The sequence below is a fragment of the Colius striatus genome, chromosome 3, assembly GCF_028858725.1.
Source record: "Colius striatus isolate bColStr4 chromosome 3, bColStr4.1.hap1, whole genome shotgun sequence".
Classification (NCBI taxonomy): Eukaryota; Metazoa; Chordata; class Aves; order Coliiformes; family Coliidae; genus Colius; species Colius striatus.
Window position 1 is genome coordinate 69156707 of NC_084761.1, and position 247115 is coordinate 69403821.

General features: G+C 37.5%; 1 protein-coding gene across 4 annotated transcripts; it reads left to right on the forward strand.

The window, feature by feature from the left end:
• Nucleotides 1-3020: 3020 nt before the first annotated feature.
• On the forward strand, nt 3021-221026 carry DLC1 (DLC1 Rho GTPase activating protein). Of its 4 annotated transcripts, XM_061994355.1 has the most exons (18): nt 3021-3193; nt 16507-17665; nt 57106-57255; nt 59836-59976; nt 97578-97611; nt 196184-196255; nt 198880-198961; nt 205578-205641; nt 208527-209953; nt 211090-211266; nt 213225-213384; nt 213599-213797; nt 216186-216399; nt 217570-217684; nt 218561-218782; nt 219464-219681; nt 219873-220046; nt 220591-221026. In XM_061994355.1, the coding sequence occupies exons 2-18, from the start codon at nt 16619-16621 to the stop codon at nt 220709-220711; spliced, it is 4617 nt and encodes a 1538-aa protein (XP_061850339.1). In that variant the 5' UTR covers nt 3021-3193; nt 16507-16618; the 3' UTR covers nt 220712-221026. The 4 variants fall into 4 exon arrangements, with proteins under 4 accessions (XP_061850339.1, XP_061850340.1, XP_061850341.1 ...); XM_061994356.1 differs by lacking the exon at nt 57106-57255 and having other exon boundaries at nt 3022-3193; XM_061994357.1 differs by lacking the exons at nt 3021-3193; nt 16507-17665; nt 57106-57255; nt 59836-59976; nt 97578-97611 and adding an exon at nt 123923-124221.
• The last annotated feature ends 26089 nt before the right edge of the window (nt 221027-247115 follow it).

Consider the following 247115-nt stretch of genomic DNA (forward strand, 5'->3'; position numbering starts at 1 on the left):
TCTTAGACAGGAAATGGACAGACAGAAATGATCTGGTGGTTGATAGAGCGGGGACAAAGGCTGGACACGATGATCTTAAAGGTAGCTTCCAGATGAAATGATTCTATGATTGTGTATAATGTCCTCCTTTTTCCTTTTTTAACTATCCATCCAGCATTAGAATATTTTAAAGCCAGTTATCTATGTGAAACTCTTTAACAGAGAAGACCTTGTCCTAATAATTTTATAACTTTTAAATATGTCCTCAGTTACACATTTTTTTAATCTTTTTCCTGTGACCAGCATTTGAAAAAAAACCCAAAGTATTTTATTAAAATCAAAGCTTTCTGATGAAACATTCAGTGAAGTTTAACTGAAAAAAAATATTTCATGAAAATAAAAAAATTTGACTTGAAATATATGTTCATTCTTTTAGAATAGTGTACTTCAACTTTTCTTCACTTTTTTGATATTATAAAAAACAATAATCTTAGTAAATTTTAACTGTAAGGAAACTAGAGGCTTTTGTTTTATTTTGATTCCCATAAAAACAAATTTCAAAATTGTGCAATTTATGCAATTGCATAATTGAAAATAGAGTATATCCCTTGCAGTGTGTAATTTATTCACTGAATTCCAAACTGGAAGACTTTCAGGAAAACAGTATAAATCACACTTTACAGTACAGTAAAAGTTATGCATTCAGATCTCAGGCTAGGCAAATATAGTCAAAAATAATTCAGAAAAGTTTTTTACCTCTGAGGCTACACTTCTGACTGTTCATATTTTACCACCACATATGTAATTTCTTTTTATGGACTTCAAAGGTCACTGTCTTTGAAGATGTAGAGGTTAGGCTGGTAAGCCATCCCACTTACTGTTGTCTACCTCCTCTATCCGTGTACATGAAAGCTACTGGGAAAAATTTCAAACCCACTTCCATTTGGGCCTAATTTTGCAACTAACTTTTAAAGTTAATGCTGTAATTTTAAGGCTGAAAAATGCATATATAAAATTACATGTGTGACAATGAAGACCACATTCAGCAAATTTAGCAGACTTTAGGGCAAAGTTCCACATGCTGAGGAACTAAAGCTTGACAAATTAGCTCCAGATATGACCATATTAGTGGGAGTTGGAGACAGTCCTACAGAGCTGGCTTTTCTTTGACTAAAGAATTGCCCTCAAGAAGACTCACTTGAGCTAATGAAGGCATTATATAAACAGTTAAAAGGCAGTTGTTGGAGGCTGGTAGAAAGCTCATGTATCATCAGTAAGTAATTATTAATGTTTCCTATCTCCTTTCAGAATAAATATCCTGAGACTTTCTGCTCACTGAATGTCCAGGCACTATTTCGGTAGCATAGTGTATGTGATGTTTTACCTCTGCATCTTCATAGCTCTCTCTGAAGGCCAGACAAAGGCCAAAGATTCCAATCAATAACCCGATCAGTAATGGTAAAATCATTTACCAGAGGGCTTATGCTATCTGAAGGGGTCATCAGAAGGTAAATGATATATGATTGACCTGCCTGGTGATGATTAAAAGATTATTAAAATTAGCAACAACACTTTTTCTTTAAAGAAAAAGAAAAAAAAGATTTGTCTTTGTCCTGTAGTTTGGAAATCATACATGGGCATTATCATTACGAGTCACGTCAAATTAAACAAAACTAAAATTGAGTAAGTTATTTCACCTAAATGAACTCAGTGGCAAAAAATGTCTTTTTACATGTGTTTATTAACAGAAATTTTTATATGAATAGCTAATATTTATTATTAATAGATACACTAATTAAAGCCATACTAGCCATTTCCATTAGCTTACCCTCAAACTTCTGCAGAGCTGTCCGTCTGGTTTTAATCAAAACCAAATGGTAATCCAAGTTCTCAGGCTGCAAAAGCTAAGAGGAAGTCATTCAGAGGAGGCAGAAGAAAGCAGAAAAGATAAACAGATGATATTCGCTAAATTTGTATAGAGTAAAGGATGTAGATGCAGTGGGTTACTCTGGAGACGTGATTCAGGCACCCTGTCAAACTGGAACGAAGTAGTTACAAGTGGTTTATGTCAGCAAAATACTAATATGATCAAGATGGAGTCTGTTCTTTTGCTTTTGCAGAGCTGGATTTGTGTGACCCTGGAGGATTCTCAGAAGAGGTAAAGCAACATATACCACTGCCTGGAATACAACTGTGTTTAAACTATAGTGCTCCTTTTCTCAGATCCAGATTATTCTCATGAGTAGAAATATAATTTTTGCATACACATGTAAACAGTATCTATGTGACTGTGTATCTATGTTTGCTCATCAGAACAGCACTAGACCCTCCGTCAACGAGGTGTGTTAATTGAACTTAGACCATGTGGTTCACTGCTTGTTTCTCACTAATTGGTGCCAAAGACTGGGTTCTGGATAGCTATTATCTTTGTACAAATGTTAGAAATGCATAAAATACTTTTTCAAAGAAAAAAATTAACAGGAGGGAGGGGTTTGAAAACACTTTTACATTACGTAAGTGTAGTACACATCTTCCTGTTTGACAGAAATAGCCCGGCAGCATATTGAGCTGAATGTCTTTAAATGTTCTGTCTTGCCGTCTTTTTCTTTCCCCCTCCATCTCTGTGCGCTCTCTCCTTCTCCCTCTTCTTGGCGCAGGCAGGCAGGCTCGCTGTCTCTCTCTCCCTCTCCCTCTCTCTCAAAGGCAGGAAATACTTTTCAGGCAATCTGGGCCTGGTTGTTGAGGCCCCTTTCACAAAACATCAGTCTGAATTTAGTAGACAGAAGTCACTGGGTAAAGCTTGACAGGCTCGTGCTTAGTTAAGGCTCCCTCCAGCTGCAGAGGGTGTTTTTGTTAGAATCACACATTGAGCAAAACTGCTTAGAATAGAGCAATGATCTCAGTGGCAAAACCTGAACTTTTATGCTAGCAGGAGCTAACTAGGATTGGGATCTTTTGTTTATTTATTTCCTCCTTCATTTTGGACGTTTTTTGTTGTGTTTTTTTTTTTTTCTTTTATTGACCTAAGAGTTTAGGGAGTTCATGTCTGAATTCCAGATTCTCTTCATTTAGGTAAAACTGTGTTGGAAACTTCCTGTACTTTAAACTATCAAAAAAAAATTTAAAAAGGAAAGAAAGGAAAAATCAGAAAAGAAACAAGCAACATCCAGCACTGGATCTTTCTACGTTCAGGATCTCAGCACTAAAACTGGAGGTAAAATAAAGATAATCATTGAAAATGTACTTTTAGTTGTAGATTGTGCCAAATCTGCTTATCACAATGTGCTAGATCTATGAAAAAATTATTCTCATGCATTTTTCTTCATCTTTTAAAAGTATGCTTGATATGTTGAATCTTGTTTATTTGCATTCGTGTATGAATAGAGCTGTATGGACTTGTTTGCATAATTTTGATGGACATTAAATAAGAAAGCTAGACACTTGAATTATTTCTTTTTTTTCACCTCATTTACCAACAGGGAGGGCATTTAGGGCTATGTTGTGGGGTTTTTTCCTCTCCCTCCCCCTTTCTTTTGCTTCCCTCCCCTCTAGCAGGAATGATTATGAGGAGTGTTTTAGGTAGATATATCAGTTACACCTCTGCTAGGCTTGGTCTCTATCCTTTTCTCAGTCAATATAACTAACAATACAATTTTGTAAACTATGCACTATAAATCTGAAGTTCCAAGGTTTATTTCTTGGCATTAACTAAATTAGCTTATTTTTAGTAACTTTTGATTAGATATGCTGTTTGAGGTGTGCTGTGCTAGCAGTTCAGAAACCAAGATTCAGTAAGTGTCAGATGACTACAGTTTTCAGTGGAGATGTTTGAATTTACTGAGTCTTTTTTTTAATCTAGTAAAAATAGCAAGAATCTGCTGTTAAGAAGTTTAAGGGAAAACCTGGGATATGATTTTTAACTGATATTTGAATAGAGCTGCTGTTATTCTGCATAAAGGCATGTTTTATTAAATTGTTCTGGACATCAGAAGCATTTTTCTAGCAATCTGTATAACAATCATTGTCTTCCTGAAAATCTAAAAAGACAGTCATTGCTTACAAGCAATCTGAGAAAGTCTTTCTTTTCTACATGCATTGTTAAGGTTCCATATAGTTATTGGCCAGATTAATAACTAAACAGGAGTCTTCTGTTCACATATTTCAATAATTTTTCAACTGTATTTTTACTGATTTTTTTTAAATGATTGGTAATAATGAAATTACTCTGTGGCATGAAGGACCAGTAAATACTCCAGAATGGAGTCAAACATCTCCTTCTCAACAAATTGAGAATTGTATACTTTATTGCCATTAATGTGGTAGAAAGTTGTTCATTGTGGTCAGAAGTGGCTCTGGGTTGTGAATGGAATGAGTTTGAAGAGGTCAGAGAAGAGTTTGTGGACATCAAATTGTTCCTGGATATATCCTGGGGTGAGTTTTAAAGTCACAGTCACTCGTATGCTTTTGGAAAAGCTTTCTCCAGTTTGGTGCCCTGAGCTGGGAGAGCCGTGGGAGGTAGGTGGTGGGACATAGAAATTGAGAGGAATCTGAACAGCTAAGTCTCTGCGTCACTCCTGTGCAATTTGTACTGGAACTTTCATGTCTCAAGGGATTTAGCATTAGTGGCTTTTGTTGCACTGTATTCCCATACTTGCTCCTGCAAATATGCATACACATACCTAGTATTTTACAAGTTCTCTAGTTAAGTAGAAGAGAAAATACCAAATAATAATAATAAAAAATATTATTCCATATCAAGAATTCCTTTCTTATGCAGCTCTGTCCTCTAAGTTTTGAATGAAATAATGACCTCATGTGACCTCACTTGCAGATGAAAATACTTGAAACCTGAGGCAGTTGAACTACAGGATAGACAACAGAATAGAACCCAGAAAGTATTTTCTCATTTAACAATGAAGTTTTTTATAGACTGTATGAAAATATAATACAGATAACTACCCATCTTTTTGGTTTAGAAGGTTTAAATAAACATCCTGAAGATAAATCACTGTTCACCTCCTGGTTTTACTCAAATTTCTCTGTTGTGCTAAGCTAGTTTTGTTTTTTAGGTACTGTTGCTCAACTAAAAGAATTTACAGAAAACATAATCCCTAAAAAATGCCTTGAAAATTATTTTATAGATATATAGCAATAATGAACATGGAAAATAATCATCTGAAGTTTTTTACCTTGCTCTGAGTTCTTCAAAAATGTTAACATTCTTAATTTGAAACAAGAGCTGGAGTAGTTATATCTGATGAATCCTTTGAACAATTAAGTACGTGAATTCATGTCTTCAGCCTTGAGAAAAATTAAGCAAATGTTTACATTCATATAACAGAAATTATTCAAATAGCTTTCCTTCATCATAAATTTATGTGCCTGTAAACTTCTTTTCAGTTAACCTCTGTGTTAAATTCCATAATTAGAGCACTTGAATGAAATAAGTTTGTATATTTGGGCCTAGTTTATAAAGATGTCTATTACACAAAATATACTAAAAAAAAAAATAAATTAAAGATAACAGCTTGGACAGGCAGTTTTTTAATAGGTAAGGTTTATAATAATAATTCTGGGATTAAATTTTTTTTTTAATTATTCTTTAGATGGTGTAACAATAGAAGGATGCTCACTGTGGTTTTTTCACGAGTCTCTAAATTTAATTCATTGCTATTGTTTAATTGTCAGAAGTGTTAAGCTGAGTTGTATATTTTTTGGTCCTCTTAATATGAATTTTGTTGCTGAAATGTATCATATTTGATAAAAAGCTTCCCTGAGGAGAGCAGTAAGAAGGGGAAGAGAACTTAAGAACAGTTTTCTCTTTTCTCAGAAAGGAGATACAATTTAGAGTATGCTTTTCTCTTCAATGATCTGATTTAATTATCTGTTGTTTGTTTTGAGTAAAAAATTAGAAGATATTTTTATGTTGGTGTTCTGTTCCTTTTACAAATAAAGTAACATGGGGGCAAGAGCAACAGAAACAGTATCTCCAGAAAAGCTAGATCTTGATTTTCTTCCTAATACAAGTGACTCAAGCTCTCTTGTCCAATCTCACACCCAGTGGGGCCAGCTAGAGCAGGCTGGTCAGGGCTTTGTTGCCTTCAGTTTTATATATACATGTCTGAAGACAGTGATCAATGTGAATACTTAGTAAGGACTTTAAACTTTGGTATATACACAGGTGTATTTTTTTTATATATAGACATGTACCTATATGTATATGTACACGTATATATATGTATGTATGCATATGTATAAAAAAATTATACCTCTAACTAAAAATTATATATAGTAGGATTCTGAACATTATTTTTTTTTAAATAACTACTGATATTGAATTTGAATTTGAATGTTTCTGGGCTGCTGACTGCCGCTCTTATTTCACTATTGATATTTGTTGATGCTTTTAGAAACGACTTATTTAAGAATAGTCTATTAGTAGAGAATTTCAAATCCAGTATTACCATAATTGCTTGTTTCTCTTCAATGAGGAAATTCACTTGTGTTGAAATTACAAATGCCTGAAGAATTATCTCTGGGATATTGTACATCAGCCACCAAACACAGAGATTTATGTTAGGCTCTATGTATCTACTTTAAATCCAATCTGATTCATACAATGTACTCCTCACTTTCCTTTAGGCTCTTTTTTCTTACTCTGATTTATGATATTTCCAGTTAGGTCTTTTATTATATATTACATCAAAATCCAATAAGTTTGGATCAAATGCCCTTGAACTAATATTAGGAAAGTTTGTAATCAATTTCTGTTACCTCTAAATCTCTAGTGGTTGACTTATCCTCTAGCTCACTCTTTATCGGCTGTAGGATTCTCAAAGTTGGTCATATGGGTGGGAGTTTCATCTTTCTTCCATTTGTTGCACTAGATCTCAACCATGACAAATGTTCCAACCCAAACAACACTATACTTGAGCAGTTTGCTTCATGATCCAAAGTTGCACTTTGGGCAAGAGTGAGTCAGTGGTTATTAAAAAAGAAAATTTAATTAGACTAAGTGGGAAAATCTAGAGTAGTACTGAAGATTGTTGTAAAATGTTGTTCTATTAAGGGAGCTAAGAGAATATAGAAGCAGCAAGATGAACCACTGAGAAAAAATTTTTTTGCATATCAGGTGAGAATTGGTAGTTGGTAGAGGAAATAGACCTAAATTAGTTTTCAAATCAAGGGAAAATGTCAACATGGGCTCAAGAGTCATCTGCTTATTTTTTTCCTGTAAACATGTACTCAGAAACAGCAATTTCCTGGCTTGAGTATGTCTTTCCAGGTAGGATTCAGATGTTGAATAGAAGAGTATCATCACAAAATCAGGAGACCTATTGATGAGTTTGGAATTCAGATGTGTCTGGAAAATTCTGTGGACAAGGTCTATTGACTATGGTCCCAACAATCATGTTCACATTATGACCGTTATAGAGGCAGAGACAAAGGGGGTGAAGAAGTGAAATACAAACACACTGTACACAAGCCCATGGAAAGATAAGCTTCCCGAATTCTAAAATAAGAATATCGTAACTATAAATCGTACATTGCAGTGTTTTGTTCTGATGCAGCCTTTCTTTCCTCCTAATTTCATCAACCTGGGAAATAAATAAATTTTTGTATTTCCTTTCTCGAAAGAAGTGGACGCAATTAGGACTTCCAGTGCTTTTACCAAACACTCAGTATGCATTAGATGGTATTTCTCTCTAGTTTCAAAGAAATACCTGGTACATCAGACTTTTTGACAATTTTTTGGTATTCCTATCTTCAATTACATTCCAGAAATATTTGCACAGTTTGCTTTCAGTACTTTTTTACAGGTGCATCAAAATGGGATTCACATGATATTGTTAATGGTTTATTTGCACCAAAAAGTACAGCCATCTCAGTCAGTAGTCATTCTCTCTAGACCTTTGATGATAAATTATTTGTCTTTATCAATGAGACAAAATAATTTCCAACTCTTTATGTACAAATTATATGCATAATAAAGTCCAAAATAGTTTTTAGTCCTGTTTACTTGAGGAATGAAAACATATCCCCTACTATTCAGTAAGCAGGTTGGTTGCTAAAAGTCATTGTTCACAGTGCCTCAGATTTCACAGCTCATAGCTATAGTGAGCACCAGTAACTTTTCTTAAAATGGAAGCACTGGATTAGAACCTTAAATCTAAAATGCATCAGGAATAAAATCTAGTTAATTTACATTATTTACAAAAGGACTTCCTGTAGATGGAAAATTGGTTTTTCACTAGAGTTGACTAGAAAATAGAGTTTCTGCTATCCCGAGGAAAAAAAAAAAAAAAAAAAAAAAAAAAGAAACAATCAAACAAATAGTTGTTTGGGAAAAATTACCCTAATTCAGGAACAAAAATAATAGTCAGAGTAGCCTTTTCTCATCTCATTTCATGTCATTTTTCAAACTGCTTCCACTTAAGGGAGTGGGGCAGAGAAAAAAAGAAGTGTAAGAAATATGTCAATTATATCTATTTTTTTAAATTCTCTGGAGATGGAGAGCAGAAACAATTTTGAATGAAGGATAAGAAAAGTGATGACATTTCTATATAGAAGACTTCTATTTTTAGGAAAACAAAGTAAAAATTACATTAGGGAAAAGAAAACCTATGCAAAAAAAAAAAAAAAAAGAGTCTAGGGTTTTTACATCTTAGATTACTTTTCTTCATTCCAAAAACATAGGTATTTTATATTATGTTGAAGTCAAGATGGAATAATATTTTTCAAATCACTAAATTTTTAAGACTAGCAGAGTCATGGATCAGAATTGCTAGATATCATGGCTCTAGTTTTCTTTAAAATCTATACTGGAAATACTTTTTGCTTACAATTTCTTCTAGTGAGCAGTTGTAACTTCAATGGCTGTCATCACTTGAATGATGCTGTGGTGAAGGTGATAGATCATCATAACAGCTAATAAGAATTTATTGCAGATGTTTAATATGTGAAAATGTCATTAACAAAATTATAGTAAAATAGTGTAATTATACTATAAATACCAGAAAAAACCCCAACATTTCTCTGTTTTATTGATAATTCATCAAGGCATAATAGCACAAAAAGATAAAGTTGAATATTTTACATTAGTTTTGATTTAATAATTAAAGTGGGTGTGAGCAATATATATATTAATTAAGCTTGGATAGCTGTGGATCACTTTGGATTGTATCATTTCCCCTTTCTCATTCTTGAGGAAGAGACTCAGCTGATCAGCACTGGAAATGTACCAAATACAAATGCAACTAAGATAAAACCCACTGAAATCACTTCTTTTATGATAAGCACTAGTAATGCAGTTATTTTTTGAGGAGGAATAGAAAGTAAAAGAATTCCATTCTGGTTTATGTTTTATAATAATAAATTAAGTTATATTGTCAAGGTTTTGGCCTCGTATTTTCATGAAACAATCAAGACTTTATGTGTCTGAATGAACAACTTGCCAACTTAACTTTAAATTTTGGTGCTATTAATGTACTGAGATCTTATAGTACTGCTGGACAGTATCACAATTTTTGGAACATATTAAACGCCTTTTAAGGAAAGGATGTTAACAACTTTAACAGTACTACGTATTTTCACTGACAGTAAACTCTAATGAGTGTATCTGACATATGTCAGAATCTGTGTAAGCAAATAGCTTGCTAAAGAGATAATGAAATTGATCCCCACAGGAAACAGAAAATCCTTATCAAGTCACAAGAACAACTTCAGGATTGATTCATTTCTTCATGGGTTTTTTTTTCTATCAAAAATCATGAACTTTTTGTAGTGTATAATTTATATCCACTATACATTACAGTTTTTGTTTCTTTACCAGAACAAGGAAAATAAACACACCTTATTTCTGATTTAATATTTCTGCTTTCTACCTCTACCTTGATCCTCTGAAAGTTCTTGTAGTATGAAGTACAGTGAATAAAAACTTGACATTCAGTTCCAGATTACCAGCCACACTAATTCTTAGTTTTGGAGATTTCTCCGGATTAGTAACAGATCTCACAGAAATTATCATTATGCATTTATAGTTAGAATGGTTTTTAATAGCTGAATGCCATTATATTTATTGGCAGGGAATTTCATATGCCATTTTATCTCCTAGCTCTCCAATGCAATTAGGTCCCACTATATCATTAACAATCTTTGTCGTTTCACTACTTTTCTCCTGAATAACCAAAAACACCTACAGATCCTAATAGTTGATTTGTAAATTTATTAGTCATCTTCCCTCTTTATTTTAAAAAGTAAAAATTCTCATTTTCTGTTTTCTGTTCTCTTATATTTTCTTTTTTTAATTTTCATTCTTCATTAGATTTTCAGACAATGCATTTGAATATCTGACTTGCAAGTATATAAGTCAGGACCAAATTATCTTTATTTGACTTAATGTTAAAACCAGCTTTGGTGCACTCTTCCATTTCTTTTAGTTCCCCAAGACTGAGTGTGCAGAGCAACTTCCTCTGTTCCTCCAGTCTTCTCGTTGTGTGGAGGTATCACCCATGAGGCCTAGTAAGAAGATGGGGATTTGTGGGCCAAAAATTTCTTCACTTCCTCTTCCATTTCATGATCAGAAAGAAAAAGATTGGGGAAAGAATGGGCTTTCACCCTAGAAAGACTGTATTTTTCCCACTTACTCCCAAGTCCCGGTCAGGACCCCTTCTGTCTCTGTTCATCTCCCTTCTCAAGTAAAACCCATCTCTGACTCCAAAGGCATTTGCCATTAGCTCCTTGTAGCTCCCAGGATTTCCCCTTCTCTGCCCTGCAGGCATCATAATTTTCCTTTTTTGTTCCCATGTACAGAGAAGGTAACTGGATACCTGTCAGAGTTACAAGTTCAGTAATTTCTCACTTGAGTATTGTAACTGAGTTCTACCAGTTTGTTCATAGTCACTTTTTTTTTCCTATCCTGAAACTTCTAATTAGCATTTCAATATCAGTTCCTCAAACTTATCTGAAGGCTGTTATCTGTTGCCAATTTGTTTGTTGTGGAGTGTACAGAGAATATTTATACCAAAGCCACACTTCCCAAGGTAGTGCATCTTCCTGTCTTTGAAAGCACATGTCATTCCAGTGTTTGAGATCTCAAAGAAAAGGATAACTACCATGTGAAATGACACTATTGGACTATGTTTGTGTTTATATGTACAAAGTTCAGCAACAAGTATATTGCTGGCTCATGTTCATATTTATAACACACATGTGCATCAGATGCATACATATGCAAATCTTACTATTAAAATGAATATGAAAGTTTTCAATTGGTTTATGATTTCATTCTGAAGACATACTTGTCTTAAAAGTACTATGCCTTTTCGTATTCTTAGAATAAGATTGTAAATATCTTCAAAACAATTATTCATTCAAACAATTCAAACAGTTTTGAATATTTCATCATACGTGATTGTCTTTTATGAATAAAAGAAATTAGGGAAAGTGTATCTTATATTCACTAGATTGATATCCTACAACAAATGATTCTTATATATCTATTCTAGGACATCAGGGTTTTGTGCAGTTTATACCTATGCACTAGAAAGGCTGTTTATGTAGAAACTGCAGACATAGTGAGCCTTCACTTCAGTAAAATTCAAAGGATGATATATGTTCAGGAAATAAGAGAAGGAAGGATTGTAAATTCTAAAACAGGAGATACTTTAAAATAACTAGCTGAGTGAAGACCTAGAGGCTTATGTTTTATCCCAAATTATTTGTAAACAACATTCTATCTGAGAGCTTGGTATGGAGTGACTGAAAGAGCTGAATGTAAGCCAGACCGGGAAGATGTGAGATGAGTTTATAGGAAACAGACCCTGTTCACTCAGACTTCCTTAAACAAAGTTTGCTGACTGGGGTCACAGATCAACAAAGATAAAATAATGATAACAAAATAAATATTTCTGCTTGATCTCCATTGCTTACATATGCCTGTTATGTAAAAAATGTAATTAAACAATTTTTCATCCCTGTGTAATTTCGTAAGCTAATGTTTTGCCTTACTTTTTTCACAGAACAGTCACCCCCCATGTAAAACATTAGCAAAAACTGAATTCTGCTGACAAAACAGTAGGGGATGTACTGCTTGGGCTGCCCTCTCTGAAACTCTTCTGGCACTTATATTTAGTAAACCTTCCTGTGTTCTTTGCAACTTTCTTCTTTCCAAAGCTTTTCTATTTATTGCAATGTGGAGTTCATGCATGGTGCAATGAACTGTCAGTATGGTGGATCTGGTGGATGTGGCAGATAGGTCAGTGGCTGTCCTCATCTTGGTCAGCCAGGAACACCATCAAAGTGTGCATGGCTGTATCTCATTTATGCCTACTTTTGCCGTAGCCCTTCCTAATGGCATGGTGTTCACTGCCCCATCTGATGAGGTGACTGCTGCTGCAGAATGACTTTACATTTCTATCCTTATCCCTTTCTTACACTCAAGGAAAACTAGAGTGGTCTCCACTATTGTGTCCTGGAAGTCTGAGGGAAGACATGGAGGACTGAAGTGCCCTGGTTGTGGGACTCAGCTTTCACACTCTTGTAACTAGGAGATTTTCATGTCTCACACTGTGCCCCAGAGAGTAGTTGGGTCTCTAACAGGTCTGGGTAGTCATGGACACAGACATTCAAGTAAGCCTCTTCCCTCCCCTTTCCAATCGCATTCTAGCTCCAACTCCTAGGTCTTCCTGTTGCAGCTTGTGCAGCTTTCACAGGGTGTTGGTGGTAGGTTTTAAGGCTGTTTTATTCAAAGACACTACTTGTAGGCCACCACCTTTCATTGAGAAGGGAAGTGAGAGAAGGTAACATATGCACATCCAAACCTGAATGGAATTTCATGAGATAAAGAAGGGATGCTTTCTCTGTCTTAATTTCAAAAGCCTGCTAGAAACAGTTTAATTTGAGCTTCTCAGAAAAAAATCACAGAAATCCTCCATGAGGAAAAATATGAGACAATTTAATTATACACCCTACCAGTTCATGTTATACATCACTTTATTCTGTACAAAATAACTTTGCTAAGTATCAGTTGCAAATCAGCTATCAGTTCTGCAAGACTTGATACAAAACTTACAAAAATAAACAAGTATAGAAGCTTGTCCTATTTTTCATTTCTCTTGTATTTTATAGTGACAGGAGATAGACAGTAAATTATTACAAAAAACATCTAAAATGACATCTTGTTTTATTAATACTGTGAAGCAGAGGGTACTTGAAGGGAATTCTGCTGCAGCGTGATAACACACTGTTCATTTCCATTTCCTTTGGTCAGGAATTGCCTACTGGATCAATATTGCAAATATTCCTTAACTCACACCTGGGATTCTTCTTCTGATTGTTCTTCAGAAAGTTAGTAGTACTAAGAAGTAGTACTAAGGACTAAACGCAGTGCTATTGAACAATAAAAGCAAAATAGAAGTCTGAATTATGGGAGCAGTTGAGTGGACTATGTCATACTGGCATGCTTTGAAGAAAAGGTCCTTCCACTCTACAAAACACTTCAGCACACTGCTAAAAGTTCATCCTCTTTTCTTAAAAATTGGAAAAAGTCAGATATGATAGTTTCTAGTTGTGGGATGTTAATGATGGGAAGGCATAAAGGGAGTTGCTTCTTCCATGGGCGAAGAGTACAAATGGACTTGAGAGAGGTATTTCTGAGAGGACAAAAGGTACTGCATGTCAAGAGAAAAGTGATCACCAATATCAGAAAACCAACGATCGAGCCAAAAAACCTTTCTTCTGCAATGTGGCAGCATGCTTTGTTCTCTGGCAGAGAAAGGAGTACAGTTAAGAATCTCATTCAGAGGCCTGGAGTAGTGAATCTTCCAAAGCAGAGCTTATATGCCTGTGACTGCGAAGAAAATATCCTGAATGCAGTGGTAGAAGAGAGAAAAAAGTTCCTTGTCAGCCCATAACTGTCAAGCAATTATAGCAGGAAAATAATTTCTAAGCTGAATTGTGTAAATAATGTAGACTTTGAGGTCTGGAAGGGAGCAGAAGAAAAATAAGCTTCCCACAAACTATATGCTCCTCCATGTGTTGTGAGAATGAGGGGATTTCAGAGAGTGGTAGCTGAAGCTGCCTATAGGGAAGTGTGTATGTAAGGTAAATTTTTCATACTGGATGCTAATGTAAGCTCATGCTTTAGAGAACAATGAAAGTCCCCATGTTGTACATTTATTTGTCCTGCATATCAAGCAAAAGATTTTACATTCTCCTGTTTAATAATTTTTCTACAGTCTATGAGGCAGCCAAAACTAGTTGATAGCACAAGTAAAACAGAAGGATTCCTAAAGTAAAATTTATTTATTTTTCATGCCCCATGAAATATAACTCTCCACATCCAAAAAATGAAAAACAGTAAGAGATCTGTTCTTCCCTTTCTGCACACGTGTAACTCCATACATCAGCAGCAGCAGCAAGATTAGCACACACCCATTAACTCTTTGAATGCCTGTCTTTGGCACATTAAGGGCAGCCTGAATCCTCAGTAGATGGACATCTGTATGTCATTAGGCAGCTGATTCTTTTTAGCTTTTTAAACTTAATGTTACTGGTCTCTTTTCTTGATTTTTGACAGAAATTCTTCTGTAGGATGTAGCAACCATGTTTAATTTTCTGTAAAGTAGGTGGAGCTACCGTTCTAGTAGGAGAAGAGAGAGAGAAGCTGCAAATGAATTGCACCAAGCCCAACTCCAAGCGGTGCTAATGGAGGGCAGTAGAAATCATTGAACCCCTTTTAGTAAATCTAGCTCTTTACAGAGGCTAGGTTATAAAACACAGTAGAGCTGTAAAGCTAATGTAATTGTTTCCGAAGAGCTTCAGGATCCATCAGGAAAAGGTGTAGCATACTTCAGTAAAAAAAAAAAAAAGTTTAAAAAGTGATCAAAATATAAAAGTAAGCTAGAATAAGAATGCAAAGAAAAGAGAATCTTAAAGTTGCATTAACTTCTTACTAACAAATTTTGCTTCTAAAAGCAGATAATTTTTTGGCCTGCAGAGCCTTACTTTCCATTTTCCTCAGCCTCCCACACTGTAATGACTTGTGCATGGAATTCTCTTACCCTATGAATATATTTTCTTTTCAAGCAGAGAAGTGGAAAATGTGAATGTGAAATGAAGCTTGCCATCTTCAAAGAAGGTTAAAGATCTAGGAGCATGTACAACTCTATCCTGAAAGACAGTTTGTCAAGACACAATTTACAGAAGTTCAGTTGCACAGGCATAATTCTGCTTTTCTTCCAAGATGGATACTTGTATACCTCAGGCACGTAATTTGTCAAGGCAGCTTTGTAGCCTTGCAGCTTGTGTAGCCTGGTGGGCAATCAGAATTTGCCTTAGTAGACTGAAACGACCCAGAACAAACTCAGTGCTTAATCTTCTTTATTGCTGAAATCAATAAACAGATCCATGCTAAGTGCTGACAGTTCTTATGTAGGGAGTGAAAAAAAGACGCATCTGCATCTTGAACTTCTAATGTTTTACAGGGCAAAAGTTTAATTATTTGACAATAATTTTGTTTCATAATGCATAAATTAATATGTATTTTCTTTGTGCCAATTTGTACATGCAATGTCACAAGATTAATGTATCTCAAATGCCATCATCCAGAAGGCCCAATAGGTCAGCCAGAGCAAAATGTGCACCTAGATAATCAAGCAGGGACAGGGGGCTCTGATAGAGCGAAACAGTCCAGGTGAGAGACACAGTCATGGCTAACCAGGCTGGCTCACAACCTACCCTTCTGGAAACCCTCATCCTATATAAGGATTTCCTCCTTTCCTTACACTAGTAGATCCTAAACATATTGATGAAGGTTTGGTGGTTTTTTTTCAGGTTTGATAATGTATTTGATGTAAGGAATATGGCAAAACTTAAATTTTTCAAGGGTTGTATGTTTTATTACGATATAACAGCTGACTTCTCCTGTAGTTGCATGTAACACTTTTAATTAAAACTTCTCCTGAAGTGAAACAATAGCAATAAAATGAGAGCCATTGAATGGATCAAAGCTACTCATAAGTGTTTTACAACTTTAGTAAATTCAGTACAACCCTCAAATTCTTCTCTACCTCTTTGGGAAATAGCCAGAATTCTGCACTCCACGAGTGTTTCTGGATGTATAAGGAATACAAAATAACTTTTGTTCAAAACAACCATAAGACATAATGCCATTTATACCCATGGAAATTTATATCTTATGATAGACATAGTGAAAAGAGACTTACTGTCAAATTTTGGCTCTAGAGCTACTTCCCTGTCCACGTGCTTGTTCATATCAATTTTGTTTACTTGATATTAAAGGGTAATCAGAAAAAAAGTTATTACGAATTATGAGTGCTGTCAAGTTTTGTATGAAAAGTATTAAAACTTTAAACAAAGCAGTCTTCTGAATTCCTGTTCTTCTGGACTCAGTCTTATCTTGCTTTTACAGTTTTGTTTAAACTGTTCCTTCTCTTTTCTTTTTCTTTTTTTTTTTTTTTATTTGGAGCTGATTCAATAACTCAGTCTTTTTTTTATTTCTTGCAGATGTTAAAACAATGAAAAACTCCCTCCCTCTGGAGCACTGCATTGCAGCCATGACATCTGCTCTGGTCATCCATGGAACGTATGTTGCAGACTGCTGCTGAACTGTTATGACATGTCTCTAGCAATCAGAAAGAAAAGCTGGGAAGAGCATGTGACCCAGTGGATGGGATTGGCTTTGGAGTCTGTGGAGTATAATACAGCATGTCGTCATGGACTCGTAGCTGATAACTTGCAGACAAGTATGGAAAAAGATGAGGTTTTGGAAGTGGACCGGAAAGAAAAATGCACTTCATTTCCAGAATGCTGTGGAGAGCTGATTGGCTTCCCTGCAAAACAGCTGGGAAGTGTTTCAAAGGAGGTGGATGAAAATTATAATCATGAGGATGAAGAGCATTTTCTGGAGGCCAGCACAGAAACTCTAGTCCATGTGTCTGATGATGATGATGACTACCCAGCACTTCACCTGGTTAGTGTTGATTACCATATCACTGCCACAGAAAAAGAACCAGGTGATGAAGAAAAGAGTTTAAGTGGAGCAGGCTCCTTAACAGAGATGGTACTAATAACCGAGGCTAACAAGGCAGCTGAAGTATGTGGAATAACTGAAGATATAAGAAAGGAACCTGGCTGTGCTACAGGTCCTAAAGAGGAGAAGGAAGAAGATGTTTGTAGCAGTATTGGCCAAAGCCTGGAGCTTTGTAATTATGAAAGCTTAAATAAAGTAGTAGATGTAGAAGAAGAAAATTGTTCTAATTCTCAAAATGTGAAAGAAATTATTATGCCTGAGAAGCAGCTGCTTCATAGTGCTGTAATTGCACAACAGCGACGGAAATCTGATGCTTTTAAAGATGGGCTTGGAAAGTCTGACTGTAATGTGGTAGAGAGTGGGATTTCTTCTGAATCATGCAACAGCAATGATAGACAATTGTGTTCATCAGTGGAATCCAGTGACTGCCTTATACCAACTTCTCCTTCCACTTGCATTCCAGTGGTAGAAAATGGTCTGGATGAAAGTATTTTCACAGAACCTCAAGTGATCTCTGAAAACAAATGCCTTTCAAATGCCAGTTCAGCAGAAGACATTCAGTGTTTACATGTGAGGAATCATTTGACCACACAAGAATATCCAGACAGTCAAGTGAAACTACGCAAAAGAAAGGTAGGATGTTCATAATCTGCAGATTTTTATTCTAATGTTTCCTTATTAAGGTGATTCTGTGACTGGTTGGATATAATATGGTTTTCAGCTTTCATTAATTTGTCAAATTTTTCTTCAAGTTGTTTCAAGAAAAATGTGTCTATATAAAAATTGCGATTCAGGAACTCTTCTTACGGTTTGAATTGTGAATTGGGAAGGTACCTTATATTCACTTTACTTTCTATATACATCGTTTTATGTATTTTATGTATGTTTTTCAAGGCAAAATGAATAATTATTTTTGATGGATTTAGTTTGGGTTTTTTGTTTTCTGCTGCTATCAGGTATTATTATCTATTTTCTCTTAGGAAACAGATTGTGTCCAGTGGTTTGGAAGCCTTATTGAAAAAAGAGAACAGGGGGAAAGTACAACAGAACTTTAAAAGGAAAAAAAGGAGTTGAAATATTTTGAAGTATTTCTTTGATTTTTCAGCTCAGCCACATGGGCACATGTTCCTCCAAAAAGAAGTATTGCTCAGTTTGAAACAAAGTTTTGTAATTTTATAGCAACCAAAGTTTCACTATCTACACAGAGTAAGGAAGAGTATCATTGCAAAACTTTAATGGATGCATTACCTGGCAATAAATCTCCTGCTGGCTTTAATGGAGGGAAATGTGCTGACTGGGGCACTACAGAATTCATCTTAAAGTCTGGCTTTCCCAGCTATGCTGCTTGTTCTTGTTAATAACCAATTTTTAACTGTTTAATTGTTTCTGTCTCTTTTTTGTTGTTGTTGTTTGACATCATTCAGCTTCTTTTGTCTGGTTGTTTTGGGTTTTTTTTAATAAATACAGTTTCTATTACTTATATGAGGAGTTGTTTTCTGTCAGCTATAGGACCTCAGTGGATGTTTCACTAAAGCACAATTTCATATGTTAAGTACTATAACTGTGATACAACATCCTGAGTTGCTGTCCATTACTTTCTTGTGTAAACCCTTTGGTAATATTACTACTTCATTTATACAGTTATAAGGCATGACTTTTGTGAAAGGTTTCAGAATCCCTCAAAGCCAGTCTTCCTGTATGAAGTATCATATGATCACAGTTAATGTGGTAATTGTTCAACTGATCTTGCAATATGTAGGGCTTTGAGTTACAATTAATAAACAGAACCCTAAACTAGCAGTACCAGAACCAGAACTGCTAAAGTTACACATCTACAGAAAATAGTTCAAGTTAAAAAAAACCAAAAAAACAAAAAAACAAAGGAATTAACATCCTATTTGAGAAATAATTGACTATTATAACCATAGAATCATAGAATGGCAGTGGTTGGAAGGGATCTTTAGACATGATCTAGTCCAGTCCACCTAGATAGGTCACACAGGAACGCATCCAGATGGGTCTTGAAGACCTCCAAGGAAGGAGATTCCACACCCTTCCTGGGCAGCCTGTGGCAGTGCTGCATCACCCTCACAGTAAAATAGTTTTTTCTTATGTTTAGATGGATCTCTTTGTGTTTCAGCTTCATCCCATTACCCCTTGTCCTATTGCTAGGACAAGAAAAAAACCATAGAAAAAAGGGATGCCCCAACCTCCTGATATGCACTATTTAGATATTTGTAAATATTAATGAGATCTTCCTCAGTCTCCTCTTTTCTAGACGAAATAGCCCCAGTCCCGCAGCGTTTACTCATAAGGAAAACCATATTCTCAGCTGATCTATTTTGGCATCTTATTTTCTTTTTTTCTAAGTATAGTTGCTAATATTGATGCATGCATACATTTCCTATTGTTACATTCCTATGCATATATTTCTTATTGTTAGGAAGATGTACTATTCTATACTTTTAATAGCTTTGATCTTGCTAATTTCCATGTACCTCCCTGTATCCTATTTTGGGGTAAAGTACTAATCTTTTAAATTTACACTCACTAGAATTATATTCTAGAATGTATTTGGGATTTGTTTTTGTTCCATTAAAAATTTTAAAAGACAAAATATAAAAATTCTGATAAGACTAGAAAAGGTCATGAGCACAGGAAAGAGCAAAACAAGCAGCTGCTTCAAGGACGGTTAAGAGTTAGGTGGCTGCAGCAACTACAAAGCTGTGTGCAAAACAGATGAAGTCTGCAAACCTAAAGGCATGACCTCGTACTACTTTGTTGGTAAAGACTTCTTGCCCAACTATGAAATGTTTGGCAAAAGGGAAAAGATATCTGCTATTGCTTTTGATATTATTCATCTCTAAGTTCATTGAACATGGCTACAAAAAAAATGTTCCTGTCTGCAGGATTTTATCACATATCTAATCATTATCTATTTTATAAAAGCTTGTCTGTGTTGGTAATAAGCTGTAATGAAAAATTTTCCTATGTTTACAAACTTTCTCTGAAAGCCACTTTTGTGATTTTAACAAAACATTAGAAAAACAACAGACTTGAAACTGAATCCATCCATAAAAGCCAAGTATTTGCTTTGCAGTGACAGGAAGACTTAAGGGATTGGGAATGATATATAAAACCTTTTCTCTTGAGGTCAGCAGTTCAAACAGAACAGTTAGGGCCTAAAACACGCCACTGTCTGATTAATGCTCAGTGTCAATTATAGTTCCATATAAGTATGTGCTCATAAAAATCAGAATATGGGAAAAGGCATATGGAGATTAATTGATATAGGTATTTGGGCACACAAACCTTGAGGTGGTACCTCGAGGCATCATAGAAATGGATACTTCCATGACAACTAAAATCTTTGGACCTTTGAGTAGACAATATTATGCCCTTGGTGGTACTATATTCTTCCGAAAACCTGTTCCTTGTTAACATATTTTAAATCTGGCCATACAGCATGACCTCCCCTCTTATCTTTAGATCTGCTATCTTCAAACTGAAGCTGAGGTGAGACAGTGTGGATCTGCTGAGATTGCTCTGCAGATGAGTGAAGATTTGAGGGCTTAAGGGCTCAAAAGTTTGACCATCACAAGCTCTTTTTTCAGTAAATTGCTTTAGTCATGATGGATGTACTGACATTGAAGATGCTTTTTGCAAACAGGTCCAGCTGTTACACATTCCTTGGTCCCTCAAGTCACCAGGGATCAGATGGCTGATACACAGCACCTTCGTTTCCTTTGCTTTCCCAGGGAGACATCTTAAAGCTTGGAAATAGGAAGTGTCTGAATTTAATTGAGAAGTTAATGTTAGGTCTAGTTGAAAAATACCACAGTAATCAAGCTTTTCTGGTTTTATGTTGATCGATTATCCATTCAGTTTACCCGAAACGTGAAGTTGATGATTATTTAGGGGTTCAGAGTAGTAGAAGTATGAATGGATTAACTACGTGTGGCTACAACAAATAGACCCTCCTGTATGTTTTCCTGGGTTACATGCATTTTAGATTGTAAAATAGTCAACTTCACTTGGGAATTGTACATTCTGACTTTCCAGAGGCTGGAATCATTTTTGAAACTAATGAATAAGCTGCGATGTTTGAGGAGTCCTAACAGCTCATGTGTATATTCACACATATCATGCAACAGAGATTTTAGAGAACAATCATACAACACCAGAAGCATATTGATTATTAAGAAAACACCAACAAAAGGAAAATTTTTAATTATTATACACTGGTTTTAGAATGGGGGAAAATGAACATTAGCTTGTAAAGGGTGTTGTAAATTTTTGCATGTGGCCTGTTTCATGCTTTCTCGAAGCTGCTCATCAAGGTTAGACATGGCCAGGAAAATCCCTACTGGGTGATATTAAATAGGAGCACAAACACATCAGAGCTCTAACACGTGAATTTAAATTCTATTTCATCATGAATGCATTGGGTTTGCATAGCAAAGTTTTGGTAGCACAGGGTCTGCAGGAGTGGCTTCTGTGGAAAGCTACTAGAAGTTTCTGCAATGTCTGATAGGTTCAATTCCTACCAGCTCCAAGACAGATCCACTGCTGGCTAAGGCAGAGCCAATTAGCAATGGTGGTAATGCCTCTGTGATTAACACGTTTGAGAAAGAGAAGAAGTTACTTTACAGATGTAAAAAAAACTACAATAGAAGAGGGGAGTGAGGATGTAGGAACAACTCTGCAGACATCGAGGTCAGTGAAGAAAGAGAAGAAGGAGGTGTCCAGACACTGAAGGAAAGATTCCCCCATGACCTGTGGTGCAGCCCATGTGAGGCAGGCCCTGCCCTTGCAGCCATGGAGGCCACAAAGGAGCAGAAGGGAGGACCAACAGGTCTGCAGCCCATGGAGGATGCCCGAAGGAGGCTATGACTCCATGGGAAGCCCACACTGAAGCAAGTTCTTGGACAGAGAAGTTTACACTGGAGCAGGTTTGCTATCAGGACTTGGGACCCATGGGGGACCCATGCTGGAGCTGTCTGTTCCTGAACAAATGCCCTTATGGAAGGGATTGGAACTGGAACAGAACAGAAGCCCATAGAAGCAATCCATATTGGAGAAGTTCTGGAGGACTATTTGCTGTGGGAGGGACCCCACCCTGTAACAGTAGGAAGTGTGAGGAGTCCTTCTTCTGGGAGGAAGGAGCGAGAGAGACAATCTGTGATGAGTTTTCCTTAACATCCTTCCCTGTCCCTCTGCACTTAACATCCCCCTGTCCCTCTGGCAACCCAGTAAGGAGAGGTGATGGAAGATGTTTTAAGGTTCAGTTTTGATTTCTCATTTCTCATCTACTCCCTTCTGATAATAAATCGAACAAATTCTCCTCAAGTCAAGCCTGTTTTGCCTGTAACAGCAATTGCTGAGTGATCTCCTTACCATGACCCACAAGCTTTTCGTTATATTTTCTCTCTCCTGTCCAGTTTAGGACAGGGAGTGATCGAATGGTTTTGGTGGGCACCTGACACCTAGCCAGGGTCAATCCACCACACTAAAAATCTGCTTCGCTCAACAGCAGCATAAAAAGGTGAACTGAGACATGATTTCATAATGTGTTCGAAAAGTGAGTGGTGTTGCAATCTATACTAGCAATATCTCATAGCTGCAATTTTTAAAACAAGGCTGAGACAGCTCTTTCACATGATGAGTAAAAGAGTAGAGTTGCTATTATGAAGCTTGGCTCTGAATATTTTGAACAAAAATCCATGAAATTTAAAACAGAAATGAACTCCACTTATAATTGAAATTTTTACGCCTAGAAGCTGTTCCATGGAAATGAGGATAAAAAAAACTAGAGAACCAATTGTGACTGTTCATTTCTCTCTCCTGTAACATAACGTTATATCACCTATTCATTTTAATAAAATGCAAAGTGACCTTGACTGTGGGGGGGAAAAAAAAGAAATAACAAAAACACTATGTATAATAGCAAGTAGCATTGGGTTCAGTTCATAGGGGATTGTAATATCCTTGCATTTATGTAAAGAAGATGTACTGAAAAGCATTCTGCATAAAAAAAGATAGAATTGCTATTAACAAGCTTTTTAATATGGCTTAGGAAGTTGTAGTTAGTATTTGAAAACAACATTCTATCTTCAAACTAGCTTATCAAGATAATACCAGAAGACTGGAGGGAATAATTCTTCGAAAAATGTATAAACAAATTTTTCACCAACTATACACAAATGTGGAAAAAGTTTTGATTTAATCCAGAATAAATTCAAGAAACATTCTTCACCTGTATTTGGGCTGCTTGATATAATGCAGTTTGATATCTGAATGTCAAAAGAAAAAAAATTGAATTAATGTACACTAATGAACAATTACATGTCAAAATTATTACATCTTCTTAGTTAGGATAAGATATATACATCCATGTGCCTATACAATTGCAGCTAAACACAGTTTACTGAAAATCTGTCATTCTTTGCAATGGTGAAATAGTTTTCTCTGTTTTGTATCCCAGATTGTAATGATACAAGAAAACAAAAGTTTGCTGCTCTAAAAGAAGCCTTTTTCTCAGGCATCTCAAAGCAATGTTCACTTGCAATGCTTGGTATTATTATTTTCTTTAACCTGTGGAAGAAATAGATTTCAGAACTGCTCAGTTACTGGGGAGAAGCTACTGTCACAGTAATTTTTTGAGCAGTCCAAAGAAAGAGCTTTGGAGTAAAACTTCCAAAAATAAACTCTTGGACTTTGAAACCAAGTTCAAGATAGTTCAGACAAACTGTGGATCAGCATTTGAGTTTTTGGTGGCTTATTAAGTATTAATTCTGAAACTTTTTGGATTCTCCATTAATGTGAAACTTCTGATCTGCTACAGAGATTTTCTGATTAAAGGGTTTTATAAATTCTGTAATATTAGACATGACAAAGTTCTGACAAATTTGCTGCACATAGTGCAGTGAAATAATAAATAATGATTGGTTTCAGGAAATGTGATGTATTGTGTGTGCCTTGGGATTTGAAGTTTGTTAGGTCAGCTGCATTCCTTCCAAGAAAAGGTATAGACTAGAATACTGCTTCAGGAAGGGTTAATAGAGGTATCAAACTAGTTGTAGTGTAAATGATGAATTTGTATCAGTTTCTCTTCCCTTCACTGCTAATCTCAGATTACATTACAGTCTCATTAAAACATTTTTCTTATGTGCCACCAAAAAAAGAGTCAAGAAAACATTTCAGTGTACAAATTCCTCATCTCTTTTATGAGGCTTTTGCTTTTAGTGTGTACTGCTTCCAATTCTTCTTGGTGGCCTGCTTAGAAGTTTTCTAATTTCAAACAGTTGATGTTATCTCAAAGTCATTCCTACAACACTGAAGAGCATAACAGAGCTATTTCCTAATGCTCACTATTATTGACCATATTTTAATACAGATTTCTAGATTAAATACTGTGTGATTTGCAGAGGATACTTAAGGACACAGCTAATGTCAGTATGGTAGCAGAAACCAGTATCAATGAGATGCAAATTAATTTAAGAAAAAAATTATCACAAGAATGGCAGTAAATATAGAAAGAAAACTGGATAGAAGGTTACCTGGGGTAACAGAAGTCTTTTTACCAGCACCTTTCCCCTACACAAAAGCTGTGAGTTTTTAAAGTGTGGATTTGCATTTTCTGTACTGTTGCAAAATAATTTGCTTCATTATTTCAAAAATAATAATAATAATAAAAACTACATAATTTAATTTGAGCCTTTCCATACGTATTTGCTAGTTGAGTATTACAGTTCCCCTTGAGATGTGAAGTATGACCCTCTTCCATTACGATCTGTAACAAGTTTTCTTTTACAAGGCTAAAAACAAACTTTTTCCTGTGAGTTAGAAAGTCAGGCTCCTCCAGAAGCTTCTGCATGTATTAGCCTGTTAACTGACTGGGACACTTGGTTCTCCTAGTAAGATAACTGGGGGAGGTAGTAGGACAGCTTCCAAAAAAAATCAGAAGAGCTACCTTTCTAACTCATAATGTGAATTTGAACAGCATCAAAAACTGATGAGAAATACTAAGCCACAACAACTTTTTGAAAGGTTAGTTGCTACCTACATCTCACAGTTACAGTCTGTAGCATTAGTACAGTGGACAACTATTACTGAGATTCACAGCTGTTTGACCACAATTTGCTGCATTTGCACATTGCTATTGAATGGTCATAATTTTGAAGGCAATGAGAAGCATCTGGCAAGAGCTGCATGTAAAGCAAAAAAAATAGTGTGATTTCTTTAAAAATTTCTTCTTGACTGTCATGAATATTTGTTTCTCTTATCTGTATTGAAAATTTGCTTCCTAAATTTGCCATTCAATAATCGTAATGTGGTTAAAAAATATAAATAGACTAAACCAGTTGGATCTAAGTTTTTTTAAATTATGCATATTAACTATTATAATTAGTAGAAAGTGGTTGTGGTCATAAAGCACTCCTATTATTGTGATTACATGATCATGAATTTTCTCTGTTGCTCTCACAAAAATACATGTCACAAATATTATCTCCATCTGGGAAGCTAAAGAATGCTTTCCCACAGACTTCCTTTGTTTTTAGACTGAGGTATGATGTATTTCAAACAATCTGAAAACTATTTAAAACAAGCTCAGAACAGGACAGGATGGTTGCCAGGCCATTACAGTATAACCTTTATGCAAATTTTACTTTGACACATTTTTGTGACAGAGTTCAGTAATAAATTTTAAAGGCTGCCAGCGTTGTCTAGACTGCAAGCGGAGACACTGTTGCACATCAAGTTCTGCATTAGTTGAAACTGAGCTACCAAAAATGGTCATGAAAGTATTTGTATTTATACATGATCCATAGTCATGCACTATCGTTTCACCAAAGTGATACGACATGCTTCCAGGAACCAGTGTAGGGAGCTTTAGCTTCATGCAGTTTTATGCTCAGAAATTTCTAATTTTGTCCTGGTTTGCAATAATTGGCTGGAAGAAAACCTTTAAAACTTTTGTTTGATTGATTTTAAAATTAATCTTGAAAAAGTTCTGACTGGTAAAGGCTAATTAGTTGCTGTTTGTAGTCTGTAAATTCTCAGTTGTAGGTCATGGTAAATGGACCAATGATCACTTCCTAAACTTACACCAGTTCTGTAATTAACACCACATTTTTGAGGGAAGCTGCCTTGGAAGAAGTGAATGAGCATGGTACACAAAAAAAACAAATTTAGCAGTTTAGCAAATGGGAAGTGGAATTAAACACTTGGGCAAAACCGTCTGGATTACATGACATCACTATCTACAACACACTTTTCCGTTGGTTAAAAAAAGACTTTAAAAGAAAATACTTTCTTTCCTAGAACTGTTCATCTGGCACTTTGACGAGCATAACTCACTTTGAACTAATAATCAAGTGAAAACTGAGAGGCACACAGAGATGCAGTTTCCATCAAGAAACGGTAAATACAGCAATAACCTGGAAAGTCAGTAGTGGAGCACTCCTGCCTATATTAAAGAGCCTTTAAAGTTATAGTTAGGGCAAAGCAGCTTTTTCAGTTCATCTCTTTTCTGCATACATGAACTATGCTAAAAGAAAGCTCTTCTGTTAGTGGTGCTGTGTCTGAAGAGGGGGCACAGAGCAGTAGCCCACAGTGGCCTGCTCAAAGGCTAAGGTTTTACAGTAGTGAGCTCTTTGCCTGCTGTTGTCAAGAAGTATTTGGTCATGGTACTATGGCAGTGGGTAAATCCACAGGTATCTGACCAATTCTCACACAGTAGCTAAAAGGAAACAAGCAAAGGGAATCCACCCATGGGCTGAACTGCAGCAGGATGGGAGCCATCTGCAAAGTGTTTTCCATGTTTTTTTTTCTGATTGTGTTGTTTTGGTGGTTTTTGTTCTCACTTCACAGCATGGTAGTACATACAATTGAAACACCTAAACATGTTACTTGTGTTTATGTTCTTTTACTGTTCTGCCTTAATGGCAGCATAGGAAGTCTGTAAAGAAAAGGGGGTCTATGCCACTGATAGGGTGTTTTGAATATAGCTTCACAAAATGAAACAATACTGTTTCTCTTGCCAAAAACTATTCCAAGCTCCAGAGGATATGGCCTAAAATGGTTATGAATTCAAATTCAGAGGGGTATGCTTCCTCCTCTGAAAAAATCCAGGCAGCAATAGAGTTCTCTTTACATGTATTCAAAAGTGTCTGTGTGCACTGGAGTAAGTGTATGGCAAATGTAAAACAGATCCTTGCTCTCCTACATAACTGCCTCAGCTGACATCTAAGGCTTTTACAGCGATGGAACATAAAGAACTTGGATTATGCACACTGCATTAATGAAAAATTGGCTCACTGTACTATGAGGATGTTCTTCAATAATGTGTCATGTTACAGCAATTACTTCTATATCTGAAGTTTCACATCATTGTTGAAGTCTCACCTTACTTAAGATTTAGCCCGAGGAGTGCAATATGTAAAATATTTATGTAAAATGGAAGTTTATTTATACTTTCCTGTAAGATGCCTGCTTTTCAAACATTTTTGCACACAACAAATTGAATTAAACACAGGTTTCTATTTGGAAATACTGAATGTCTTATTTGGATTATTTTGCTTTAGCAGAAAATGGATCACCTAATATACCCATTAAAAAAATCTTTTAGGACCTACTACATGTGTTAATCTCTTGAGTGGTATCGTCAATCTTCTTAAAGATGGTTTGCATGTACTATTAATCATTGACATTTGATTAATGGCTGCTTAATATGAAGATATAATATATATGAAAAATCCAGCAGTGCTAAAGCTCATGGCTTGTGCTGCATGCAATTTTAGCTTAAAAATATTTTAAAAGCTGACATATTTACTGTATTGAAAATGAAAAAGCATGACTAGAAGCAAAAATTTGGGAATGTAAATGAAACTACTTTCCTACATCCAAATTTTGTGAAACACTACACTACTGATAAATGCCAAGCTGTATTTATCCTATATAAATTTAGTAGTGACTGTACGTGTATATCACACCTTGTTACATCTGGTAAATTTATTCAAGCCCACTAAACTCACTTGTTTACAAATATTCTCTACTGCTTGATAGATGATGACAAGAAGATATCATAGATGAGCACTATCCTGTTCAGGCTTTACACTCATAGAGTAAGTAAAATAGCCAGAGAGTGAATAAGAGAAGAAATAGGACAAAAAAATATACAGAGATATGGAGACATCTTATAGGTGAGATAAGGTGGAAAATAAGAAGATGAAAACTATTTGATTTTCCATGTGATCATTCAACTCTTAATTGCCAAAAACTTTCTTAGCTCATGAAAACAATTCCCAGTTGATCAGTTTGTGTTTCCATGCCTTTTGGGGATAATTTCTTCCATATCTGTACCTCGATTCATATTTTTGTGGGTAGATATCCTCCAGGGCTTGTAATTTAGCACATTTCACAAATATTTTATTATGTTTTAAATCAATCAACTATGATTTTACAGACTGAAGTCTATGAATAATCATGACTGGGGAAAACAGCTTTAATTACATTCAGGAGATCATATATATTCTTGAATTTTGCACTCTTGGGAATAGTAACAGACGCCTTAGATTAGAATGACAATTTTTTCTATGTCATCCACACTCTCTGTTAGACAAAAAGATCCTTCATCCTATCATCTTTCATTAGACAAAAAGATCCTCTTCTAGACAACATGTTGAGATTACTGATTCTTCCCCCTCATTCCTTCCTTTTCAGAAATGCTTTGATATTTTTTCCCCTCATATCATGTACTAAGCTCAGTGTGACAGTTTCAAATTTTGTAGCCTTTTGGAGTGTACGCATATATAAAGGAAAGATCACCTAGTGACATGAGAATACTATGTTTTTTTCTACTTGTAAGCATCACCATTTCACAGGATTTGATTTCGAGTTCAAAGCAGCAGCCAAGCAGAGCTGTACAGTCACATGAACAGATTAGGAAAAAAATATTAAGTTGCTGGAGAAAAGGGGGAGCAACTTCCACACCTTTGACTCTACCCTGGTCTGAGGGGAAAAGCTGCCCCAAACATGATCAAGAGCTAGTTTTGTAGTAGTGATAATAGTTCCTAGTCCCCTTGCAGGGCATTCATTTCTACAGTGCTGTAAAATCTCTACTTAAATCCATTTATGAGACTGATAAAACTCTAAATGTTCTATGTCTTTTTCACAGCTTCCCTAGGAAGTGTAGTCTGCAGTGGGCTGGTCCCCATTTCTGGGCTCCCTCTCTGTCCTTTTCATTACACTTAGTTCATGGAGGACAAGCTCTCTTGTGTCAACAGCATTGTCTCATGAAGCATAATGACAGTTTAAATGTCAGAGCTGTTAGCCATTGATGACTGTCTTAGGGTTTAAATAGAAATTTCTTATTTTCTAGATGCTATGTTCAGAGGGAGTTTTTACTAGCAGCAAAGTATAATTGCAGAGCTTTGATCTTTGCTTTGAAATATCTTTTAAAGCGTAAAGAAAACTTGTCTATGCTGAGAACGACATTAGAGGCTATTTCTGGAGTTAGACCAGGACTCTGAAGGTGAAAGGACACTTCTCAGACTCTCTCAACAAGTCCCTGGGAAAGTTAAAAATAAGCCATGCTGAAAAAAAATTGGCACTTGTTATTTGAGAAAATTTCTTTATTCCAGGAATTGCCTCATGTAGCAGAAATTTATTTACCATCTGTGTAGACTTGAAAAATTTTCCATCTTACCAGATACACAACTGAAATAGCAACAGATTCTTCTGTCCTTATGCTTTCCATCAACCTGTTTTAAGAGTGCTGTTGTAAAAACTCATGAAATTTTGTGTTCTCCAAAGTGAGAGTAGCTAAAATAGAGCTTATCTATCCAACTCTGAAGTTCTGGTTGTGATCTCTAATAACGTCACCTTATCGTCGCTAAAGCATGTCACTTGAGGTGGGAAAAGAGGAATAGACAGACCTAGTAGCTGAAAATATATGCTTGTTTTGACTATTGTTACTGCTGTTTTAATTACTGTTACAGAAATGGCTGTAATAAAAAACAGTCACTTGATACATTTTTTTTTCTTTGAGTTTAGATATACTCAATTTTGTAGCTCTGCAACTGCAGGAGAAGAAAAAAAAAGTTAAAAAAAAAAACCCTCAAATGAAAAACACTGAATCATGAAGCAAATGGTCCTTTAAAATACAAAGTAACCTGTTTATAACTTTGAATAGCACTTCTGAGTATTCACATTAATACACAGGTCAGGAATCAACACAAGCAATTCCTGGAAGATGGAAAAAGAGAAAGGAGTTCAGGAACAGATGTCAGGGTACACTAGCTTGACTTTGTTTGCAGTTATTGGGTGCTTTTTTGCCTTTCATATATTCTGTGGATAAATTTTACTTTTGCTTTTATGTACATTGAGGATCCTCACAAAGCATAGAGATTGATTCTTATTTGATGCTTAGAAGTCTTTTGATCCCATCTACAAAAATAGCGTTTGTCTAAGTAACAAGTTTGGTGTAAAAGACAGGTGTCAAAGCCTTCCTCTTTGAAACTCAGCAGTCTGATTCGCTTAAAGAATAATAAAAAGAAAAACCTATCTGCCATTCTAATTGGGTTTTTTTCCTACTTTATATATTTTTACTTGCATCAGCATTCATTACATTTGGCTGAAGTAGTTTATCTTATATAGACCTATCACAAATGTTTTTGCTTTCATAATTCTGAGTCTTTGAAATACGAAAAATTTATGAGATGTGACACTGTGTTAACTACTAGTATTCCTGAACTCTCTAATCTGGAAATTTTTACCTGTATTCTAAACTGCATTCTCTCTATTTGTGGACTTTTGTGTAACTTTTCTTTTTGACTGCACATGGTAAGGTAAGATATTTTATGTTTGAGCAAAATTATTTAACTGTGAAAATGAACAGGTATAAATTTAGAATTTTTAATTTTCTATATTATTTCTTGTTGCTGCCAAATCATTTACAATTCCAAAATTAGGAAGTTAAAATTTATATTCTCAGCATGCAACTGAATATTATTCAACAAACCAAACTTTAAAACTTGAGATTTTTATAGTTACCAAAGAAGCAGAAATATCAAGGTAGTTTTGTCCTAGTGGGTTGGGCACATACGAGCTGAAGCATTTTAATTTGAGCCAGGAGCATGCTTGTGAAGTGAGTTTGATGATTAATGTGTAACCAATCATGGTACTGTGAATAATATGAGATAGTGAGATTCAATGTGGATTGACTGATTTGACAGTTGCACGGCTGATGTGATAGATTCTAATGCAGTACTTCACAGAGAAAAACTGTATTTTAGGATTGCCAATAGGGAGAGAATTTTTTTTATATTTGGAAGAAAAAAAAAAGAATCTCAGAGGGTAGCAGATTCATATCTGAGCAGTGCAAGAGGTATGATTTAAAAGGCTGGCTATCAGAGGTGGTCACAGTATTGTACATTCTCATAATTTGTGATGTGAAGACATCTAACTCCTACTGTGACCAAATTGGCTGTATAGTGTCCAATTGACACTATTAACTCCCAACAAACCTTCTGAAGACAGATTTTTAAAATATATCAATACATTATAGTTGCCTTTTAGGCGAATTTTTATAAATATTCCCTGATAGAAGAGTATGGGTTTCTGACTTGAGATTAAAATTAAACTCCTAAACAAAGTAGGCAGTCTCTTGAGATGTTTGCAGATTTTCTTTCAGCTGTCTGAAATATATCAGATTCAAAATAAAACTGGTGAAGAACATTTTTCTCTGTATGCTAGTGTTTTCTAGTTCTTTCACTAGTTCCCAGTAGTCTTGTGGTAATGTGTTCATTCTGTTGGCCAGCTGTTCAGCTCTCCATGAATGCATCCTCCTGATGTGCATTTCCGAGCATTTTACAAGTCAGTGCCCTATTCCACTTCAACATCAAACGTTTTTTCAAAAGAAACCTGTATACCACTATTTTAATAAAAAAAGCAACAAAAATGTTGTCAATTTTAGGATTGTTTCTTTGTTTATTGTGAAGCTTAACATTTGATGCAGTGATATACAGTGCTTGGATGTAATTTGAAACGTAATCTGTACAGACGGGGAAAAACTTCTGTCGTGAATAGGATTGTGAAATGGTAAATATAGTTTATGGTGGGTATTTTGGATTTGAGTCATCTACCTCATTTGGAAGCACTCTTACTTAACACTGATTGAGATTTACACCCAGGCCATAATTCCAGCCTTCATAGCAAATGTAGAGAGTGACTTCACTCAATAATGCACGAGGAGGCTCTATGTCAAGAGGAATCTATGGCATCTACTTGATTACATTGTTGATCATTCTCTGTCTGAGCAGTTCCCATTACTCCACAACAAATAGTGAGATTCTTCTTCTCTACCTTGACCAATGCATAAAATCTTCTACTTTTCTCTGAGAGTCCCCACGGTGTATGCATATCTATTACATGCCAGTGGTTTTGATAATTTTTGGCAATATGTGGAACAGTTGTTTTGTGATTATATCACTTCACATGTTCTGTAGGGAAATAACATAAACATTTATTTGTTCTAACTCAGTCTGTCATGTAGAAATAATCTCCATCTGTGTGTTATTTGTGTTTTAAAAGCCAGTATGAGAATTTCTAGAAATAATCATTGTGGAAGTTTTTGTTAAAAAATACTTTTTAACATTTTTACCACACAATTTCCAGTAAACACCTTCCCTTTCTGAGTTGTGGTTTAGAAAATCTAACCAAAACTTAGCAGATAGGGAGAAAAGTCAGATAATAACATCAGTGCAATCATGAATAAAACAAAACAGAGATGTCATCTTATTTATTCTCAATCTAAGGCAAAGTTGATGTTAGGAGTTGGAAGTTCCTTGAATTCCAATACTACATTAAATCTTCAGGGTATAGCGTGCAGACAAAAGGAATATTTTATTATGCATATTTTAAATAGCCAGCAGTTATATGTTACATATGTAACTTACAAAAGGAATATCCCACTTGGAATGATATAATGTTCAGAAACTGAGGCAGACAGTAGAAAAAAAGAGTTTGGCTGTGTTCTGAGGATTTTTACAAGCTTAAGGCTACTGACTGACCTCCAGTAGCCAGAAGTTTTGAACTGACAGTGAAATCTGTTAACAAACACTTAATTATGCTTTTCAAGTAAAGGCTTCCTTTGCAATAAAACAAGAGTAGTTCAGTTCAGATTTTTTTTAGGAGTGGTCTGATAAATTCTTTTTTTGTCAGGTGTATGAAGAAAGCTGTCTTGGCAGTCTTTAGAGCATTCCACTTTTTCTTGATTTCACTGCGTCAGAAAAGATGCTTTCTAGTTACTGACAGATATATTTTTGTGGATCATATCTGATGTTAAGTATTACCTCCTCACCTGAGACAGGAGATGGCCAGTTACATGGGGGGTCAATAGCAGCAAAAATTCTGAATATATTGGCAAGGAGGATACAGACAGAAAAATAAAAAATCTGGAACAGTCCCCATGTGTCCTTTGCTGCTGTGCACTCCATATCCATAAGTCATACAGAAGATCCTATTCTTTGTCACTTGGTGGATGCTTTGGACATGACATTTATAAAATGATATTTATAAAATATAAACAAAATGCTTCACGAAGCACTCTGTGGGAAAATATAGTGACAAAAGGACAGAGGGAAAACTAGAAAGAACAGGTTTCCAGTGTTAACATTTTACTTAAATGAGCTGCTTCATGTGAGCCAGAGCTCCTACAATTACATAGTTTGTTAAATTATGTTGCAGTGAAATTTACTAACTAGAAAGATAACACTTGTTCTTTGAAAGAAAAACTCAAAAGATTTGATAATTAACTCTAGAAGCAGTCCACTGGTTATCTTACAGCTGTTGACAAAACAGTAGAGACCTTATTTATTGACCTAGCTATCTGATAAATCAGGAAGAGATCAGTGTCATGGAATCTTTTTGAAAAGACCACCTTCTGACATTGGGAAATATCCAGATGAGGTCAAAACCCTCAGCTTCCTGTCTCAGAGGAAAAGGAGAAAAAAAATCTGATAAACATAAAGCTACACAGTGCTGCTTTGGAAATCTCTAGAGATGAAGGAAGTAGGAGAACTCAGAGGAAAAAAAAAAACCCTCCTGTTAAATGTTGCGAGACAGTACACGCATTCAATAAATATCAAGAAAACTCTGATTTACATTTTCCAGTTTGATTACATTGTCAGAACTGAGTCTGAAACATGAGAACCAGTAATGAAACATCCCCCAACAGACATAGTCATAGCAAACACAGTCATTACGCCACTAACCAGAGCATTAAATGCACTTCCAAATGTTACCACTCCAGGGATGTATCAGAGAAGCGGGGTTAAAAACAGAGGGGAATTTAGCCTAGTGGCCAGCACTATTGCTTAAGTTAGGTCCTGTTTTAACCTTGGGAAAAATACTTATCCTGCATATAATTTTCAGATCCTTTAAATGGAGTTATTTTCCCTTGTCACATGTAATGTGAGGTTAACTGTACTAAAGATCCACTGAAATGTTGCAGTAATGGGATCTATGCAATTGCCTGAGATATATAGTTTGGAAGACCCTCAGCAGCCTTAGAAACTATCAGAGCTGCAATATTGCTCATGTTTGGTATGTTCCCTCCCAGTCTGTATTAAAACACACAGTTTTTTCTCAGTGAGGACAGGTCTCCCATTTTTGCAGTAACCATGCTTTAAAATTAGGTTGAGATGAAATTAAGCAATCCCACACATAATAACTTACAGGTATGTTCTTGTTTGCATGTACTGTCTCTGAAGTCTATGTACAGTAGTTTAAAGAAACTATGTGATGCTTCTCCAAATGCCCTTTTCTGTCATTTTTCTCTGTAAGCAAGTGTTCCTTTCAGCTTTCTCTTTATCTGTCTTCTGTTCAGGAATATCATAAAAGCTCAGCTTTTTTCAAGGGTATATTAATATCAATAGGATTATTGAACCTAATTACATATTTAGAGATACTTACCTTCCTAAGTATAAAAATCTACTGAGCAAATGAGCCCTGGAAAAGAGAAAAATAAATGTTTGGAATGAAAAAGCTTCACCTGGTCATGATTATCCTAGATGATACACATAGCAGAAGGATGGAATTCGATTTAGTGAAATCCTAATTTTGTTTCTAGCAAAATCTCAGTTTCTTCAAAGGGCCTCAGTTTTCACCTACAGTCATCTAGTTATCTGGGTCTGGTAAAAAGCTCATTCTTTAAATGAAGAAGAGCGAAATGGTATTTTCCTCATGTCAATAAACACATTGACTTAGAGAAACAGATGTATTGCCATTCACATGTCACATTGGTATGAGTCAGAGAAAGCTGGATTTAACTCAAACAACAATGGAATAGCAGTTTATATTTAAAAAAAAAAAAAAAGTAGAACAATTATGCATTTATCTTTCTCCTACATATAGAAGGATGTGTTTCATAATAGCAACATTTATTTTAATATTCAATTTCTATACAGTAAGAAATACTTCTAGATTCCAAATGGCCTCTTCTTCAAATTGAGCAGCATCACTTACTATAAAGTTACTTCAATTCTGTTGTGTTCTTGATGCTGCTCTTCCTTGGAGAGGCCAGCTGGTGGTGACTATAGACTCACTACTGCTTTCCTTGGCTCTGACAAGCACCACATTCTGTCACGTTCTTTCCCCAGATGTGTATTTCTGTGTATTTCTACTATGCATGTCTAAGACTTTAGTTTCAGTCTTTTGACCTCACTTGGGAATCAGTAGCCAGAGTTTTCATGCAATGTTTCTATCTTCCTCTGAGATGATTTTGTCATGGTATGTCTTGTGTTAAGCCAATAAAAATTGGCATACACCACAGATAAAAATAAAGCCAGATAACTTGATATTAAATACAGATATATAATAACATGGAGCTGGTAAATCTTCAGTTCTACTGGGGTATTGCAGTCATATCTCATGAGATAATACTTGATTAAGTTGAGGGAAAAAATACTGGAGTACACTTAAATGCTCTCAAGCTAGTTATCTCAAGTTCTCTAATAGAAACATTTTGATTGTATGAGGACATAGGCTAATTTGTGCCAGCTGCTCTGTAGTTAACTATTCCAAAAGTCTTTTTCTTCTTTCCCTAATAATTTTTTCTCTGCAGACATATTTCATGCAAAAGCTATGCTGACCTTTACAGATGTTTAATGTTTTTGTCAGAAGATATGTTGATGGTGTTTATTTCTTTCAATATCAGGAAAATCTACATTTAAAAGGTTTTTTTAAAGTTTAGTGAAACATCTTGTTATTTCTATCTTTATAAAGGATAAATGACCATAGACCTGGTTATTGTAGGGATATAATGAAGAGCATTTATTTTGTATGTTCTATATAATATAGAATATATATAGACTATATAAAGAAAAGAGAAAGTTTTAAGACAGACAAATGTTACTGTTTTATCACACAGGAGATGAACTATTATTTTAAAACAAGTTAGCAAAGTTTAAATTAAGAATGTATCCTTTCCTTTAATTCCTCACCACCATTATTTGTTAACTGGAGATGATGTGTATTGTTTGTCTTATGGATGCACCTAGAAATAATAGATATAGAAACAGTGTTGCCCTACTGTCTTATGCAGCTTTTGAAGACATGATCAGTAGACATTCTTTTTCCAATTATATACTTCAAAATGTACAGTACTATTTTTGATTACTGTGTTTACTTAACACGCATTGGTAAGGGTAAATAAGTTGGGCTTTGACAACTTTATAGCTGTATTTCCAACTAACATTTCGTATTCCTGAAACTGTATTAGCATGAAAGCAAGGCAACACTTTTAAATAAGAGGTATGGAGTATACATACATATATGTTTGGGAAAAAAAATCTGTTCAAGACTACTCCGTTACTAAAAGCCACTGTGTGACCCTAGGAAAATCTTAGAAGATTCACATTTCTGGAGCGTTAATCATAGTAAACCCAGTCAGATTTTAATCCTGAAAACCGAAGGATCAAATCTAAAATGAAGAGTAGTATTTCAGCTTTTTATGAATGAAACCGTATTTAATGCTAAAGCAAAATAAGGTAAATATATATAAAAATGCTTCCTTTTAATGCAGATTTATTTAAAAAGTGTTTCTACTCCATTTTGTGGTAATTTTATACCTTTTGCTTGAGGACATGCTCTTATTGCTGCATCATGACTTAATAATTCATTAAACTTCTTTTCTGAATACGTAAGCAGGCATTTATTAGTAACATAGCTTAGTATACCATAGGCTACCTGTTGCATAGTTGCATTGTTACAAAGTGGAATGGGTACCCTGGAGAAGAAGGCAGACCAGAAATAGAAGTGTGAAAATTTTGTTTTCATTTTGCTTTCATCACCAGCTTAATAATTACAATGGCATATGCTAGTGCATCTTGAAAGACTGAAAAACTTAGAATGATAAGACATTTCAATACAAATATGAGTTGAAGAGGTTATACAGGATCTTAGATTTATGTGTTTATACGAGTATAACATTTTGTTTAAAAGATTTAACATTTAAAGTGTACTTTTCTGCAATGCAACTAAGCTGGAATAGGCAGATATGTAGATGGAAAACACTAATACATACAGTCTGATTCCTACCCTGTGATAATTCCGTATTGTTAATTGATAATTCGGTTTACCAGCACTCAGTGAAAGCCTGATATTTTACTTTTTTTTTCAGTTCTATAAACAGTTGTGTTAAATATCTGATCTTCATACTGTCCTCATTTTTAATGACTAGATTCTGCCAAGTCTGATTTTAATTCACTAAATCACATTTGGAGACTAGTCTCATTGATTTCATGGTAAGCAATTGTTAACTTTCTGTTAACATTCTGTTAACTGGAAGGGTTGAACTACTGAAAAATGTAGTTAAAACAGAAGCTGAGGATCTGTGAAAATGAGCTCCAGTTAATTGCTAGGCTGAAATCTCGACCTCCAGAATGAAATACAGATTCGGGTGAGGGGGAAAGAAAATTAAAATCATATTACAATTAAATCATTAAAACATTTTCAAATTATTTTGTAAGTTAAATCACACTCACCTCAACAGCTTTCAGAGGAGTTTGAAATTAATAGAAGTTTGTTCAGCATTGACACTGATATACTTGTGTTTTATCCTATCTCCTCTTTGAGAATAATCTTGAGTTCAAACCTCCTATTTGGTAAAGCCCTACTTGGAACTAATATGAATTTCTGTATCCATTTTCTTCTCTTTCATATATGTTGGCATGTGTAATGTCATATAGATATATTGGGTGGTAGTCAAAACTAGGATTTGTAACCAACTTCACCTTTCACTCAAACTGCCAAGCTCCTAATTGTAGACTACTAGATCCTGTGTGGACAGACGCAGTGACACAGACTGACTGGGCTCCCCATCTCAAGAGGGACAGAGAACTTCTGGAGAGGGAGCAGCACAGGGCCACCAAGATGATCAGGGGACAAGAGCATCTTCCTAATGAGAAAAGGCTGTGGGAACTAGGGCTATTTAGCCTAGATAATGAGGACACTGAGGGGGGATCTTATTAATATTTACAAGTATATAAATGGTGGATGTCAGGAGGTTGGGGTATCTTTTTTTCTAGTATATCTAGTGGCAGGACAAGGGGTAATGGAAAGAAGTTGGAAGACAAAATGTTCAATTTAAACATAAGGAAAAATGAATTTACTATGAGGGTGAGGGAGCACTGGAACAGGCTTCCCAGGAAGGGTGTGGAGTCTCCTTCTCTGGAGGTTTTCAAAACCAGCCTGAACATATTCCTGTGTGACCTGATCTAGGTGGACCTGCTTTAGCAGGGTAGTTGTACTAGATGATCTCTGAAGGCCCCTTCCAACCCCTACCATTCTATGACTCTATGATTCTATGATTGACTGAAGTAAATTTGAGCAGTACGTATTTTCTGAGAGACGGATACTTCTCTCCTGTTAGTGGGAGGCAGCAGCTGTGAAGGGAAGCTGTCTGTCATCAGCTCCCCAAAACAGAGGGGAGATCTGCAGGCATGTAGACGTGTTGCAGGCTGACCTGGGAGGCAGGAACTCACCTCCCTCCTAGGACCAGAACAGAGCACAAGAGCACAAGACTTTTTCTGATTCAGAGCTGAGTGCTAATACCATTATCTGCTGCAGCCTAGCTGGATCTCAGAAATAAAAAGGAAAAGGAAAATGCTGAGTCCAGTCTCAGATGGAAAGACCAGCTAGCACATTGCTTGTTAGCTTCTCTCTGGTAGTAGGGGCTCAGGTTTCAGCTGAGGCTGTAATTTTTTGCTTATTGCAGTCTAGATTGACTGTAAATACGGACTTTGTATTTTAGATAAATGTGTTAAGAATTCAGGTATGATATGCAATAGTCTGCCACATCAATATTTCTAATATGTTTTGTTTCCTTTAATATTTTCCCCTCATCTTGGTGTATCTACATGAGATGTTTTCAGAATTTGTAGAAAGAAAGATGTAGGTTTTTTGAGCAGCTTATTTCTTCAGTATCTGAGACTTTTACAATTCCTTCATTTTAAAAAAGAAATCCTGGAAGTAGAAAAATAAGTAGTGGTGAAGAATAAAATATAAATCTAATTTTCCATCTAATTCTTATGCATACAATTTGGAATAATATATTTCTGCTATTGCTGATAGAGGATGTGAGAATCCTCACACAGTCCTGGTATAGGTCACCTAATAGGTCACAAAGGCTGAGTTATGAAATGATGTGAAAGAAAATTATACATTGATATCCTTATGGAGTGTTATTGGTGCTGAATTTTCACTTTAATTGGAATAAATTATGGATCCTTTAAAACGAATATGGAGCTATTTGTTACACTTCCTAAAGAGGATTAATTCTCACATAATGCAATGTAATTTATTTCCAGTAGTCATGGCTCCAATATATGACTGGTAAACATACTTTGCATATGTAAGGCTGCACACAAAAGTAGCAATACCTGTCCAACAGCAATACAAACACCAAGCCGAATATACTAAATAGGTAAATCATTGAGCAAAACTCTTAGCTGCATTCAGTAACAATACTTTCTACTAAACCTGACTTTACCAGTAATTTTAGTAGATAACAATTATTTTCCATCTAGCAATGGAAAAATAAGGATAGCCTTAGTAATTGGTTGGATGGGATCTCAGGAGGTCTCTATTGAAGCAGAGACAAATTCGAGGTCAGACCAGGTTGCTCGGGGCTTTATCCAGTTTGGTCTTGAAAATCTCCTAGGCTGGAGTCTGTAGAACTTATCTGGGTGATTTACTTCACTGCTGGACTGTCCTGGGAGAAAATTTCCTGACTCTTGTTTCAATTTAAGTGTTTTGACTCATTTCTTACCTTTGTGCACCTATAGGAAAGTGTTGCCTCCATCCTCATTGGTTCTGGGGAGTGAGACCTTGCAGGACAAGGTGTGGGCTCGTGACAGCCCATACACATGGAGGGCAGGGAGCAGCAGTGCAGGGAGAGCTGTAGCAAGGGCTGGGAAGTGTTTGCTGTCTGACAGACCCAAACCTGCAAGAAAAGATTGGTTATATACGAACTGTTCCTGACAATCATTCAGCTCACCTTGCTAACTGACAGCTGCTTACTGCCTGCAGTTCTCAGTCAGTTGACAGTGGTTTTTCACCTCACTGATGCTGGGAGGTGAAATGGCTTCAACTGAAATTTATTTGTTGTCATAATAGAAAAATATCCTGATAATGCTGAGTTTTTCTGTTTCTAGAGATGCATTTTATACATCAATTTCACTTTTAGGGAAGGCAGAGGATTTTGCAAGTTGATCTTCAAAAGACAATCAAGAAGAGACATGAGAATGGCAAGAGAATGAACTAGTCCCTGCCATTGCAGTGTGGAGGTGAAGAAATTAGCCTGAGCAAAAGACATGGAGGAAGGAGAATTGCAAACGAAATATTACCAAAAATGAGAATTAATGAGTCCAAGATAAAGAAAGATTGTGATTCTACATTAAAATTACGGGTTTAGTGTTAAGGAGGGTAGCACTGGAATAAAATTTTCTTTGCTTGAGGCAGTTTTGGAGATTTGTAAGAGGAGCTGGAGAACCATCTATCAAATATGACAGTCCTGTTATTAAAAGGGAGACAGATGACATAACATTTCAAGACCTCTCCCAGTTATATTTTTTATGATTTCATGACTTTTTATTTTTAGCTCATTAATAGTGTATATAAATGTGTAATGTTTAATATTGTGTAATATTTAAAGCAGTTAGTGTTGATGGTTTCAGATGAAAATAGTCACTGGACTTGAGAAGCTGAACTTGATTTTGAAAAAGTAATGAATGCTTAAAAACAATTACACAAACTGTATTCATTTAAATCTTTATGGAAAACTGCTTTAGTAACAGTTATGTTGGGCACTTCCTGGGACCTGCTTCTAAGGATTTAGGACAGAATTGCTAAAGGAAAATGAATATTTAAAGTGAATGACTGAAAAATCTAAGCAGGAAAGAATGAATTCAAGGATTCAAAAAGGTTGTTGCAGAAGAATGGAGTTTTCAGAGTAACTTTGTTTTTTGCGTGTTATATGGCCTATGTACTTGAATGTGAATGGACAGTCAACTATAATGGCTAGTTTACAGGCCAGGTGTGTGTCTGAGCAAGCTCTCAATGCTGTGTTCTGTGCACAGATCAATTTCATTAAGTAATATATAATAACTAAAATAATTCCATTGTGCATAAACATATTTCAAAGGCATACATGAAATAGTTGAATATTGTATAAAGAAGAGCGGAATTCCTTGTCTGAACCACAGACTTTTACAAAATTCCAATCAACCACTTACCACATGGTCAGACTCTCAGCTTTGATGAGTTTCAGGCAACAATATACAGAATGCAAATGCCTTTAGGCATCTGAAGTAAATAAAAGGGGGTGTTGGTACTTTTTACCCAGTTCGGGCCATTATCAACTGCAGAAGTTATCTAGTAATTGGTGCAGAATTTCAGAGAAGATGACAGCATGTTGGCTGTTTAATCCAGGAAATATCTTAGTTGTCAAATATGGTGCGTGTCATATAAAGGGTGATTCAGCTTCCTTTGATTCTGTAATTTCTGAAAACATTTGATTGTAATTTATTACTACTTGCTATGAATTCAAAATGAAAGAGTATGCTATTTTTGAGCTTTTTGAGCTATCTAGAATCCTTCTTCATGTAAGGAATAACAGTTTCCTTGATCAGCATTTCCACTCCCCCCATATCCACATATCCTAGTCTGGGGGATTTAGCCACATACCCCAGTTTCCATCCCAGTGGTTATGTAGATATCCTCATATCCCAGTTTAGTGGACTTGATTTGTCTGTGATTAGATTTCCATGTAGTTAAGATAAGAAGACCGATATAAACATCTAATTTTGTAACACTTTTGTTGAGGTACTTTTGATGAGACAAGTTCTGAAAATTCAAACGTATTGGGTTTTAACTCAAACATGAACTCTAGCTGAGGTTCAGTCTTATTCACAAAAGCAAATTTGATTCTCACTCAAGATAAGACTTTTACTACCACCTCCTCAATCACCAATAGTAGTTCTCATAAACTTCAATGTACTGTGGATTGTGATACAAAATTATCTTTAGTTTAAATCTTATTGTACGGAAGTAATTCAATAAGAAAGTAATTTTCACCAGGACAATCCAATTTTCACATGGGAAAGAAAACAAAGCACTTAAACTCCTTTCACTGAACATAAAACATTAGCAATGGATTTTCTCAAAGTATCAAGTTATCTTATAAACTTCTGACATTAAAAAAATCTGACATTTCATTAGCTACATAAACTGACCAAGCTAAAGGAGGATACATGGGTGAATTGAGGGGCAGAGAACAGCAGTTGACTGCTGTTTTTTGATAGTATGCCTCTCTTTCAGACCCTCATCAACTTAGTTAAGAAAGTGCAGACTCCTGTATTTCCAGTGGTGCCCTGAAGAAGAACATTTGAGAAGCCCCTAAACCCTGCAATGTAAAATCAGCATAATCTCGCCTTTAATAACAAGGTTACAGTTTTGTGGTCATTCTGCACCAACCTAATTCCAAGCTCTGAAGGAAGAAAGGAAAAAAAAAGAAAAAGGAAAAATGGTACAACTTTGTTCTGCCTTTGTTTAGCTTTCCTTGGCCATGCACTGACTTCTTGTATGGCTAAACAGAGAACCAAGCTAGGGAATTGACCCTGCTCAGTACTACTCCTTTCCCAGGGGCCGTGTTCAGATGGATCTTCACTGGCTCATCACTGGACTGACACAAGAGGTGAGAGGCAGCCTAGGAGAATAAATGAGGGAAAGATTAAGTAACCATGAAACCATGACTTGTACCAATTCATAGAATCATAGAATAGTAGAATCATAGAACCATAGAATGGTGGGGGTTGGAATGGACCTTTAGAGATCATCTAGTCCAACCCCTCTGCAGAAGCAAGTCCACCTAGATCAGGTCTAGGGGAATAAGAAGTTTATAATTTAGTTATCTATTTCTTAATAATACAACAAAGAACAAAGTATAAAGTTACTAAACAATTAATTTCTGACACACTCAAATCTTGAAGTACTGAACTTACTAAGATCATGTAAGGTGAAACCATATTTTTAATCATTGACTACAATAAGGTTTAATAGTGAATTTAATAGTGAATTACCCTACAATAGTGAACATTTGTTAGAGTTTGTCTTGGTATTGAGAGGAATTTTTGCAAGAAAAGAAAATGAGTGGTTTACCTAATCCATGAAGAGGTATAGCCAAAAACCTCAGCTCATTGCCAAAGACAAAATCAAGTGCACTTAGAGAGCTAATGATATTTAATATAGAGAAGCTGTGCAAAATATTTGGACTTACAGAAAGGCACGAGTGTGATGGGCAAAAGTGGGAGGCAATCAAGTAGATCTTTGAGCTTTGGGACTTTCAATAATGTTTGATCACAGCTTTGTCTGAACCTAATTGTACTGAAATACTAGTCTCTCTGCTCAAAGTCTTTTTCTTGGAGATGCATGTGCTATAAATACATCACTGTTAAAATGATTGGGGAGAGAGGGGAATGTTACAGGTCATTCAGTTTTACAAATGTTTTTCTTTATATACTGACAACTAAATTGTGTCATGCAAGTAACATGAAAACATAAGTAGAGTTCTGAGAATCTGTTCCAGTATCTTTGTTCCAGAGAACATTCTGCCTCTGAAAAGGACAGTTCTATTTTGAAGTTCACTGTTTCTAAACTAATTCATTCTTATTAGAGAAGAGTTTGTATTCTCATCTTCCCTCCTGTATTTGTCATGAAAGTTCTGCACAAGAAAAATATGACTGCTATAACCTGTGGAAGTTTGCAATAGGTTTTGTCATCATGCTACATGTGCCATAACATTAAGCCTAAGAAAATCATTAAACAATTCTCTCAGGTCACTTGCATGGCTTAAAATCTTCACTTAGTGCAGGTTTTTCTAAAGAAACAAACCAGAAGTAACACAAAATTATTTAACAGAGATTTCCAGATAGCTTAACATGGAAGAGTAATCTATGCAGGGACAGAATATTAAAAGTACAGGGAAATTTTGTATGTTGTTTTCAACCTTCTGTGAAGCTTGCTCTTCTACATTTGCAGAAGATAACTCCAAAAATGCAAAATTTTTGTTGATTTTTGTACAATAAATGTATTCTCTTTGGATTATCCTTAATATTTCTCACTCTGTTAGCCATTGTCTTTCCTTTTTAATACCATTTCCACCCTAGTCGTACCTATTTGTTCCTTCATTTTTCTATAAGCTTTATTATTTGACCTGCACTGCTGAACTTTGGTGCTGCTAAATAGCATTAAAAAAAAAAGGAAAGAAAGACCCCAAATTATGTCTTCCATTTTGCCCATCTTGATGGTAGACTTGTAAGTAGGCCTTGTCATATCACACAAAGAGGCACATCACATCATGTCATATGACATCACCTCTTTCAATGGGAATTCTTATTTTAACAGGTTGCCATTTTAACCATCTAAGATAGTAATTTCTATTTTTCATTTGGAAGAAGTTGAATAGTGGTTTATGGGATTTAAATCTCATGTGATGTTGTGATACTTTCCTCATTGTACAAATGAAGTAGGTCCATTCTGCAGTAGAGCAGATTAACTGGTGGCTCACTTAAAGTAGGTCTCACACTTTTGTGTGTGTCCTTTCAGACACACGCTTGCCTAAATAACTGGTATTCCATATGATTTGTATATCTTGTGTAGCTTTCTATACAAGAACTTGAGCTCTATACTAGAGCTTGAGCTGGGAAACAGGGCAGGACAGGGAAGGCAATGATAAGTGTCCTTTATCTGCACACTGGGCTGAGATACGAAAGGCTGACCACCCTGAGAAAGAGACAAACCAGGGAGGAACCTCCTGCACCCGCCCAGGGAAACCTGTGTGTTTGAGTAAGCCCCTGCTCTGCCTCTACACCAATGCACGCAGCCTGGGGAATAAGCAGGAGGAACTGCAGATGTGGGTGCGGATGCGGGGCTACGACCTCATTGCAGTCACAGAGACGTGGTGGGACAGCTGCCATGACTGGAGCACAGCCATATAGGTTTATGTATTGTTCAGGAAACACAGACTGACAAGTTGTGGAGGTGCAGTTGCTCTCTATATGAGGGAGCAATTAATGTGTACTGAACTGTGCCTGAGTGGGGATGAAGACCGAGTAGAGTGCTCATGGGTAAAAATTAATGGCCAGGGCAAGGCAGGTGATATTGTTGTAGGAGTTTGCTACAGGCCACCTGATCAGGAGGAGGATGTGGACGAGGCCTTCTATGAACAGCTGAAAGCTGCCTCACGATCACAGTCCCTGGTCCTCATGGTGGACTTTAACCACCCTGATATTTGCTGGGATAGCCACACAGCCAAGCACACGCAGTCCAGGAGGTTCCTGCAGATTGTTGACAACAACTTCCTGTCACAGGTGATCAAGGAACCAACAAGGAGGGGTGTGCTGCTGGACCTGGTACTGATAAATAAGGAGAGCCTGGTTGGGGATGTGAAGGTTGGAGGCAACCTCGACTGCAGTGACCATGAGATGGTAGAGTTCAAGATCCTGTGTGGAAGGGGCAGAACACAAAGCAGGACTGTGACCCTGGATTTCAGGCGAGCCAACTTTGACCTCTTCAAAGATCTACTTGGAAGAATCTCATGGGATATGATTCTAGAAGACAGAAGTGCCAATGAGAGCTGGTCAATCTTCAAGCACCACTTCCTCCAAGCCCAGGATCAATGTGTCCCAATGAGCAAGAAAGGAGGAGAAGGAGGTAGGAGGCCTCCATGGATGAGCAAGGATCTGCTGGGATAACTCAGGCAGAAAGCAGCCATCTGAAAACAGGTGGAAACAGGGGCTGGCTTCTTGGGAAGAGTATAGGAACATTGCCAGGGCATGTTCGGGTGCTATTAGGAAGGCTAGAGCACTTCTAGAATTACATTTAGCCAGGGATGTTAAGAACAGTAATAAGGCATTTTTCAAGTACATCAGCAGCAGAATGATGGCAAGGGGGAATGTGGGCCCACTGCTAAACGCTGAGAGTACTCTGGTGTCTGAGGATACAGAGAAGGCTGAAGTACTGAATGCCTTCTTTGCTTCAGTCTTTATGGCCAAGGCCGATGCTCAGGAAGCCCAGTTCAGCAAGGATAAGAGGATGGCCAGGACAGCAGAGGACTTGCCCTGGGTGGAAGAGAAAGAGGTTAAAGACTTGTTGGCCAAGCTTAAGACTCATAAGTCAATGGGTCCTGATGGGATGCATCCTAGAGTGCTGAGACAGCTGGCTGATGTGATTGCTAAGCCTCTCTCCATCATTTTTGAACAATCATGGAGGACAGGCGAGGTGCCTGAGGACTGGAGAAAGGCCAATGTCAGGCCAGTCTTCAAAAAGGGCAGGAAGGATGACCCAGGAAACTACAGGCAGGTCAGCCTCACCTCCATCCCTGGAAAAGTGATGGAACAACTCATCCTGAATGTTATCACTGAACATATGAAGGATAAGATGGTTATCAGGGGGAGTCAACATGGCTTCACCAAGGGAAAATCCTGTTTGACCAACCTGATAGTCTTCTATGAGTGCATAACCAGCTCGCTAGATGAGAGGAGAGCAGCAGATGTCATCTACCTTGACTTCAGCAAGGCTTTTGACACTGTCTCCCATAACATCCTCATCAGAAAGCTCAATCAGTGTGGCTTGGATGACTGGACAGTGAGGTGGATTGAGAGTTGGCTGAGTGACAGAGCCCAGAGAGTGGTGATCAATGGCACAGAATCGACTTGGAGACCTGTGGCCAGTGGAGTTCCACAGGGATTGGTTCTGAGGCCAGTCTTTCATTAAAGACTGGGATGAGGGGACAGAGTGTACCCTCAGCAAGTTGGCTGATGACATCAAACTGGGAGGACTGGCTGATTACCCAGAAGACTGTGCTGCCATTCAGTGGGATCTCAACAGACTTGAGAGATGGGCAGAGAGGAACCTCATGAGGTTCAACAAGGACAAGTGCAGAGTCCTGCACCTCAGAAGGAACAACCCCATGCACCAGTACAGGCTGGGGGTCGAACTGCTGAAGAGCAGCTCTGTAGAGAGAGACCTGAGAGTCCTGATTGATAATAAACTAAATATGAGCCAGCAATGTGCTCTTGTGGCAAGAAGAGTATGACCAGCAGATCGAGGGATGTTCTTCTCCCCCTCTACTCTGCCCTGGTGAGGCCTCATCTGGAGTACTGGGCTCCTCATCTCAAGTGGGACAGGGAAGTGCTGGAGAGAGTCCAGCACAGGGCCACCAAGATGATCAGGGGACTGAAGCATCTTTCATATGAGGAAAGGCTGTGGGAACTGGGGCTGTTTAGTCTGGAGAAGAGCAGATTGAGGGGAGATCTTATTAACATTTATAAATATCTAAAGGGTGGGTGTCAGGAGGTTGGGACATCCCTTTCTTCTATAGTAGCTAGCAACAGGTTAAGGGGTAATAGGATTAAGCTGGAACACAAAAAGTTCCACTTAAACATAAGAAAAAACTATTTCACTGTGAGGGTGATAGAGCCCCGGCACAGGCTGCCCAGAGGGGTTGTGGAGTCTCCTTCCTTGGAGGTCTTCAAGACCCGCCTGGACACGTTCCTATGAAACCTGATCTAGGTGAACTTGCTTCTGCAGGGGGTTTGGACTAGATGACGTCTAAAGGTCCCTTCCAACCCCTACCATTCTATGATTCTATGATTCTCTTCTGTCCACATTGAATCACACACCTCATTCTGTCCACCATCAACTCTGAAGTTCCATATTTACTTTACCTTCTTACAGAGGTGTCCATAATCTAGTCATGCTTCAGAGAACAGTGGAAGAAAATACTGAATGAATCCTATCCCAGGCTTTCTCAATTCACTTTCTGTTCTAACAGTCTCATTCAGACATGAGAGATTGGAAACTGCTTGTATTTGACACACAGACTAAGTGAATGTCTCATGCAAACTGCCAACTTGAGCAAGATTATCAAAACCAGAATGATAAATGCAGACTCTTCTGTTTCTAGATAGGGGTCTAAATAAATGACCAGTTTCTCAGAAGCCCTAAGCACTGGGCCAATTTCAGTGAGTTGCAGGCTATTACAAAATATTCCTACATTTTGTCATTCAATTTGCAAATTCTCAGGAAACTCTTGGTTATGAGTCAATCCAATCTAATTTTTTAATTAGTTTTTCTAGATAAACTTGTAATATTTACTTCTGCATTGAGAAAATGACCATTTAAAACCTCTCATTAATATACAAAGTCTTTGTGCTGCACAAACCTGAGTGTATGCATGCATGTGTATGTGTTTATGTGACTTGTAAATACACAGAGATATAAATAAACCCACAGGACTCAAAAGAGAAATATAAAACTAAAGTAAAAGACAGAAGTAGTTAAATATTTATACTTTTAACCAAAAAAACCCACCAGATGAATGATTACTTGCATGTCTTCAAGCTAGACTCTCATGAGATTTACGAGGTTAAGTAACCAGCTAAACATGCTTCCCTTTTACAAGGATTTGTTATAATTTTTGTAAAACAGTACATTTCTTCCATAATGCTTCCTAACTTTGAAGAAGCATTTCACTTGCAAATAAAAGGAAATTTTCTGCATCCTGTTGATTGGACTTGAAACAGTAAGTGGAGACTCTGTCAACCATGCACACAAATAATAGGAAAATAGATTCAAGTATTATCAGCGAGAGGACCGTGTGTGTTTTTTTTGGGTTTTTTTTTCATTTATTGACATCATATTAAGATTAATGAACAGATACTTCACCTAAAGAGATTGAATTTGCACTGCAATCTTTATTCTTAAAAGTCTTCATTTAGTAGGGTAACATGGTGATCATTTAAGACAAGTGCTTGTATTTCTCACCTCATGTTTCTCTTAGGCTTTATTCAAAGTCCATTGCAATCATCTCATTAATTTCAGAATGGTGTTCAGTACTGCTATGGCAATATCTTCAGGTATCATGGGGTAGAGTCATCAGTAGACTATATAGTGGTAGTAGTCATTAACTGGTTGCTATGCTTTCACTGGTAAACTGAAGGAGAAACTGGGTTTTATATTCATTTGTCTTCCACCATCCTCCTTGCAGAGTCTTCAATGAAGTCTAAAACTGAAAGTACTGGGTTTGCAATTTCTTAACTTCAGGTTTGAACTGCAACAGAAGATCTCTTCAGAGAAAAGTTTTTTCCCATGGGGGCAATCTAGGCCAAAAGCAGGTTGGCCAGAGATGCTGTGCATTCTCTGTCCATAATATGATTGAATGAAACCCTAAACAGCTTGGTCTCATCTCACAGCTTGCCCTACTTGAGGACAAGTTTGGTCTAGATACCTCCAAAATCCTACTCAATCAATTAAGCTATAATAAGTCTTATTTTGTTCTGTCCATATACCTATTCTTTGTCTCTTTCAAACCTTAACACTAACAAAGGTTGAAGAAACTGAAGTAAGAGGATTGCAAGTGGAGAGAAGAATTTGAGCAGAGACTTTGGACTTTGCACAGTTTGATAGAAATTATTCTTCATTTGTTTTACTTCAGTAGATACAAGGAGCCCTGTGAGTGATCATTGGCATCCAATCTTCTCTCTCTTACTTTGATAATTTAGTCTGGTAAATCAAAAAGCCTTAAACAAAATCACAAAGATCAGAATGGATCTCCTGAAGGGCAAACCCTCCCTCTGATTTAACTGCCAAACTAAACCAAACCAAAATCAGGTTTCTTTCTACCAATCTATAAAATAGGCATGTATAATATAAGTGGACAACTAGGTTCACTTATTTATGTATTTGTAAAACACATGTCAACAGATGCATATTCAAGATAAATTTCAGAATGTCACTGATGCTGATTCAGTTTCTGATTATTAAAATAGAATCAATATTTTCCCTTATTTGACTCTGATTTATAGCATAATAGGAAGCAATAACTTCACTGAAGTATTGTTGATTTCGCACAAAATTACTAGATCTAAAGTAGTTTTGCAGGAATATGAAAAAATGCAACATCATTCCTCTATCACTCACATTTTTTTTTTAATCACAGTTCTATTTAATCCAGTATTCTTCTGGTCTAATAATTAGTTCTTAGATTACTGTCAAAATATTCTTTACAAAGCAAAAGTCATTGCACTCAGAGAGAACAGAAATGAAATCCAGAAAAGGTAAAAACTTGCTTTTTGCTTGCTTTGCAAGTCATAGTCCTGAAAGCACAGTCCCAAAAGATGACTCTTAGTATAAATATAATGCTAATTTACAAAATACAAAGAAGGAAATTGGAAAGTAATTTAATATTCTTTATGCTGGAAAGAGCACAATTACTGATTTTTTTAATTTAACTTCTCTTTTTTTTAACAAATGGAAATAGATTATGTTCATGTTGTGCTCTCTACCAGCATGGGATTTGATTTTGGCAATTTTTCATATTTATGAGCCTGACATCCTAAATCAGGCATGATTACTGGGAGTTGGGTGTCATCAGACTGTAAACAAATGTAACTCTGAAGGCAGAAAGATGGATTTTACTCATCAGATGTAGTTTATGAAATTTTATTGTATAAGATAAGATAATTTCTTTTTACGCTGGACAAGATATTCCATATGGGACTATTAATTTTACATTTGATTTTGCTTCTGTTGGTTACCTGAATTAGTGACATTTATTATTATTTGCATTAGTATTGTAGCAGAGTCAGTATGATGTTAATGCAATGATGACAGTCAGAGAAATCTATTTTTTCCATTTATATCCACCCATATTAATGTGACTAGGTAGAAAGCAACCCTAGTTGAGTTAGATTCTTTACTACAGAGCTGTTGTGTTTCAAGAGCAACCATTTAATGAGCAACTATTGCTTGCTACTCCTCCTGAGTTAACACAGCCATGTAATAATTGTAAAATCCTCAGATTGTTTTGCCCCAGGGTTTTTTGAGTGATTTTCCATTTCATCAATAGTGAATTCCTAACTTTCATTGTTAAAATAACACTTCTGCTAGATAGTTTACTTGACTGACATGAAACCTGGAAAACTGCAACTAAAACTGACTCAACTGAAATAGAGTACAGTCTACAAGTTGAGTATGTGTTTAGACAATGCAGCTGTAGAAAGGAAGTTACTGAAGAGGAATGCTTTTGCTTAGATTAAATTAGCTTTGAACATGAAAGACGGCAAGCTTCTGCAGTGGAAAACAGATTAAAGTCAGGATACTTTATCTGTGAATAGAACATGAGTCTGAAAAAGTGTGAAAAGTTAGGGAAATGGAGAAGCTTCACCTCCTTTTTGGTCCTGAAATCTTCTAGTTCCTGGAACATACCAGTTTAGGTATCTTTGGATTTTATGCTCACTGTCATATTCCAACACACTTTCCTCTTTTTCTTAGAGTGCAGCTCCATCCTTACAAGCACTATGCTCCAAAGAAGGAGTCATATAGTTTGTCTGGAGATATAAAAAGTATGCATTTTATTAAGAGATTGACTTTCTGATGTAATTGTATTTATCACATTTCTCACGAGGATACAGTAGTGAAAATCACAGTTACTAAATTATATATTACCAAGCGCCTCTGTAGACCTCACTTTTATACACACAACTTATTTGTGAGTTTAACAGGTGTTGAAAAACATGCCCAAAGCAGAGTTTTTTACTTTTTCTAAATTGAGCTACCTAAAGCAAAAAATAGAAGAAAAACTACATTACAGAAACTTTGCATGAATGTGTAAAGACGGCTGAGTCCATTAGCATGTGTCCTTACGTGTGCACCAATGTAGGCTCATATTCTTTGTTCCATTTTTAGTCTATTCTAAATATTAGTTCAAAATATAATTTATAATGTTAATCTTATCATGATTTTTGCTAGTGCTGAAGCCTTGTATCTTTTATCAAAAAGAAATTGAGTGTTTTAGCTTTTTCATTGTGTTTTAATGGTCTCTGACTGCAGTTTCTATAGTATAAGGAAGAACAGAACTCCAACATGGCACTTTAGACTGCAAAATTTGAAGATAAATTTTTTAGATATTTTTCAAAGTTTGAGAACTGTACAATGCAATGTAGAAGGATAAAAATCACACATCTGATTTATACATCTGCTAGTGAAAATCAACAGATGAATTCCAAAATGGTACCTTTTGCGTTATTGTTTTCAGTGACAAAAATCTTCACCCATTTTTTTATTTAATTTTTTTTTTCAAAAAGGGAATTTTTTTTTAGCAAGGAAAGACAAGAATGACTAATTTAATGCCCTCTGAAATACCTTTCATTAAAACAAGATTTTCAGCTCAGCTGTCTGCAGATCAAGAATACCAGACGAAACTAGGTCAACCTTTTCCATAAAAGATCTCTTTCATGGGTCATCAAGCTTACCTTGTCAGCTGTGCAGAAGGTTTGCCACTGAAAACCAAGATCTCCTTTTCAAAGAGATTTTGAGCATCTTGACACAAGAGTGTCAGGAAGGAAAGAGGCTGGAGTGTCCTTGATGACCCTAACAAGGCTGCCTAGACTGGGGCATCCTCTCCCTTGCTTAACCACAAGTGACCCCACCAGCATTAACGCAGTCTGCTCTGGTCTGAAAACCAGCAAGTGCTTTGAAAAGGAGTATTTACAAGAAAGATGGGAATGATTTGATCCCCCTGAGGGTAGTAAAAGAGAGCACAAAGTTAATTTTGTGTGCTAAATATTTCTGTACAAATGTTTTGCTGTAAAAATTAAAATCGGCTTTAGTCTAAACAGTACATACTTCTTACTAAAGAGTAAGAACTTTGCTTCAGCTCTACTCAGCCAAAGAGATATGTGAGAACAGAGGCTACAGTAGCAAGAAATCCATATGTATAATGAAAAACAGCGTCTAAAAGACAAATGGGAAAATATACTTAAAGAAATATATGCTTTAAGAAAGGAATACATACTTTAAGGAAGAATATCTACTTCAATTGTTTTGCCATATCTGGATAAGAAAAAATGAATATATGAAATCCAAACCTAACTATCTTTCAAACAAACTTAATCCTTCACTGGTTTCTTATTCTTTGAGTAGGTTGTAATCATTGTAATATACTTATAATGTGGGTATAAATCTATTGCAACTGTATCAAATAAAAAGGGGGGATGTGTTTTTTAGAAATACTCGGACTAATGCTGCCTTTGTACAGCGTTTTATCTTTACCTATCAAACATTTAAAATAAAAAATAGAACATTATGCACAAAGAATTTTCTATTCAGAAAATGTCAGGTGACAGTGCTGTAGAGTCGTAGTGACAAACAAGCACTTGAAGACATAGTTGTACATAGGGAAAAGAAAATAGTGTTATTATTTTCAACAACTATATAAACTCCAAAACAAAAATGATCCTAAAAACTGTTTAAATCTTATCTGCAACCATGTTCTCAAAAATATTCTTGTTTTAATAGCATCATTTGCTGATGATAGCAACAAGGCTTATGATGCATTTTCGTTTTAAAATTATTTGGATTTCTTTTACTATGACCTGAACTTTGGGGTTTAAAATTCAAGCATTCTTCGTTCTAGGAACAGTTATAACGCTTTCTGTTTGAAACATATGAATATATTTAAATTTAACTAGCTTCTTTATCCTATCAGTGAGGGTGCAAATTAAAACTTTTTTTTTTCCCCATTCACAATCTAAAGTATTTCCTCTTTGTATGGAGACATGTTAAAAATAGCACATGCACATAACTTCTCAAGTCTGACTTACCGTATATCTTTGTGATGCATTCCTGAGTTGTCCAATGCAAATGCCTAAAGACAGAAATTGAAGTTGTAAGGGCAGTCTTTGACCAGGCACTTTCTAATGGCCAGATTTATGATAATGATAATAGTGAAGTTAGAATTACTGTATAGTTCTATAAATGTTATTTAAAATTTTGTGTTCTAATTTGGAAGCTAATTAGCTATCAGTGGGGAAAAACATGGAAGATTGGATTCAAAGGAAGTGGTGTGTTTTTGAAAGAAAAATGAATTGGTATCTTGCTAGCTTTAGATCATATCAAACTTCAATAATAAAATCTCAGAATCTGCATAAAAGGGAAATACCAAAAAAAAAAGGACAAATAGACTATAAAGCTCTTGGAAATTTATCAAGACTAAAACCATCTAAATAGAAATCAAATTTTGTAATAGCATTTATTGTGTTGTATTGAATTTGAAAGTCTTTCATTTGTAAGTGTTTAATTTTGGGTATAATGTTTAGACTACCATGTAACCAATTTAATAGTGTCCTGGTCAAACATAAGGTGATTATTGTATTATTCAGTAAATTGTAAAAATAAAATCTATAGTTAAAACATTTAAACTTTTCATGACAAACTTGATGTTAACAGCAGTCAAAACCACAAACCATTGCTAGGACTTTCTGAACAGAACAGCTGAATTCTATACTCATAACTTTATTGTTTTCTGAAAGTAGTGTTTGCCTGAAAAGCCAGTCCATTGTGTCAAGACTGCTCACTTTAAGCAATATTTTGCCACCTTTTCATTTCAGTAGATTCTTATCCAGCATTCTCAATCTGCTACATGCAGAACAAGTTCATAGTTTTTTGGCAGAGTAAGTCAAGTAATTTTCTTGGGGAAAATTCCAGATTATTTTTTGTGTAAAACATGTGTTATCCCTCTAGCATGAGAGAAGAGAAAATATTTTTTTTTTTTAAATCACAAAAAAAAGCCAAAAAACAAACAACAAAAAAAAGATTGAAGGCTAAAAAAATCTTTCCCAGTCACCATCACTCACTTTGTTGTGGTGTAGTAATTACTTTGCTTTTCAAGTCAAGTATAAATTTTAGATTGATAAGTATTTCCAGTGGCATATTGTGAAGCAAAACTAATAGAGAAAAATACACAATAGACTGTGCAGGAAGCTAGTTTTGGTAGCATCAGTGGCCCCCTGTGGATGGGTAAACTGGCTACAATTTGTCACCACGGCAAACTCAGCCTTATGCCACAAAGAAGGTCACGTCCCCTTTGTTAGCAGACCCTTATATGCCCTGTTGGTCTTTCTACATTCATACAGATTAGATGAAATAACTGTTCTGTCATTTGCAACTTAAACATCAATTTAACATCAGTTCAAATGAAGATGCATGTAGTTTGTATTAAACATTTGGCACGTTTCTTTCAGTTTGAAAGAATGAAACTTAAACTGTTTCACTGATTGCTACATTGTTTTCATGTAGTATTTTCTCTGGGTCATTCTAAACTCAGTTCAGGTTCATTGGGAGGTTCTGAAAATTCATCAGCTTTGTCAGCAAACCAATTCAAAATGTCATGTTATAATAAAAAGTGAAATATAGAGTTTTCATTTGTTTGGCCTTTGCTATGAATGTTGTTCATAACTCTGCTATGGAATGAGAGCTTTGTATTTCTGTTTTTCTAAGATTTAGTCAACTAGCCTTTGTTACCTCTGCCTTCACATAAAGACTACATTTTATATGACTATTTTATCTCTACTGTTCCTTTAATCCTGCAGGAATTGTTTAATTCATGTTCAGCAATTTCTCTGAAGCAGTCTATAAAATAACTGCTAATAGAATTTTGACTACAAAAGTCACTATGTACTCTGAAAATAATGTAATGACTATCAAAACTGGCTGATTTGGGCACTTATATTACCTATTTCTTGGACATAATGAAATGATTATTCCATTTCTTGAGAAGAATTTATAAAAATATTATTTTAAGTGAGTTAATGGAACTTCTTACTTTCTAACTTCCTATTGTGTAAATCCATACAGGAAGCAGTGGGGCTTTCATATTCATGAATTCTGAGACAGGGTAGTCGGCTTTTTTGTTAACTCCCTATATAATGGAGAAAGAGAGGGAGAAACTCCTTGAGTTATTTAGTCTAGACTAAAATCAGTCTATTTAGTCCATCTAACTGAAGTTCTTGCTTTGAGTTTCACGTTTGAGGATCTTCTCCATTTGCTGCAGAGTACAGGGAAATAAACTCCATAAACATCTTTAATGCCATGATATACATAGCCCTCATCCTTCTCTGTTTCCAGACAGAGGATCTACAATCAAAGCATAAATATATTCCAAGAACTGACAAAAAAAACCCCTAAAAAGTTACATTGATGAGTTCCACAAGGAAAAGTAGTTGTAGTTATCTTCAGCTGTGAAATGGCTTCCTTGTTTCCCTTTTTGATCATACATTAACCTTCATCATTTCTATTGCTACAAATTAATTAATTTGGGGTGAATATTTCAAGGAGTGTTTAGAATCAGTAGTTCTTTATGTGCATGAAGGAGGAAAGAGCAATGATGCATCTGCAGCAAATTATGTGCTTTTTAAAAAATTTAATTGCTATAATGGATGTATATTAAATATAAGTGATTTTTTTCCAAGGAGTAAGTCAATGTTAAGTCAATTGATGATACAAAACTATATTATTCCTAATAAAAAAAAAAAAAAAAAAAAAAGAAGTAAATTTCTGATGTTTATTCATTAATTTGGCTTTCATGCCAAATTAAGAGTTTCCTTAATTTAACCTTAAACTTTCCAAGTAACATCATTTCAGATACAGCAATTTTATGTTCTGCACCTTAGGAGATAACAGAAGATTGGGATCGATCACGACTGGATTCAATGGTGCTGTTAATTATGAAACTGGACCAGCTTGACCAGGATATTGAAAATGCTCTCAGTGTAGGCTCTTCCCCATCCAGCACCCCAACATACAAACGGAGGCATATACCTGTAAGCCAGTTTGCTTAATTTTTCTTATTATTCTAAGTAGAATCCAGTTTTACTTCATGTTTTCTTCTTTCAGTTGTTGCATTTATCAGCTCTTTTGTGTGAGAACTAAAGCTCTTTTTGTAAAGCTCTTTTTGTCTTGCATTTTTTTTTTGCATATATGTATGTTTTGAATACAATAATATTGGCATTCATTATTTCCTTTTGGCATCCTTTCATAAATGAGAGCTTCAGAGCTCCCAGATGAAAGAAAGGGAGACCAACAAGTTTAAGAAAATGTCTGGTGCTCTAGTTATTGTTTACTCTAAATGCTGGGTCAGCACAGAGTCAGGATCACACCAGTCTCAGAGCATAAGTGTATGTGTCTTCTGACATTAAATGGTAAGAAAATAAATCTGAGCTACAGGTCTTTTCTCCTACTGGGATGATGCATGAAATTTTTGACAGGCACACACTTATGAAATCCTCTATCATTCAAGATAAGATTCTAGGCAGAACTATGTACTTTAATTCTTAAATTTCTTTGTTTTATTTATTTAAATGTGAAAATTCCTTCCTGAGAATAGACCAAAGGGGGACTGGTCAGCTTGCAAACATGATTGATGTGTTCTTTTTTTCTGAAAAATGTTTACACATGTAACTATGAAGAACATGAAATGGCTGACCCAAGGTGTTCTCATGCAGGCTTCTTGTTAATTTCACCCACATGTGCTGCAGCTGTTTTTCAATTTAAGAAACCTGAGAAATACTGCCCCAAGATCTCTGGGCTAACATTCAGGTCATTTGTTTTTGTTAGTGGTGTTTTATTTTAAGTAATGAAGGATTTTTCCTATTAAAGCCAGGTTTCATTATAGCTATATGGTGAAGTGAGTGGTCTGCAGGTGAGAAAAGATATATTTAAGTTTCAATGGTTTTGATCAGCTGAAGATTGTATAATATATCATTTTTAAATGACATAGCATAATTACAGTTTTATTAGTTAAACATTTTCTTCCTGGATATCAATGTTCTTGCAGTATCTTCTTGAGCATTGACAGGAATGGAAAACCTGAAATACAATATCGACATTTGTTCTCTTTATCTCAACATTCCATACCAAAATTTTAACTAATTTCTTACTGCAATAAAGGAAGCTGAGGCAATCTCTATTAGTAGGACTGCATGATAATCAGTTGGTACCTGTTTGCATACTGCAAAACAGCCCTCTAGAAAGATAGTTTGCATCCAACATGGTATATATGCTATTTAAATGCACTGATTTTCTATTAATTTTTAAGTCTTTGAGTCTTACGAATCAAAGGATCCCAAGATTTTGTTTTCAGCATGTTTATGCATTGTGATCAGTCTCATATTGATTTTGTAATAATGAAGCATCTGAATGTGATGCATGGTTCCGCATTGTGGCAGCAAGGCACTGCTAAGCATAAGCTTCTAAGAGCAGGTATACCTGAGCTGACTTCTGCAGAGGTGTTTCCATGGCTCTGCTGCATTTCCCAATGGTTCACTTTGCAGAGGACTCACTGGTAAGAAATAACTGACTCAAACACATGGTCCTACTGAGAGTGCATTTTCTCTCTAATTCCTAACCCTTTTCAGAAAGCAACACAAGTGCATACCTGGTATAGAAACAGCTAACTGACAGCTTCAGTTTGGTAGACCAAAGACTTAACCAGAATTAATGAATCAAAGGATTGTCATTTCCAGCTCAGAAGCAGAACCCCAGAGATGTATCAACCACATATTTCAACTCCTCTAGGAACCTGGTATTAGGAATCTGAAGTTTTGTCTGCAGAGAATTGTCTGGGGTTAATAATTCAGTCTTTTTTACATATTGTGTAGTTGTATTCATGCAGGCTGCACCCTCGCTAATAACACTGACAGTATATGGCTGGTTCTACATACAGCCATCTCTTTACCAGATGTGTGACAATTTATCTGCAAGCAGTATAATCCCTTGCTCCAGCTCTATGCAGTAAATCAAGCATGCCCTATGTTTTTACTTCCTCGAAAATAAAACAGACTATATTTCTTCTTTTTATTCTCAAGAAACAAATTTAATCAGTGTCATTCAAAGTAAGGGCACTTGAACCAGAAATAGCATTTGGCTGATAAGTGTCTGCTGATTCCAAAAAACTAGGGAGCTGTACCTCTGAATTGTATAAACTGCTAGATGGTGATGTCATATCAGCTGTTTAATAGTTTACAGATGTTGACTGAGCTTGCAGTGCTGCCGAGACAGAAGGTGGGAGCACTCAGGAAATACTGAAGATCAGAGAAAAATGTCAGACTTCTGCAGAGCCGAACTTACCTCACATTCAAACATTTAAGGGAATTACAGCTTTGATGTTAGTGGTGATTTATAATTGCAGAACAGCATCTAATGCAAACCACCACATGGAAAAGTACAGTAAGTGGATGTGTAGGTAGCAAAAAATAATAAGGGGAATTACATTTATACAGAGAATTAAGCATATATATATATATTTGAGTGAGTCTGTCTAAATACTTTCCAAACTTAGAAGAACTGAATTTTTATTTCATATTCATATTGACTAAAGAGACTTGCAACATTTTTTTTCATAGGATGTTGAATCTGGTTCTGAAAGTGGAGTGGATGTTGCTTCAGTAAGCCACTCACAAACAAACTTGTCTCCTAGCATCCATGCTCCTGACCTAGCATCTCCCTGTTTGGTAGCCAGCTCTGGAGCTAAGCCAAAGACTGGGGTGAGTATTTTCTTTTCTTATGATATCAGATTGGAAGGGAAAAAAAGATGTTTTGTAGTATTCATTACACAGACCGTACAACAGAATATGTGGGACACTGAAGAAAAAGAATTAGTAATGAAGATTGTCTCATTTAAGTGGCAAATAATTCTAAAAGTTTCACATTTAGAAGCACACTATTATCAGTTGATGATAATAATAAACTGTGCATTTATATGAGGAAATAAATTAAAGGAGTAATTCTGTTTTACTTAAGAGCATAAGGTTTCCTAAAGTGATATCACTTGGAATATTTCCTAAATCTCAATGAGTATGCAACCACAGAGAAAGATGGATGAATCATCTAGCCTGACTTGATGCCCAAATCCAGGTACTCTAGTCCTCTTGGGAGGCTTAACTGCTGTGTACTGCAAGCTTAGGTATTACTCTACTGAAGGGAAGGAAGATGGCATTATAAGGCCAAATTTGGCAAGTAATTTCACACATTGAAAGGAGACCTTTTCCTGCAGGTATCAGTGTATGCTAGGTGGTGAGGAAGGACAGGCCTGAGAGCTCAAATATGGCAAGGATCCTCCTTCTGTATCCATTCATACACATACAGATATCCAGGAGAGCGTTCCTTTCTTTTGCCATTGTCCATTTACTGTAGAATCTTTTTGCATGATGCTTCAGCCATCAGCATGTGTAGAAAAGCTTGGATGTCCTAGAATCCTTTGATATATTTTCTGTTACCTCTGGCACTTACTGTTTCCACTCCCTCAAGAAGTATAGAAATCTAGACTCTTCTAAACTTTGCCTGAGCTGACAAGTATTAGCATTACTCCTGCTCCATCTATTCACAAATTCAAGCACTGCAGAAAATAGGGAATAAAATATTAAAATAGAAATATGGTTAGCATAAATATATGTTTATAATGAGTTTATAAAAAGTAAAATAGAGGCCAACTGTCATTTACTGCACTGCAATAATAGCAAGTTAGCCTTGATTCAGGCAGTAACAAAAGTTCTAATAAACATTTACATTTAGGATTGTTCACTTGAACAAAAATAAATTCACTTGTAATTTATCATCAGTGCTTAACTATAGCAAATGGAGAGCTCTGCACTCTGTCATTGCATACTATGAAGCACAAATTCTCAAATAAGTACATACGTTATGCTAGACGATGATATCTTGTTTTGCCAGATCCTGAGAAGGGCACAGACTCACTCTAAGGTACTAAACACCCCTTTTTAGTATTGATTTTTCTACTAATATTTGGGAACTCTGGTTTTGCAAATGTGTGGGTTGTTTCCTTTAGAGTTAGATATTATGCACTAATTCACCTTTAATAAGTATTTATTGGACTTTTACTGTGATGGATACAACACCCTGAACATATCTGTAAATACAGCTTAATTATTTAATTTTTAATGTATATAATTTTGGAGAAGTACTTTTTTAACTTTTTAGAGTAACTACAAGAAACTTCTGTGATATGTGCAGTATAGGGGTAAAATAAAGAGCCCTCTTTTAGTTTCTTTTATAAATTAAACTAAGTTTTCTCTACACTCAGCTATCCTAAAATTTTGCAGGCTGCAACTCATCACATTCTATAGTGGGATTTGGGGACAGAATCTTTTTAGTAAATATGTTCAGAAAAAGACCATGTTTTCATTTTTACCTTACTAGGTTTGATAAGTACAAAAACGTGGATCATTTTTGCTAGAGCGTAGATGTCTTGCAAACTACGTAAAACAAGATACCCTCAGATTTTTTTTTTTTACCCCTTTTGGCTTTGGGCTTTTGGATTGCTTTGACTATCTACACTTCTAATCTACAAACTGAGTGGTAATGTGTGCATTGTATGCACTATTCAAAATTTCAGCTGTCTCCACACCTGCAGTCAAATTTTATTTCATATTATCATAGAATGATTTGGGTTGGCAGGGTCCTTAAAGATCACCTAGTTCCATCCCCCTGCTATGGGCAGAGGCACCTTCTGCCAGAAGGAAATAACCCTGATTCTCACCCTTGTGTACCTCTATCCCAGTTTTTACCTGGTCTGCATGGCTAGATAGTCTGCTATGTGTTTGCAAATCTATACTAGTAGAAAAGAAGTTCCTATATTCTTCTTGTTATGTTTAGTGCTGAGCAAGATTAATTTTTTTAAATGACATATTCAATGTCGTGTCTTCAAAACGCTGCCCAGACATCAGGGATGTCTCTGTACACATGATTTCTGTTTAGGTATCTCCTGTGAAAATCCTTAAAGTGTTGTGTTTTATCTCTAAGGGAGATTGTTCTCATAGGTTGGGGGTTTTTTTGGTCAGACTATCTGCTGTAGGAGTAAGTTTACTCTGCATTGGAAAATGAGCAAGCTACTTTTTAATGGTAACAGACTATTTCAAAGACTTTACTTCCTCTTTGGTGTTTGCAATTGCATATCTTCAAGGATTCCAAACGCTTAGTCTCCAAGGACAATTTATTTTGTTTTGTTTATTAATAATTTGTAAACAACAGTACAGCTGCAAGTAGTCAGATTATGGAATGAGATGTGGTATTTTTAAACAAACTATAGCAAGTTGTTAACTCCATCAAAATCAGACTGTGCCATTAAAACACAACATCATGTGTAGACTGAGGGACTGGGAATAGTGTTGGGGAGATATGGGTTCAAATCTAGTTCCTGACAAAGAACTTGTAAAAGGTATTAATTACACAAGATCTTATCTTAGAAACAGGAAATTTATGTATAGACAAACCGTGTTCATTCATGTTAGTTCAGCTTTATATGGAGTTAAACCAAAAAATTTCTAACAGTGTCACAATGTGAAGGAACGTCCATTAGCAGAATTTAGTTTGATAATCCTAGTGGAAGTGATTCACTCATTTATGGAGAAGCAGGACATACTAAATTTTCATGGGCAGATTTTATGAAAATCCTGTAAAGATTTTCAGTAGAAGGGAAAAGTAGAACTGCATTTAAAATTCAGTAGCAATTACCATTTTCTTTGCAATAGTAGATAATCTTTTATGGAAAATTGGGGTAGGTGTATTTACATACACAAGTTTTTTAACATTTCACCCCACTTACAGACAGGCAAATCCATTCCTGTCAATGTCAATGTCTGTATACAGCACACGTATGTTCAAGCATATACGTTCAGGCATACACAGAGTATTCCTTACTGAATATAGGCATGACAAGGGAGAAAAGAGCATAAAAGAAAGGGTTTTCTATGATCCTGCAGGTGTAACATGAAAGCCTTTGATATGCAGACGTGAAATGTATTTTGGGCTTAGGAGATCCACACAGTTGAATAACCTTCATCTTAAATTTAGGATACCACCATTACATTTCATTATCAGGGTAAAATAGTATAATTTGATCAACAGAGTGTTCAGTCAACTGCATAATTACTAACTCAAAATGTACCTGTTTGGCAACATACACAAGTGGACAACCCTTGTAAAAAAACAATTCACATGATTGGACAGTTTTCCCACATAATCTAGGATTGGACAGGAAGAAATGTTTTTCACATCTTTATATTACTTATGTTTACAGAGTAAAGAATATTCGTGCTTCTATAATTAGCACATCTCTAAATTCTGGGCTTTTATCCACCAGTCTACAAAATGGACAATAATTTTTGAATATTAACACTCAAGGATAAACACTGACAAGTATTAAACATGTGAGAGTTGAAATCAGCTTAAAAAATTAGAAAATCATCAGGCTTTTGTCCCAACGGTCATGAGAAACACTGACAAATGGGAGTGTCTGATCTGGATGTGGCAAGCAAGGAGTGTAAATACCATATGTATCACTACCTGCTACAAACTAGTACCGTACATCTGGACACATAGAACATGCTCAACCATAAAGACCAGAAATAATTTCTTTTTAAAGCTGTATTGATTATTGTTAAAACAATATGTGACTATGGCTTTTTAAATGAATTTTAATAATGAAAGATAGGTTACAATAGCTTCTCTAATGGTGAGGGAGTACTGGCACAGGCTGCCCAGAGGGGTTGTGGAGTCTCCTTCCTTGGAGGTCTTCAATACCCGCCTAGACGCGTTCCTGTGTGACCTGATCTAGGTGAACCTGCTTCTGCAGGGCGGTTGGGCTAGATGGTTTCTAAAGGTCCCTTCCAACCCTACCACTCTGTCATTCTATGATTCTTCAGCATTCAGTTAAAAGCTAAAAAATTTAGGAAATCTTGAACCAATTATCATGGTCTTTTTTTTTCTTAAATATAAAAAATTGGCTAAAGGATAATAGAAAGTAAGACCTAAAATTTGTGACTCAGTTTTTGTCCTTGAATATCTGCTCTGTAAAGCCTATCTATTTGCTGTTCAAGTGAAAAAACTCAGCTTAGATTATTTTCTACTGCTTTCCTTGGCAATTCTGTCCTTGGTTCAACACTGTCCAACTTAGCCTTAACGATACTGTTCAAAGGTAATCAGAAATCTATTATCACTAGAATAGCTAGTCTCTAGAAGATTGTTTATCAGAATAATTTAACGATTCATTTAAAATGCACTCATTTCACAAACAAGTTTAGTCATCAGCAACGCATGCAAGTACAAAATTATCTGATCTGGCCATACATTAGAATGGGATCCAGGTTCAGTTACTGATTCCAGTGAAGCCCTCAAGAAGCTCAGGAGTCCATTTTCACAAATCTTATTACTGGATTAGAACAAGAGGATGTATTATTTAGATGTCAGTTTTGTAAACTGTTCATTTGTGTGTATTAAAATTATTTAGCCTTTCACATATGCTTTTGATTCATATTATATTTTTAAATTTTACTTATTTAGAGTATCCTATTTTCTATAGGATACAGATTTCTAAATTTGGGAAAAGAGTTCAAGTCTCTTGTTACTTTACTATGCTGTTTTTTAACTTATGAAAGAAGTTATTTTATGAATTAAATATTCATAAAAGAGAATTATCAGGGCAGCAACTGTTTGAAATGTTTACGTTTCCCTTTGCATTACGTATTATAGTAAATTCAATGAACTATGAGTAAACATTCAGAATATGCCAATGAATTTGTGCTCACACATTTTTCACAGTGGATCATATCACTTGAAAGGTGATATATCTACTTTATATTTACTTATTTTTTTAAGTCCGTATATCACTTTTCTAAATTTTGCTGATATTATGTGTTCCTTGAATTTTAATTTTATTCATTTAGGCTAAACTGGAAGTCATTCTCATATGTGTTAGAGAGAAAAACTCTAACTATGCAGTATTAATTAAATTATTGCTTCTTTAAAACTTGAAACATTTTATGAATGGAAGATAAGAAAAGGCTTTTCATGACCTGACCATGATGAGTAAGTTAGCATTGTCTTTCTTATCTATGTTTTAAAAAAAAGTGGTTTAGAAGACACAGCGGGACAATTAATTATGAAATTAAATTTTAATCATATTTTTATTTCTTTCTAACAGATTGTTATTTCACTGTACAATAAGGGTTTTTTCAACACATACATTATGAACACTCAAGCTAGATTTGCCAATGACGTAGTAGGTAATGGCAAGGCTGTGCTATACTTCTTACACAAATGTCTCAAAATATTTCTTTGATCATGGCTTGTTACCCAAAGGGGTCTATATTCTGATTTTGGTATAATTTCCTATGTGAATCCAAATGTATTTAGTTTTTCCTCAAATGAAAGAGATAGCAAGCTGCATACGGCAGAGGTACTTTTTGTCCTATGAAGTCTTTATAGCACCATAATTCTACAAAGTGAGAATTTTGGTTTTGTACTGAGAGTAGTCTACTCCTAGAATTTTAACCAAAACCACTGAATTAATTTGTGATATCTGTGGCAGTGCTGCTGTGGTCAGGGACATTCTCTCTCTTTCTCTGTGCCTTGATATTGATTTCTGAGTGACCAAAATGTGCGGAAATTCACAGTGCCATAGAAGATTTGCTATTATATGTACCTGCAGTATGACCCTGGAAATACAAGTATTAGGCTGTCCCCTTTTTCTTCCACGTTTGATCTCAACACAGTACTGGGAATCTAAATAAACACCCAGATTGTGAAGTGCTGAGTATGAAGACTTCTAAGTCTTTCCAAGATGTCAAGTTGTATGTTTACTTTTCTGTCTCTTTTTGCAACACATTTATAACAACTATGCTTCTATACAGGATTTTTTCTCGTATTTTCCTCCTTTCTGTAGAGCTGCTGACACCACCTTCAGTATTGTATCAGCCTGGTTATGTACGTTAACCGTTTTTTATAAACATAAGTAAAAGTATGAGTTCTTAAGTAGTTACATTGCTAATTGTACTACTTCTCGTTTTCTCCATTTTATTCACTATATGCTGCCATCTGCTGCCTCGTAAATGAAGGGCACTGGGCAGGGGATGTAAGAAAGTCATGATGGTGAGAGCACTTCATAATTGAACATACAAATTTTCATCTTTTAAAAGAAAACAAAGTAAATTAAAAGCTTTTAATCTCTTACAGAGGTATTCTAAATATTTATAAGATATAATAGACTAAAGGTCGACATTTTTCTGTGGGGAAGTTTTAATGGAAAATGTAGTGGATGGGAATATTTTAGAAAGGTTTAAAATTTTCCACTTAGTTAAAAAAAAAAATATTTTGCATTAACTGTGCAAAAATTCAATTCTGGATTTGAGATGTCTGGAAGATTTTTATATTAATTGCTTGAACTGGGAGTCAATTAGGAACTGACATTAGGAATTCATTGTTTTATATTCACACATGCAACAATCTATTTGTACATTCATAAAAATCATAGCCTGTTTTCAGCCAGATACATAGTTAATGACATGACATAACATCAAAACTGCATGTATACCACTATAAGAGGCATATGGTTTCAAGAGCATGAAGTCTATTATACGGGAGTGCTTCCTTTGTGATTCCTTTTTGGCACATGGCGTTTTAAGTGCCACAATTGAGAGGAAAAAAATATTGAACTTTGCACAGTCTCCCTTTTTCAAAATTCAGAATGGTTTTAATTTTTCACATTTTATTCAAGCCTCCCGTGTTTGAGAATAGGAAATTACTACTTCTCTGTACGAAAAATTCACAGTGAGTTGAAAATCATACCTGAAGTTGTCAATATTCAGGTAGTTCACTTAAAGTTTATGAGCAAGGATATATTTATATTTAAAGATATAGTGCTTAAATGTGTTAGTCTAATGTGTTATGGTTATATCTACCTATAATCTAATGGGCTAAGAGGTCAAAATTCTTTAAGAACAGCTCAAACTGTGAACACATCTTGCCTCTGTGCTAACAAAGCTGAGAGAATTATCATTTCTGGTCACTCACAGGAATGTTACTGTGGCAATGTATCCAAGAACTTCAGCCCAGACTCTCTGACATCCTGTTTGCATTTGAGTCTGTGCAAGAAAATTCTCAAATCCCTTAGAAAGGAGAGGCATTGTGTTTTGCACTGCTACTTCTTCACTGCAGGTCAGTTTTACTGACACTTGGAATCAAATCTGTTATGCTCTTGCATCATTTATTAGTACTCCACATCTATGTTTGAGAAATGGAAACCAAAATCTGTGGCTGCAGGAATTTTATTTTGTTGCTTGTAGAACCAATATTCTTTTCTGTAGCTTAAATTTAAATACTCGAGGCTTAATAGCAGGAAATCATCTATGTTGTTGTTGTTAAACTATCATGAGCAGACACAGAGAAAGAGAGCTTTCCAGGTTCTTTAAGAACAAGTCATATGAACATGAATCATACAAAGTCATAAAATTTAACATTTCTGCCTCAGTTCACTTCATTTCTTTAAACCTCATTATGCAATCAGTTAAATGCATTTTCTCACAAAAGTAAATCTGTTTATATTAACAAGACTGTGGATGTCAGAAATAACAGAGGCATGGGCGTGTGGATATGTTTTTTCAGAATTAAGGTCTTTGTCACAGATAAAATATGTAATAATCAGAATTAATTACCACAAGGATACAGAATACACCTCCAAAAGCCATGTGCCTAGCATCTTAAAAAATATATACAGAAAAATCACAAGTGAACAAGTGACTTTTCTCAAGCATCAGGAAGTTTCTATCATACCTACTATGACTATATTAAAAGACTTAACTCATACTCCATTGATTCATAAAATCATAGAATGGTAGGGGTTAGAAGGGACCTTTAGACATCATCTAGTCCAACCCCCTTGCAGAACTAGGCCCACCTAGAACAGGTCACACAGGAAGGCATCCAGCCTGGTTTTGAAGACCTCCAGAGAAGGAGATTCCACAGCCTCCCTGGGCAGTCCGTGCCAGGACTCCCTCACCCTCACAGTAAAGTAGTTTTTTCTTATATTTAAATGGAACTTTTTGTGTTCCAGCTTCATCCCATTACCTCTTGTCCTATTGCTACATACAACAGAAAAAAGGGATGTCCCAACCTCCTGACACCCATCATTTATTTACTTGTAAATATTAAATATTGAGATCTCCTCTCAGTCTCCTCTTCTCTAGACTAAACAGCCCCAGTTTCTGCAGCCTTTCCTCACATGAAAGACATTTCAGTCCCCTGATCATCTTCGTGGTCCTGCACTGGACACTCTCCAGAAGTTCCCTGTCCCTCTTGAGCTGGGTAGCCCAGAACTGGACACACTCCAGACGAGGTCTCACCAGGGCAGAGTAGAGGGGGAGAAGAACCTCCCTTGACCTGCTGACCACACTCTTCTTGATGCATCCCAGGATGCCATTGGCCTTCCTGGCCACGAGGGCACATTGCTGGTTCATGGTTAGTTTAATGTCAACCAGGACTCTCAGGTCTCTCTCTGCAGAGCTGATCTTCAGCAGATCACCCCCAGCCTGTACTGCTGCATGGGGTTTTTCCTTCCCAGGTGCAGGATTCTGCACTTGTCCTTGTTGAACCTCATGAGGTTCCTCTCTGCCCACCTCTCAAGCCGGTTGAGATCCCGCTGAATGGCAGCACAGCCTTCTGGGGAATCAGCCAGTCCTCCCAGTTTGATGTCATCAGCCAACTTGCTGAGGGTACACTCTGTCCCTTCATCCAGGTCGTTGATGAAAACATTGAACAAGACTGGCCTCAGAACCGATCCCTGTGGAACTCCACTGGCCACAGGCTTCCAGCTCAATACTGTGCCATTGATCACCACGCTCTGGGCTCTCTCACTCAGCCAGCTCTCGATCCACTTCACCATCCACTCATCCAAGCCACACTGTTTGAGCTTTCTGATGAGGATGTTGTGGGAGACAGTGTCAAAAGCCTTGCTGAAGTCAAGGTAGATGACATCCGCTGCTCTCCCCTCATCTAGCCAGCTGGTTATGCCCTCATAGAAGGCTATCAGGTTGGTCAAACAGGATTTCCCCTTGGTGAAGCCATGTTGACTCCCCCTGATAACCATCTTATCCTTCATATGTTCAGGATGAATTGTTCCATCACCTTTCCAGGGCTGGAGGTGAGTCTAACCTGCCTGGGTCATCCCTCCTGCCCTTTTTGAAGACTGGAGTGACATTGGCCTTTCTCCAGTCCTCAGGCACCTCGCCTGTCCTCCATGATTGTTCAAAAATGATGGAAAGCAGCTTGGCAACACCATCAGCCAGCTCCCTCAGTACTCTTGGATGCATACCGTCAGGACCCATTGACTTATGAACATTAAGCTTGCCAATTAAGTCTTTAACCTCTTCCTCATGCACAAAGGGCTGTTCCTCTTTTGTCCAGACCATCCTACTATCCTTGCTGGACTGGGCTTCCCAGAGGGCCAGCCTTGACTATAAAGACCGAAGCAAAGAAGGCATTCAGTACCTCAGCTTTCTCTGTAACCTCGGTCACCAGGGCACCCTCTATGGTCAGCAGCTGGCCCACATTATGCCTAATCTTCCTTTAGCTGCTGATGTACCCTAAAAAATCCTTCTTGTTTTCCTTTACTTTCCTGGCCGGGTTTAATTCTAAAAGGGCTTTAGCCTTCCTGGTCGCACCCCTGCATGCTCTGGCAAAGCTTCTATACTCTTCCCAAGAAATCAAGCCCTGTTTCCGCCTCTCATAGATGGCTGCTTTCTCCCTGAGTTGTCCCAGCGGATCTTTATTCATCCAAGGAAGCCTCCTTCCTCCTTTTCCTGCTTTCCTACATGTTGGGACATACTGATCCTGGGCTTGAAGGAAGTGGCACTTGAAGATCAACCAACTCTCTTGGGCATATCTGCCATCTAGGATCTTATTCCATGAGATCCCTCCAAGCAGGTCTTTGAAGAGGCTAAAGTCACCTCACCTGAAATCCAGGGTTGCAATCCTGCTTGGTGTCCTGCTTCTTCCACGCAGGATCTTGAACTCCACCATCTCATGGTCACTGCAGCTAAGGCTGCTTCCAGCCTTCATATCTCCAACCAGACCTTCCTTATTTGTCAGTACAAGGTCCAGCAGCATACTCCTCACTACGTAGACACTCACCACAAGGCAGCCCAAGCAGCCTTGGTGTTTTCTATTTAGCTTACAAATAGAGAAGTTCTTTAAAGCATATGTATAGAAAAGAATTAATGACTCAGTATATTTCTTTTTTAGTACATTTTCAAAACTAGTATCTATGATATCCAAAGAAGCCTCCCTCACTGATTTATGATTATCCCTCTACTTTGCTACTATGCATCCCAGGATTGTCTAGGGAACAGGTGAGGCTTGTTCTTGGAACAAGCTAGACATTGGCAAAAAAATCAGGAAAAATTAAGAAGTTTGAATATTACTTTTACAAAAATTTACCACTATTTTTCATGAGAAATATACCTTTTGATGAAAAATAAGATAAATAATACAGCTTAACTATTGCAAAAAAAAACATTTGTGACCATACGTCCTTACTCTGAATTACATAGTTCAGTCCTTGCTCTTTGAAGCTCTTATTAATGAAGGTTCATGTGACAAGTTACCATCCTGAATTAGAAAAGATGACTGTTCTATAGACTAACAAACAGACATCTGTGCATAAATAAATCCATTTTAATTAGTTGTTAGTCTGTTTTTCAGTCAATATTTAGAAATGATGCATAGTGATTTTAGTAACCAGATGCTTTGACTGAAAAAAAAAACACAAGTGAACATTTATGTCATCTGTTGACTAGTATCTTGTGCCCAAAATGTTTTTTATATTACGAAAGGAAAGAAATATGCAGACATCAATTTGCAAGTGGGATGAAAAGTTGCTTTATCTACTATCCTTGGATAAAATAACCTGTTTAAGTGTTTGCACCTCCAAGCAAATAGAGGCTTGTCATTATGACACACTTACCTCTAGGTGCCTTGTCTTCCTCCAGTGGTTTGTGGATATGAACTGTCTCATTTGCTAGCACTTACCAGATGAAAATTATAAATAAATAATTTACTACTTCTGAAAGCTATTTGTAATCATTATGTTAAAAGATTACCTTAAATTTCATGGTAATGGAAACAGTGTGTGGATATTGGCATATATGAGTTTAAGATAAAGAGCCTAAAGAACTTTCAAAATATAGCAAACAACAAATTTCAGATAGTCTTGCATTAATACTATTTTCTTTTTTATCAGCAATAGACTAATTCTGCAGATTAGCAGTGTTAAGGATGGGGATTCAGCCTACTTCATTAGATATAAACCTGTGATGGAAGCAAGATAAATTACAGTTTGAGTAAACTTCACTGTATTTACAATTTTTAAAAGTTTATCTAAAAATGCTGATCTTCGTAAAATAATCTTTCATACGATGTCAACAGCAGAAGGTTCAGTTTCTCTAGCCATTCAGAAACAGTAGATTTGATAGAATGACAGGATATCAATGTCTTTTTAAACTAAAATGACTGATATGAAGGTGATTGAGACTGAATTTTTGAGAGTTTGCTGGGCTTTGCTTTCCTGGCAATATGTTCTGAATGTCAGGCACTATGCAAAATGTTCCCATTTTTTCTCCAACTTTATTGTCTGATAAATTCAGTGCAATTCTCTCTTCCATATGGACTGAGTTGAATCCTTACCAAGTTTCCCTTTTTTTTCTCTTGAAGTTGCTTAAATATGTTTAACTGTATGTCAGTACAAAATTTTAACTCTTTTTCAACACCTGCCAAGAAAAGCTTACATGACATTTATGTCTTTTGAAAATCTCTGTCAGCGTGTGATCCATATAGTATATATCTGCACTGAAGAACTTTAATCCCATAATCCAGCTCAGAAATGCTGCTGCACCCATGAGCAAGCATGGGCAAAAATTTTAAATTACGGTGATTTTTAAATTTTTAAATCCCTGTCTATTGGAACCCTGTGAGTGGAAAATTGCTGAAAAATGTAAACTCATTCTTAATGTCAATGGCATAAAGAACTTCTTTTCCCTAAAAAAAAAAACCAAAGTTCACTAAGCAGTTTTATTAGTAGTATTTTCTGTTATTGTTGTTGTTTAAATTATCATAAAGCAGAGATGTACACATCTGAATAAGGCTGCATTAGTTTTGGTATGAACCAACACTTGTAAGGGAGATGGCTGCAGTGGATAGGATTGGTGTATCTGAGGTATATAGGAAGTAATCACTTATTACTTTTTAATTTCAAAGGACAATCTTTTTAAAAGCTTAAATTTGTGGAACTGTATTTTGGAAGGTAAAGAAAATTGGCCTCAAAAAGCGCTTAATTTTTTTAAAAAAAAGTCTGTAACCCATCAAGACAGCAGATAGAAGCTTCTGTCCATTATCATTACGGTCTTACTGTCAGTTATGCTCTGAAATCCTAATGTAGGAGTCGCCTTTGACTCAAGAACCACAGTGCACCAACCTCTTCTATTGTGTCTGTTGTTGGTGATATGTGCATGCCCCATGGCTGCCACTGGGACTGCCATGTTTTTATGCACATAATCTAATCTACTGCAGGTCTCAGGGAGAGGAAAATAGTCTAAATATATCCAGTACAACCACAGACATGCTCTGAACCATAGGCAACTGGACATGCAAGTCTTTACATGGGCTATTTATTTGTGATAGCTATTTCTGTTACATAGTTTTATCTCAGTATAACTCGTCCAAGTGACACATGCCTTCTCTGTTTAATACCTGATAGAGCATTTCAGAGTGAGAAATAAAGGTCAAATATTGCTAGTAAACTCTAGTGAAAAGAAGGAATTTGAAATCTGTTAAAATTATTCTGAGACACATTGCATCAGTTATTATATCTGTACATCTCAGTATTTTTTGAATCATGTCTCTTTGAAGGAAAATAACTGGAAGATACGGTGGAAGATATATTTCATGACATGCAAAAGACTAGCATAAGGATTTTTAATGACAGAAATCCTTAAAGTAGCGTTGAAGAGTATCTTACTGAGCTGAAATGAGCAGAATATGTTCTACATTAAAACCTTTAATAAAAACCACAGAAACAGAAATATTCATAGATTTGTGACTTTTTCAATCCTGTTGACTGGTAACTCAACTCTAGATATCTCAAAATACCTAGAATAAAGGAAAGAAAGTTTCAGAAAAGGTCACTAGGTCCCTCAGTATGAAGGAGTGGAAAGGGAGAGAGCTGCTTGGAGACTTCAGATTTTCTGGGAACTTGGGTAAAGGGACCTTAAGCTGTAAAAAAACTTGAACTTTTTGCCAGTAGACGAATAGGTGACAAAAGGCTGTAACTTTATTCAGTCCAACAGTGTTGCACAAGACTTTCAGCTAGAATAAACTGTTGTTAGATGCTGAATTGTTAGTTGACTTGTAATTTGCCACAGGCAACTTAAGTTTTGGTTTTGGACAGCTCTATGAAGAAATCCATTGTTCCTCTATTAGACTCCACGAGTGTGTATTACATCTTGCTAGGAATTAGATCACTGGGAGAGAAGCAGTCAAAATAAATAGTACAAATTGAAAATCATCTTGTGACTGAGAGCCACAAGACCCATACCTTATCCTTCAGCAATCCAAAAGATGCAAAAGCTCGGAGTGGTTTGAAGATGGAGAAAATAGTATCATCTCAGGAGTTCATTTGTAAGGTAATGCTGGTTTAGGAGTGTGATTTTGTCCCAAGAAATACTTCTTGCTATCTTCTCCTTATGTGACATTTATACAAGGAGAGGATTCAGATGATTCCTCTGTTCCTGGCTAGTTTTTTCAGGTAAAGTACGTAGGATGCACTTTGATTGCAAATATAGCAACCCCATTCAAGCTACTTGAAAACCTACTGCTTTGAGCATTCACCATACAAATCTCCAAAGTGGTAAGAACCATTACTGACCATTTAAACTGCTAATAAAAATGTCATCCTGACAAAACTGGAATCGTTCCATTTATTATAGTGCTTCTTGCTCTAAAACTGTTTTCAACTAATGAAATATTCATAATCAAAAGTTTGGTGTTTGATGTTTTAAATATAAATGCCTTTTGGCAGAACTGTGGATATAAAAATGGGAAAGAGCAGAATGATTTTAAAATTTTTACATTAGCTTAGATATGCTCCCAAATCTCCAATGTGGTCTTGTTTTCTGTTTATTCTCTTCTTTTTCCTGATTTCTGTATTTTTTTTCCTTTTTCTTTCATTCTTTTTACCTTTTTCTCTTATTTTCAGTCTTCTCCTCTTTTTTTTTTTAATTTTCTTTGACTTTTCTACCTTCTTAACTTTTGCATCTTGCACTGAAGTCAGGGTAGTTATTAACACCTAATTGTACCCAACCTGCTCCAAAGTCTGCTTTGTCTTCCCCGTGGTCCATGGTCCATGGCTGTCTTCAACCAGATTGATCCCTGCAAGATCATTGGCATGGTTTTGTATCCATAGCTTTGCCTATCCCTTGAATTACTTTTCGTATATGCATCTGGATGACATGTCTACCTGTGACTTAGAAGAAATATCGGCGTTTATAGCAAACAGTTTTTCCACGCCATGGCCCGAAGACCAATGCCATTGGGAAACAAGTACGTCACTAATACATGTTGTTTATGCCATCAGTTCTTATTAATACTGAATTGAGCTGCTGTGAATCCATGTCTCCACTTGCAGCTGTGGTTATTTTAAATGTGCTATCAGCTAAGTGATATTTTAGGAATGTGTGATATCTGAAGTAACATGCATTTAGCTGAAGAGGGAGCAAGCAAAACCTCAAGAAAGAAGCGCTGTATTAAAGGGGAAAGAAACAACTTTATAAGTAAGTTATGCTTTTGGGGTAGAATTTCCTGTGCTTTATCTAAGAAAGAATTTCAGGTAAGGGAGCACAGAACAAGGGGATGAAGGTACAGAATTGAAGTTAGAAAATTAGTGACAACGGTTTAATCTCTCTACCAGTAGATGGAGAGCACAGGAAAGTATAAGCATGCACATGAAGAAGACAGATATAAACGTCACATCAGCTACTTGAAGAGGATGAGAGATAAAAGAATAAAAAAGCAAGAAAAGGCTGTGGGCGAACTGATTGCAAAGTAGGAAGAAATTGGAAAAAAGAACCAAATCAGACTCTAAAGGGTAAAGAGGAAATGACAAGACCTAAATAATCAGTTTGGTCAAATCAGCTTGCTGGTAGTGAATAAATATCTAGATTATCTTCTTTCATTCCTTGTAATGGTATTCTTTACTACTGGAACATGATTTGAAAACGTGGCATAAATAGTTAGCATTACTGGAATGGAAGAAATCTATGTCTGTCTTTTCAAGCACTTTTCCAGACACAGGCAGGCTGCGAGTGACATCATGGAAAACTATTTCTTCTTGTCCTTTACATATGCCTCTCTATTAAGGAATTCTATTGCTCCTATGCTCTCTTTCTCCCTGTCACTTGTCCTCCTTGACACTTTGTTTCCGTATGTGCTTTCTTTCTCTTTTTCCTTCCTTTATTTCCCTTTTTTTTTTTTTTATCTTGGTCTTCAAAGCAAGGGTGGGAGTAAAGAATCTGTTTAGTTCTCTGTTTAACAGTTGAAATAGCTTGACTTGGGGTTCTTTAATGCACAAAATTCCTCTCGGTGAGACATGCCACACATTCTGATCTCTCCCCTTCAGGCAGTTACACACTATTAAATATGAGGTTGGAAATGACACACGTCTGGAAATACAGAAATGAAACAGTCTTGCGCTTTCTGTACTGCACTACACAATGAAGGTGTTGTAAATTGGTAATTGAATGGCATGGGCTGCTAGTTTGTTGGGCTTGCTATAAATAGAAACTGTACATTCCAGTGTGTTGTGAATTTTATTTTCTTCACATTAACTACTGTACTTTAAACCTTTCCATGGTCTAACACAGAGATTAGCAAAATTTTTGTCTGCTTTTATTCCCTAAAACCTACCTCACACTCTGAAATTTTGTTTTATTTACCTTCTCTTCCTGAAACACCTTTATGGTGTTTTTGTATGTTCCCTATTTCAAAATATAAGTAAAATCCAAACTATAATGCTACTTCAAGTATTCCTTATATTCTATAATACAACAAACATTGAAATATTATTATTGTATATTAAATAATACTGTATGCATTCTGTACAGATTAAGAGTTAACATATTTCCATGAAGCATACAGCAACAGGGTACTGCTCAAGATGGAAAGTGAAGAGATCTTTTGGTCTTCCAAAGTCATTCTGAAATTTGGGTTCCCACTCTGAGACAATTATATCTGTATGTGAATGGCACTAGACTGGAAAGTTTATTCTTCCATAGTAGTTTGTTAGGTATAGTGTTTGTTTGTGGTGATCATAAATCCCCACGAGAGGAAGCTAGTGAGGAGTTAGAGGCCATTGAGACAGAAGACTGCTATGTGAAAACAAAGTAGGGTTTCATTTCAGAGAAGGGAGAGGAGTAGATGATGGAATTAATCTCTCAACAGTCTATGATCCTGGTGAACACTAGCACTCTATAAAATTGTAACTCTCAGTTTAATATATATTGTAGTAGTATAGCTTTAGGAGTGTTCAACACAGTTTATGAGTATTGATGTGTAAGTGGGACATTAGATAAACATTGGATTAAATATATTGTTTTTTTGAAACGTGATGAGTTTCAAAGCACCTCAGATGATTGGCCAAGATACAACTCCCTGAAAGTCTGAAAGAACTTTAAGATAACAATGCTTAAAAATTAGCATTTGTTGCAATTTGTAGGTTTATCTGGAAAAAGTGAAATTAAAAACAGACCTTTCAGCTGAACAGGAGCAATGAGGATTTTTTTCACAATACACTCCCATAATTGATACACTGAATGAACAGAAGGTTCAGTAATTCATTGTCTTGTTGGAGAATTAGTGGAGTGATACACATAATGCAGATAGCAAAAACATTATGGAGTAGTACAACCCATTTTATATCCAGCTTCCAAACTGTTAAAGCTGAACTATGGTGGGCATTGTAAAGCTTTGCTACACAGTAATACGCATTTTCTCTAATTTTTCTATTGCTGCTTTGCCAATAAAAAAGCAATTCAAGATAGATCCAGTTTTACTGTTGCAAAGTACTGAGCAATGTTTCAACATGCTTAGGGATTTCAGCATGTTTTGAGACCACTGTATTCTTGGGAGACGAAAAAGTGTTTAACAGGTTTCTCACATTTTTTAGAATATCCTTTGGATAGTCTTTGGAAATACAGAAATTGTAAGAAGGGAAAATCAGAGAACATAGACTGTAGGTTAAGAAAAGAGAGAAATTTAAGATTTATTTTTTAAAATTCAGATAATCTGGGTATCTAGAAGCCATTCTGAACTTCATGTAATTGTCAAAAATTATTTTCTTAATTCAGCCACTTATTATTGGGTTCTGAAAATCACTAGAAGGGATGTTGTGTTTTTTTTAAGCATTTATTTAAAGGCAGAGATAGACAGCTGTTAAGCTGAACAAATGCAAATAATTGCCACCAAATGCTGCAAATCACAATTTATGTGACCTCCAGAACTAAGACGATTTCCAGGAAGAGAAATCCTACGGTTATATCTACTTTTGTTACCCCTGTAGCTATAAAATTGCAGAAGAGTTTTAACTAAGATTTGTGCTAATGAACTACTTTTGAAAATGTGTTGGTAGTATCTTGTCTATGTATTAAGTAATTTGACTGCAGACATTGAAAAACTTAACCTGAGTGCTTTTGCAAAGCTCCTTGCTAAAATGATAACTTCTCCAGTAATGTGTCCAGATAAGGAAACAGGAAGGCAGAAGAATAAATTTCTTCCTATGATTATTTTATTAGTTGATCCTAATTTTGTTCAGAAGAAGGATAGATAGAGAAGGAAGAATGGATGTTAACATACATGCTAGAAGTAGGATCTACCATCTTACATGTAAAGATAAGGGGAGAAGCACTAGGACTAGTTAGCTGAAACTGATAACATTTACATCTCAAAGTATGCTGAAAGATGTCATAGGTCTCATTAAATATTTGAATATAGCACAGTTCACTCATTTAAAATGAGTTGTCTCTTTACAAGAAATGTAGACAAGTTTTATGACTTTTGCCCTCTTTTTTATTTATATGTCTACTTAAAATTGCCAATCACTGAAGAACTTTGTTTCATTAAGGATTCCATTACAGCACTGATGCTTCCTCAGTGGCAGAAAAAAAACATTGCCAAGAGAAAAGATGTCCAGAGTGTTATATGTTATTCTCCTTGTACTATTAGGGAGGAAAAGCTTAAAATTTCTTCTAAAGGCCTAAGTTCTGCCTTGAAAACAAAATTCACAGCAAAATTTTCAGAACTCTAATTGACTTTAAAGTCCTCTTTTGCAAGCAACATAGACATTTGGGAGTCAATGCAGTTAGATTTACAAGTACTTTTGAAAGTGGGCAACTCCTCTTTTTTAACTCTCTTTTTCTTCATGTTCCAAAGATATTTGCAATTGTCTGAATTCTTCATCTATCTGAAAACAACGTACAGCACTATATTCAAAGCAGAGTTACAGGTTGAAGTTTGTGCACACACAGAAAGCAGGTAGTTGTTCCTAGTATTTTAAAGTGTTGCCACAGAGAATCTCTAATGATGTTTCCCTCCCCCATGTAATATTTATTCAAATATTTTCTTTTTTCCTTTTCTTTTTGGGCGGGTGGATCCTTTGACATACCTACTGGAAAATGTCTGGCTGACAGATGAGATTATTTGCCAAAAGAATTTTGAAGCCCAAAAACTCTTGAGGAGAGAGACCTTCAGTCACTGACACAGAACCGATCTGTCTCGTAACTTTATTCAGAATTTCACAATACTTGCTAAACTGCAAGATAAGGGCCAAAGGCAACAAACCAGCAGGAGCCAACTTAGAATGTGCCAAAGTTCATAGAACAGTTGCTTCAGGCTGAAGTTTGTTGACCCTTAATCACTCGGGGTCATCAGTGGTTCTGCTGCAGGGCCCTGCAGAACGTGAGTCCGGTCAGATCTCCTGCTGCTGCTGTCCAGGCTACCAGTAGGGCAGAGACAAAGCTGGGATACATGAATTCTAGGACAGCATTTCATGGGTATCTGCCCAACAACATACTCCTTTGGACTACCATCCTTGTATATCTCCTGTGTTTTCTAATTCTAAACTTCCTTAATCTCTTACAAACAGTATAGGTGGAGTTAATCACAGCATATGCAAACAATCCCTTCCAGTTTTGTTTTCAATACTATGTTCTGTCATTGATTTATATTAGTGCAAACACATAGACAGTTCAAGTTTTAAATCATTTTTTTGTTAAGTCACAGAGATAACATTGTTGAGAAATGCCCTTTTCCTGTTAAGTCTCCTTTGACTATTACTATTACCTTTAGTGACTGCATTGCAATAAGTACATAGGACTGCTGTAAAGTGATAGTGTGAAAGATTTTAGGGAAATAAATAACATTTCAGACCCTAACCTTGCAACAAATTCAGCATGCAAGCATGCACTGACAAAAACATATTTCAGTCTCATGATGTATACATATTAGTAGCTGTTAAGGAATATTAACCAATTTAACAATTATGCCATTCATAATATAATAAAATCTTTAATGCACATTTTTATAGACTGTATCATACATTTGGTCAGGACACAAATTTTTAGAAAACTAATATTTGACAATAGTAAGACTTTAGAAAATATCTCATTCCTATAAGGTTGAGGCATTTGGGTCCATCCAACACATAAAATACATTAAAATGTTTTGAAAATTCTTCCACCATCTCCAAAAGCTCTAGAATTGTCAATATTTCTTATGTTCCTTTTATGTATGAAAGAGCAAAAGAGAGAGGAGACATAAGGGCATACTGGCCTCTGGAGAAGCTGTGGGCCACAGAGGCTGCGTGTTTAAGAATCTTCAGAACTGCATGATCAGAAAGTGAGGAAAAGGAAAGGATAACGACAGTTCATGTTCCACGTCAAATGAAAAGATAGAAACTCTCATGAGACAAAACCAACCATGAAGAAAATAATCTGGTCATTACTATGACTTTTAGCAATATTAAAAAAAAAAAGTGTACTTGCCCTTGTAATAAATCTGTAAGCACTATTGTAATTTTCAAAACCAAAATATTTTAGGTTAAAAATATACTAGATTCTGTATATGTTTAGAGTTATGAGATCTTAGATGCATCAGAAAAATATTCACAGGGTAACTAACAATTGCAGGTAAAGATGAGATATGAGAGAAAAAATCCTTCATGCTTGTCCTCATAAGTACCCTCTCCACATACATCAGCAAAGTTATTTCATTGACTGTTCCAAGTGCTTTCTGTAAGGCATTGTTTTGCTGGGATATCTGAAAAGTGTTGGTATCAGGCAAGATCCTAGTGCTCCCAGGATATTTGAAATATTATTTATATCACACAAATGATCGTTTTCCTTGTACTCCCACATTAGGATTCTTTCTTTATACTAGTTGCATTCCTTCTGATGTATGGGTAATTCTTTTGTCCTGTTTGTACAGAACCTTGCACATTGAAGTTGTGGTCCAAGTCTGTGGCTTTTGAGTGTTTCAGTAATAGAAATAACGTCTACACTTAAAAATAAGTTTGTGAAGTGCAAGCATGTCTGATCTTGGTAAGAATGAAAGCAAAAATACTAGCAGGCTACCAATAGCACAATTATTCTTTTTTTTTTTTCGACATTGCTGCAAGTATGCTGTTTAATTTACAATTCTACTTCAATAGTTTTCAGTCAAATGACCAAAGTAAAATAGACAAAAGAGACAGACAAAAGACAGCTACAGAAAAAAAAAAAATACAGAATTATTAGTAAAATGTTTTTTAAAACGTTTTCTCCTCATTTTCTCTTCAAATAGCAATGGGTTAGGGACAGCATTTGAAACAGGAAGGAATGATAATAAGTCTATGGGGAAATAATAGTTCAGAGAATTCAAGACCCGCCTGGACATGTTCCTATACGACCTGATCTAGGTGAACCTGCTTCTTCAGGGGGTTGGACTAGATGATCTGTAAAGGTCCCTTCCAACTCCTACCATTCTATGATTCTATGTCATCCGGGCAAGAAGGCATGATGGGCAAAAGAAGTAGATCAGTGGGGTCAAAATCTCTGTCAAAGTAAAGATCATAAACAGAGAATGAAAGAATAGCAATGAAGGAGCAGATTTGGTCTTGATGAGTAAAATATGAAGATGATAAGTGATAAATTCCATTTGAAACTTGTGGATGTTGACTATCTCCACAAACTAAGCTGAAAACTATTTCAGACACTAAGTATAATGAGTAATTTGTATTTTTAAGTATGTAAATTGAATAGTAAAAATATCATTCTAGGCATATGCTCAGTATATAACTTTGACAGGAAAACGTAAATGAAGAATTAAGCAGGAAGTTTAAATACAAGATTTTTTATTTTTACAAATTGGACTGAGACATTAAAAAAAAAAAAGTACATATTTTTGTCTTGTTTTATTTTTCTTTTTAAAGATCCTAGCTACTAAAGAGTGGCTTTTTATCATTAATTTGTGTGAATAAGTTATCCTTTCATTTTCAAAAACCACACATCATTGTCATCTACTAGCTGACAATTTTTAAGGTCAACTGAAAAAAAAAGCATATTTTTATATCCCCTGGTGTCTTCTTGTCTGACAGTATTATTAACCAATGATACCCAAAAAACCACTACCAATACCACCTTCCAAAATGAGAAATGGACTCAGTTCTTCCAACTTGTAAATCACAATCCCGTGTGAGTCCATGTGGACTATTGAACCTATTCCATACACTGCATGGGAAATTCTTTCTCAATTCCTGCTGAGTTCTGTATGGTCATCTGAAGTTCTCACAGGAGCCATGCAACATTACATCTCTTCTTATTGTTTTCACTGATGTTCTAGTAGTTCAGCTCCTCAAACTAGTAATTATACTGTTACTGTTTTTGTCTTATGGTCTGTGGATATGCATGTACAGGATTCCCACTCTTGCAGGTCAACTATACAGTTCAGCAGTGACAGCACTGATATTTCTGTTTCCAGTGTTGTGTCAAACAGATCTGCTCTGTGACTGTCAGTTCCTGGATACTCTGGAATTGACTCTCATTCAGCTGAGCAAGTATTGTCTCAAATAGTGCTGTTGTACTTCTATTAAAAGGCAATATGTGAGGAAAATTACACCAATACCTCCTGTGACTCTTCTTGGCTCAATCAGCCATTCATGAAAAGTGTACGAATTGTACTGTGTTAATGACCTGTGTTCTTTCTCTATAGGATTAATTCATTCAAATGAGAGACACAAGTATCATTTTTCGTTTTAGAATCCATATTCTACTGCCTTTATTATTTTGGACTAAAGTAATTTTAGAAGATTTTGGTGATGTCATTTACAAGTCATCCGTAAATTGCTCATCAGAAAGTCTGTATAAAATATATGAAAAAATTCCATGTAAAAAAATCTTAAATTAGTGTGAGAAAATTATTTGCAAGCATTACCATACTGAGTCAAATAGCAAATAAATTAGTTATCACAAGCTGCATTGTGTTAGAAAGCATTTTAAACAGAAGTTCAAGGTTCTTTTTTACATGGCTCTTCTGACTAAACACTGCAAGATAAACAAAAAGTCTTATTCCCATTTAATCTCCTCTTTTTACCTGGGAGAAGTGGAAGATTTTTCCTGACTCCTTTCTGTAGCTGGCAGCAGGTTATTGGACTTTGTCTTATCATTGGATTTATGAGTTAGGTGACAGTAGGCTTCCTGAGCATAAGGCAAATCAACAGTTCACCTTCTTTCCCCATGAGTTATAGTGGCACAGGCATGACGTGACCCTTATTTGAAGGGACACATTCAGTTGCTTCCCACATACCAACTCTCTCAAACTTTACTTCCATAGAAGTTTATAAAACTGACCAGGCAAGCAAAGTGTCTCATGAGGGTGTGATAGAATTGACAAAAGCAGCATCAATTGCCTTAGCATTGGAAGGCAGAAAGGATAAGGAAAAACATAGTCTCTAGTCATCTAGGGCCCAATTCAGTGCTTGCCAAAGTTGAGGAAGGCTTCCCATTGATTTCTCTTAAGTTTAATTAGCAAAATTCCTCTGGTAGAGATGTAACCCTGTTCAGGGTTTTACATGGGATCATGCTCGGTGATTATCCTGGAAAAGTTCATTTATTCACAGGCAATTCAAATTAAATAAATACTCACACATGGAATTAGGGTTCATTTTGTCACTTCAGAAGAAGTGAATACTTTTGTAGCATGTCGTATCTTCTGTTCCTGGTAAGCACTTAGGAATCAGCCCAAATGATAATGAATGCTTTGATAACTCTATGTAGGAATGTGGAAAAGATATCCAATAGAGTATGGCTTTTAAGTCTTTCCAGCAAAGGTGTAAGAATATTCATTTGCTACAGAATGCAATTAAAGTTCGACCTTGCAATAATATTTACTTTCATAGCAAAAGAGAACTTAATTTTTTTATGGATTACTAGAAAAGGTTACAGATTGGAATCACTTTTACAATAAACTAAGTTAATTCCTAGGTAATAAAGTTGGATCCGTCCTTCTTGCTTGTCTCTGGAAAGGTAGAACATGGTTTCAGAGATATCTCTTGTTCCAGTAGTTCCCAAGCACAATTGTTTCTTTCCCAGATTATGGGAAGATCAAGATTTGTCCTGTACTAATGTGCCTGCAGCTTTTTTGCTTTAATTTTTCAGCAAAATAAGAAGAAAAATAAAACCTCAAGTTGATTTCATTGCCTGTAGGCATAGGACAGAATGATTAGTTCTGTCTAGTTAGCAGTTTTCAGAGGACACAGGACCAGCTATACTTTTCTCTGAAGCATTCATCGCAAATAGAGACTGGATACACAGCAGAGAGAATCTGTGATGTTATGGAGACTCTCTCCTGTTTAGCACATATTCTCAGTACTAAACCTTCAAGAGGACTTTTCCAGACACAACTGGTAGAAATGTTTGGAGTTTTCTTTTTCTGTTCAGCATAATATATTAACCAAATTCTGTCTTTTTTTTTTTTTTTGCTATCTGGATTATTTAATTTAGTAAATTAATTTACTGATGAAAAATTATGACCTATAACCTGAGTCTCCCCTGAATATTTTAGTCTCCTGAAGATTACTTGTTTGAACAAAATGATAGATAATTGCCTTTAAGATACAGAAATCAGACTAGCTACTCTGCTCTACCTTGTTTCATGCAATTTCTGTGATATTGGATCCAGGCTTGTAAAAGCTGAGAAAAGATAACTACATTATTGAAATTCTTTAACTCTTAGAATTCTTGAGCAAGTTAAACAACTTGAAAAGAAGTAGGAATAACAGTGACCGATAATTTTCAGTACTTTGTAATGAGTGATGGTCTTAACAGAATTTAACTGCTATCAGAACATTTAGATTTTCAACAGCAACCAGAAATCCATGTATCTTCATATGATAGAACAGGGTTCTGGAAGATAGCCTCTATCTGCAAGTGCATTTTGTAGTAATGAAGTACTGAAGCAGTCTCTTTCAACCTATGGTCCTTAGCCCCATTTTCATAATAACTTATTTGTGGAATTTTCAGCATAGGAGGAAAAAAAAAGTCAGGAAACTTGCTGCATATTTATTCATATGCCAGGTTTGTTTCTATGTAATCACAAATAAGTTTTGTTTTTCTCTAGAACTGGATAAATGGATAGTGCCAATATTTCAGCATTATTCTGGGTTATTGTGAGTAACTAAGAAATATTCAGGTTTCATAAGAAATGGTATATGACATTTTGTGTAGTGTTTCTGGTTTGGATTATTTAGCCCTAGTCAGATGTAGCTTTGAAGCTATGTGCACTTGTAAAGACTGTCACATTCTCACAAGTGTAGTTTGAGTTTGCTCAGACGACTTGGAAACCCATGAAAATTTATTTTTATTACTTGTAGCAGCTCCTGCTGCCATTATTTGTTTTCTTGATGCTTGTGGAAAGCGCTCCAAGACAATCTGTCATATTTCTGCAACCTCAGTAAGGATATGTTTTAAGCCAACGTCTTTTTCTTATTGAATTTCAGGTTCAAATTTATACCTTTCTTCGATATCTTCACAAGAAATTCTTACACTTTGTAGTTCTAAAAACCAAGCTCCATACACACAGTAGGAGTTATTTCGGCTTCCACAAGTGCCCTGTATGTCAGTATCTCAGTCCTTTGTGATTTTGTGGACTCCTTGAAATACCACTGACTCTAGTTTTCACAGAATCTGATCTTTTCCTCAGACTGGATGCAGAGCTGCTCTTCTGTGTTCATCAATGATTGCCATTATGTCCTCAATGACTTTATCCTGCATCTAAAAGATGCATCCCTATGGCATTAGGAACTCAGAACAAATGAGTTCTGTCCTCATTCTAAAAACTCTAAGAGATAAGCTATTTTGAATTAGGTCATTTAGCTGTTTCAGTGGTTTGGCTGTTTTGAACTATGTCAGTCCAGCCAATTTTCAATCCACCTCACTGTCTACTCTTCCAGCTCATACATTCTCAGCATCTAAATGAAACTACTTTGGGAAACAGTGTATAAAGTCTTACTAATTTAAGGTATATTATATTCACTGCTCTCTTCTTGTCCAAATAGTCAGTAACTACATCTCAGAAGCCAAATCAGGTTGATCAAAGATGATTTGTTCTTAGCAAATTGACATTGATTGCTCCTAATTGCCTTCCCATCATTCATTTTTGGAAAAGGATTCCAAGGTGTACTCAATGATCTTTCCCTCAACTCGAGTGGGCTAACAAGCTTAGAGATCATTGTTTCTTTGCCTTTTTTAAAGATGACTGTATGTCTTTCTCCAGCTGTTAGGGACACCCCATATTTGCCATGTTTTTCACTGATATTAATGACCCTGATGTGATTAATAATGACATCAGACATCTCCTTCAGTATGTTTGGGTAAACTCTGTTTAGCCTCACAGGCTAGAATATATCCAGCTTCTCTAAATAGTTCCTAGCCTGTTGGGTCCTCACTTCTGGTTGTTCTGTTTCTAAATCATGCTAAACCCAGATGTTAGGGAGTAAGATTTGTCTATGAAAAGTGAGTCATAATGGTCTAGATTTGGATAAGACTAAAAGTATTAAATAACAGAGAAACGAGCATAAAAAAAAAGGTAGATTGAGATTTTTTTATCTAATTTATCTATAGGTTGACTTATTTCTTTCTCTCACTCTCTTTGGTACTAACGATGTGAGAGTTTTTTCTTTCAGCAGTTGCAAAGTGATGAGTACCCTCCACTGCTGTTACCATGTTTATCCTTAAAGTCAAACATAGACAAATATAAAATAGATCTTTCATTCTATACCTCTGTCTTGAGACATCTGACAAGTTTTTGCATCTTGCCTCATACTCAGACTATTACTTCCTCGTTTTGTTTAGCTTGCAAACATTTAGTTTGCAAAGTTTAAAGTACATGGGTGGTCAAGGGATACTGCATTCTTCTTTCCAATGAAAAACAGACATTGGTAGAAGGATTGGTACAGTGTTGTTTTGTTTGTTGGTTGGGTGTTTTATTTTCACTAAGCCATATTTCTGTTTACTTTGCTGCCAAGACACAGGCAAGAAACTGGTTTTTTTGGAAAAAAATTTAAAAAAAAAAATTAAATTTACACACATAACTAGAGACTAATGTGTGTGGATTTAAAATTTTGTCCCTCTTAACTAAAACATGGAATGATTCAAACTCTCCTCAGGGGACAGGTATTGGTATGAAAATCAAGAGTGAACTGGGACTCTTGTTTACTGTTTCCTGATGGAAGGTTTGGAAAGTTTAGAAACCATGAACTGCATTTTTGTAATATGCCACACAAAGTCTGGGAAAATTGGAACAATTCCGAAAGAAACTGTATTATTGGAGCATGGTCCTGGGGAAATGCAGAAAATGCCCAGCATAAAATTGGAACCACTAACTACTCTCAGAATCTGCAGTGCATCTGTCTGCAAGTCTGAGATTTTCATGGGAATACTATGGGAACACAGACATTGGTGAGACACTTCTTTGCTTATTGCCTGTAGAAACAAAAAATAAAATTCACAACAAAGTAAATTAAAAAATGATCCTGAAAGAAGACCAATTTCCGAACATATGGAAAAGGAAGGGGCTTAAAAGGACTGTCATAGTAAATGACTTTTAATAGTAGATTTTACTGTCTTTTACACGTGGTCATATAGACATACAGAACTGTGTCTATAACAAAGAACTGGACACAGCTTAGACAGGAAGATTATGAGTCAAGCAGCATCAATTTGAGCCTTTACTTACTGGAGTAACTGGCAAAGTTCCTACTGACTTGAGCGGAATTGTCCTCTGTATTACTAACAATTTCTTTTTTATATTAACTAGAAATAGATCATCTATAGAAAATGATAATATTTGTAATTTATGTTACAGAAATTAATTGCAAAATTTAATATCTCCAGCTTTCAAGAGTACCATAAAAGGAGTTTATAAAATAAAGGTTTTTCAGACAAAGGGTATCTTTCATCAGCTATGGTTAACCATTTTTTTAATTGAAAATTATCATACTTGTTAAGATTAAAAAATATAGTGTCATTTTTCTGATGTGAGGAGCTGTGTCTAATTTGACACCAGTTCTAACAAGCAAAATCTTAGAATCAAATGGACTAAACTTCTTACTGGACATTTTGATATTAGAGTGCAAGTTACAGAAATACATAGTATGCTAGATGACTTACACACCAAAAAAACCTCTTAATTATAAGGGGGGGGGGAAGTGTTTATATGTTCAAAAGTTAAGATTAATTGATTTGTTATGTGTTAATCTTGTAATATACTGTTATACATATTGTGTAGAAAACTCTATCACAGAACAATCACAATACTTTACAAAATTTTTTCTAGATGCTTGAAAGCCCTGAAACATCCCATTTAATAGTATTATTTACAATTTAAAGATGAGGAAAATTAGATGTTTGTAATATTTGTAACTGGTACAAAGATTGTCCAAGTAGTTCTTGTTCTAACACAAGACCATAACTGTCCCCAGTGGTTTTACTCTAAAGTAATAACTAGTCTGTCATCTTAACCATGCAGTAAATTCATCTTTTGACTTGCACCATATATGGCTGAGCTTCAAGGTGGTGAATTGAGCAAAGAATCCCCTGCAGGCAATTGCAAAACAGCCGTTCTTCCTCCCAAGCTTTTAAAATATGTGAGCAGAATGAGCAAAACTTCACAGATGTGTGAGTACCACTATTGGTTTCTGGATTTTTGTGACATGTATGATCCTAGCTTGACAGATAGTATTTGGGAATAAAATGGGATTACTGCACAGAGATGCAAGATGTGTAGCATATGTGTTGTCTGTGCCAGCATCTGACCATATTGGTATGTACTATGAAATGTTAGCTCAGGCATTGCCAGGTTAAACAGGGTATTGCAAGGACCTAAAGAAATATAGTGGGAATCGATCACATCACAGACTTGGAGTAGTGCTCTTACTGGTAGTACTTCCAGATGAGGAAACTATATGGCAGATGAAATAAGTGTTTCTCTGGTTTACTAACTGTACCAGAGAAAACAAGTTTTTGATATATGAGCAGAGGAAATTCGATAGTCAGTTTGACTAGAGCTTAGCAATGGTTGTAGTTGGGGTTTTCTTCTCCAACAAAAAAAGTGACTTTGATTACAAAACATTTTAGCACAAAACAGCTTTATAGATAAATATTTTGTTTTCCAAAGAGATTTTTCAAGCCCTTGGGGTATTTTTTAGAACTTTCATTGTTGTATTTGGATTTAAAAAAACTTTGCATCATTTCCTTAGGTCCCTTTAGGAGTCAAATCTCCTGTTTCTTTTCCCTGCAATAAAGGAACTTTTCAATTTTTATTTGTTACATGTTTTTATTTCTTATTCTGTATTTTGAAAAAAAGGGTGGTGTTTTCATATAAGCAATATCTTTCCACCTTATTTAAAAATCAGTTATCTTGAAAGAGATAGAAGTTCTTGAATGAAGTAAAAGGCAAGTTTTCTTACTTTTTCAGTCAAAATATGTCTTATTGGTTTTCTGCCACCATCTGTCACCCATAACCTTCAAAAGTGCTTAAAGGTTATCACATTATGTATGCAGATAGCACTCAAAACAACTCATTTCATTTCATCTCTCTTTCTCTTGGATGATCTAGAGAAATACTCCTAAGGTCACACAATAAAACACTCCACTGACTATCCTAAACCTATCACTGTTTTTGTCTAGCACACTAACCACCTCCTCTCTCAATTATCTCATGATTAGCATCACTGTTATGTAAATCTTCAGCTTCCTGAGCAATTAACTACTTTATTCTGTAGAAAGTAAATATTTCATCATCATAGAAGAGACATAGCTTTTGTAGTAACTCTTTTTTTCTTCTTTTTTTTGATGCCTGGAATAAATTTCAAGAGCCTCCTTGAGGATCTGCTTTTGATCCTTTCCCATCTGGTTCAACAAATATATTATCAGTGATTGAATTAACATGAAACTCTGAGTATAAAGGTTTGTGCCAAAATATACATACCATAAAAATAGCTTCTTTGTGGTTTGCTTTTTTATTTACTTAGAGAGAACTCTAAATAGTTGTAGCAGCCTGGTGCTGTTAACAATAGTAAGAGTCTCCAGCTGGGGTTACCTGCAGAGATTCAATAGAGCAAACTCACACAGGATCGGTGCATTAGTGTCAATAGTCACTCACTCGCAGTAGGTGTCAATAAGTTGCTGCAACACTCTACCCCTCATTTTCTGTTTCAGAACATAAAGCTGAACATAGTCATTCATGTATCATATTCAAGAAAATCAAATATGATTTTACTGCCTTCAATCTCAGTGAGATCTGAATCCAGAAAACTAACCTTAGTGGAATTTAAACTGTGGATAGCAATCAACCATTAGATTTGGGCTTCACAGAAAGATCATTAGAAACAGATTTCTCATTTGCATATCTGATAATTTGTATTGCTAACCTTTCCTTAGCTCATGAACATGCAACTTCTGCATTACAGTAGACTCTAGCACTTGCAGCAATAAGATAAGCTTCTTGATTTTCATGTTTGCAACCTTCAAAGTTAGTAAGAGTGACTTAGTTTTTTTGGAATGAAGGGCAAAGAGCTTTTTTCTTTGAGGCACCTAGAGGACAAAAATGGTATGCTTTTGTTGGTTTGAGTTTCTCCTTCTACTCTGCAAGAAGGTGGTCAAAGGTATTGGTAACTCAGAGTCACTGTGTAACAAAGTTTGCTTTCTGCCACCACATGTTTGAAATAATTTTTTATTTACATGGAATTATTATAAATTTGTCAGTTTTATATATAAGGACATGAGAAAAACTAAAATCATCTATGATTCCCATCAGCCCCATATTCCCCAGATTTAAGGACCTCAAGGCAAAATTACATTTGTAGTCATTATATGATGTTGAAACAAATGGGAAACATAAGACTTTAATTATCTTTTACTGCTGCCTTGTAGAGCTGGGTGCCCTTTAGTTTCCATGTAGTTCAGCTTTGCCAGTGTTTCAGGGTTTATTGATGTGTTTTGTTATTGTAAAAGGTTTTATAAGATAAACGTTAGCTAAACAAATGACTTCTGAGCTTGGGAAAAAGTTCTCTCTGTAAAAGAATCCTAATAGAACCTCTGGTGACTGATGAAAAGCATGAGTATTCTTGGGACTGCTTCCATTCTAGGGGCAGTGTGACACATCTCATCTTTGGTGTTAACATTCAAGTTACGTTTTCTTTAGGGAAGAGATATGTATGTCTGGTGGAACTGGAAGTAGTACAGGTTTTGTTATTACCAAAAGTTATATAAATGTTCAGTTAACAGTAAGCCACATTTTAACTGACCCCTCTTTCAAGTACTATATGTCAACCCCACTAATTAAAGAGCAATTCAAGTGGAAACAAGTTCCTTATCTTGTGAACTCCTGGGAAGTATCAAAAGTAAGTCTATTTTACACATTTATTTTTGTTCTACATTAACATCTTATAAGCAAATAAACTAACAATTGCTAATTTTTTAAAAAATCATATCTCAGGATATTTAGCAAATTGCAGATGCTGCTCTGAAAACTTCAGCATCTCTAAAGAGAAAGTACTTAACTCAATATTGTAGGCAAATTCTACTTCATGGTCCAGACAAGCTGCAGACATGCTGTTGTCTTATCTGTCATATAAACCAGCTGCATGTGGTCCTGACAGATTTCAGAGCATCGGAGCTTACCCTGATCTATGGAAAGTTGTAATAACACCAAACAGAGCACAAAACTACTTTGTTTTGCACTTCCAATCCAGCATAAGTCACACTCTGCTAGCTGAATGACGAAGGCAAAGGAAGTGACCAGACCACCCCAAGTGCAGGCTCTTGGCAAGTGCCTTGTGGAAGGACAACTGCCAACCATCCAGCACTAACTAGAAGAGGTCCCTGTGCATGACCTCAGAGGCTTAAAGAGGCCCAAGCAAACAGAAATATCTATCCAGAAAACAAAGTAGTTGGAGAAAGGCATACAACTGACTGGAAGAGAACATAGGCAGGCAAGCATACAGCTTTGTACTTCCACTAGAACTACATTCATAGTGTTTTCATTAACTTAGCCAGAAATCTCTGAATGTGTCATAGATTTTTTTTTTTTTTAAATCTAGTTAGTTTATGCATCTTTATTGTTGGGCAGATATTAATTGCCTTCTGCTCTACTTCTAGTAATAGCAATCTTTAGTGAAATGAAACACCACAGAGAAGAAAGACCTTACTAAATTCCTTTTCTAAAGCTGATCTGTCCTGAAAGTTGATCAGTTTGATTTTAGTTTTTCCTTATCCAGATGGGAAAAAGGAAAAAAAAGAAAAAAGTAAAAATTGTAGAGAAGTGAAAACTTGTTTTAAAAACCTACAAGTTCAATAAAATAATGTTTTCTAAATAATTCTGGATTATATAATTAATCATTCTTGAGTTTTCTCCTATGTTATTGCTATGATTACAGTTCAATGCTAATACCAAAAGATTACACTAAATTAATATTTCCAAAGGATTTTTTGATATATTTACTCTCTTAATCTGAATCATTAACAAAAAAAGCTTTTCTGCTCCTAATGTGCTACAAAGCTTCCTGATTTTTAGAACAGGAACATGAATTTGGTGTTGCAGTAAACCATTTCAGTGAAAACCACAATTCCTACTTAAACTGGTTTGTATAAAAGTATCTGTTAAGGTGAGAATTTAGACCATGATTTTTACTTGCAGGAATGAAAGGTGATTACCATAAAAATACTTCCAAAAATAAAGTAGGGGTTTTATAATAGCTTGAGCTCATCAATTGTAAATCACCTGTTCGTTATTGTTATGTAGGCTGGATTTTCCCTTTCTAGTCAAATCCCAGTATGCTGATTTTTGTTCTGGAGTTTCTCTTTCACCCTGGACAGTAGAAGATATCATCTACACAGGCAAAATTGTAGGGTAATGCTTGCAAATCAAAACCTGCCAGATCGTTAGCAAGGAAATTTCCCAGCATGCCTATTCAAATGCACACTTGAAAAAAAAAAGACTGAATAGCTGACAGCCTTCTATGATGGAAGGGCTTTGTAGAATATCCATCAAAATTGGATGGCAGTATTGAAAATGTGATTCATGTAATGCCAATTGCAGTTTACCTTCTGTGATTAAAAAAAAAACCATGCAGGCCTATATTTCTGTGGGGGCTAAAAACAGTGTATTTAATGCCTTAAAAATGAAGATGCTATATCATATTTAGAAAATCGAAATTTAGACTCACTCCAAGTGGTTTATACTACAAAAATAAATATAGGTCACTAGATCCTTATTTCAGAAATTTTATGTTACATGCACTTCTACAGTAACTTGCTAGTTTATACAAATATTTGTCACCAAGTGTAGCCCTTTGCAGAGAAGTCAGTTGTGGTAGAGCTGTTCACAATGGAAATAAAAAGATGGCTAGTTTAATTTTATTCATAATGACTTTATCTGCAGGTCTAAAATCAGTATTAAAAAAAATAGCCTTGCACTACAGTTTAGGGAGAGCCAAGCTGTGTTCAGGTCAGACTGGGTGTGCCTCAGCTTTTTAGAATGGTAGTCTTGCAGCTCAGTGTATCCTCACCAATGCTCCCAAATGCACTCTTCTTTGCAGATAATGCCTCCTCCTTTTCCCACGAAGGCAGTGCACACATCTACTGACTTCCGATCTCTAAAGCCATAGTGTTAATATATTTGCCTGCTCAGAGACGAACTATCTTAGTTATAACAGAAGGAGCCTTGCAGAATTGAGTAGGACCCTTTCTTGCTTCTTTTCAAATTGAAGAATTGTATGTGCCCAAAATGAATAGTTGCTTTGTGAAATTGTGGGCTTTTTTTATATGCTTACTTGTCTTTCCTGTTAAAATATCCTTAAAAGTTACAAAAATCAAAAAACAAACAAAAAACCCCCAAAGAACCTACTAATTTGTGCAAAAAATTTATTTAAAGTTTTTATTTACTAGAATTTTCCACCATTTTCTTTCTTGATGGAAGACAGCTTTTTCACCTAACTTCTAATGAAATTCTAAGGAAGTGGTGGTTTGACCTAGCATTACTGGTAGTCATTTCTATGTGAGCAAGGCAGCTGTAACTTTAAAGAAAAGCATGCAATATAGTGTTTCACATTCACGCACTTTACAGTCATACTTGCAGACATATTTACAGGGAATCAGTTACAATACAGTAATGATGCATGCAAAAAAATTTCAGTGTGCCATTTCAAGTAAGATATTCATAAGTTAAAAATTACATCCTCTAATTTAAAATAAAATCTAAAGTATACTTCAGAAATGGTCTGATAGGGATTTATTTTCCTTTTTTTTTCTTTTATCTTTTCTTGCTTGGCACTGCTAAAAGCACATACTATTTAAGATATAGAGAGGAGCCTGGTTTTGGAGGCATTTTTCTTCAAATCTGTGAAAGAGGTGTAAAAAGGGCATCTGCCAGCTTTCTTTTAAACCACATGTGACCCAATCATTTGGAAAATGTTAGTCCAGTTCTTTAGCTCTGTGAAGACAGTGAGAAATAATGTGAAGTTACAGTGAACCCATCTGGCCAAGCAGGAAAATCCTGTTTAATTGCTCCTTTGCCAGAAATGTTAAATCACTTCCTGGGAATGCAATTCATTTAGAACATATGGAACTCATTGGAAGAAGGTCTCCAATGAATTCAAGGCTGTGCTGGAGATGAGAGCATTTCTCATAAGTAACAATCATGTTTTCCCACTGGGCAGAGTGTAAGCAGTATGTGTATCTGTATTAAAGAAAAACTAAATCAATAATTGGACTGTCTGAGATCATGTTGAACATTTGCTCAGGTTTTACTTCATTATAAATTTTCAAGAAATGCTATGTTCATGTAGGATTTTTTTTACTCAGCTTTTAAGCAGCAATAGAATATTCTGAGAAAATGTTTATCTTGTTTTACAACTTGATTCAGCAGAATTATACTCTTTAGAGAGCAGACATGTTTGCAAGTATTGTCCAAAATGTGTTTTGTGGAAAAGGAAGGTAGGGGTTTTTTGGGGGGTATTGTTTGGGTTGAGTTGTTTTCTTTTAATTAGGGAATTTACATTTACTGTATACTTTAACAAAATATGAAGATTTTCAGTGTTTCTCTCATGATGCATTCTCCTTAAATTATAAAGAGTTAATGAGTAAGATTTGCTTATTTGTATACATTATTTCAAGGAAAACATGTTTCATAACAGTGACACCACATCAAGTCGTCCTGGTTACTCTTGGAAAACACATACTTTGTGATGCTATCATTTTTTTTTTTTCTGAATGCTCTAGTATTTTTTTTTTCCCCATGCACCTGACTTGATTTTAAAATTCTTACTTTTGGTAATTTGCATAATCCTCATTGGTGTCTATAGCATCAGTCTTAATTAATTGCTGCAAGATTCCTGTAGGAAGTACTGTTTTCTGTAAATCTCCCTCTACCTTTAAATTTTCTGGAATTTGTAGTGCTACTTCATCCTACTTAACAGAAGTACTAATCTTGTGATTTATACATCTGGCCTGAGGCATTATGGTTCCATGTATTTCCAACCACAGCATTTTACCTGGGCTAAACAACTGACAATTCTTAGGAGTAATATGTAACAAATTTACTAAAATCTATTTTGGGTTGTAAATCAACATATTTTAGTGATTATCAACTAGAAATACTACATATTTCCAGGAAATGTCTTGATATGACAAATGGCAACAATTAACAATGTTTTAAAACCTGATATACCGAATAGAAAAAAAACCTGCATGCTGGTATGAATGATAATGGGAGCTGATTTAGAAGTGTTCAAATCTGCCATAAAGACACCAGAGAAATTATCTTCCATACCTGTATCTGTCATATCCCCAGTGAGTTCTGTAGCAGCTTCCCCTCAGTTCACTGAATCACAGCTGTTCAACTTGTCCTTGCATTTTAGTCCTTTCAAAGTCTGTCCCTATCTGTTTTCCATGACACAATTTATGATTTCAATGCTGACAATGTTTGTTGCCATATCTCCAGTCAATTCAGTGTTGTCTTCTAAACTTTTCTTAAATGATGTCATCATACACACCCTCTTTTGCTTTTTTTTTTTTGTTTTGCAAACAAAACTCAGCACTAAAATGTGATAACCTGTCCCTGTCTTTCCTTTTGTCTCGACCCTTCCATTCAATTTACACTAATGTTCCTTTGTTCTTTTTCTTCTTCGAATTGCTTTTCTTTTCCTGTTTGTTTGTTTGTTTCTCACCTTGCCTTTACAAAGTTTTCTCATTAAAAAATTCTTTCTTGGATAAACGATAATAGTGCATCTAGAATTTTCTTTTTTAATTATATTTCTAAGCCAGTGTAGCCACTTAGGTCTGTGAAAGAGTAGAAAATTATATACTGGTTTTCAAAATTTCTATTTCAATTTTCTAAAATTCTTTTTAAAAAAATCTATACATGCTACACTTTTTCTTTCTTTACAATCAATAATTCATTCTGTAATTTTATTTGGTATGTTAACCTTAGTTTATGGAAATTAATGCCTTTGTTGCATTACTGAAGCAAAATGGTGCTTCTTTTGAACAAATAAATGTTTGTAAAGAGCTGGGGAAATGCTTTTTGAGCAAGAGACTGCTGTTTTGAATATTAGTCTGATGACACAACGCTTTCGAATGGCAAACTCAAGCAACAGCTATTTAACTAGTCAGAGTACAGGTAAAACAGAAAGAATCACAAGAGTCCTTATGATTACTACCAATCTGTAAACTATTCATCAATATATATTGTCTAAGATGTTCTATTTGAAATTTTGTACAAAATATCATCCAGGAAATGCTATAATATACAGCAGGAAGAAAAGAAACCCTGAAATGAAATTTTCAAATGAAATTTTTTTGTCCATCACTTCCCTCTTTCTTTTCCTGTGAAATCTGTAGCAAGAAAACATGCTGAACAGAGGCTAGACTGACATGAGTGAAAGAGATACCTTAATTCACATGACAGTTCTGGATATATTGCATACTGACTCTGATTTCTCATCCAGCTTTTTTTGCCTTTGTCATATCTGCACATTCTTCAATTCTGTTTATATGGGTGCCACATAAATTCCATTTTACTATTCTTTCAATCTCTAACCTACTTATTTTCAGAAAAATGCACTCAGAAAGTTGTGCATTAGTCTGAAAGAAAAGTGTAATATGAAAGTTATTTACATCCTTTGCAAAAAAAACCCTAATTTTCCAAACCTAAAACCAGTTATGGCCAGTATGAAAGTACTTCTATTACTCATATCTAAAACGTTATATAAAAAATAACAAAAATGCTATGTCACAGAACAACATACCTTGGAGTCTGAGTCCTAACTATATGGATTCAACAGTAGAACTCTACTTGGGCTCTGCAGAGGAGAGATTTGGCATTTTAGTCTCATCTTCAGCCACATAAATTTATCTTCACTCCTTCAGAATTATTTAGTAATTTCCCAGTGGAATTTTGCAGGCGTGTATCCTCAGATGATTATTTCAAAATGTCATCATTGGAATATCATAGTCCTCGTTTGTTTTTTTTAAATACATTATTTAGTTTCACAATAGAGTGTAAGACACTCAAATGGAACCTGTATGTTTCTCTCCACAGTGTCTAACACAGAGCATTTCTTTCCTAACATTCTGGACTCTTAAAATGCACCTTAAGATTTTATAATACTTCCCTAGTATTCTTAGTTTTTAAATCGTGGCATCTTTTTTGGTTTTCCTCACAGGCTATGCCAGTTATTTCAGAGAAGGAGAAGGCTGGTGAGTAAATATTTACTTCTTTTCTCATTTCCTTGTATTTGTTTTGTGGAATAGAGTGTTACTTAATTAAGTGATAAAAGACAGGCTTCAACTGTGGGGTTTCAGGATTACAGACCTGTCCGTATAAAGGTTATTCGTTGTTTCTCGAGTAGGGTATTTTCCCATTCTGAAAAGCAGTCCAGCTTCCTGTGTGATACGAATAAAGCTGTTTGAAAGTATTCTACAACGTATTTGTTTGAATTGCAGCTGTCCCTAACATATCAGTCTTCCTCTAGATATTAACTTGTTGCTTAGTGTTACAGTCTATTTTATTTGCTGTCTCAATTAACAAACATGGATGCCTATGGGTTTCTTCAAATCAGTGGAATTTGATGACTAAGTGTCAACTTTACGGACTGCTTCAAGTATGGCAGGAAATCTCGGTTATCTGGAAAATGTCACTGATCATTGACCACTGTCACTGAAAGATTTCAATTTTTATTTTTGCTAAGTACTTCCAGAATGTTGAAAGGTTGGTTTTCTATACTTTTCTCTTTAACATGGTCTCTGAAAACTATACATACTATGGTGTTGGTATTTGAAACTTATTAGTGATTGTCTGCTAGACACTGTCAAATGGGTGTATTGTTGTGATATCACTAGAGAACACTCTTAACATTAGAGATCTCTCGAATTTTTGTTGGTTTCTTTGTAATTTGTTTTAATTGATAGTTTCTTACTGAACTTCAAATACAGCTTGAAAAATACTTCAAAATATACAAATGCCTTATACTTATTTGTGTCTCATTTTTGTTGGTGACATTTTCTCGAGTTATCTTGGTTCAGATTATTTCTTTGGTTTTGCTTATTAAGAGAGAGGAACAGGTTAAAAAAAAGTTTTTAAGAGAAAAGGCACAGTGCTAATCACTACTGTAAAAGCTATGAAACTGTCTGGTCAGGATGTTGCTATTTTAGCTGCTAAAGTTAATAAATAATTCCCAAGCTATGACTCATTTTTAATAAGCATTTCCTTTTTAGATTTCACAGGTGGTATTATTTGGTATTTCTTTTTCTGAGGCAGTTTAAGTTTGACCACATCTTTTAAATTACGTCCAAACATGCAAACTGATTATAACTGGCCCTACGCTTTGCAGTTAATTTCAAATACTTTGTCAGGCAGCCATGTAACATTGTAGGGTTTTGTAGTCATTTTGTAGTCTTCAGGGAATAGAGGTGTATTGACCCTAGTTTTATACTAGGGGAAGAGTTGCAACAAGTGTTTGCCATAGATAAGGGGTTATAAAATCAGAAAGCAAACTCCAAGTTCTATGCTTGCTATTTCAATGTCAAAAGATGATTATTGAATCAGACCTATTGATTGAAGTCACTTGGTTCTAGAGGTGGTTGGTGCTATTTTTTTAAAATGTGATTGAATCTTGATTCAGACATTCAAGTCTCACATTTTGCAATTTAACTAGCTGGGATTTGAAGATTGCTGATAAATGGCAAATAAATGATGATAAATGCTAATATTGTCAGATAAATGACATTGCACAAGCCTCATGAATTACAAAACTATAAGTACCATGTAAGAACCTTCAAAGAAGAATCTAGCACATCTGCACATCTGTTGTAAGAGGACAAAAAAAATACTATTTTTTCTATTTATTTGGAAATACCAACAACCTCTCTCTTTCTAGTTTCTATTATTATAAGAAGACCAAAACATACAAAATACTATAGACCAAAATGTAGTTATTGTGTATTTTACTACTGACAGTGCTACTAACACAGTCAGTAACAAGATTGGATACTGTTGTACTGAAACTGGATTTAAAATGCACTCAAAATGTCTAGTCAGTCACCTTTTCTCATTTTAAGAATCTGAAATAATAATAATTTCTTGTAGCTCCCTCTTTTTTACTTAATGCTATTTGGTTTCGTCTGAGACTGGAATGAGAATTACAAGAAAATAGAAAGGTTGTTATTTCAATGTTTTTGGTTCAAAAATTCTATTTACATAAATAAAAACACGTTTTTACAAGACTTTCTATTCCTTAGACTCCAGATACTTCGATACTTACAAATGCTTCTCCTATAAGCAGACAAACATTTAGATTCTAAATGACCATACTGCTTAAGTTCATACATTACTGATTATAGCAGTTCTTAATCCCGACATATTTTCTCAATTTTGTATATTTTCCAACACACAGTAAGTTTTGACTACATCAAATACATCCTTTCAGATGGAGTTCTTAAAAAAAAAAGAAATACACACTATTTTTAGATTCAGAGCAATGCCAAGCAGAACTGAGCACGTTGCTACTTTTGTCAATAACCCAAGTTGCATAATCAGTTAATTTTTTTAAATTTTTTTTTTGCTGGTAAATGCAGTAAAACCTGCGATTGCAGAGTCCCTCTGGCAAAAATCTATATATGAGCAGCATATTGAGCAGATTCGTCATGCCTAACTGTGTACACTAATGCTTCAAGTTGTGCAAATTAGGGCCTTGCAAATAATGTACTATGACAAAAACTATTTCTGTGAAACGGATTTTAAGAAGTCTCAATGTTTTTGACATTTCTGGCAATGGTGAAAAAATCAAATGTTTCAAAGGAACTTCTTTAAGACAGAAGTTAAAGGTAAGTAACAGGCATGGTCAGGGAAATCGATGGCTAAAGCCAATATTACTCAAGTCTGTGACTATTGACACCTAAATCAGGAAAGCAGGTCAGCAACTGTTTTTTCAGATGCATCTGTCTTTCCCTTGAGTAATTTATGTATTTGCATGCCTTTATTTACCTTAGTGACTGTTGTGATTTGTATTCTCAAATTCTGTCCACAAACTATGAAGAAATTTGAGAGATGAAGGGTTCATCTCACCTGTAAATAATGAAGGTGGCTTGTCAGAGTTAATAGTGTTGGCTTCATTTATGTTCTAGAAACAATCAGCCTACAAACCTTTGGTTCACCTGACTGTATGTCAGCATTTGGTTGACTGATGTGTGTCACACACAAGACTTCACAAATGGTATTGATTAGCTCTTCAGTAACTGTAGAGTCAAGGTGGCTCCTAACACCAATATTCAGTACAATAAATCTACTGTGGGGTTCCTAATTCACAGGTATATAACTTCAATTTCTGGATCACTGTTCCCAAAATAATGACGAAATGACTATAATTCAATATTAGAAGTTTTGCCTAAATCTCTTTGAGGACTTACTTTATGATTTCCCAATTTATCCTCAAATATTTGTAGGGAGCAGTGAGCTTCATGACTTATAAACATTGCTACTACAGAGTCAGCAGGAGAAGTAGAGTGAATATTCACATCTGGTCAGGGACCAGTGTGGCTCATTTCTCTTAAGGTGATGAAACTATGTGCTATCACATAAACAGGGCAGAAGGTTTAGTCTACCCCTAAATAAATATTAAACAAATATTAATACCATTGGTCCATAATGTTCAGCATAATAAATAAATCTTTCCTGTGCATAAAACAGCTGTCTTGTGATATTTTGATTGAACATACAATTAGAAGAGCTACTACTCTAAAAATAAAATAAGGATGTTTTAAGTCATTGGGTACTACTTCTTAGTTATTAAGTGCAAACTTGGATGAAGTAAAAAGCACAAAACTCATGACAATATTAAAAAGGCAAGTAGCTCTACTCATCTGTACCAGTAAAAGTTCCCTAGCAGAATAGCAAGCAAACATGCTTTTAAGAGCTTTCATGATTCTATTAAAATATTTCCTCCTCCTTTAAAGATATATTATGGAAAAAGTGCACAACCTCTTTGGGTACTCCCAGTATTTTCTCTACCTAGTAAGATAGAGAGGTCTACTTCATCAGTCTTTGACATGGAGTAGAACAGATTTGATAATCTATTTCTCATCTATGTTTTGGTGATCAGAAATCAATGAAGAGGATAAAGTGCTAAATACAGTTAAACACAGGAGTCTCATTAGATTTCTGGCCAATATAAAGTGTTTGAAAGCTCCACAGTGTTAGTATTACAATATGGGCCTAGTAGTGAAGAAATCTCATTTTTTCCTACATCTCTTGGGGACCTTAACAGCAGGATATTTCCTCTTACAGACTCTGATTGTTGGTGTCAGGCAGTGGACACTTGGTGCTCAGCCTCATGGTGCAATGAGCTACAGAACAGGAGGTGATGGAGTGATGACAAGGAGGAGAGTCGGGGTTGTCTGTGAGAACTCGCATCAGGAGCATCTCAAAAATCCATTAGCAACAAGTTCATTCTCATTAAGGCACACAAAAGACCAACTGATTGGCAGACTAGGTAGAGCTCTATTACTTTCATTTAACTTAACTGCAGCTCTAATAAAACACGAAACAGAGAAAATCTCCACTAGATTTTACAAACGTGTTCTAGATTGAGAGAAATCAATTCTTTCTATGAGCGGTATTCACTGGATGTTCCATTTTCATAAAGTCTTTAAAGACTCATCTGTCCATAATTCATTTTGAATCCAGAACAAACATCAAGAAATTTAATCAGATTGGCTATAAGATATCAGTTTTCACATAAACTATAGAGAAATACAACTTAACTGGCACAGTTACTAGTTTTCTGGCTGCTTTACAATATCTCTAGCCATTATTTTAGAATAAATTGGACAAAGTGAATCATCAGTTGTACCTTTTTGTAAGTATTGCATTTGGGTTTAGTAGAATAATCTTAGTGGTTTTGTGAGCTTTTAGTATGAAGTACCAGTCCCTAGCTAGGTAGTGGTTTTTTTTTTTTTCTTCACTGTTAATGTTGCAACAGTTGTAAAATTTGTTTCAGCTGAATAATAAATAAAACAAATAAATAAAATGAACTAAATAAAAACGTCAGGTGAGCGCTTGCACTGCAATCTGTCGTATTAAAAAAGTTATAGAAACTCTGCCAGAATATGCATGGATGTCTGCCAAACTCTATTAGATGCTAATAGATATATTTTTATTCCACTGTCATTTATTTCATTACTAGAAAAAGGTTTGTGATGTCAAGAGATGCTGAAAGCTGACATTTCATGCTAAGATTCTTGATTATGTTTAGTTTTTAGGCTTTCTATATTTTTTCTAAATAAGGTAAAATGGCTGATGTCATGATTTTTGGTATTTACTTTTTAGTGGCTTATTAACTACACACTACTGTAGTTGTTCTTCTGAATAAATTACTTAATTTTTAAAAGTAACTTCATATTCACCGCGGATATAAACACATAAACTTTAAAATGCACATAGCACTGTGCAAAGCCAGAGTTTCATCAATCTTAAGGTGCCATGGCCATTTTTTTCAAGTTTTGGAGGAATAAATCCTTGGACTGCAGGTTTCCTCTGAAAGTCCACTTAAAACCATGCAGTAAAAGCAGGATAGCCCCTAAAATTCCTCATAATTGTTTGTCATATATTACTTTCTTGAGTCTTAACAAGTGAAGAGTAGGGACAGGTAGTGTGAATGTGCTCTGAGGAAGAGCCAGCAGTTAAGATAACTATACCATTAAAGAAGGAAACAAACTTTGAGGTCTCATACCTCAAAGAGAAAACAAGTGTTTTCTGGAAAGCTAAAACAAACTTAATTAAATCATTGCATAACAATAATAAAGTACATCTGAAGTATCTGAGAACTAATAGAACCTCTCATGCATCACATTCTTTAGAATATTTAGATAGTTTCTGTTTTCTTATTCCATGTGCATTAGTATGAGCCATCAGTATGACCTGCTTTTACACTTCTTTGGAAGAGCTTTTTAAAACAAAATATATTGTTTTTTCTTCAAAGACATTTATTTGTGTTCATTTCTGTAACATAGTCTCATCAATTTTGATCTTTGAAATATTTAGAGAGAAAAGCCTAGTTGAATTACTTTAAGCCGATATCAAGAATAGGCCATTATTTTCACACTGTACCGGTCCTTATCATGCATTTTAGTGCTTTTGTAGCCATGATATTTATCTACATTCTTTCGTGATTGTGTTAATGTCAGTTTATGTCTGTTATCTCTTGTCATCCTATGATGCACAGTGTGAAGAGACGAACTCAATCTTCTTGTTGCCTGCCATGAGGTCCTAGGGAGCTGTCGATAGGACCCCAAAAGCTGTATTTTCCAACTGAACAAGTCCTGCAGCCTTAGCCCACAGGCCAAATGATCCAGACCCTGACCAGTTTGGTGGCCTTCCCTGGACTTAATCCCTTTTATCAGTGTCTGTCTTGTATTGGGAGAGTCCTGAAACTGGACTCAGTATTGCAGATGTGGTCTAATAAGTACTGTATAGACAGGGATAATCCCTTCCCTCCTTCTACAGGCCATGCTTTTATTGATACATCCCAGAATACTGCCAACTGTCCTTGCCGACAGGGCATGCTGCTGTCTCACGCCCAGCTCACTGTCTGCCAAGACCCCAGGGCCTTTTCCATAGAGTTACTCTCCAGACAGTTTTTTATCATTTATTTATCGACCCTTCCAGACTGTAAAATCTCAACTTGCAAGCAAAAATATTGTGGGAAACAACATTTGATGATTGAGCTCTCTGTTGCCAAAGAAAGAATATAGCAGAAGGCTTAAAAATTTGTTACATTCAGCAAATTCAATTTAGTGTTACACTATAATTATAATGTGCTCATATTTTAGAACACCACCATACAGACTTTAAACTGGTATTCCATATATTCTGGCTAGTATCATGTATTTTATCTTAATCAAGTTGCTTTTTCATTCTAAAGTTGGTTATCAGTTACACAGTTGTTCCAGAAAATTTCTATTATCCAGTCCAAATTGTGGACTTGCATTGGATACCAGAAGCACTCTAAAAGAGGTAGTTTCTGACTAAAAATATATTTTAAATCAAAGCAAAAATAAACAACTTTTTTTTCCCTTTTTGGCTGTAACAATAACAGAGGAGGATAATAGCCAATTAAAATTCTTTCTAGCCTAATTTTGTCCAGACTAGTTGATGGTGAAGACTTGTGTTGAATCAGATCAATATGAAGAAAAAATTACTCAGAAATATAAACTAGTTCACTTGGTCCTAATTGATACTGACATGTAATCATTAGGCCATATTATCCAAAGTAGTCATGTGATTTGATTTGGAAATCAGGTGATGGGTTTTCTCTTTCAGTGTCCGGAAATAGAGACAGCTTCTGAAAAGCTGAAGTGCCTGGAGTCAAATTTTTAAATTAACTTTTGGCTACATTTTCATAGTTATTTAGATACCTGGAGATGAAAACAAACTCTCTGTTGTCACACCTGCCAATTGTACACCAATTCCCAGTAAAGGTTGCCTTTGGGTAGTAAATTTTGCACATGGCACTGAATTATAAAAGTAGCTAGTAATTTCAAAATTTATTAATCAATTCTTTACTTCTTTGGCTTCTTAGACAGCATTGAAAACATCTGTTAGATTATAGTGTGCTCCTGTACTCATATCTGAAAACATGACTTGGACTACTAAGTTACTTAAGAGTTGTTGAAGATGAACCAAAGAGCTGGACAATTTTAACGTATGTTTAATATAACTTTTTGCATCTGTTAGAACAGTAAGAAATTATTTCAGTCCTAGATCTCTTGGGACCTGGGTTTTACCCCACAAAGCCAACATGGTTTTGTTGTTTATGTATATTAGGTACTTACATGAACACTTTAAGCTTCTGTCTTATTAGAATAAGGAGTTACTTTTCACAGGTCCTTTGGGAAAAGAGAGAGCTCTTTGATGTTTGATGAGAAGTCATGCTTATTTACATTCCTCTAAGAACATGCTGAAAACTCAGGTGAGAGATACCCAAAAGCACATTTTGGATAAGGCACACCTGGAGGCAAAGTGTCTTCCTGATGTAGAACCATCCTTGGCAGCACAATGATAGGGCTGTATATAACTGCAGTGCCACAAGTTTCTCAGACTGAATTTAATTTTTTTATATTAAAGTTGTCAACTTGTGATACGGATGCCTTTTGGTATAGCAAGGGATGCTTGAGAGAATTGTTGTACCTCTTTGTAGTATGTTCAGCCTGGGCAACTAGATCTTTTATTGTCTATAAACTCCAAGATACTAACTATATCTGACAAAAGGCATTTCGCATTATCTTGAAGATTTTGAAATATCTTGTGGTATCTAGCCATCAAGTTTAGCCATCATCTCAAATCCCTGTAAATACTCTTGTAAAACAAAATTGCTTTTATAGGTATCAAGAAGTGACAATCAAATCAAATGCTGATTCTCTAGCATATGGTAAATGCCATTGGTCTTTAACATACACCAGTGTATTCTTATGTGCAAAATCAGTCAGTTGCCTCATGCAATTCTTTACTACCATCTTCAATCTACCTCTGTGTCCATTTTGGCTATTAGTGATTCTCCCCTTCATTATATTTTCAGAAATAACTAGATAACTGCAAGAAATTGTTTCCTAATTGATAAGTATGACAACTTATTAAAAATAGGAGAAAAATATTGTTAGGTAAATTGCATTTAGTTATATTAAAAGACCAAGAGATAAAAAATGACCAACACTTTTTTTTTCCCCTCCTCAGAATAATCATTATGGCTTAAGTAAGTGAAGCTAACTCTACTGATCCATAAAAAGAATTCCACATCTGGAAAATCTTCACTACATCTGTCTTGGGATTTTGTGCCTTTTGATGCTTTGTTCACCATTCCCATGAATTTAACTTAAACCTCTCTCTTATTTTCTGAAGTGCATTCCAGTTCAACTAAAGAAACTGTGATCATTTAATTTCCTGAGATCTGTTGCTGAAGCTTCCTTAACTGTTATTAAATGAAGCAAAATAAACAGTTAAAAATCAAGAAACAAAAAAATACAAAGTGTCTGTGTAGCATTCTGCAGTATGGATAAACATTTTAATAGACTAAAGCAAGATGGAGAATTGTACTGTCAAAGATAAAAGCCAAGCAAATGTCTTGTTATTGTAGACTCTCAGCTGTGTTTAGCAAGTAGCAGCAAGCACAATGCCACCAGGTGAGACACACTACAGCACCAAAACTCCCTGTCTGCCGTATATCATGCAATAGCAGAACTGTTTAAAATCTGAATTGTATTAGCTAAACCAGACAACCAGAAGTGAGGTGACTCCTATAGTCGCTCATGGTTTGTTTCCCACATAGTGCTACATAATTCCTTACAAGCGATCTTTCCTTCTCTATTTAGAAATAAAATGATGACAAAAGCAAACCAGAACCACAGTACTTCATAAAACTCAGAATTACTGTGGATGTTTCATTTGTGCTGTCAGAGGAGGGTATAGGCTCAACAACATTTAAACATGGAGTGTCCACATCAGCAGTCAGTCACCAAGGATAAAAGGGCATCTGTTTCAAGAATTCAGCCATACAGAACATGAGCTCAAGTACTTGCATAGAGGTATACCACTTGTTTACTTATTATCATGCTTCCTGATGGAGTTTTGCCCCATGACATCTGGCACTTTACTAGATGAGACCCATGAACCGTGGGAGATAGCAGTGGTAGGAGACTCATTGTTACTCATATTGTGTGGTCTTGATCAAAAATATCAATCAGATTAATACACTGTAACATCCTTTGTCTAGCACTGACTTCTCCAGGTTTAGTCTTTGCTTAAAGAATTCAAATATAAAGAATTCAAATATTAATTTATAAGCAAATCAAATCAGTTTCTCAGTGGAAAGATCTGTAGTCTCTTGCTTCCCAGATGTGGTTTGGAAAGGACAATGCCTCTTGTAATGCATGGAAAATATGCTCCAGTGAGAGACTCTAGTATAAGGATTTGAACCATTGCTTTCATCTAACTTTACACTTTTGCTTCTGACAAACTATCTTCAAGTATCTTCAACTTTTACTGTAAAGAGGATTCTGGAAATTAGTTCTTTTGATTACAAAAAAAAAAAAAAAAAACCCGATTTGGTTGTTCCACATTTTTGCCTTTTAGTTGTTTAGATATCATGCAATAGTAATTAGCTCAGGAAGATGGGAAGGTTAAAAATAGTGAGCCAGAAAATTATCTATCCTGTTGCTTTCCTATGCATGCCTGGAAAGTGGGACACAAATGACTTTCAGCTTCCTCTATGTCTTGATATTGCCGGAACAGGTAATCCCTGGTATAACTGTAGAGAAAAGGTGTGGCAGACAGTCCCCTAGAAGGCATAGCATCTCTCAGCTTACACTCTCTGTACTAGAGGTTGCTTTTCCAGTACTCCCCCTCCTCTGGGACAAGCCTATTCTCAGCCCATGTTATGCCCAGGTTCATGTATTAGTACCAAATAAGTTGTAGATAATGTGCAGAGTTATTAGTAAGGGTTACCAGAAGTCACTGTAACCATAATTATAGCCTGAATGTCAAATTCAGACACTGAGAAAGCATTGCCTTACCTGTGTCTTCACACAGCAGGATTTGCTTTTATTCCTAATGGACCTTTAAGCAGCAGATCTCACTGATAAGAAACAGCAGATTTCATTGACTGCCAGGTGAACTCAGTTATAATACCTTCCTGAGCCTGCAGCAATTAGACATCCATTCATAAAACAGTCCGTAAAAATACAAGAAAAGTGTACTATGCTCTGAGCAAGCTTGGATTAGTCTGTAAATAGGACAAGGTTTGGAGAACACTTGTATCATAGAATTAGGCTCTCCTCTTTCTCCACAGCTTGTAGGAAGACATATTCCGGTCATTGTGCTAAACAATCAGATTTGTTTACTACCAAATCTTTTTAATTATTGGAGTAAAGTCATTTTAGAGAACAACAATGTTGGTAAATCACTTAATATCTAGCCCTGAGAGGACACATAGTACTTTGAGGTTTAGACTGCAGTGCTTCATGTACTGCCTCAGAGCAATATAAACTCATGAGGAATGTGTCAAACTTATAGGTCATCAAATCATTTTTGATATTCATTTAAGTTTCCTCTGCACCCTTCCAATTTATACTGGAACATTCTGGAACTTTCTGAATTTAATACCTCTATGAGTTTCATTAAAAATGGGGACTCCATTCCCAATTACAATAACATTTATGAGGTTCAAGACAGATTCTACTCAACTATGCACTTCAACTTCAAGCTTCCTTGATGCTTCTTCAATAATTTATTTCCTTCATTGATCCTCTTCGATAAGTTTCTATTCCTTCAAGCTTTTTCCCTCATGAATAGGAAAATAAATCTAGCTGTCCCAGTGCTATTTGCTATGAACTATCTACACTACGAGATCTGACCTAACAGCAAAGTTAGAGTCTAAACCAGAGCCTATAATGAAACTTCCTTACTTAGTACCATCTATAAGGACTTGTAAACCATGTGTACATTCCTCTGTCAGCAGTTCATCTATGTATCTTTTAAATATCTCCAGGGTTGGAGACTATCACCTCTCTGGGCAGCCTGTTCCAGTGCCTAACAACCCACCTCTGAACATGCTCCAGCACCTCAATGTCTTTCTTGTAGTGAGAGGCCTAAAATTAAACACAGTACATGAGGAGCTGCCTTACCAGTGACAAGAACAGGAGGGCAATCTGGTTCTGCTAGTCACACTATTTCTGATACAGGCCAGGATGCCATTAGCCTTCTTGGCCACCTGGACTTGCTTCTGTCTCACATTCAGCCATCTGTTGATTAACACCCCCAGGTCCTTTTCCACTGAACAGCTCTCCAGTTGATCTGCTCCAAGCCTGTAGTGTTGCATGGGGTAGTTGTGGCCCAAGTGTAGGACCCATCATTTGCCCTTGTTAAACCTCGTACAGCTGACCTCAGTTGATTGATCCAGCTTTTCCACGTCCCCCTTTCCTGCCCTCAAGCTGGTTTACACACCTGCCTGTCTTCATGTCATCTACTTCTTCTCTCATAGAACAGGCCTCAGCACTGAGCCCTGGGGAACACCACTGGTGACTGGCCACCAACTAGATTTTACTTCATGACCATCCAGTCAGCTTTCTACCCAATGAAGAGTAGGTCCATACAAGCCATGGGAAGCCAGTTTTTCCAGGGGGGACAGTGTCAAAACATTATAGCAGTTAGCTGTAGTACGCTCAGCCTCCTGTATGAAACCTATGAAATGTTGAGAGAAGGATGTGAATCTTTAAAAGTTGTAGTAATTGTTTAGCTGTGGATCTTGATGTGGATTAATGTTCAAATGCATACTGTCAATTTTTAAAAGGGATTTATAGTCTGTCTTACAGTTCAGGCAATAATTCCCGGTTTTCATTATGCACCAATCTGCTATGCTTGTAAAATATATATATCCTTCATGTATTCTCTGACACAGCTTGTGGTTCACCTTTGCACAGATAAATTGAAAGTTGTAATTGCCTGAAAGAGAGCTTTGTGTTGAAGATGAGTCACAGTCTTCCCCAACTGTATTTTACTGCCTTCTAAGTTCAGGAATTCAGGCAATTGCTTTAAACAGGATCACTGAAATGATTCACATTAAGTCTATTTTTTAACCTGTGTTGTTTTAGTGAGCTGGCTTTCAGCAAGCTGTGCAAACAATTTTCTCAGTACCAAATGAGGGAACAGTTTGGCGCAATAAGGGATACAGATTAAAAAAAAAAAAAAAAAAAAAAAACCAAAAAAACCCCACAAAACAACTATGAAGAAAGAATTACTTCCTATAGCAGCCTTTTGCTGATAGTGTCTTAGCAAACAGATTCCTTAAAGAGGCTGTAAAAGATGTAGATGGGCATAGAGACTTTGGCATAGAAAATGTACTTAAATACTAAGAAAATGCAATTCTAACTGACCTAGAATTAGGATTTAAAGCACTCACATCACGATTCAGAAGCTATTACAACACTGTCTAGTATTTGACAGAAACTATGAAATCTCTTCAGAGATTTGAAACTGTTACATATTGTCCATCTGCAGACTAAACATCCCCCCTTCTACTTTTCTGTTTACGGTGCTGACATGGTCATAAGGTGCTCATATGAGCTGTGTAACCATCCCCATCTGGGCTTCCCTGTTACATGTGACAACTCAGTTCTGCTGCCTTTTGGGACTCTCCCACCTGTATAGTGTCCATTGCATTAGTTTCCCAATTCAGTTTCCTGTGGAACCTTTAACATTTCAAAAATTATGTTACACATTCACAATAGAAACCATGTCTTTACACAGACCGTTGATGCATTACCATGCTCTAGTCCTTCCCCTTCTTGCTAAGGGCTACTATTCCTAACAGAGGACCTCACCATCAACATCTTTTATTTCCTGCCAGGAGGATAAAGATCATGTGACCTCTGAGCAGAGAGAATGCTGCTGGGAACTACAAAAGCAGTGTTGTTTACAGTAAAACTAGACACCATTTCAGAACAATTCAGCATTTTTTGCACAACAGGAATCCAGCACATTGGTTCTCAGGCAAGGAGGAGCAGAATGAACCCAAGGTCAGCATGGGCCTGTTGCTAAAGCACGAATCACTTCTTTGTGTGAAGCTTCACCCTTACACTTATCTAGACTTTTTTGAGCTTTCTTTATTTGTAGGTATTAGGAGTTAGCAGCTGGTTTCCCAATATTTTTCTGAGAGCTCTCCATTCATGAGGTGATAGTCATTGATAAATTAAAAGTATTAATTGCAAAAGTTTGCATAGACTTCACTGTGTTGCACACAATCATCCTTGTCTTTACACATCATACACAACAATATGAAAGTCATAAGGAAAAAAAGTCTCTTTTTCCATAAAATGATGCAGAAACATCTGACCTTCTCCAGAGTATTAAGTTTTGCAACAATCATGAAGTCAGATGTGACTTTTGCTTCATTAGCAAAAAACAAAGTACTTCATTTGGGATATATTTGCATATATTTTTATTGTCTCTTAGAAAGGAAAAAAATATAACTAGCATTGATAAAAATATAAAGGGGGGTGTTGGTGAGATATATGTTTAATTTTTTATAGATAGGTATGAGAACTGTATACAGACCATGTTTTGGTTAGTGATCAGTAGTACTTTACTGAAAACATTGTAGCAAGGGCATGTGGGTAGATGTGTATAAAGATCTTAATTTGAAAGTAGAGTGAAAACACTTTTTCTGCAGTCTTCTCACCTTGAAGGTATGGCAAGCTTTAAAAAGTGTGTGTTTCCCCTAGATGAAGGCTTATAAAAGATCTTTAATCTTGCAGACCTCAAATTCAGAATCTGATATATCTAAATAAATTGATCTAAATAAATTTTCAATATCTGCCAAGTACATATCTCAGAGCTTTTTAAAATGTTTATTTAAAAAGTTTATTTAAAATGCTACATCATTCCTAACTCTAGTTGTCAGAATTTATTGTTTAGCAATTTGATTGTCCAAACGCTGAAATCTTACAGTTCTCACACAAAGGAAGAGGTTTTCAGCATCAAATTACTAGGCTATTCAGTGAAATGAGGCTAATTTTTAATTTGGTTCCGTATAAAGTGCATAAAGTGTTAAAGAGCATCACTGACATGAAAAAAAAAATGGTTTTATTTCAAATGCCATATAACAACACATTCTATAGCAATGCCTTCAGAAAGCTGCCAGTATGAGTAAATAAGGATGAGCTGATTTAGGCAATGAAAAAATATCCAGTGAGTGTCTGCTGTTTCAGTTAACCTTTCAGTTGTAAGGCTAAAAATTTTGTATGTGAATAGCACATCCGTTTTCACAAGGAAAAGGGGGTAGCAGGTTATCAAGGGGTTGAGAAACTTTCTGAGCAAAGCAAACCTACTTTCAAGATTAGTTCTTTCTAAAGACAGTATGAACTATGATACTGATACGTGCTTCCTCTAGTGTTATATTCTGCTCATTTGTCATATTAACTCTTGCTATTTTACTTTTGATCTTGCTAACTGCTGTTTTTAAATATATGCTATATTGAGGACTTGCACCATAGCTGATATATGCATCCTTCTGGATTTCCTTTGCACAGGTTTTTTTCCTTGATTTTGTTCACACCTTTTATTTTGTCCTTACATAAACTCCACAGATTAATTAATCTTAGTTTGGAGGAAAAACATACACAAATACACACACACACACCACTCTCTTCAATATCAGGTCAGTGTTTTGAAACCTTGTACCACCTTAAACAATTCCACTGTTTTCTTGGTCTGCTCACACTTTAAATACTTGTAGGCTGTTATCATTACTCTCTCCTTGTATTATTAGCTGTCATTTGGCTAAGTAGAACATGTTTTAATCTTTCCTCGTAAATCAAACTCTCCAAACCCTTAATCATTTATGTTGTTGTTATCTGAATTCCTTCAAAACTTGCTGACATCTTCATGGTACTGGAGAGGATAAAACTACGTGCTGCATTTGAGAAAGGATTTGTTTGTGCCAATGGATTATATCTGGTTGTTCTTTAAGGAGATATTGAGAATGTAAATAATTTTTGTTTTTTCTACTATGTAGGTGAGCAAAATAGTAATTATTGTGTTATATACTCAGGAATAGTAAAGAAGAACTGCTATACTTTTTGCCATGCTTCTCAGTCATGCATTTGAGATATACATCCTTCCGCTTTTACTACAATACCTTATTTTAATAAATATAACTTTAAAATATTACTTTAACCTCAGTTAACTATCAATCTCAAATGTGAGCTTTGTCTTCTTGATTTTTTGCTTCCTCAGCTTCTTTGGGGAGTGTTTTATTTCCTTCTTCCAATTACCATATTTCTTCTACGAATTTCTACATCATCCATTCATAAATATGAAATAATCTCTCCCTTATTTCACCAGCTCTTTCATTGTTTCCTTCTACCTTTCTGTTATGATGTACTTAAAGAAACATTTGTACTTGCATGCTTCTAGTGTATATGAAGATTTATAAGTAGTTTTTCCATGAATATGTTGCTGTTGCTATTTTAGATATTTACATTTCTTCAGGGCCTAATTTTGGTCATTTCAGCGCCATTAATATCTTGCATCAGATCTGAGTACAAGACTCATCTTTCCCATTTTCTTTGAGAATGGTATAGATTCATTATTGTAATGATATCTCTGAAAACTTTAATTTCACAGAGATAAACAGAAGTTTACATTCTCTCTCACCTCATCATGTAGGCATGACAACAACAAATGACTACAGAATTTTCAGAATAAAGAAGACCTGAGCAGATAGTCTTAATTTCAGGACCAGTTCATATGGGAATACCATCATAAATCTCTTACTTTTCAAAATAATTACTTGACTTGACTGTAAAACAGTATTAGATCAGATACAGAGCTCTTGCAAAATACAGGTGGACGTGTCAGCTCTGCAAACACAACATAACGTTCATATTTTCACTTTGCGTTTTAGTCTGTGAAGTGTACATCTGGCTAAATATATAGCAATGAAATGACCTGCTAAAATAATTTAGGTGAACTTGACAGCCAGTAGCCAGTCTCAGAACACAAAACTTTATGTAAGTACTGCTGCATCCTATCAGCCTCCTGGTCCTAAAACCAGCTAGTCCGAGTTCACTATTCTTTTCTAGACAGCTATACAGGTCCCCAGTGTAATAATCTTGACTCTAAGTGAAGATTTTCCACACATTGTAGTAATATTCCAGAAGACATTTATGCCATGTTGAAAATCAGGAGCCAGCAGAACAGCAAAGTGCGTGCAGAAGCAATTTTGGATGATTAGCTGTGAAGTAAATTAAGTATAGATATGAAGAAATCCAATTCCTAGAATAGTAAATCAAATGTCTCATTAAAACCTCATTTAATAATGTTGCTAACTTCAGGGAGTAAATATGAAACATTAATATCTAATAATAATTTAGCTGGAATTTTAAATTTCCTTTGTTAAGTGTTTAAGGTATGCTGTGTACACTCATTATTCATAAAGTCTTTATTATGGATAGCAGAATGTATCTTTCAGTTGCTATTATGGCTCTTTAATCTTCAGGGTAATTACGATTGACACTCTCCATAAAGTCTTAACTTGCATCTGTGATACTTTAGGCTTACAAAAGGTGAAGTGAAACATTAGATTATCTCTTAAAGATTAGGCATTAGAACTTGTAATCAGCAGTTACAACAAGGCTTCAGTTGAAATAACAAACCCCAGAACAAAGACATTCTGCAAAATAGCATACATAATAGAATATCACAGATTTCTGAAAAAAAAATGCAATAGTAATATAGATGTAGCAAATATCCTGAAAAAAAAAATCTGCTCAATGAAAAGAACAATTGTTTAATTTCTTTTTTTTAATTCATTGTTTTATTCCATTCCAACATTTATTCCATTCCATCAGAGCAGGATATAAAGACAGTTATCACTGTAATATCTGAATTTTAATTGTCAAATGGAGGCAGTAAACTTAAACTACAGTAGATGACTAATACATTTGCTCTCTCCTCCCCTTGCATCTCTCCCTCTGTCCTTGCTTCTGCTTCACAAAGCTATGTATAACAATCTCCCTCATAAGCTCAGTACAACTTTCTTATTCTGTATTGCATTTGATGAGATACCAACAATCTTCCACCCTTTTGTGGAATGAAGCAGTGAGTTAGGTAAAAGCCCAGGTGAGTTGGATTCTCTCATCCCTGCAACTTGTTGCAGGGCTGGCAGCAGCCCAAAGCTGTAATTGCAAGTATTTTCCAAGCTGTACATATCCTAGGAGAAAGCACTTTCTGACCTGTTGGTCGCTAGCATCTAATGCTGCAGAATTGCTGTGAAACAGTTTCTCAGAGGCTTGCCAATGGCTACAACAAATGGACATTAAAGTAAGATGTAAAAAAGGAATATTTCTTCAAAAGAGCAGATTCTTTTACCAAATCATTGTCAAGTATTCAAGGAGAACTCCCAAAAGACTTGGATTTAAAATGAACATATAAATAAAGCATCCCTAAGAAGCAATGTCACAGACAACTCTAGGACAAATGATTAAAGCGCAACAGATACCAAAACCTGAAACCTCAATTCTGAGGAAGTCAAGCAATGTTAAAAATAAATCCTCCATCTATGCAAACAAATATTTGCATAAGAATGGAGCAAGTAGTTACCATTCACAAACTGTCCAGTAGGGTTTTAATTAATGTAATCTTGAAATCTACTGAGAGTCTGTTACAATACCTATCCTAAAGTTTAGATTCAGTTTGGATAGTACATTCTATGTCATTATTTCCCATGAAAATTCCACGGAGGCCACAAACTGGCAATACAGAGAAGATTACATCTTGCTTGTTTTCATCACAACAAATCAACCTTCTGGAGAGATTGTGTTTCACAGTGCTTCAGTGGCATCACTAGACATGAGAAGGGAGGAGGACAGCTCAGACTCTTTACAGCACTTAATAAAACACACATTACACAGGTCAGTACTAATGAAGACGACTTACATGAGCCTCCTAAACTTCACTAAATCTTCTAGGAATAAGCTTTTTCCATTTTACCTTACAACCACTGAGATTTTCTTTGGTTTAAAACTTCTTGCTGCTCTTTGATCTCCCTGAATGATCCCAGTCTGGACTCTGAATTATCTCCCTGCTCACCTTGACTTAAATGAGTCTGGTTCACATAGCACTCTCCACACTCATTCTGCTCACTGCTCTGTGTACAGACACCAGCCAGCCACTGCTAGACTATTATAAACCCATTGAATCATGTTTTACAAGAAAATTCAATTTATTCACAATTGGTGCTCATGTTTGTCATTGCAGACAAGCTCAAAGACTTTATTGTTTTAACTTCTTATTAATATTGTGCTGTTTTGTAAAGGGGTGTCTAAAGAGGAAGATCTTTAATCCAAGGAACCCATCATCTTAGTATGACAGATAAACATAAAGAGGGGAGAGGGAAAGAGAGCGTGGAAGAGAGAAAAAGCAGAAGGAAATAAAATTACCAATTATGAAAGAAGATTATAGAAATGGAATTTTAATAGGGAATAACAATAGAGAGTTGTCTGGTTGGTTGGTTGATTGATTAGGAAATGTTGGACAGTTTGGGTCCTTTTTTTTCAGTGGGAGCTGCAAACTTCTATTATTGTAATTTCACAATAAAGACACATTTGCATTTCTACCAGAAAGAAAGAAATGCCTTAGACTATGTATCCTGTTCTGTGAAATTGTATTCATCCTGCCCTAATCTCACTGATGGGACTGCTCAAAATGTAATATATTGCTCAGCTGACAAAAAAAGTATCTCAGTAAGGGCCATTTGCATGTCAGGTCATTGTGAAGGAAGAAGAAACAACACTAATCGCAGTTCACAACCTACTGCCACCAACTATTTGGCATGAAACAGATATAATTGAGAAAAATCTACAGCTCAAGTTAGGTATTTGAAGTGTTTGGACATCCCTATAGATTAATACTTCCTTAAACTTCACTAAGCAGGTGTGTCACATATGGCTAAACAGAATGGAGCTTTAACACTTAAGTTTCTCATTTGAATTTTTAGCTACAGTTCCAGTTTTCAGTAATGTCCTGTTTTTTCTCATTAACATGTAGTATTTCAGAGAACAGTTGGCAGCAGGGGCAAGAATGGATTTTCTAATAACATAAGGACAATTTATAATCAGTTACAGTTAAAAACAGAATATGGAACAATTTACAACTGAAACTTGAAGTATATCTTCTCTCATGTTATTCAGTTACTTCTTCCTGGTTTGTATATATGGCTGTGATTAGATATGTTTTCTGCTTTCCCGTGTTGTTGCGGTTTTGGGGGTTTTTGGTTTTTGGGGTTTTTTTTTGCAGTGTACAGTGATAATGAGATAGCAGTTCAGCAAAAGTCAGATAAGCTCACACATTGAAGAGCACAGAACTACAGTTAAGCCATGAGGCTATTTGTAAAGCAGGGCCATAATCACATCATTAAGTTTGATATAGTGTTTATTTGGGATCATATTTAATTTGAAACTTATACAATAGGAGGCTACTGAATTTGTATAAACACTTCAGCATGTACTTATTAGACAAAAGAAGGCAATTAAGGTAGATATTTTGACAAGATCTTCTCAGTGTTTCACCAGAAGTTTTCAATGTTTCGACACTGAAAGGTCCATGAAAAAAACCAACAGTCATTGTGATTTGCACCATGCACTGCTGCTAAGCAATGTACTTTCCTCATCTCTGAAGGAAGCTCAACTGTTCAAATATTAACTCCAGGGTGTTGACATGTGTCCTAGAGAACTTTTCTGAGACCAAATTAGAGTGAGATACATAGTAACATGGGGTTGAGTTGTGTGCTCTCATCGTCAGCACCTTTGCAGCAACCACCACAGAACTTTTGTTATCTTCTATGCAGCTGCTCCCGAGACATGGATGCAGAGCAGCTCCAGTCTACTTTTTCCAGTGCAGCAATATTCCCACTGGAACAAAACTCTCACAAGCCTTTGCCCACACAGCATAGAAGAGTGAAAGGAGCAACATGGAGGAGAGCAGCCAGCTATAGAAACCAGAGGTCAGATGATGGAGAAGGATATAATTGGAACAACAATGGGGAGGAAACTGTACAAAGCATTGTGAAGTTGTCTTTAGGAGGTAGAAGAGAAAATCAGCAGTAAGGAATAACTTGTAAAGGTATTTGGAAAGGAGTAAGAGAAATTGACAGACTGAAGAGGAGAGGTCATCATACACAAAGCAGCAGATATATACAGTCTGTGAGCTGCGAAGACTCACATTGTACTACATTTTTTCTGTCAATGGGTAATCTTAATTTTTATTTCATTTTATTTCTATCATGCAGTGACAGTTAACATAAGAAAAAATCCTAATGTTCTCTCTCAGTATTATGGAAATAGGAGGCCAAAACTTGGGAAGAGAGAATAGTCTTCCTCAATATATCCCCTATCCTGCCTGTCTTCCCAATCTGCAGATCTTGGCTTCTATAATGTACCAATTTTCACTCCTAGAGCAAGAAATTTTAAAAAAATTTCCTTCTGAAGATTTTGTTTTCAATTTGGAACAAAAAAAGGAAAACTTGTCATAGAAGGGTTTTTTTTCATTCTAGCAACTCTTTGAAATTCCATAGTGTAACATACTCATCCCTCTTCCTCCCATGGTCAAGTCCTTCCAGGGCTGCTCCCTAAAGAGGCATAGGTAAAGTTGAGAACTGGAAAGTAGTCCATGAGACAGATAAATTGTTTGCACCCTTACAAAAGAATATATGCATGCTAAATGAAACTTCTGAATATTTTTCCTTATTTGATTGAAAAACAAAGGTGTGTTATGGAGTTTTTTTAAAATAAAGTCAAATGCAATAAAGATGTAGTTTGTCATATCAAGGATTTTGTTGAGATTTCCCAAGCTTCTGTTGAAACTTTTTATTTCAACAAAGTACATTTTCTTTGCCTGTCTTTCCACAGGAATTTCTCAAAATCTTTACAGTTTGCTCTGATTGGTGGCTGCTTCTTGTTTTAAGATCTGATTTGTATCCTATTTCTCAGATTCTGCAGATGTTGCAGTACCAAATTTTCTTTGAGAAAGCAACACATGTCAAAGTCAAAATTCAAAGGGCTCCTTTTCCGATCTGACCTCCCAGACAGCAATTAGGAACAACTACTGAGATGAAACAATGACACATGCTGTATGCCTAGCAGGCATTTTTAATTAGACTTAAAATTTGGATTCCAAATTATTCTTTTGCTTTGTGATACCTTTGGAAAGTTACACCATTACTTTGCTGTTTCTGTAGAAAGGGGTAAATGGTTGCATACATCAGATCAGGCAAAAACCATAGACCACACAGCAAAGATGGTCTGAATTTGCTATACCATTTGTCACAGTCCATGCAGAAGTCACAGGAGAGCTTAAACTGGCACTGTGTTTAAAAAAATATGTATTTCTGACTGGCTATACATATTTTAGATGCACACAACCTTCCCAACTCAAAGGACCAGAATCGCACAGATGAACCAGAGATAAACATAAGAATTTGCACATTTGTAAACATTCAGAAGGGAAGTTGATGCATTTTGAGTAAGCCTGAACAGTGAGGCTTGCATAACTGTTTACTTCCTAGGAGCTGGATGTTGCCAGAACTAAAACTGAAATCAACGTTCCCACCCTAGTATCCAACGCATTATGTCTGCTCTTCACCTTAAAGAGGAAAAAGGATCTTTAATGTTATCTTTGCTGACTGAAGTATGGACAGAACCACTAAAGGCCAGAAAAACACGTGTTTGGCAGGCTTAGATCCTTTGGCTTGAACTGCTGAGGAGTGGTGAAGTTATGACGAATTAGCCTGTGCCTCTCCCTCAGCTGCTTTAAGAACAATACGTTTAAGAACAATGAGCAGCACTTTACAAGTAAGTAGAGTCAGCCTCGAGAGGAAGATTTCAGAGGCATAGTTTTGCTTATATTAACAAGACATTTCTAAAAATAGTTCTGAAAAGAGAAGTGGGAGAAGTCAGAGACAGGCTAGGCCTGGGTAACAGGAAAGACACTGGTAACAACAGTGGCAGAGCCTATCTTGGCTGGCAGGAGAGCTGGGAAGGCAGGGCTCAGTACAGCTCCAAGACATGGGTGGGAAGGTAGAGATCTGGCCCCTATAAATATTTGCCTCTGGAATTCCACAAGGACTCTTCCTTGGGCATGCATGCTGCTCTACACATTTACCATCATCTTTCTCCCCAAACACTGGCTGCTGCACTCCCCTCTTGTTGACATCAGACCCCTTTCCTTCAGATTCCTGTTATGTTAAATCCAGCATACACCTTTGTTGGACAATCTAGTTTACCTTTTAAGCATAAGAATTTCTTCGTTTTTTTTCTTCTCAGCTATTGAGCAGAAAACACTGAATAAAGTAAAATATTTCTTGAAGATAGCTAGAGTATTGGGTGTGCACTGTGACTGTGATCATCATGAGTATTATTCAAATACGAAACCTGTACCTACTGGTAGTTCCCCTTAAGTTTCCAGACACAGTGAACCCAAGAGATAGAGCTGTGTTATAAATGTTATGTAGATACTGGTTGGAGGGGCTAAGACTTTCTTTATTTTTGCATGCATTTTGCTGTACTAACTGTATACAGCTAATTGAATTACAGATTTACCATATGGAAGAGTGCATAGACTATTTCTCATCTAAAGGAAGATACTTGTTTTCAGATTTTCCATCACATTTTTGAAAAAAGAAGCAAAAGATTTTGCCATTTTATTTGAAAACATTTTCTTTGACACTCCATAAATCTCATCATTAAAACCTTTTTCCTTTAATGTCATTCCCAGCATTCCATTTTAACTGTTTGGTTTAATATCTTTCCCCATAAATCAGCCTAATACATTCATATTGACCAACATCAGAAATTCAACAGCTGAGATCTGCAAACATGTACTTGGCAGCATTGGCATCCTCTCCCAGTTTAGACTCTGAGCATGAGTTAACAGAGAAACAGAGAAAGCTTTTCCATACAAACAATCTGAAGGTAACTGCAGGCATGTGATTTAGGTAGATGTCTCTCTACAAACAGCTACACCTGCAAGGGGAGAAATACACCTGAGATGAAAGGGAAAATATCTCTACATGAGCACATACCATTTGGGCAGTAGCATTTCTCTAAACACAGAATCGTGTCTGGAAATGTGGGCAGAGTTTGCCTGAGATGCCATGTGGGGCTCTCAATACAAAAGCACAGTGGCCATGGGAGCTCAGCAGCTTTCCCCTGAATGCACAGGTGTTTCCCAGCTGAGAACTATGAACCACTGCCACCGTAACCCTCCTGCCAACATCTGCCAGTATCTCAGCACGCTGGTTTTGTGGAGGCCTTTTCAACATCTTTTGGGTATTGAGAGGTCCAGACCAAAAGTGAGTGTGTTGTTCTACAAGGAGTGTTATTTAAACAACACAGAAATAAAGACTGAAGCACGGTTGTTCACTGATGCATCCTTTTAACATGATTTTAAAATAATTTTCTTCTTTATTTGTATATATTTGCTTTTAACTGTCTTCCACGCCAGATCTCTCAGTCTACACTTTCCTAAAATTAATGTCCTTTCCTATCCATACCTCTAGCCTACCTATACCTAGTTGTTTTCCTGTCCATGGCCCATCAAGAATATCCTGACATGTAATTAAATTCTTTCCACAGTCTTACTTAGATTATCCATTTCTATGTGTTGGAAAACAAGACAAGCAGACTCCCTTAGCCATCCTCCTCTGCTTTGTTTTATAGTTTATCTTTGCATTTTCTTTGCCCATTGTTGGGTCATTCTGATGTTTTCTAGCCCATTTTATTGAACTGGGTGCATTGACTATTTTAAATATTCGATCTGTGACCTGCCTACATGTGTAACAAAATCCACAAAAACTCTCACACAAATAAACCCAAATCAGCAAAATAAATATTGTTCTTTTAAAATGTTAAACAGATGATTTAGCTGCTAAAATAGTGGTGGATGTGTTTCTATTGGCATTTTAGCCTAAACCAGGCATAGGCTTTTGAAAATTATCTCCCAACACCACCATTTGATTCATATCTTCCAGCAGTCCTGGAGCATGTGAACTGAATGGCTTTCAGATGACACTAAGCCAGAAGATGCACCCTGGTAGCATGCCAGTGATCTCCAAACCCTCCTGAGGTTTCATTCAGTTCATGAGATCCAGGTAGACTTAGTTCCAAGTAACCTCACCTCAAGATGTGTCAGAACCTAAGTACCCTTTCTTTTGCTGTATAAATCCACTCTTACTGGGCCACATTGTTGGTAACATAGACATATGCACTTTTAAAATCTGCTGAGTCTGTCTTCTCTCTCATTGCCTTCTGTTCTCCTCTGACAGAGATGCTCAGCTGAAATACAGAGATATACACATTTAGCTTCAGATTTAGATATTGGTTATTGCCTCCTCATTTAAAAATGAACTTGTGCTCTTCTGAGCTGGTCACTAATAGAAACAATGGCAGATATCACCTGAACAGAGTGTAAGTGTTTCAAAGTAGGTAGATGGATTATTCTCTGATCATGACAGCATTTGCCTATATAAGCATATCATCACCTGCTCTAAAAGGAAGTTTTGCAATAATAATAATAAGAAGAAGAAGAAGAAGAATACAACCTTGCATTTCAAGATTGTCTAATCAGATTGAATTTCCCTAGAGCTGACTGCTTCTTTCTTCATCAAAAAGTAGGAGACATGCAATGAGGAAAGCAACTGCAAACTGTTGAGATCCCTTGCTTCTGTTAGTTTGTTCAAAACAGGACATTAGTGTTTGTAGATGCTCTAAAAAGATAATAGACAAAGGCCTAGATAGGAAGGGATAATGATCTGCATTAAATAGTTGGTGAGCCAATTTCTCCCTCAGTTACACTGTTTCAAATTTATTTTCATTGTTGGAATAAGATCACGTTTTGTCTTAAAGGAAATAAGGACTAATGAAGTGGACTGAGAAGGCATCAGAAAAGTTATAACAAATAAGAAAGTATGAAATAAATTATCTAGTATAGGATGAAAAGAAAAACTGATTTCCTCTTAGAAAGGAATTTGAAAGGAGTGGAAATTCACAGGCTGAAACTTGTAATTCTGTAATTTGATCTGTGTATGCCAACCTTGTGAGACGTTAATCAATCAATTTTTAATAGTATAATACATCTCAAGAAAATAATGGCATCTGACTTTAACAGCTGTAGTTGCTGTAAAAATGAAGGACTTCACCTTGAATCTACATAAAGACAATTCTATTCAACAATTTTTGCTCTCACTGATAACAAAAGGGATCAGGGGTTTAGGCTGGGATCTCTCACCTCTTCACATATTACCATACATAATATTAGGAAGGGAAAGCTACCTTTTCATTCTTCCTGCTTACCCTCAGGGAGGCAATTGGACACAGTAATCAATTTAAAAGGTCAAAATAAGCAAGGTCAAATGGCTTCATTTACTGTTACTATTAATCTCAGTTACAAGCATAAACTTTTTACATATGGGATATAGGACCTTATCTTTCCATTCAGGAAATATATGTAAGCCTAGTTCCCTCTCCTTTTTTTCTCCTCTCCTCTTTTCCTCTCATTTTCCCCTTCATTCCAGCATTGGCATGAAATACTACACATAAGGAACTCAGAATCAGGCCTTATTTTGTACCATAGATAAGGTGATATGCAAGAAAAATAGTTAGAAGATAAAATACCTGAACAGCAGGTAACTAAAATTATTTTATCTCTTTTCTATTTCTTACCTTTTTCATATCAAAACATGAAAGATTACTTGAAATATCAGTTAAGTATTGAAATATCCTAATAAATGAGCATGCAAGTATGTGCCTGGTAAGTTATTTGATTAAACAGGAAGCTAGAATCCTATAGATATCCACAAATAAAGCCCCAAATCTAAATGACTGTATCGTTAGCTCATTTGTAAACTGTTCCAGATGTAAGATTTTGGCAGCTTTCCAAGAGGCTGGCTGCAGTCTGAGCTTTCCTGCATCCGCAGTGAGAACTGCAATGCCTGACTCTTCAAGGAAAAGCTCCACAAGGCTGATGACAAATTATATAAAGTAACAACCTGCCTGCTGAAGAAGAGAAATTCAGACAGATCCCCAGGCAAAGAATGTCCTTTTTCCTGGGGCCAAGCTACAGCTATTTGACTCTGGATGTGTGATCGATCTACATTATGCATCGCCCAGTGAAAGCCCCTCTGAGAAGATCATTTAGTGATCATATCAGGGACTCCACTGCTAGAGCCTTGGATGTTATCTGGAAAAACACAAGAGACAGACGACTAGCAGGTGAGAAGGACATTACATAAGCATATTTTAAGATTTGTTAGAGACCCCAGTCAATAATGGCAATTAGTGGTATCATTTGCATAATGTATCTAAGTACCTCTAATACCTCTATTTCTCCAGCCTTTTGTTTGTCACGTTACTTTCGTGCTATGCCTATGGGTGGGACTGTATATGTTCCTATAACTAGATGAGACAAACGTCAGTTAAAAGAAAAAGAGCAGTGAATCTTGGTTTGATATTATGATGCTAACTCCTCAGACCGAAGTGTACTGAAGCACTTTATTTTGCTGTTAGGTCAGAGCCTGTGCTTCAGTGCTGTGATGTGCTTCAGTGAGTTGCATTAACGGAGTGTTTTGCAGCCAAGGAGTGTGTCAGTTGGAATATCTGGGCTGTGCACTGAGCGATTACTGGTATTTCCTCTGGCAAGGATTTCAGTGCTGTTTGCTCCAAGTGAGTGTCAGGTATGCCAGAGAAGGCTTCTGAGATATAAATTACCAGCCAACTATATGGTTACAGTTCACATTTTTATTTTTACTTGCAAATACTCAAAACTCGAGGCAAATCATAATACAAAGCTGGAGGAGAAGATAATTTAACTCACTTTATTTTCCTCTCCTGTTACTGTCTGTCTGCTAGATTGAATGATTCTCATTCAGTCAACTGGCTTTGTTACTTCTACTATCATGGCATTTAGAGGTTTCAGAGAAGACAGCAGAAATGCATAGTGGGTGTGACGTGCCAGAGGGATCACTTTGGTTTGTTTGTTTACTTACAGTGAGGGCAGTTTTGGGGGGGTGGGGGGAGGGAGGTTGGACGAGGGAGGAGAAATGTGAATAATGATAAGATCAAGGATGAGATGACCGAGAAGCAGACTGTATGGCTCACTAATGTAAACTGAACTTTTACATCATTCTTCTGCACTTACGTTTTGGAGAAATAAGAGCAGCTAAGTCCATAACAGACATTTGTAATTGTGTTCTGATTCCAAAACTGATTACAACAGGTAATCAGCCAGTGAGTGACCATGGTCTATAAAGAAACACAGGGGTAAAAACCTGTTTTAAATTAGAGTAACTCATAAAAACCTTGTTATGTCCATGTGTTAGTGGCTGGATAAAATCCGTGCCTGTTTCCACAGATGGCAAAGTACCTCAGCTTTATCACAGTTTTACAGTAAAGGCTCATGGTGACAGGAGACTGGGACATTACATTTACTTTAGTGCTCAGTAGTCAGTCACAAATGTGGCAATGTTGTGAAAGTAATGGCATTAACCTCTTTTCCATGGCAAACTGAAATGAGCAGATACTCCTTTTCATCTCTCAAAGGTGTGTTAGAGAACTGGACTTCTTTACTAGCCTAAAGACTGCAGGGCATAGAGCAGCAACAGGTCCTGATGTTTGAGACATTGCTGAAAGTCCACTGGAAGGAACACCAAGAGGAAAGAAATTCCAAGTAAAAAGGCATGGATATTACACAAATCTATAAAAGGGAAGCTCGTGGGACCAAGTCAGCATTTGTTTAATCTTTGTGTTGCCTGGTCAGCTGGATACTTGTTTACCCTGGCATTTATTTCCATTCCACCTGCTTGAGATGCTCATGTGAATACTTTGAAGTAAGATTTTAAATTTATGGTTACATTCAGAATGGCATTTGTATCAACAAACTCCAAGTACTTCTGGCCTGTGTCCATGTAAGACAACTACTACCAACTGTCTTCCACAAAATTGTTTTCCTCTCATCAGTTCACATAGGAAAGCATCACAGACATGTAATTTATACCTTCTGTATGTGACCTTCATATGAAAATATGCAAGTTTTATCAGAATACAAAAAGGCCTTGATAAACATGCATATTTAACCTTGCATATGATTGTCAAATATTTGGGGGATAGACAGCTGCTAATTATATTTCTTGAGACTCAGTTGCATTCCTAGAAACGAGGAGTGAACATGAACCCTTTACCCTCTTTAGCTGCACTGATAAGGGTCGGAATGTTTTTATTCTACTTGGCAGATGGTTATGAGCCGTCACAGTTTTTATCAATACAAGGCTTAGATGTTAGAGGACCCTTTAAAGCAGTGACAGTTCCATTTTCCAGGCTGTACTGGCCATGTAGGCTTGTCAGTACAATAGTAAATTTGGGCTGCTGTCTGTCAGAAAGTCAGCAAATCATAAGACTAAACCCCCACTAAGCAGTGTGGTATGCAATTGAAGCAGATATCAGGGTCTATTCCTGAAAATACTTCATGAAAAACAGATTCAGGAAGAGAAACAAAACAGCAACAAGTTGTGTTGCTTTTCTGTTTGTTCTCTGGAATACCAGCAGTTTAAACTGCTGACTATCTAAGAGTGGTAGAGAAGGGTCATGACACTGAAATAAGAAATCCACTTAGATCAGCAATATGTGTTATCAAGACACACCTTTAAAAAAAGCACATGATATTTGCAATAGAAAGAAGAAAATGTGAAATATGCATTCTTCAAGGCATATTCAAGAAGAAGTAATCTAAAAAATGTTTTGCCTTTAAAAAAATCTGATAGCCTGCACACAGAAATAGCAAAATATGCAATATAATCTGATGGAATCATTGAACAGGCAGTACCACTCATAAATACTCTGGAAAATAGAGTGTAAAATAGGTTTTCCATTAGATCATGTAGTCTTAAAGACACAAAACAGAGATAGCATTAGTCTTGGAGAACAAATACCAGAAGTATTTAAAATGTTAGTAAACTGCATTAAACTAAAAGGTTGTACTTAAAGATGCTTTATTTTTGAGTGGACGCAACAAAGGGATGAATAAATACAGACTATTCTCTCAGATCACTTCTGCTTACCATCCTGCCCTGGCCATGAGGGAGTATCACAGTGCAGCATCCTCACGTTGCTTTTGAACCCTAACACCAGGGCTATCCCTCCACACGACAGGACAATCTTTGGTTCAGCCAGCTGGGATGAAGCACTCTTGTATAAATATAGTATATTATTACACCATATTATGGTATATTATTACCATTGTATAAATATGGTATATATTTTTAAAATACCTGTCCTGAGGAGCAGTGAGTAGCAGGCACAGTGTGATCACATCATAGTCAAATCACTTTTGATGGCAGCACAGCTCATGGTTTTCCATATGATGTCTTTTCTTTTAGTTTACACAGACAAAGAAAATCTAGACAGATGTTAATAGTAATGTCTGATGATCTTAAAACGTGGAAAATGAATCCCTAAATAAACCACTAAACACAATGGAAGTGTTTTCAACTGCTGGGACATCAAAAATGCCCAGTAGAGTTGGGATACATTTTGGGGCAATGGAATGAACAGCAAAGAATAAGAGGAAAAAATGAGACTCAAGTTGACACATTCAATAAATGGGCAATATGAAAATTTTAACTTTTCTTGTAACTATATTCACAAAAAATTTTTGTGGGAATTCCCAATTTATTCCCCTTACTGAAGCCAGGACACATCCTCAGCACATTCTGGCTTCTTCTCTGTGCACAGAGTGCTAAACAGAGACCAGGATTTTATGCACAAGAAAGGCAACAGTGTAGAGTGAGCTTCCCCAGAACGTGCACGCATCATTCTCAGCATATCCTCAAAATGTTGTAGACGGATTTCTAGTGCCTCCACTGTTGGCTGATTTATCTGCATGGTAGACTGTAGATGACCCATGTAAGCATTTGATTGCATTCCACTAAAACCCGTTATGTCCACCATATGACATGACTAAACAATCCTGCTCTTTCAATCCAGCATTTTCTGGTAAACATGGTCAGACACAGAATACAACTGACTACTCATATGCCTCTCTTTTAAATTATATTTTTTAATGATGAAAAAACTAAATTGTCTTCTGAAATGCCTGATATTACATGGGGAAAAAAGAAACTGTGTAGTTAGTCCAGGATTTGTGACTTACTGTAAATTTTGCTGCAGTGGCTTAGCCATTGAAAGTTTAGGGAGAAATATTACTTATTTGGTATTCTAAAAATAAACTTTCAAATTTTCTATTTGAAACTATATTCTTTATTTATCTACTTAGCATTTAGCATCTTCAATCATGTCAATTTTTTTTTCCTAATTAAGGTACACTAAAGCATCACGATATTTAATTTACCTCACATTAAAATTAATTTTGTACATTTTGACCCACTAAAAATAAAGTGAGCTTTTGCCATCCTTGTTTTTCTTGGTTTTGTTTTCCGTGAATTGCCAAGGAAATGAAAAACAACTCATTTGCAACAATCTCGTTACAAACCACTTTTCATTCCGCCTACTTTGCTAGTGTTTGAACCAACTGGAAAGGTTATATATGTCCTTGTAAGTTATTGCTAAAAATGTAGCTACGGAGAGGACTCTGGGACTGCAGAAAAAGTACAATTCATTTCCATTTAGATTCCTTTCAGTAGACTAGTAGTCAGCTTTTACCTGGTTTTCACATTTTTCCATCAAAGGATTCTTTTCCATTTAGATTCCTTTCAGTAGACCATTAGTCAGCTTTTTCTTGGTTTTCACATTTTTAATAAAGACTGGGTTAGTTTTTAATCTACTTATGAAGAGTTTATTTGCAGGCCCCTTTGAGTAGGCTTTTTATTTTTTCATTTACAGTGATCAGCTAGAATTGTGTTACTATTTAAGTTTTTCTTACCACCGGTGCTATTAATCTTTGCATGACTTGTCTAGGATCACTGGAAGCATCTGTGGCACACTATTTGCTCTTACTGATGGCTAATTTGTTCTTCATTATCATCATTCCTGTATTTGCCTTGTGTTTATAATTCATATTTTCTCTTAGACTTTCCTCTTAACTCTGATGCCTTAAAATATGCCTTTTTATGGATTGAAAGATCTGTCAGTATAAGACAAGTAATTCTAAAGCAATTCCCAGATACTGCTTATACTTCCAGACATGTATACACCTATCTATAGGAAGTACGGGAAGTAAAGAAAGGAATTTTTATCCCTGGGAAATTTTTAAAATCCTAGGTTAAAGTGGTTTACATTATATTTTAACTGTCTCTAAAATTTATACTCAGGCAGAAGAGAAATTATTGCTTTAAGTGTTTGCTTTGTTCTGAGACCGAAGAAAGATTTACAGTGTGTGTAGGTGAAATAAAGTTTTAGAAAAGGAGTAAGTTGCAGAACTTGAAATCATTCAATATACAGCTTCAAATGTATCGCTGTTTGGCTAGATCAGCATTTTTACGAAATTACTGACCCTGAAACTGGAGACAGGCTCCAATAGGTTTGGTGTTTTACTCAGACTATTATATAAATATAAATATTAAAAATAGCCATTTGCTATGAGGTAGAGAATTATCAAGTATTGATTTGATATGTGCTTATAAATAGGCTGTTATTTTTTGGAAAGAAACATGACCGGAGTAAATAACAATTGTCTGGTAACAAAAGAAGACATTTGCAGACATTAAGTGCAATAAGAAGTGCAATTTCAAATATAGCATATGTTTGTCTATTTTTGGAAAATATTGCCACTTCAAATTTCCAGTTATATAGAGTAGCATATTTTTTACCACTGGTGTTCGTGGAATGACTGGAATTCATTTAAGGCAAAGTCCTTCAGTCAAACTCCTGATTCAAAATGGCATCTGGGATCAAATACATAGCTTGATTCCTATTCCATATTCTAATTTTTAATTTTTTACTCTCCATATGAAAATGTAGAGAAGTGCCAGACAGACCATAGCTGCCTGTAGCATGATTCTGATGCTTATTTTCAGCTACTGGAATGTAGTATTTCCCTCATGCTTCCAATTTGAAGTCTGATACCAATAGATGTTGGAGCACTCATAGGAAAAAGAAAATGTAGATACTCTGTCACCTTGGGTATTTTTAATGGAGATTTTAATACAGCAGAGCTAAATGACAGTGTTGAAGGACTGGACAATTGGAAAGTTTTAGTTATCACTTTTACATTTTCCTCCATTAGTGAAATTTAAAACATTTATTTCATGGAGCTCCGCCATAACTTCTGCATTCAGGCTACAACAATGGCACTATTTTGTCCAAGTTTACAATAAGAAGTACACAGTACCCTAAGTCTATTGTAGAAGTGGTTGCTACAAAATCCTCATGCATTCAAGCTACAACAGCTGGAAGGGATTATGGAAATACACCCTTTTTGCAGCAATCTTTTTTTTTTTTCACAGTCATTCTAGCCATTTCTAGGACTGCAGTATGTCCTTTCCTATGCCTGGGGATTTTAGGGGTGTGCATAAGAGTAAACCAGTCCCAGGATACTTCAGCAATTAGGAATTTTTAGAAATAATTTTAATGCTTTCTTTGGGACTCCAAAATGACTCTTTATAAGTATGGGTCAAGGAGAGAGGGATCACATGCAGAGCAGCGCAGAAAACATGTCTGAGAGGAACTGAGCAGTCATGAAGCTCCACAAATGGAGAGTGAGCACCCAAATGTGAAAAATGTCACCGTTCCATCAAGCAGCTTGGGCACAAAAGGAAGCAAAAAAAACATTACACCTGGCAAACACCTGTTAGGAAACCAGCCTCATCATTTATACTTTCCAGCATGCGAGGCTTCTATCCCAGACAGGGATTAAAAATGAGTGGAAAAGATTAAAATTATAGTCTACTCTCCCCAGGCCCATCTTCATAATTTATTATTGTGGATATTGTCAAATTCTAGTCTTGAATGCTGGATACAAGACAAGCAGCGTTGTGTCTCTGCAAGAGGTCTCACCTTATGACAGATAACCGGTAGGCCTCATCTTCTCCTACTCTTTGAACATGCATATGCATTTCCCAAGAGTGAGGGCTCCCAATTCCCAGACTCAGCTCCCCAGAATGTATATTCTTTCAGCACTGAGCAGATATTTCACACATCTAAAAGACCGTTATATTTTTGAAACATTCCTAAAAACTGCTGAAAGTGCTGAACTGCTTCGCGCCTGATTTTTTGGAAGGAGCTTTGCTCACAAAATATTTCAACTGCTACAGTTTTGCTAACATCTGGACATCTTTCTTATGTCAGAGGTGAATGATGAGATCCAGATGCTGTGACTTACTGATGTTTTCATTAACTTCTTAGCAGTTTTTTCTTTGTTTTGTTTACCAACTGCAACTTCTTAACTCCAGCTCACATATGTGAGTGTTATTGGGGAGAGCAGAGAGAAGAGATGGAAAGGAAGGGGGCAGCCAGATAAATTAAATTAATGTTTGGCCTACATCCAAAATAACTGATTTCTCTTATTACAATGTGCTGTTCCAGGATATGCGGCCTGTGGGAAGGTCAGCCCCAGATGATAGGAAATATTTCACCAAGCTGCTATTTTCAGTAAAAATTAGGTATATTATTTCCTAATTATGTTCTATATTAAGAGTAAACATATTAAGCTATGAAGACAACAGGACATAGGACTTAAGATAATATTAATGACAACCTCCTGAACTTTGCATTTACCATCTCCCCTAAACCTAATTGTCATATAGACAATATTTATTATTCTGAGGGAATGCCACTATTGCACAAGACACAGAAGGGAGTCTAGTTATATTGTAGGCTATATGTTAGGAACTAACTGATTACTTCTTTTAAGGAAAATGTTGGCAGTAAGTAGAGTATGAAAAAATAATACAGACCCAAGCAGCTGTATAGTATCTCTGTGGCAATAAATATTTTATATGTTTGCTAATTTTATATGATAGAATTCCACTTGCAAGAATTTCAACCATTTCCAATGGCTAGTTCCTTCAGCATTTTCCCATTGAAAATGGAATTAATGCTGGCAGAACAGATTCTCTTGCAATGCACACCCCATTAAGAGGCTGAAGTGAATCTTCTGAAACTGACCGTTGTGCATTTTATGCAGCTATCAAAGTTTGGGAGAGGGATGAAAAAGAAAGAAACGTCAGAGCACATTGACTGACTGACTGATTGATTGATTGATTGACTGATACTATTGTTCACTAAAGGCTGCGGCATCCTTAGCACTGTGTAAGACACTGTTCTGTTTTGAAGAGACTATAATCTGTAAAACAATTACTATCAGTGCTCAGTGGGAGGAGATGATTTCAGAAGCCATATGAATATCTTTAATATGTACCCCAAAAAATGCAGTGATCACTCAGACCAGCACAGGCAGAGAACTTATCAATCCACTGAGCTTCTTTCTGCAGTGCCATGTTCACCAACTTGTAGGGATCCAAGCAGGGCTGAGGCTCTGTGGAATAGGGGAGAGAATTAAATGGGCCAAATTCTCCCAGTGCGGGAAATATCTCACTGTACTAGAGGTTGCTAATTGGTATCAATAATCCCAGACTGTGAGAAAGTCAATTAGCAGTGCAGTTTATTTTTGGAGTTGTGGATGTGTTTGTCTGAGGGTGCCGAATGTTGATAAATCTCTGTTAATCTTATACAGAGGCAGCTAATAAAAATAATCAGTGATGAATATTTAGTCAGATTCTACTTACAAGGGATAAATCAAGCATAAAAAACAGAATGAACAGAATAAGAAATGAATAGCAGCTAGCCAATAAGTTACTCGGAGAGCAGGAAAAAATATGAGTGTAACACAAGTAGATAGTAAGATATGAGAAGGAATTTCCAAAGTAATATGTTAAAATCCTGTGACCAGATGTGCATAGAGGCTGCGAGGTATGATTTTGTGACTTCATATTGCTTCTTCACTCCCCATCTCTTCACATCCCCAAACATGATTTGACTTGAGTTGTATTTCTCAGATTCTCTTATGTGATAATATAATAGAAGCCATTGGTGACTGCAGCTTTTGGATTATACCCTAATATAAATTAGAGTGGTTTATGTTTTGCAGTTTTTGGCAAATAGGGATGAGTTTTGCACATTTCTCTTAGGGAACTTGCCCAATAGAAAGACGATTGCTGAAAAGACACAGGGACAAAGGAAAATCTGCATTCTACTTTCACTATTTCAGGTATCTGTTGTGTAGCAATACAATTTCATCTGGCAAAGAGATAAGACAGAACCAGCGTAAGACTTTATCAGTAGATTAATTGTCTCTTTCTCTCTGTTGATGCATCAAAAGGCTTTTAGTCTCTATCAATATTCTGAGAAGCTCATGTTCAAATTTCACAGCATCCTGTCAGAGTTTCTGCCATGTTACTCTTGCTGCTTGATGCTGAAGCTCTATTCCAACAGCAAAGTATCTGCCACCTGAGCCGAAGTAACAACTGGCCTGCCCTGGTGAGCCACAGACAGGAAGGATTTGGCATGTGCCTTTGCCTGTCACTGCCAGTCACAGCAGAAAAATGTCTAGGCATTAAGCTGGCTCTGGTCTGTAACAGAGGAAAATGGAAATCTGTGTTGGGTGATGTCTGCTTTTTTTAACATTAAATGTACAAGATGTTTGCTTATACTTGGTTCATTAACCTGATATTCTTCAAGGCCACTGAATCTTTGAAATCTATAAAAGAAAGTTTCACTTTGAAAGACTAGGCAGCAAACTGTTTTCTTGCAACCGTAATTTTTGTGTAACATCTTCCTCTCTGTACTTGTGCTTTGGAATGTCATTTACACATCTTTGCAGTCAGTGTTCAGAGCTGAGAGGACAGAGACAACAGCTGTAAAGTATGTGTCCCAAAAGACTGGTGTACAGCCTTTTGTTTTTCTCCATATCTATCATTTGTCAAGCATCTCTGTTTTGCCCTCAGACAGATTTGCAGCTTCCTGATGTGTTGTGTTTGCCTTGATACACTACCTCACATCGTGCCTACTTCTGTTCATCCTGAACACTTTCCTCTAAAGATGGCAAACTAAAGCTTCAAGAGCATGGAATTCATCATGTTTCTCTTGATTCTTCTTGATTCAGTAAATATTTCTGAGTACATGTACTGAAGTGACAAGAAAGCATATTTTTTTAAATGGAAATTAGAACAACTTTCCCAAGCAGCCTGGTAAAGAGAGGTTTGTGTTACTCACAATTAAGTTGTTAAAGATGAACTGGGGGTGGGACAGGAAGATGAGTTGGGTGATTTTGCTGTAAGAAAGAGTTCACATTAAAATGGAAGTTTGATAAATTTCAAAATGCAAAGAAATCTAGGCTAGAAATTTCTAGAACAGTTACATAAATCAAGCTAAACACTGGTTTTGTCTCCCATTGCTTTTAACCAGTGATGCAGTGACAGAGATTTTTGTAACAGGTCTGAAGAAGAAAAGCTCTAATCATGTTCCCTACATGAGAAGGTGCTGCCTAAAAATCTCTCATTCTGCAGAACCAGGAGAAATCGGATTGCGATCAGACATTTATGTTGATGAATTTGTTTGTTTTTCTGCTGTAAGAATTTGCTGAATGAACATATTAGCAATTACAGCTCTTTAATGTAAAAGTGCTGACCATAATCTTACGTATATCACGTATTTCAGAAACTTAAGAACCTAATGAGATTTACACAATTGGTAAAATCCTGAACATTCAAACTTGTAGCCAGAGTTGGGGTTTATTACAGTTGTATCAATGAAGAAAAGGAATATGATATTTCCACGTGATTTTTTTCAGTCTAGTATATATTAGTACATGCAACGCATATATACAGAGATATATGTATGATTGTTGCTATGTTGATTGTCGTTTTGGATTTCTATAATTGAGTGAAGTTAATCAGGTAATAAGGGTTTTTAAGCCAAAATAACCTTGTAGTCAATATTTTTAGGGTTCTCTACTAATGACTCTTCTCCTTTGAAATCTAATTTTGAGATCAATCCAGAGTCCTCTAAGAGCTTTTTGTTAGCGGATTCTGAGTTCATCTTTTTGCATCTTAAATCATATGGAATAGCCATGGTTCTTTTTCTAAGGTCAAAAAGACTATTAGTATCAACAGCCCTAACTTTCTACATTAAAAATGCCATAAAATCTCACAGAGTAACTCCCACTTGATTTGAGAAATATATACATTTTATATCTATTTTCTGAATTTTCAAACTGTATTAATAACTTCTATAATTTGACTTTGAATCTTTTGTTCGTTGGAAGATAAAATTGTCCGTGGTCTGTTAGGACCCTCAAGCAAGCACTCAGACATTTCAAGCAGAAGGGAAAATGACTGCCCAAATATTTATCACTGGCATCAGCACAAGTATTACAGAAACACAGACACCTTGGCTTATTTCCCAGCCATGGCAGCTTTTAAGAGAACTTGAAGCCACTTTTCAACTTGAAGCTGTTCTTTGGAAGTACTTGGTAAAATCCGTTGCATTTCTTATGGACATATAGTGTTATCTGTAGGCTTTAAGATTTTGGCTTGCAACCTGACATAGTAAAATATTACAAATGTCTCCTTTGTATCATTTCAAAAGAGGCCTCCTTCTGTACCTTTTAGAAATGTAGAAGTTCAGAGAAGTATATGCACAGTTATGTTCCATGCTATTTTAACTTTACTGAAGCTGGCCAGTGTACATCTATGGTATAATTCTCAGGAGATCTTTTCTTCAGCTGGACAGCTGAGCAGAACAGTTGAAAGAGCGGACACTTACTGAACAAAAAGTAAAACATTAGAAATTACATATCTCATTTTGTACATATTGCTAGTACATATTGCTAACACGAACTTAGCTTGGGAAGTTTGGTATCTTGTAACAGTCAATTGGACATGAAGCAATAAAGTTAGATGATCTCAAATGGAAATACGCTTTCATTACACAGAATTTCAATAGCTTATGTCTTACTAGGAGAAAGGAATTTTGATGATGTGAAAGCAACAATAACTTCACTAAGGAAAGAATGTAGTCCAACAGAAGAATATGAGCAAGCTGAAGACAGGTATTTTGATGAGATTTCAAAGATCAGTAAAAAGATAGGCCATATTTTGCAACCTTTCCAACTACCAAGTAGAAATAATTCAGAAAGCCCATGTATAAAAGCTTGTAACTTGTACTCTTGCTCTTAACTGCCATTGCAGCATTTACAGATGCCCATAAAACCTAATTCCTTACTTGATATCCCACTGAGTTCCTACATCATTCTATCATCCCGTCAGAACTATGTGTTTAAGGATAAAAATAACAACAATCTCTATTTTTTTTTTTTTTTTTGAAACTGGAAAACCAAAAATGGTTGCCAATAAACTTGTTTTACTTATTTCATAAGTCCATGTTCTTCTTCCATATTTTTATTAGTAGTATTTGTTATACCTCTTTTGCTTATAAGACATCTTATATTGTAATGTCACTGGGGTTAGCATCCTCAGACAGCCCATTTGAAAGTTGAAACCAGTAGTTTCTGATCCCTGAGCCCACCACCGCTTTTAATAAGATCACTGAAGCTGTTAGGAATTAAGAGTCATTACAGCTCTGTGTATATTTGGGCTATTTGGCAAAATTAGCTTGCCATGGTGGCCTGATGGGTAGTGATGAGCACATCTGGTTCCATTTCTTTGGAGCTACCACAGCAAGATGTAATTTCAAACATGAGGTTTCAGTATCCACCACCTGGGGAAATCTCCACAGGGATTTAACTCTTCTCTGCCCCCTTTATTCACTCCAATGCTTCCTTTGTCTTCAGTACATCATACCATTTGATTCCCATCATTTCAGTTTTCTGCTGGGGACAGTTTACAATATTAGGTACAAAATTGTTCAAGACAAGAATAGACAACAATCATGTGTTTATGCAGTACCTGGAATGGGTGCTGAGCACCCTCTAATATATCTCTCCATATAGTGATAGCACTGTAGATGAAGTTTTGTCTGAAGACAGAAGGTTCATAGCAAGGAGCTAAAATGACTTCTTTTCCAAATGGGAGAGATCTTTTACACTGCAGAATGTGCTGCAAGAAAGAGATCAGATTTAGAACAATAGGAAAATTTATCTTTATAAAAAATAAGAAATTTTTAACATATTAGATAAACAATAACTTTAGAGGCTAAAATGTTTCTGTATTTTATTTCTATAAGACTGTATTTTAAAGACAGTACAGTTAAAATGTCAACTCCAGTGCCACAATAGGCATAGTAAAAAAACTCCACAGATGACTGCAAGCATATATTGACAACAGTTTCTTAGTGTTTAATAATACATGTAATTACTTTTATTAGTTAGAATGCACATCTGCCTGTTTTATCAATAAAGCTTGCTAGAAAGCATGAGAAATATAATATTATTCAGAAATATAGGAGAAAAATATTAAAACCAAGAATATATTCATGGGACCAAAAAAAAAAGTATACCAATTATTGAAAAACAAACTGTAGTTTATATCCATCAAGTGGGGGCTTCTTACCTTTGTTTCAATTCTTTCCATGTTTCTAAATCACCATGAGAGCTGGAGAATGGGAACACTTTCTCCTGCACTTTAAGCCACAGAAATAAAAACTCCATGTGAATTTGTTCTCTGTCTTTTCTTGTCATTTAAGTGAATGGTGGCATATAATTAAACTAAAGGCAAGATCTAAAGAGGCAGTTGGGCACACTCGCTCTTGAAGCTGATAGAAGCATCATTGTGTCTCTTACAGAAAATCTCATAAAACTCTCCTTTCAAATTTCAGGTTGTTTATTGCCATCAGGCATCTCTTATCATACTTAAAAACCACTGATTCCTTCTAGGATGAGGCAAAAACATGGTGCTTTTAATAGAAAAGTGGCTCAGCACAGCTTTTTGAAGAAATATAGAACAGCAGAAAACTAATAACTCTTAGGAAAAATGAAAATGGAAACAAAGTTCCTATACTGAGACTGAACTTGATCTCCCTGACTCTCCTGTTTGCCTAAAACATTACAACAAATTTCCTGTAAACATTTGCAGCCTCTCCAAAAAAAGACTGCAGTCTCAGAGGTATTTATCATTCTGAAAATACTGCTTCTGATCAGCTCAAATTAAAAAAGCATACTGGAACTAAGTTACAACCAGGAAAGATTCACACTTCCTCCCTGCCCCTACCACAATGTTAAATTTATTTACTAGATGAATCTGTTCTGCTAAAAGGTCTGATATATTTTAGAAAAGTACTTATTTTATGGACACAGGATAATTAGTGCTCAGAACTGGTGAATCGGGGTATTCAGGAAATAAGCTTAAAACGATCTTTTCATTAGTAAGGCACCAAGTTCAATCATATTTGAATTTTCTTCAGCATTAAGGGGTTATTAGTATAATTCAAAGCTTAACTGAAGTTGGAAACACCAAGTCTTCTGATATATCACATTGGATATGGCAGAGAAGTCCTATTCCAAAATATTTTTCCCCTTTTCTCACAGACTCAATTGCAGCTGATCTGGATTTCTCATCAAAGAGAACATGATTCATTTTAAAGGAGTGTCACCAAATATTCATTTGAAAAGTGATAATAACACTAGAAGAGACCCACAAACAAATTTTCCTCATCATTTGTACAGAATTGACACAGAAAGCACTTCCATGTTTGAAGCCCTCTGTGTGTGTGTTTACCATTCCAGTACACTATGTATGTATGCAAAAATAATAGTTTGAAATGCAACTGTCCAAGGAAAGGCAAAGAAGAAAAATCTGCATATCCAGCAGTTTTGACCTTCTAAAGATAACATAAGATTGTCCTTTCCAGAAGAGTGTTATTAGCAAATGCCATACTATCAACATGTGACAGCAGCATCTTCCTTGAAATGGAAATAATATGGTTATGTTATCCCATAATAACTCCCCCGGCTCAATCGGATCCCAGTGGAGGTACGTAGGGTATGAGTACAGCCACTATACCACAGAGCTCATCATCTCAGATGAGAGGCGAGGAAATTTGCTTAATGTTTATCTACAACTCCATTCTTACCAGCAGTAACACACAAATTAATTCAGAAGCACTTTTAATGTGATGTGTGTTCATTATAGTAAGAGGCTTCAAACATTATTCTCACAGCTGAGCCCTTCTATCAGTGCCTTGGTAATACTCTTCTGCTTTGAAGTCCCTTTAAATTCAACATGATGGAACAAATAGCAGTGAAATACACCTTAGAAACAAACCTTTTAGCTCAAAGTGAAGATGAGCTCTAAATCGCAACAGTGGCAGTGGCTGAATGCATGCTTCTAATCAAAGCATTTTGGGCAGACTGGCTTCTTTCAAGAAGAGAATATAGCTGCTGGTCATTAAGGCTTCAGCCTTACCTTACTCTTCTTCCTGTGGAACCAGCTATGTTTCTTGGCCTACAAGCAGTTAAGTGTGAAGGTAGGGCTGTTTTTTTCGCTGTGAACTCAGCAGGAGCAGGGTTTACCACTGAACTTGTGAGATGCAAGTGAATGTACCTGCACTCTACTCAGCCTTCCTCTAAAGATGGAAAATAGTTTTGTATTAAAAAAAAAAAAATAGAGAAGGGCTCAAAATCATGTTTTATGGTCAAAATGTAATTCCATCATGTGGGAACACAATAAACTTCCAGGAGAATCAGGATCTGGTTTCCGAGTTATATAACCCCTTTGCCACTTGTAGCTTAATTTTAACTAGAGGTGTATTTTAAATATTACTGTAGTGTTAAATAATTTGTAGTAAAGAGAAATGTCACTACAGGTAACAAAAAATAGATTAATAAACTGTGTTAAGGCATACTTATTAATCAGACAGATTTGCAAATTAAGAGTGAAAAGGAAAATTAAAGAACCTCAAAATGGCAGGCACAAGAACATAAGGCACTTGAACAAAGATGATGCAGCATTGACATTCACTGGAGGAGAATTAAAGCATCTCACTATTTAACTTATTACTTTCAGCAAAATCTTCTGAAACAGCAATAAAACTGAGAATCTAGATATTTCAGTAACAGCTAGTAAACTACATAAACAGCAATGTGGACGACTCCCATTTTAGCTATCTTTGCCATGACTATTCAGAGACTCTTAGCATCTCCTACAGTAAATAGCACTCCTGAGAGAATGACCTTTAAAGGTCTGCAAGCCTCTTTAAAATTCTAAACTTTAATATTAGCAAGATTTAGGCACTCTGTCTTCAAAACGCATTTTGTTTATATGTGCATCAGGACTGTCGTGAATGTGAGAAACTGTGTGTGGTCAGCATAGGTCTCATTAAATTGTGTAATTAGGTGAGCTAACTACAAGCAATATACTGTACTGATAAGTGCAGTCGGCGCAAAGAGGACCCCTTCAACTTATGCAAATAAAACACCATTAGTAGATGCAGCCATCTGTTCTGATTCCTTTAAGTATTTCTCAGTATGTCTGTAATTACATTTGCTTTGGTACTTTTGTTTTCTACAAAAATAGTTCTGAAGAATTCCGACTCATTCTGAAGAATTATTTTTTTTTCTTCTCTGAGTTCATTCCTTACAGATTAGTAAATATCAGCTCATCTAACAATACCTCTGTCCTTCTCACCATTCATGCTCTTTAAGCATCGTCAAGCAGTCATACCAACTGTTGACAAAGATGTGTCACTTATGGTCATAAGTCACATGAGGGCTTTATAGCTCTGTATTTACAAGATATCAAAGTGGTTTCTCAGAGGGTAGTGCAATTTCCCTCCTGCTCTCTGCACATTAAATCAGTGAACCTAATAAACTAAAAAAGCCTCATTAATGGAAGTAACTGTCCTCTGTGAGTGTAGCAGCAGAAGTCAGCAGATCAAAGGTGCCTCTCTTCCTTCAGTAGTGTCTACACATCTGTTTTTGTTATATCAAATGTGTGGTTAAGCCTGATGGTTGAAAACAACAAAGCTTTTAGCTATTACGGTTTTTCTAATATATGCTGACTACAGTTTTCAATCCATCTTTTTCTAAAAATATTTAAGTGTTTTAATATTAAGTTATTGTTCTAATTGATATAAGCTGTGTCTAAGTTTTAATTATTATGTTGAGAGAAGGGCTGCTTCTCATCTGGCTATACTAGATATAAAGAAAAATATTAGACAGCACTATGCTGTTTTTTTCAACTATATCCAGCTGCAAACAAGCTCAGGACTCGATCTGCTATTATAACAGCAGATATGCTCTCCCTTTTGAAAAAGAGACAGAAATCACAAAGAATGGTAAAAAAAAATGTGTAGTTTAATAAAACCTAAATAAATAAGATCTTATTTAACTGGGACCACATTTAAGTATTTTTCCAGTATTACTTGCCAAAAATCTCATTAAATTCCTTTTTTGCAGTCTGAGAGAACCAGTTTAAATACGGAAATATTTTTAAAATACAATGTTCTTTAACAGTAATCTTTAAGAAATGCTTTTTTTCCTATTGTTTATCAAATAGGAAAATGTTCACACTATCAAATTAAAACGCTGCCTACCCAACACCTTTTTTACTCTTTTCTGTATATTTTTTCCATAAAAGATTTTGCAGTAGATCATTCTTGTGGAATATTCCATAAGCACCAACTGTCACATCATAGTAGACAGGTAATAGAAAACATACTAGAAGCTCCTTTGTAGATATGTCTTAGTATTGAAAGTGGACATATACATGCAGCTGCATAGCCCATCAAAACTGTAAGCCATTAATCTGATTGTGATGACGAACAGTGACAAAAAAAAAAATAAGAGAGAGAAAGGTTAATCCAGTAATATACTTGACAAAATTCTGTCTGAGAGTACAATAGCAGGAGTCCTTTAAAATGTTCATGGTCAAGATTTGCAGTGTATTTATTTCTGAGTGACTGCATTACTCACAAAAAAACCCCTCTCCTATGTACTCGTGAGCATGTAGGAGAAATCTGAACAATTTCAGAAAAATAAATCTCCCATGTAAAACATGCCAAGAATCTCTTCTTTCTACTCAGGAAGGAAAACAGATAATTTTAATTCTAGTGTTTCTATTTGTAACCTAACATATTTCTTCAACTAAAGAGGACAAGCAGTGACTTTAAATAGGTCTTCTTGTTTCCTTTTGTCCATATCACTCCCTAAAGTGCTCTCCACCCTATCCTTGCTTGAGTGATACCTTTATTCATTCTTTTTTATGCAAGTTAGATCAGCCAATTTACTTACAAAGTCAACCAGACAAGTTAACCAGGGCTTTAGACCAATAGCAAATGTTACCTATTATATACTCTAAGTGCAAACTAGAAATAATATAAATATTTATATGTAAATATTTATTAAAATGTTCAAGGAAAATGGTTGCATGAGAATGTTTATTTGTTTATTTAGCTCTCCTTTGTTCACAAGTTCACTTGCCATTTGTTTAAAAGAGAAAGCTATACGCTGAGTTAATTACTACTAAGTTTAGATAGCAGAGAGAATGTGTATATATAAAGCTGAATTTTCTTTCCAAACACAGCCAAAGCCCACCCTAATGGAAAACTATAGATCTTACAAAAATTACTGTTCACAATGTGAACCAAGTATTGAAAGTAACAAGCATGTAAACTTAAATTTTGCAACTAGTGATTCTAACTGCACTTCATTTTACATGCTTTTCTCTTCATGAGCCCAGAAGCATCTGGGTTGTGTGAATAGAGAATTTAGAGTAGTGTCTTATGTGTAGCATAAGCAAACGGCTTATGCTACAAATAAATTTGAGCATACTTTACCTGTATGTCTGCTCACAAACAGTGTATTTAAATTTTTCAGCAGAATTAAGTCATAACTTGATAGTATAAGAGACAATAAACTGGTCATCCATGTGTTGAAAGTACACATTTAACAATTTACATCATCCAATAAAATATTTATTTTTCACTGTATCACAAGCACTACTTAAAATCCACAAGCTTTCTTTTCCTTTTCATAACTGATCATTCTTATATAAATCTGGATGATGGTGCTGATGGATATTTTGTCCTTAGAGCAGACTATCAAATAGAAAGATAGTATTTTCACGAGGCTTTTGATGTCATTGGTTTTCACTCAGTTTAGGCTACTAAATCCTGTGATGGATTAGGAGTCTGTGATGGATAGAAATATAATGCTACAAGAGAAAGAAAATGGTCTGGTTGACCCTTGTCAACTTATGACACCTCTGGTAAAAGCAGTCTGTAATCTATAACTGTTACCTTATATGTCTTTCTATTCCAAATAAAAAGAGGTCTCCATGTTCATAGTAGAGTAAAACTTGCCTAATGCCAATGCCACTGAGCTGACTTTGGTTAAGTTCCTAGGTCCACACTGCTGAGCCACATGTGCAAATAGATATATACAACTTTTTGGGGTATTGATAGAAAGTAGTTTGTGTTCCAGTAGTGATATTTAAGGCCACAGCTTCGCAATTTCTGTCTTAGAGATTTCTTTTTTTGCTTATGATCTTAACTGAAAAACAAAAACAGAATCTGAGGGGGATCCTAAGTCATGTACTTATAAGTTTGGTGATTTCATGAATGTTTTGAGAAGGCATCATGAAGAAGTGTCAGTTTTCCAGTGTATTACCTGTGGTTCTCTCTCCCCTTGATCTGGTGAACCTGAAAGTATATATCCCTTAAGACCAACTCCTACAGGTTCTCGTGGAGGACATATGCCAAGTATTGAGGATATGTGGTGGTTATAGAAAAGAAAGAATTAGGTTTCATTTAATACTTTGGATACTACTCTCCACTCTGTCACACTGATGCCCAGTTTTATTACTTTCATTAAACGGATGTGAACAGTCAGAGATTTTAAAGTGTCTCTTTAGCCAGTTACTTTTCTCAATTAGAGAAAATGATTGCCAATATCTATGACAGAGTGCATATGTATAACTGATAAATTATTTGTCAGTTGGAACCTTTGTTGTTTTTATTTGTAAAATAGGCATGAACAAAAAATTACTTTCTGAAACATAATGTTTTCTTGGAGGTGTTTGACAGAAGTATTCACCAAGTTTGTCTCGTATCTTGAGAAAAAGGGAATTATTTTTTTTCTACCAAAAGATATGTGGCTAGCCACTGAGTGGGCATTACTAACATTATATTTCATAGTGGGATGTAGCTGCTCCAGTCTCCCAGTCCCAACTCAGCCTTCTCTGGGAAATAGTATTCCAAGATAGTTTAATTCTGGGTTTATTTTATATCTATCAGTGTGATTTAGCTACCATCCATTCTTAGCAAGAGAACTTCCACATGCCATCTTATACACCTGACAACAATGATTTTAAACACAAGAAATGTATACCTTTTCTTCAATGAAATATTTAATTTGAAACCCTGTTGCACTGAAGGAAGTGAAAATTTTGCCAGGACTTCATCCGTTCTGTTTACTGAGACTATCCATGAAAAAGTGCAATGTCATGTGACATTCTCAGCACAGTGTTGGGTAGGGTATATCCTGTAGAAAGACATCTCTGTAAACAAGATTTAGCAATCTTGGAGGGAATTTCCTGCTGTTGGTCAAATTGTTTTGAACACCAATGACCTTGCTGCAGATTTCTATTCTAAGAGCAACTATTCATCTGTGTCTCATCCAGTTGCTTTGATGACAGTAACTGCTGGGGAGGTGGATAAGGAAATCTAGAGACACTCGTTCCAGTTGTGAGGCCTGCTGATAACCAGCCCAGACTATGCTCTGGCTAGTCTATACCAATTTAAACATTGTTTGGTAGGAAATAGCTTCACTGAGGAAGGAAACAAGAGAATGCGGAAAACAAATTAAAAAAATTCCAAGTATAGCATGAACCTAGACCACATCATGTTATCATCTACTACCAATACTGCACAGCAAAACACTGGGTGAGCACACCTTAGGTTGCACCTAAAATGTACTTCTAAAATGCACTGGTGTTCTAAGTATCCTCAGACACTCTTCAGATTGCCAGTCCTTAGTAAGGAGATGAATCTGCACCATTGTTCCTGCTTTGCAGAGAATGTCACATTCCTTAAAAAGAAAAAATATTTCATGCACTTGGGATTGCAATGACTGATTCGTGGATAGGTTTTTCTGAACAAGAGAAGGAGATCCAGGCACAAAAGCCAAACCACAGGGAGCAAAATAGACTGATTTATTTTGTTAGTGTCCTGTCTTCTAACTCAAAAACTTGTGTAGATTTTTAATCTCACCTCTATAAAAGTATATTTATGTAAGAACTATGTTTTAGTGGACTTAATTTCTGGAAAGTATTTTTTTTTTCTTTGGTCTCTTTGGATGGCTTGACTTCACAATCACCAAGATGTTTGTCACATAAAGTAGTTTCCATGTATTGAATAATTCTTAGCCCTCACAGCTGAAGCCTCTCCAAGAAAAGTACCTCATCAGATTACAAAAATTTAAAGTAGAAGAAATACAATTAAAATTTGCATCCTCTTCCCACCACACTCTTATTTTGATCACATCTGACCTTCCCTACATCATCATGGCATTTGCAAAACAGGTAATTTTCTGTTTTACAAACGCTTGTACTAAGAATAAATGGCATTCCAGACATCTTTGTTTTACAGGACCTTCTTTATGTCTCCCAAGGTCAGTCTGCTGAACATTTAACCTATTTTGAACTATTTTCTACTATTAGTGTGCTGCATGAGCAGGACAGAAGAAAAACAAGAGACACTCTCTGTCATTTCCTCTTGCATATAAAGATCTCTGTTAGGCTTACGCAGCAATCAGCTATCACCTTTTGTTGTATCTGCATTTCATCACTCAGTTTCCCTCTGGTCTTGCTGATGCTTCCCAGTACACCTTCCTTGCAGTCACTTGCATGTCAATCAGCAGCTGCATTCTCACATATCCCAGTCCTGTTGGACAGCTTGTGAGGTATTAGCAGCCAGTGCTGCCATTTTTTTTTTTTAACCTTTATTTGAAGGAAAAAAAATGTAATATAATCAACCAAAGGTTTGCCAAGCACTCATACATCTATGCAATGTCCATATTGAATTGCATATAGATTAATTGCTTTGTTCAAGAATGTAGGGTGCCATTCCTATGAGTTATGGAGGGGGAAAAATGAAAAATAAGAAACCTCAACAAATTCTTTGGGGTAGTACTGAAAGACATTGTTTCTGATTTTCAAGGTGCCTAAAAATTACTAAGGCATAACTGTACATCTGTACATCGGCTGAATTTTATTATTTTAATACAAGCAGAAGAAATGGGAGGTCACAAGTTTCAGTCTAAATTTCTTTAATGCTGGTGACATCACTGAGTTACCAAATGCCTGTTCTCAGGCCTGTCTTCTATACTCACATCCCTTTTCAAAACTTTTTCCCATCTCAACTATGGCTGTCGTGCTGAAATATTTTCCTCAATGCTGCATAATTTCTGGTCTCAAGAAAAGATCTCTTTTCTTAATAACTTATTTTATATTCTACCATTATGCTATTATTGTCAGTTCAATTGTAGCTCATCATTCCAGGAAGAAAGACAATATTTCACCTCAAATTTACCAGAAAATTCCATCAGGTTGTCAAATGTGTGTTCAAATGTAATCCAGCAGCCTCAGTCTCTCACAGGGCATTTTACCCTCTTTATTCCACTAGCCAAAATGACCAGTCTTGTCTAATGCTTCCACAGTCTTCTCTTTCTAAAAGCTGGTCAGGGTACCTGTACACCTTCCTACAGATTAGACATTGTTATTTCCACTGAATGAACAGTTATGATGAGGCCAGACTGGCAGTTGAACATGGCACACTGGTGAACATATGTTTTTGCAAAGGAAAGTCACCATCTGGCTGAAATGTTGCCAAGATCTTTCCTGTCTCCATCTGCAGGTGAGAACAGATACCAGTGGAAGCAGCTGGTATGAAATCAGAATACTTAAGCTTGCAAGATGTTGACCTAAAATGAAGAGGCATATGCTTCAGTATTATGTAACATAGACTTTCAGCTTACCAGAAAACAGTTTTTTACTAGATCTATAACGGTTCGTACAAATGCCATAATGGTGGGCGTCCTTCTTAGATCTAAGGTGTTTTCTTTCTGTGACTAGGGCTCTTTTGACAAACCTAGTAGTTTGGGGCTCCCCAGCTCAAAAGGGACAGGGAACTTCTGGAGAGAGTCCAGCACAGGGCCACCAAGATGATCGAGGGACTGGAACATCTTCCTTATGAGGAAAGGCTGCAGGAACTGGGGCTTTTAGTCTAGAAAAGAGAAGACTGAGAGGAGATCTCATTAACATTTACAAATATCTAAAGGGTGGGTGTCAGGAGGCTGGGACATCCCTTTTTTCTATTGTATCTAGCAACAAGACAAGGGGTAATGGGATGAAGCTGGAACATAAAAAGCTCCACTTAAACATAAGAAAATACTATTTCACTATGAGGGTGAGGGAGCCCTGGCACAGGCTGCCCAGGGAGAGTGTGGAGTCTCCTTCCTTGGAGGTCTTCAAGACCCACCTGGATGCATTCCTCCGTGACCCGATCCAGATGGCCCTGCTTCTACAGAGGGATTGGACTAGATGATCTCTAAAGGTCCCTTCCAACTCCTATCATTCTGTGACTCTATGATTACAAAAGTATAGGGTTGTGAGATAACAATGATACAGTTTAATGACCACTTCTATGGGATCATGTAAAACAAACTACTGAGTCCAGAACAGATACATAAATGAAGTAAAAATACGAATCAATCATTTTTAAGGAAGTAAAAAGGGAGCAGAATGACATGGTATCTTGAATTACATCATAATATATCCTAATGTCCAATTGCAGAGAATATGGGGACAGTTTTTGCAACAGAAAAAGAAGAGATGCTAGCCATTCCCAGTCTGGTGGACAGAAGATGAGGGAGGATATTACACCTCTGTGTCGGTCAAAGAAACTTTGATGATGAAATGAGAAAAAAAATGTATTCCTGAAACAGCCTAAAATCTAAGACAGTGCTGGAAGAACACCTAGATCACCTTAGTAGCTAACAGATACGCTAAAATGGTTAAAAGATTTTAACTGACAAATATAATCCAGGGTGGTTTTACTGTCAGTGTTGCAAATTTACCTGCTTTCTTGGGTAGTGTTGGCCAGAAAAGCACAAAAGTGAAGAAATGGCCTATAACTCACCCCAGACTTGACATACTGTGATTCCTCGGAGTCCATTGACTTGGAAGGTTATTATCAATGGTAAAACAAGAGCTGTGTCCTTCCCCTCCCTGCCTTTGTGCTGTTGTAAGCGTTCGTGTTGTCAGATGTTCTGAGCTGGAGCAGGAAACTGAGTTAGCTGAAAATCAGGGAGGGTTTTTGGAGGTCAAGTTGATTTGTTTTGGTTTTTTGTTTGTTTGCTGTCAGGTTGACAGCCGCAGTGATTCCTGATCCAAGTCATTGTGTCGCCTTCTGAACTTCTATGGTAGAACAAAGGCAGGAATGGGAGTGCATAGGTGGGGATGGAAAGCAGAGGAAGAAGACAACAGTTTGGTCCCAGGTTTCATTTATATCAGCTTTTAATGGCCATGAAACCACATCCGCCTTTACACAGGTAAAATAGAATCCAGGACCTAAGCATTGCTGAGATCTTACAACCGATGGTCAGAAGCGCAAATGAAGTATCCCCTCCCATCCCTGGCCTCACCACTACCAAAAGTTCTGCAGCAGCCTTTGTTACTATGAAGGACCAGGATCTCCAGTAACCTGTGTGGTCATCTTTATTCTTCATGTTGTCCACACACATGCATTATTTAACACACCCATTACACAGGGTAAAATCTATGCTATACAGTGATCCACAGTTACTCTGCCTTGCAGTTGAAACATTCAAAGAAGATGTTGGTACTTGTGTTGCAAAGATCTTCGCAATGGATTTTGTGATACAGTGCAATATATGTGACCTGCCACCAGGTAGATATACGTCCTGTCACAAGAGATTAGGATTTTTTTATTTATTATTTAAAATGTTTGTAATCAAATAAGTAAGCCAAATAACTCCTTTCCTTTTGAGACTTCTTATAAACCAATTTTAAGATAATTTGCCAGGTGAAAAGGATGATGTAGACAGACATAAGGCAATCATTGTGATTCCCACCCTGCAAAAGTGTCTGTTAGTAAGTCGTGTGCTAACACAAACATGGTGTGCTTACATTAGAGAAAATATTGCCAAAGTTCTTCCAATGTGCACCAAATAGTACAAGGCTCCTCAATTTTAATAAACATGCACACACAAACACACTTGATATGCCAAGACAGGAGGCCTGGAGAATTTGAGACACGGTGGTAATGCCACGCAACAATAGTGCAGTTTGTACTGCTGGCAGTACTGGCATACCACTGGCCAGAACTTCAAAAGTGTCCTAAAGACCAAAGACAGGGCTGCAAACAGAGAGCAACTTTAAATGCCCATAGACTACTTTGAAGTGATTATTAACAATGCATCCCATAGCCCGAGGCATGCACAAAGTATGTGTGCACACCAAGAGGCTGAAAGGAACAGGATTTGTGTATCAGCCCCTCCACCAAGACCACAGAGGCTCCCTCTGAAACAATTTATTTTTCTCTCTTCCTGCAGATGAATGTGCCACAGGCATTTTCTGTGGGACAGATTCAGCTAATAAACAATTGGTTCACTGGAAACAGTAGTAAGTCCTATCTGGAGAAATTTGGGAGCTATCTGCAATGCCAGGGACAAAACAAGGCCCAAAGTCAACCTCCTGTGTTTGTGTTCCAGTCCTGGCACACTGGTTTGAGTTTTGGTGGGCAAATGCAACTCCCATGCAACCGCTGGATGCTGTAGCTGGGCACAGAAAAACCAGGAGAGATGGTCTGTACTGTCACAAATACAACAGTAAGGGGATTCCATTAATTACTCTTAGACTGCTAAGGTGCAAACCATTTCCCTTCTGCAGGCTTCTATTTTGCTCCTAAACTCTGACCATTTTACTGCTGTCATGCAAGCCCAAATCATGCCTCCATCGTTTGTCTGTATGGTCTGTCTGTCTTTTCCTGGGACCCAGTTAAAAGGCTTTCTGGGGCATGAATGCTTGCTTTGTTTCCCTACTCTGAAGAAATCTTAGGCAAATGTAGTCAAGCTCCAAGTCTGCGGAAAAGAATAAATAATTCTGGCCAGGTTTGTAGCCTTCAAAATCATAGTTGAATACTTTGAAGTTAGGATATAATTTTTCCCCAAATCTTCTGTTCTCTGTGAAGAACTGACTTCAGCTGTGTGGCTAGGAAGTAATAGTCAGGTCTGAAATAAGAAAATTACTACAAAAAGGATGACTTGGGATCTCACTCAAAGTGAATATATCCCACTTTAAAGCTCAGTGAAGAAAAGAATGAATTTAAGAAACAGGTTTTATTCCAGAGGCTGAAGTATAAAAGATTCATTAATGACTATCTCTGTACTCATATTCCTTTAGAATATATATTCATAACCCTGTTGCCCCATGGCCAGATACTGTAGCAGGATCTTTTTGGCTAAAAGATACAACCAAGCCAGGGTGCTGACGTGCAGCTTTCAGGAAAAGGGGGATCAGTTGCATGTACTTTGCAAAGTCTCTTGACTCTTTAGGACTTACTTAGTTGGACAAACACAAAACCAAAGTTTTTATTAGCAAACTTCACCTCTTTCCCACCTATTTCTACGTGTTTTCAATAGAAGTGAATAAGAAATGTTTAAGCTCTTTTTTTTTTTTTTTTTAAATAGGAGAAGATTAATTAAATAAATATCCTGGTTTAATCTGCACTGCTACACTGAGTTCTGAACTACCTGAGAAGATTAGCTAAAATAAAATGTCAGCATTTGGTTTTGTTCACTGGTTACTAGCTAACATTTAGGAGTATAAATTGACTCCAGATGGGAATGTCAGCTACATGCTCTGGCTAGAAATGAAGCTCTGACTCAGAGGGGTAGAAATGATATGATAATCAAAATTTCTCAAATTAATTTCTGCCAAATAAGGGAGTGATATCGAAGTGGAATTCATCCTATGTCTATGGCAGTATTTTGTTCTACTCCTAAATAATTGTCAAGTCTTTCTAAGCAGTGGCACATGCCATTGTGAAGGCTTTCTCCTCACAGTGCTCTTCTCATGCTTGGCTGAAAATCAACCCACACCACGTTTTCCAGGGCTTCCCACAACCTTGCAGACTAGTATGACTTTAACCATCAAAGTAAAGCAGCAACAGAATGCATTTTGAATGAAACAAAAAAATAATCTGGGGAGAAATCTCTGGTTTATGCTAAAACAGACTTTCTTCACTTTGAAACAGGAATTTGTTTCTGCTGTAGGCTTTTCTAACTATGCTAGTAAAAACTTCACGTTAGCCATCAGGCACAAGAATGAAACAGAAGAGAGGGCAGCAATGGTGTTACTCCTGAGTGTTTTTAGTCAGTAGCTCAGCAGTTATGGTATTAATCCAAGATAATTAAGACACATGTACAACTTCTTGCACTGTACTACATGCATGTAGCAGTTCAGCAGAGCACTGCTCTGCTTTTTTTCCTGACTAGAACAGTGTGCTATATATGGATGCCATACCCGGCATGCTAACATTAATAATATTCGCTAACCAATAAAATTCCATGTGTGACTGACATGGCTTTCCTGTTTTTTGTTGAAGCCATTTTTCCTTTGAAAATGGGTATTGAACAAGTAGCAAGTAATAGCCTATAAGTTTGATTTGTAGCTCAAAAAACAGGCAAGTCTAGTATCTATCTCTAAACAGATCTTGGTCATCTACTCATTTATTCCCATTCTCTCAATCTGTTTAAAGCAAGTCTTGTCCCAAACTTAGCTCCTTCTAAAGCCTCCGTCCCTTTGAGTGGCATTACTTTTATTCTTGGCTTCAATGTGGCTCTAACTCTATTAAACGTTTAACCAGCACAGGGTTTATCCATACGGACATAGTGTGTGGATCCCTTCAAAAGACTTTCAAGTCTCCTTCATTCTCCAGACAGACCCTCAAGGGCCAAGTCACCAAAAGATGGTTTTGTCTTTCCTTCCCCACCCTTTCCCTTTTTTGCCAGTTCTAAGCAACCATGAAATATCTGCTCCACACTTCTGTGATGCAGGGATAATAATCAGCCTTGGGCCAAGTCACGTACAGAAGCAATAGAAGAGTATTTTAACTGAGCAGGAATGCTATTTATCTCTAAACTACTTATGTTTAACTGCGCTTTTAAAAAATCCTCTTCTTTTGACCAAAACAAGCCTCCAAACACAGATGTTCACCAAGTATCCAAAGATGAAAAAAAATATAATCAGAGAAATCCAGGGGAAAATACTCAATCTAAATCCCAAAATCCTTACACAGATTTTATTGTCAGAATTGTCTCTTAATTAGTTGAGGCTAAGCAGTGAGTAAAGCTTTCAGAATTTAACCATCTCCTTACATAACTGCATTTTTAAAAATTTGGCTTTGTAATCTGATACTTTCATACAGCATTGAACCAGCAAACTCACAAACTATAAATGATCTAAAAGCAGTGAAACTGAAGCCAAGAGCCTCTGACTAACTTGAAATTTGCTGCTGCAAGGGATAAATGTGCCAGATCCTAGTATGTGGGTCACTTGTTTTGCCAGACCATCCAGTGTATGAACAGACTTGTACCTCTATCCTGAGGAAGGCAGAGAATAAATAGTTCAATCATTTTCAGATTTTTGTATATTACGGACAAATGTATGATAACAAAAAACTAGGATATGGAATTAATTATATTTAGATCAAAGCTATGAATTTACTCTTTCTTAATATCCCTGTTGTCAGATTCCATCCTAACAGTTTGGTAAGCACATTAACATCTACCTACTGCTAGAATAGGCTTTAATTAGCTGAAGGGTATGGATCGGTAAATTGAATTACTGCCAAAGCTCATCAAAATAGAATAAGAGATTATTTGGAGGGCATATTGAATGCACAGGCATAGCTGCTGCCCATGCTTCTCCTCTCCTCTCAACAAATGCAGAAATTAAAAAACCAACCTCAATAAATTTCATAACTGACAAGAAAAATAAACATCTTTTTAATTACGATTCTCTCAGTGCATCACAGTAGCGCATAGTTCAATCTTTGCAAAGACTTCCTTAAGATCAGGAATCAACAATATAATTTCTTACTCCTGATACAGGAGCATATCATACAGTTATGTACTCTGGCAAGTATATGCTGTGAATCTGAATCAAGTAAAGACTAGATCAAGATTCTCCATAGCCTAATCAGAATAGGTAATTTTGCTTTATTGTTTCCCATTTTCTTTAGCTAAGTAATTATGGAGTTGAGCATTTGGAGTGCACTGTATTAAACTCTTCCTACAGTCAGACCTCAAGAAAGCAAGAAAGGTTATGGAACAATCTGTTTACTGTGATCAAACAATATACACTGTGAAAAAAATGGATGAAATTCCATTTAGTTAAGCATATTCTTGTAGCAGGTTTTCTTCTTTATGCTTTCTTTGAAAGACATTGTTCTTTATTGCCTATCATATATAGGACAGCTGTTCAGATTAATAGTTTTTAGGCTGTGTTATTCAGATATGCAAGGGGTTTTGTAACTGCAATGTTTCTGTGCTCTGACTTTCCAATGTCCAACATGTGATCTTTGTTAAAACCCTGCTGTGGAATGCTGACATACACATAGGATTATTTTCCTTGCCAGGAGCTCATATAGATTTATATGAACTCTAAAAAAATGCAGACTCAACTTTTATTTTCCATTCAGAAAGAAACACAGCTGTCATGTTGGTGACAAATAGCTTTTAATTTTAAACTTTTGGATGAAAGGAATAGGCATCTTCCCTAACCACACTGTGGCAGAATAGAACTAACTACATCCTATGAGGCAAGAATCACATACAATATCTGTAGGTAACTGAACATAACACTTTACCAACTGCTTCAGAAAAGAGCTATTCCTAAATTCAGCTTACCTAAAAACATGCCATGGAGTCTGCTTCCTCCTACAGTGAGGATAAAGTGTTGTTCTGAATCTATGTGACATTTTTATTTACAAGCATTAAGCAAAAAGGAGATACTTTTTCCCAGAAGGATGGAGGTACAGTAGAGGAGAAAAAAGAATATTTATGCAAAGGTTGGAAGTAGGACATAACTGTCTCAGTCAGAAGCTAATAGCAATCAAATGCTTTCTTCACAAAGAAACTCCAGGTTGAGATACTGTCAGTAGGAACAGTTCACAGGATAAAAGCTCAGGGGAAGGAATCCGTTTCTCAAACCATGGACTGACTGCAGGGCCAGTCAATAAACCTTGCAGAAAGTAGCCTCTGTGGCAGCATGTACCTTGCCTGAACTGACTGACATGATTTCTGTAATCCCCTCAAATCTTGCCCTTGCTGTAGGGTTTGCACCTGTAGAGTGCCAAATTTCCTCTTTCGTTTCTTCTTTTAAACCCCTATCCATTTAATTTGCTGAGACAACGCAGCGGCAAGACTGCTGCAATATGGCACTGGGGCATGGAAGTAAAAACCATGTGTGAGCCATCTGTAGGGCACTGAGGCCCCTCACATCTGCTACCCACATTCCTAGGTTATATGCCCAGATCGTCTCCTGAGGTCCCCGAGCAGTCTGTGCCTTGCAGAGAGACAGGAGTAATGCTGTTGCTGCTTCTGCCGGGCTTCCTCTAGCTGGGAGGCTGGATGAGATATTTCTACCCTTCCCACCACAGGGAAACACTGTCTTTGTAGTTTGTGTTGTTTTCCTTTTTGTGGTGGGTTTCCTTTTTTGATGTGGGTTTAGGGTAACCACACTGGGAGTGTCCCTGACTGGATGCCTCTCAGGGACCTACAGCAAAAGAAGGCAGCTGGGCATCAGTCCTGTGACTCCGCATAGACAAAGCTCTTGCTGAGGCCTTCTCCTCCAAGCAAATCTCTCAGCATTGCTATAAGGAAAATTTGTCTATTCATTCTGCGGCTAGTACACCCTCACCTGCACTTCAAACTCTCTTCCAAGTGAAGGAAATCAAAGAGAGCTCCTAGCTCAGAAAGTCAACCATTATAAATAAATGTGTTTTCTTTTACGATGCTGGCACTTTGCCAGTTCACAGCAGCTGAGATCAGTGCTACTACTACTCAAGACAGATACAAATGTTTACACAATCTATTCCCAGGCTGAGATTTTAAAATATAAAATGAGTCTGAAAATGTTAAAAACAAGGCCTGAGAGAGGACTTGCAGGGAGTTTGTCATGCTTTGTCTGGGAAAGATTGCTCTGTAAAAGTTCGAAATACTACTCTTGCTATGGGGTGTTATAGATAATTCCTGCCCAATAGACAACTGTAATGCTATTAATAAAAATGAAATTTAATACCACTGCCACCACACTCACATTAAAAGAATTGTTCAAGCACAAGATTGGTGAAGTGAAAAGAGTCTTCTTCAGTCTTTGTAGAAACAGCCTTTGCCCCAACCCCAAATTCATGTTCCAAATCAAAGCTAAAAAACTGATTTTCCATAATAAAATGCAAATTATCATAGTAGTTTGCTCACCTCAGATAAAAGTACACTAAGTAAATTATCTACCAGAAGTCAATTGCAAATTATCTACCAGAAGTCAATTAAAGTATCTCACTCTTCCACAAGACTAATAAATGAGTCAATAATCTCAATGATTTAATGTGGTAAACAAAGTATATTTAATGCTCTTTTAAAGCTTTCCAATTCTGTAAAATGTCATTTGCCAGATAATTTATTTTACTTGCGAAGTATGCTATCTGTAATGGAATAAGAGCTTCAAATCACTGTACCCTTCATGTAATAAATTTTTTATTAGTTCTAAGAACTAAGTAGAATATCTGTAATGAGAGGAAAATATTGTTCTGAACTTACTGCTTCTCTGCCTATATATTTCTAGGTAAAAAGTCAAAGGAAAGGAGTTTGAGCTTTACCCTATCTAGACTTATCTGCAAAATATACTCTGATGTAGTTTGAAAGACAGAGACAAATAGTGTGTTTAACCTTAGGAGGCACTTAGGTTTTCTCTAATCTAAACCGGCCACATAGCTGAAAGTGGAAGCCTTTGAAATGTTTTAAAAAAAATATTTACTTTTTATTAAAATTAGGAATGGAGAAGATTAACAAGGTTTTTCCTCTCCCTTTCTTTTTAACCTTGCAAACAGTTTAGTCATGAACCTCTGCAGGTCGGCATGTTCTGTTGTGTTTATCTGATTGTGATAGAGCAAACTTCAAATATATCAAGGGTTCAGTTTAATCTGTTGAGTATAAAACAATCTTTTTTCTGAAGATATCTAATTAATAGACTACTCATTCAGCAATGAGCTCTGCATCATGTTAGTTTCTGTGGGAATTTTTTCATGATAATCACCTATTAAAAAACAGAGGGGAAGTGCACAAAATGAGTCAGAGGTGCAGAATTTGGACGTCGTGGAATCATGTGCTGCTTAAAGTCTGAATGTCAGATACATTGTCTATCTGCATCTCTTGCTGATTTATTGACTAGCCTCATGAGCTTTTGATATTGAATACTAGGGTACAGACACTGGGAAAAGAAACCAGCACCCAATCCAGCAGTCTTAACTGTACAAAACTCCTCTTGGTCCCAGCCTTGATCTTAATGAGACTCAATGCAGATTTGCTACCAAGTCCGGTAAGGACTGGGAGAGTGAAATCCTCAAGACTGAAAAGGCCTTTTACCTTGGTCTAGAATAAACTGGAGTTAGTATGCAGGCATTGTGCAAATGGATGAAGGGAATTTGGGCTCAAGTACTGTAAGACTGCTTCTTTACATGAGAAATATATACAGCTTGCTGATATTTTGTTGTGAGAATTATTCTAGCAAAAACTCAGGTCCCATATAGTATACTCAATTTTTGGTAAAATCTGAAAGTCATAAAACTAAAAGAAAAAAAGGACAGACTGAGAAAAGGAGGATTTTCTTCTCTTTAAAAGAAGCAAAACATGTTGAAAGAAAGATAAAACAGAAATTTAGCATCAGTGTTTGTTCATCTTCATGTGCAAAAAATACATCACAAATTAATGACACATTGAATTTTTCTGACTCTTTCTGTTCTTTTTCATAACCCCATTACCATTTCCATTAGCCTTCAGGCAGCAGAGTCACCTTCCCTGCACTCCAGTTTGCCACCGTTTAAAAGTACATTTTCCTGCTCGTAAGCATCCATAATCTCCTGTAACCCCCACTCACTGTAGCAATCTCCCAGCTAGCATGAGCTGCTATTGACAATGTACAGTGCATGACATCTCCATGCTTATCCTAGATGCAAAAGTGAAATGACTGGTTGAGAAAAAGAAAAGTCAAGGAAAGGGAGGGTCTGATACCTGAGTAGATGATTGAACTTTGAAGGTGTGGAGAAAAGCTACAAACATTCTAAACAACCCCAAATGGTTTATTTTATTTAACAGTCTTTTCTTCCTGGTGTAACTCCTATAGATACATGACAATACATTTCTTTGTGAAACAAGAAACAAAACATTTTGAGGCTTGCTTTCTCACAGAACAACTTGATTTTCTGCTCAGTGATGAACACATGGGTGGCTTGTGAAATGAGTCACTTGGAAATGCTGTTAAGTCAGCCCACATTTCTCCTAGGACCCTTGACCTGAGGACTCCCTGCTCCAGCAGTTAAAGAGGAATGCATTTTCTAATGTTGTTTTGCTAGCTTTCGTTTTGTTGGTCCTGCTGTTGAATTATGGAAGAAAACTTGCACTGTAAGTCAGCCGTGGAAATGCTTGTCTTAAACATGTTAACTCATTCCCACAGTCTTGACAAAAGCCCAAGCCAGCTGCTAATCTGTATTAAATAAAGAAAAGACAGGTGGCTGGGATTTATGTCCAATTTATTTATTAGTTTATTATGTGGCTTAAAAGTCTGAGATGAAATTTTTAAAGGTTTTGTCTCAATTACATGGATTTTTATACTAAATACACTTCTTTCAACCAATAATAGTAATCATGAAATGTTTTCAAGCTTTTTCCACATGCTACTTATACAAAGTATGCTCAAATGAAACTAGTTAGTCTGCCCAAATACAGAAATTAGTATGAATTCTCCAGCATGTCACAGCAGCAACAGCAGCACTAAGATTTAATCAACCTGTCATTTGGACAGAAGGCTGTGGTTGCCAATGGAAATATTAAGATATATTTCAACATAATTTTCTAAAGAAATGAGGCTTATGGGAGAATATTGGCCCCTTATCCATCCATCTGTACTCATTCCTCCAACTGTAACCAAATCTGATTATGGAGCAGGTATTACTGAGATATTACAGGTGGCTCTTGATCCTTGTGAAAAGTAGATTTTAGATGGAGGAGATTCAGACTATTACTCACAAATGAAAACACTATTCCATAAGCACAGCAGCAACCCTTCCTGTTGGCTTAGTGTCTGGCTATTCAGCACACAGAAGACTCTGAAGGGGCCAGAATAGATGCTCTCCATTACCTAGATGGTTATGAGTAGATCTGGGAGAGAACTGAGGTAAATGGAGGAGGAGAGGAAGCAGTAGATGTCATGGAAATGTGGCAGCAGACATGAAATACATAGTTCTCTGAAAATGCCTGTTGCCCTTTACTAGAAATTAATGTAGTCCAGTTGCATTTGGTCAAGCAAGGACAAGCCCTCCTTGTGCCAATGTGGAGGTAGCTCAGATTTAGTGTCAATTTTGACCAGGTAAGATTGATTTAAGAAGAAAATTAAATAGCCCTTTGAAAAACAAGTTTCAGGAACTGATCCTGTTATCCTTTCCTTCTCGCTTTCTGTATTGTAGTCTACATGTATACAATTTCTTCTCAAGTCTCTCCCTAGAGGGTTAGAAAGGCTAAACCAAGAATTTGGCTAAATAAGAACTCTGGGATGAGTAAGTATTCCTAGACCTCATCCTTGGACAGTTTGGGTGCAGCACTGATGAAGATTTTCCACTCTGAGGGTCACAGATAACTCTGACTCGCCTGCTTTTTTATACAATGCACATTTATTCAGGGATATCCTTAGATTTAGGGTCAGCACTGGGATGAAAGGCTTCCTGGCAGTACGTGAACTATTCTGCAGTGTGAGTTTGCTGTGGGAGAGTAAACTGACAGGGAAAGATCTTGGAGAAAAGGAAAGCAAGATTTTAAGCAAGACAATGACAAAATCTTCACACATGCATTAGGAGGGTTCTGATTTTGTTTTAACTGTCAGGGTAAATGTACCTCCTCTCTCTACATTAGCATCCCATTCTTTGTTGTGGCCTCCAGTGAAAATGATAGCTCATTTGGGCAGAATATTTACAAACATTGATAAATGGTTCCTATTACAAAGAGTTAACACTGGACAAGACAACGGAAAAGAAAAACAATGCAATGACATTACTCTTTCAAAGTCACACATTAGGGTTAGTCCAGAGTTGAGATGGAAATAGAAGCCAAGACTCTTGGTACTTTGTACACTGCTCTCTTTTACTCTTTCTCTCACCACGGACCACCCTCACCCACCCCCCCACACCCTGCCCCCAATTCCTATTGTTTTTTCAGTCTCCTATTTAGTTTTTTCTCCCTCCTCACTTTCCCTTCCCTTTATGCTGTCTCCAACAAGTAAGGAAGGAAAGTATCTTTGGTCTCCTTCAGAACAGGTCTTCTCCTCAGAGACTGTTTAACTCTTGTTGATTTCTACATTACTACACAGCTTGTAGTGCCTGGGCTCGCTAGGTTTAAATCTTGCCAAAGACTGTACGAGTCACAGCTACTATAGTGACTAAAGTTTCAACATACCTGGAGACAGCCATCTATGCTAACACATTATATATTTAAATATTATCCTAGCTAGAATCATCCCAAGAGTCTTAGGGACTACATGTTCCTCCCAGTATGTTGAATTCAAGTCTAACTGATAATACACTTCAGGTCCTTTGCGGTGCAATTTTCTGCTTTTTGTGAGTGAACACATCAGATGAATAGTAGTTTTAGAGAATTAGACATCCATACCACTTTGGTTGAAATGTTTCTTAGGATGTACTATGGCCAACAGAAACTATGGCTTGTTTGTCTACAAATTGAAAGCAAAGTTGGGCTTTTTTATTTAAAGGAGCATCATTATACTACTTTATGTTAGGGTTTTCTTTCTGCACTTGTGATATCAATTTGCTCCTGTTTTTAATTAATTCTGTTTTGCAACATGAGATAATAGGTAACATTACTGAAGAGCTCCAAATTCTCTGTTGGCTTTGTAACATTGAGAGCTCCATCAACATATTGGTCTAGTTCCCAGTGTGACCAATTAAGTGGGAGGATACAACAGTAGGAAGATATAAAGGTTATTAGAACGATTTCCTTCAGGCATTGGGCAGAGTTTATCTGGCAATCTCTCTTATTGCATGAGGAGAAAGTTGGAAAAATTGGCAACCGTGTGCCAACAAAGAAGGAGAAGTTTAGTGACTGCTTCTGTTCATAGAGTGCTGTGGAGGAGCAGGGAGTTCAGCATCTTCAAACTACTCTGCAAATAAAACTATCTGCTGGTAATAGCTAGGTCTAAGCTGTGAAATGGGCTATGTTTATTTGCACATACACAATGCTGCCCACTCCTATGAACCTCAACAGAAGTGTTTCCAGCAGAGTTTACATTACCTGTATGCTAACTTTGCTGGTGTTACTGCACCATAGTCTGCACCATTATCCTTTTGTAGAGATTGACAGCCTTTTTTTTTTTTTAAGGTCAAAAAATGACATAATTTTGAGGACAAATTGATTCTTCTTTGACGTGGAGTTAATATTGTTTCCTCAGTTAAAATTCTCTTTCTGCATTGTGTATGTTAAAAAAAATATTAAAATAAAAAAAAAGCACGGGCCTAGCTCTGCAAGCCAGAATTCACATTCCTTAACTTCATTGAGTTACTCACAGGAATACATGTTTGCAGAATGCGGTCCTACTATTGTTGGGAAAATACTGATAATTAAAAAAAACCTTAAATATTATTTCTGCCAAAAAAAAACCCCTAAAGAGTGCATTTGCATTTTAAAAGTAGCAATTATTACAGTTTTCATAAAGAAGATTAAGGTTTCAGCTAAAGTAAACAGTGTTTTTACTTTCTTATTGCACATCTTTCAGGAAAAGAAAAACTTTAGGTCATGAAAAATTCCAATAGTGTCTTGTATTAAAAGCGTTAAAACCAGAATTAAAGAACATAATTCAGATGGAGTTCTGGTGACTGTGCCAAAGATGACATCGTTGGCTGCTGACTGTATCCAGATTTTTAGAGCAGGTGTGTTGACTCATTCTCTGAGAAGCATGAGGAAAAACGTTGGCCTCACTCCAACCCTATAACGCCAGGCTAACCCTGCTCCGTTGCTGCTTTGGGACTAACCACCACTGTCAGACAGAGCATGGAAATGCAAAGTATTGCTTTAACATGATATTCCAGAGAGATTAGCAATGCTCTGTTCGAAGGCAAGGGGATGATTTGCAGCCAAACATTTAAACTCCAAGTTTAGATGCTCCACTGCTAAGGCAGTTTGTGTGTTGGGAGGTTTATTGTGATTGCAAAAGCAGCAGCCCCTCAAATGGCCTTTTTTCCTGAGAATGTAGCTGGATGCTTGGCCTGCATCTCCTAACTGGTTTTGGAAAACATGGGTCTTTTCCAACAGATTTTGAACATTGTTGCAATTTTTACTGGAGGCTGTCAGCAGTCGCTTTAGTGTTCAACACAGCCTCTGCTAGGCAGGGTATCGTAAATGTCGCAATATTTGTCGTTTTGCTGGTAGCTGCCTGCTTACCTTTTTTTCCTCAATGATGTATATTGTACAGCATTGATAGGAGTATATTTTAAATGAGCTCACTGTACTAAGGAGAGATAGTAAGGATTTTACTTAAGGAGTTATTTCTGTGAAATAAATATACACCTTTTTAGCAATCTGATAAGCAAACTGGTACAATGCAAAAGAGAGGTCAGAGAATACATATGCCTCCTGTCCCCTTCCCCCTTTCTTCTCACTAAAAGTTTGGAAGAACTCATAGGCCTTGGAGAAATGTTTCAAAGTGAACAGTGAGCTAGTAAAAGAGGCCTTTACAGAAAGCTCTTTTCCTATAGCTTCCACATGATTAAATGGAATGGCTATTAGTATTGCTGCCTTAATTATTTTTAAAAGTAACAGCTGCATCTACCAGAAGTGCTGTCTAAGGGATATCGAGTGTCACGGCAACTAAAAGCACAAGAGTTCAATGAGCTCATCTAGTTGCACAGAGTAGTATGATGGAAATCAGAGAGCCACTCTATGGAATAGTTGAAGTTGATGGAATATCTTTCTGTCCATTTGGAAAATACAATCAGGAAATAGTGAAACCCCATGTCACAGTGTTGTTGTTTACATTTTTCATTAGGCAACAAACATTTATTTCATAGGCTGTTGGCAAGTAGCACAATAAAAATTGGCAATTAATTAACAGATCTCTCATGTCCGCTGATTGTAACAGATGACATTTTTTTGTTGCTAGTATGAAAATGTCTGAGGGAGGCTGAGTCTGAGCTGTAGTGTTAGTACAAATATGGAACACCTTTGTGAAAGTCAGGAGAATGATGGCAGTCTGAAAATTAAATTTGCTTTAAATAGGAGAAGCTCTTCTGGTAGCCTAGTGATAGCAACTCATTAGGATGGGGTTTTCTGGGGAGGCTAAACAGAGATATTCCAGATCTATCAGGTGAGAAAAGAAAATAAGTCTTCATGCAGAGCTTGCAAGAATTCAACTTTCACAGACCCTTAATCTTGATTATGAAAAATAAAAGCATCTGTTACATGTTACTGTAATCGACAGTCATTCATTCTGAGAGTTCTGAATTTCATAGTGGAAGCTGCCCTTTGAAATATCTTTTTAACTGCTGAATACCTGCAACTGCTTTATTTAAGGCTTCTATTTGTTTAAGTAGTGCTTTCTTACATTTTGTTTGTTTTGTTTATAAAGCCAAGTAAATTTTTTGTTAAGTATTTATTTAACAGGTTGATTATACATTAGGTTTGTCTTAAATGCTGTTTCTGAGTCTCCTTGCCTTTGCACTCTTTCATTTCCACAAATCATTTTCTTAATTGGATGGAGATATTTGAAATAGGAAATCAAGACATAAAGGAAGATGCTTAGTGTGGCTACTGCATGGCAACTCACATTCCAGCTCACAGCTAATTACAGGCAAGGTTGTCATCTGAGAGCTGGGAACAAACTGCAATGTTAAATCTGCTTATTTTTACAGTAAAATCTTTTCCACAAAGTATTATTTTACTTCAAGGAACCAAGGAAAGTCTACAACATCAACGTTAGTAGATATTTAAAGTTGTGTTAATACAGAATATTAAAGGTAAATGTACCTTTATTAACTTAGTATAGACTATGGACCAAAATGTTAATCATAAGCATTCCTCTATTGACCTCCCAAAGGGCCAGACTCCTCCAGCTAGGCTTATTAATCCCCATAGGAGTAATAATATCCCATTTCAACAGTGAGAACCAAACACTTGTCTTGATTTCAGTTGATGAATAGCCTAACTATTTTTATGTTTTATTTCTTTAAGAGAAATAACATCCGTCTCCTTTCTGTGAGATCAGACAGCATGGTAACAGGCAGAGTCTGAGAATTTCTGCTGGATGGGATTTTTGGTGATGTACTGAATACTCCCTCATAAATACCAAGTTTTCTTTCTCTGGGCAGCTTCTTTTCATGATGTTGTTTCCAACATATGGAAATCTCATTGCTTAATATAATATGGCCAATACTTCCCTCTCCTGTATGTTGTGTCCAACAGTGACCTAAACATGGTGAAATAATAACCCCACTTTTAATAATATAATAAGACTATCAACCAGCTGCAGCAGATTTTCCAGAGGGTATATTGACAACTTGCATATGTGTTTGCAAATATAATGTTTTCACCGTCTATAAATTATATGCACTCATGGCTAAAACTCATCAGAGAAAATATTCATGGCCTACTTATTTTTCCCAATATATAAAAAGAGAGAGTTCTTGGCTTTTCTGGAATAATTTCGATGTAAAACTAGGATAATCAGGCTCTGCTTCCTCTAGAGCACTCACTGATATATCAGCAAAGAATGAGCTGGCACAACTTTTCAGTAAGTCATTTTCAGTTCACTTTTTCCAGCACCTGTCTGTTTCATAAGATAAGAGAACTGAGCTGTGGAAAAAAGATACATGCTGAAGCATTTCCCATCTCAGGTTTTCATTACAACAGTTTCCTTGTTTGCTTTTCTGGGATCTTTATTCCAGATAAATATTTTTTTGTTTGTTTTTCTGTTCCCACTAAATGTTTCTGTTTGCTCTCACAAAATCAGTAAAACTGAGCAAAAGCTACAGAATAATATCCAAGTCAAGCTCTTCTACTAGCAAGCATATTCACTTGCCTCTTTCTGAGGTGGATGATACAGAATCACAGGATGATAGGGGTTGGAAGAGACCTCTAGAGATCATCTAGTCCAAACTCCCTACAGAAGCAGGTCCATCTAGTTCAGGTCACACAGGAATGTGTCCAGGTGGGTTTGAAAACGTCTAGAGAAGGAGACTCCATACCCTCCCTGGGGAGCCTGTGACAGGGCTTCCTCACCCTCACAGGAAAGAAATTTTTACTTATGTTTAAGTAGGACTTTCTGTGTTCCAGCTTTTGTCCATTACCTCTTGTCCTGCCACTGGACACTACAGAATAATATGAGGTAGATATGATATGAAACGATATGAGGTAGATCCTCTTCCAATCCAGCAGGATATAATAGGGACTATAACTAAATCCTTTACTTCTAGGCTTTGTTAAGATAAATTACAGTTGTTAGTAAGCCTGTGTGTATTTTGCTGTAGCACTCAGAAGCCCACATGGCTGTGATTCAGCAACAAAAATGGTTGCAGGAGATTTCTTCTCTTTCCCTAACCTGTTCACATTCAGTTTCTAAATTGTGGCAATCTCTTGGCCTGTGACCTGATGACCTTTCCCTGCACTTAAAAAAAATCACACTTTTAATGTAAATTGCCTTTGGGAGTTGAGCGAAATAGGTTGTTCTGGGGTTCAACCTGGCACATAGCCCTGAACAACAGAATAATAACTGCATATATTTTATCTGCTTTGCCTTTTCCCACTCATTTATGTATATGTTCTACATCCGATTGGAGAATAGACATATTTGCATCTATTTCATGCATCAGCACCCACACAAACCCTGCTGTGCACCAGTCCCAACAAAGAGTCCTTAATTTTGTTCTCTCCTTACACAGGAGGCAACATTTTTTAAAGTGTTTAGCTAGGTGCCACAAAATGACTTCATGGAAATCACATGGCTTCAAATATAACCCTGAGCATATACATAGTAAGGGAGAAAGCCATTTCTCCTACAATCCAAGTTCTGAGAGGATTGAAGGCTGGAGGTAACAAATCCAAGGTCCGGGATCAGTAAATCAGTCTGCTGTGCAATACTTCTCCCTCTTCTCTACGCAAGTCTTCTGGCTGAAGCAATACCCAGAGCTCTCAGCCAGTTGCGTGGGTCACAGGACCCTGTGCAATGTTACAGGCTCCTGCAAGGGCTCTGGGGGAATTGCAGGCTGTCAACAAAATGTGCTTGGAAAACAAATCAGAGCATGAATAAGCTGCTTTCCCTCAGAAAAAGGAGAAGTCCAAAAACAGAGAAGATTTTTCCAGCAATTAGGCTGTGCGAAGACTCAATGGAGACGCCAAACATGGCTGGAAGACAGTGCCTGGAGGGGAGGGCACTTGAGTCTGAAGCAAATTAAAAGCCAGGATCTGAAGTCCATAGCAGATCATGGCAGTGAAGGAGGTAGAGCTTGTTGTTCCCTACATAATTTGAAGGTAAAGGGTGAAAGGCTTAATAAAAGAATCTGGTTTGTCTGAATTTATGCTAAGGTTTGTTTCATGGGTGTTTACAGTACACATAGCAATGACAGGAGAAAACACATAATTCCTGTAACCTCCCGGCTGGCCTTTTCTTCTGGATGCCTCTTACATGTGCTCAGTGCAGGTGTCTGTCCCAACAAAGTATTGTGCAAGCAATGTCCACAACTCCTGTCATGGCTGACTCTCATACAGAGTCTCCACAGGCAATGCAAGTGTGATAGAAAGCCTTTTTTATCTGTTCTGCTTGTGCTACTGGAATGCTTTCTTATGTCCTTTAAACTTAGACATCTAAAATCCCCTCTGTTGTTTCCATCATTTCTTTACCCTTTCTTGCTCCCTACAGAGTTTCTTCAGCATCAGTTCTAATTGCTGTATTTATATTTTGGCACTGCATGTAACTGTCTGGTTTCATTTTTTACCCCATGTTGCTTGATGCTTTTTAGCACAAGTTTCTGTCTGAGAAAAAAATAATTATTTGCATTTTCACTAAAATTGATGCAATTTCTTCACTCGTTTATCCACGTGAGACTGGTCTTGCCAAATATTGTAACATCAAAGGAAGTAAAAGCAGTTCCACTTGGAAATCATACAGAAAAGTCAAGTCGTACACTGACTCCCTGAACAAAATAACAGCTGCAAAAAACAAATGACACAGGTTTTAAAATGTTACCATTGCAAAATCATGAGGAAACAGTAATTTAATTCTTTTTCATTATCTTCCATTAGAAGAAAAAAAATCTGCTACACAGCATCTCAAATGTAATTGCCTCGATAAGGATTCTTTTTTTTGTGAAAGTGTCAAAAAGTCAATTAGATATTCACACACCTGTGCTGAAGAACTGATTTATCTATGCTTAACAATTCAAGAAAATGTACTATAGTGTGTGTGCAAAGGAGATAAAATCAGTCAAAATGCATGGAATTGTTTTGCTGTCCCACTCTAGCAAATGGAACAATTCCGATTTTCTTAATATTTAACCTCACTGAAATTAAAAATCTGCTTTTGCAGCATCTGATCTTCCCAGTTGACTTGGGTGATAAGTATATAACAGAAAGGTTAAAGACTTCTTCAGATGGACCTCAAATTAAGCCCCTTCTGTTCCATTGTCTTCTTGAAAAATATTCTAATCAATATAAATTTGAACTCTATATGTCTCATATAATCCTTATTTTATTTCCAAACATGTTTTTTGGCACCAGAGTACACATACAGGTGTGAAAGATACAGCTCAGAGGGGTCATATGAAAGCTGAGACAGAACTTCATCCTGAATACATAAACAGCAGTAAATACAAACGGTGAAAAACTGTGTGGAGAAGCAAAGAGAAAAAGAAAGGAAATTTTTCTGTTGATTTCAAGCTGAACCAGGACAGTTTTAGAAAATATGAGAAAATTTTATCTCTCTCCTTTCCCCTATCAATATTATTACCCCCATTAAATAACTATTCTGATTTAGTAGTCTGAGAAAACTGAGCTCTAGGAATTCAGGCTCTGGATATCTAGTTTAAACTAAATGGACGTACAAACCATTTGGAGATTTACCCATCACTGAATGCCAGAAAATATGAAAGTGATCTATCTTAGAGTACTTTGTGTTCCTGACAGGGAGTTCTGGGGACTCACTCTCTTATTGCACAATGTTGGACTCCAGTAACAAAACATCTGCTAGTGGAGAATGCAAGCTGTAGATAACTTTTGGATTAAATTGACCAAAATATACATAACTTTGGATACTCAAAATTACTTTGGTAAAATGGGTACAGAATGGTATAGCTATATTGTCAAGTTTACTCTTGCATCAAGGATTTCAAATAACATAACCACAAAAGTTACTCCTAGACAAGCAGACTATGAATGTTAGTGATAAAGTAAAAGTAAACTACATGGGATGCATACCTGAATGCATATTATACACCAAATATAAGCCCAGACATCAAATGATATCTGTATTTTCTCCTCCTTCTCTAAAATAACACTGAACTTAATCTCTTTCACAACATCCTAGATATAACCATTATATTTAGTGGCACCCTCTAGACACTGACTTGGATTAAGAGCAATGTGCAGCCATCTAGGTGAGCACTCCACTCTGAGATAAAGCAGAGACTCACTTTTCTGGGCCCCGGTAGCCTGGAGTCAGATGCACACGGAGGACAGAAACTTCCAGTAATTTTGAGTCTTGTGTGGGGAATAGTTGAGGTTTCTCCTCTGGCTACAATAATGCAAAAGCAAGGCAAAAGCCAGCTGTGTCCTGGAAGATTAGGGGTGGTTGTGAGTGGGACCTAAGGGTAAAGCCCAGAAAAGGGGGAAAGACTCATGGGGTTTGTTCACAATTTGCTCAGCCAGTTCAGTATGTAGCTGTAGAAAATGCCTACACCCTTTCATATGCTTCAGTGTCCCTAACCATAAAATGAACACTTATGTATTAAAATCACTTTGAAACTCAATACATTGTTTGCAGCATGCTTTGCGAATCTCAGTGGAGAGTACCACAGTAATGCAAACAAGGGCATTTCTTCATACAATACCATAGTCCAGTAACAGCACAAATAAACAGGGCCTTTTTCATCACAGAAAAAACAGAACGACTCCATTTTCCAAACTCAAACTGCAACTATAAATTGAAAAAGCTATTTGTTGTTTTGTTTTCTTAGGTAGGCTATAACAGTTTGGCTGTTAATGATCACTAGGAAGTTACTGGCAGTAATTAAAAATGAATGTTTTCCTGTATCATATAATCAGTAATCAGAAACTGCTAGGAAAAACAGTGGAGATGTGAAATCAGTCACTATAATGTGTTTTGACAAGTCTCCTCATTAAGAAAATAATTACTCAAACCACTAAGTATGTAGGAAAAAAATTGTATCTTGCAAGTCTGGCAAACGATGAGCATGTTTCTTCTAATTTTCATCAATTTCTTTCTATGAAATGGAAGAATCTTCTGAAACATATCTGTAATCGCAGATAGCTCTCCAATGGGAGGTATCCAAGACTGTTAATTCTAGTGCCAACACAAAAAAGATAGTTGACAGTTGAAGCATATCCACCCATCAAGCACATTTTGGGTCAAAAGTAGGCAACTCCATTTTCACTCTAAGGTTCACATCCCATCCTTAGCTCATTACAGATTGGTGCCTCATCACTCACAGCTGTCTGAAACATCCAGGCACAACAGGGATTGAGGAGGTTGCATTGTTTGCTGATCATTGTTTGCTTTTTCGATATCTATTTCCCACTTTCACAAAACTCTATCCTAGCTTCCAGCATTACTCAGGATTATCCCCTTTTAAACTGCTAGTGGGAAATAATCTCTAACTTCCAATACAGAATCAGTCTCCAGGCAAGGGAAGAAGGTCCATGTGGTTTAGGATTCCTTTGTGCCACTCTTTCACCTCTTCCTTCTTTCTTTTCCCATGTATTTTTATCTGTAGATGTGATTCCTTGTATTATTCTTCACTCCTTGGCATCAAAAAAAAATCAAAGTGGTTATAAGAAACTTGGTTAGTCCTGCCCTAGAATTGGCCAAGAGATCATGAATTAATAAAATAGAGTACAATGTTAGCTAATAAAACAGAATTCAGTATTAACTTGGAGCTACTCCTCTTCCAACTGCAGATGCTATCTGCATATATGGTCTATATATAGTCATAGATACAGATATAGTCATCCATATCCAGGCTTAGCATGTTTCAGAAGATCCTTTACATGCACAGATGTGATATTTTCACCAGGTCTGCTTCTTCTTGCTTTCTTCTGGCAGCACTTGTCTCAGTCATGAAAGTACACAACAACCTTACCACATGAAATCTCTCTCTGATCTCAGATTCTGAGCAACTTCATATGCTAGTAAGGAAGAGGATAAAAAAAAATCCCTACAGACCCACAAACAAAATAAAATAAAGTGACAAATTGGAAGGCAATAAAAACTGGTAACAAACAAACTAAAAACCTGGACTCAAACCCTAACCAGGAGAAAAATGACAACTGTGCCAAGGGTCTGCCTAAAGACTCCCATCCACCAGCTTGCCATTAAACAGAGCTCCACCCTGGAAGAGTTTAGAAATCAAAAATTATTGGCCTGCTGCAAAAAAAAAAAAAAAAAAAAGCTATTTCTAAGATGATGAGATGTTCACATCAGAGTGTGAAATAAACACGTTCCACCCAAGGCAAGGATTGATGATGGGTGGAGCATACGCAGGACCTCTAACACGGACAGACTGTGGCAGTCCCATGGATATTCTGCCTGTTGTTGCCATGAGGGTTATGGTAGTACGCACATATTTTTTACATGTTTTTCTGCTGGTTTGGTAGGGGGAAAGAAGAAAGTTGTAATCACAACTTGTCACTTGACTGATTTGTGTTTTAGACATTTTTCGTATTGGCTGTGTTTAAAAGTGTTGACAGGTGACAAATTCGCAGAAGTTAGAGATGGAGGCAGCTTTACAACACTGTCACTTCCATTCTCCCAGCAGTGCAGGACCATCTCTCTTGTTCATTTCCAAGAGACTTACAAGGTATCTTGTCCAAAAAGTGTTCCTTCTCTTTCTTTGTGAGTTTATTCCACACTTGAGTCACTACCACTGTCAGGAAGTCAAAGTGTGCTCATATTGAACCTAACAAAACCTTTTCTTAGGGCTCAAAACAGTTCATTCGTTTTGTTTTTCTTTCATTTCCACACATCTCTGACTTGATGATATCTTCTAGAAGAAGAATTTCCAAATTCACTTCTGAGAAGACTTTTCCTGGCCCACCAAAAGAAGATACAGAAAATTGTATGACAAACGTCCATGTAGCTGTCATCATGATTTCCAGGCTGGAAAACTAGAAGATTCTTTCAGAAAATTGAGTTGTTTCTCTGAAGAGATTCTTCTCAGTCTCATACATGAAAATGATCCTCTAAGTAGTTTTGTATGTGAGTTTTGAAGTTAAATGTTACAAAAGGCTACTTGACATTTTTATGGTTTGTTTTAATTAAGTGAAGTAAAATCTGCTCGTCTGAGTGATTCATTTATCCTATCAACCTTTCTATTTTTGTAAGATTAAATCAGGAAGTTCACATTAAGCTTCCTTTCCTGGAATTCCAGTTGAATATTATTACCCTTTGTTTAGACTGTATCACTTACTCAGCTGATAACAGTAAGCTATATTCCACTAGAGATACAAAGATTCAGCAATTCAGATCGCTTAAGGAGCATTCTACATTTTCCAGTGAACTACTGTACCTCTGCAAGTCTCAGGAAGCTACTAAAGATTATTTCATTTTTTTAGATCTGCAGAGATGAACCTGTATACTATTACAATGATGTGTCTCAGTAAAGCGTACATTGATTTATTTTTTTTTTGTCCTTAACAGCAGGAGACATGTTATAGCTTTGCATCATGTACTTCTGATTCCAATCCCACAGCTTGATTGTGATATTCAGGACACTAAAAAAAGAACCTAGGTGAAAGACTAGGTATTGATTCTAAGAGAATAAAAATTTGAAATAAGGCACATATTTTAAACTCCAAAGTAACCTGTCATGTTCTAAACTTTGAAGTTATTTGTCACTTGAAATCTTAAATTCAAGGTGCATTATAAAGTGCCAGAGATACAACTTAAATCAGGAATCCTGAGAAAGATTTTTATTTTAAGTTGTTGAACTGATCCTTAAAATCTAAGAATTAGCAGTGATGTAAAAATATACATACATACTCCTTAATTCTGGACCATTTTCTGAAATTACAACTTACTGTATACTACAAATGTTTTTACATGAACACATTTGTTGCCTGCATTCTTTGAATATTACATTTGTTTTACTCTGAGGTATCCAGGCTCCTGGTCATATATTTTAAAACTGCCTACATTTACATTGGTTTTAACTTCTTAGATGATTTCAATTAATTTTATTTACCTTCTTGTAGAGCTGGGTTTGGGTTGTTTTGGGGTTTTTTTTTGCCTGAGACAAATTCTGACTTCACAAAGAAAAACACACTTGTTCTTAACCTAACACCTGAATTCTTTCTTACACTTTTACCAGGAGCGGGTAATGCTCCAGTTATGCTTCTAACATAGTCCAGCTGAATTCCAAAGTCTTATTTCCCAAGATTTCCTTTAGTGGCTGCAACCAATTTGTCTTTCAGCATCAATTACAGTAACAACTCTGCTTCTCTCTGCAATCAAAGGTATTTGACATCATATTTGCCTATACTCATGAGCAAGGGCACTAATCTACAGTCTTACGTAAGGGGCAGATTTTCCAAACTATCTAAAGTATATGGGAGCACAGTGTGATAGGTATTCCTAAACTGACTCCCCCCAAAAAAGACAGAGATACAAATCTTTATATAATATATAAATATTTACATAATACAGACAGAAAACAGATCTCTATATATTAATTTTATGTGCATTTTTATGTTTGCAGATATTTGTAAAATAAGAAGCTGTCACAGTTTTACTGAAGAATAAATAATCTAAAGAAAAAAAAAACACTTTTCAACTTCCCCAAATCTATTAATATCTAGTTCGTTCGCATATTAGGCAAAATATCCATAAATAAAAGTAAATCATAAAAACGTAATTAATGTGGATGGCTACAGAGGACAAACACCTCATATTCATATTAACTTAGAGGGGGCTAAACCTAAAAGGGTTTGTAAAATAACTTGGTGTCTAACCCTAATTACTGTGAACAAAGATCAAAAGAAGAGCTTATCAAAAGTGGAGACAGTTTATTTCCATCTTGGAACAAAGGACAAAAGACACAGTGTCTTGTCCTTTCCTTTGAGGTTTGTCTGTCTGCCCCTTTCCACTCCCTTTCCTGATAGGCTGCAACGTCTTGATGGCTAATCTGTTGACTAAAACACAATAATCAATTCCGAGGAACATGTAAGTGACTTATTTTTATAACAGGAACAATGGAAATAGCATCACATTATTAATAGAGGTAAAAGTGATTAAAAATACCCTCTTGAGTTTTCCTTTCTAGCTCCCATTGTCAAAATTCACTGGAATTGATCCAGAACAAACTATGATCGCAGAGATACACAATTTCACAGGAATCGGAGTGCTTTGATTCATCTTTAGCTGGTGAAGGAAAGCTTGTATTTTAAAACTGCTGCTATATGAACCAAGAATAACTAATTTTAATGCATATGTTCCTTTTTTTTCAGATTACTATTTCATATCTAAAGCAAAGTAGCGGTATTTCTTTCTAAATCACTCTTAGAGAGTGTATTTGTTTACAGTATATGCGTACACAGTCTATGTCAAACTACTAAAAACAGAAATTCGACTCAACCTTTATTTCCTAACACTGAAAACTACAGAGTCACATTCACAAGTTTGTGGCACTGCATAGAGTCTGCATAGTAGCTTGTTCTGACAGTGATGCCAAGTAGTCAATTATAGAATGGAAAGGAGATCACACTCACAGGTAACATTTTCAAAAGAAAGTTGCATAATACTTACCTGGCTTTAAAAAGTAGCATAAAGCTCTTCAGAATTTCAAACAGGCATAGAAAGTCTGACCAACAAGAAACGTGGTTTTATTTCCTTATTAAAAAAATATATCCCTGTGTTGATTTTGAAGATATCATATTCCATATAAGCTTCTCAATATAAAGACAGCTAAAACAATGATTCTATGAAAACAAAGATCATTCAAATAGGTGAAATCTATTTCAGTGTTAAAAAGATCAGATAAGCATTGCTTAGTGCACTCCTTTAAGACAAGCCACTCATTCAATGCCAAGTATTATTAGAAATTCATTTTGTCAGCTGACACATGGACTTTTCATTCAGAGACCATTATGAAAAGGCTTGCTGTTCTGAGAATCTGTACTTTGATTTCTTGTATTATCAGCCAGATCAGAAATAGTAGATACATGTGGCCAGAGGATAAAGCATCATCTTTTCATTCTTGAAAATCTATTCCTAATGGATTGAGTAAAAGAGACTCAAATGAAGTGTGGTTGAGATCACAAAAATGGTAGGTGAAAAAGCCTGAAAACTCACCATGTAAAACCTAAGCCTTGATCCTACAAGCATTTATGCACTAAAATTTCAATATACCCTTCAAACTAAAAAAAAATGTATACATGAATTTGTCAGAACAAGGTTTAGATTCGTTTTTGCCCTGAAATAAGCTAAGCCTTTTCTAATCAAGAAAGGAGATCATGAAAGATGACAAATATTATTTCCAAGACAATCAGAACAAGCAATCAAAATTGTCTGAGCTTTCCATTATGTTCTGCACTACTTTTTACAGTATCTATGAAAAGGTAGGTAGCTTTCAAGTTTTCTTACATTATATTCTGTGTGCTCTGATGATTTCCAGTCTAACAAAACTAATTGCTATCTAGAGCAATTCTAGCATAAATTTAGCAGGATACTTGAAAACCATTGTCTTTCCTGTTCAACTTACTACATTTGTTCATTTCCAAGGGTCCTGAGCACTGTGTTTCACCTGGCTCCATGGAAGCATTAAATTAATTGCTAGATTTGCTGTACAATTGCAGATACGGTTCACTCACTCTAGCAGTGATCTCATCTCTCAGCCTTCCTCTGTTTTCTTTTTGAATTCTACATTCACAGCTCTTACTAGAAACTAGATATATTTTTTCTTTTGGTTTGTATGCTTTTCCATTTCTCCTCATTGGAGAACACTGTTCTAGATCTTATATTCTGCTTCCTCTTCATTTGTGTTGGCCAAAAGAAGATATGAGGAAAATAACTAAGGAGGGCACTTCTACCCCTCACAATTGCTATTGGTAGCAGCCATCTATGAAGAGGGAAAAGAAGGGGAAGAGAGAAATAGAAGGAAAGTAAATGGAAGAAAAGAGGTGAGAAAACAGGAAGCAGGTGAAAGCAACACCCAGCATAAGTGCTACAGACACGAACATGAACAACACTTACTCCAGGTGCAGAGCTCTTTACATGTCTTAGGGGGAAAAATGTGTTATCAGAAGGTAATGCAGGAAGCCATTTTTCCTCTTAGAAACAGATGGAACACCCAAGAACCCTAGGTTAGCTAAAAGCTTGCCTTGGTGGGCAACAGTTCGCTATCTCAGAAGGAAAGAAAAAGCTGAATTGTCCCTCGTCTTATTCTGTACACTAAGAAGTTTTCCATATGGCTCAAATCTCCTGATAGAGTTAGCTGACTTTCTGAAATGCAACAGAAATAACAAAGGAGATAAGCTACCAAACTCTTCAGATAACCTGTCTATTGTAGAGTTAACCACCAGTTTTGGGGTATGATTCAGTTTTTACATATTGATAACCACATAAAATTCTTCTATTTGCTATTAAAACAGAAAGTTTCTAACGTGTGTTAAAGCTTCTTGCTTTCAAGACAGTCTGTGATTTTGGGGAATCTGGCTCACAAATTTTTGACACGTTGGGATTCTTGCACCCAAGGCCAAGTGGGATGTGGCTTTTATTTCCTAGTATTTTCTAAACAACTAAATTCACTTCATCAGCTGAGAAATTCTGTATTATGACCTGTTAGAATAAAATTTTCAGGATTTTTCTTGTTAGAGATTTTTCTTCGTGCTATCACTGATTTACACTAAGGAGCTGAGATGCAAGCATATGCTTTCTTAGAGCTTAGGTAATTAAGTTTGTAAGGTCAATATGACATGCATGACAGGTTCTAAAGAGCTACTGGTAAATCAGATGGAAAGCTCTGCATATACACCTTTCAAGTCATTGTTTATACTTCCTGACTACAAATCAGATGCCAGAAGCACTGTTAATCTTGATGTTTAATAGACCTTCTGTATGTGGAAAAAGTAAAGATTCCTCAGCAAAGAAAATTGAGACTATTTCTGTACTCTAATGCTGTTTAAGAGAAATGTAATTCTACTGAGTAATATAAAGGCTCTTGTTTCAAAGGAGAGAAAGTTCTGTTTTGAGCATGTTAATCACTTGCCCCATTGATCCTAGTACAGGTATGTCCCTAGCTGCCTTGAACTCTCTGAAGCTGTGATCAAACAAAGAGTAGGTTAGCTGAATAAGACTTTTTTTTCTCCTGTGTTACTTTTCTCAAAACAGATCCTTCTCATTTTAGATGAACAAGATGAGAAATGACCCATACCCTCGTTGGTACCACATACTATAAATAATGTTCGTACATTTAACTGGGTTCCATGAAGAAACAATTAGTTTTCATATCTGTTTATCTATTTAAGGCTTATTGTTTTGCACCACTCATCATACATGTTTATGACTTCTCAGTAAAACTGTCAGAAACAAAAGACTCAAAGAATCCAATGGCCAGAAAGTTTTTAAAACATCAGAGCTGTATCTATTTCATGTATGCAATTTGTCAGATCAGCTGGACACTGGGTGGTGTTGGAGGAGGAAAGAGGTTCTTCAGCATGCATTTGTTGCCATACTGAGGTTGTTGAATAAAAATTTGAATTGTTTTCTACAAAATGAGTAAACCTGTTATCTGGAAGCTCAATCTGAATTACGCTATAATAAATTGTTTGTGCTTAACAGAGCTACACAGTTAGCCTCTTAGTTCTTACAAATTGCTATGCAATCGCATGCTTCAAAAAATGCCATCTACAACAGCAGAGAATCTGCTTAATTGCAATTTTTATTTTAAATAATAGAAAGCAAGGGTAAGGTTTGTTCTGTTTAGTGACAGAACTGCTTTGAAGTTTAATATAAGAACCGGGTAATCTCAGTTTGTCAGCTGTACCAGACAAAGAAATTTAGGTAAAAACATTCTCCAATCACTGCTACCTGTCTTTGCATTTTGAAGTCCAAAGGCATTTCAGGGTATGAGAGGGCCATGATTTTTTTCTTCTTTAGTAAAAATAATGCTCTTTCTTATATTCCCAATAATAAGGAATAGCAAAAGAATCTCTTTTTTTTTTTTAATTCAGAATTTAGATATTTAAAAACTGTTCTGGACTAAGCTTAGATGTAAGAGATTTGCTTTCTCAAGAGCACACTCATTTGCCATGTCTCTTTGTAAAATGATATGAAGGCAAAAGTAAAACCTCAGAAACAAGCAGACTAAAAAAGGTAGTCCTTTATAATGTGACACTGTTGAAACATGAAAGCAAGCTAACAGCTTTCCATGTTTCCTTTTCTTGTGGTCATGTAACAGAATATGCATCTTTGTTTTTAAAACATACAAGTTCCCATTAACCTGTCAGTCACTTCTATGTACTGTATAATGTTCACAAATAATATCATACAGTACTCTCACTCTCTGTAACAAGCTAGCATAAAAAGAGAAATGTAGCATGGAGGAGGAGGAAGCATTTTTCAGGTAAACTGGCCATTCATTTAGAATTCATAACCCTAAATTTTAGAGTGACGAATGAACACCCCAACAATTCTGCTACTCTTCCTAATCCCCGTCAGGTCCCAAATCTGTTGATGAAGTCCAAACAGCCACTTCTTTCTGCCTGACCCTCTCCCCCTGCTATTGCTGGCTCTCATTCAAGTCAGGATCACATTTATCTGGGTAATATACACCTAATAAATCTTCTCCAACTCAGTTTGTTCTTGCTGGCAAGACAGCTAGCTTCCCCCTCCACTTCTCTCATCTTTCTTCAGACATCATTATGGGTGTTGACACTCCAGCAAGTTATTTAAGGTGCCCTTAAGTAACTGTCTGCATGTACGCATCTCCCAATAAAACAAGGTAATTGCTGCTGTAAGCTGTTTTTCAGTTACAATAAGCAAGACCATAGGCATGGACAGTGAAATAAGCAGTCAAACTAGCCATCTGCAAGAGGATTTTTATTAGGCACAGTAATCAGTATAATAGTCTCATACAGCACTTTCCACAGCACATCTCTGGGGCTTTGCAAAAGAGGCACACATTATTCTCCTTATTTCATCTAGGGAAAAATGAAGTATGAGAAAGGGAATGGATAGATCAGGGCTGCCAAATAAGTTAAAACAGAGCAAGACAGCAGATAAGTATTTTGAGTCTCAGTCTAGTGGGCTGTATAAAAACAGGACCAAGAAGGATTTTTAATCTATTTTGACTTAACACCAGTCCTGACTTTGTTCACTGGGCTTATTAAACTGTTTTCCTTTTTCCCTGTCTCTGTAGCTTCACATTACATTAACAACAGCTAGCCTCCATGCTGTAGCATCAAGCTAGTACCTCCTCTGATAAATGCTGAGATGAAATTAGCCATCACAGTGTATGTGTTCCACTTGCCATAGTTATTGTGCTTTATTAAGTCATTGGTTTAAAATTATTTCCTGCGTCCTGGAGATTCCCCAAGGCTAAAACAGCAGCAGTCTTTCACATAATGGGTCAACTGGACCAGGTGGATGTGTTTGCCTATTTCCTCCAGAGGAAATAAGTTTAATGAATATAGAGTTAATTTAACTAAAAAGTCTTGGATCACAGAAGATGGAACATGGAAGTCAGAAAAACTTTGTTCTTGAAAGGAAATTTTTATTGTTCATAATTTTTTACTATAATTAAAAAGAAAAAAAAAGAAGAAAACTTTCCTTCCCTCCTACTCCTTTTAACCCCAGCTGGGCACTGCATGGCTGACATGGTCTGTCCCAGGGTATCATGCTGAAAAGTCTAGCATCTCATGTGTATTATAACAACACAGCTGCTTCATAAACCAATTTTTAACCACTCTTTTGACATGTTTAAGGCACCAGTCTTTCAGTTTTCACTTACTTTAGTGGGGAACTTGCATATTACATCTCATTTTAATGAAGGTTACTGTTGTGTCTCTTTGAAAGCTGACCTTTTGCTTCATCAGACTGGAGGTCATGCATGAACACTGAATGAGGTTTAAAAAAAAAACTCACATCTTACCATGGGAATGTATTGGAAACTGGTGGTTTTAAAGGTGGAAGGTAAAATCTATTTGCTTAAAAATTAAGAGGGAAGAGATGGCTGACTTAGAAATTATATAGCTGCTGTCACAAGAACACAGAATGAAAACACAAGCATTGGTCTGAAAAAAAACCTCTCCTTTGCCAAGCAACACAAAGCTGAGATACATATCCTGTCTCCATTATACACCATCATCAAGTTGCTCGTCTTTTGATCATTCTGTAACCTACATTTTGAGTAAAAGCATGTGTTGTGCTGTCTTCCTCTCCCACTTCTTTGCACACCATAACCTGTAAATGCAGAGGAAAAGAAGCAAAGGTGAAAATCTGTGCACGGTCACTGTCATACTAACGACCCACAAAGACAGGAGAAAGGGCAAGGATGACTCCTAATGCCTCACCGACACAACCACTTTCACCACATACTTGCAGAGGTTTTAGTCCTGACAATTCTGGGTTCGGATTCCTTGTTGTGAAGCAATGATCAATTATAGGTGCTGTCTTTATCAGTAACAGAACAATCACTCTGAATTTTTTAAGTATAAGTAACAAAAACTTACTGTGTTCCAGAAGCTATACGTTTATTCTGGATCATCTCTGAGTCCTCATCACTGGTTAGACATTCTAACTACCCCGCTCTAGCACTTCTTCTGAACTGTTTAGTTTACCCAAATCTGTCTTCCCTGCTATCTCGAAAGTTAAATTCAGTTGGTTATTTTTCCAAAGGTGAATCATTTTTCTCAATGTAATAATACACATATAATTGAACGGAAAGCAGACTCATTAAGAGTAGAAAATTCTGCAGCCTTCAAAAAATAAATTATCACCAGTGACAGTATCTTAAACACAATGTTGAAAAGACACCCTACATCTCCACCAGTTTCTATAAACTAATGGTATTCCATGTAAGCTAAGGAGCTTACTCTTTGTGTTGAAAATTGAATGACAATTTCTCTCTTCCTCCTATTTAAATTTACCTGTATTTACATTTTACTAAATTGTACTTTTGTCAAACTACATAATCAATTTTTATTTCTCACCTTTTTGTGTGTGCATATTATAGAGCCTTTCTTAAGTACAGTGTGAAGTTGGTAATTTCTTTTTCAGCCCAAACTGTTGAACTCATGGTGTTTGAGGCCATTCAACAGAAGACAAAAACATAAGAGCTCACAGATCCCTTCTTTTAAAACAGACAGTTATATATGTCAGAAAGAATAAAGCAAGGTTAATTTTCTTTATTGTTTACTGTTAAAAAAAAAAAAGCCTTAAATGTTACCTGGGATTAAATACAAGAGTCTCCTATATGTGGTGAGCTGGTAGTACTTCCAATACTGTTAATTAATTACTGTTAAGGGAAGATTCCTAGAGCAGAGAGCCAATCAATTACAAGCAGTAGAGCAGCACCTATGTTTATACAATATAATGACTTTATTATGTACTTTGTTAAAAAGTACTTTGGAAAGATGCTTTCTTTCATTTTGTGATTCTCTAGTAGGTGAAACAATGGCTTTCCTTCTCTGAAAGCAAGGCTCTTTTAATACCCCTTATCTCTGAGAAGTGATAGTGTAAACATTCTTTGCCAAGAGGGTGAACAATTACAGACTCCTTTAAATAATTAAATAAAGTCAAATGCTAAAAAATGCAAACTTAATTATTTCACTGACAATGGTTGGAAGATGAAGGTCCTTTGGACTGTGAAAATACTACACAAAAATACCCCAGTCAACAAGGAATCCAAGCCTAGAGCCAGAGGCCTGGAAACTTGGGCTGAAATTGCTCTATAATCTATCATGCTGTTGCTAAGAGGATATTAATACTAGCGTTTAGAATTGCAATCATGTGTCTGACAATCCTGTGTTTGTACCAGCAGGTCAGTTGACTAATTACGAATTGGGACTTCTCTGTGTACTGCGCTATTTAGAAGAAAAGGATGACAAGAGTACAGTTAACCATTAAGGCATTTGGGCCTGGGAGGGAAAACAGAGGACAATCAAGTCCTTATTATTAGATGCCATCCTGCGAATCACTGCCTTATGCAGTTACAACAGAAGGAGAATTCACCTTTTAAAGTGAATAATTGTGCCTTTCGGGCAATCCTTTACAATTACTTTACCGTCCAGCTACAGCTCATTGATTGCATTGTGGATAACAGTACTCCACAGAAAAAATCCTCTTAGGCAGGCTACCTCCAAAATACCACGTCTCTGTCAGGCAGATGCCTGCTCTTTGAATAGCCAGAGAGATAAAGAAATAAAAATATTAAAGGCCAAAGTTCTACTGATTTCACAATGCTCCTTAAAGCCAGATGAGTGATTAGGGCAGTTGTAGTCTGCTAAACACCCATGCCTCAGGTGGAATGCTCCTCTGAGCACGTTTTACAGCCAATGAAAGACTGGTGCCTTGCTTTTCAGCTCTGAAAATACGCCTGCTTAAGCAGACCTATAGAATTCCAAGTTAAAATGCAAGCCAGAGAGACTGCCTGTCTTCAAGGCTTGATAACAAACTGGAATCAAAGCCTTTCTCTTTCAGATTACCAGCAAGAATCTAATCCAAGTCAGTGATAATCCTCCAGCACCTATTTAGCAATGATCCCAGCAGACAGCTGGTCCATCACCAAAGTCACTGGTTCTGTCACTGCTACGGGAATCCACAAAGTCTGAATGAGGGTCCAGATTCTTCCTTTACTGATGGGAGCTGATTAGCTTTGCAATCAGAAGAGCTGAACTGAAGCACAAACTCTAGTGTTTTATCATCAGCATCATCATTCATTTGCTGTTTTACAAAGTGGTAGAGGTGAGAATGATAATCCTTGATTTCACCACCAAGAGCTTCCCATCCTCTGTGTCTGGGTCATATTTGTCGAGAAGTCACTGATCTCATCACTCACCTCCTTCGGAGGAATCCTCCAACAAAACCCTCTCATTTCAAATTCTTGGTTTTTAACTATCACACAACCCTCTCACTGTCGCATGTCGCCTCCTCTCATGCTTATCTTTTTTTCAGTTCCCTTTCACATTGCTGAGTCCTCCAAACAATTCCCTTTTTTTTTTTCTACAGAGTAAAAGTCCATTCTCTCCTGCTTCAAAAGCTTCCTGTGAGTCCTATACAAAAGCTTCCTATACACAGATGCAGGCTTGGTCCAGGAAGCAGCCTAGGCAGCCTGTGTTTACAGGAATAACGAGGGTATTAACTTGACACATGGTGGTCTTCTGGCTCCAGCATTATCATTGTGATGAAAACATCTTAGTACCAGCATGCTTTCCTACATGTTCTGGATTTATTTTTCCCTTCCTTTTGATGATGCTTATTGGAGAAACAATTTATCTCTTTTCTAGATTTCAGACTTAAAATCACATACAATGTGCAACCAGGGTTTTCCATCTCTTGTCATAACTATCTGCTCACTTCCCAGTCTAACAATTGCATACAATTATAGACAATACAGGCAGAAAGCCAATTAGACTAGGATTACCTTGTCTGTTCAACAGCTGGGGTGTAGCATACGTCTGTCTTCCCTGTGTTAAGAATTCACATTACATAGGTCTGGCCTACCTTGTGAAAACATATCCTGGTGCCTTACAAGAAGTATTCAAAAACGCAGGTAAATGTTGATATGCCAAAAAGAGCTGGAGAGAGTTGAGATATGAAGAGGTAATTGATTAAGCAGGTAATGTATAAAGTCAGGCTTGAAGATATAGTGCAGTTCCATCCTCTTCTGGGCTATTAAAGTAAATTAATGATCTGGATCTGTGTAGGGGTTTCCAGAAACAACACTATAATAGCCAACTGGCCACAATTTGCAACCTATAGAAGGGAGAGATGTTTATTCTTCAGCAAATTGCCTGCTCAGGCACCACATTATATATACTCGATATCTGACAGATCATAGTGCAAAAACGACAACTAAATCTTAAAATAACACCAGTGAGTACAAAATACGATGTTGGCTTGGAAGAAAATGAACCAATCATAGACTTTGATGGGACACAGATATTTTCAAAAGTTCACAGTACTCTTTTCCATGCTGATAGTTTGGCAGCTACTCAAAAGTAGCTGTTTTGTGACATTTTTAAGCCTTGAATGTGAGCATCAACCAAGAAATAAGCATTCAAACAATCTTTGCAAAATATACAGGGAGTAAATGGTGTAGTGGCTCCCAGACACTAAGCTATGAACTCAGGCTTTGCTTCACTACCTGCAAGCCATGCCTTTGGTTGTGTTGTAGTTCCCATAGGGAAACCACTCATTGGTCTCCCTCTAGGTCCGCACTGAGACTTTGGTGGTCTGCAGGTATTTTCAATGTTCCACGGCACTGCACCAGCATCCACCGGCCACCCTGCACGGCTTGATTCAGGCTGAAAGCTCAGCATTCCCTGTGCCTAGGGCTGCTCAGGCCTTCCCAGCCCTTGCCAAAGAGCCAAGCTGCCTTCTCTATTAGTAGCACTCTTCTGTATGTTCCCTGGAAAAAAAGCATTTAGAGCTTTGCTGACTACTTTTTTATGTAAATACTACTATCATCTAAAAGGCCACTGCAATAGCCGATAGCCTTTTAAAATCACAGTGGAGCAAAGACGGCAGAAGCTATTAGACTGCCTCTGACGGCATTACCTTTGGTTTGTGAAGTTCCCCTTGAACCCCTAGGCGTGCAACGCGAGAAGGAGGAAGAGGGGTGTGGGTCTGACGGAGGGAGAGGGGTGTGGGTACAAGCGGGTGGTTGTGTGGCGCTTTCTGCCTCTATTTATGGGTCACGGCCAGGTGAGCTCTTGTGCGCTCAATTGCCCTGCGTTGCGGAGCGGGACGAGGGTCGCGGAGCGGGCCGGGCCGGGCCAGGCGGCGGCGGGGCGGGCCCTGGAGGCGGGGGCGGGGGCGCCTGGAGGGGGCGGACGGCCGCTGCGCTCCGCTCCGCTCCTCCGCGCCGCGCCGAGTGTCAGTTGCGAGACAGCGCTTGGCAAGCAGGGAGGCGGTCCCGCGGAGGCACCGCGGCAGGCGGGAGACCATGATCCTCACACGTAAGCACCCGGTCCCGGGAGGTGCTTGGAGGGCAGCGCGGTGGGGTTTGGGGGTCGGGAGTCCCTCTTTTGTTATCCCGCAGCGTCCAGAACATCGGGCGGGCTTCCCGTGGGGGCGGCGGCTGTCCCGGCCGGGCGTGCGGTGCAGTGCGCGGTGCGGTGGGGTGCGGAGCATCCTCAGCCGCGGGTCCTTGCCCTGCCGGGCCCGTCCATGCTTGCGAGACGGAAAAGCGCCCGTCGAGGCGGGAGAGGCCCCAGGTGGGACGGGAGCGCTGTGGTAGCTCGGCATGACTTTTGGCGCTGCGAACCTGCGGCCCGTTGCGGCCGTGCTCGGGAGGCGCGGGCTGAAAGGGTTCACAGCCGCGGAACCCGAGGCGCGGAGGTGCCGCGGAGCGGCACGCGGCCTCTCTCTGCAGGGCACCGTGGTCTGTCGCTTCTGTCTCTTTTTTTTTTTCGTGATTTTCCTCCTTTTTTTGTCCCCCTTGTTGATGCTGGTGGACTTTTGGAGGTGGGGACGGTTGTGTGTTCGGTTGGAGTGGGGGTGTTTTGTTTTTGTTTGTTATTTTGTTGGTTTGGGTTTTTTTTCGGGAGTCCCTGCGAGACGGGAGCCATCGAGTTTCTTTTGAAGTTCTCCGTAATTAGCCCGATGGCCTCCAGGAGCCCGGTGCCCCCCCTTCCCGTGCGGCGGTGGCCAGCCCCAGTGTCACTCCCGGATGCTTTGATCTAGCGGAGGAGCAGCCCCTCCCGCCAGCCGGGATCGCCCCCCCGCCTCCTTCTCCAGGCAAACTGAAAACCGATGCTGTTTCCAGTTTTACCTTCGTACCCCGCTCCCCGTTTTTCGCAAACCACCACCGATGACTTACTTCCACCGTAACTGTGAAGCTGTTGAGCGATGCTTTGCCATTAGCCTAATGAGCCATATTGCCAGTCAAGGGCACTTACTATTGGTACAGCTAATTGTATTCTTTTTTTTCTGTTTTTTAAATTCCCATGTTCACTTCGGGAAAATTAAAGTATTGAAGAAACAACTACATTTAAACGATATATTTAACTAGGTCAGAAGATTCTGCTTGATGTGTCATAGTACTTAACACATGTGAGTTGAAAGACTGGAGAATGTAGTTTTATCTTAGCCATCAGTTACAGATGCTTTTCTCTTTTTTCACAAGAGTTTGGTGTGATCTGTTTGAATTGCCCTGCCCTGATCAAGACATTCCCAGCAGCCACATCAGTAAAAATGTTCCTAGTCAGGTTATATTTTAAGACTGTTTGTTAGTAACCTTAAGGAAGGTAATAGACAAGAAGGTTTCATAGTGAATCTGTCCACAGTTCAATGCCAGACTGATTCAGCATCCATCTGGCAACCAGGCTACTGCTGGCCAGCAGCACACGCAGCTGATATTAGGCAATTTGTTGATTCCATAGCTCCTATCTTGTCTTCCAGGTATATTTACTGATGTCCTGTAGGCATCCTGATCTGCATCCCCAGTAGAAGCATCTAAAAAGAGAAAGGCTGAGGTGGCCAGGAAGTGGGATCAATGTCTCCCTAGCAAATGGATTTGCGTTGGTACTGTAGTTTGCCTGTGAGATCCTGATTAGGGCTGAGATTCTTTGATAATGGAATATAGTATATGAAAAAGAAGATGTAGATACTGTTTTGAGAAGATTCCTTTCATCTACAGGTTCATAGAAATCAAAGCATTTGGAGCTACCTTTTGTAACCTCTAGGACTTCTGATCTCTTTATCTTCTTTCAAAATAACTTGGCTTGTAAGTTGATTTTTTTTTTAATCAAAAGGAAGTGCAGATACATTGTTTTAAATATTGAGGAGCTACTGTTAAATTTCCTTTCTAAGTGGTAGTTAAAAGCAAGAATATATCTTGTCATGAGTTTTGTTTGCAGTTTAAATTCAGTTGTATAGATTCAGTCTATGAATTTTAGTTCTTGAGTCAGGGTCTTCCCAGCCATTTCTACAGCTGTCCTTACTGGGCCAGAGAAAAAGGCAGATGATAATCACAGAAACTCACAAGTATCCTATATACTTTGCCTCTGGTGGGAGCAGGAAAAGGTACTGCGGTTGTCCCTAGGCACTAATCTCAAATGTTTATATTAGGATTCCTAGAAGAAGGAGATGAGAGGTGACTTGGTTTTACTTTTCTGGTTGTTCTAATTCCTTACACATTCTAGGCAATGGTTCATTTGAGACATGTGAATTTATGAGTTCTGCAAATATTTAGAGATGCAATTTGCATTATAAAGTTTTTTCTAGTCAGAATACCACAGTATGTTATGTTTGGGCTTCATGTGAGAGTCAGACTTCTCTTCCAGCTTCCCTCTGACTGGAGTTGTGCTATTGGCTTCAGCATAAACACAACTGCACCCTTGGCTGTTTAAAAGGAGATGGAGGAAGAGAACTCATGTGCTTAACAGGATGGTCCTGTACTGTAAACAAGCACTTTTCATGCTTGACTATCCTTCCTAGCAACAGGAAGAAGGAAATGAGGCTATGCAAAAGGACCCTGACACATTTCAGACAATGCCAGACCCACCCCTACCATTCATACAGTATAACCAGAAGACTTGGGGAAATAAAAATAACTTCAGATGTTTCCCCTTCCTTCTTGTGCGTATTATAGAAATACAGCAATCAAATCTTCTGCAGTTCACAGAAAACTTGCTGGTTCGATCTCCACTGAGGAAAGAGGTTATGCCTCTATATAGTTTATATATCTTCACTGGATGTCATATTTTTCTGCTTACAGTCTCATCAGGGCGCATGAATTACAAAACACTGTATCCTCTCAAGTGATGTAGTGAGTGAGATCTACATATACTTAGGCTGTTGGTAATCCCGGCTGGTGCAGGATATCAAGATTGTCTTGTGTGGTCTTGATTTTTTTTTCCAAGCTTGTTTTCTTTTTTCCTGTTTATTTTCTCTTCTATTTCCCCCTCTTCTCCTGTTTTAGGGGAAAAACAAAGTCTGTCTTCCAGCAGTGATGAACAAGTCTCATGAAATGGGCACAGATTTGTACAGTGATTGAAGCTCTTTAGTTCTTTTCACTGGGTATTTATTCTGCCACACTTACTGACACTCAGATTTACCCTATCCCACACAGCATATCTTTGGAATGGTAGGTCTGTTCGTACAGGATATGATTGACATAACTGGTAGTAGTAAAACAAAGTCAGGAATGACTTAACAGGCTAATTAATTGAATTTCATTCTTTGAAACTTACAGGTAATGCCTTTGTGAAGTACTTTGGTGTCTTTAGAAGAGCATGATAAGCATAATTGTATGTTAGGATGAATATTCTTTCAAATATTTTCTTATTATTTGTTTCCTTTAGGAAGGACTGTGCTAGATGTATCAGGAGTGTGCTAGATGGATCACGAAAAGATAGTATCCAATCTCTCTTCTAATGAAGGCACAATATGATCGCTCACTGTTGCTGAGGGGAATATGTTTTTAGAGTTTAATATGGTGTAGAATTTCTTAGTCTTAGTTTTAAATAATTTTATGTTTGTCTAAATCTCTCTGTTCAAATGCTCATCTCAGTCTGTACAAATAATGCTTCCTGAGGAGATGCATGAACGACAGTTGCTGAAGCCAGAGGTGGACACAGTTTGACATTCCCAGGCCTATTCTTGTCGTTTCCTGAAGACACACAATTAAGAAAAATATCCCCCAACTTGCATTCTGGCCTTTTGGGGATGTTCTTTCTGTGACCCTGTGGACCCACAGAACTGGATGCTCTGCCAGCCACCCTTCCCTCTGCTCTTTGTGTGTGTCTCTGAGAACAGATTTCCTGCATAAGATACAAGAAACTTTACAGTACAAAAGTTTATGATCTGTTTAAACTTCCCTTCTTTTCATACATAGTCTCTCTGCATACGTTTGCAATGCTGCTTTGGCTTTGCAGTGCTACTATGGCTCTGGTGTATCTAGACCATTCTCTCAAGATGTGACCATTCGATAAGGACCAAGAAAAGCACTTTGAAGTGTGCAGTATCACAGACAGAAGAATACTGTAACTGTCTGTAGTATCTGGAAATAGAAAGTTCACAGTAATATTTGCTTTGGGGAAAATCTGGGTTTGCGCTTTTAATTCTGATATAGGGAAAGAGGTGTTCAGCTGGGATGCTACCAGCTTTACGTTGGGCTGTTTCACTGCCACTGGTATTTAGTGTTGTGTCATCCACACAGGGTGCAGTCTGAGTCATCAATGACGTTATGATGCAAAGGCAGTCTTTATTCCATATTTCTTCCTGTGTGTGTGGATGGTTTTGATGTTGAAGCTTAACAAGCTGGAAGTAACTCTCCTTTCTACAGTATGAACCATTCAGATAGCTCAGTTTGGCTCTTCTTATTCGCTAGATCTGAACAGGTGACCCAGACTTTGTGCATTTTTGCCTCCCTCTGAAGTTTGATGGGCGTTTGATTTGAATTTTGCATACAGCATGCAAATTTACTAGCTTTCAGGCAGGGTACAATGGGAGAACGTTAATGCTGGGCTTGGAAGTAGCAATGGTTAATGTTTGCCCTTCAGTATGTTCTCAAAGGTCATTCTAACCAAATAATTTGTGAGAGAAGAGGAGGTTAAAGTCATCTTCTGCTTCCCGGTCTTTGGAGGAGGATTCGTTTCTCACTCTGGAATCTGTCAACATGACCTCCTTCAGAGGATTTGACTAACTGCTTTCTCTGCCCCAAATAATCCTCCTCCAAGACCACCCTGTGTTAATCAGGCCAGATAAATAACCCATGTGCCCAATTATTTCTTAGGGTTTTTTTAAGTCACTTAACATCTTGTTCCTCTTCATCTATGAACCTTCTTAAAAATGAATGGGAGAAGACCATGTTTAATCTATAAAAATAATGATTCTTTGGCAGGAAAATAGCCGTATGAAGCATTAGTTTTCTGCTTAAACAAAGTTAGTTCTTAACTTTTGGATCATGGCTTTAAAATTTCTTTGTTAAACTTTCCATATATGCTTAAAATTTAAAAAACAAACAAAAAAAACCCCCCACATTTAGGAATTAATTTTGATCCTGATTTACAGTGTAAGTCCAGGAGTTGCAATGATACTTTTGTCCTAGAACGTACTTTCCCAAAGTCTTCTTAGGAAGTAATGCAGCTAACTTTGAGCAGTTAGAAACACATTTAATAGTGTGAAAATAAGCAGTAATTGCAGTCTGTTACAGAGTGAATAGGTTAAGCACATAACAAAGACGTGGACACTACCTTTTATTCCAGTGTCCCTGTATTAAATCTTGAAGTGGTGCTGATTTGATGGATTTTGAGCATAGCAGTTGCTCCAGGAACTCTTGATGGAGAGGAGGACTTCTTGTCAGCGAGGACTTGCTCTGGGGGAGGTGGTTGTGCCCTCCTGCCATCAGGCAGTGTCCTTCCATTTGCTCTGATGAAAACCTGGAGTGCTCCCCATGCTAAGGATGGGCTTAGAGCACAACTGGACTTAGAGAAATCAAAAGTCTTGTTTAAAATATTTTTGGGGTAAAAATAATGAAAATTGTGAAACTGATCCCTTTTTTTCCTGAAAAAGACTATTGTTGGCTTTTAGAGACCCCTCGTTCCCTGTTGAGAAGGGCTTAACTCCTCTGAAATTCATAGAGACTCCCATTTAATTTGACAAGTATTGGCTCAATCTCTAAATATTTTAAATACTTTGAACAAATGCTGTTTATCTTGTTAAATTTTGAGCTAAAAAACTTTTGAAGTGATTTCAATATGCTGAGGACTATGAAAAGGAAATTCAAGTTAATTAGATTTTGATTCACAAAGGGTATTTTGTTTCCTGTGCTAGACAAGAGAATCGGTGAGCAATTAAAACTACTATATTGTGTAGCCTGGTACAGTTGGTAGGGAGGGAAATTACATACAGGCAACATACACCTATGTGGATATTTTGGAAACCAGTCATATAGATTCTTTTTTTTTTTTTAATGTGGCTTTTGTCATTATGGGAATAAACAAACTTAAAACCCCATCAGTGGAAGTAAGCCATTTGCTCTTTCCAAAAGCTCTGCTGACAGAAAAAAAAGCTTCCTGATTTTTTTCAGGGAAAGTATCAATATATGATCTTAAACATCTGTTTCCTTACTTCTTCATTTGTTCCCACACAAATTCCAAACATACTCTGTTTCTTCTCCCAGTGTCCTGTGGTTTACACATAACATAGCAGCATAGTTACTGTCTCGCTGAAAGGCTCCATAACTTGAAAAAGCCAGTCCTATGTTTAACCCAAAGCCAGCAGGAACACAAGGAGTGTGTTTCTTCAATCATAGTCATACAGTTGAAAAACATCTGAGTAACATTCCTCTCTACCACCTCTTTCTAGGGTTTTTATGACTAAAAAGCAATATGTATATTTGGTGCCGTATATTTGGGGGTTTTTTGAAGAACTTGGTTTTTTTTCCCCCTAGAAAGTTTCTGGTGAGAAATATTTTCTTAATTTGGTGTGTGCATCCATATCAGCTTGAATTGACTGTTGAGGCAGGCAACATTAATTGGAGGTCACTGAATGTATCACCTCACTGTGGAAGGTAAATTGAAGCACAGTGAAGAACAGTAGCTCATCAAAAAAAAAAAACAGCTGCTATTACAAAATGTAAGTTGAGCTTTAAAGGTGAAAGGAGAAAAGGGACTCTCCCGGGAAGGTTGTTAGCTTTCACTTCAAAACTTCCAAGTCATACTTACTGTTGTTTCAGACTCACTGATTCTTCAAGACATGAATCCTTCATGGGCTGAATGTGTTGGACTAATGTTTTAGGACATTTGTATAAGATTAGATTGTTCTCTTAGAATGAGATTCCAAATGTGTCAGAAATTTGGCAAGAGGTTTTAATGGGATTTTCAGAATTCTCTGACTTTCAGTGGTTGAACATTTATGCGCAAACTTAGCAAGTTTCAGCAATTGAGGACATTTTGCTTTTTCTAGTCCTTGCTATGTACTCTTCCCTTGAAAAGTGTAGGGTGTTAAGCTAATGATATTGCCTAAGGAATATTTGGGTTTGAGAAAAAACAGACTTATGAAAAGGAATTTAATTATTTTCGAGCTACAGTCACATATCTTCAAAGTGAAAACCATCTGAGGCCACAGACACATAGCAGACTAACTCCTAGGAAGTCATACTGTCCCAACTTTAAAGAGCTGCAGGCATATGATGTTACACAGAACTGATTTATCATTTTTGGTGCCTAGCCTGCTCATCTGTAGACAGCTGTCACAGTGAAGGAGTTCTTTTTTTTCCCAGTTTGTCTCAGATTTCACATCCATGTTCATCTATCTGTAGACTGAGTGGTTGGATAGAGTGATTAAATCTAGTGTTGGAACCACAATTCACGTGTCAGGGAGGTAATTCAAGTACTTGTACTTGGAATTCTATCCAGAGAAGAGTATTTCTCACATACACCACAGCTGGTCTTAAAAAATATGATCCTGAATGATCTCAAGCTTCTTAATAGCTCAGGACGGTGTTTTGAAGTTGAACATAAGTATTGCAAAACAGCAGAAATTTCGGAGGGAAGTGATAGAAATTATCTGCCCCTATGTGATACAGACAGAAAAAAAAGAGGATAATCTTCTGAGCGTGCAAGCCCCTTTGCACCCATTAAACTTAAGCATCGGTCCTTCATGGAAAAGAATCCTCTTTTTGTTCCATCTCTTCCTTAGAACATGTGCAGGTAGTTTATGGAGTTTCACACATTGTAGTAGGAGCAAGCAGGTTCATCTCTAGCATTCACAGTGAGAAATCACGTTCTCTGCATTGCATGGGACAGACTTTCCTGCAAGTGAATTCAGGAAGATGACTTTATATTCAAATTTTACTTTTTTTCCCTTTCTTTTATGAAAAAGTCAATTTCAGCTGGAATGACTTGGTCAAAAATTAAGACCAAAAAGAACCCCAAACAAACCAGGTTAGTTTAGGTTAGGTATGGCGTTGCTGTGAACCTTCAGCAATGACATCCATTTTAGCTGAAATTTTATTTTAACAGCATTGATTTGACTAATCTTGCTACAGATTTTTGCGGTCAGTTCTCTTAAGAGGGCCAAAAGGTGAGATGATTAGAACTGATATGTGGAGGTGCTAATATGGCCATAAAGGTATCTGAGTTGAGGCAAGAGGAAACCATCTGCTTGGAAAAGCTGTTCATATGATGTTTAGCACTTAGGTGAAAATGGAGTGAATGCGGGACTGTACAAAGACAGATCTACTTTGCACGTTGTCCTGAAGACCCTGAAAGATCTGGTGCTTAAGTTGCATGTTATTTCATGGAAGCAAAAGGGAAAAAAAGAGAATGAAAGCAAATAATCTCACTGCTCCTAGCTAGACTGCTGTGATTTTTTTTTTTTTTTTTTTCTGAGAGGACATTACTGCAGCATCACACTGTGCAATTTTTATTTTCTACAGGACGGAAGCTATCATCCAACAAAAATCTATAGACGCCTTAGAGATTGCAGTATCAATCAAGGTGTGAATTGAGATATTTTTGCTATGAGGTTTCAGACTTGCAAACTTCCTGGGCTATGAACCAAGATTAGCCAAAGTTAAACAAAAGGAAAGTTAGAAGTTTCCATTTTCACTTACCCGTTTGGGGAAGAATTGGATCCTCCTAACCCCCCAGGAAGTGGGTAAATAAGGGCTAATGGTTCCCAACCATACACACAAGGAACTGCTACCGTTGATTTGAGCATGGAGGCCTGCTTTGTGAAACAGACTAACAAATAAAGCTGTTTCCAATAAAAATTTCCTGTTTCCTCTTTAACACGTTTGCCTGCTGTTTGCTTACATGGCACCAAGAATAAAGACTTCATTGTACTCCTTTTGGGTTTTTTTATGTTTTGTGTTGGGCTTTTTTTTTTCCTTTGTTTTACTTTCTAAGAGATTTTCTAGTGTATCAGGACATTTAGAAATAATAGCACGATTTCTTTCTTCCCAACAGTTCTTTCGTACAAGAACCTCCTGCTGCTTAGGGAGAGCACAGGACGCACATCTGAAAAGCTGAACATACATTTCTTGCCTGGGATGTATACTGAATTGTAGTTTATGTTAAAGGTTTTAGCTGGCAAGGATGTTTGATTCAGAAGGGAAGTGGCACCTTGGGAATGGAGTGGGGAGGAGGGAGTGAGACCAGTCCCTTTCCCTCAGCAACTCGTATCAGCTTGGCTGCCAGGCCTTCACTGGAAAGATGCTCACGGTGGGAAATTGCTTTGCATATCATGGCAGATTAATTGGGGCTGAAGTAAGATTTCCCTAAAATGGGCCAGAAAGCAGTGTAGAGTTCCTCTGCAAGCTCCCTCTCCTCCTTGTGTCTCTGCTGGCCAAGCAGATGCTGTACTCAGCAGTAAGCTCGTAGTTCAGGTAATGATCTGTAACTTAGGTCCTCTGGGAGACTGGATGAAGGCTCTGGGTGACTTGTCACTTCTAAAACGTTTCACAAATAGTGGAAAAATCTGATTTTGGAAGCTCCCAACTTCCTCTCTTGCCTCTCATTATTCTGGTTGCCATTGATTCAGATGACAAGGACTTGCCTGTATTCCCATGTCTAAAACGAGTATAAAAACCAAGAGCCCCAGGGATGATGCTGCTGAGCTGGACAAAAAACTGGTATTTGGAAAGCACAGATTTCTTCTCACATAGTTTAAATTATTTAGCCAGAACCTCAGGTTCAACTAGTGTATTCTGTTCTCAAAGGCAAATCCCAGTTAAGTTGTGGTAATGAACTTTTTAGCTACACAAGCTTTCAGCTGTTTAAGTTTGTACCTCTTATGTGAGGAAGCTTGTTCTGTGTACTCATCTTTATGTGCAGCCTATTCAGTGCACCCTGGGCTGGATTCTACCTCTGGCTCTATTTTGATCTGCCTGAATTTCACATGCATACAGTTTTGTTCATAGTCTGACTCCTCAGTAACAAGCAGTGTTGAGATGGGGAAACTAGTTTGGAAATTGCCTTTCTGTTCATCTGATCATAGTGCATTGGTACAATCTAGGAGCAATCCTGGATTTGTGCCCCTGGAGTTGAATGAAAGGAGCTGCTTTTTTAGGTCCTGTCTCTTTTTTGTCACCCATACTCCTATCACATCCCCCTCTGACACACACTTGATGTGAATGGAGGAGATGTAGAGAGCGCTCTGGCCACAAGGGATTCCCTGACCCTTTCAACAAGGCAGCTCTCCAAACCCCTCACCCTTCCAAGGAGATGCAAAAGGAGCTAGAGGCTAGAGCCCTGGCTTTCCCAAAATGATTGAGATGGAACTGGGGCAAACAGTGCTTTTAAACCCTGGATGCTGACCTGTACCCAGTGCTAGGCATTTATCTAGCCTAATTGGTGAACAGGTGCACAGATGTTTGATTATTCTGTGCCATTCTTGTGGCCAACCAGGAACAATTCAGGTGTTTAATTGCCTAGGTAGACTTCTTGGGGGATTCTCAAAGGTATTTTGAAAGCAAATATGCTCTGAAAGTCCCAAAGGCACCTCACACCTGGATGCCTATAAAATACTACTTCCACAGTACACAAATCTTCTATAGACAACCTTAAAAAAAAAGGTCTAATAAATGCATATTCATAATTTTCTAGTTCTAAAAATATTTTACAGGTCATATACCTGAGGTGCTCAGTAAAGGACCTGTGAACAAATATTTGAACAAATTTAAGAGCTACTGTAGTAGTAAGGAATCTAACACTTTCTTCAATTGCAGTACAGTCATCTACCTGCATTTTTAAGTAAATACTGGTTGTTAGGAATCTTTTTTTCTTTTATTTTTCCCCCAGTTTTAAGTCAAATTTCCATTCAATCCAGAGAGTTCTGCAGGACATGACATAGAAGTGCTCTTAAAGACTAATTGCAGATTTTTTTTACTTTAGTATTTTCATTCATTCTAATATAGTAATATCCTGTTATTTGTTCTTATTTTATCAGTACAAGTTTTAAATATATTTTAATTTTTTTTTCCCTTCTTTATCAACTTTCCCATGCATTTCTTTAGGATACCAAAATTAAAATACTATCTGGAATGAAAGTTTACAATTGCTTGCAATTGGAATTGAAGAATGCTTTTTCTTAATGAGTAGCCAAGTCAATATGTCTGTACGTGCTTGTTCTCACGTGGTCCCGTAACCCAAAGGTGAAGCAAACACAAGTTACACAAATGCCTGCTTGTCCTGACTTCAGCAAGAGTGGATTTTTAGCTGTTTATTTATCTGGAATGTTGTGCTTTAGCTCACCTTAACCCTTTGGTTTGGGTACGTATCTTAGCAAAGTACTGTAGCAAAGCACAAGTATTTTAACCCAGTTGTAGTAATCTTGAGAATTAGAGGGGAATTGCTATCATTTTGGAGACACTAAAAGGTGACTGCTGTTCTGTCTGATTTTAATTATTTGCCTGTATCACACTGGGAATATTTTGTAACAAGCCAAAATCTGGAGATATTTGACTTATATTTGGCTTTTTACTGCCTTATATGCAGTTACTTATATTCTGAGTCATTGTGAGAAAACCCTTTTGCGTGTGGTTTCTGCAGCAAGTAGCTATCCTCTCCAAGTAGGTGGCAAAATTGTCTACTGAGTTGTACATAATGAAGCTTTTCTTTTCTGGTCCATCAAGAACAGTGAATATAATCAAAGCCAGATGAACTTTAAGAGTTTCTGATTGCTCACTGTCTGTTTGATCAGTTCTAAACAGGGAGATAAATTCCCAGTAGCACTTTCTTGAATTTTTAGAGGAAGAAAGCTAACCCAGTCTGTTTCCTGAGCACTCAGAGAATACCTTAAATACCTTTTACATTTTCCTAGTTTACGATAATAAGGTAACATAGTCTCTGCTTATATTAGGTAACAAATTATTTTATGCAAATTTATTCACAGACCAATATAACCCACATTCAGAATGTTTCCTTTCTTTCAGTGTCATGTATATATATGTGAATAATTTCATTTTGTGGCATGTTTAGTTTTTGGGCATAGTGAGGTTAGATGAATTTCCTGTAATATACCAAGTAACTCATAAATGCCTTGGAGACCTCCAGTGAAACTAGGTTCTTGTTGGGTAGTAAATACACGCTTGAGCGAGCTGCAGTACAGTGTGTCTGTCACTTGGGTCTGCTTGGGTCTGTCACTACTATCTACAAGATGTTTCAGTGCACAGTATTATGAGCTCTACTAGGAATTTCTGTCATGACAAAGCAGTTGTGCCAAGAAGATCGTAAGATTTCTTGAACAAATGCTGCTCATGTTGATTGCGTTGATGGTTTCTCTAGTGTGAAAAAAACCTGTATAGAATAATCCTTAACTCCTGCAGTTTTCATCTGTGCCCGTTTCTCTATTAAAATGATGAGCTGTTGATAAATAACAGGTGAATGCTAGTGACTTTGCAGAATCCAAGATATGTTTGGTAATGAGAAGAAAAGCAAACTGGCATAAGCAAACCTGTGTCTCAGTTCAAAGTTGCTGAATACCTTTGTGCTTATTTTGTAATGGGAATAGTAGAAGTGGTGCAGAAGTTTTTGCTTTGCAAGTCACTAATCAAAGGGTGTCTTGTTTCTGTTCTCTTCCAGAAATCGAGGCCAAGGAAGCTTGTGACTGGCTACGGGCTGCTGGGTTCCCACAGTACGCACAGCTTTATGAAGGTAGGCACATGAGCTTGCAAGTTGATATTCCCTGGCAATTTTTGGACAGTAAGGTGTAACATTCACCAATTAAATAAGGTTCAGGGTCACAACTGAAGTGCCAGTACATAAGATGACTTTTAGGGATTGGGCTGCTCTGTGCTACCCACAACACTCAATAGATATTCCAAACCCAATGGGTCTCTGAAGCACTCTTAGAGTCCACATTTGTTGCAGATTTCTGTTGTAGTCTGATTCTTTCAAGTGTCCTCGTAGCACAGATGTTATGTTAGCACCATGGTACATTCCCTGTGGATAAAACACAAATGAACTATATTTTCATGAATGTAGCCACCCACTGCTGTGAGCCCAGTCTTAGAAGCTGTTTCCAGCTCCACCAGGCAGCTTTCCTGATGGAGCAGAGGTAGGCAATTCTGCTTATGCACGGATGCATCTGTACGCTTCATGATTCCCAAGTCCTCTGCATGTTTTCACAGCAGTTTGGTTTGGTGTTCGAAACAGGCTTACTGTGAAGGGAAAAAAGAACACACAGGCCATTTTTGCGCAGCTCCACAAAGCAACGCCTGCCTCCTGCAGTGGGATGGATTCACTTTGTGTGGCCACTTTTGCAAAGGTTTTTCTCAGTTAAAACCGTTGTCTTCAGTTAAACTGTTGTCTTTACTGCCTCTCTAACCTACTAGGAGCTTTTAAGTTTGGCATACAGTTTTGACACTGATGCAGAGCAAAGTACCCAAGTTTGGATTAAAGTGTGATCACCACCACTTAGCATTACATGCACCGCAGTGAAATTATTATGCAGTCTTATCTACCTCTTCTTTTTTATAAAACAAACTCCAGCTGCTGCGTGTAAGAATGAGCAGAGAAAGCTTATTATTTACAGTGTATAACAGTTGGAAATTATAGCAAATGCTGAGCTGACCTTCTTGAAAAATGATCTAGTTGAGCTTTGATTTGCAGCTGCATTGGCAATATGAGATGATAATAGTACTTTCAAAAGCAGCACTTGGCAAAACTTTTCTTCACCCGTTTAGAAATCAAATTTCCTTATGTTATTTTTCTTCCATTTTGTTTTCCTTGTGTGCTAATGGAGATGCTGAGATTTTTGTTGGATGTAGAGCTGGGACTGTACTTCCAGTCTTTGTTAAAACTGGGGACAAGACTATGAATATGTGAGTTTGTGGGTTTCATGTTATGCTAAGCTGTAAATCCCCCTAACAAAGTACTGGCATTCAGAAAACCTGTCCTACCTGTGGTTGCCATTGGCCTACCTAGACACTCTAAACCTAGACAAAGCTTTTAACATAGGACCATGTCCTGCTATCAAAAGGATGGCAGAGGTGGGATCAAGGCCAGCCATAGCCATTGAAAAGACAACTGTCCTTATATGAAAACATGATACCATGTCCTTTGCAAGCCCCCCTAACAGCAGCAAAATACCAGCTGAATGTGCTCACACTCTTTACTCACACCTTGGACTTAAAATAGTGAATGGGAGACCTATGAATCAATTGGATATAGTACAGGAGTTCTAATAAGTTGCCAGTATGCATTTAAAATGGAAATTAATCAGTGAGCCTTTGTCAGTTGCTTTGCGAAAGCTGCAGTTTTCTGTAGAAATGACAGAAATTTTTACTTACTTATTTATTTATTTATTCACAGAAGATGTCCATTTATTCCTGGGGCAAAATTTATAGTTCATTTGAGAGAGTATCCATTAACATAGAAAACCCAGAATATTAACTACCTTCCTGCAAATTAACACAAGTCCTATTCTTTTCATCATTTCAGCTCTTTCTTTCCGAGCCTGCAAATTAAAATGTTTTATAAACAATCACTTGGACCAGAAAAGTTGTGTGCAACTGCAGCAATATATTCATAGTTTGTCCTTCTATTGCTGCATGCCCTGAACACACAGTGGCTTTGGTGGGAGTTTTGACTGTGCAAGGAATGCCAGATCAGGATCTGTATGACAGTCAGGAATCTGTGGAGGACAGTAAATAATATATATATATGCAGTTACTGCTTCAGAGCTGTAGTAAATTTTCAACTCTCTGCCAACATTGCTTCCTCCCCCTCATTCTCTCAGTTGTTTACCTAAATAATCTTTTAAGGAAAGGAGGCAGTATGGGCTCCGCACAGCTTGGCTTGCTTTCATTTCAGTCCATATCTCAGTAATGTTGTAACCGTGTCAGTCTTTTAAATAGCTTGATTAACAGCCAGGGAGATTCGGGTTTTCATTCTTTTCCAGAGATGTGGGGTTTACTGACCTTTTTTCTTTAAGGAGAGATATTAGTACTTTGATGGAGTTTGTATATTTATTTTAAATAAAGCTGGTCTAAATCAGTTTATACTTCTGATGTCAGATAGGGAGCTCACAATTCCCTCTTTCCCTATCCCATTGATTCATCACTGCTTTCCTCCATTTTGCACATGAGCTTTCAGTTACCAAAGCTGCACATGAAAAACTTGTACTTGAAGAAGAAGCATTTGAGATGATAGTGTGTGTTCAACTGAGAAGGGCCAGTCTCAGGTATCTTGGTGAACTGAACTGGAGACAGATGATTGTTCTGAAGTAACTTACCATTGGACACTAATTTTGATTCCACCTGTCTCTATTCCTACAGATCTCCTTTTTCCAATTGACATTGCTCTAGTCAAGCGAGAGCATGACTTCCTGGACAGAGATGCTATTGAGGCATTATGCAGGTAGGTGAGAAGAAACCACACTGCATTTTGAAACAAACCCCTCCTGTGTAATAGAAAGTACAACCTGGGAAATGCATAACTTCAACTGAATTATGTACCATTAAATATTCATTTGCGTGAGACCTTTTTGTTATTCACTGTCAGTATGCAATTTCCATTAGAATGATGTATTGAGTTAACTAATGTTTGGGAATCTTATTTAAAACAAAGTTTGGAGTAAAGTACCAGAAGTCTGTGACAGATATTTCACAGACATATTTTTAATTATTATTATTCCTAATTTGCTTTCAAGTAATGAATCTTCCCCAAAAAAGAGAGGAAGCAAGACTTTCCAGTGTGTGGCAGCATGCTTTTACAGAACTGCAGCCTCAGCATTACCAATTTTATCATAAAAGCAATTGCAGTGGCCCCATCTGACACTTAACCATCCATCAGTTACCTCCTCTATGTGAGTCCACCATCTTAAATGGAAAAAAAATGGCTTAGCTTTTTTATATCTCCCATTGCCTAGAAATAAGTGCAGTTTTCTGCCTCTGTCCTTCAGTATGGCAGCTTTCCAAATTGTCTGAAAAATTAATGCTTTTGGATGCTGCATGCATGATGTCTCCAACTTCAAACATCAGTAATTGTAATGAATTACTAAACCCTTTTAAGAAAGGCTTGAAGTTTATAGTATTCTCATGCCATCACTGCCATACTTGGGAGAGAAATAGAGGAACTGGAGTTTAAAGCTCTTCAGAAATATTTACAAGATTTTCAGTCTAAGAAAGTAAATTTGTTGTCCAGCCATGAGGAAGGGAAAAAAAAAACCTCATTATTGTTAAATTCTCACTCAAGATATGCCCCACTGAAGTTTAGGGCACCTATTCCATCAGTATTAAAATGTATTGCATTGGTCTACTTATTTGTGTGCTCTGGAACTTCTGAAGTTGTTGAACAGAAAGCACAGCAATGTGAATAAACGCTAGTTCCCAGAAGCATGGTTTTCCCTTGGCAGGAAACAAAATACAGTCAAGCCAGCATATTTCGTACCTAGTGCTCGCCTGCAAGAATACTTTTAAACCTGGAGTTATTTATTTATCGGGGAAAAAAATGGTAGCAGTTTGTTTCTCACTACTGAAAGTAAGAATATGTCCTCCATATCTCTTCGAGATTTTCTGCCAGTGTGATCAATACAAACAATTAGGAGTTTTTCTGAACACAGTGACAGCAAAAAGATCTGTATCCTAAGAGTGGAAGCTTATATTGTAAGTCTTCTAATAAAAATGAGGAAAAACAAAATTATATTAGTATTTATATGTATTGTGAAGGTGGGAAATCTTTAATAAGTCTGCTGATTGTAAAATAACCTCTTCACATTCATCACATCTGCAAGAATCCACCAGTCATCCTGTTGCTTGAGACAAAGATCTGAATCTTGTGACTTATATATCAGAGTTACCTTTTACCTTTAAAACCAAAGCTGAAATTTCTCCAGTAGCTTTCAGATCCATCTCAAAATAAAACTGAAGCATTTCGGTTGTCTCAGATGTCTGAATTTGGCCCTTTGCCATTTGTGTTAGACAAAAGCAGTACATTATCACGTTTCCATCTTTAGATATTTTTTTTCCACATCTCCTTGTAATTTTCTTAAGCTCATTAAAAAAACATGGAGAAGGCACATCCTTTGGAATGCTGCATTTCTGCTTGAACCTGGGTTTATTTTGACTCACATCATGGGCAGTCTGTAAACAGTAAAGGAGTTTCCTCAGTAAAAGAGTTGTTTCACAGCCCTAGGTCTATCACTGTTTCTTTACTGAAAATCAGAATAGTTTTGAATTTACTTGGATTTTCAGCACAGAACTAAATTAACACTGTATGCAGTGGTAGCAAAACAGTAAGTCATCTGTGCTGAGAATCCGCTTTTCTGTTTAACAACCAGCATTCTTCCAGCACTTCTGATACTTTGTTCTAATTACTACATGTGAAGCAATCGCTTTTAAAAAAGACTGCAGAAACCACAGTGACAGGGTTAGGGTTTTTTTAAGTTTGAAGCATTTTAAATGACAGTTTACATCTAAACAGTACAATCTGAACATTAAATAGTCTTGTTAATGAATGCAGGAAAACTAATGTAACTTTAAAACTAACTTGTTACTAAATGCTTTGCCAAATTCCTTTCTAAATGGAAAAGGTATCAATAGCCACCCCATTAAGGATTTTTCTGGGAAAAAAAAAAAGAGTGAAAAATGGGTTGAGACTTGAATTACAGAGATAGCATATGGCACTTGGTAACAGTAGAAGATAGATGGTTAAGAAATGTCATTTAGTGATCTTATCATGAAATGTACGGTTAAAAATGTTAGAGCAGTGACTCTAATGTGCAAGAATACTTCATGTAGTGACTGCGAGAAGCACTTCTGGCCTTGGTTTCATGAGATTTTGTGTAGATTAATGACTGGCAATTTACCTCCAGAGGATAACTGGCTGCATCACACACTGACAAAACTAAGTACTGAAACATGCTTATCCTAAAGTACAAAATACGTAGCAAGCCATGATGGAAATCCTATTTAATCTCCTTATGCCTAGCTAGAAAACTGCCACATTTTACACACAAGAGGTTTCTTGAATCTTTTGCCATCAAGACTTCTCATCCAAGAAATTGGTGGTAATGGATTTGCATGAGCAGCATTCCCTGCTGGTATCATTCAGCTTGAAGAGAGCTGTCCTCCTTTGCAGGTTACAATGTGCAGATGATCCCCCAGAAGACAACATAGAGGCTGTCCACTGCAGTGAGACAGGATAGGCCTTGTATCATCAGTTAGTTACAGGTATACTGGAGTTGGAATTTGTCCTATAAGAAGGAATTAAGAATGTAAATCCATTGATAAATATTTTTAAACTTTAAAGCTAAATTGAAAGATTGAAAATTGTCATTTAAAATGCATAAAACTGATATTCTGCATTGTTATCACCATTTTCTCCTGTTAATGAGAGCAGAATGGATTACCTGGGGTTATAGCCTACGTAGAACTGGAATCTAGAATGAGTCTAGACTTCACATTATAAGCCCATAATGTATAAATTAGCTGAGGTTTAGCCTTTCACATTGCAGTTTTTGATAGTGAATGTATTGTTCAAGCTGCCTTAAAAGAACTTCAGGCTATAGTAGTTTGGCCATTTGTGAGGAGAAGACTAGGAAAAATGCATGGTTTGTTCATTTCTTAGAGAAGCTAGAGTACCTCATCGTTTTGGCTGCAGCAGGTTCAGGCTTCCAACATTAACTGCCACTCAGGGCTGATATGGGTCAGTCTTCACTCAGGGACTGGGACTGGGAAACTGATCCTGTCGCATTGGTCACCCTCAGGATGAAGGGTTTTGCAGAGCTGGGGTGAAGGGGGTGAGAGCCTTGGAAGGGAGGAGTTCATGGAGAGCGAGAAGTGATGTCTTGGAAATAGAATGCTCCACAGGAATAAGATACCATCTGGATGTGAAGATGCACAGAGTGAGCTGACTGAAAGGCGTTTATCTAAATGATAGGAAAGAACATTATCTTGTCATCCAGAAAGTGACTGGGGTAGAAGGCATTGTAGAAATTAAGACTGAGATAGCCAGACGGTGAAAGCAGCTATAACTGCTGTCTGCAGCAATCCTGCTCCGTCCTTCATCTCCCATCCTGTCCTCACCAAGGTGTTGCTGAGACAGGTCTGGGCAGAATAAGAACGAAAGAGTGAGGTAGACCTGCTGACTGTCAGTAGCGGAATGATAAGATGAGTTTACACCTGGGAATGGAATTGCCAAAGGAAAGGGTTCAGAGACAGAAAATTGTGGTTCACGAACAGGCATCAATTTCATGAGATGTGTAGAAAATTAATGTGTGTTTATGTGCTTAAAATATATTGCAAAACATGTATGAAGGTTAATGACAGTTCTATAGGTAACTCTCATCCTGACAAAGTCTAAACTGTGTAAGATCAGCTTTGCAGATTCAATAATATGTTTGGAAGGTAGTTTTGCATATGGTACTGTGTTTTCAATGCCCTGTAGCTCAAGGATCTGGGCACTGGTGAACTTGAGGAGAAGTTAAAGCAGGATGTGTGAAGTATATAATGAAAGTTGCAGACCTGAGGCAATCACTACGGAGCATTTAAGTTTTAAAAGGGAAACTGATTCTGTGATGAAATCACATCAAATGTGTAGCAGAGCTTTTATTTGCATTGCTCATTGGGAGTAACCTTATCTTGCCCTCGTACTCATTTTTGTGAGGTGTGTACTGGGAGATTTTTTTTTTCCTTAAACATGCTCTGTGGAAACAGAGGTCTTTACTCTTTTCCAGCTATTTCAAGGTTTTTATTTGAGTGGGGGAAAAGTCTGGGGGTGTAATCTTTGTGAAATCAGAGATCATCTTTATTAGTGGTCAGACAGGCTGGAGCTAGATAAAGCCTGATGAAGGGATTCAGTGATAACTTCTCCCTGCATAAGTCAAAGGTTGCAACACTGTGAAATTTGTAAATTATTACACAATATGGAACTGAAACCAGTTTAATGTTCCCCGGTCTTGAGGTCCAGGAGCTTGAGAGGAGAATGTTTTTATAGCAGATAGAGGGGGGTGGCTTTCAGCTGCTCTGTGGCCTCTTAAAAACCAAAATGTTGGTTTTGTTGTGTAGCACATAGCTAGGACATCCACCCTTCATCAACTCTGTAAATACTATTTATCTGAAATTCACCGGACTTGTGCATGTACCCACCAGGTGCAGCCATCAAGACTGAGCCTTCCGCCTTTTAAAGTCAGAGCAAAGATGAAAATAGAGAGATCTGGATAACTTTCCTAACCTGCCACTGCCCTACTATTTGACCCATGGCAATTCTTCCTGTTTCTCTTCTTTTCTGCTCTGTTGTGACTGGGTCTAATTATAGATCAAACTGCTTTTTTTTTTTTTCTTGCTTCACAACTGCAGCAAAGCACCAGGAGGAGCTTTTCCATTTTCTTTGAAGGCCTCAGGATCAAGCCCTGTGTAAATACCATCTGCAACCAATCCTATGCATAAAAGGCAAGGGAAAAGAGGGGAAACTAGTAATTCTTCCTGTGCACACATTTTCTAGATTCAAGTTACAAGTTTCACGAAGCTGAAGAGACTCATCTGAAGTAACAAGACTAGTCAGCATTTCTTTATAGTTTTTCAAAGCTGCTGATACAAGGTCTTCTTTACACTTTGCTCAGACGAATTATGTGAAAATTATACAACTTCCTTCAACATGAATTAGTTTTTTTTAAAGCTCAGTTTTGTTCTTGTTGAACTGGGGCTGTGGTCTGGCTGAAGGCAAGAGTCAGCTCTGCTCCTCTGTCTCCCTACCCCCACAGACACTACCCTTCATACAGCTCAGGGAACTGACCTGGGAGAAATTCAACCCAACAGGGTATTGAAAGATTATTTTTCAGCTCAGTTATTCTCCTAATCCAACCCACAGTGCAGCCTCACAAGTGAAAGTATTAACATAAGGTTCCAAACTATCTCTTCCATGAAGCTGCTGCTTCAGGTTTTCTGCCTTCTGCATCGTGCCCAGCCTGTTCTGGCCATTTGCCTTTCCAGAGCACCATCTTTTCTATAATCCTACTTTACCAGTGCAAATTTTAGCTGAGCCATGTCCTTGGAGCAGTTTCTGGGGAGGCTGAGGGCTGGGAGAAGAGCAGGAAAACACGGCAGCCTGCACTTAGCTATGCCTAAACTGCCATGGAGCTGTGTGTTTTAACGGTGCCAAGTTTTGCTCTGCTTTATGCTGGTTTTACTCGGCCCTGCACATTCAGTTTCTGGGGAAGAGGGGAGTAGAAAGACAGATCCTTTTTTTTTTTTTTGGTTTAAGGATACCTACCATATCATTAGCTCATCAGGGAACAGAGATATGCTTATATACATTCATATAGTACTTGAAAATACATATCTAGACTGCTATCATATTTCAGTAGGAGGTTATTTAAGTATTGTTGCTGCAGCAATTTATCTTTGTTAAAATTTTAGTCCTTCAGAACAACATTTTTATGTATAAAACAAACTTTAAGTCTAGGAAGAGAACATCAGGTTTGTGTTCTTGTTTGTTTTTACAAAAAAAAACCTGATGAGTTTTCTGGGGACTGTTTTGAAAATAATCAATTTGTTATTCAGAAATATATTTTAGCTTGTAAAGTACAATTGTAAAGCAGCACGATTTTGTCTTTTTTTTTTTTTTTACACAGGCATATGTATACAGTGTTAAATAAGAAGGTTTTGCTGTTATTTTCAGTTTGTCGAAATTTATTATCTCAGGCACCGAATGTCTGCTGTTTAAACAAATGTAATTATTACAATTCATTGGATATAGTGCACTTCACAACTTAGACTTAAGTTTCAGTTCACTTCTTTTTACTTTGATTCGGGTAATTGTGACAAATAGTCACCGGTCCCTCCCTCTGAAGTTAGTAACAGCCAAATGTAATGGGTTAATGGTTAAGAATAATTAGGGCTCTAATTGAAACTCTGTTTGTGGCTATTTGTATGCAAAGCAGTTTGGGAACAACCTTCACAAAAGCTTTTGAACTGGAGCAGCCTGTGTCAAAACACCAGAGTGTTCTCTTACTATGGTTTCCTTTGCTTTGCAGGCGCTTAAATACTTTAAACAAATGTGCAGTGATGAAGCTAGAAATTAGTCCCCACAGGAAGAGGGTAAGTTCCTTTCAAGTCTTCTGTTACAGCATTGTACATTAATAAAACTGAAAAAAAAAAAAAAACCAAAAACAACCATCTAGCAGACCTGCTTAGCTGCAGTCTGGGGCAGCACCTGAGTAGAACCTGTGGAGAACACACAGCCAAAACTGTGCTTAAGTTTCATTTTGTATTCTCACTGAGTGAAAACTGCAGGGCTTGGCTGCGGGCAAAGGTTATTCATCTAGCAAACTCTTCCCTGGGATGCTGCTCCCAATCTGAAAGGCAGTGGGATTCCCTGCCTGCCAGTGAAGTTGTGTGTGTTGTAGCATATTACCTGCACTCAGGCAGGATTGTAAATAATAGGGTGGAGGAGACCCTGACCAGCCACGATGAGCTGACCTGAATGTTAGAACATAGGCTTTGGCATCATCTTCACAGTTTTGGTTCTTTGCCACTACGTTAGGATTGTGTTAATTTATTATGATGTAGACAGGACCAGTTATGCTGTGTTTGGCCTGTGAAAGAGCTAGTGCTTTGTAGGACTGAGTAAGTCTTTTCCTTGGATTTTTAATTATGTAACTCAAAATTAAAGCAGTATTTTTACAGAATACAACAGCTACATTTTTAGAAAGTTTCTGTGCTCCCATGGAACTCAGCAGGAATGCAAAATGTTTCCTGAATCTTCAGGATCCCTGTGGAGTGTGGGGATAAATAAGAGAGCACCTACTGCAATTTCAGTAAGGTTGTACCAACAGAAAGCTGAATCGCTGGAGTTTTGCTTCTAAGATACCACTCAATAGCTGTCTTAAAGCTATGTGTGTGTCCCAGAAGGGATCAGTACTTGATACCCTCCTCTGGGATATGACAACTGAAGATAAAGATGACTGAGCTAAGGCAATACAATGCTGCCCTACCCTTAACAAGAATGCATACAAATGCTCTGAGGTTGTTTACCAGGAATTAATCCTCTCTTTCCCTATCTGTTTGTGGTATGTTGGAAATAGCATCCAAGCTCCAGAAGATAACACTCTGAAGCAGCATATGTAGGAACTCCTTAAAAGTAGGGACAGACAGCTGGATTGCTGTTTATGACCCCCAGAAGATTTCTTCTCCTTGTTCCTGAACCTTGTTAATGCTGGAATGATCAGTATTGCTGTTGGAGGTCAGACCAGACCTGACTTCAGGCTCAAGCCCCAGATCTTCCGGAATCTGGATGTTAGTTTTTGTTTCAGTCCTTCCTGATTTTCATTTACCGCCCATGTTCTGGCATATGGATTTGGATCCTATTCCCTTTTGGTTTTGACTTCATTAAAATCAATACATAGCCCTTAAAGCTTTTTAACATTAGGAGAAAACTGTGCTGACAGAAACATATGTTTCCATATGTTTGCACTGACCTCTTTGCAAATTAAGATCATTTTACTGCTCCTTTTTTTCCAGTCAAACCACATTCACCACCCAACCATCTTTATTATCCATTGGCAGTTTCAGGTGATTTTTTTCCTTCTGAAAACTTTACATAAGCAAGCCAGTCCTCTTAGGTTTTCATCTGAGTCATGGCAGAAGTAGTTTGTAGTGGTTGGGAAACAAAATCTTGCTTTCTCTGTGTGTCATGTGTATTTAGTTACGAAAACCAGATATGATGTTTCACATATCTTCCTGAGCTGATGAAATATTCTATTAAAAAAACAAAACAAAACAAAACAAAAGATCAGGAGCTAAAGTATGCATAAATAAAATACTTAAAATATTAATAATTCTTGTTTTTAAGACAATAAATGTTTGTATTCTTGGCACAGAAATAGTTACAGTTTGAGGCATGTGTCTGTGTTTGTTTTAAAATTAAAACAATCAAAAAAAATGAAGTGAAAATTATGGAGCTGGGTGGCTGTTAGCATTTCCTGTTCTGAACACCAAAGGGTATTTTGTGGCTTCATAGTGTCGTATTAAAATATCTTCGTTGGTTTTATTCTTCCAGCATGACATTTCTTCCAGATATTTGGAACACCAAACATGTCAGTCCCAGAATCATTCCCTTTCAGTATTTAGATGGAAAGATAGTAGGCGTGATGTACATGTAATTGTGCCCTCAGGCATTACTCATACATCAAACATCATCAGTGGAGATGTTATTTACAATTTACTCTACGTGCTATACTGTCAGTGAGCTCTTGCTGCTCCCTATCTTTGAGTGTTAAAGTTTGCCTGAAGCAAGCCTGAAGTAGAAACTTCACAAGACATTCTTAAAATGTTAGCTATTAGCCTGTGGAAGGAAGAGTGGACCAGGTAAGAGCCTGGAGGCATCACACTCTTGCAGTGCAAGAGGTTCTTTTGCTATCTCATTAGGCACAGCAAGGAGACCGTACAGACTCCCCAGATGAGTAAAGGAATTAAGCCATTGCAATTCAGAACATTTATGAGAAACGTCTCACAATTGCAGAGGGGAGTATAAACACACAGCCACTATCAACAGAGTGTAACTCTGGAGAGAGTCCAGAGGGACCCCAACCCCTGACTGACTCCAGTTTAAAATTTTATGCATGCCAGGAATTTCCATTCATCTGAGGGCTATCCACTGTGACCAATTAATTAAAAGTCTATGGATAATAGGGCTTTTTAAAAAAGAGCAATCTAAAGCAGATTGTGTTGTTTGTTTCTTTTTATGAAGCGTGTATCTTTTGTATTTAAAATCTGTTAAAATATATTGCCTGGCTCGTGTTTTCTTTTCCCGTGATGGGCTTTATGGCCTAATCTTCCTCTCCCTGAAGTGAAAGACTATTTTCGCTTTAAATTCAGTGAGAACAAGGTCGTGCTTAAAGCATTTAGCAGGCATTGTATTTAAATGCAACCGACTTGCTGTTTGAGCAGTTTGCAAGCAGTACTTTCAGGGTTCTTCTTTGCAGAGCGAAGACTCGGATGAAGATGAACCTTGTGCTATAAGCGGCAAATGGACTTTCCAGAGGGACAGCAAGAGGTGGTCGAGGCTTGAAGAGTTTGATGTGTTTCCTCCAAAACCGGACTTGAATACCTCCTCCCTGGAAGCTCCTCACCTTACTAACACAGCAAGCCGTGAGAGCGTGCTAACAGATCTCAGTGAGCGCCAGGAGGTGGCTTCCATTCTGAGCACCAGCAGCACCAGCAGCCACCAACCAACTCTGCAGAGTGAGGCATCTACCACCAGGACAAACTCTGTCGTGAGCGTTTGTTCCTCAAGCAATTTTGTAGCGAATGATGACTCATTCAGCAGCCTGCCTTCGCCCAGGGAGCTGAATAGCTTCAGCTTCAACACAAAAGCCAATGAGAAGAACACCAAGTCTAAAACAAAGAGCCTGCTCAAGAGAATGGAGAGCCTGAAAATCAAGAGCTCTCACCATAGCAAGAGCAAGGCTCCTTCAAAGCTTGGCCTTATTATTAGCGGACCCATCCTGCAGGAGGGCATGGATGAAGATAAACTAAAGCAACTTAACTGTGTGGAGATTTCTGCCCTCAACGGCAATCACATCAGCCTGCCCATGGTACGAAAGAGAAGCGTCTCCAATTCCACCCAAACCAGCAGCAGCAGCAGTCAGTCAGAGACAAGCAGTGCTGTCAGCACACCCAGTCCTGTCACACGGACACGCAGCCTCAGTGCCTACAACAAAAGGGTAGGCATGTACCTGGAAGGCTTCGACCCCTTCAACCAGTCGACGTTCAGTGACGTGATGGAGCAGAACTTCAAGAACCGGGGAAGCTTTGCAGAAGACACTGTGTTTTTTATCCCCGAAGATCATAAGCCTGGCACTTTTCCCAAAGCACTCTCCAATGGCAACTTCTCCCCAACAGAAGGCAATGCATCTGTGAACTGGAGGACAGGGAGTTTCCATGGACATGGCCATCTTGCTCTTCGGAGGGAAAACAGTGGTGACAGCTCCAAAGAACTGGGCATGGGGAAAAGGCGCAACTCCTCCAGCTCAGTGAGCAGCCGCCTGAGCATTTATGACAATGTGCCAGGCTCGATCCTGTATTCCAGTACGAGTGACCTAGCCGACCTCGAAAATGAAGACATATTCCCAGAACTAGACGACATCCTGTACCATGTCAAAGGCATGCAGAGAATAGTAAACCAATGGTCAGAGAAGTTCTCAGATGAAGGAGACTCTGACTCGGCGCTTGATTCCATCTCCCCATGTCCGTCCTCTCCAAAGCAGATCCACCTCGATGTAGATAACGATCGAACAACACCAAGTGACCTGGATAGTACGGGCAATTCACTAATCGAAACAGAGGAGCCCACAGGGATGCAGGACAGGAGGGACTCTGGGGTGGGCGCATCGCTGACACGTTCCAGCAGGTGAGATCGCAAGTGCTGGGAACTTGGGGTGGCCCTGGTGAGTTCCCATCCAGCCCAAGTGGCTCCATAGTAGCTGCACCAGTTAAGGTGCAATAGAAGTTGTGGCTGTTGAAGCACACATGCTGCTCCATCGCTTCCCAAAACAATTACAGGCAAAGGAAATATTTGTGCAACACTTTGAGACAAGTGATTCCCACACTTTGTAGCTGTATGTTTGTATGTTCAGCCCAAGTTGTCATTCAAAAACAGTGCACTCAGCAAACCAGCATTAGGAGCAATGTTAAGGCAGTTTTGAGGATGATAATTCCTCAAACCAAAATGGTCTGTGAGAGGGAGAGGGATCTCAAGTAGGATTGTTCACTTTTCAAGTTGGCTAGGAGAACCGGTGTAAGTATGGTCTGGTTTGCATCAATGTAGTAAAAGCCTTGACTTTCAGATTGTTTCAGAAAACTGCATTTCTCAGTAGCAGACTGTTTCTTAATAGCATACTAGGGCATTAAGTCTGCAGGGAAAATGGGGTTTGCTGACTTTCTCTTAATTGCTGTAGCACAGTCGGGGGCTGGAGGGAGTTCCAGTGGTCTCCCAGTTTCTGCTAGGACTTTCACTGTGGGATGGATGACTGCATTTTCTGTTGTGAATAGAGCAAAGAGTTTATTTAATACTTTATACCTTTGTTTCCAGTTCTCCTTTAAAACTAAAACCCAAATCATTTAGGGCCTGGTTTCTGCTGACATTTAGTTGCCTCAGCTGCTTGTATAAACTTAATGGGACTCCTAGAAGTGCTTATTTTCAATTTGCTGTGTTTTAAACGTTTGGGCTGTTTTTTCTTAATGGAGTTTTTTGATTCTCGCTACCTTAATACTGAAAAAGCTTCTGAAAAAGGATCTCTGATAGGGCAAGACTGTGTGGTTAACATTGAGGTGTGGGTCAGCTCAGAGTGCAGGTTTCCATCTCAAGTACCTGCACATGCTGCATCGTTACTGGGTGAGGCAGAGATACTGCCTGCCTATGCTTGTGAAATCTCAGAAGGCTGTGGCTGCCAAGGGCTGGGAGCTCAGTTTGCAGTAATTCCTGTGCATGTCTTGCGGAGACGTTTCAGTGACCGGTCCTTGCCCTGTGTCCTGTCTTCTCTGTAGGCACAGGCTGAGGTGGCACAGCTTCCAGAGCTCCCACCGGCCCAGCCTCAGCTCAGCGTCACTGCAGATCAACTCCCAGTCCGTGACACAGATGAACCTGCTGCAGAAGTACTCTCTTCTGAAGCTGACTGCTCTCCTGGAGAAGTACACACCTTCCAATAAGCATGGTTTCAGCTGGTAAGGGCATAGTGCTGTGTGTAGACAGGCCAACTACACGATCACAACGATTGTGCTCCTCCTAAGCAACTTTCAGAAAGATGCAATGAATCCCTCCATCCCTCTTTTTCCATATTTGCACTTCTTCCTCCAGCCTATGCTGACAGTGATTTGTGGTTTCATAAGGTGGGGCTAAGATCACTAACCCTTTACGTAAGCATAATCTTATTAGGCTTGAGAAGTATGTTTATGGGGGGGCATGTGAGGGAACAAACCTAATGAAATGTAGGCCAGCTTTCTGAGCACGAAGGTATCCACTGTTCATAGCAAAAGATGGACTAGTTGTTTATTGAGGCAGTTAGCAAGTGGTGGAACAAACCTCAGTAGATCTTAGGCTTGCTTTCCTTCAATACTTTTTTGTCAATGTATTTCTTCAATATTTGCATTAACTCATAGAAATTTTGTAATGAAATAATGTAAATTTCCTTTAGTTCTAGTATCTCATTAGCCAAAATCTATGTCCCCCTCTTTAAAACACTATAAATCCAGGTAGCTTAAAAAAAAGAAAAAAGAAGATGGAGAGAAGGAAAGAAAAGAGGGAGAACCATGGAGGGTTTTTTGTAGGCAGTGATTTCTACTGTGGCCAGGTGTTTGTGACCCAGAGGAATGGTTTTTGTCAGAAGAATGAAATAGAAAGCTCTTTTATTATTATATCTGCAGTTCAGCCTGTCTAACCTTTCAGGACGCAGAAGACGCAATTAAATTTTTCTTCTCCCTACCACAGGCCAGCCTCCTCCTTTCCCCAGGAGTCATAGAGAGTATTTAGCTTCAGCATCAAAGTACCTCCTGTTCAAAGGCTGTTATTATGTCAGCCTTTCTAAATACAGAAGTTGTTTGTTCTGAAAGACAGAAATAAGTATTGACCAGTTATCCCTGCATGCTTCAGATTCTCAGTGGAGATCGCAATGTGTTTTTTCACATTCCATTGGCATGTTTTTTGACAAAGCAAGTATTATTCATACATATATCAATAATGCCCTAAACTTAACTATACAGCAACACAAATCAGTTCTGTTTTACTATGTAACAGATTAGTTGTCTGTAAATCTAATGCAGTGTTTGTATAGCTGTACTGTATATTGAAATGTTAAATAGGTCTCTCTGTTTCCCAGTGCTACTATGTCCTATTAGTTGTTGCACTGGACATTAGCTTTTCTCCTTGTTTAGGAAAATGATCTCAATATTTTCACATTTAAATGGTGTGGGTTTTTCTTTACCCTTTATGGAACCAGTACTCTTGGGGAGCTGGGGGTAAATCATTCTTTTGTGTTTAGCAACTTTTTCCTTGGAGTCATAAGCAGATGGAAAGGCCTGTCATTGAAACTGGAGTGGGAGGTGGGGGTAACAACAGTCACTAACAGACAAGGAGAGGGGGGACCCTCAAAGGGGTTGTTTATAGAGCTGAAGTTTTTAGCTGACAAACCCAAACGTATTACATCAGTTTCCTGCTGTTATGCACACTGGTGGGTGGTGGACCCAGTTTGAAGACTTTGCAGAACAAGTAGTTGACATACAAAAGCTCATTGTTTGAATGCCCATCTTCCCCGAAACCTAAAGAAGCAGTGTTATAAGGGGTCACTGACCGCAGGATTTATTTTGACTCTTTCGCAATTCAATCTGGCCCCTGCAGTTTTACCCTGTAGCTTTTGTCCTAATAATATTGATGGAGTATCACCATGTTAATACTTAGAGGCAGCACGCTGCCTTGAATGTCAAGACTTTCTCTTAGGAGAAACTCTGGCTTTAGTCCTCTCCCTCTTCCCAGCCCTGAGTGGGTTAGCTGATTTATGCTGTCAGTACTTTTCATATTACTAATATGTTTCGCTTGTTTTCACCGACTTTGTGAATTACTGGAAGTACAGAAGATAAATGGCTAACAGAGGTTTAATTTAATTTTGTCATTCCCTTTGCTTTAACAGGGCAGTGCCAAAATTTATGAAAAGGATAAAGGTGCCGGACTATAAAGACCGAAATGTGTTTGGGGTACCGCTGCAAGTCAACGTCCAGCGCACGGGGCAGCCTCTCCCACAAAGCATCCAGCAAGCCATGCGGTACCTCCGCAACCACTGCCTGGATCAGGTGGGTTTGTGCTCTGCCCTCATCCCACGTGCATGCAGCACCCAAAGCCCAGCCTTCTATTAATTTTTCTTGTACTTGGGTGGGACTGAAAAAAGTAGGCTCAAATAAGCTGACCATGAAATTAGAATCTCTGCATAAGAAGCTAAAGAGCATTCTTCCATTTCAGGTTTACTGGACTCACGGTAAATGTATTTGCCTTTCCATATATATTTAGGTTGGACTGTTTAGGAAATCTGGAGTCAAATCAAGAATTCAGGCTTTGCGTCAAATGAATGAAAGTTCAGCAGACAGTGTCAACTACGAAGGCCAGTCTGCTTACGATGTAGCAGACATGTTAAAGCAATTCTTCCGTGATCTCCCTGAGCCTCTCATGACCAACAAACTCTCCGAGACCTTCTTGCAGATATACCAGTGTAAGTACTGAGATTTCTACAGCAGATGTCAAATGGTCACTTGTGTTGCAAAGGTGGAACTTTCTAATTCTGGTCCTCTGGGCATTATGTGTGTTGCATTTGTTGGTCTTTGCCTTTCTCCAGCAGCTGATAAAAGTTCAGCCTGCCTCATAAGAACCAGATTTTTGATGTTCTAGTTGTATAAGACCTGTAGTGCAAGTTCTTTTCATTTCACTTTGTAGTTTGGGAACAAATATAAATCCACCATCACTTGCTGTAAAGTTTCCTCTCTTCTTTGAGCATACTTGATATTACAGTTTGAAAATAAGCCACATATGATGTGGCTAGGTAGAGGAGCTGTGCAAACATTACACGAACAGAGTTTGGGGCTTTCAAGGGGATTGAAATCCACTAAATTACTGAGGGGTTTTTGTAAGAGGGAGGCTGCCAAAAAAAATCCATTTTCTTGTAATTCTTATTCTTCCACCCTTCACCACAACTTTTGAAAACAACCTCTAAGTTGAAAGCTTTGCTGTTAATGACATGTAGCTACTTTACTGATAGGTACCATAAACAGAAAGTGCTTAGCATAAATGATGGCCAAAATGGAGTTTATCAATGTTCATGAAAAGAAAGAATGTTTCTGAGATGGGAGATTCAATTCCAGCAAGGGAGACATTCTCTTTTGTGAGCTATCTAAATTGAGTTCTGCGTGGATGGTAATTTTGTGCTGGATCTTTCCAAATAACTTGTCATTTTTCAAAAGTTTTCTTCAGCATTGTTTCATTGAGAATGCTCTCACTTTATAAAATGTCCAAAGATGAACTGATGTTTATTAGTGACCAGAAATCCAAAGCTTTTTGAGATATTCATGGGGATGCAAACTTATTGATGCACTACAGGCACCTTGCTGATCCTGTGGTTTCTTCCCCTAACACCACCCCAGCTCTTTCCCCATGTATTCTTCCCATGGTAGCACAGCTACAACACAAGTAGCTGCAAAAGCACCTTCTTTGAACCCTTACTGTATTTTGTGCCTTCCTTAAGGTGATGATTACAAAAAGGTTACAGGAACTTCCTTCAGAGCTCCATAGATGGAGGTGATTGTTTAAAACAAAAACATACATACTGTTACTTCAGTGCATACATTTTTGCGTGTGTTTTGGATTCTCGAGACTTATGGAGAAAATTAATCAAACTCTCCACTTCCATGCATATTAAACAACAACTCTTTGTGGGTTTAGTGACAAAAAAATTTTGACAGAGCATTGCAGAAGTATTTATTCCTTTCCTTTCGCAGGCGGTAGGTCTGAGGAGTCCTCGGAGGTGGTCGGGAAGTATTCTCTCTGTCTAAAGCAAAGGGCCTTAAAGCAGCTGTAAATTTTGCTTCCCTGCAAAGGACAAAGTTTCCCTTTGCTTTGGTGTTAGGCACCAGGCTGCGCTCTGGAATTGTCCGCATATGACTTAAATTTGCTTTGAGCTGCTTGAGGGGAGAGTGTGGAAAACTATGGATTTTTTGCTTAGAATTGCTTTCCAAACTCACCTGTTTAGCCTTACAAAGTTGCTGAAGCCCGAAGCAAATACCAATTAAATATCTGGTTAGCACCATGTGTATGATGAGACATGCAGTGAGGGTGGTGTGGTGCTAATGATGATGTAAATGCTCCAGGACTCAGACTCTGATGTTGTCTTCAGAGACGGCTTGTTGGAAATCCCTTTATAAGAAGCAGATCTGGTCTGGGTTGTTTCATTTTTTCTTCCCTTCAATTTTGGAGGAAAGGGCCTTATATAAAGACACACGTCAAATTTTTCCAATGACTGTTTGTTGTTAGTAACCAAGGAGCTGTTTAATGGTATGGGGCTTCAGAGCGTTGACTTTCTTTTTCCACCGCATGACTTTAAATGATCTGCTCAATAAAGCAGCCCTCTGTGTTTGGTAAAGCACTTTGTGGATATTTTATGACATCATTGTTGAAAAGGTTTGCTAGCCAATTTATTTCATTAATTCACCTATTCTAAAATGCATTCCTGTTTAGAATTTCTTTGAAAGCCAAAGAATTCTAAATTGGCTGGACTGCGTTTGCTTGTTCACTGCCTAACTCCAGGCTTCTGTCATTTTAGTGTATCTATGGGAGCATGTAGCTATTGAAATTAAATCTAAAATTAACTCTGGCCTAGGCACAGCTTCTTCTTGCTTGCATTTCTTGCGAGGCAGGAAATAGCTGAGGGTAGTTAAACTGGTGGGTTAAAAAAAAATTCCTTCATATTTCCTACAAATGGTATGCATCCTGAAGGAAATCACTTCAAACTCGAGTCAAATATTTGAAGCTGGAGTTTGCTTTGGGATGTATTCGTGCTGTGTATGTGGAAAATCAATGGGCTGATGAGAGAATTACTAATATTATGCAGATGTGCCAAAGGATCAGCGTCTCCAGGCTATCAAGGCTGCCATTATGCTTTTACCCGATGAGAACAGGGAGGTCCTCCAGATTCTTCTCTATTTCCTGAGTGATGTCACAGCAGCAGTGAAGGAAAACCAGATGACACCAACAAACCTGGCTGTCTGCTTAGCACCTTCCCTCTTCCATTTAAACACTCTCAAAAGAGAGAATTCTTCCCCAAGGTATGTGTCTGGGGAGCAGAGCTCATTGCTGCTGGTCCTGTACCACACTCAGGGACAATGTGCAACAGGCCCAGTCTAGCATTCACCTCACCAGTTGTTATTACTTCGGACATCTCAGAGAGCAGTGAGTGCAGAACAGTTATGGGATCCTACCTTTTGTCAGAGATTTGGGCAGAGAGGAATCTCATGAGGTTCAAGAGGGACAAGTGCAGAGTCCTGCACCTCAGAAGGAACAACCCCATGCACCAGTACAGGCTGGGGATTGACCTGCTGGAGAGCAGCTCAGCAGAGAGAGACCTGGGAGTGCTGGTTGATAATAAACTAACCATGAGCCAGCAATGTGCCCTTGTGGCCAAAAAAGCCAATGGCATCCCGGGATGCATCAAGAAGGGTGTGACCAGCAGGTCAAGGGAAGTTCTGCTCCCCCTCTACTCTGCCCTGGTGAGGCCTCATCTGGAGTCCTGTGTCCAGTTCTGGGCTCCTCAGCTCTTGAGGGACAGAGAAATTCTGGAGACAGTCCAGCACAGGGCCATCAAGATGATCAGGGCACTGGAGTGCCCATATAAAGAAAGGCTGAGGGAACTGGGGCTGTTCAGCCTGGAGAAGAGACTGAGGGGGACCAACCTCATTAACACTTACAAGTACTTAAAGGTGTATGTCAAGAGAATGGGGCAACACTGCTTTCTGTAGTGACCAGTGATAGGTCAATGGTTAATGGACAAAAGCTGGAACACAAAAAGTTCCATTTAAACATAAGAAAAAACTATTTCACTGTGAGGGTGAGGGAGCACTGGCACAGGCTGCCCAGGGAGACTGTGGAGTCTCCTTCTCTGGAAGTTTTCAAAACCCGCATGAACATTTTCCTGTGTGACCTTATGTAGGTGGACGTGCTTGAGCAGGGGAGTTGGACTAGATAATTTTCACAGGTCCCTTCCAAACCCTACCATTCTGTTTTTCCATGATTAGTTAAAATACAAGCATGGGGGGAATTCCAGAGAAATGTAGAGAGTTTAGCAAGTGATGTCACTAACGCCATACCAAGATTTGATCCTAGACAGCACTGCTCTAGGTCACCGTCAGACTTAAAGTGCTACTGCTGTCTTACCAAGCATCTCTCTTGCTCTGCGTTAAATAACTGGATTTGTGTCTGTGTTCTTTTCCCCTGTGAAGGGTAATGCAAAGAAAACCAAGCCTGGGAAAACCTGATCAGAAAGACCTGAATGAAAATCTGGCTGCAACCCAAGGGCTAGCTCATATGATTGCTGAATGCAAGAAGCTCTTTCAGGTAAAACACCCCTTTGCAAAAGTGATGGGTGAAATATTGACCAACAAGGCTGTATAATGGAAAGCTAGGAATGTCTTTTCATTTTAATAAAATTTAATACATGATAAATAGCTTTTTAAAAAAACTCTGCCTGATCTGGGTGCCTACATGAATTAGAAGTGGTGCCAGAAGAAAAAAGTTGTTTTGTTGGCACCGACACTCAATGAAGCACTTGTGGAGTGTGGGACATTTGAAACATATTTTCAAGCTTTTATTGTGAAGCCATGAGGGTCTGTGAACTTCAGCTCTAATTACAAAGCAAGAAGCTATTTCCAGGAATTTCTGTGCTTGTTTTATACTTAAATTCCCCAGAGTTAGCAAGACTAGGCCACAAAAGCGTCCTGGAATGTGACACTGTCAAACCGTAGGTTGAAGAGTTTGTAGGAACTAAAAAGCATACTCCCTCTAGGGCCTGGGATAGAGAACCAGACAAGTCTAGAATCCTGGTTTTCCTCACTGTCATCAAATCTTTTCAGAGCCCTCAACTGGAGACATTCCTGTATCTTTTCTTGGAGCCGACAACAGATCCTTCCTTCCTTCAGTCAGCAGGATAAACTGTGCTGTGGGAATGGATCTGGGTGGTAGAGCAAAGGGGGATGCTCCACTGAAAAAAACAAGACATCCCATAAAATAGAGACTAACTTGAGTTAAATCAAAGTCACAAAATTAATTTTGGCATTTCTTCACATTGAGTGCTTGACCTGACAGATACATAAGCATCCCACAGCTTGCAAAACTAGCCTACTCATCTTTCCATGGCTACCGAGCTGCTAGACTAACTCTGTGATTTGGGAAGAGAGCTACAAGAGGATGATTTTTGGCCTTATTACCCCTCAGATACCCGAAGAAATGAGCAGGGGCCGGAACTCATACACAGAGCAGGACCTACGTCCCCTCAGCCTGGAGGAACTCCGGGGTGGCAGCAGCACTGCTGAACCCTCCGACTACCACTGCTACCTCCAGGACTGCGTGGACGACTTGTTTAAAGAGATGAAGGAGAAGTTTAAAGGGTGGGTCAGCTGCTCCACCTCAGAGCAAGCAGAGCTGGCCTACAAGAAGGTATGCACCCTGTCACTCACACCACAACTCTGATTCTTAGCTCATCATCTGTAACACGAGCAGGCCTTCCACACAGGATATTACAGAAGGTTCGGTGTGCACCTCCACTTTGCAGATAGATTTAAGAAAAAAAACCTTAGTCTTTTGGCATGGTTGCACACCCTCTAAAAATAACATGTTTTTCAGCAGTAGTCAGCTAACATGCACTGATCTGTGATCTTCTGTTTATCCAGCCTAGGAATGTTCACTGTATTGCACCTACACGCCTTCAGTGACGCCTTCACTGACGCGTGCAAAGCCTTGACAAGCTGAGTGAAGCCTCCAAGCACTATCACTTTGCAGGCATCTCAGAGTACAGGGAGAAGTATTTCAGTGAAATTTAAGATATTTTACAAATAAACTTGGAAAATTAAGATATTTCTCTGTAGCATCAAAATTTAACTGTACCCCATACTGGAGAAGATAACTGTAACTTCAAGTAATTTGGAAGTCAGTGTGCAGATACCTTTGGCTGTTAGAAAAACAAGCTTAGTCTGAGCTTACAAGGAGCTTAGTACAATGTATATGTGCATGTGTATGTATTTGATTTGCTGTGTATTTGATTTAGCCGACACTAAAATAGAAAGGAGAAGAAAGTGTGAGGGAGAGCGAAACTAAGGACTGTGTGCTGATTTTCCCCAGGTATGCGAAGGTCCTCCCCTCCGGTTATGGAAAACTACCATTGAAATCCCAGCTACACCAGAGGACATTTTAAATCGTTTACTTAAAGAACAGCACCTGTGGGATGAAGATCTTATAGATTCAAAAGTAATCGAACCTTTGGATAGCCAGACAGATATATACCAGTATGTCCAGAACAGCATGGCACCTCACCCAGCCAGGGACTTTGTAGTCTTAAGGTAAGACTTGTAAATGCAACGATGTTTATATCCTATACAGAGGGCAACCTTGCCTATATATTCTGTAGACTGTAAGTTATATGTAGGTGAATATTTATTTGTGTGTAATTTGAAGTTATATTAGATGTTTGAATTACTGTTTGTCAAAGATAAAAACTTTTTGGGGGGTTTTTTTGTCCTTTTTTTCTTAGAACGTGGAGGACAAACTTCCCCAAAGGAGCTTGTGTGCTTCTAGCAACTTCAGTGGACCATGACCGTGCTCCGGTGGCAGGTGTTAGAGTCAATGTGCTCCTCTCTAGATATCTGATTGAGCCCTGCGGGTCAGGAAAATCTAAACTTACCTACATGTGCAGAATTGATTTAAGGTACGAATTTCCACATTGTCCTTTTGTGCTTCTGTTTTGTCCTTTTGTGGTGGTAACTTTTCTTGTACTACTTCCCTGTAGTCAGTGCAAAATGTAGACAGTTGAACAGGCTTTAGCTCAGCTAGCAGTGCATCCTTCTCAAAGGCATGCACACAGGTCTCTGAGACACCGTGTAAAGTTGGCTCCAGTGCACATGTAACAGCAGGTGTGAATTGTTCCACTGGAAGCCTCCAGTGTGTGCTCCACCTTAAAAAGCCTCAGTATGTGTTCCACCGTAACTGTTGGTATATAATCTCACCCCTTCCTCTCACAGATGGTTTTGGATGCAAGGACATGTTCATATTAAGTTAGTAAAGAGAACCAAGTTCTCACAAAACTTTTCCTCATTGCAGCAAACTCAATTTTGAGCAAGTCTGTGTATGATCTGAGCAATAAGCAGTAATAAGATTTCCTAGTTGGGTTTGTAACCAGCAAGATCTATATTTGATTCTTATTAAAAAGTTACTGGCACCTACTTCATCATTACTTTTTCTCCACACATCAGGGGCCACATGCCAGAATGGTACACCAAGTCTTTTGGACACTTGTGTGCATCTGAAGTCGTTAAGATACGAGACTCTTTCAGTCATCAGAGTCTTGAGAGCAAGGAAATAAAATCCAGGTGACTACTGAAGAGGAACAGCCACGTGCTCCACACCTCAGCAACCTAGATATTACCCAAAACTGAGGCTCATCCACTGCAGACCAGACTAGTGTACCATCTGCACGTCATGTCATGAAGGGGTGACAGCGTGAGAACTTGACTGTGAGCATTCCTATAGGACTGTGGCCATACACTTTAAAGCTGCTTCCTGTCCGTGTAAGGTCTATAGTGTAGGCCTCGACTGGAATACATAGGAGGACTGTGCAAAAAAAAAAAAAAGAAGTACTATGAGATGGTTTGAATTGCTTCTGAGAAGCAAATTTCTTTAAATGCAAAATGTATTAGGAAATATGGTGAAGGCTCATCATTCCCATGTGAAATCCTTAGCTTTGTGTACATACCCGTGTCATTTTATTTGTAGTGCATTGAGGGACTGGTGTATCCACTGGAATAGTTGGTACTCTTCAATGTGTTCTCACTGAGATAAGCAGAGAAAAGGTTTGCACAGAGATTAAAGTGTGAATGAGTGTGTTAATGGTTGAAAGGATAGCAGAAGTCGAACTTGAAATGTGTCTGGTACACTGATAGGCAACCAGGATGGATATTAGTAAGCTGGATACAGTTCAACCTAGAATGGGACTGCCCTGTGGACCAGGAGTAGCCATCCTTCCCATGTGCCAGTTCTGCATTTTCCTCAGCTCTTAACCTCGTTAAAAACCCTAAGCAGATGTTACAAGAGGCTTGCTCTGATTAGTGCCCACTGCTTATCTAGATGATCTTTTAGGAGTGATTAGCGATTCTGCGGTAATTTTAAGTGTATACACTTTTGAGCAGCTTAGAGGTGAAATGTCTATTCAGTGGTAAGAGAGCCAGTAACGTCAATTGTTCATTTGACAAAAAAGTGTTTGTTGCTTTTACTCTTACCTGCATTAACTACAAGTGTGTTAATGAGCTTTCATATATCTTACTGTATTCTAATGGCTCGAGGGGAAAAAGTCAACACTGGAGCTGAGGTGCCGGAGGGTGACAGGACGCCTGCTGGCATGAAGTGGCTCACTCCAATCCTCTCCCTCCTCTGTCTGTTTTCCTAAAAGCTGCACATTAAACAAACAGAACCTGGATGTGAGCAGTTTGGAGGCTTATATTTGGGGGCAGAGAGGAGGGTGAGGTTTTTTCTTGGGTTTTAAGCTCTTTGAGATATTCCTCCCTCCTTGAGAATCAATTTGTGTGAACTGTGGGAAATCTTGAGGTCCTCTGGAAAGGCGTCTTTCTGTAGGTTTTACTGTAAAAGTAAAGATTTGCTTTCGAGGTGCAGTATTAAGTGATAAATGTATTTTGTGGCTAGGGTATGAATGAGTTGCAAGGTGGAATTTTGACTGAGACTTTGTTACCATTGTCAGTATTATTTTAAGCTTTTTGATGAAGATTTTTTATTATGGCAAATAATGTAGTACTTCCAGTAACAATGTTCCTCATGAGTAGGACAACCTTGTATATTCTTCTACATCAAACACTTTTGAATTTGTAAAATTGTATGTTGTACATACCATTCTATTGTAAACATGTATACTTGCCCACAGTGTACTGTCAAACATAAAGCATGATAAAGATTATTTAAAATATACTTGTATTTATACCTCAGATATTCTTTTTGGGTTTTTGTACCTCAAGTATGTTTTCTATTGTAAATGTGCTTTACATGACTATGATCCACGAGAGAAAGGAAAATGTTTAACTTGCTATAGATGTCTGTACAGAATATACTCAATAAGTGCACTATTAAATGTTTAAAATTGGAGAAGCATAATGGGTTTTATTGTATTTTGCATTCTTCCTTATGCTCTCATGCCCAGAGGAGGAGACAGCATTTCTCTTACTACCAGTTCTCTGCGTGCTACTACCAACTGTGTAGCCACCCCTGCCCTCTGCCAGGACAGTATTTTTAGTATTGATAAAGGTAGGTACCAAATCAATTTCAAAAATTTTGGAAGACAAGCCCTCCTGACAGGCAGACAGCTGGACAGAAATACTCCCAAGTGAAAAGCTTCGTACATTTAAAAGTAAGAATAAACCCCTGTTCTGCTGCCTGCTGTCTTGCAGAAAGGTACTCTTGAATGTGACAGGGAGCAAAACAAGCTCCTACTTGATAGGCACCTGTATGGAATGTTGAAGAATCATTTGCTGCTCTCCTGTTTTTTACAGGGAGAACGAGGACGTGATGAATTGTGGAGTTGTAGGTTCGCTGTAAAAAATGCAAGTGTGAAAGTAATTGAAGAAAGTTAAAGCACACATAGCAGTGAAACGAAACCAAAGAGAAGGCCAGGAAGATACACAAACAACTGACTAAGGTGAAAAACGAAGCCAAAGACAGCTGTTAATTCAAGAAACTTCTAAAAGTTTTTAAAGTCTTAGCCAACAGAAATATAATTTGGGCATCCAAAAGAGGATTTTGATTTGGGAGGCTTGTCTCAGAGAAGCTGGAAGGAGGCCTGCTGCCTTTCAGTTTACCGACATCATCATTATATTCTTTCTCCACCTGAGCATTCCAAAAGCCTGCTGGCTGTACATGGCATCCCTGGTGCAGCACAGATCCAGCCTGCTGTGTGCATCAGTAATGCTGAATTTCAGTACTGCTTTCTCACAAATTCAGATGGAAAAAGTCACGTTCCACTGTCATCCTTCAAGTAATGCACTCCACAATTAGCTATTTATTAAGCTGTAAATAATCGGCGGCTCTCATCTTAAAGGCCAGAAGGCAATGTCACTAACACACACAAACAGCCTGGGAAAGTGAGACTGAAATGATACAAAACGATGCCTCTGCAGTCTGTACGAGAGCTTGAAAAGTACAGGACCTGATATATATCCACAGGAGTGTGTGCCAGGAGAAAGTTGATATGAAAACATATCCATGACTTGGGCTACATAATAAAAGGCAGCTGTTTCCTCTTTGGACATATGAAAATCAAATGTCACACACAGATCTCTGCTAAATGCTGGAAGCAGTATCCTACAGTCATAAGGAATTAAATCAAGTTACTCTTTTAATAGAGCAGTGCCTTAAACTTACAAAGACAAGGTGCTATTTCCTTTGCCTGTGTTACACTGTAACTTGTCAGTAGAGCCATCTGTTCTTCAAATTTCTGAAAATTTACTTTCATCTATTTCTTATCTCTCAGCCAGCCCAGAGCTGTTTTATTTCTCTAGCAAGGAAAGATCGATGTCTAAGTGATGGCCAGCATAGCACTAGAGGTGAAGGTGAAGTACTGTTCTCGTTACTGATGCTATTATGCAGTGTTTGCATCAATGTTTCTTTCCCGCTTGAGGCTTGCTCCCTTTCTTATTCCCTTTGAACCACCCTACTATATTTTCCTGTATTGCCTGAGGCATCCAGAATGCTCACAAGAAATTGACTTCTCCAAGTCCAGGGACAGTAGAGAGCGGTGAAGGAAGGGAAAGAATTCAAAGAAAAAATTCCCTCTAAAGAGATTAAGGCACTGAAGGGGTACATTTATACAGAAAGATACAATACACGTAATCTGGCCACTCAACAAGGGAGATGTAGTAAATGTCTGCTAGCACTGGAAGGTCATAAAAACACAGAAGAAGAGTTCAAACTAGCTGAGTGGGTGTACAAGTTGGGATAAAAATTTGTTAATGGAAAATTTGAGGCAGAAGGAAAGGAAAAGGCATTTTCCACACAGCAAGAGGTCTTTGAGGCTGTGGGACAATATCTCCCTGAGAATCAACAAGAGCATAAGTCATTTAAAACTGTAGAGTCTCAGACCTTGGAGTCATTCCTTTACTAGCTTTCTGAAAGTGCCATGACAACCTAAAAAAGATCCTCTCTTCATTATCTGACATGATTACAGGACTTAACAGGCTACCACTTTTCACCTTTAAGTGTCAAGTAGTGCTCCTTGCTGAGTAAGAAACAATATGGTGTCAAAAATAAAGTTACAATTAAGTAACTCGATTATTTTGGAAGTCGTCTATGAGCAAGTGTTCTTCTAAGAAATGTATTGGAGTACAGTTTGCTTATGGTTTATAGAAGTGGGTGTTCATTTAACTGAGAAGATGCAGTGGCTCTCCACTACAGACCAAGAGCATGAAGATCAGCATGGAGAAGTTACCAGACAACTGGGACAGTCTTTTACTTTTCTAACACTTAACACACAGAAAGAGCTATAACTGATAAGCACAATTTCCCTATCATAGTGGGAATCAAATAAATTTTTTCATAACTTCAGGGAGTTTGTTACTAGGAGAAGAAAAAGCCCTACAGCAAGTGTCTTGTGTATACTTCTCCAGGTACCAGTCTTCTGCTAGTCACTTCATTAGCTTGAGTAATAGAAGAGTGATGTGATGGATCTGAACATCACAGTTGCTCCTGATCCATACAGACATTTCATAAGGCTTTACAACACTAAGAATGGGTAAGCCCCTTAGAAACAGAATTCTCAGTGCATAAAAGAGTGTTACTATTCCAAAAATCAAATACTCAGCGATAAAAGTGCCAATGCAGTTATGAATGGATTTCAGGGAACAAAAATAAACAGCATTTCCCATTATATGATGAGATAAGCCTGTTAAAAGCATAAAGACAGGACAGTATAGTCAAGATGGCTCTGATTTGAGGGGACTTATGCCTTGTAATACGGAAGTTGGAAGACTTAACAAATGAAATAAGAATCCCAAGAAAGAGTGGCCTCTATCAAATCCCTTCAGTGGCACTTTAGAAAAGTGATTTTTTAAAACAAGGCAGCTAGTAGCAAGGTAGATCATATTCATAACACAGCCCAGACTTCAATGGTGGGCAAGGTGTGGGCGATTGAGGAAGAGTTCTAAAAGGAAGAAGATGACCCAGTTGGCCAAACACTTCCATGCTTAGCAACATAGTAGTTTGAAATACCTATTCAAAACAAACAGGTCATCTGGTAAGAATTCTCCTTTGTTTAAAAACAGTTAGAAAATAAGCTTGAGTCAAGACATTGTCGTGAGCTGGTTAAAGATGTAATCATTATCTAGGCTGTAATTTGAGTTTATAGAAACACTCAACGGAGTGGTTAGCCAAGTTCCTATGGGCCACTTTTTTACGCCTACCACCAGAGAAAGTTGTACAATAGAACATTAGTTCATTGAAACTTTTGAAAAGAAATGCAAAGGTAACAAAATATTTGTTTTACCTCAATGACTTAGTCTCCAGCACTCTATAACTTCTCTAAATACCTGTCAGAACCACAGCAGCACAACAGAATGTCTGAAGAGCACATGTGGGGTTTTTCACTGACCTATAGGAAGACTTTTTTTTTTATTGGAACATAAGAAGGGTTTAAGGAATTTTGCTATCTTTGCCTTTAACATTTCTAAAGCATACAGTCCTTATCTACTGCTGCCAGCAGGATAAAATTTCTTATTGAAGCCTTTGTCACCTGTCATTTATCAATTAGGTCTCCTAAAGCATACAACAAACAATAAAGCATTTAGTAATGATAATACAAGTAATAATCCAAATGGATTTTTGAACATCCCACCTCAGTGACATGCCTACAAAGCTAGAAATACATTAATATCAGTACTAAAGTAAAAGTAAGAAAATGGTAAAACTTTGCTACCCATACATAATGTAATTCACCAGCAGAGAACAACAGAAGTTGGTTTGTGATGCATAGAAAAGCAGCATTAAAAGCCTTTTAAGATCTTCTTATAAAGAAAGGGAGGTCCATTAAGGTAATGTGTCTGGAAAACAGCATCTGCCCTCCCTCTACACAGACAATATGCTCCATTATCTAAGACTGGCAGAAGCACATACAGAATACTGAAACTGTGTGCTGTCTCCTGTAAATCCTCAGCAACCACCTCACAGTGTGGGGAGAAATCAGAGGATGCTCAGTCTTAGGAGATAAGAACAGCGATTCTCTTCCCCCAAGGGCAAGGGCATCCCATCTCTGTGCCACACTCAGATGGTACAGCTCAAATGGTACATGCAGCATAGAAACATGTATTCCTAATAACAAGGCAAGTATTCAGTTGAAGTGGAAACAGACCACTTTTAGGTGGTCATAACCATTTGTGAATTCCAGTACAATAACTCAGCAGCACTAACCCTGTAGGGGTTAGGAGCCTGCAAGCTCCCTGATTTGGTTTTGGACACCTTCAAAGACACATTAAATTGTGTTTGGAGACCTTTTAAAAGCAACCTTGAGCAAACAGAAAAGTAGAGCTTTTCCATCTAATGTCTAAACTATAGTCTAAAAAAGATGAAAATATTCACACTTGCTTTCTTCCTGTTTCCAGCCTACAAGAAGAATGAATACTTGTATATAAAAATGGAATACAGCCTTCTAGGCAAAGCACTAGCCTTGTGGTGGTAGTTGCAAATAAGGTCAGGCACAATAGTCATCGAACTAAGTTTAATGCATCAGGCTTATTGGACCGGGGAATGCAGGAAGGCTATGCCTGCAGCATCCTACCGGATAAGACAGGATCAATGAGGGAATGAATGACCCATCAAGAGCACTGATGGAGTTCAGAGGCCCCCCTTGTGAGGAGCATAGAGGTTTTAGTGGGCCAGTCATGGCTAACAGATTGTTAGACATGTACTTGATAAAAACCTAAGCAACTGGCAGACCTTGGGTAGTTTTAAGTGTCTAAAGTTTTAGGTTTGAATATAACCATATTCCTAGCTTACTGATAGAAGCAAAGCCCAGAAACATTGATTCAAAATTGCACCAAATTGTCTGAGGAAAGAAGGCAAAACAAGCTGATTTCTGGCACTATCGGCTCTGTTACAGAAGAAATTGTTTTCAGTATATCATTAGCATTTGGAATTCACTACCAGTCTTCAGAGGTGGGTTTCTTGTGGAGCTTGGAGTCAAATATAATTACAGAATTCCTGTTATTTTTCTCATGCTTCAGTTTCTGCACTAGTCACTTGGGCTTACCTCTGGACACACATTTCACAAGAGCCTGCGGGAAGTTTCTTGTAGCATTTTCTGAACAATCTTGCAATGATCGCCGTCAGAGAGAGTGACAAAGAATTTAAATGGATCAGCAGCACAACCAAGGACATGACATGGTACTTAATGTGCTCCTGTTTATAATGCACCATGCAAAAAGTCAAGCCCAACATACCTTTTTAATTCCTTGAAAACTGCTAAATATTTTTTATTGTTTAAACACTTACTGATTTAGAGATATTTTTTTTCTATGAGGCTCTACACAACCTTTTTTTTAAAAAAAATTTATTTTAAGCTTCTTTCCTGTGCCTCCTCTTCCTCTCGTGTTAAATTACTAAAACAGTTTCCAGGGCCAGCCACTCTGTGCAGAGGTCTGCTGGTCTCTGATGAAAGAGTTGCTGCCAAATTTTATAAAGAATGTTCCCTGGGGCACAGAGGGGAGGGAAGTATTCTTCATGGCCTCTGTTTTCTTCCCATATTGTTTAACAAACAAGCAAACTGCCCTGCAGTCACTCTGACCCCTATTTAGACATATCCCTTTCAGGCAACCACCCAAATGAACTAGGAAGGAAGTGCCGTCACTGCCCTGAGAAAAGATAGAGGGAAATAAAGGCAAACATTGTGTGCCTAAACAAACAAGCTCACTCTGCTCTGCCCTTGTCTTCTGCCTAATTCTTACAGGAACAGGTCCCAGAAGTAGTAGGTGGGGCAAGAGTATTTTCCAGGCTGTGCAGGACATGGTTCCCCACCAGCTCCATTCCCACTGCCCTGCCAGGTTTTGCACCAGTCTTGAAGACGAATGAACAAGCCAAAAACTTTTGGCATAAAAGGGAACTCAGCCCAGGCTCTTTGAATGGCTTAAGCCCGACACTCAGTCTGGCTTCCCATGTGGACCTCGTGCACTCTGTGCCTCGGTTTCCCCAGTAAGGCTTACCCAGAACTTCAAGGAGGAAAGAGTGTGAATTTTGTTCTTCGGTACCCACAAATTGAAAGTGCAAGTTTTGCTGAAATAAAAATACCTAGAAGCCAAGCTGAGAACAAGTTTTCCTTTGAGCTGCTTCTTGCCTGTACACAACTCCAAAGTATTTCTAAATCAAATTATTTTTGACAGACAAGAGATGAAACAGGTGTGCTATTAACCCCATTTTGTGATGGGGAACTAGAGCATAAAGGATTTTGGAACTAGAGATGCAACTAGAATATTAGAAAAACAACCTCAATGTTTCATGCTGATCACAGGAACAAGTTTTGACATATCAGAGCTGATAAACCTGGTATAAAGAATGCTTAGATAAACTGGGAAAAAGAAGAAAAATACAGTGATTTAAAAGATTATGAGCATGATTTTTAAAGTCTTTCCACATTTCTCTGGTAAAGTCCATTCATAGTAGTTCCAGCTTGCTTTAAACCACAGGTATGTATTTACCTTGAAGCAGTTACTGAATCTGAGGTCAGCACTGGCTGACACATCGCCGTAGGACCATGGCCCAGGACAAGCACCGCATCACCCGCACACCCCTGGGGCTGCTGCAGGTGTCCTCTGCTCCCCAGGCAGGCTTCTTCCCAACACAGCAAACCTCGGGGCCACTTCTGCACAGGCACCAGCTTCAGCCTGGCTGAAAGACAAGAAATCCAACTTCAAACAAAATGCCGGACTGATTGAAAGAGCGAAGCTTTATTTGCATTCTACGCTTGTGGTCTGTGACTAACACCAGATTTGCCAGAGGAGCACACAGGAAAGCAACCCAAACATTTGTGAAGAGTTTGTCAAGAGCATTGCTTTGCCGTTGCTGGTAGCTCTGTCGATAATGCCAGGAAGAGCAGACAGAAAACAGAGCTGGGTCTGTTCGTCATCATGCACGGACTGCGATACATGCGCTTTTGTGCCTGAGGAACCGCCCATCACCGTGATGAATAGCATCGCATTTAGCTATCTCCTTAAAGAGATAAGTTTTTGTTATCAGTTGTGCCTAGAGTTGTACCATTGAACAAAACAAAAAACAACCAAAAAAAAAGATTAAACATTTTAAAGCAAATCAGATTAATGTTTTATACCCATTGTCATTCTCCAGGGGGTCATAAACTGGTGTAAAAAGTATACATATAGTTTGCAGTTATTTAAAGCCATGAAACAGAGAACAGCCAAGAAGATGCCCTTTGTAAGGAAATATTTCCTAGGGTGCTGCTCCCCAGGTCTCAGCACTCTACTGTTTTCTTTACCTTGATCACAAGGCAAGCATATTGCATGTGATTTAAAGGTGCACCCTTCATTCCACAAAAGCACCAACAATCCACCAAACGCTCCGCAGTCGCAGATGAGATGTCCCAGCTGCAGACTGCAAAATACTGCAAGAGCAGGCAGATGAATCTGAGCAACAAGAACTTCTGAAATCATCTGCTGCTCTTGCAGCCCTCCTGTTTTCTGTATTGCTGCTTTCTGTTCTGCAAATCTTCTGTTTTCAGACAGGCTCAGTCTTTGGTATCTCACACTTCCTTCTCCCTTTGCCCACCCTGATCTGATGTAAAACCTTTCACAAGCATATGCACAGCTCAGGCTAGGTGGCCTATTTTGCTTATAGATTGCATCATGTTTAAGAACGCTTAGAGGTAAGGAGCCTGTCATCACCCTCTTGGAGAGATCGAGTTCTGGAGAAACAGCCTTTTCCCTAAAATGCATGAGTTGATGCTAGAGATTCTCCAGAAGTTTCTCTGGCTGGGACAAGACAACTTTATCAGAACTTGATCAAAAATGGTAAATAAGTCTTGCTAGTTATTTTCAAGTATGAAGATTAGGTTATTAAGCAAGACACCCACAAATTCAGGATTATCAAAAGGTATTTGTCTGTTCTAAAACATTTGACTTTTTTTTCCTGCAAGCAAGAAACCTGTAGGTTCTGATGTGCCCTGTACCACAACCCAGCCTCTCCTGGTGAGCTGACACTCACTCTGGCAATGAACCGGCCAAGTAGAGTCTTCTGTCAGCTTGCAAAAGCAGCCATTGCAACTTATGCCTAAATCTGGCATCTTCAGAGAAGACAGCTGCCTCACAGTGAATTGCTTCTGGTGGCAAGTATCGCACCCAGTCACATTCAATCAAGACGTGAGGTCAGTCTAGGTCAGCACAGTCTCTCTACAGAGCTACTGTCTTCTGATACCACCTGTTTAAATGTTTGAGAATCACACGTGAACACTTAAACTGAGGGGTTGAATGTGGTGTTTCTGTGCTTAGTAAAAATTGGCCTTCAGTCATCTTTTTGGCTGTCACGTTTCCTATGATACAGCTGCAATCTTGGTAAACGTGAAAAAGCCTAGGCCTACTGCTCTGTGGATGGAGACCTCTCTTGTGGCATTGCTTTCCAAATTGACTCATCCTGTGCTTTTGGTAGTCATCTATCAATTTCCTCAGGGCCACATAGTGACCTCAGAAGAGCAGTGACAATACCAATCCCCTCATCGGGCTTTTTCAACAACCAAATTTAACACTCTTCTGTGCATGTTCTAATATGGCAGCATCTTAGGATTCAATCATATTGCACTCAAAATGAGGGGAGAAACATGGGAGAGGACACTCAGTTACAGCAGTTCTCCTCTGGGGAAATACTCTCCAAGAGCCAGCCTTACATTAAGTTTAATTTATTTCCTGCCAGAGCCTCACTAACAGCAACATTTCTCTTTTTAATCAGATTGACCTCTACACATCCCAGTTCCACATTTTGCCCCACTGCTCTGCTCTCTTCTCATGTAAGAAATACACCAGCAAGCTGGGCAGATGCCTGGGTTCAGATAAAAGTGGATTTACCACTAGCAGGTCTCTCCTCCTGCTTTGCAATGGCACAGGCAGTGGCAGGAGAGATCACTTGCAGGTTTACCCAGCTTCTAAAAAAAATCATTATTTAAAACCAGCCACGTACAATAACAAAGGAGCATAGCTATTATTTCATCTTTCACGTTCCCTGCAGACAAACACTTTGCCTCAAGAGGCCAACTGTCCTCTGGATGTTAGTTCAGGGATAGCTGGGAGGCTCACCAAAGCATAAAAAACAGCAATGTAGGAAGCTGTTCATTAAAAGATATCTCAGCCTCTTGCTCGGTCATTTTTACTCATCACTGCTCTACAGAGAATAACAAATATGACCCTTGTGAGACTCAAATGCAACACCTATAAATTAATCCCAGTCCAGATAAACTCGCTGAGCTAGCTCAGAGGGTATTTATAGCTGAGACACAGCTTCCACAGGGAATTACAGTCTCCAAATCAGTGCAGTTGTTAAAAAAAAATAATCTGAGAAAAGCTGCTTCTTTCTTCTTCTCCTCAAATATAAGTGAGTTCCTTACACCACAGAATTTCAAGTATGAAATTCACTCTCAAATGCAACCAACCAGCTAAAATAACTTCTTGTTTCCTTGTGTGGCTGCAGTGCCACGTCCAGAAACCCTGACCATCACTAACTACACAGTCATATTCACATGATAAAAATACGGTGGCATTAATAACTTGTGCTGGCATGCCTTCCCAATTGTCAGGGCCTAAAATAAATATAGAACTTGGTCTAAAGGTTTGTTTTAGAGCCTTTTTGTATCAGATCATGGCTCCAGGCAGATCATAGTCTGTACAGACACAGTAATTAAGGACTGGTAGTTCTGTTCAGCAACCACGTTCTTCTCGGTAGGGAATATGATGGGTTTTTGCAGCATTTCAGAGCAGCATTTCAGAGCTTCACTGGAAGTCAGCTACTAGAAAACTGCATTGTACAAGGACAGAGCACCAGCCTCAAAGGGAAACAGCCACCACCTCAGCAGGGGAAGGCAGTTGCCCTGAGGACCTCTACAGGAAACGGTTTTACTCATGTAGCTCCACAGATGAGTACGGAAAGCTGCATGTGAAAGCAGGGATGGGCTCTGGGAGCCAGCCTCCATCTCAAACAAGTATTCCTTGGAAATGAGCTGGCTACAAACAGACAAAGAATTTCTGAAGTACATGTCATAGAAATAGCAAATAAATAATCCATCATAAATAAAAACATTTTTCCGAGGTGATTTCACAGAGGTGAGAGTTTCAACAGCAAAACCAGATTTGACTGCAGCAGATCCCAAGTTTTATCCCCGTAATTCACCACCAAGGTTTCTGTCAACTGGAAGAAAACACAGGTGAGGTAGAAATCACAGATATTTGTGGACAGCAGGAAGAAGAGCACAGCGTAACAGCAGCATGGATTCCAGCACCAAAGACATCAGTCTTGAGTAGAATTGCAGTTTTAACACAATCAGCTAATTTTCTTGGGGTTTGGTTCCTAGTAGGTTTGTTATAGGCCAAGTGACAACAGCTAGCCAAGTGTGAAGTGCCTCACGGGCATTCCTGGTTCATCCTGACATTGTTGGCTCCTTCCTCCAGATCTGCAACTGTTGCAAACCAGTACCCCTATATAAATAAGCTCTCAGAACATTTTGGATGAAACGTTTATATGAGATTGATTTGAAGCACACCAGACTAAAGGAAGAAAAGAATGACTTGTGGAAGAAGTGTGCAAAACCTAAACAACTTAGTTAAATAATAGGGGAGTAGGTAGCACTGAACTAGAACCTCCAGCTCATATAGAAGAGCCATCCCTAAGATACATGTGGCATTCAGGTCCCAAACCTCCCACATGTGCTGTCCCAGGAAAAGTAATTTCCTATCAGCTTAGCAGCTAAGATGTTCACAGACTCACAGCTTAGCAGAAGGATGGCAAAAGCCAGTTCCTGGCAACCTCCAAAGTATAGTCTATGTTAAATACACAACTTAAAAAAATTGTTAGCAGAGCTCTGCTATTAACAGAACCCAAATATGCTTCTGGACTATCAATGAGAAACACCTTCCACAACTGTGTTTCTGGGAAGAGTCTTCCCAAGTCTGGTCCAATGGAGAAACATACTGTTTACTTCAGTACCATGGACAATATGAGTCAATTTTAACATTCTTTATCAAGTCCCTGAAGTTACATCATGAGGCTCCTGGTGTTGAGGCTTGAAAACATACTGTGAAGATATGATGTGATTTTATTCTTATATTCCAAGGACAGAAACTGAGCTGAATGAAGATCAGTGAAGAGAGTTGCTGGAGGACAGCACACAGACATCAAACTCCTGGCTCCCAGTTCCTCCTGCAAGGACTTGCTGCTTCTTCCAGGAGGTGGCCCAGGTACCTCTGGGTCTCTCGTGCTGGTCTGCCTCTGACCCCTCTGCCAGTCCTCGGGCAAGAATACGGAGTGGTGTTTGTTTTTCTTCTAACTGCCCCTCCTCTGGCCCAACTGTTTCACTCCATCTTTTGTTATGTAAAATGAGATACAGCTCTGGTCCTTTCAGAGGGAAAAAGAAGAAACCAAGAAGCCTGCAGGACATTTGTGGCTGCCTTCAGTCTGTCCATTCTGTGTGCTTTGTAAAATTGCACAAACAGACCCACAAAAAGATCTTGTTCTTTCTCTATCTTACATAGCCAGGACCAAATCCAATGCCTAAAAGAAGAAGAGCTATGCAGTAACAACTATCGTAACCTAGGCCTTGGATTTTGGGCGGATTTATGTTAAAAGACAACCTGAACCAGATTATGTTAATAACATTCCCAGCACTGTAACAGACACTGGGAGAAACCCAGTGGCTAAGTGAATGAGATAGCTGCACAGCAGTGAAGAGGCAGCCCGGAACACAAGAGTAGTAACTTGGAAAATACCACATAACTACCATGAAGAGCGGGAGAGGGAGAGGGAGAGGGAGAGGGAGAGGGAGAGGGAGAGGGAGAGGGAGAGGGAGAGGGAGAGGGAGAGGGGAAGAGAAGAGAAGAGAAGAGAAGAGAAGAGAAGAGAAGAGAAGAGAAGAGAAGAGAAGAGAAGAGAAGAGAAGAGAAGAGAAGAGAAGAGAAGAGAAGAGAAGAGAAGAGAAGAGAAGAGAAGAGAAGAGAAGAGGAAAGGGTTTTCTGCTACCTGGATTCTGCTGGGGCAAAAGACCTCTGTGAGAAAGTTATTAGCAGGCGAGAAGGTATTTGTTCTGAGGAGAAAGATAGAGATCAAAAAGGCAAGACTGATGCTGATGCTAGTGGAGAAAATACAGGCTGGACAATAAAGTACCAAGTTAGTGGTTCCTTTTGAGTGTCTTCTTTGCCAGATTACACAGCCCAGCAGCCACTGCCCCAAAGCAAAAAAGAGACCAAGCCAACCAGGTGTCTGGGTAGCCTGGGGAGACAGTCCTTCTGCCCTGCTAACTTTATGGACATTGCTCATCAGTTCCTCCAGTGAGGGCTTCATCCTGTTAGAGAACTCTTGGGCTTTGACCCTTTTCCTGGTGGTGTATAAACTGAATCAATATCACAAAGTTGCTGCTCTCTTTTAATAGATACCTCTGACCTTTGCATCATGGTCCTTCCATCAGATTTCCATAGATGACTGTTCTCATAGATGCAATCTTTACCTGACTGGGGTGGAGAAGGACCCTGCAGGTCTCAGAGTAATGGTTTTAGAGAGGGACCAACAGTCCTGATTTACACATGTTAATGCATATACCAGGACACGGGAGGCAACATAAGAAGCTGTAGTCCGTGTGAGTGTAAACTGTTGAGAGCAGCAGCACATGTCAAATGGTACTATAAATAGCATATCTAGGGAACAGACCCACACAAGAGATGGGTTTTATGAAGCTGGTCTAAAAACATTCTCTTTGCTTGCCACATTCTGTCGCTTTCGGTTAGCAACCTCTGCTGCAGTTCATCCAGACAGCATGTTTTGCTCTGTACCTTTTTTTCTCTCCTGCCTTTGACAGTCATTTACTGGTTTATGTTTCTGCACATGTCCTGCAGTCTCAAGGTCTCTCCCAAGAAACTTACCATGCCTGGCACTGCGAAAGGTGCTGTCTTCTTTTAGTGTAATGGCAGTTCAAAGGCTTGATGCTTTGGAGCTTCCTTGAAAGGTGTTGGATTCTACTTTCCATGGGAAGGAGAAGTATCTAAAGCACTTTCCCTTGGAAAGGGTTAAACCCTGCTGCTGCTGGCTCAGGATTGGCATGAAATAACCAAGGGTGTTTCTGTAGGCCAGGCCAGCCTGCCCCTGCTCTTGCTTCCTGCTTTCTACTTTCCTGAGATTTACTTGCTTGTATCAACATTGGAGTTTGCGGGGTTTCTCTTGACTGCTGTTAAATGGAAAACAGAAAGAAAAGGAGCAAACATAGAGGCACAATTAAAACAGAAAAGTCATCCATTTAGTCTCATTCTTTCAAAATACTTCTGGCTGTTACTCACCAAAACCCCACAACTGTATCTGCATTCTGCTCTCGCTTCTCCTCTGCAGATAGATCCTATTGAACCAAAGAAATAGATCGACTGACCCCTAGTGGGAAATCGAAGCTTTTCTGTCTCTTATTCTGCTGAGGGAAATATTTTAGGCAGTATTTACATTCACTTTGTACACATCACCGTTAATGTAGAAAGCAATCAGATTACCAGATAGCCTGCCTTTTATCTCTGTTAGTGTATACGAATACTCAGTATTATCACAGACAAGAGGATCTACCATTCACTTTAAATATTATGCATGTTCTTTGGTTAATGAAGGAGTCTGCTATGCAACCACAGTACATCCCTTCCTCACACTGAGCAGATCAGTAACAAGTAGCTCTGGGAGTCCCTAGAGTGCTAATAGACAAATTAATTTATTGTCAAAGCTAACAGTTTTCTAGTGTTGTTGCTTCTACTAAAGTAGAATTATTGATTCCATTATTAATAATTTACACATAAATATTTAAGAGCTTATTTTTTTTTCTAAATATTTCTTTCTAATGGCTCTAGAGAAACTCTTCATATGGTACCATTTAGTCTGACTAATGATAAGATTGCAAAGATAATTTTGCTCTGTCATTAGGATTTGTAGATGCTTTAGACTCTTGGTCTCAGTGGTCGCCTAATGTTCAGCATCTGTGAAGATATTTTGCAATGCAAGACAAATGCCAAACATAGCTTAGCTGACTGCAGAGTTCCCACAGACTGATGTAGGTACCATCACCCATATGTGCTTGTGACTCATAGATGTTATTGGTGCAACGCTGTGCTTTGCAAGCTTTGCTGAGAAATCTCTTTACAAGGTCCAGCTGGAGAAGAATTAAACAAAGGAGGTCCTCTTGCAGACAGAATCTCTAAATATAATTCCCTGGTAGCAAGAGGGTTTTGTATTCACTTCCTTAGGACAGTACATTTGTTTTTGCAGTACATCTCTTTGTACTTTCAAAAATAAGATATCTAAAGGGACAGATCTTGACCCAGAAAATCCATATTCCTCTGCCTTGCTCCTCTCATGAGGAGACTCAAATTAGCAAAATCTGGATGTTTAGAGACAATCTTAGATCATATAGTAAGTAGCTATAAATAAAACTCGACACTCCCAGCAGTGTCACTCACAATCTCAGGGATCTGAATATTAGGTTTGACAATGATTACACAACTTGCTCTGAAGTCACCTTAATATGTATCTAGGTCCTGAGAAGTTACTTATACAATACAGCTACACAAAAGCTAATTTTCCTTCATAAAATCCCATGCTAATGACCCCATAAAGACTTCTGCACTCCAGCCACACAATGATCGGTTCTTCTAATTTTGCCTATCAAAATAACGAAAGAATCACATGCATTATAGAATCAGCTAGCCTTCATGTTCTCATTTCAATGTGTCAAACACAATTCTAATAAATTCAAAGAGCTATGCTGAGTCAAATATTAAAAATTTAATCATTACTTAAATGAGCATCAAATTCTTCTGACTTTATATTCCTACAAAGAAAAGCAAGGACTTTGGATCATAGTCATAGATCCTGTGTTTGTATTCTTTCACAACACTTAGCTACTTTCAGTTATCTTCTAACTAGATATGGGAAACTCATATTTTTCTGCAGAGTTTTGGGTGGAATTTTTTTTTTTCCAGTTTTGTTCATTTACCATCTCTCATTTTCCTCTGTCCCTACTTTTGATCCCTGGGAATGGCAGAAACCACAAAATGTTTTTGATTATCCACTTAATCCCCTCAGGCAGTGTCGTGTCTTTAGTCTAGACTTCACTGAAACTACATTTATTTGTTGAGCTTTTAGTTCTCCTTTTTTTTTTGTTTTGTTTAAGTTGAGAAACTTCCTGTGGTCCCTCAAATACTCTTGACCAGTTTATAAAAGAAAAACACTGCCTTATATTTCATGTTCATAGTTCTTGTTCCTCTCCTTTAATATTTTTAAGATACTTAATTTAATATATTTCTTTCTTAATTACAGCATTCTGCATCACTGTTATAAAAATTCCAAATTATTACATTTCTATCCTCTTTCTCTCTCTCTCTCCTTTCTGAATTCTTCTAACTTATTTGTTCAAACCTTTGCATGTCTTCTGTGAGGGAGCTGTCACACAAATACAGGAGGCTGCTGTGACATTTTTAGCAATGACTTTGGCTTCAGCAGCAAAATGTCACTTCACATTACTCTCTGCAGGCACCCAACCAATCCAGGAAAGGACAACTTTGGTATAAACAAACTGTAGGGTTCAAACATGGAATGAAACGAAGCCCCAGATCATGTGCTGGCATTGCCTTGATTATGTTACCTTTTACTGTAATCTCCTTGTATTTAAAAAAGAACACAAGTCTATAGATATTAGAGGCTGCAGCAATTATTTTCTTACTATGCATTCAACAGATAAGTTGAGTACATAGCACTCAACTCAATGTAACCACTGTAGCCTTCAGTGAACTAACATCTCAGAGAGGACCCCCACCACAGAATCACAGAATCTCAAGGGCTGGAAATGACCTTGAAAGATCATCTAGTCCAACACCCCTGCCAGAGCAGGACCACCTAGAGTAGGTCACAAAGGAATTTGTCCAGTGGGTAAATACCCCTCAGTAAGGATGCAGCTCAGATATTCACCATGCTGATGGCTGAATATCATTGTCATTCATAGTTTGTTTCTCAGAATGTGAGGGGACTGTGACGGTCTCAGAGATGTACCATTCACAAAGTCCAGTGATGTCCAGTGGGTCAAGTTTAGAGGTTTGGGAATGTGTAATCATGACCCCTTTGTTTGCCCCTCCTTCCATACCATGGTTTTCTATAGGCATTCTATACTTTATTCCATACAGGAAACAATCCTTCTGACCAAAGGGCACAGAGATGTAACTTTCCCCTATTTTAGTTCCATCTTTCAGTGATCAGTTTCCATGTCATCGTCCCTGAAACCTCCATATTTATTATCATCAAGTGGCTATCACTGCAGATGACTCTATCTCAAACTTCAATGTAAGAATGTTGAAACTCTTTATGTCACTGCTGTATAAAATCTCTTTATGGTATTTATCCACTTAAACATGTTTTTTGATACTATCTTCAGCAAGTTCTCCTTTATGCTTCTTTACTCTCAATAAGCTAGAGCCTACTACGTTACCACAGATATAGGATCCAGGGCAGACTGAAGGGCTCATGTGGGTAACCTGCTCAGAGAAGACACTAATGGCTTGTTTAATATTTCATAGATATGTCAATTATAAATTCAATTTGTATTTGAAAGGCTTCTCTGAACAGCACTAAATCAGTTCACATTTCCCATAAGGTCTTTATGTGAGATGAAAGGCAAAGGTGAACCTGAGGACACGTGGGTTGCATATAAACATTTTGCTATACTGGCTCCAAAAGACCTGCATCCCAATAGCAGGCATGCCATCTCTGTAGCAAAGCTTCCATTTAGAAGCTCTACCCAAACACTGGCAAAGTTGCTGTGTGAAACTGAAAGCAAATTCAGGTACAGAATCATAGATTTGGCACAGTTAAGTTTGAAAAATTTCCTTTTACTCCCGAACTTGGTATCTCCAGATGAGCCTTAGGTATTTTTCAGGTAGCTGAGCATACAGATGCAAGGTTTCCGTGCCCTGAATATCCAGCTCAAGGAGCAAGTGAGAACATGTCACAGCCCCAGTCTGTCCCCACGCTTGGGTTTTTAGTATTTTCTTTCACTGTGAATCTCAGGTAGAAGCTAGAAAGTGAAAGGGAGATGTGTGCCCGTGGTTCACTCTTCAAGAGACTATGAAAACACCCCTGAGCAACTGTGGTCAAACATTTGTTCCACTAATACACCGTCTGGTCTACTGTATGTTTCAGCATCAAGTAAACCTCCCAGAGATTTTTGTTTCTCCTCTGAATCAAAAAAAAACCCAATCCAAAAAAAAAAAAAAAGGGAAAATCCCAGGGTAAATAAGCATTTCTGAGAATAACCAATAGAAAGACCAGGGAAGTCTAGGGAAGACTGAATCAGATTTCAAGGCAACTATTCTCAGGATCAAGTCAGACTTCACAGGCTTGAGCTTGTTTTCTGTTACTCTCTTAATGTGGTCCTCCTAGAACGCTTCCCTTCTTCCCCAGGACCTCCATCCAAACATGCCCTGGCTGGCAGATCATTTGCACTGATGGCTTAGTCCTTACTCCCCCAAGGTCAAATGGTTTGTTTGCACGAAGCACTAGTTACCATTGCATTGTAATGTAAGAAAAATGTAAGTAAAAACTCTCATAATGTAGAAAGTAAAAAACAAAATAAAACAAACAAATAAAAAAGGACAAGGTTGCACCAAAACATACAATACATATACATCTGAATCTGTTCCTCACTTGAAAATACTACTCAGGAATTAGAGTAACCTTTTGAAATGGTCCAGTGGTCAACGTCAGAACAACCAGTCTTCAAAAAGTGGGGAGGGCCAGGTCCCAAGAAGCAGTGAGCACTCTTCATTAGGCTATGTCATTGAATAAAACATTGATTTAAAGCATTCTGGAGATGCTTCGCTTGACTCGCTTTCTATTAATTTTATCACCATCTCACCTCTGGTGTTCCCGCAGATACACTGGAAAGCAGCTTTGGCCAGTGAGACACAAACCAATCTGGTTTATCTCTTTTTAGGTAGTAAGGTGTAACCTTGCATTGAATGGCTGTACTTTCTCTGTACTTGCTCTACCCAAGTAGCTAATTCTTTTCAAGAGAAACATTTTATTTTACCCAGTCCAAACATTCAGAACAAAATCTGACTGTCCTGTCAGTCCCTGTGGCATAGAAGCAGACATGCGAGAAGGGTCGATTTATTCTCAGTAATTCTGAGATGTAGAATAGTTGCAGAAGAGACACACAGAAAAGAACATTATGTTTCTTCATCAAAAAGCCTCCCACAAATGACTCTTATTCTGTTCAACAGGATCATCAGCATTCTATCTGTGTGTACACATACTTCTTTCTTAGCACACGGGTAAGAGGTGATATTTTCAGTTACTGAGTGAACATTCGCTTCTTTATGTTCTCTTTCTGTATCTCTGTCTTTTTTACTCATGACAGTTTCCAAATGACTGAGCACCATAAAAGCAATCCTTTCTTCATTCAGGAAAGAGAATTGTACATGTTGTACAAAACAGTAACAAGCATTCCACGTTCTGCAGAAATCTGCCTACTTTGTCACAACAGAAGAGGGCAACCTAATACCATCTCACTGTTTCCACATCCACTGTCCCCTTCCACATACCCTTCATCGAAGCAGTGTAACACCTTGTCAACAGGGCTCAAAGGAATAAAGAATTTGATCAAAAAATCTTTTAAAAGCTAAGAGCACCACTCAATATCCATATTTTCTTTCTTCTCCCACATTTCTATTTCAGTCTGGATATGATCATAACTACTGAAGCACCTCCTACTAGGGTTTGGTGGTGGAGGTTTGCAGGAGCATTGGCTGGTTGGTTAATGTGGTTTTTTTTTTTTTACTCTAAGACAACTTTTTTCTGTTTGGCACTGGGAGAAGCAGCAGGCATGAGTACTGAATTGTCACAACAGAAACAGAGGCATCTGCTGTCTTCAAGCACCCCAAGGTCTAGGAGGATGTATGCACAGCTTCAAGAGTTTGAAAAGTACCTAAGTGAAGATAATGATGAATAAATAACGTTACGGTTTTTCCATGTTAGAGATTTAAAGTGTCCATAATTCCCTAAATTGGTCATTGTAACGAAGTTTGCTATAATGCTTTAAGGTATTAGAAGTTGGGTTTTATTCCATTTTTGTCTTCAGCTGTCGGGGTAAAGTATTAAAACAACCTGAAAGTATCACCACAGAGATTTAAGGGTAAAAAGGAGAAATACATACATATTTGTGGTAAGCTGAAGTGCACTGCTAATACTCTTTTGGCTGTACCTGAATCGAAAGGAGGAGAGCTGTCTTTGGAAAGAAGTGATCAGAAATAATAAAATACATTAAATTAGAAATAGAAATAAACAGAAATTAAATTAATAGAAATAATGGAGCCCTTGATTATTAGTCAGGCAACGAAAGGCTGTGCAATCACATTCATCTGAACGCAGAACGCTAAATGTATCTACCACTATAGTAACAAACCAAGTATCTAGTAAGTAATTCAAGGCAGATTTTTAAATTTATCTATATCAAAGATGCAGGCACAAGCCTGATATATCCTTCTACAGTGTGCACATACCTAATGTGTTAAGAGAAAGTCTCAAAGCAATCCTTTTGTTAGTCTGGATAATATACTTCAGTTATTGCACAAATAATAACAGTAAGCCATTGGGATCCATTAACTGCTGAAAATACACACCCTTTTGTGCCTCAATACTTGCTTAATCTGTCCATAGAACCCTTTCCACATGCAAAGCTTGTACCAGTGCAAATATATTGGTAGAAGAGGTAACTAGGTAAAACAAATTCAATCCCAGACTGTGGGCATAGTTGAACAAGGTCAAATCAATCACAGCAACTGAGGTACTCAGCAAGAATAAAAGGAATCTAAACAGAACATGTTGCAATGCAGTGATGAAGAAATAAAGGAACTAAAAATTCTTACCCCTTACCAATCTTCCTCAGCATATGTCTAGACTTGTAAGAGTACTGGAAAGAGCACTGAACTCTATGTGATATGAAAAAAGGTGCATTTACCCTTGTGCACATGCTTGTGGAATAAGGGAGCAGACATGAACTAGATCCTCCCGAAAGTAACACCGGTCAAAACAGGGACCTCTGCATATCCAAAGAATATCCAGTAGTATTAACTACGCTCTCTCTGCCCCAATCTTTGCCATTCCCCTTCATTTCTCTGTGTACTTCCTATCTGCTGTTTTTCCTTAGCCTTTCTGAAAACCATCAGATTAATTCATCCCCACTTCATAAAGACCATTCCGTATCCCCCTGAAAGTACATTTGTTATCATCCTATTGTCTAGCCTATACTCATACTACTTTCCAACAATCTAAATACTATTAGGTTATATACTCTGTACTACTTGGTATGTATTAATACTCATCTGGATAGTGCTTAGTTACTGCTAAGCCCTTAGTCATTACTTTAATGAACATATCAGTAAAATAAGTGATCACTGCAATTGTATAAACAGAAAAAAATATCCCTGCAACTTTAAAAACACGTATAATATAGTTCAGTTGTAACCTCACCAGGCAATTGCGTAATTATAATTACAGTCTTTTTCCTTTTCTGATTTAAACTGGTGAAAAAAAAAAAAAGACAACAATCCCAAAGAAATCCTTCAATCTTATACTGCCAAATATAGTTCTGGCTGACTGTAAATAGATCAGAAGGAGCAGGAAATGTAGCTCTGTCACAATCAATTCTCCTGATCATCCTGCTTTTCTGTCATCAATGGGACATACAGTCATCATCATCTGTCAACATGATGTCCCTGTGTCATCATACAGGGACATATATTAAAAAAACCACATTTCATCACATTTATTTACCTTGTTCAAATGATCACATTTATGCTAGGTTGACTGTAGTGTCTAAAGTATGAAGACAATCTCCTAGACTTCATAGAAAATCACTGTGCTTACCTGCTCTGGATCATGTCCATGAGGATTAACTTACTGAGCAAATAGTACTAACAGAGTTTTCTTAAATTTAACATCCATTAAAAGCTTTCCAATACACAGAGTTTCCAGTGACTAATATATTTATTAACTAATCTGAAAGCATAGGAGTTTTGTAGGAAATAGTGTTTATATGAAGTAGGAATGGACAAAGAATTGTTTACAGAGTAGTACCTAATCATGCTTTTGACCAACAGATTGGCAGATAAAATCATGGGTGGCTGCCAGAACTCATATACTGTAAGAATAAGAAATGCTGAACTCACAAAAGGGATATACAATTGTATATACTTGACACTGACATGCTTCATTTTCCTGGAGTACTAAAGTAGCCACAAATCTCATAAAAGTGCTGAGCAAGAAAGTGAGTAAACCAACAGATTCAACACAATGTCACTACTAATACAGCCCAACAGTGACAAGAATACAGTCTGATGGAGACATGACATGGTAGAGAGAGGATCAGAGCCGTTGTTTCTATTTAGAGCCTACCCAGGTGGTTCACTAACAATATTCTGCTCGTGGAACATACACAGCCTTTCACTCAGCATTTCAAATTGTGCACTTAAGTAACTTGTATACAAATATGTACCAGAAAAAAATCTGCTAGAATATTTATGGCTTTCATTCCTCACCTGTTCTTTTAAGATTCCTACACCGTAAGCATGGAAGAAAGTAATTAGTCACTACAGGTACCAAAAATGATAATTTTGCATATATTAGAAAAAAGAAAAAGTCTTGCTTATTGCAGATTGCAACTGTGTAAGTCCTTCAAAAATAATTCTGTTCAGTCATGTTGGTTTTTATTGCAGTTGTCCATTTGGACTACAGTTTTTAAGAGTTCATAAGGTTGCAGCTTTTGTTTAGTCAGTTCAGACTGACAATGATACCAGTAAATTAAATTGTATAAAAACAAGTATCTTTTCTCATGTAATCAAGAGTTCTCCATGTGCCACTTAAAGCTAGATGAGCATCTTAGGAGCAATCCTAAGCCACTGCAGCTGGAAGACCACTCACTTGTCAGACAAGCAATATAAGAACACATTTGCCTTTTACCTTGTAATAGTTAAATTTTGAAATCTGGATATTAACAAGCATTTTAGCATGCAAGGACAACTGGGTTTTATTTATTTATTCATGCATTTACTGCAGACTTTTCAATAGTATACACACTTCTCTGAGCACATTAACTATGCTTGTAACCTATTAAAGACTGTGATCACATAGATTCTTCTGGAAATTACATTTTGCCTAAGATGGGCGTCATCAAGAAAGAAAGCGATCAACAGAGACATTCACCATGCTCCGAGTGAGGTAATCTAGCTTCTTATGAGATGATAAAGCTGTTGCAGACCTAGGCAGCCTCCATAAATACGTGGGAGGCTGCAAACAGAAATAAAGGTTTGCTGTGCAGACCTCACATTCACGACCTCAGCTGACTGATCTGCAGTCAATAAAAATTATGTTACACAGTGACGATACATCCTCAGAGGAAAACTGAATATCTGAACAGCAAACAGTTTAGCAGACCTTCCCTCTACTTGTCCTAGGAATTCATAACAATACAATCCAAACTTGTATGGCATCAGCTCAAACCTAATGGCATCAGATCAAAACAACAGAAAATCCAGTACAGAAATAAATAATCATGAAAAGCATCCTCAGTCAAGAATCTCAAACCGAACAGTGCCTGGAAAGTCTACAAACACAAAGCTGTTTGAAGTACCTCAGTGGCTTTGAGGTGACAGCTCTTATTCATACAGCTGATAGAGCAGGAAGTTTTCACTGGAGCCTATGCCTCTTGCAAGGACAGTAAGTCTCTGCTGTAAAGAAAATGGAAGCCTTTTCTTTCTCAGTTTATCCCAAATTTCACCAATCTGCTTGACTACACACCATATACTCCACAGACAGGCTGCAGAAGTGCATATAACACAACTGTAACATTCCTCCTCCCAGTTAACTAAATCCAGCTGACAGTATAGATTAAAAATATTTTATCCGTATTTTTATATGTGTGTAATGGAGTTTATGCATGCTGGAGTTTAGGGACAAACTTTCAAAACTGGATATAAGATGATAATCAACAACCTCCTTCCTAAATTCAGCTCAAATTCCAGAGCTGCTGAATATCCACTGGCATATCTTATCTGGAAACAAATGGGTTTTCTTCTAAAGTCCTCAAGCTCCTCCAGAAATTCCCAAGAAATGAGGCAGGCCTCACCTGTCTGACAAGCACATTGCAGACCTGGTGTGCAGCTCAGCAGGGTCCACACTGGTTCTGTAATACACCAGCATGGCTGATTTTGCACTATGCTTCTAAAACTGAAAATAGAAGATGCAGCAGGAGCAGCCCCTCAGCCATGAGCAGCTAGACCCAGCAATACAGGGAACACTGCCATTTTTCTGAAGTGCAGCATAGATACAGTGTGTGAGAACCTCAGCCCCAGGCTATATTGAAAGTAATATTTAGAGTGAAATAATATTTCAGAAGTCTCAGATGGTTCTTTGGCCACACTTCTTTTTTTTTTTTTTCCCCCAAAGGGCGGTGGGGAGTGCAAATGGACTGGGCCCAGGAAGGATGAAGTACAGGATCCCAAACTATGAGAAAGACAATGATTGTTCTAAAAGTACTACCCGAGTAAATAAATCTGTAATACATTACCAGATGGTGATTGCTCCCAGGCAGCTACATCTAAAAATATTCTGCATCGTCAGGGCTTTCACTGAACAACCCAAAATCCATCTACTTACACAGCACAGACCAGAAAATTTTGGCATTTTGCTCCTGTTGTTTTGCATTCAAAGTTATTTGCTTACTAATAGGGCAAATCTGTTAAATATGTGGGTCTCTCACATTGCTGTATCAAAAGGATTGATCTCTTGGGTGAATCTGTGCAGCTCCATTAAAGGTCACGAAATCACACCAGCTGAAGGTGCACCCTACAATGACTAAAACCACTGACTGTAAATAAAGCCTGAAAACAGAGTAAATTTGTGCTAACAAGGCAATTAGCCCACTCCAGCCCTGCTTCAGTTGGTTACAATTAGAATTTCACTACTGATCTTCAGGAGCCATGTGGGTTTTATCCACAGAATATATAACCTCCCATCAGAAGTCTCACACTGAAAGGGTTGAGATTATTTGTGTGTAAGGAACCACATGAGGGCAACTGCCACAATCTAGTTCAACCGGCTAATGATGATGGGGCACTGTGTTCAGCAAATTTTTTTTCTTACAGGGCCTGGAAAAATTGTTTAAGCAATGGTCTCAAAAGGTCCATTTCAATTGCAAAAGACAGTATTTGTATTCTTATACACAAACCGGACTTGTATCCTTTTCCTATCTACATTATTTAATATATATTCTCATGTCAGTGAATGAGGAGAGCAAGTACGACAGCTGAACAGACATGCACTGGATTTTTATTGTTTTCATCTTAGCTTCCCTGGCTCATCAATAAGATATATGTATCTCAGATATTTGATATCTTGTAACCTTTACATAATATGGACACTCTCAGGAATCCCGTAGACTATCGTATCCCATCATAACTAATGA

Excerpts from the sequence above, each read along its gene's own strand:
- DLC1 (XM_061994355.1), top strand. The coding sequence starts at position 16,619 with ATGTCTCTAGCAATCAGAAAGAAAAGCTGGGAAGAGCATGTGACCCAG. Across the intron at positions 198,962-205,577 it reads GCTATTGAGGCATTATGCAG|GCGCTTAAATACTTTAAACA; the intron begins GTAGGTGAGAAG and ends TTTGCTTTGCAG. Across the intron at positions 216,400-217,569 it reads AGAGAGAATTCTTCCCCAAG|GGTAATGCAAAGAAAACCAA; the intron begins GTATGTGTCTGG and ends TCCCCTGTGAAG.